The sequence below is a fragment of the Hypanus sabinus genome, chromosome 29, assembly GCF_030144855.1.
Source record: "Hypanus sabinus isolate sHypSab1 chromosome 29, sHypSab1.hap1, whole genome shotgun sequence".
NCBI lineage: Eukaryota > Metazoa > Chordata > Chondrichthyes > Myliobatiformes > Dasyatidae > Hypanus > Hypanus sabinus.
The window spans coordinates 2,547,707-2,802,706 of NC_082734.1; the positions used below are offsets into that span (position 1 = coordinate 2,547,707).

The 255,000-nt window shown below is 48.8% G+C and overlaps 5 protein-coding genes across 12 annotated transcripts in view; 4 read left to right on the forward strand and 1 right to left on the reverse strand.

The window, feature by feature from the left end:
* LOC132382723 (coiled-coil domain-containing protein 42-like) overlaps nucleotides 1-4,005 on the forward strand; it is a 13,221-nt gene extending 9,216 nt beyond the window's left edge. The window contains exons 3-6 of the mRNA XM_059953174.1: nucleotides 205-405; nucleotides 1,157-1,378; nucleotides 2,397-2,555; nucleotides 3,896-4,005. Coding sequence (XP_059809157.1) covers nucleotides 205-405; nucleotides 1,157-1,378; nucleotides 2,397-2,555; nucleotides 3,896-3,982 — 669 coding nt within the window. The 3' untranslated portion in view covers nucleotides 3,983-4,005. The remainder of the gene's footprint in view (nucleotides 1-204; nucleotides 406-1,156; nucleotides 1,379-2,396; nucleotides 2,556-3,895) is intronic.
* A 52,455-nt stretch (nucleotides 4,006-56,460) lies between these two features.
* On the reverse strand, nucleotides 56,461-122,956 carry LOC132382879 (integrin alpha-M-like). 5 transcript variants are annotated; one of them, XM_059953382.1, is made up of 31 exons: nucleotides 122,719-122,956; nucleotides 97,757-97,943; nucleotides 86,596-86,710; nucleotides 85,802-85,914; nucleotides 84,705-84,781; nucleotides 84,295-84,409; nucleotides 83,823-83,953; nucleotides 83,128-83,273; nucleotides 82,685-82,838; nucleotides 82,319-82,469; nucleotides 77,179-77,255; nucleotides 76,840-76,954; nucleotides 76,357-76,505; nucleotides 76,108-76,248; nucleotides 75,247-75,450; nucleotides 68,935-69,065; nucleotides 68,333-68,490; nucleotides 67,704-67,855; nucleotides 66,955-67,086; nucleotides 65,768-65,841; nucleotides 65,036-65,177; nucleotides 64,666-64,770; nucleotides 64,012-64,091; nucleotides 63,149-63,235; nucleotides 62,728-62,800; nucleotides 62,173-62,277; nucleotides 61,626-61,718; nucleotides 58,736-58,849; nucleotides 58,237-58,347; nucleotides 57,694-57,804; nucleotides 56,461-57,072 (listed from the first exon to the last, which is right to left on the reverse strand). In XM_059953382.1, the coding sequence occupies exons 4-31, from the start codon at nucleotides 85,866-85,868 to the stop codon at nucleotides 56,965-56,967; spliced, it is 3,303 nt and encodes a 1,100-aa protein (XP_059809365.1). In that variant the 5' UTR covers nucleotides 85,869-85,914; nucleotides 86,596-86,710; nucleotides 97,757-97,943; nucleotides 122,719-122,956; the 3' UTR covers nucleotides 56,461-56,964. The 5 variants fall into 5 exon arrangements, with proteins under 5 accessions (XP_059809365.1, XP_059809367.1, XP_059809363.1 ...); XM_059953384.1 differs by lacking the exon at nucleotides 84,705-84,781; XM_059953380.1 differs by lacking the exons at nucleotides 97,757-97,943; nucleotides 122,719-122,956 and adding an exon at nucleotides 90,601-90,658.
* LOC132382878 (integrin alpha-M-like) lies at nucleotides 122,538-200,953 on the forward strand. 4 transcript variants are annotated; one of them, XM_059953377.1, is made up of 31 exons: nucleotides 122,538-122,740; nucleotides 153,785-153,908; nucleotides 155,471-155,600; nucleotides 157,090-157,181; nucleotides 157,884-157,939; nucleotides 158,537-158,651; nucleotides 162,521-162,648; nucleotides 162,951-163,099; nucleotides 164,074-164,227; nucleotides 168,180-168,327; nucleotides 168,958-169,031; nucleotides 172,506-172,632; nucleotides 173,756-173,901; nucleotides 174,182-174,322; nucleotides 175,848-176,051; nucleotides 176,639-176,769; nucleotides 177,096-177,253; nucleotides 179,833-179,984; nucleotides 180,869-181,006; nucleotides 181,338-181,411; nucleotides 181,727-181,859; nucleotides 182,582-182,683; nucleotides 183,181-183,260; nucleotides 185,920-186,003; nucleotides 186,884-186,956; nucleotides 195,784-195,894; nucleotides 197,008-197,079; nucleotides 197,870-197,968; nucleotides 198,639-198,743; nucleotides 199,213-199,320; nucleotides 199,765-200,953. In XM_059953377.1, exons 2-31 carry the CDS (start codon nucleotides 153,854-153,856, stop codon nucleotides 199,963-199,965), a joined length of 3,540 nt encoding a protein of 1,179 aa, XP_059809360.1. In that variant the 5' UTR covers nucleotides 122,538-122,740; nucleotides 153,785-153,853; the 3' UTR covers nucleotides 199,966-200,953. The 4 variants fall into 4 exon arrangements, with proteins under 4 accessions (XP_059809360.1, XP_059809358.1, XP_059809361.1 ...); XM_059953375.1 differs by lacking the exon at nucleotides 122,538-122,740 and adding an exon at nucleotides 124,036-124,175; XM_059953378.1 differs by lacking the exon at nucleotides 122,538-122,740 and adding an exon at nucleotides 124,060-124,165.
* An 11,160-nt stretch (nucleotides 200,954-212,113) lies between these two features.
* Nucleotides 212,114-216,932, forward strand: LOC132382724 (keratin-associated protein 10-8). Its single transcript, XM_059953175.1, has 4 exons — nucleotides 212,114-212,146; nucleotides 213,462-213,545; nucleotides 213,753-213,805; nucleotides 216,929-216,932. The coding sequence occupies exons 1-4, from the start codon at nucleotides 212,114-212,116 to the stop codon at nucleotides 216,930-216,932; spliced, it is 174 nt and encodes a 57-aa protein (XP_059809158.1).
* A 15,378-nt stretch (nucleotides 216,933-232,310) lies between these two features.
* LOC132382880 (integrin alpha-M-like) overlaps nucleotides 232,311-255,000 on the forward strand; it is a 51,036-nt gene continuing 28,346 nt past the window's right edge. Inside the window, exons 1-16 of the mRNA XM_059953385.1 lie at nucleotides 232,311-232,775; nucleotides 233,554-233,671; nucleotides 234,930-235,036; nucleotides 235,592-235,650; nucleotides 242,147-242,261; nucleotides 243,356-243,486; nucleotides 243,645-243,790; nucleotides 244,575-244,722; nucleotides 245,229-245,373; nucleotides 246,339-246,412; nucleotides 247,194-247,320; nucleotides 247,698-247,840; nucleotides 248,221-248,358; nucleotides 248,626-248,829; nucleotides 249,271-249,401; nucleotides 254,667-254,821. Of these exons, the coding sequence (XP_059809368.1) occupies nucleotides 232,742-232,775; nucleotides 233,554-233,671; nucleotides 234,930-235,036; nucleotides 235,592-235,650; nucleotides 242,147-242,261; nucleotides 243,356-243,486; nucleotides 243,645-243,790; nucleotides 244,575-244,722; nucleotides 245,229-245,373; nucleotides 246,339-246,412; nucleotides 247,194-247,320; nucleotides 247,698-247,840; nucleotides 248,221-248,358; nucleotides 248,626-248,829; nucleotides 249,271-249,401; nucleotides 254,667-254,821 (1,975 nt within the window). The 5' untranslated portion in view covers nucleotides 232,311-232,741. The remainder of the gene's footprint in view (nucleotides 232,776-233,553; nucleotides 233,672-234,929; nucleotides 235,037-235,591; nucleotides 235,651-242,146; nucleotides 242,262-243,355; nucleotides 243,487-243,644; nucleotides 243,791-244,574; nucleotides 244,723-245,228; nucleotides 245,374-246,338; nucleotides 246,413-247,193; nucleotides 247,321-247,697; nucleotides 247,841-248,220; nucleotides 248,359-248,625; nucleotides 248,830-249,270; nucleotides 249,402-254,666; nucleotides 254,822-255,000) is intronic.

The following is a 255,000-nucleotide window of genomic DNA, read 5'->3' on the forward strand; positions in this document are numbered from 1 at the left end:
TCTGGACCCATCACCCCCATCTCTAAACCCCTGACCCCCGACCTCTTTCCTTCTGACTTTTGACCCGTCCTCTGAATCCCGACCTGTCCTTCTTACCCGGCCCTCAATCTGATTCCGCATCCCGATCCCTGAATACTTGAACCTTCTTGCTGACTCCTTGACCCCTGTCTCTCCGCCTCATCCCTTTCTAATGCTCCACCCCAGGAGAACGAGCGGAAGCGTGCTCGGGCACTGTGGCGGGCGGAGACGGAGGGTCGCCTGCGGGTGCAGCGGCGGATCGAGACCGAGCAGCTGCGGGCCCGACTCGGGGAGCTTCGTGCATACCGGGACATGCTCCGTCGCTCGCTCGCTGCCAATGCCCACTTCTCCGAATTTGTTCAGCTCTTGTTGCGCCCCGGCGGCATGGTACGGCCCGGACTTCCGACTCCTCACTACCTAACCTCTCACTCTAACTCCTCATACCTACCCTTTCACCGACCGCTCAGCTCTGACTACTCGTCCCCCCAACCTCTCAACCCCGAGCCCTCATTCCCCGACCTCTCACCCCACAACTGACCCGAATCCTCGCCTCCAGCCCCTCAGCTCTGAGCTCTCGTGCTGCCCCTGGCCCGAAGCGTCCCGAACCTCTCACCGCTGGCATCTTATCCATGACCTCTGACCTCTCGGCCTCTCATTCCTTGACCAGTATCTCCTTGCCCTTTCGCGTAACCGTGCCCTCGGCTTCACACTCCCCATCTCTATGACCTCGACCTCGCCTACCCTGACCTCTCACTCCTCAACCTCTCAGATTCAACCGCCCGAGTTCTTTCTTCCCTCAAACTTTTCCCCAACCTCTTAATCCCTATTATCCCCTTGACCGCTCACCCTCTGACCTCGGTCTCCTCAACCTCCGCCCCGATTTCTTTCCCTTCGACTTTTCACTCTTGACCTCTATTGCTTTAACCTCTGGCCCGCTGACCTTCCTCCCCTTCAGGCTTTCACCCTTGACCTCAGCCCCTCTATTCTATCCCCACCTCTCTCACCTGGTCTTTATCCCCTCACCCCTATCCACTCGTCCACTCACCGCCTGACCTTTTACCGCTGGATCTCTGTCCCCTCAGTCTCTTTTCCCCAATCTCTCCCCCTCATCCCTGATCTCCATCTCCCCGCCTGCCAGTTCCGGGAGCTGTCCGAAGTGCCAGTGCGATACCGGGCGCTGGTCTCCACCCACGAGGCGCTGCTGCGGCTGGTGCAGGAAGGCCATGAGGAGCGTGAGCGCCGCAAGGCGCGGCTAGGCCGCTACCTGGAGGAGACGAGCGACGAACGATTGCAGCTCAGCAACCGGCTGGCCGACCTGCAGGCCCAACTTGAGGCGGCCCGGAGCCGCAGCCTCCGCTGGGTGAGTCCCCGGACCCCGACCCCCGCCCATTGACCTCCGCCCGGGGCCACAGCCTCCGCTGGGTGAGTCCCCGGACCCCGACCCCCGCCCATTGACCTCCGCCCGGGGCCACAGCCTCCGCTGGGTGAGTCCCCGGACCCCGACCCCCGCCCATTGACCTCCGCCCGGGGCCACAGCCTCCGCTGGGTGATTATCCGAGACCACATCCTGATAACTGACCTCGACCCCCGACCCTCACCCCGATCCGCCCGTGCCGCAGCCTCTGCCGGCGGAACCCCGTCGCCGATACCTCACCCCAACGTGACCTCTCACTCCTGACATCTCACCTGCAACCCCTCACCACCGATCCTGAAACACCCCCTGACCCTCAATCGTGACTCCTCAACCTCTGACATCTCACCACAAACCCTTCACACCTCATCTCAGCCCCAGTCACTGTCACCATATCCCGACTCTCGACACCTGACCCCTATCGCTGCTGAACTCTGTACCCTCACCCTGATCAGCGACCGTTACCGCTTCACGCTTGACCGCTGAGACCTTGCCCCTGCGCTGCCACTCTGAACCATCACCTCTGACGCGGCCTCCTGACCCCGGCCCTCGCCTCTAACCCTGACCGCAAACACTGACCCTCGATGACCTGTCATTCTGACTGCACCCCTGTAACCTCTCCCTGCTCCGTTTCGCTCCGCGCTCTTCAATTTGCTCCGGCCTCGTGACTTCTGACAGACCCTAACACCACAACCCCCCCCCCCCCACACACAGCCTCTCGATGAGCCCTGACACTCTGTGACTTCTCCCTGTGCTCGGACTGACCACCAACACCATGACCTTTCTCTGACCGCGATCCCCAATGATCTCTCCCCGAATCCCGACCTTCCATGTGCCTAGACCATGCGTGACCTGTCCTTCTGCCCCGCTCCGGCCTGTGACCTCTCGCCGAACCCGAACCACCGTGACCTCCCACTGACTTCTGACCCGAGCCTGCCGTGATATTTCGCTGAACCCTGATCCCCAGGACGCGGCCTGGACACACATTCAGAACACCGCGGCGAGGCAGACGCTAGTGCTGGGCACAGTGAAGATGGCGACGCTGAACCTGTACCAGCTGGTGGCCGGATCACTGGAGGAGGCTCCCTCACTCACCTCCACCGACACTCTCTGGCAACTCCAGAAGGTGGGGGCACGGCGAAGGAAGGGCGGGGTGCGGAGGAGGGAGAGAAGGTGGGGGGGGGGGAAGACAGAGGAAGGAAGGACGGACGACAGAGGGAGATGAGAGAGATGAGGGAGGGCGAGGGGGGAGAGGGGTATGGGGAGGAGAGGAAATGGAAGATCAGAGGGGAAGGAGAGAGGGAGAAAAGGGAGGGAGAGGTGGCGGGGAGGGAAAATGAAAGCAGGGGATGAGGAGTACAGATGAGTGGCAGGAAGGAGGGGAGTTGGTGGGAGGGATTGCTGAGGAGAGGGCTCCCTGCGGGATGCTCACTCATTCTCACTCCCCACAGACAAACTCCGGCGGCTAAAGGGTTAGGGTTAGGGTTAGGGTAAGGGTTAGGGTTAGGGTTAGGGTTAGACAGGATTGGAGATGAGGAGAAGTGAGGTAAGAGAGGTGGAGGAGTGATGGAAGAGGGGAAGGGGCGGAGAATGGAGGAAGGAGTGAGGAGGACCAGGAAGGAGAGTGGAGGGGGAAAACGAGGGAAGGGAGGTACAAGAGGGGGCTGTCTCCCTGTTAGAAGCTCATTTACTGCCCCCCCCGACAACAATCTTTGGCCTCGAGAAGATAGGATATGCGTGGAGTGGAAGGGAAGGGAGGTAGGGAGGCAAGGGGGAGGGAAGTGGTTGGTGGCAGATACATGAAGGAAGTTTGGGTTGGCAGAGGAGAAGGCAAGTGGAGTAGGTGGGAATGACTGTGGGGAGTGGGAATGGGAGGGAGAAGATGGAAGAGAGGAGCGGAGGGGAGGGGAGGGTGTGGTGGAGGGGAGATGGGTAATGGGAGAAGAGGCGATAGCCTCGCAACGGGATTCTCCCTCACTAACACCCTACCAACGACACCCTCCACAGCTCCAGAAAGTGGCTGCGTCAGAGGGGAGGTGGTTAGCGGTGGGGTGGGGGGGGGGTGGTTGGTGAAAGGAGAGATGCAAGAATAGTCAGAAGAAAGGAAGCGAGGGGCAGATGGGGAAAGGTGTGGAGGGGGAGGGGTCAATGCGAGAGTAGATAGGGAGGGAGAGGTGAGGGCCAAGATGGGTGGAAGGAGAGTCGGTGAGGGTGGAAAGAAGAAAGGGGTAGAAGGGGAGTTAAGAGGAGAGAGGAGGTGGGGGAAAGAGGAAGAGGAAAGTGGTGGGAGGGGGAATTGTGTAGTGTGACTTCAACTGATCATTCCTCCTCTCTTGCTCATCTCCTCGGTTCCAATCTCCCTCCCCTTCTCCCTCTCGTTTCCACTTTTCCACTCTCCTTCACTTCCCCTACTTTCTCCCCCTTTCCTCTTCCCCCACCCCTTTCTTTCCCGTCTCCTTTCTCCAGATTGAGGAATTCATCCATCACCTAAAGTCAGTTTGGGAGGAACTGACGTCGGACCCCCACCGGGCTCAGAATCGTCTGATGAAGTGAGGGAGGGGTTCCTCATTACGACTAACCCCTAACCTCCAGAGACATGCCTTCTCCACTTCACCCTCCTCAACCCCACCCCAACCCAAAATAACTTATTAATGAAGTATTTTTCACAACCAGGATATGCTTCCGTTCAATTGGTATGAAGCAATGGGGGAAAGTGAGCGGGTGGAGTTGAGGGAAGGATGTGTTGGGGCCAATGTGGGGAGGGATCATGAAGGATTGGCACAAAACCTGGGAAGGGGTGTGGTGATTGGGGGTGAATTTTGGACTAGATCCACGCTCTATAATCACGCCCCCTCCCTCCCGCTGTCCCTCTCCTTACCACAACCACTTACCCAATCATTCCCTGCATATCTCTGGGCAGTTTCCCCTGGATATCTTAGCATCGCAGTATATTTAATCCCTGAGTCTTCTTAACCCTTAATCAACTTAACCCCTATTGTCTACAGAACCAATTGATCTTGAATCTATTCAAACCCTTCTGTGTAGCGAATCTTCTTAATTCTAGTTGTCCACTGCTGAATGCAGAATCTTCTTAACCCCTTTGTACCACAGAATCTAGTTAACCCCTTTGTACCACAGAATCTAGTTAACCCCATTGTACTACAGAATCTACTTAACCCCATTATACCACAGAATCTACTTAACCCCTGTTGTCCACTGACTACTTAACCCTGTTGTCCACACACTACTTAACCCCATTGTACCACAGAATCTACTTAACCCCGTTGTACTACAGAATCTACTGATCCCCATTGTACCACAGAATCCACTTAACCCCATTGTACCACAGAATCTACTTAACCCCGTTGTACCACAGAATCTAATTAACCCAACTGTACTACAGAATCTACTTAACCCCTGTGTCCACAGACTACTTAACCAAATTGTACCACAGAATCTACTTAACCCCGTTGTACCACAGAATCTACTTAACCCCGTTCTACCACAGAATCTACTTAACCCCATTGTACCACAGAATCTACTTAACCCCGTTGTACCACAGAATCTAATTAACCAAACTGTACTACAGAATCTACTTAACCCATGTGTCCACAGACTACTTAACCACATTGTACCACAGAATGTACTTAAATCCGTTATACCACAGAATCTACCTAACCCCGTTGTACAACAGAATCTAATTAACCCAACTGTACTACAGAATCTACTTAACCCCTGTGTCCACAGACTACTTAACCACATTGTACAACAGAATCTACTTAACCCCGTTGTACCACAGAATCTACTTAACCCCGTTGTACCACAGAATCTAATTAACCCAACTGTACTACAGAATCTACTTAACCCCTGTGTCCACAGACTACTTAACCACATTGCACTACAGAATCTACTTAACCCCGTTGTACCACAGAATCTACTTAACCCCATTGTCCACAGACGACTTAAACCTATTGTACCACAGAATTTACTTAACCCCGTTGTAGCACAGAATCTACGTAACCCCGTTGTACCACAGAATCTACTTAACCCCGTTGTACCACAGAATCTACTTAACCCCATTGTACCACAGAATCTACTTAACGACATTGTCCACAGACGACTTAAACCCATTGAACCACAGAATCTACTTAACCCCGTTGTAGCACAGAATCTACTTAACCCCATTGTACCACAGAATCTACTTAACCCCATTGTACCACAGAATCTACTTAACCCCATTGTCCACAGACGACTTAACCCCATTGAACCACAGAATCAACTTAACCCCGTTGTAGCACAGAATCTACTTAACACCGTTGTACCACAGAATCTACTTAACCCCATTATACCACAGAATCTACTTAACCCCATTGTCCACAGCCGACTTAACCCCATTGAACCACAGAATCTACTTACCCCCATTGTACCACAGAATCTACTTAACCCCTGTTGCACTACAGAACCTATTTAACCCCATTGTACCACAGAATCTACTTAACCCCATTGTACCACAGAATCAACTTAACCCCGTTGTAGCACAGAATCTACTTAACACCGTTGTACCACAGAATCTACTTAACCCCATTATACCACAGAATCTACTTAACCCCATTGTCCACAGCCGACTTAACCCCATTGAACCACAGAATCTACTTACCCCCATTGTACCACAGAATCTACTTAACCCCTGTTGCACTACAGAACCTATTTAACCCCATTGTACCACAGAATCTACTTAACCCCATTGTACCACAGAATCTACTTAACCCCATTGTACCACAGAATCTACTTAACCCCGTTGTACCACAGAATCTACTTAACCCCATTGTACCGCAGAAGACTTAACACCATTGTACCACAGAATCTACTTAACCCCGTTGTACCACAGAATCTACTTAACCCCATTGTACCACAGAATCTACTTAACCCCATTATCCACAGGCGACTTAACCCCATTGTACCACAGAATCTACTTAACCACGTTGTACCACAGAATCTACTTAACCCGGTTGTACCACAGAATCTACTTAACCCCATTGTCCACAGACGACTTAACCCCATTGTACCACAGAATCTACTTAACCCCGTTGTACCACAGAATGTACTTAACCCCAATGTCCACAGACGACTTAACCCCATTGTACCACAGAATCTACTTAACCCCGTTGTAGCACAGAATCTACTTAACGCCGTTGTACCACAGAATCTACTTAACCCCGTTGTACCACAGAATCTACTTAACCCCACTGTACCACAGAATCTACTTAACCCCGTTGTACCACAGAATGTACTTAACCCCATTGTCCACAGTCGACTTAACCCCATTGTACCACAGAATCTACTTAACCCCGTTGTACCACAGAATCTACTTAACCCCATTGTACCACAGAATCTACTTAACCCCGTTGTACCACAGAATCTACTTAACCCCATTGTACCGCAGACGACTTAACCCCATTGTACCACAGAATCTACTTAACCCCGTTGTACCACAGAATCTACTTAACCCCATTGTACCACAGAATCTACTTAACCCCATTATCCACAGGCGACTTAACCCCATTGTACCACAGAATCTACTTAACCACGTTGTACCACAGAATCTACTTAACCCGGTTGTACCACAGAATCTACTTAACCCCATTGTCCACAGACGACTTAACCCCATTGTACCACAGAATCTACTTAACCCCGTTGTACCACAGAATGTACTTAACCCCAATGTCCACAGACGACTTAACCCCATTGTACCACAGAATCTACTTAACCCCGTTGTAGCACAGAATCTACTTAACGCCGTTGTACCACAGAATCTACTTAACCCCGTTGTACCACAGAATCTACTTAACCCCACTGTACCACAGAATCTACATAACCCCGTTGTACCGCAGAATGTACTTAACCCCATTGTCCACAGTCGACTTAACCCCATTGTACCACAGAATCTACTTAACCCCGTTGTAGCACAGAATCTACATAACCCCGTTGTACCACAGAATCTACTTAACCCCATTGTACCACAGAATCTACTTAACCCCTGTTGCACTACAGAACATATTTAACCCCATTGTACCACAGAATCTACTTAACCCCATTGTACCACAGAATCTACTTAACCCCATTGTACCACAGAATCTACTTAGCCCCATTGTACCACAGAATCTACTTACCCCCATTGTACCACAGAATCTACTTAACCCCGTTGTACCACAGAATTTACTTAACCCCATTGTACCACAGACGACTTAACCCCATTGTACCACAGAATCTACTTAACCCCGTTGTACCACAGAATCTACTTAACCCCATTGTACCGCAGACGACTTAAACCCATTGTACCACAGAATCTACTTATCCCCGTTGTACCACAGAATCTACTTAACCCCATTGTACCACAGAATCTACTTAACCCCATTATCCACAGGCGACTTAACCCCATTGTACCACAGAATCTACTTAACCCCGTTGTAGCACAGAATCTACTTAACCCCGTTGTACCACAGAATCTACTTAACCCCGTTGTACCACAGAATCTACTTAACCACTGTTGCACCACAGAATCTACTTAACCCCGTTGTAGCACAGAATTTACTTAACCCCTGTTGCACTACAGAACATATTTAACCCCATTGTACCACAGAATCTACTTAACCCCATTGTACCACAGAATCTACTTAACCCCATTGTACCACAGAATCTACTTAGCCCCATTGTACCACAGAATCTACTTACCCCCATTGTACCACAGAATCTACTTAACCCCGTTGTACCACAGAATTTACTTAACCCCATTGTACCACAGACGACTTAACCCCATTGTACCACAGAATCTACTTAACCCCGTTGTACCACAGAATCTACTTAACCCCATTGTACCGCAGACGACTTAAACCCATTGTACCACAGAATCTACTTATCCCCGTTGTACCACAGAATCTACTTAACCCCATTGTACCACAGAATCTACTTAACCCCATTATCCACAGGCGACTTAACCCCATTGTACCACAGAATCTACTTAACCACGTTGTAGCACAGAATCTACTTAACCCCGTTGTACCACAGAATCTACTTAACCCCGTTGTACCACAGAATCTACTTAACCACTGTTGCACCACAGAATCTACTTAACCCCGTTGTAGCACAGAATTTACTTAACCCCTGTTGCACTACAGAACCTACTTAACCCCATTGTACCAACGAATCTACTTAACCTCTGTTGCACCACAGAATCTACTTAACCCCGTTGTAGCACAGTATCTACTTAACCCCATTGTACCACAGAATCTACTTAACCCCGTTGTACCACAGAATCTACTTAACCCCATTGTACCACAGAATCTACTTAACCCCTGTTGTACTACAGAACCTAATTAACCCCATTGTCCACAGACGACTTAACCCCATTGTACCACAGAATCTACTTAACCCCGTTGTAGCACAGAATCTACTTCACCCCGTTGTACCACAGAATCTACTTAACCCCGTTGTAGCACAGAATCTACTTAACCCCATTGTACCACAGAATGTACTTAACCCCATTGTACCACAGAATCTACTTAACCCCATTGTACCACAGAATCTACTTACCCCCATTGTACCACAGAATCTACTTAACCCCTGTTGCACCACAGAATCTACTTAACCACTGTTGCACTACAGAACCTATTTAACCCCATTGTACTACAGAATCTACTTAACCCCATTGTACCACAGAATCTACTTAACCCCGTTGTACCACAGAATCTACTTAACCCCATTGTACCACAGAATCTACTTAACCCCATTGTACCACAGAATCTACTTAACCACTGTTGCACCACAGAATCTACTTAACCCCTGTTGCACTACAGAACCTATTTAACCCCATTGTCCCACAGAATCTACTTAACCCCGTTGTACCACAGAATCTACTTAACCCCATTGTACCGCAGACGACTTAACCCCATTGTACCACAGAATCTACTTAACCCCGTTGTACCACAGAATCTACTTAACCCCATTGTACCACAGAATCTACTTAACCCCATTATCCACAGGCGACTTAACCCCATTGTACCACAGAATCTACTTAACCACGTTGTACCACAGAATCTACTTAACCCGGTTGTACCACAGAATCTACTTAACCCCATTGTCCACAGACGACTTAACCCCATTGTACCACAGAAGCTACTTAACCCCGTTGTACCACAGAATGTACTTAACCCCAATGTCCACAGACGACTTAACCCCATTGTACCACAGAATCTACTTAACCCCGTTGTAGCACAGAATCTACTTAACGCCGTTGTACCACAGAAGCTACTTAACCCCGTTGTACCACAGAATCTACTTAACCCCACTGTACCACAGAATCTACTTAACCCCGTTGTACCACAGAATGTACTTAACCCCATTGTCCACAGTCGACTTAACCCCATTGTACCACAGAATCTACTTAACCCCGTTGTAGCACAGAATCTACTTAACCCCGTTGTACCACAGAATCTACTTAACCCCGTTGTACCACTGAATCTACTTAACCACTGTTGCACCACAGAATCTACTTAACCCCGTTGTAGCACAGAATTTACTTAACCCCTGTTGCACTACAGAACCTACTTAACCCCATTGTACCAACGAATCTACTTAACCTCTGTTGCACCACAGAATCTACTTAACCCCGTTGTACCACAGAATCTACTTAACCCCATTGTACCACAGAATCTACTTAACCCCTGTTGTACTACTGAACCTAATTAACCCCATTGTCCACAGACGACTTAACCCCATTGTACCACAGAATCTACTTAACCCCGTTGTAGCACAGAATCTACTTCACCCCGTTGTACCACAGAATCTACTTAACCCCGTTGTAGCACAGAATCTACTTAACCCCATTGTACCACAGAATGTACTTAACCCCATTCTACCACAGAATCTACTTAACCCCATTGTACCACAGAATCTACTTAACCCCGTTCTACCACAGAATCTACTTAACCCCATTGTACCACAGAATCTACTTAACCCCGTTGTACCACAGAATCTAATTAACCAAACTGTACTACAGAATCTACTTAACCCATGTGTCCACAGACTACTTAACCACATTGTACCACAGAATGTACTTAAATCCGTTATACCACAGAATCTACCTAACCCCGTTGTACAACAGAATCTAATTAACCCAACTGTACTACAGAATCTACTTAACCCCTGTGTCCACAGACTACTTAACCACATTGTACAACAGAATCTACTTAACCCCGTTGTACCACAGAATCTACTTAACCCCGTTGTACCACAGAATCTAATTAACCCAACTGTACTACAGAATCTACTTAACCCCTGTGTCCACAGACTACTTAACCACATTGCACTACAGAATCTACTTAACCCCGTTGTACCACAGAATCTACTTAACCCCGTTGTACCACAGAATGTACTTAACCCCATTGTCCACAGACGACTTAAACCTATTGTACCACAGAATTTACTTAACCCCGTTGTAGCACAGAATCTACGTAACCCCGTTGTACCACAGAATCTACTTAACCCCGTTGTACCACAGAATCTACTTAACCCCATTGTACCACAGAATCTACTTAACGACATTGTCCACAGACGACTTAAACCCATTGAACCACAGAATCTACTTAACCCCGTTGTAGCACAGAATCTACTTAACCCCATTGTACCACAGAATCTACTTAACCCCATTGTACCACAGAATCTACTTAACCCCATTGTCCACAGACGACTTAACCCCATTGAACCACAGAATCAACTTAACCCCGTTGTAGCACAGAATCTACTTAACACCGTTGTACCACAGAATCTACTTAACCCCATTATACCACAGAATCTACTTAACCCCATTGTCCACAGCCGACTTAACCCCATTGAACCACAGAATCTACTTACCCCCATTGTACCACAGAATCTACTTAACCCCTGTTGCACTACAGAACCTATTTAACCCCATTGTACCACAGAATCTACTTAACCCCATTGTACCACAGAATCAACTTAACCCCGTTGTAGCACAGAATCTACTTAACACCGTTGTACCACAGAATCTACTTAACCCCATTATACCACAGAATCTACTTAACCCCATTGTCCACAGCCGACTTAACCCCATTGAACCACAGAATCTACTTACCCCCATTGTACCACAGAATCTACTTAACCCCTGTTGCACTACAGAACCTATTTAACCCCATTGTACCACAGAATCTACTTAACCCCATTGTACCACAGAATCTACTTAACCCCATTGTACCACAGAATCTACTTAACCCCGTTGTACCACAGAATCTACTTAACCCCATTGTACCGCAGAAGACTTAACACCATTGTACCACAGAATCTACTTAACCCCATTGTACCACAGAATCTACTTAACCACTGTTGCACCACAGAATCTACTTAACCCCTGTTGCACTACAGAACCTATTTAACCCCATTGTACCACAGAATCTACTTAACCCCGTTGTACCACAGAATCTACTTAACCCCATTGTACCGCAGACGACTTAACCCCATTGTACCACAGAATCTACTTAACCCCGTTGTACCACAGAATCTACTTAACCCCATTGTACCACAGAATCTACTTAACCCCATTATCCACAGGCGACTTAACCCCATTGTACCACAGAATCTACTTAACCACGTTGTACCACAGAATCTACTTAACCCGGTTGTACCACAGAATCTACTTAACCCCATTGTCCACAGACGACTTAACCCCATTGTACCACAGAAGCTACTTAACCCCGTTGTACCACAGAATGTACTTAACCCCAATGTCCACAGACGACTTAACCCCATTGTACCACAGAATCTACTTAACCCCGTTGTAGCACAGAATCTACTTAACGCCGTTGTACCACAGAAGCTACTTAACCCCGTTGTACCACAGAATCTACTTAACCCCACTGTACCACAGAATCTACTTAACCCCGTTGTACCACAGAATGTACTTAACCCCATTGTCCACAGTCGACTTAACCCCATTGTACCACAGAATCTACTTAACCCCGTTGTAGCACAGAATCTACTTAACCCCGTTGTACCACAGAATCTACTTAACCCCGTTGTACCACTGAATCTACTTAACCACTGTTGCACCACAGAATCTACTTAACCCCGTTGTAGCACAGAATTTACTTAACCCCTGTTGCACTACAGAACCTACTTAACCCCATTGTACCAACGAATCTACTTAACCTCTGTTGCACCACAGAATCTACTTAACCCCGTTGTACCACAGAATCTACTTAACCCCATTGTACCACAGAATCTACTTAACCCCTGTTGTACTACTGAACCTAATTAACCCCATTGTCCACAGACGACTTAACCCCATTGTACCACAGAATCTACTTAACCCCGTTGTAGCACAGAATCTACTTCACCCCGTTGTACCACAGAATCTACTTAACCCCGTTGTAGCACAGAATCTACTTAACCCCATTGTACCACAGAATGTACTTAACCCCATTCTACCACAGAATCTACTTAACCCCATTGTACCACAGAATCTACTTAACCCCGTTCTACCACAGAATCTACTTAACCCCATTGTACCACAGAATCTACTTAACCCCGTTGTACCACAGAATCTAATTAACCAAACTGTACTACAGAATCTACTTAACCCATGTGTCCACAGACTACTTAACCACATTGTACCACAGAATGTACTTAAATCCGTTATACCACAGAATCTACCTAACCCCGTTGTACAACAGAATCTAATTAACCCAACTGTACTACAGAATCTACTTAACCCCTGTGTCCACAGACTACTTAACCACATTGTACAACAGAATCTACTTAACCCCGTTGTACCACAGAATCTACTTAACCCCGTTGTACCACAGAATCTAATTAACCCAACTGTACTACAGAATCTACTTAACCCCTGTGTCCACAGACTACTTAACCACATTGCACTACAGAATCTACTTAACCCCGTTGTACCACAGAATCTACTTAACCCCGTTGTACCACAGAATGTACTTAACCCCATTGTCCACAGACGACTTAAACCTATTGTACCACAGAATTTACTTAACCCCGTTGTAGCACAGAATCTACGTAACCCCGTTGTACCACAGAATCTACTTAACCCCGTTGTACCACAGAATCTACTTAACCCCATTGTACCACAGAATCTACTTAACGACATTGTCCACAGACGACTTAAACCCATTGAACCACAGAATCTACTTAACCCCGTTGTAGCACAGAATCTACTTAACCCCATTGTACCACAGAATCTACTTAACCCCATTGTACCACAGAATCTACTTAACCCCATTGTCCACAGACGACTTAACCCCATTGAACCACAGAATCAACTTAACCCCGTTGTAGCACAGAATCTACTTAACACCGTTGTACCACAGAATCTACTTAACCCCATTATACCACAGAATCTACTTAACCCCATTGTCCACAGCCGACTTAACCCCATTGAACCACAGAATCTACTTACCCCCATTGTACCACAGAATCTACTTAACCTCTGTTGCACTACAGAACCTATTTAACCCCATTGTACCACAGAATCTACTTAACCCCATTGTACCACAGAATCAACTTAACCCCGTTGTAGCACAGAATCTACTTAACACCGTTGTACCACAGAATCTACTTAACCCCATTATACCACAGAATCTACTTAACCCCATTGTCCACAGCCGACTTAACCCCATTGAACCACAGAATCTACTTACCCCCATTGTACCACAGAATCTACTTAACCCCTGTTGCACTACAGAACCTATTTAACCCCATTGTACCACAGAATCTACTTAACCCCATTGTACCACAGAATCTACTTAACCCCATTGTACCACAGAATCTACTTAACCCCGTTGTACCACAGAATCTACTTAACCCCATTGTACCGCAGAAGACTTAACACCATTGTACCACAGAATCTACTTAACCCCGTTGTACCACAGAATCTACTTAACCCCATTGTACCACAGAATCTACTTAACCCCATTATCCACAGGCGACTTAACCCCATTGTACCACAGAATCTACTTAACCACGTTGTACCACAGAATCTACTTAACCCGGTTGTACCACAGAATCTACTTAACCCCATTGTCCACAGACGACTTAACCCCATTGTACCACAGAATCTACTTAACCCCGTTGTACCACAGAATGTACTTAACCCCAATGTCCACAGACGACTTAACCCCATTGTACCACAGAATCTACTTAACCCCGTTGTAGCACAGAATCTACTTAACGCCGTTGTACCACAGAATCTACTTAACCCCGTTGTACCACAGAATCTACTTAACCCCACTGTACCACAGAATCTACTTAACCCCGTTGTACCACAGAATGTACTTAACCCCATTGTCCACAGTCGACTTAACCCCATTGTACCACAGAATCTACTTAACCCCGTTGTACCACAGAATCTACTTAACCCCATTGTACCACAGAATCTACTTAACCCCGTTGTACCACAGAATCTACTTAACCCCATTGTACCGCAGACGACTTAACCCCATTGTACCACAGAATCTACTTAACCCCGTTGTACCACAGAATCTACTTAACCCCATTGTACCACAGAATCTACTTAACCCCATTATCCACAGGCGACTTAACCCCATTGTACCACAGAATCTACTTAACCACGTTGTACCACAGAATCTACTTAACCCGGTTGTACCACAGAATCTACTTAACCCCATTGTCCACAGACGACTTAACCCCATTGTACCACAGAATCTACTTAACCCGGTTGTACCACAGAATGTACTTAACCCCAATGTCCACAGACGACTTAACCCCATTGTACCACAGAATCTACTTAACCCCGTTGTAGCACAGAATCTACTTAACGCCGTTGTACCACAGAATCTACTTAACCCCGTTGTACCACAGAATCTACTTAACCCCACTGTACCACAGAATCTACTTAACCCCGTTGTACCACAGAATGTACTTAACCCCATTGTCCACAGTCGACTTAACCCCATTGTACCACAGAATCTACTTAACCCCGTTGTAGCACAGAATCTACATAACCCCGTTGTACCACAGAATCTACTTAACCCCATTGTACCACAGAATCTACTTAACCCCTGTTGCACTACAGAACCTATTTAACCCCATTGTACCACAGAATCTACTTAACCCCATTGTACCACAGAATCTACTTAACCCCATTGTACCACAGAATCTACTTAGCCCCATTGTACCACAGAATCTACTTACCCCCATTGTACCACAGAATCTACTTAACCCCGTTGTACCACAGAATTTACTTAACCCCATTGTACCACAGACGACTTAACCCCATTGTACCACAGAATCTACTTAACCCCGTTGTACCACAGAATCTACTTAACCCCATTGTACCGCAGACGACTTAACCCCACTGTACCACAGAATCTACTTATCCCCGTTGTACCACAGAATCTACTTAACCCCATTGTACCACAGAATCTACTTAACCCCATTATCCACAGGCGACTTAACCCCATTGTACCACAGAATCTACTTAACCACGTTGTAGCACAGAATCTACTTAACCCCGTTGTACCACAGAATCTACTTAACCCCGTTGTACCACAGAATCTACTTAACCACTGTTGCACCACAGAATCTACTTAACCCCGTTGTAGCACAGAATTTACTTAACCCCTGTTGCACTACAGAACCTACTTAACCCCATTGTACCAACGAATCTACTTAACCTCTGTTGCACCACAGAATCTACTTAACCCCGTTGTCGCACAGTATCTACTTAACCCCATTGTACCACAGAATCTACTTAACCCCGTTGTACCACAGAATCTACTTAACCCCATTGTACCACAGAATCTACTTAACCCCTGTTGTACTACAGAACCTAATTAACCCCATTGTCCACAGACGACTTAACCCCATTGTACCACAGAATCTACTTAACCCCGTTGTAGCACAGAATCTACTTCACCCCGTTGTACCACAGAATCTACTTAACCCCGTTGTAGCACAGAATCTACTTAACCCCATTGTACCACAGAATGTACTTAACCCCATTGTACCACAGAATCTACTTAACCCCATTGTACCACAGAATCTACTTACCCCCATTGTACCACAGAATCTACTTAACCCCTGTTGCACCACAGAATCTACTTAACCACTGTTGCACTACAGAACCTATTTAACCCCATTGTACTACAGAATCTACTTAACCCCATTGTACCACAGAATCTACTTAACCCCGTTGTACCACAGAATCTACTTAACCCCATTGTACCACAGAATCTACTTAACCCCATTGTACCACAGAATCTACTTAACCACTGTTGCACCACAGAATCTACTTAACCCCTGTTGCACTACAGAACCTATTTAACCCCATTGTACCACAGAATCTACTTAACCCCGTTGTACCACAGAATCTACTTAACCCCATTGTACCGCAGACGACTTAACCCCATTGTACCACAGAATCTACTTAACCCCGTTGTACCACAGAATCTACTTAACCCCATTGTACCACAGAATCTACTTAACCCCATTATCCACAGGCGACTTAACCCCATTGTACCACAGAATCTACTTAACCACGTTGTACCACAGAATCTACTTAACCCGGTTGTACCACAGAATCTACTTAACCCCATTGTCCACAGACGACTTAACCCCATTGTACCACAGAAGCTACTTAACCCCGTTGTACCACAGAATGTACTTAACCCCAATGTCCACAGACGACTTAACCCCATTGTACCACAGAATCTACTTAACCCCGTTGTAGCACAGATTCTACTTAACCCCGTTGTACCACAGAATCTACTTAACCCCACTGTACCACAGAATCTACTTAACCCCGTTGTACCACAGAATGTACTTAACCCCATTGTCCACAGTCGACTTAACCCCATTGTACCACAGAATCTACTTAACCCCGTTGTAGCACAGAATCTACTTAACCCCGTTGTACCACAGAATCTACTTAACCCCGTTGTACCACTGAATCTACTTAACCACTGTTGCACCACAGAATCTACTTAACCCCGTTGTAGCACAGAATTTACTTAACCCCTGTTGCACTACAGAACCTACTTAACCCCATTGTACCAACGAATCTACTTAACCTCTGTTGCACCACAGAATCTACTTAACCCCGTTGTACCACAGAATCTACTTAACCCCATTGTACCACAGAATCTACTTAACCCCTGTTGTACTACTGAACCTAATTAACCCCATTGTCCACAGACGACTTAACCCCATTGTACCACAGAATCTACTTAACCCCGTTGTAGCACAGAATCTACTTCACCCCGTTGTACCACAGAATCTACTTAACCCCGTTGTAGCACAGAATCTACTTAACCCCATTCTACCACAGAATGTACTTAACCCCATTCTACCACAGAATCTACTTAACCCCATTGTACCACAGAATCTACTTACCCCCATTGTACCACAGAATCTACTTAACCACTGTTGCACCACAGAATCTACTTAACCCCTGTTGCACTACAGAACCTATTTAACCCCATTGTACCACAGAATCTACTTAACCCCGTTGTACCACAGAATCTACTTAACCCCATTGTACCGCAGACGACTTAACCCCATTGTACCACAGAATCTACTTAACCCCGTTGTACCACAGAATCTACTTAACCCCATTGTACCACAGAATCTACTTAACCCCATTATCCACAGGCGACTTAACCCCATTGTACCACAGAATCTACTTAACCACGTTGTACCACAGAATCTACTTAACCCCGTTGTAGCACAGAATCTACTTAACGCCGTTGTACCACAGAAGCTACTTAACCCCGTTGTACCACAGAATCTACTTAACCCCACTGTACCACAGAATCTACATAACCCCGTTGTACCACAGAATGTACTTAACCCCATTGTCCACAGTCGACTTAACCCCATTGTACCACAGAATCTACTTAACCCCGTTGTAGCACAGAATCTACTTAACCCCGTTGTACCACAGAATCTACTTAACCCCGTTGTACCACTGAATCTACTTAACCACTGTTGCACCACAGAATCTACTTAACCCCGTTGTAGCACAGAATTTACTTAACCCCTGTTGCACTACAGAACCTACTTAACCCCATTGTACCAACGAATCTACTTAACCTCTGTTGCACCACAGAATCTACTTAACCCCGTTGTACCACAGAATCTACTTAACCCCATTGTACCACAGAATCTACTTAACCCCTGTTGTACTACTGAACCTAATTAACCCCATTGTCCACAGACGACTTAACCCCATTGTACCACAGAATCTACTTAACCCCGTTGTAGCACAGAATCTACTTCACCCCGTTGTACCACAGAATCTACTTAACCCCGTTGTAGCACAGAATCTACTTAACCCCATTGTACCACAGAATGTACTTAACCCCATTCTACCACAGAATCTACTTAACCCCATTGTACCACAGAATCTACTTACCCCCATTGTACCACAGAATCTACTTAACCACTGTTGCACCACAGAATCTACTTAACCCCTGTTGCACTACAGAACCTATTTAACCCCATTGTACCACAGAATCTACTTAACCCCGTTGTACCACAGAATCTACTTAACCCCATTGTACCGCAGAGGACTTAACCCCATTGTACCACAGAATCTACTTAACCCCGTTGTACCACAGAATCTACTTAACCCCATTGTACCACAGAATCTACTTAACCCCATTATCCACAGGCGACTTAACCCCATTGTACCACAGAATCTACTTAACCACGTTGTACCACAGAATCTACTTAACCCGGTTGTACCACAGAATCTACGTAACCCCATTGTCCACAGACGACTTAACCCCATTGTACCACAGAAGCTACTTAACCCCGTTGTACCACAGAATGTACTTAACCCCAATGTCCACAGACGACTTAACCCCATTGTACCACAGAATCTACTTAACCCCGTTGTAGCACAGAATCTACTTAACGCCGTTGTACCACAGAAGCTACTTAACCCCGTTGTACCACAGAATCTACTTAACCCCACTGTACCACAGAATCTACTTAACCCCGTTGTACCACAGAATGTACTTAACCCCATTGTCCACAGTCGACTTAACCCCATTGTACCACAGAATCTACTTAACCCCGTTGTAGCACAGAATCTACTTAACCCCGTTGTACCACAGAATCTACTTAACCCCGTTGTACCACTGAATCTACTTAACCACTGTTGCACCACAGAATCTACTTAACCCCGTTGTAGCACAGAATTTACTTAACCCCTGTTGCACTACAGAACCTACTTAACCCCATTGTACCAACGAATCTACTTAACCTCTGTTGCACCACAGAATCTACTTAACCCCGTTGTACCACAGAATCTACTTAACCCCATTGTACCACAGAATCTACTTAACCCCTGTTGTACTACTGAACCTAATTAACCCCATTGTCCACAGACGACTTAACCCCATTGTACCACAGAATCTACTTAACCCCGTTGTAGCACAGAATCTACTTCACCCCGTTGTACCACAGAATCTACTTAACCCCGTTGTAGCACAGAATCTACTTAACCCCATTGTACCACAGAATGTACTTAACCCCATTCTACCACAGAATCTACTTAACCCCATTGTACCACAGAATCTACTTACCCCCATTGTACCACAGAATCTACTTAACCCCTGTTGCACCACAGAATCTACTTAACCACTGTTGCACTACAGAACATATTTAACCCCATTGTACTACAGAATCTACTTAACCCCATTGTACCACAGAATCTACTTAACCCCGCTGTACCACAGAATCTACTTAACCCCATTGTACCACAGAATCTACTTAACCCCATTGTACCACAGAATCTACTTAACCACTGTTGCACCACAGAATCTACTTAACCCCTGTTGCACTACAGAACCTATTTAACCCCATTGTACCACAGAATCTACTTAACCCCGTTGTACCACAGAATCTACTTAACCCCGTTGTACCACAGAATCTACTTAACCACTGTTGCACCACAGAATCTACTTAACCCCTGTTGCACTACAGAACCTATTTAACCCCATTGTACCACAGAATCTACTTAACCCCGTTGTACCACAGAAACTACTTAGCCCCATTGTACCACAGAATCTACTTAACCCAGTTGTACCACAGAATCTAATTAACCCAACTGTACTACAGAATCTACTTAACCCCTGTGTCCACAGACTACTTAACCACATTGTAGCACAGAATCTACTTAACCCCTATTCCACTACAGAACCTACTTAACCCCATTGTACCACAGAATCTACTTAACCCCGTTGTAGCACAGATTCTACTTAACCCCATTGTCCACAGACGACTTAACCCCGTTGTACCACAGAATCTACTTAACCCCGTTGTACCACGGAATCTACTTCACCCCGTTGTACCACAGAATCTACTTAACCCCGTTGTACCACAGAATCTACTTAACCCCATTGTCCACAGACGACTTAACCCCATTGAACCACAGAATCTACTTAACCCCATTGTACCACAGAATCTACTTAACCCCATTGTACCACAGAATCTACTTACCCCCGTTGTACCACAGAATCTACTTAACCCCATTGTACCACAGAATCTACTTACCATCATTGTACCACAGAATCTACTTAACCCCATTGTACCACAGAATCTACTTAACGCCATTGTACCACAGAATCTACTTAACCCCGTTATACCACAGAATCTACTTAACCCCATTTTCCACAGACGACTTAACCCCATTGAACCACAGAATCTACTTAACCCCGTTGTACCACAGAATCTACTTAACCCCGTTGTACCACAGAATCTACTTAACCCCATTGTCCACAGACGACTTAACCCCATTGAACCACAGAATCTACTTAACCCCGTTGTACCACAGAATCTACTTAACCCCGTTGTACCACAGAATCTACTTAACCCCATTGTCCACAGACGACTTAACCCCATTGAACCACAGAATCTACTTAACCCCGTTGTACCACAGAATCTACTTAACCCCATTGTACCACAGAATCTACTTAACCACTGTTGCACCACAGAATCTACTTAACCCCTGTTGCACTACAGAACCTATTTAACCCCATTGTACCACAGAATCTACTTAACCCCTGTTGCACTACAGAACCTATTTCACCCCATTGTACCACAGAATCTACTTAACCCCGTTGTACCACAGAATCTACTTAACCACTGTTGCACCACAGAATCTACTTAACCCCTGTTGCACTACAGAACCTATTTAACCCCATTGTACCACAGAATCTACTTAACCCCATTGTCCACAGACGACTTAACCCCATTGAACCACAGAATCTACTTAACCCGTTGTACCACAGAATCTACTTAACCCCATTGTACCACAGAATCTACTTAACCACTGTTGCACCACAGAATCTACTTAACCCCTGTTGCACTACAGAACCTATTTAACCCCATTGTACCACAGAATCTACTTAACCCCGTTGTACCACAGAATCTACTTAACCCCGTTGTACCACAGAATCTACTTAACCACTGTTGCACCACAGAATCTACTTAACCCCTGTTGCACTACAGAACCTATTTAACCCCATTGTACCACAGAATCTACTTAACCCCGTTGTACCACAGAAACTACTTAGCCCCATTGTACCACAGAATCTACTTAACCCAGTTGTACCACAGAATCTAATTAACCCAACTGTACTACAGAATCTACTTAACCCCTGTGTCCACAGACTACTTAACCACATTGTAGCACAGAATCTACTTAACCCCTGTTCCACTACAGAACCTACTTAACCCCATTGTACCACAGAATCTACTTAACCCCGTTGTAGCACAGATTCTACTTAACCCCGTTGTACCACAGAATCTACTTAACCCCATTGTCCACAGACGACTTAACCCCGTTGTACCACAGAATCTACTTAACCCCGTTGTACCACGGAATCTACTTCACCCCGTTGTACCACAGAATCTACTTAACCCCGTTGTACCACAGAATCTACTTAACCCCATTGTCCACAGACGACTTAACCCCATTGAACCACAGAATCTACTTAACCCCATTGTACCACAGAATCTACTTAACCCCATTGTACCACAGAATCTACTTACCCCCGTTGTACCACAGAATCTACTTAACCCCATTGTTCACAGAATCTACTTACCATCACTGTACCACAGAATCTACTTAACGCCATTGTACCACAGAATCTACTTAACCCCGTTATACCACAGAATCTACTTAACCCCATTGTCCACAGACGACTTAACCCCATTGAACCACAGAATCTACTTAACCCCGTTGTACCACAGAATCTACTTAACCCCGTTGTACCACAGAATCTACTTAACCCCATTGTCCACAGACGACTTAACCCCATTGAACCACAGAATCTACTTAACCCCGTTGTACCACAGAATCTACTTAACCCCGTTGTACCACAGAATCTACTTAACCCCATTGTCCACAGACGACTTAACCCCATTGAACCACAGAATCTACTTAACCCCATAGTACCACAGAATCTACTTAACCACTGTTGCACCACAGAATCTACTTAACCCCTGTTGCACTACAGAACCTATTTAACCCATTGTACCACAGAATCTACTTAACCCCGTTGTACCACAGAAACTACTTAGCCCCATTGTACCACAGAATCTACTTAACCCAGTTGTACCACAGAATCTAATTAACCCAACTGTACTACAGAATCTACTTAACCCCTGTGTCCACAGACTACTTAACCACATTGTAGCACAGAATCTACTTAACCCCTGTGTCCACAGACTACTTAACCCCGTTGTACCACAGAATCTACTTAACCCCGTTGTTCCACAGAATCTACTTAACCCCATTGTACCACAGAATCTACATAACCCCATTATCCACAGGCGACTTAACCCCATTGTACCACAGAATCTACTTAACCCCGTTGTACCACAGAATCTACTTAACCCCGTTGTACCACAGAATCTACTTAACCCCATTGTACCACAGAATCTTCTTAACCCCATTGTACCACAGACGACTTAACCCCATTGTACCACAGAATCTACTTAACCCCGTTGTACCACAGAATCTACTTAACCCCATTATCCACAGGCGACTTAACCCCATTGTACCACAGAACTTACTTAACCCCATTGTACCAACGAATCTACTTAACCTCTGTTGCACCACAGAATCTACTTAACCCCGTTGTAGCACAGAATCTACTTAACCCCATTGTACCACAGAATCTACTTAACCCCGTTGTACCACAGAATCTACTTAACCCCATTGTACCACAGAATCTACTTAACCCCTGTTGTACTACAGAACCTACTTAACCCCATTGTCCACAGACGACTTAACCCCATTGTACCACAAAATCTACTTAACCCGTTGTAGCACAGAATCTACTTAACCCCATTGTACCACAGAATCTACTTAACCCCGTTGTACCACAGAATCTACTTAACCCCGTTGTACCACAGAATCTACTTAACCCCATTGTACCACAGAATCTACTTACCCCCATTGTACCACAGAATCTACTTAACCCCTGTTGCACCACAGAATCTACTGAAACCCTGTTGCACTACAGAACCTATTTAACCCCATTGTACCACAGAATCTACTTAACCCCTTGTACCACAGAATCTACTTAACCCCATTGTACCACAGAATCTACTTAACCCCATTGTACCACAGAATCTACTTAACCCCTGTTGCACTACAGAATCTACTTAACCCCTGTGTCCGCAGACTACTTAACCACATTGTAGCACAGAATCTACTTAACCCGTGTTCCACTACAGAACCTACTTAACCCCATTGTACCACAGAATCTACTTAACCCCGTTGTAGCACAGATTCTACTTAACCCCGTTGTACCACAGAATCTACTTAACCCCGTTGTACCACAGAATCTACTTAACTACTGTTGCACCACAGAATCTACTTAACCCCTGTTGCACTACAGAACCTATTTAACCCCATTGTACCACAGAATCTACTTAACCCCGTTGTACCACAAAATCTACTTAACCCCATTGTACCACAGAATCTACTTAACCCCGTTGTACCACAGAATCTAATTAACCCAACTGTACTACAGAATCTACTTAACCCCTGTGTCCACAGACTACTTAACCACATTGTACCACAGAATCTACTTAACCCCATTCTACCACAGATTCTACTTAACCCCCATTGTACTACATAATGGACTTAACCCCTGTTGTCCACAGACTTCTTAACCCCATTGTACCACAGAATCTAATTAAATCCGTTGTACCACAGAATCTACTTAACCCCGTTGTTCCACAGAATCTACTTAACCCCATTGTACCACAGAATCTACATAACCCCATTATCCACAGGCGACTTATCCCCATTGTACCACAGAATCTACTTAACCCCGTTGTACCACAGAATCTACTTAACCCCGTTGTACCACAGAATCTACTTAACCCCATTGTACCACAGAATCTTCTTAACCCCATTGTACCACAGACGACTTAACCCCATTGTACCACAGAATCTACTTAACCCCGTTGTACCACAGAATCTACTTAACCCCATTATCCACAGGCGACTTAACCCCATTGTACCACAGAACTTACTTAACCCCATTGTACCAACGAATCTACTTATCCTCTGTTGCACCACAGAATCTACTTAACCCCGTTGTAGCACAAAATCTACTTAACCCCATTGTACCACAGAATCTACTTAACCCCGTTGTACCACAGAATCTACTTAACCCCATTGTACCACAGAATCTACTTAACCCCTGTTGTACTACAGAACCTACTTAACCCCATTGTCCACAGACGACTTAACCCCATTGTACCACAAAATCTACTTAACCCCGTTGTAGCACAGAATCTACTTCACCCCGTTGTACCACAGAATCTACTTAACCCCGTTGTACCACAGAATCTACTTAACCCCATTGTACCACAGAATGTACTTAACCCCATTGTACCACAGAATCTACTTAACCCCATTGTACCACAGAATCTACTTACCCCCATTGTACCACAGAATCTACTTAACCCCTGTTGCACCACAGAATCTACTTAAACCCTGTTGCACTACAGAACCTATTTAACCCCGTTGTACCACAGAATCTACTTAACCCCATTGTACCACAGAATCTACTTAACCCCATTGTACCACAGAATCTACTTAACCCCATTGTACCACAGAATCTACTTAACCCCTGTTGCACTACAGAACCTATTTAACCCCATTGTACCACAGAATCTACTTAACCCCATTGTACCACAGAATCTACTTAACCGCTGTTGCACTACAGAACCTATTTAACCCCATTGTACCACAGAATCTACTTAACCCCGTTGTACCACAGAATCTACTTAACCCCATTGTACCACAGAATCTACTTAACCCCATTGTACCACAGAATCTACTTAACCACTGTTGCACCACAGAATGTACATAACCCCTGTTGCACTACAGAACCTATTTAACCCCATTGTACCACAGAATCTACTTAACCCCGTTGTACCACAGAATCTACTTAACCCCGTTGTACCACAGAATCTACTTAACCACTGTTGCACCACAGAATCTACTTAACCCCTGTTGCACTACAGAACCTATTTAACCCCATTGTACCACAGAATCTACTTAACCCCGTTGAACCACAGAAACTACTTAACCCCATTGTACAACAGAATCTACATAACCCCGTTGTACCACAGAATCTAATTAACCCAACTGTACTACAGAATCTACTTAACCCCATTGTCCACAGACGACTTAACCCCGTTGTACCACAGAATCTACTTAACCCCATTGTCCACAGACGACTTAACCCCATTGAACCACAGAATCTACTTAACCCCATTGTACCACAGAATCTACTTAACCCCATTGTACCACTGAATCTACGTACCCCCGTTGTACCACAGAATCTACTTAACCCCATTGTACCACAGAATCTACTTACCCCCATTGTACCACAGAATCTACTTAACGCCATTGTACCACAGAATCTACTTAACCCCGTTATACCACAGAATTTACTTAACCCCATTGTCCACAGACGACTTAACCCCATTGAACCACAGAATCTACTTAACCCCGTTGTACCACAGAATCTACTTAACCCCATTGTACCACAGAATCTACTTAACCCCGTTGTACCACAGAATCTACTTAACCCCATTGTCCACAGACGACTTAACCCCATTGAACCACAGAATCTACTTAACCCCGTTGTACCACAGAATCTACTTAACCCCATTCTACCACAGAATCTACTTAACCACTGTTGCACCACAGAATCTACTTAACCCCTGTTGCACTACAGAACCTATTTAACCCCATTGTACCACAGAATCTACTTAACCCCGTTGTACCACAGAATCTACTTAACCACTGTTGCACCACAGAATCTACTTAACCCCTGCTGCACTACAGAACGTATTTAACCCCATTGTACCACAGAATCTACTTAACCCCGTTGTACCACAGAATCTACTTAACCCCATTGTACCACAGAATCTACTTAACCCCGTTGTACCACAGAATCTAATTAACCCAACTGTACTACAGAATCTACTTAACCCCTGTGTCCACAGACTACTTAACCACATTGTACCACAGAATCTACTTAACCCCATTCTACCACAGATTCTACTTAACCCCCATTGTACTACATAATGGACTTAACCCCTGTTGTCCACAGACTTCTTAACCCCATTGTACCACAGAATCTAATTAAATCCGTTGTACCACAGAATCTACTTAACCCCGTTGTTCCACAAAATCTACTTAACCCCATTGTACCACAGAATCTACTTAACCCCATTATCCACAGGCGACTTAACCCCATTGTACCACAGAATCTCCTTAACCCCGTTGTACCACAGAATCTACTTAACCCCGTTGTACCACAGAATCTACTTAACCCCATTGTACCACAGAATCTTCTTAACCCCATTGTACGACAGACGACTTAACCCCATTGTACCACAGAATCTACTTAACCCCGTTGTACCACAGAATCTACTTAACCCCATTATCCACAGGCGACTTAACCCCTTTGTACCACAGAATCTACTTAACCCCGATGTACCACAGAATCTACTTAACCCCGTTGTACCACAGAATCTACTTAACCCCGTTGTACCACAGAATCTACTTAACCCCATTGTCCACAGACGACTTAACCCCATTGAACCACAGAATCTACTTAACCCCGTTATACCACAGAATCTACTTAACGCCATTGTCCACAGACGACTTAACCCCTTTGTACCACGGAATCTACTTAACCCCGTTGTACCACAGAATCTACTTAACCCCATTGTCCACAGACGACTTAACCCCATTGAACCACAGAATCTACTTAACCCCGTTGTACCACAGAATCTACTTATCCCCATTGTACCACAGAATCTACTTAACCACTGTTGCACCACAGAATCTACTTAACCCCTGTTGCACTACAGAACCTATTTAACCCCATTGTACCACAGAATCTACTTAACCACTGTTGCACCACAGAATCTACTTAACCCCTGCTGCACTACAGAACGTATTTAACCCCATTGTACCACAGAATCTACTTAACCCCGTTGTACCACAGAATCTACTTAACCCCATTGTACCACAGAATCTACTTAACCCCGTTGTACCACAGAATCTAATTAACTCAACTGTACTACAGAATCTACTTAACCCCTGTGTCCACAGACTACTTAACCACATTGTACCACAGAATCTACTTAACCCCATTCTACCACAGATTCTACTTAACCCCCATTGTACTACATAATGGACTTAACCCCTGTTGTCCACAGACTTCTTAACCCCATTGTACCACAGAATCTAATTAAATCCGTTGTACCACAGAATCTACTTAACCCCGTTGTTCCACAAAATCTACTTAACCCCATTGTACCACAGAATCTACTTAACCCCATTATCCACAGGCGACGTAACCCCATTGTACCACAGAATCTACTTAACCCCGTTGTACCACAGAATCTACTTAACCCCGTTGTACCACAGAATCTACTTAACCCCATTGTACCACAGAATCTTCTTAACCCCATTGTACGACAGACGACTTAACCCCATTGTACCACAGAATCTACTTAACCCCGTTGTACCACAGAATCTACTTAACCCCATTATCCACAGGCGACTTAACCCCTTTGTACCACAGAATCTACTTAACCCCGATGTACCACAGAATCTACTTAACCCCGATGTACCACAGAATCTACTTAAACACGTTGTACCACAGAATCTACTTAACCCCATTGTCCACAGACGACTTAACCCCATTGAACCACAGAATCTACTTAACCCCGTTATACCACAGAATCTACTTAACGCCATTGTCCAATGACGACTTAACCCCTTTGTACCACGGAATCTACTTAACCCCGTTGTACCACAGAATCTACTTAACCCCATTGTACCACAGAATCTACTTCACCCCGTTGTTCCACAGAATCTACTTAACCCCGTTGTACCACAGAATCTACTTAACCCCATTGAACCACAGAATCTACTTAACCCCATTGAACCACAGAATCTACTTAACCCCGTTGTACCACAGAATCTACTTAACCCCGTTGTACCACAGAATCTACTTAACCCCGTTGTACCACAGAATCTACTTAACCCCATTGTCCACAGACGACTTAACCCCTTTGTACCACGGAATCTACTTAACCCCGTTGTACCACAGAATCTACTTAACCCCATTGTACCACTGAATCTACGTACCCCCGTTGTACCACAGAATCTACATAACCCCATTGTACCACAGAATCTACTTACCCCCATTGTACCACAGAATCTACTTAACGCCATTGTACCACAGAATCTACTTAACCCCGTTATACCACAGAATTTACTTAACCCCATTGTCCACAGACGACTTAACCCCATTGAACCACAGAATCTACTTAACCCCGTTGTACCACAGAATCTACTTAACCCCATTGTACCACAGAATCTACTTAACCCCGTTGTACCACAGAATCTACTTAACCCCATTGTCCACAGACGACTTAACCCCATTGAACCACAGAATCTACTTAACCCCGTTGTACCACAGAATCTACTTAACCCCATTGTACCACAGAATCTACTTAACCACTGTTGCACCACAGAATCTACTTAACCCCTGTTGCACTACAGAACCTATTTAACCCCATTGTACCACAGAATCTACTTAACCCCGTTGTACCACAGAATCTACTTAACCACTGTTGCACCACAGAATCTACTTAACCCCTGCTGCACTACAGAACGTATTTAACCCCATTGTACCACAGAATCTACTTAACCCCGTTGTACCACAGAATCTACTTAACCCCATTGTACCACAGAATCTACTTAACCCCGTTGTACCACAGAATCTAATTAACCCAACTGTACTACAGAATCTACTTAACCCCTGTGTCCACAGACTACTTAACCACATTGTACCACAGAATCTACTTAACCCCATTCTACCACAGATTCTACTTAACCCCCATTGTACTACATAATGGACTTAACCCCTGTTGTCCACAGACTTCTTAACCCCATTGTACCACAGAATCTAATTAAATCCGTTGTACCACAGAATCTACTTAACCCCATTGTACCACAGAATCTACTTAACCACTGTTGCACCACAGAATCTACTTAACCCCTGTTGCACTACAGAACCTATTTAACCCCATTGTACCACAGAATCTACTTAACCCCTGTTGCACTACAGAACCTATTTCACCCCATTGTACCACAGAATCTACTTAACCCCGTTGTACCACAGAATCTACTTAACCCCATTGTCCACAGACGACTTAACCCCATTGAACCACAGAATATACTTAACCCCATTGTACCACAGAATCTACTTAACCCCATTGTACCACAGAATCTACTTACCCCCGTTGTACCACAGAATCTACTTAACCCCATTGTTCCACAGAATCTACTTACCATCACTGTACCACAGAATCTACTTAACGCCATTGTACCACAGAATCTACTTAACCCCGTTATACCACAGAATCTACTTAACCCCATTGTACACAGACGACTTAACCCCATTGAACCACAGAATCTACTTAACCCCGTTGTACCTCAGAATCTACTTAACCCCGTTGTACCACAGAATCTACTTAACCCCATTGTCCACAGACGACTTAACCCCATTGAACCACAGAAACTACTGAACCCCGTTGTACCACAGAATCTACTTAACCCCGTTGTACCACAGAATCTACTTAACCCCATTGTCCACAGACGACTTAACCCCATTGAACCACAGAATCTACTTAACCCCATTGTACCACAGAATCTACTTAACCACTGTTGCACCACAGAATCTACTTAACCCCTGTTGCACTACAGAACCTATTTAACCCCATTGTACCACAGAATCTACTTAACCCCTGTTGCACTACAGAACCTATTTCACCGCATTGTACCACAGAATCTACTTAACCCCGTTGTACCACAGAATCTACTTAACCACTGTTGCACCAAGGAATCTACTTAACCCCTGTTGCACTACAGAACCTATTTAACCCCATTGTACCACAGAATCTACTTAACCCCGTTGTACCACAGAATCTACTTAACCCCATTGTACCACAGAATCTACTTAACCCCGTTGTACCACAGAATCTAATTAACCCAACTGTACTACAGAATCTACTTAACCCCTGTGTCCACAGACTACTTAACCCCATTGTACCACAGAATCTACTTAACCCCTGTTGCACTACAGAACCTATTTCACCCCATTGTACCACAGAATCTACTTAACCCCGTTGTACCACAGAATCTACTTAACCCCGTTGTACCACAGAATCTACTTAACCCCATTGTCCACAGACGACTTAACCCCATTGAACCACAGAATCTACTTAACCCCGTTGTACCACAGAATCTACTTAACCCCGTTGTACCACAGAATCTACTTAACCCCATTGTCCACAGACGACTTAACCCCATTGAACCACAGAATCTACTTAACCCCATTGTACCACAGAATCTACTTAACCACTGTTGCACCACAGAATCTACTTAACCCCTGTTGCACTACAGAACCTACTTAACCCCATTGTATCAGAATCTACTTAACCCCTGTTGCACTACAGAACCTATTTCACCCCATTGTACCTCAGAATCTACTTAACCCCGTTGTACCACAGAATCTACTTAACCACTGTTGCACCACGGAATCTACTTAACCCCTGTTGCACTACAGAACCTATTTAACCCCATTGTACCACAGAATCTACTTAACCCCGTTGTACCACAGAATCTACTTAACCCCATTGTACCACAGAATCTACTTAACCCCGTTGTACCACAGAATCTAATTAACCCAACTGTACTACAGAATCTACTTAACCCCTGTGTCCACAGACTACTTAACCCCATTGAACCACAGAATCTACTTAACCCCGGTGTACCACAGAATCTACTTAACCCCATTGTACCACAGAATCTACTTAACCACTGTTGCACCACAGAATCTACTTAACCCCTGTTGCACTACAGAACCTATTTAACCCCATTCTACCACAGAATCTACTTAACCCCGTTGTACCACAGAATCTACTTAACCCCGTTGTACCACAGAATCTACTTAACCACTGTTGCACCACAGAATCTACTTAACCCCTGTTGCACTACAGAACCTATTTAACCCCATTGTACCACAGAATCTACTTAACCCCGTTGTACCACAGAAACTACTTAGCCCCATTGTACCACAGAATCTACTTAACCCAGTTGTACCACAGAATCTAATTAACCCAACTGTACTACAGAATCTACTTAACCCCTGTGTCCACAGACTACTTAACCACATTGTAGCACAGAATCTACTTAACCCCTGTGTCCACAGACTACTTAACCCCGTTGTACCACAGAATCTACTTAACCCCGTTGTTCCACAGAATCTACTTAACCCCATTGTACCACAGAATCTACATAACCCCATTATCCACAGGCGACTTAACCCCATTGTACCACAGAATCTACTTAACCCCGTTGTACCACAGAATCTACTTAACCCCGTTGTACCACAGAATCTACTTAACCCCATTGTACCACAGAATCTTCTTAACCCCATTGTACCACAGACGACTTAACCCCATTGTACCACAGAATCTACTTAACCCCGTTGTTCCACAGAATCTACTTAACCCCATTATCCACAGGCGACTTAACCCCATTGTACCACAGAACTTACTTAACCCCATTGTACCAACGAATCTACTTAACCTCTGTTGCACCACAGAATCTACTTAACCCCGTTGTAGCACAGAATCTACTGAACCCCATTGTACCACAGAATCTACTTAACCCCGTTGTACCACAGAATCTACTTAACCCCATTGTACCACAGAATCTACTTAACCCCTGTTGTACTACAGAACCTACTTAACCCCATTGTCCACAGACGACTTAACCCCATTGTACCACAAAATCTACTTAACCCGTTGTAGCACAGAATCTACTTAACCCCATTGTACCACAGAATCTACTTAACCCCGTTGTACCACAGAATCTACTTAACCCCGTTGTACCACAGAATCTACTTAACCCCATTGTACCACAGAATGTACTTAACCCCATTGTACCACAGAATCTACTTAACCCCATTGTACCACAGAATCTACTTACCCCCATTGTACCACAGAATCTACTTAACCCCTGTTGCACCACAGAATCTACTGAAACCCTGTTGCACTACAGAACCTATTTAACCCCATTGTACCACAGAATCTACTTAACCCCTTGTACCACAGAATCTACTTAACCCCATTGTACCACAGAATCTACTTAACCCTATTGTACCACAGAATCTACTTAACCCCTGTTGCACTACAGAATCTACTTAACCCCTGTGTCCGCAGACTACTTAACCACATTGTAGCACAGAATCTACTTAACCCGTGTTCCACTACAGAACCTACTTAACCCCATTGTACCACAGAATCTACTTAACCCCGTTGTAGCACAGATTCTACTTAACCCCGTTGTACCACAGAATCTACTTAACCCCGTTGTACCACAGAATCTACTTAACTACTGTTGCACCACAGAATCTACTTAACCCCTGTTGCACTACAGAACCTATTTAACCCCATTGTACCACAGAATCTACTTAACCCCGTTGTACCACAAAATCTACTTAACCCCATTGTACCACAGAATCTACTTAACCCCGTTGTACCACAGAATCTAATTAACCCAACTGTACTACAGAATCTACTTAACCCCTGTGTCCACAGACTACTTAACCACATTGTACCACAGAATCTACTTAACCCCATTCTACCACAGATTCTACTTAACCCCCATTGTACTACATAATGGACTTAACCCCTGTTGTCCACAGACTTCTTAACCCCATTGTACCACAGAATCTAATTAAATCCGTTGTACCACAGAATCTACTTAACCCCGTTGTTCCACAGAATCTACTTAACCCCATTGTACCACAGAATCTACATAACCCCATTATCCACAGGCGACTTAACCCCATTGTACCACAGAATCTACTTAACCCCGTTGTACCACAGAATCTACTTAACCCCGTTGTACCACAGAATCTACTTAACCCCATTGTACCACAGAATCTTCTTAACCCCATTGTACCACAGACGACTTAACCCCATTGTACCACAGAATCTACTTAACCCCGTTGTACCACAGAATCTACTTAACCCCATTATCCACAGGCGACTTAACCCCATTGTACCACAGAACTTACTTAACCCCATTGTACCAACGAATCTACTTAACCTCTGTTGCACCACAGAATCTACTTAACCCCGTTGTAGCACAAAATCTACTTAACCCCATTGTACCACAGAATCTACTTAACCCCGTTGTACCACAGAATCTACTTAACCCCATTGTACCACAGAATCTACTTAACCCCTGTTGTACTACAGAACCTACTTAACCCCATTGTCCACAGACGACTTAACCCCATTGTACCACAAAATCTACTTAACCCCGTTGTAGCACAGAATCTACTTCACCCCGTTGTACCACAGAATCTACTTAACCCCGTTGTACCACAGAATCTACTTAACCCCATTGTACCACAGAATGTACTTAACCCCATTGTACCACAGAATCTACTTAACCCCATTGTACCACAGAATCTACTTACCCCCATTGTACCACAGAATCTACTTAACCCCTGTTGCACCACAGAATCTACTTAAACCCTGTTGCACTACAGAACCTATTTAACCCCATTGTACCACAGAATCTACTTAACCCCATTGTACCACAGAATCTACTTAACCCCATTGTACCACAGAATCTACTTAACCCCATTGTACCACAGAATCTACTTAACCCCTGTTGCACTACAGAACCTATTTAACCCCATTGTACCACAGAATCTACTTAACCCCATTGTACCACAGAATCTACTTAACCGCTGTTGCACTACAGAACCTATTTAACCCCATTGTACCACAGAATCTACTTAACCCCGTTGTACCACAGAATCTACTTAACCCCATTGTACCACAGAATCTACTTAACCCCATTGTACCACAGAATCTACTTAAACACTGTTGCACCACAGAATGTACATAACCCCTGTTGCACTACAGAACCTATTTAACCCCATTGTACCACAGAATCTACTTAACCCCGTTGTACCACAGAATCTACTTAACCCCGTTGTACCACAGAATCTACTTAACCACTGTTGCACCACAGAATCTACTTAACCCCTGTTGCACTACAGAACCTATTTAACCCCATTGTACCACAGAATCTACTTAACCCCGTTGTACCACAGAATCTACTTAACCCCGTTGAACCACAGAAACTACTTAACCCCATTGTACAACAGAATCTACTTAACCCCATTGTACCACAGAATCTAATTAACCCAACTGTACTACAGAATCTACTTAACCCCATTGTCCACAGACGACTTAACCCCGTTGTACCACAGAATCTACTTAACCCCATTGTCCACAGACGACTTAACCCCATTGAACCACAGAATCTACTTAACCCCATTGTACCACAGAATCTACTTAACCCCATTGTACCACTGAATCTACGTACCCCCGTTGTACCACAGAATCTACTTAACCCCATTGTACCACAGAATCTACTTACCCCCATTGTACCACAGAATCTACTTAACGCCATTGTACCACAGAATCTACTTAACCCCGTTATACCACAGAATTTACTTAACCCCATTGTCCACAGACGACTTAACCCCATTGAACCACAGAATCTACTTAACCCCGTTGTACCACAGAATCTACTTAACCCCATTGTACCACAGAATCTACTTAACCCCGTTGTACCACAGAATCTACTTAACCCCATTGTCCACAGACGACTTAACCCCATTGAACCACAGAATCTACTTAACCCCGTTGTACCACAGAATCTACTTAACCCCATTGTACCACAGAATCTACTTAACCACTGTTGCACCACAGAATCTACTTAACCCCTGTTGCACTACAGAACCTATTTAACCCCATTGTACCACAGAATCTACTTAACCCCGTTGTTCCACAGAATCTACTTAACCACTGTTGCACCACAGAATCTACTTTACCCCTGCTGCACTACAGAACGTATTTAACCCCATTGTACCACAGAATCTACTTAACCCCGTTGTACCACAGAATCTACTTAACCCCATTGTACCACAGAATCTACTTAACCCCGTTGTACCACAGAATCTAATTAACCCAACTGTACTACAGAATCTACTTAACCCCTGTGTCCACAGACTACTTAACCACATTGTACCACAGAATCTACTTAACCCCATTCTACCACAGATTCTACTTAACCCCCATTGTACTACATAATGGACTTAACCCCTGTTGTCCACAGACTTCTTAACCCCATTGTACCACAGAATCTAATTAAATCCGTTGTACCACAGAATCTACTTAACCCCGTTGTTCCACAAAATCTACTTAACCCCATTGTACCACAGAATCTACTTAACCCCATTATCCACAGGCGACTTAACCCCATTGTACCACAGAATCTTCTTAACCCCATTGTACGACAGACGACTTAACCCCATTGTACCACAGAATCTACTTAACCCCGTTGTACCACAGAATCTACTTAACCCCATTATCCACAGGCGACTTAACCCCTTTGTACCACAGAATCTACTTAACCCCGATGTACCACAGAATCTACTTAACCCCGTTGTACCACAGAATCTACTTAACCCCGTTGTACCACAGAATCTACTTAACCCCATTGTCCACAGACGACTTAACCCCATTGAACCACAGAATCTACTTAACCCCGTTATACCACAGAATCTACTTAACGCCATTGTCCACAGACGACTTAACCCCTTTGTACCACGGAATCTACTTAACCCCGTTGTACCACAGAATCTACTTAACCCCATTGTCCACAGACGACTTAACCCCATTGAACCACAGAATCTACTTAACCCCGTTGTACCACAGAATCTACTTAACCCCATTGTACCACAGAATCTACTTAACCACTGTTGCACCACAGAATCTACTTAACCCCTGTTGCACTACAGAACCTATTTAACCCCATTGTACCACAGAATCTACTTAACCACTGTTGCACCACAGAATCTACTTAACCCCTGCTGCACTACAGAACGTATTTAACCCCATTGTACCACAGAATCTACTTAACCCCGTTGTACCACAGAATCTACTTAACCCCATTGTACCACAGAATCTACTTAACCCCGTTGTACCACAGAATCTAATTAACTCAACTGTACTACAGAATCTACTTAACCCCTGTGTCCACAGACTACTTAACCACATTGTACCACAGAATCTACTTAACCCCATTCTACCACAGATTCTACTTAACCCCCATTGTACTACATAATGGACTTAACCCCTGTTGTCCACAGACTTCTTAACCCCATTGTACCACAGAATCTAATTAAATCCGTTGTACCACAGAATCTACTTAACCCCGTTGTTCCACAAAATCTACTTAACCCCATTGTACCACAGAATCTACTTAACCCCATTATCCACAGTCGACGTAACCCCATTGTACCACAGAATCTACTTAACCCCGTTGTACCACAGAATCTACTTAACCCCGTTGTACCACAGAATCTACTTAACCCCATTGTACCACAGAATCTTCTTAACCCCATTGTACGACAGACGACTTAACCCCATTGTACCACAGAATCTACTTAACCCCGTTGTACCACAGAATCTACTTAACCCCATTATCCACAGGCGACTTAACCCCTTTGTACCACAGAATCTACTTAACCCCGATGTACCACAGAATCTACTTAACCCCGTTGTACCACAGAATCTACTTAACCCCGTTGTACCACAGAATCTACTTAACCCCATTGTCCACAGACGACTTAACCCCATTGAACCACAGAATCTACTTAACCCCGTTATACCACAGAATCTACTTAACGCCATTGTCCACAGACGACTTAACCCCTTTGTACCACGGAATCTACTTAACCCCGTTGTACCACAGAATCTACTTAACCCCATTGTACCACAGAATCTACTTCACCCCGTTGTTCCACAGAATCTACTTAACCCCGTTGTACCACAGAATCTACTTAACCCCATTGAACCACAGAATCTACTTAACCCCATTGAACCACAGAATCTACTTAACCCCGTTGTACCACAGAATCTACTTAACCCCGTTGTACCACAGAATCTACTTAACCCCGTTGTACCACAGAATCTGCTTAACCCCATTGTCCACAGACGACTTAACCCCTTTGTACCACGGAATCTACTTAACCCCGTTGTACCACAGAATCTACTTAACCCCATTGTACCACTGAATCTACGTACCCCCGTTGTACCACAGAATCTACTTAACCCCATTGTACCACAGAATCTACTTACCCCCATTGTACCACAGAATCTACTTAACGCCATTGTACCACAGAATCTACTTAACCCCGTTATACCACAGAATTTACTTAACCCCATTGTCCACAGACGACTTAACCCCATTGAACCACAGAATCTACTTAACCCCGTTGTACCACAGAATCTACTTAACCCCATTGTACCACAGAATCTACTTAACCCCGTTGTACCACAGAATCTACTTAACCCCATTGTCCACAGACGACTTAACCCCATTGAACCACAGAATCTACTTAACCCCGTTGTACCACAGAATCTACTTAACCCCATTGTACCACAGAATCTACTTAACCACTGTTGCACCACAGAATCTACTTAACCCCTGTTGCACTACAGAACCTATTTAACCCCATTGTACCACAGAATCTACTTAACCCCGTTGTACCACAGAATCTACTTAACCACTGTTGCACCACAGAATCTACTTAACCCCTGCTGCACTACAGAACGTATTTAACCCCATTGTACCACAGAATCTACTTAACCCCGTTGTACCACAGAATCTACTTAACCCCATTGTACCACAGAATCTACTTAACCCCGTTGTACCACAGAATCTAATTAACCCAACTGTACTACAGAATCTACTTAACCCCTGTGTCCACAGACTACTTAACCACATTGTACCACAGAATCTACTTAACCCCATTCTACCACAGATTCTACTTAACCCCCATTGTACTACATAATGGACTTAACCCCTGTTGTCCACAGACTTCTTAACCCCATTGTACCACAGAATCTAATTAAATCCGTTGTACCACAGAATCTACTTAACCCCGTTGTTCCACAAAATCTACTTAACCCCATTGTACCACAGAATCTACTTAACCCCATTATCCACAGGCGTCTTAACCCCATTGTACCACAGAATCTACTTAACCCCGTTGTACCACAGAATCTACTTAACCCCGTTGTACCACAGAATCTACTTAACCCCATTGTCCACAGACGACTTAACCCCTTTGTACCACGGAATCTACTTAACCCCGTTGTACCACAGAATCTACTTAACCCCATTGTACCACAGAATCTACTTCACCCCGTTGTACCACAGAATCTACTTAACGCCGTTGTACCACAGAATCTACTTAACCCCATTGAACCACAGAATGTACTTAACCCCATTGTACCACAGAATCTATTTAACCCCATTGTCCACAGACGACTTAACCCCGTTATACCACAGAATCTACTTCACCCCGTTGTACCACAGAATCTACTTAACCCCATTGAGCCATAGAATCTACTTAACCCCATTGTCCACAGACGACTTCACCCCGTTGTACCAGAGAATCTACTTTACCCCGTTGTACCACAGAATCTACTTAACCCCGTTGTACCACAGAATCTACTTAACCCCATTGTACCACAGAATCTACTTAACCCCGTTGTACCACAGAATCTACTTAACCCCGTTGTACCACAGAATCTACTTAACCCCTGTTGCACTACAGAACCTATTTAACCCCAATGTACCACAGAATCTACTTAACCCCATTGTACCACAGACTCTACTTACCCCCATTGTACCACAGAATCTACTTAACCCCTGTTGCACCACAGAATATACTTAACCCCTGTTGCACTACAGAACCTACTTAACCCCATTGTACCACAGAATCTACTTAACCCCATTGTACCACAGTATCTACTTAACCCCATTGTACCACAGAATCTACTTACCCCCATTGTACCACAGAATCTACTTAACCCCTGTTCCACCACAGAATCTACTTAACCCCTGTTGCACTACAGAACGTATTTAAACCCATTGTACCAAGAATCTACTTAACCCCATTGTACCACAGAATCTACTTAACCCCATTGTACCACAGAATCTACTTAACCCCTGTTGCACTACAGAACCTATTTAACCCCATTGTACCACAGAATCTACTTAACCCTGTTGTACCACAGAATCTACTTAACCCCATTGTGCCACAGAATCTACATAACCCCATTGTACCACAGAATCTACTTCACCACTGTTGCACCACAGAATCTACTTAACCCCTGTTGCACTACAGAACCTATTTAACCCCATTGTACCACAGAATCTACTTAACCCCGTTGTACCACAGAATCTACTTAACCACTGTTGCACCACAGAACCTACTTAACCCCTGTTGCACTACAGAACCTATTTAACCCCATTGTACCACAGAATCTACTTAACCCCGTTGTACCACAGAGTCTACTTAACCCCATTGTACCACAGAATCTACTTAACCCCGTTGTACCACAGAATCTAATTAACCCAACTGTACTACAGAATCTACTTAACCCCTGTGTCCACAGACTACTTAACCACATTGTACCACAGAATCTACTTAACCCCATTCTACCACAGATTCTACTTAACCCCCGTTGTACTACATAATGGACTTAACCCCTGTTGTCCACAGACTTCTTAACCCCATTGTACCACAGAATCTAATTAAATCCGCGGTACCACAGAATCTACTTAACCCCGTTGTTCCACAGAATCTACTTAACCCCATTGTACCACAGAATCTACTTAACCCCATTATCCACAGGCGACTTAACCCCATTGTACCACAGAATCTACTTAACCCCGTTGTACCACAGAATCTACTAACCCCGTTGTACCACAGAATCTACTTAACCCCATTGTACCACAGATTCTTCTTAACCCCATTGTACCACAGACGACTTAACCCCATTGTACCACAGAATCTACTTAACCCCGTTGTACCACAGAATCTACTTAACCCCATTATCCACAGGCGACTTAACCCCATTGTACCACAGAATCTACTTAACCCCGTTGTACCACAGAATCTACTTAACCCCGTTGTACCACAGAATCTACTTAACCCCGTTGTACCACAGAATCTACTTAACCCCATTGTACCACAGAATCTACTTAACCCCGTTGTACCACAGAATCTACTTAAACCCGTTGTACCACAGAGTCTACTTAAACCCGTTGTAGCACAGAATCTACTTAACCCCATTGTACCACAGAATCTACTTAAACCCGTTGTACCACAGAATCTACTTAACCCCATTGTACCACAGAATCTACTTAACCCCATTGTCCACAGACGACTTAACCCCATTGACCCACAGAATCTACTTACCCCCATTGTACCACAGAATCTACTTAACCTCTGTTGTACCACAGAATCTACTTAACCTCATTGTCCACAGACGACTTAACCCCATTGTACCACGGAATCTACTTAACCCCGTTGTAGCACAGAATCTACTTAACCCCGTTGTACCAGAGAATCTACTTAACCCCGTTGTACCACAGAATCTACTTAAACCCATTGTCCACAGACGACTTAACCCCATTGACCCACAGAATCTACTTACCCCCATTGTACCACAGAATCTACTTAACCTCTGTTGTACCACAGCATCTACTTAACCCCATTGTCCACAGACGACTTAACCCCATTGTACCACGGAATCTACTTAACCCCGTTGTAGCACAGAATCTACTTAACCCCGTTGTACCAGAGAATCTACTTAACCCCGTTGTAGCACAGAATCTACTTAACCCCATTGTCCACAGACGACTTAACCCCATTGACCCACAGAATCTACTTACCCCCATTGTACCACAGAATCTACTTAACCTCTGTTGTACCACAGAATCTACTTAACCCCATTCTACCACAGATTCTACTTAACCCCCATTGTACTACATAATGGACTTAACCCCTGTTGTCCACAGACTTCTTAACCCCATTGTACCACAGAATCTAATTAAATCCGTTGTACCACAGAATCTACTTTACCCCATTGTCCACAGACGACGTAACCCCATTGAACCACAGAATCTACTTAACCCCGTTGTACCATGGAATCTACTTAACCCCGTTGTACCACAGAATCTTCTTAACCCCGTTGTTCCACAGAATCTACTTAACCCCGTTGTACCAGAGAATCTACTTAACCCCGTTGTACCACAGAATCTACTTAACCCCATTGTACCACGGAATCTACTTAACCCCGTTGTAGCACAGAATCTACTTAACCCCGTTGTACCATAGAATCTACTTTACCCATTGTCCACACAATCTACTTACCCCATTGTACCACAGAATCTACTTAACCTCTGTTGTACCACAGAATCTACTTACCCCCATTGTACCACAGAATCTACTTAACCTCTGTTGTACCACAGAATCTACTTAACCACTGTTGCACCACAGAATCTACTTAACCCCTGTGTCCACAGACTACTTAACCACATTGTACCACAGAATCGACTTAACCCCATTCTACCACAGATTCTACTTAACCCCCATTGTACTACATAATGGACTTAACCCCTGTTGTCCACAGACTTCTTAACCCCATTGTACCACAGAATCTAATTAAATCCGTTGTACCAAAGAATCTACTTAACCCCGTTGTACTACAGAATCTACTTAACCCCGTTGTACCACAGAATCTACTTAACCCCGTTGTACCACAGAATCTACTTAACCCCATTGTACCACAGAATCTACTTAACCCCGTTGTACCACAGAATCTAATTAACCCAACTGTACTACAGAATCTACTTAACCCCTGTGTCCACAGACTAATTAACCACATTGTACCACAGAATCTACTTAACCCCATTGTACCACAGATTCTACTTAACCCCCATTGTACTACATAATGGACGTAACCCCTGTTGTCCACAGACTGCTTAACCCCATTGTACCACAGAATCTACATAAATCCGTTGTACCACAGAATCTACTTAACCCCGTTGTACCACAGAATCTACTTAACCCCATTGTCCACAGACGACTTAACCCCATTGTACCAGAGAATCTACTTAAACCCGTTGTACCACAGAATCTACTTAACCCCGTTGTACCACAGAATCTACTTAACCCCGTTGTACCACAGAATCTACTTAACCCCATTGAACCACAGAATCTACTTAACCCCGTTGTAGCACAGTATCTACTTTACCCCATTGTCCACAGACTACTTAACCCCATTGTACCACAGAATCTACTTAACCCCGTTGTACCACAGAATCTACTTAACCACACTGTACAACGAAATCTACTTAACCCCGTTGTACCACAGAATCTACTTAACCACTGTTGCACCACAGAACCTACTTAACCCCTGTTGCACTACAGAACCTATTTAACCCCATTGTACCACAGAATCTACTTAACCCCGTTGTACCACAGAGTCTACTTAACCCCATTGTACCACAGAATCTACTTAACCCCGTTGTACCACAGAATCTAATTAACCCAACTGTACTACAGAATCTACTTAACCCCTGTGTCCACAGACTACTTAACCACATTGTACCACAGAATCTACTTAACCCCATTCTACCACAGATTCTACTTAACCCCCGTTGTACTACATAATGGACTTAACCCCTGTTGTCCACAGACTTCTTAACCCCATTGTACCACAGAATCTAATTAAATCCGTTGTACCACAGAATCTACTTAACCCCGTTGTTCCACAAAATCTACTTAACCCCATTGTACCACAGAATCTACTTAACCCCATTATCCACAGGCGACTTAACCCCATTGTACCACAGAATCTACTTAACCCCGTTGTACCACAGAATCTACTTAACCCCGTTGTACCACAGAATCTACTTAACCCCATTGTACCACAGAATCTTCTTAACCCCATTGTACGACAGACGACTTAACCCCATTGTACCACAGAATCTACTTAACCCCGTTGTACCACAGAATCTACTTAACCCCATTATCCACAGGCGACTTAACCCCTTTGTACCACAGAATCTACTTAACCCCGATGTACCACAGAATCTACTTAACCCCGTTGTACCACAGAATCTACTTAACCCCGTTGTACCACAGAATCTACTTAACCCCATTGTCCACAGACGACTTAACCCCATTGAACCACAGAATCTACTTAACCCCGTTATACCACAGAATCTACTTATCGCCATTGTCCACAGACGACTTAACCCCTTTGTACCACGGAATCTACTTAACCCCGTTGTACCACAGAATCTACTTAACCCCATTGTCCCCAGACGACTTAACCCCATTGAACCACAGAATCTACTTAACCCCGTTGTACCACAGAATCTACTTAACCACTGTTGCACCACAGAATCTACTTAACCCCTGCTGCACTACAGAACGTATTTAACCCCATTGTACCACAGAATCTACTTAACCCCGTTGTACCACAGAATCTACTTAACCCCATTGTACCACAGAATCTACTTAACCCCGTTGTACCACAGAATCTAATTAACCCAACTGTACTACAGAATCTACTTAACCCCTGTGTCCACAGACTACTTAACCACATTGTACCACAGAAGCTACTTAACCCCATTCTACCACAGATTCTACTTAACCCCCATTGTACTACACAATGGACTTAACCCCTGTTGTCCACAGACTTCTTAACCCCATTGTACCACAGAATCTAATTAAATCCGTTGTACCACAGAATCTACTTAACCCCGTTGTTCCACAAAATCTACTTAACCCCATTGTACCACAGAATCTACTTAACCCCATTATCCACAGGCGACTTAACCCCATTGTACCACAGAATCTACTTAACCCCGTTGTACCACAGAATCTACTTAACCCCATTGTACCACAGAATCTTCTTAACCCCATTGTACGACAGACGACTTAACCCCATTGTACCACAGAATCTACTTAACCCCGTTGTACCACAGAATCTACTTAACCCCATTGTACCACAGAATGTACTTAACCCCATTGTACCACAGATTCTACTTAACCCCCATTGTACTACATAATGGACTTAACCCCTGTTGTCCACAGACTGCTTAACCCCATTGTACCACAGAATCTACATAAATCCGTTGTACCACAGAATCTACTTAACCCCGTTGTACCACAGAATCTACTTAACCCCATTGTCCACAGACGACTTAACCCCATTGTACCAGAGAATCTACTTAAACCCGTTGTACCACAGAATCTACTTAACCCCGTTGTACCACAGAATCTACTTAACCCCGTTGTACCACAGAATCTACTTAACCCCATTGAACCACAGAATCTACTTAACCCCGTTGTAGCACAGTATCTACTTTACCCCATTGTCCACAGACTACTTAACCCCATTGTACCACAGAATCTACTTAACCCCGTTGTACCACAGAATCTACTTAACCACACTGTACAACGAAATCTACTTAACCCCGTTGTACCACAGAATCTACTTAACCACTGTTGCACCACAGAACCTACTTAACCCCTGTTGCACTACAGAACCTATTTAACCCCATTGTACCACAGAATCTACTTAACCCCGTTGTACCACAGAGTCTACTTAACCCCATTGTACCACAGAATCTACTTAACCCCGTTGTACCACAGAATCTAATTAACCCAACTGTACTACAGAATCTACTTAACCCCTGTGTCCACAGACTACTTAACCACATTGTACCACAGAATCTACTTAACCCCATTCTACCACAGATTCTACTTAACCCCCGTTGTACTACATAATGGACTTAACCCCTGTTGTCCACAGACTTCTTAACCCCATTGTACCACAGAATCTAATTAAATCCGTTGTACCACAGAATCTACTTAACCCCGTTGTTCCACAAAATCTACTTAACCCCATTGTACCACAGAATCTACTTAACCCCATTATCCACAGGCGACTTAACCCCATTGTACCACAGAATCTACTTAACCCCGTTGTACCACAGAATCTACTTAACCCCGTTGTACCACAGAATCTACTTAACCCCATTGTACCACAGAATCTTCTTAACCCCATTGTACGACAGACGACTTAACCCCATTGTACCACAGAATCTACTTAACCCCGTTGTACCACAGAATCTACTTAACCCCATTATCCACAGGCGACTTAACCCCTTTGTACCACAGAATCTACTTAACCCCGATGTACCACAGAATCTACTTAACCCCGTTGTACCACAGAATCTACTTAACCCCGTTGTACCACAGAATCTACTTAACCCCATTGTCCACAGACGACTTAACCCCATTGAACCACAGAATCTACTTAACCCCGTTATACCACAGAATCTACTTATCGCCATTGTCCACAGACGACTTAACCCCTTTGTACCACGGAATCTACTTAACCCCGTTGTACCACAGAATCTACTTAACCCCATTGTCCCCAGACGACTTAACCCCATTGAACCACAGAATCTACTTAACCCCGTTGTACCACAGAATCTACTTAACCACTGTTGCACCACAGAATCTACTTAACCCCTGCTGCACTACAGAACGTATTTAACCCCATTGTACCACAGAATCTACTTAACCCCGTTGTACCACAGAATCTACTTAACCCCATTGTACCACAGAATCTACTTAACCCCGTTGTACCACAGAATCTAATTAACCCAACTGTACTACAGAATCTACTTAACCCCTGTGTCCACAGACTACTTAACCACATTGTACCACAGAAGCTACTTAACCCCATTCTACCACAGATTCTACTTAACCCCCATTGTACTACACAATGGACTTAACCCCTGTTGTCCACAGACTTCTTAACCCCATTGTACCACAGAATCTAATTAAATCCGTTGTACCACAGAATCTACTTAACCCCGTTGTTCCACAAAATCTACTTAACCCCATTGTACCACAGAATCTACTTAACCCCATTATCCACAGGCGACTTAACCCCATTGTACCACAGAATCTACTTAACCCCGTTGTACCACAGAATCTACTTAACCCCGTTGTACCACAGAATCTACTTAACCCCATTGTACCACAGAATCTTCTTAACCCCATTGTACGACAGACGACTTAACCCCATTGTACCACAGAATCTACTTAACCCCGTTGTACCACAGAATCTACTTAACCCCATTATCCACAGGCGACTTAACCCCTTTGTACCACAGAATCTACTTAACCCCGATGTACCACAGAATCTACTTAACCCCGTTGTACCACAGAATCTACTTAACCCCGTTGTACCACAGAATCTACTTAACCCCATTGTCCACAGACGACTTAACCCCATTGAACCACAGAATCTACTTAACCCCGTTATACCACAGAATCTACTTAACGCCATTGTCCACAAACGACTTAACCCCTTTGTACCACGGAATCTACTTAACCCCGTTGTACCACAGAATCTACTTAACCCCATTGTACCACAGAATCTACTTCACCCCGTTGTTCCACAGAATCTACTTAACCCCGTTGTACCACAGAATCTACTTAACCCCATTGAACCACAGAATCTACTTAACCCCATTGAACCACAGAATCTACTTAACCCCGTTGTACCACAGAATCTACTTAACCCCGTTGTACCACAGAATCTACTTAACCCCGTTGTACCACAGAATCTACTTAACCCCATTGTCCACAGACGACTTAACCCCTTTGTACCACGGAATCTACTTAACCCCGTTGTACCACAGAATCTACTTAACCCCATTGTACCACAGAATCTACTTCACCCCGTTGTACCACAGAATCTACTTAACGCCGTTGTACCACAGAATCTACTTAACCCCATTGAACCACAGAATGTACTTAACCCCATTGTACCACAGAATCTATTTAACCCCATTGTCCACAGACGACTTAACCCCGTTATACCACAGAATCTACTTCACCCCGTTGTACCACAGAATCTACTTAACCCCATTGAGCCATAGAATCTACTTAACCCCATTGTCCACAGACGACTTCACCCCGTTGTACCAGAGAATCTACTTTACCCCGTTGTACCACAGAATCTACTTAACCCCGTTGTACCACAGAATCTACTTAACCCCATTGTACCACAGAATCTACTTAACCCCGTTGTACCACAGAATCTACTTAACCCCGTTGTACCACAGAATCTACTTAACCCCTGTTGCACTACAGAACCTATTTAACCCCAATGTACCACAGAATCTACTTAACCCCATTGTACCACAGACTCTACTTACCCCCATTGTACCACAGAATCTACTTAACCCCTGTTGCACCACAGAATATACTTAACCCCTGTTGCACTACAGAACCTACTTAACCCCATTGTACCACAGAATCTACTTAACCCCATTGTACCACAGTATCTACTTAACCCCATTGTACCACAGAATCTACTTACCCCCATTGTACCACAGAATCTACTTAACCCCTGTTCCACCACAGAATCTACTTAACCCCTGTTGCACTACAGAACGTATTTAAACCCATTGTACCAAGAATCTACTTAACCCCATTGTACCACAGAATCTACTTAACCCCATTGTACCACAGAATCTACTTAACCCCTGTTGCACTACAGAACCTATTTAACCCCATTGTACCACAGAATCTACTTAACCCTGTTGTACCACAGAATCTACTTAACCCCATTGTGCCACAGAATCTACATAACCCCATTGTACCACAGAATCTACTTCACCACTGTTGCACCACAGAATCTACTTAACCCCTGTTGCACTACAGAACCTATTTAACCCCATTGTACCACAGAATCTACTTAACCCCGTTGTACCACAGAATCTACTTAACCACTGTTGCACCACAGAACCTACTTAACCCCTGTTGCACTACAGAACCTATTTAACCCCATTGTACCACAGAATCTACTTAACCCCGTTGTACCACAGAGTCTACTTAACCCCATTGTACCACAGAATCTACTTAACCCCGTTGTACCACAGAATCTAATTAACCCAACTGTACTACAGAATCTACTTAACCCCTGTGTCCACAGACTACTTAACCACATTGTACCACAGAATCTACTTAACCCCATTCTACCACAGATTCTACTTAACCCCCGTTGTACTACATAATGGACTTAACCCCTGTTGTCCACAGACTTCTTAACCCCATTGTACCACAGAATCTAATTAAATCCGCGGTACCACAGAATCTACTTAACCCCGTTGTTCCACAGAATCTACTTAACCCCATTGTACCACAGAATCTACTTAACCCCATTATCCACAGGCGACTTAACCCCATTGTACCACAGAATCTACTTAACCCCGTTGTACCACAGAATCTACTAACCCCGTTGTACCACAGAATCTACTTAACCCCATTGTACCACAGATTCTTCTTAACCCCATTGTACCACAGACGACTTAACCCCATTGTACCACAGAATCTACTTAACCCCGTTGTACCACAGAATCTACTTAACCCCATTATCCACAGGCGACTTAACCCCATTGTACCACAGAATCTACTTAACCCCGTTGTACCACAGAATCTACTTAACCCCGTTGTACCACAGAATCTACTTAACCCCGTTGTACCACAGAATCTACTTAACCCCATTGTACCACAGAATCTACTTAACCCCGTTGTACCACAGAATCTACTTAAACCCGTTGTACCACAGAGTCTACTTAAACCCGTTGTAGCACAGAATCTACTTAACCCCATTGTACCACAGAATCTACTTAAACCCGTTGTACCACAGAATCTACTTAACCCCATTGTACCACAGAATCTACTTAACCCCATTGTCCACAGACGACTTAACCCCATTGACCCACAGAATCTACTTACCCCCATTGTACCACAGAATCTACTTAACCTCTGTTGTACCACAGAATCTACTTAACCTCATTGTCCACAGACGACTTAACCCCATTGTACCACGGAATCTACTTAACCCCGTTGTAGCACAGAATCTACTTAACCCCGTTGTACCAGAGAATCTACTTAACCCCGTTGTACCACAGAATCTACTTAACCCCATTGTCCACAGACGACTTAACCCCATTGACCCACAGAATCTACTTACCCCCATTGTACCACAGAATCTACTTAACCTCTGTTGTACCACAGCATCTACTTAACCCCATTGTCCACAGACGACTTAACCCCATTGTACCACGGAATCTACTTAACCCCGTTGTAGCACAGAATCTACTTAACCCCGTTGTACCAGAGAATCTACTTAACCCCGTTGTACCACAGAATCTACTTAACCCCATTGTCCACAGACGACTTAACCCCATTGACCCACAGAATCTACTTACCCCCATTGTACCACAGAATCTACTTAACCTCTGTTGTACCACAGAATCTACTTAACCCCATTCTACCACAGATTCTACTTAACCCCCATTGTACTACATAATGGACTTAACCCCTGTTGTCCACAGACTTCTTAACCCCATTGTACCACAGAATCTAATTAAATCCGTTGTACCACAGAATCTACTTTACCCCATTGTCCACAGACGACGTAACCCCATTGAACCACAGAATCTACTTAACCCCGTTGTACCATGGAATCTACTTAACCCCGTTGTACCACAGAATCTTCTTAACCCCGTTGTTCCACATAATCTACTTAACCCCGTTGTACCAGAGAATCTACTTAACCCCGTTGTACCACAGAATCTACTTAACCCCATTGTACCACGGAATCTACTTAACCCCGTTGTAGCACAGAATCTACTTAACCCCGTTGTACCATAGAATCTACTTTACCCATTGTCCACACAATCTACTTACCCCATTGTACCACAGAATCTACTTAACCTCTGTTGTACCACAGAATCTACTTACCCCCATTGTACCACAGAATCTACTTAACCTCTGTTGTACCACAGAATCTACTTAACCACTGTTGCACCACAGAATCTACTTAACCCCTGTGTCCACAGACTACTTAACCACATTGTACCACAGAATCGACTTAACCCCATTCTACCACAGATTCTACTTAACCCCCATTGTACTACATAATGGACTTAACCCCTGTTGTCCACAGACTTCTTAACCCCATTGTACCACAGAATCTAATTAAATCCGTTGTACCAAAGAATCTACTTAACCCCGTTGTACTACAGAATCTACTTAACCCCGTTGTACCACAGAATCTACTTAACCCCGTTGTACCACAGAATCTACTTAACCCCATTGTACCACAGAATCTACTTAACCCCGTTGTACCACAGAATCTAATTAACCCAACTGTACTACAGAATCTACTTAACCCCTGTGTCCACAGACTAATTAACCACATTGTACCACAGAATCTACTTAACCCCATTGTACCACAGATTCTACTTAACCCCCATTGTACTACATAATGGACTTAACCCCTGTTGTCCACAGACTGCTTAACCCCATTGTACCACAGAATCTACATAAATCCGTTGTACCACAGAATCTACTTAACCCCGTTGTACCACAGAATCTACTTAACCCCATTGTCCACAGACGACTTAACCCCATTGTACCAGAGAATCTACTTAAACCCGTTGTACCACAGAATCTACTTAACCCCGTTGTACCACAGAATCTACTTAACCCCGTTGTACCACAGAATCTACTTAACCCCATTGAACCACAGAATCTACTTAACCCCGTTGTAGCACAGTATCTACTTTACCCCATTGTCCACAGACTACTTAACCCCATTGTACCACAGAATCTACTTAACCCCGTTGTACCACAGAATCTACTTAACCACACTGTACAACGAAATCTACTTAACCCCATTGTACCACAGAATCTACTTAACCCCGTTGTAGCACAGTATCTACTTTACCCCATTGTCCACAGACTACTTAACCCCATTGTACCAGAGAATCTACTTAACCCCATTGTACCACAGAATCTACTTAACTCCATTGTCCACAGACTACTTAACCCCGTTGTACCACAGAATCTACTTAACCCCTGTTGCACTACAGAACCTATTTAACCCAATTGTACCACAGAATCTACCTAACCCCGTACCACAGAATCTACTTAACCCCATTGTACCACAGAATCTAGTTAACCCCTTTGTCCACAGAGGACTTAACCCAATTGTACCACAGAATCTACCTAACCCCGTACCACAGAATCTACTTAACCCCATTGTACCACAGAATCTAGTTATCCCCGTTGTACCACAGAATCTACTTAACCCCGGTGTACCACAGAATCTACTTAACCCCGTTGTACCACAGAATCTAATTAACCCAACTGTAATACAGAATCTACTTAACTCCTGTGTCCACAGATTACTTAACCACATTGTACCACAGAATCTACTTAAATCCGTTGTACCAAAGAATCTACTTAACCCCGTTGTACCAGAGAATCTACTTAACCCCGTTGTAGCACAGAATCTACTTTACCCCACTGTACCACAGAATCTACTTAACCCCATTGTACCACAGAATCTACTTCACCCCATTGTCCACAGACGACTTAACCCTATTGTACCACAGAATCTACTTAACCCCGTTGTAGCACAGAATCTACTTAACCCCGTTGTACCGCAGAATCTACTTAACCCCGTTGTACCACAGAATCTACTTAACCCCATTGTACCACAGAATCTACTTAACCCCGTTGTACCACAGAATCTACTTAACCCCGTTGTAGCACAGAATCTACTTAACCCCGTTGTACCACAGAATCTACTTAACCCCGTTGTACCACAGAATCTACTTAACCCCATTGTCTACAGACGACTTAACCCCATTGTACCAGAGAATCTACTTAAACCCGTTGTACCACAGAATCTACTTAACCCCGTTGTACCACAGAATCTACTTAACCCCGTTGTACCACAGAATCTACTTAACCCCATTGAACCACAGAATCTACTTAACCCCGTTGTAGGACAGTATCTACTTTACCCCATTGTCCACAGACTACTTAACCCCATTGTACCACAGAATCTACTTAACCCCGTTGTACCACAGAATCTACTTAACCACACTGTACAACGAAATCTACTTAACCCCATTGTACCACAGAATCTACTTAACCCCGTTGTGCCACAGAATCTACTTAACCCCGTTGTAGCACAGAATCTACTTAACCCCGTTGTACCACAGAATCTACTTAACCCCGTTGTACCACAGAATCTACTTAACCCCATTGTCCACAGACGACTTAACCCCATTGTACCAGAGAATCTACTTAAACCCGTTGTACCACAGAATCTACTTAACCCCGTTGTACCACAGAATCTACTTAACCCCGTTGTACCACAGAATCTACTTAACCCCATTGAACCACAGAATCTACTTAACCCCGTTGTAGGACAGTATCTACTTTACCCCATTGTCCACAGACTACTTAACCCCATTGTACCACAGAATCTACTTAACCCCGTTGTACCACAGAATCTACTTAACCACACTGTACAACGAAATCTACTTAACCCCATTGTACCACAGAATCTACTTAACCCCGTTGTAGCACAGTATCTACTTTACCCCATTGTCCACAGACTACTTAACCCCATTGTACCAGAGAATCTACTTAACCCCATTGTACCAGAGAATCTACTTAACTCCATTGTCCACAGACTACTTAACCCCGTTGTACCACAGAATCTACTTAACCCCTGTTGCACTACAGAACCTATTTAACCCCGTTGTACCACAGAATCTACCTAACCCCGTACCACAGAATCTACTTAACCCCATTGTACCACAGAATCTAGTTAACCCCGTTGTACCACAGAATCTACTTAACCCCGGTGTACCACAGAATCTACTTAACCCCGTTGTACCACAGAATCTAATTAACCCAACTGTACTACAGAATCTACTTAACTCCTGTGTCCGCAGATTACTTAACCACATTGTACCACAGAATCTACTTAAATCCGTTTTACCAAAGAATCTACTTAACCCCATTGTACCACAGAATCTACTTAACCCCGTTGTACCACAGAATCTACTTAACCCCGTTGTCCACAGACGACTTAACCCTATTGTACCACAGAATCTACTTAACCCCGTTGTCCACAGACGACTTAACCCTATTGTACCACAGAATCTACTTAACCCCGTTGTACCACAGAATCTACTTAACCCCATTGTACCACAGAATCTACTTAACCCCGTTGTACCACAGAATCTACTTAACCCCGTTGTCCACAGACGACTTAACCCTATTGTACCACAGAATCTACTTAACCCCGTTGTACCACAGAATCTACTTAACCCCATTGTCCACAGACGACTTAACCCCATTGTACCAGTGAATCTACTTAAACCCGTTGTACCACAGAATCTACTTAACCCCGTTGTACCACAGAATCTACTTAACCCCGTTGTACCACAGAATCTACTTAACCCCATTGAACCACAGAATCTACTTAACCCCGTTGTAGGACAGTATCTACTTTACCCCATTGTCCACAGACTACTTAACCCCATTGTACCACAGAATCTACTTAACCCCGTTGTACCACAGAATCTACTTAACCACACTGTACAACGAAATCTACTTAACCCCATTGTACCACAGAATCTACTTAACCCCGTTGTACCACAGAATCTACTTAACCCCGTTGTCCACAGACGACTTAACCCTATTGTACCACAGAATCTACTTAACCCCGTTGTCCACAGACGACTTAACCCCATTGTACCACAGAATCTACTTTACCCCGTTGTACCACAGATTCTACTTAACCCCGTTGTACCGCAGAATCTACTTAACCCCATTGTACCACAGAATCTACTTAACCCCGTTGTCCACAGACGACTTAACCCTATTGTACCACAGAATCTACTTAACCCCGTTGTAGCACAGAATCTACTTAACCCCGTTGTACCGCAGAATCTACTTAACCCCATTGTACCACAGAATCTACTTAACCCCGTTGTACCACAGAATCTACTTAACCCCGTTGTAGCACAGAATCTACTTAACCCCGTTGTACCACAGAATCTACTTAACCCCGTTGTACCACAGAATCTACTTAACCCCGTTGTACCACAGAATCTTCTTAACCGCATTGTCTACAGACTACTTAACCCCATTGTACCACAGAATCTACTTAACCCCTGTTGCACCACAGAACCTACTTAACCCCATTGTACCACAGAATCTACTTAACCCCGTTGTAACTCAGAATCTACTTAACCCCTGTTGCACCACAGAACCTACTTAACCCCGTTGTACCACAGAATCTAGTTAACCCCATTGTACTACAGAATCTACTTAACCCCATTGTACCACAGAGTCTACTTAACCCCATTGTCCTACAGAATCTACTTAACCCCATTGTAGCAGAGTCGATTTAAAGGTATTACAATAGAGAGTCCAACTTAACCCCTACTGCCCGTAGAATCTACTTATGGCTTTTGTACTAAAAAGTCCACTGAACCCCTAAGGCTGTCTACTTAACGGGATAATATTTCAGACTTTAGTAATCTCAATTGTACAATAGTGCCTACTTAGCCTCTGTTGTAGAAACAATGTCTAATTGATCCTTGGTGTGTTAGGGCCTATTTAAGCCCTCTGCCTGCGAATGAGGCCGCCGTGACTACTTGCTATGCACGCAGCTGTCTACTTAACTGGATAATATTACAGACTTTAGTAATCTCCATTGTACAATAGTGCCTACTTAGCCTCCGTTGTAGAAACAATGTCTAATTGATCCCTGGTGCAATAGAGCCTATTTAAGCCCTCTGCCTGTCTACTTAATGTAGCGTCAGTTAACAGAATATACTCCACGGAAGACCCTGACACTGATAGTCCACAGAGTCTATTTCACCATTGGCACAGCTGGGCACCCCAGCCGGTAGACAGCATGAGGAGGCGCTGACTGGGCCAGGGAAACGGTTCTGACTCGTCAAAGGAGCTCCAACTGATGCGAAACAACCATTCGCTTCGCAGAGAGGGGACCGTGATGGGAAACTCGGGGTTGGCTTCGAATCGGCTCATGAGGCAACACAGCCTCCCCCACACTAGTTTTCAAATTCCCGAGTGTTCATGTATCGAACAAGTCGGATGTCCTTTAGGGTGGTTAAGAAGACGTATTGAGATCAAGCATAAGAGATCCCGCCACACCACTTTCTCGCAGCACCCATCGGGCGGGAGGTACAGAAGCCTGAAGTCCCACACCACCAGGTTCAGGAACAGTTACTTCCCTTCAACCGTTCGGTTCATGAAACGACCGATATATCTCCAGTCACTTGCTCAAATCCAAAACACCGTGACAACCCTGCACTACAATTGGCATTAATTTTCCTTCTAGATGTGTTTTCTTGTAAAATAATGCTTAATTTATTGTTCTTTCTCGTGAATGTTGTGAATCTGATGCTACTGCAAGAATTTTTTTTGTGCTTGTGCAGACGTGTATTCGCACAGCTGGCGATGAACTCAGCACAGGCATTCATCCGTTTATTTAATTATTCATTCAGTAATACAATGTCTTTCCATCTCTTCCAAATATGCTGCCCCAGCCCGATTAGCGCCATCCTAATCACGGAAGGGGGGCGCAATTTACAATACCCAATTAGCCCACGTGGTACGTCTTTGGATCGTGGGAGGGAACCGGAGCACCCGGAGGAATCCCACCCATTTCACGGGGAATGAATACAGAGACTCCTCACCGAGCGGCAACCGAACTGAACGAAGTCCCATCTCAGAAAGTAACATCAGAAATCGCACAATACCCACCAAGTGGTAGAGTAGGCATTCCGGGAAGGAACCAGGACCCGTATCTGCCCATCCAATTTTCTCCGATTGAGATAGTTGTTCCATTGCCGTGAGGAAGAGTGATCATGATATTACCAGCGACGCCGGGGGATCTGAATCCAAAAGGCTTCAGCGAGAAGGAATTGAGAGAATTGGAAAGTAAGTGGCAATTCATGTTTCCGTCGGTGGAGGGGCCGGTTGGTTCAGGGGCTCGTTGCATTGATTATCCTGACATCCGTCTTTCATGATGTCCCTGTACTTGCGTTTAAAAAATCCAACCTAACGAAGACAAATAAACAGCTCCATTAACTTCAGTGTGGTGCGCTGGGGTGGGGGTTTAGTGAGAGAGATGGATTAACATCAGGGGGATGTAGTCAGCGTTACGGCGCTGTGGAGAGGGACGGTGTGAGGGAGCTGGTTTAATATCAATGCGGCTAGCTAAAATCAGCGAAATGGCGCTGGAGGAGAGCGGTCTGAGGGATGGTGTGTGGGTGATAGATTAACATCGATGGGGATAGAGTCTTCAACATGGCGCTGGAGGAGAGCGGTCTGAGGGGTGGTGTGTAGGTGCTGGATTAACATCGATGGGGATAGAGTCTTCAACATGGCGCTGGAGGAGAGCGGTCTGAGGGATGGTGTGTGGGTGATAGATTAACCTCGATGGGGATAGAGTCATCAACATGGCGCTGGAAAGAGGGATCAGAGTAGGACGATGTGGGCAAGTTGGAATAATGTCAGTGGAGATATAGTCAGTGATAAACGACGCTGGGGAGAGGGACCACCGAGGAATGGTGTAAGGGAGCTGGATTAACGTCCGTAGGTATACACAGCGCGCTGGGCTGAGTGGCGACCCTCGGAAAGCAGGTGAAATTCACAGCAAAATTGCGGCTAATAGGAGACCTTGTAGAAAACGATCCCAACCAGGAGCAGAATTACGAATCCACCAGCCGTTCCTCCGACGATGTACGGCAAAGAATCCACTTCGACCAGAGGTTCAATAACAGTCACAATCTGAAAGGACAGGAGAATTGACAGTCCATATGAATACGGTGTCAGTGCTCCTGGAGTCATCACAGATCATAAGGGGAAAGGGCGGGAGCCGTTCATGGAGTCGGAGAGCGTGCAGGGGCGGTGGCGGTGGCGTCTCACGGGGATCGGAACGGGTGAAAGGGAGGAAAGGGATCAGAGTCGGAGAGGGGTGTAGTGGAGAGATCAATGTAGAGGATGTAGAGGGCTGGGAGACCGGGATGCGTGTAGCCGACAAAGATGTTAACTGAGCCGAGGAGGAATGATGGAGAAGGAACGGGTCACTCGTACGGGAAGTAGTGTAGGAAAAGGAGGGAGGCACGAAAATTGGGAGGGATATAGGGGATGGTCGTGGGATCCCCGAGATTGGGAGGCGGTGGGTGCCGACAGCTGATCCTGCCCTGGTATTGTACCCACGTGCGCTCGGAGCAGGGTCTCTCCCTCGGCTCCCTCCTCGCCTTGGTAGTACCTCCGCCTGTCAAAGTCCATGATTCCCGAAGTACGCAGCTCATACTTCCTCATCTTGTCCTGGAAGTGAAACAGGAGTTGGGGAGTGATTCCTTGTCAGGGTGTGTCCTTGCCTCCCCGATCTGGAAACAGGACTCACTCAGCCCAACCGCTACAGGCCAGGGGTGTGTTGGAGATCTCCCCACTTCCATGCGCACAACACCCGCCATAGGACACTCCCGCTCTCCACTTCCTTGGTGGTGGGGAGGGAGGCTGGGTGTAGTCCATACGCACTGCAGACGCCGTGTAGAATATCCAGTTCACCTTCTGTCAGGGTTGTGTTGGGAGAGCTATAGGTTTGTGAGGTTCGGGCGGCTTGAAGATACTGGAAATTACCACTCGCTCAGGAGCTACACCCCCGTTGATCCCTGTAGTAGTCACTACCCTCCCCAACCCTCTCCCGCTTTACCTTGTTCCGACCATTGATGTCGAGTTGCCCTCTGAGAACGAGGGTCGGAGATGCCCGGTCGCTGAGCTGATCGACAGTACAGTTAATCACCTGATATTCCACTTGGTTACTGTCCTTTGGGGAGAAGGGGTGCAGGTTGGCTGGAGATAGAAAGTACCCCATCCACAGACCCCATCCTCTTCACCCGTCACCGATCCTTCAGCCATCCAATGAATACTCGCCAACAGATCACAGACATTCTCGCTGACTCTGCCCCAATTTACCGCATCCACACCCACTGTCCGCGGACATTCTTTCCCGACTTTGATTCTTCCTTCCCAACCCACCAAATCCCGTCCTCTTGAACGCGGACTCCCCCGACCAGCATCGACTGTCCCCCGCCCACCCGCCAAGTCCTTTCTCACAGTCCATGGCCACTCTCCACATCACCGACTCCCCCATCCCCAGCCCCCGAATCCCCTCCTACCGCCCACAGACACCCTCTGCCATCACCGTCTCCCCCACCCACCGAATCCCCTCCCTCCGCCCACAGACACCCTCCACCATCACCGTCTCCCTCACCCACCGAATCCCCTCCCACTGCCCACAGACACCCTCGCCATTACCAGCTCTCCTTGGGTTATTGGGCTGAACAACGGAAAGTGGAATTTCATTTAGATGTACGCGAGGTATTGCATTCCGGGATGACAGACCGGGGAGGGCTTTCACAGAGGACGATAGGACCCTGGGGAATGTTACGGAACAGAGGGACCCGGGGGTACAGATACCTGAAACTGGCATCTTTCGGCAAACCACGTACAGAGCGTTTACAGGCTGATGAAGAAGGCACTTGGGACATTAACCTTCGTCAGTCGGGGGGACTGATTACAGGAGTTGGAATGCTACTCGGGATCGTGCTTGGAGTATTGTGTTCAGTGGTGCTCGCCCTGCTCCTGGAGAGATGCCGTTAGGGTGCAGAGAATATTTACGAGAATGGGCGGGGTCGTGCTTGGAGTATTGTGTTCAGTGGTGCTCGCCCTGCTCCTGGAGAGATGCCGTTAGGGTGCAGAGAATATTTACGAGAATGTTGCCGGGACTTGAAGGATTGGGTTATAGAGAGAGTTGGACATATTGGGACTTTTCTGTCTGGAGTGAGTGTGCACCGTCTTTCCCCCCAGGGCTGGGGTACTGAGAACCAAAGGGGCACAGGTTTAAGGTGAAAAGAAAGAGAGACTTAATAGGAACCGGAGGGGCAACAGTTTCACCCAGTTGGAGGTCCATTTGGAACTAGCTGCTAGAGGAAGTAGTTAAGGCATGTACATAAAACAGAGGAAATTACATCACAGTACAGGCCATTCGGCCATTAACGTGTGTCTATCCATGCGCCTATCTAAGAGTTTCTTAAATGTCCGAGTATGTATCGAGTGCCATCCCCGACAGAGAGTTCAACGCACCCACCACTCTGTAACGACTTACACCTGATACTCCCTCGACATTTCCACTCCCTCAATCAACATCACGTAGTGCAGGATTCCCAGAGCAGATCCCTGTGGAACACCACTGGCCACCGAGTTCCAGGCAGAATTCGCTCCATCTGCCACCACCTCCGCCTTCTGAGGGCGAGGAGTTTCCGAATCCACGCAGCCAGCTTTCCTTCCCTGGATGGCGTGACTCACGGCTTTGTGAATGAGCCAGGCATGGGGAAACTTACCAAACGCCATACTAAAATACATATATACCACATTCACAGCACTACCTTCATAGAGACAGCACAGAAATAAGTTCTTAGGCCCATCTAGTCCGTGCCAAGCTATTTCAGCTGTCTGCTCCCATCAGCCTGCTCCTGGATTATAACTCTCCATAACCCTGCCAAGCACCTGCTAATCAAACTTCTCTTAATCATTGAAGCCGAGCTCGCATGCTCCACTTGTGCAGGCAGCTCGCTACACAGTCTCACAACCCTCTGCGTGAAGAGGCTTCTCCTCATGTTCCCCTGAAACTTTTCACTTTTCACGCTGAACTCGTGATCTCGAGTTGTAGTTCCACCCAACCTCAGTGAAAGCAAAGCCTGCTTGCACTTACCCTATCTATACCCTTCATAATTTTATATAATTTTATATATCTCCATCAAATTTCCCCTCAGAGCTGGATCTTCTGCGTTCCTAGGAATAGAGTCCTAACAATCAATCTTTCCACGTAGCTCAGGTCCTCCGGACCCGGCAGCACCCTTGTAAATGTTCTCTGCACGCCTTCAAACTTACTTCCATCTTTTCCGTAGGTAGGTGACCAAAACTGCACACAACACTCTAGATTAAGCCTCACCAACGTCTTATACAACTTGAACACAACATCCCATCTCCTGGACCAGAACTTCGATTTATGAAGGCTAATGTGTCAAAGAATTTCTTTACACCCATCTACCTGTGACGCCACTTTCAATTAATAATGGTCCTGTGTTCTCGGATCCCTTTGTTCTACCGCACTGACTATCCCAATGATCAGACTTCTCCAAATGCTTGTAAGTCCTGTTTCTAAGAATCTGCTCCAATAATTTGCCGCCCACTGTCGTAAGGTTCAGTGGGTCTGTAAGTCTCAGGCCGGTCCCTTCTCCCTTTCTTGAACAAAGGAATACCATTTACCACCTCCAAGTCTACCGCTACACTCCCGTGGCCAGTAACGACGTGGCTACTAATAGCCGACTCGAGCAAATGAACCCAGCTGGGATACAGGATGTGGACCAGTAGGTAGGGGTCAGAAGGAAGGATCAGTCTCCATTCTCTCAGACCCCGGGTGTTCTCTCCCCTGGAAGAAGGACACTACAGACCTGTCACCCTAAGTTCCACACCGCCACCGCCTCAGTGACCTCTGGCGCTCAAAAAACAACCCAGTAACGGGTCACCCCTGACCATACCTGTTTGCCCTCGGTAACCGAGGAGTTGGCCTCCGACTCTCGACCGTTGACCGCTACCGGAGGTAGGCAGTTGACGAGATTCGCCAAATGTTCCTGGGGAGGAGAGAGCGGGAGAAAGTCATGACCTCTGACCTGGTTGCATGTGGAGTGGGGAGAGCGTGTCATTCGAGGTCTCACCCATTACCTCAAGGGTGCAGTGGCATCTCGATGCTCCCTTCCTACACGTTCCTCTCCCTCCCTTCTTTTGCCTTTCCCCCCTTCTTGTGCCCTTCCCCCTTTTTTGCGCCCCTCTCTCTCCGCCTCACGTTCCTTTCTTCCCCCTCCTCGCACAATCTCTTTCTTCCTCGGTCCGTTTCCCCACCTCGCCACCACTCCCTTCTCCCTCTCTTCCTCCGCCTTCCATGCCTCTTTCCTCCTGATCCCACCTTCCTCTCTTCTCGCCCCTTTCTCTCCCCCTCCCAATCCACCCTTCCTCGCCCCACCCTCCCCTCCTTCGCACATCTCGCCCCGTTCCTCGTACCTCGCTGCCCCTCTCACTCTCCCTCACCTGCTCCAATGTGACTTTCTTAATGTTCCAGGTGAAGATGTCCGATTTGTATCCAATGAAAAACGAGACGGAGATGGGCAAAGACTGTCGGGCGGAGTTCATCAACTGCGGAGTAGGAACCAAAGAGGGTCAGAGAGAGGTGGAGGGGGAGGGGGAGGAGAAGAGGGAGAGACGTGAAAGGTTGAGGGGGAGAGGGAAGGAACAAAGTGGGGGAGGGAGAGAGGAGAGGAAGAGAGAGGTGAGAGAGAAATGAGTCGGAAGTGGGAGAGAGAGGAGGGAGTGAAGGGGAAGAGAGAGAAGAGAAAGAAAGGAAGGGAAGGGAAGAAGGGAGAGTAAAGAGGGAGAGAGATGGGGAGAGAAAGAGGGGAGGGAGTGGAAGGAGGAGAGAAAGAGGGGAAGGGAAAGAGAGGCAGCGAATAGCAGTGAGGGGGCGAGAGGTGTTACTGAGGGTATTGGGGAAGGGAGAAAGGCAGAATCAGAAAGAGACAGGGAAATACATGGAGAGGACGGAGACATGGACGCGGCGCGGTGGGGAACCCTGGGGGCGAGGGTTACCTTGTATTTGTGAATGAGTTCATACGTAGAGGTCCGTCCCAGAGTGAAACTGAGATATCCGGGGGAATGCACGCTGAGGACACAACACAGGTCGTCAGAATATCATAACTCCAGTTTGCGGAAAGGCGGCGGGTGAGAGAGGTTGATGAGTCACAGAGAGGGTGGGTAGGGAGGAAAGGGGAAGATGCATTCTACAGCAGGTCCTGTGGTGGAATGGAGAACGCTGCGGGAGGTGAGGGGGAGACGAAGGAGGAGTGAAGTATGGCGGTGGGGGAATGACGGAGCGTGAGGTGAGGATGGTAGTTGAGTCGGAGATTGTGAGAGACTGGGAAGTGGCGGAGAAGTGGGAGAATGTGGGTGACGGAAAGGGGGTGACGGCGGGCGGGAGGGGTAATTCTGGATCGGTTCCCAGGATCGTTACCTGCGGACGGCGAGCTTCACTCGGTGATGGACACTGACGTTCAGACTCAGTCTGTTGTCCTGGAGCGTCTCCGGTGCCTCATTGTCACTGGGGTGGGAAGAGGGAGGGGAGGCATAGAAAGAGAGAAACGTGGTGAGAGAGGACAGGAAGCTTGTTGTTTGGAGAAGAAAAGGGCGAGAGAGATGCGCAAGAGAGGGTGGGGGATGGAGGAGGCAGATGCAAGGGAGGGCAAAGGGAGGGAAAGAGGCACATGAAGAAGAGGCGTGGGAGGCAGAGAGGAGAGGAGCGAGAGAGAGGAAGAGAGAGGAAGGATGGAGAGAGGGGAGACGGAGAGAGAAGGTAAGAGAGGGACAGGGAGGGGAAGGAGACTGGGGGAACGGATGAAGAAAAGGAGGGGTCAAATCCGGGTGGGAGAGGGACAGGGAGGGGAAGGAGAATGGGGACGGACGAAGAAAAGGAGGGGTCAAGTCTGGGTGGGGGAGGGAGAGAGAGAGGTTGAGAGGATTAAAAGAGGGCCAACGGGAGAAGCGAGATGATGAAGTAAGAGGGAGTGACGTAGTGGGAAGGGATTTGGAGAGACAAGGAAAGGGGAAAGGGCTAACAGAGAGTTGGTGAAAGAGGAAGGGAGAAAAAGACGAGGGAAAGGATAAGGTGATTGCAGAAGGAGGGGAGAGGGAGAAAATGAGCAGAACATAAGAGAGAGGGGGAGAAGCATTAAAGAGAAGGATGTTAACAGAGAGGAGACGGCGTGAGGGTATTGAGGGGAGGGAGACCGGAGGGAAAAATGGAGTAGGGGTGTCAGCGAAGGAGGAGCAGTGAATTCATGTAGGGTGAGATTGACAAGAGCCAAGAAAAATCCTTACCTGGAGAGATTCAAATTCATCAGAAAAGAATTACTCAAGTTCCCAGTGTCTGCGACATCAAACGTCACCAACAGTGAAACCTAGAGAGGAAGAGAGCGTGAGAGTGTATTGTAAACTGACCGTGTCTCAGTCCCTCTCTCCGAACGTGGGGGTGGGGGAGCAGGTAAACCATACACTGACCGGAGATTCTACTTCATCTCTCTCAGGGAGATCCGAACACTCACTGGTGTCTCTCAGTCCCTCTCTCTCAGTGTGAGATCTGAACACTGACCGGTGTCTCTCAGTCCCTCTCTCTCAGGGAGATCTGTACACTGACTGGTGTCTCTCAGTCTCTCTCTCTCAGTGTGAGATCTGAACACTGACCGGTGTCTCTCAGTCCCTCTCTCTCAGGGAGATATGTACACTGACCGGTGTCTCTCTCTCTCACTCTCTCTCTCTCTCTCTCTCTCTCTCTCTCTCTCTCTCTCTCTCTCTCTCTCTCTCTCTCTCTCTCTCTCTCTCTCTCTCTCTCTCTCGCTCTCTCTCTCTCTCTCGCTCTCTCTCTCTCTCTCTCTCTCTCTCTCTCTCTCTCTCTCTCTCTCTCTCTCTCTCTCTCTCTCTCTCTCTCTCTCTCTCTCTCTCCCGGGAAGATCTGTACACTGACCAGTGGCTCACCTCTGTTTTCTCTCTGAGGATAGGATGACCGATGTTACAGCTGGTGTGGACGTTGCCTGTGACAGCGGCCCCGTCTGTGCAGGTGACTTGAACTTTTCTGTTTAACTGGGGGGAGGCATTTAATTATCGTTAGATGTGAATGAACCACAGGACGGAGGGGCGGCGGGGAGGAAGGTCGGTGGAGTGACGGCGAGGAGCGAGGTCGGCGGAGGGGCGGCGAGGAGAGAGGTTGGCGGAGGGACGGCGAGGAGGGAGGTTGGCGGAGGGACGGCGAGGACGGAGGTTGGCGAAGGAGTGCCAGGAGGGAATTTGGCGGAGGGGCGGCGAGGAGGGAGCACAGCGCAGCGGGATTGGTGTTGTGTAATGGTACCTTTACGACTGTAACTCTGCGGAACGAAATTACCGCTGGATGCTCGAAATGCAGAACAGGGAGGCGGGCGAGTTCTGCTTTATTCTGCAAGTGGATCGTCACCTCGAGCACGTATCCCGGTTTTATCAATAAAACTCCCGAACTATAGGAGATAGCGAATTAGTTCGCCAGGCCACAAACAACAGAAAATCTGCAGATGCTGGAAATCAAAGCAATACACACAAAATGCTGAAGGGAATCAGAGGCCAAGGAGCCCCTATGGAAAAGAATAAACAGAGGACGATAGGGGCCGAGACTCTTCAGGATGTCTCTCGACAGTTTACTGTTGTTTATAGATGCTGCCTCGCTGCTGAGTTCCTCCAGCAGTATTGTGTGTATTAATTTACCATTTGTCGGGCACCGTCCTGTATCCGTCTTTCCCGTCTGGCACCGGGCGTCGAGCACCACGCCGACTTTTCCCATTCCACCCCATGGAAGCCGGCATGGAATACGCTGTCCTGTCCCCTGCCCCTTTCTGGAAGTGTGAGTTGGACACTCTGCCCCTTCATCCACCCCCAACCACTCCCACTTCCACCCTACCCTCTGGGAACAGGCATCAGACGCATGTTCCTCCTACACCCTCTCCTTTGGGATCGGGTATAGGACACACGGTCCTCTCCTCACCACTGCTGCCCCCGAGACCAGACATCGACACACCATCCGCTGTCCCCTGGGAATGTTGTATACACCTACCTTGGTAAGTCAGCAGCGAGATGTAAATCGGTGACGCATCCGTGCGCACCTCTGCAGGAGATATTGAACGGGATCTGGGAGTTTAGACGGAGAACGTTTTATTTTCTGGGACAGAACTCCGGAGGGAGAGATGAATCAGTCCCCGACTTCCCCGTTCGCATCTCCCACCCTAACTCCCGATATCTCCTTGTTCAAACGTTCCCATCTCCTCCTCAAACAAGAGAAAATCTACAGGTGCCGGAAATCAAAGCAACACACTCAAAATTCTGGAGGAACTCAGCACGTCAGGCAGCATCAATGGAAAAGAGTGCAGTCGACGTTTCGGGCAGAGACCCTTCATCAGAACCCAGTACTTCCATAGATTCCGCCCGGCCTGCGAAGTTCCTCGAGCATTCTGTGTGTGTTGCCTGCCCCATTTCTTCTGACTCCGGACCAGTCACATCTATCCGGGAGACAGATCTCTCTGTCACGGAATTTATCCCTTTTCATCGATTCAACAGCATGACAACAAGCACTTCGGTCCAAGTAGACGACATCGAGCCAGATTCCCATCTAATCTGGTTCTAGTTGCCCTCGTTTAACCGATATCGCTCTAAACCTTTCCTATCCACGTCCCTGTCCGAGTGTTTTTAAAATGTTCTTACTAAATCTGATTTAACCACTTTCTCCGGCAGCTCGTTCCATAAACTGATCACCCTTTGGGTTAAAAACTTGCCTATGGGGTTCCTGTTAAATCTCCTTCCTCTGATATTAAACATGTCCTTGATTTCTGCCCCATTGTTCTTGATTTCCCACCCCTGGAGAAAATGTCTATGCACATTCACTCTATCTGTTCCCCTCATGGGCCTAGACATCTCTGTGAGGTCGCCCATCAGTCTCCTACACTCCGATAACTAAAGTCCCAACCTGCCTAGTCTGTCTCTGTAACTCAGTGCCTCGAGTGCCGCCAACATCCTCGTATATTTCCTCTGCATTCTGTCCAGCTTAATTGCATCCTCTCTACAGCAGGGCGACCAGTACTGAGCACAGTATTCCACGTGCGGCCTCATTAGCGTCTTGTACTCAACGTCCCAACTCTTGTACTCGGTCTCCTGACCGAAGAAAGTCAGCATTCGCAACTCCTTCTTCACCACCCCACTCCCACAACCTTCAATGCTGACTAGCAGCCCACCCCAGATAAGACCTACCATCCAAGAAAGGCCCTGGACGCACTTGTGTCGGAAGGCCGGCTGGACGCCGGGCGGCCCAGCCCCGGCATCGTCCTGTATGCAGTATTCTAGCAGAAACTTCACAGGGTTGAGGAAATCTTCCATGCAGTCCTGAAAAGAAAGAAAAGGAGTGAGGGACAAAAAGAGGGAGGAAGAGTCCCATTCACAGATCTCCCAGGCTGTTCTAACGGTAGGGAAACCGTGAACAGGAATCCAAGTGCATTCTAATGAGAGGAGAGCCCTGAAAGGTGCTGCCAGTGTGTTCCAATGATAGGGGAATCCCAAACGGCAATTCCAGTGCGGTGTTACTGGAGGAGAACTCTGACATGGCTTCGCGATGTATTCTAACGGGAGGGAGCCACAAACGGTGACCCGGTGTGCTGTTACAAGACGGTAACGACGATTCTTGTGTGGCCTAACGGAAGAGTAATCCTGAACAATCCCTTATAGTCTTCCTGGTGTGGTCTAACGGGAGCTGAAACTCTGATAGGGGACTCCAGTTTGGTATAATCGGAGAGACTCCTGCACGGGCCCCCCTGTTCAATCGAACCCGAGGAGAACCCCGAACAGTGTTCGCTGTGTTCCTACGGTAGATGAACATTCCGGCCTGTGTGACCTTATGGGAGAATTCTGAATGGGGCTCCCGGTGCCGTATAACACTCAGGGAGCCCTGCACTGGGCTCTCAGTGCAGCGCAACGGAACAGGTGCTGGGGACGGTCTGTGTTACCTGCACGGAGATGTTCAACGGGATGCATTTGCGCCGTTGGGTGAGAGCCAGCTGCTGCACGGCCTTCTTCCCTGACGCTGAGAACCACAGCCGGTTCTGCTGCTTCCCGGGATCGAGCTCTGCCGTGAACTCCAGTGTGACGTTCAGTGGACCTGGGTAGGTGGGGAGAGCAGAAACGGGTCAGAGGGGCAGGACAGAGACAGACCACAGATCGGACCCCACACACGATCGCTGACCTGTCCCCTGAGCTGACCACTGATCGCTGACATCCCCGGACATGACCCTGTGATGAGCTGTCCGAACACCTGACCGTTCATGCGAGCCCTGACCCGATCACTGACCTGTCTCTCCCGAGCTGACAAACGTCCCAATTGCTGAACAAAACCCTGGCCCCGAATCTGACTCTTGGACAATTACTGACCTGCCTGAGCTTACTGCTGACCCGAGTCCTGGTTCAACCCTTGACGCTTGACCAAACATGACACCAAATCCGACCCCTAACGTGACTCCTGATCCGATCACTGATTACATGACCCGAGCTGATCCTGACATGCACCTCCCTGAAATTATCTCCATCCTGAAGCCTGACCGGGCCCCTGATCTGTGAACGGTCGCGACACCCAACTCACCTGGGGGTGGGCGAGAGCTGGGGGTGAGCAGGAAGCAGAGGTGGCCGGTGAGGCTAGGCGTTCTGTCAGTTCTCCCCATCTCACAGTCCGGTTCTGGCCACGGGATCTGCGCCGGCTGGAAATTTAACTCTAGATGTAGTTCCATAACCGGACGACTCCTGGGGAAATGGAGGGAGGGAGGGAGGGAGGTGGATGGTGGGAAGTGGAGAGGGTAAGGTGGAAAGGGGAGGCGAAGAGAGGAGAGAGGGTACGTAAGTTGAATGAGGAGGGTAGAGGGATGAGAGGGGAATAGAACCGAGATAAGGAGGGAGGAGATAAAGAAACAAGTGGGGAAACAGACCGGCCAAGTCGTGCCATGCTGCTCTCCCACTCCGCGTTGTCATTCCCTCCCTCCTACTCTCAACCCCTCCAACTCCGTTTTTCACCTCTCTCCCCAGTCCAAGGTATGCCTCAATACGTCTGTCCAACCCTCCTCCACCCGCCCCACTCTCTACGACGCCCCACGCCCTCCCTCCATCCCTGCCCCCCTACTTCTGCCCACCGTCTACCTCTATCCCATCCACACCCCTCCAGCTCCCATCGCTCCATTTTGTAGGAGGTACCTGAGGATGACAATCCCTCCACGAGCCCCCACCACCAGATCCGTCAACCCATCTCCGTCCAGGTCCGTATCCCCGACGATAGAACTGCCAAAGTACTCCAATCCTGGGGCCGCCTTCCTCCCCTCGATCCGCTATGTCAGGTGGGGGGGGCAAGGAAGGCACAGGTTATTGTGTGTGGGGGGGGCACAGGGATCGGAGAGTGAAGAGAGAGATAGAACATAAAACATAGAATAGTGCAGCACACACAGGCCCTTCGGACCACAATGTTGTGCCGACCCTTAAATCCTGCCTTCCATATAACCCCCACCTTAAATTCCTCCGTATACCTGTCTCGTAATCTCTTAAATTGCACTAGTGTATCTGCCTCCACCACTGACTCAGGCAGTGCATTCCACGCACCAACCACTCTCTGAGTGAAAAACCTTCCTCTAATATCCCCCTTGAACTTCCCTTCCCTTACCTTAAAGCCATGTCCTCTTGTATTCAGCAATGATGCCTTGGGGAAGAGGCACTGGCTGTCCACTCTATCTATTCCTCTTAATATCTTGTATACCTCTATCATGTCTCCTCTCATCCTCCTTCTCTCCAGAGAGTAAAGTCCTGGCTCCCTTAATCTATGATCATAATGCATGCTCTCTAAATCTCCTCTGTACCCTTTCCAGTGCTTCCACGTCCTTCCTACAGTGAGGCAACCAGACCTGGACGCAGTACTCCAAGTGGGGTCTAACCAGAGTTTTATACAGCTGCATCATTATCTCACGACTCTTAAACGCTATCCTTCGACTTATGAAAGCTAACATCCCACAAGCTTTCTTAACTACCCTATCTACCTCAGAGGCAACTTTCAGGGATCGGTGGACATGTAACCCCAGATCCTTCTGCTCCTCCACACTACCAAGTATCCTGCCATTTTGTACTCTGCCTTGGAGTTTGTCCTTCCAAAGTGTACCACCTCACGCTTCTCCGGATTGAACTCCATCTGCCACTTCTCAGCCCACTTCTGCATCCTGTCAATGTCTCTCTGCAATCTTCGACAACCCTCTACACCACCAACCTTTGTTTCATCTGCAACACAGTCAGTCCGTGTTGGCAGGAACATCTCTGACTCCATCACACTGAGCTCTGTATCCCCACACGGCTCTGTGCTCAGCCCACTGCTGTTTACACTGCTAACTCATGACTGTGCGGCCAGATTCAAGGGGAACCTGATCATTAAATTTGCTGATGATACCACAGTGGTGGGGCTCATCATGATGAAAATGATGAAACAATATACAGGGAGGAGGTCTAACACTTAGAAAGCTGGTGCAGTGACAACAACTTGATGCTTAATGTCACCAAAACCAAGGAGATGATGGTCGATTTCAGGCAGTCTCAGCCTGAGCACACACCCCTCAGCACAGGCGGCTCTACAATGGATAGAGTGGAAAGCATCAAATTCCCTGGGGTGCAGATCTCGGACAATCTCACCTGGTCCAGGAACACCACTGGGATTGTGAAACGGGCCCAGTAGAGATTACATTTTCTGAAGAAACTTAAACAAGCATCACTCCCCACTAACATCTTAACTACATTCTACAGAGGCGTGGTTGAGAGTGTGCTGACCTTTTGCATCACAACCTGGTACTCCAGCTGCAGTGCTGCCGACAGAAAAGCCTTGCAGAGGGTGGTTAGGGGAGCAGAGAAGGTTATAGGGATCTCCCTATCTTCTGTCCAAGACCTCTTTCAGAGTCGATGCCTCCAGAAGGGGTCGTTAAAGACCCCTCAGATCCTCTCCATTAACTGTTTGTTCTTCTGCCATCAGGCAAACGTTACAATATAACCATATAACAATTACAGCACGGAAACAGGCCATCTCGGCCCTTCTAGTCCGTGCCGAAACCTTACTCTCACCTAGTCCCACTGATCTGCACTCAGCCCATAACCCTCCATTCGTTTCCTGTCCATATACCTATCCAATTTTACTTTAAATGACAATACCGAGACTACCTCTACCACTTACAGGAGCATCAAAACAAAAATCCACAGGGCTACTAAACAGCTTCCTCCCACAGGCAGTCAGACTGCTAAATAGCTGCTCTACCTGACTCTGCTTTGGACACTTTTAACTTGGACTGGACACTTATAAATTGATTTTAACTGGCATGTAGCTGCTGTGTTTTACTCTTTATTGTTGTGTTTACTATTTATTGTTGCGTTTGTTATTTTATGATTGCACTTGCCCCTGGGAAACGCTGCCTCATTCTGCCCTGCAGAGTTTATGTATGGTTGGAATGACAAAGTTTTGAATCTTGAATCTTGAATCTTGAAACTTGCCAACCCACCCTTCTGCCCCTTCAACCAGGTCGTTAATAAAAATCACAAAAAGTAGAGGTCCCAGAACAGATCCTTGTGGGACACCACTAGTCACAACCCTCCAATCTGAATGTACTCCCTCCACCACGACCCTCTGCCTTCTGCGGGCAAGCCAATTCTGAATCCACCTGGACAAACTTCCCTGGATCCCATGCCTTCTGACTTTCTGAATAAGCCTACCATGTGGAACCTTACCAAATGCCTTACTAAAATCCATGTAGATCACATCCACTGCACTACCCTCATCTATATGCCTGGTCATCTCCTCAAAGAACTCTCTCAGGCTTGTTAGACACGATCGAGCCTTCACAATGCCATGCTGACAGTCCCTGATCAGACCATGATTCTCTAAATGCCCGTAGATCTATTCTGTAATCGGTCCTACCTTCAATCCTGTCATCCTTTTGTTCTTCACAATAACGCCTTGGGGTTTTCCCTTACCCTACTCGCCAAGGCCTTCTCATGTCCCCTTCTTGTTCTCCTCCGCCCCTTCTTAAGCTCCTTTCTTGCTTCCCTATGTTCCTCGATAGACCCATCTGATCCTTGCTTCCTCAACCTCCTGTATGCTGCCTTCTTCCACCTGACTGGATTTTCCACCTCATTTGTCACCCATGGTTCCATCACCCTAACATTCTTTATCTTCCTCACCGGTACAAATTTATCCCGAACATCCTGCAAAAGATCCCTAAACATCGACCACATGTCCATAGTACATTTCCCTGCAAGAACATCATCCCAATTCACACCCGCAAGTTCTAGCCTTATAGCCTCATAGTTTGCCCTTCCCCAGTTAAAAGTTTTCCTATCGTCTCTGATTCTATCCTTTTTCATGATAATGCTAAAGGCCAGGGAGCAGTGGTCACTGTCCCCCAGATGCTCACCCACTGACAGATCTGTGACCTGACCCGGTTCGTTACCTAATACTAGATCTAGTATGGCATTCCCCCTAGACAGCCTGTCAACATATTGTGACAGGAATCCGTCCTGGACACACTTAACAAACTGTGCCCCGTCTAAACCATTATAACTAATCAGGTATCAACCAATATTAGGGAAGTTAGTCATTTGTTTACTCTTCTATGATTTTGAGCCCCGACTCAATTTTCGTATCGCAAACACGGGGAAATCTGCAGATGCTGGAAATTCAAGCAGCACACACAAAATGCTGGTGGAACGCAGCAGGCCAGGCAGCATCTATAGGAAGAAGTACAGTCGATATTTCAGGCCGAGACCCTTCGTCAGGACTAACTGTTTTCATAACAATAACAATACCATATACAACCTTGAGATTTGTCTTCTTGCAGGCAGCCACATAACAAAGAAACACAGTGGTAGAGAGCGAGGTAAGGAGGAAGAGGCATAGGGAGAGGGAAGAGGAGGAGGGAAATCAGAGGGAAGAAGGGAAGGGGAAGAGAGGCGAGTGAGGGATCAGACCCATCGGTCCATCCATTCCTTCCCAGCCAACATTACAACTTCAGATTGTCGCTTTTGCCCAAGTTTGGCCCACATCCCTCTAAAGTCGTTTTCCAGTCTATGTAGCTGTCCAGCGTCTTTTAACTGTTGTTAATGCAGCTGGCTCAACCAAGTCTTCTGGCAGTTCGTTTAATATACGGACCACCCTCTTGGTGAGCATGTTGCTCCTCATGTCCTGCTTAAATCTCTCATCTCTCACATTAAACCTGGCCTCTGATTCTTGATTCCCAACCCCGAGGAAAAGACTGTACGCATTCATAGAACATAGAATAGTACAGCACAGTACAGGCCCTTCGGCCCACAATGTTGTGCCGACCCTCAAACCCTGTCTCCCATATTGCCCCCCACCTTAAATTCCACAATATACCTGTCTAGTAGTCTCTTAAACTTCTCTAGTGTATCTGCCTCCACCACTGACTCAGGCAGTGCATTCCACACACCAACCACTCTGAGTGGAAAAACCTTCCTTTAATATCCCCCTTAAACTTCCCTCCCCTTATCTTAAAGCCACGTCCTCTTGTACTGAGCAGTGGTGTCCTGGGGATGAGGCGCTGGCTGTCTACTCTGTCTATTCCTCTTAATATATTGTACATCTCTATCATGTCTCCTCTCATCCTCCTTCTCTCCAAAGAGTAAACCCCTAGCTCCCTTAATCTCTTATCATAATCCATACACTCTAAACCAGGCAGCATCCTGGTAAATCTCCTCTGTACCCTTTCCAATGCTTCCACATCCTTCCCATACTGAGGAGACCAGAACTGGACACAGTACTCCAATGGTGGCCTAACTAGAGTTTTATAGAGCTGCATCATTACATGGCGTCCCTTAAACTCTATCCCTCGACTTATGAAAGCTAACACCCCATAAGCTTTCTTAACTACCCTATCTACCTGTGAGGCAACTTTCAGGGATCTGTGGACATGTACCCCCAGATTCCTTTGCTCCTCCACACTTCCAAGTATCCTACCATTTACTTTGTACTCTGCCTTGGAGTTTGTCCTTCCAAAGTGTACCACCTCACACTTCTCCAGGTTGAACTCCATCTGCCACTTCTCCGCCCACTTCTGCGTCCTATCAATGTCTCTCTGCAATCTTCGACAATCCTCTATACTAACTACAACACCACCAACCTTTGTGTCATCTGCAAACTTGCCAACTCACCCTTCTACCCCTACATCCAGGTCGTTAATAAAAATCACAAGAAGCAGACGACCCAGAACAGATCCTTGTGGGACCCTGTGTAGGCTTCCCCCTATTCCCCCCCTATTTATTCACCCTATCTCTGCTCCTCATGGTTTTATACACTTCTGCAAGGTCACATGCTTATTTGCCTACGCTCCAGGGAATAAAGTCCCAACCTGCCCACCCTTTCTCCATAACTCGGTCCCTTAAGTCCCGGAAACATCCTCGAAAATCTCTTCTGAACGCTTTCCAGCTTCACAGCATCTTTTCTGCAGCAGGGCGACCTAAAATGAATACTAGGTTTTTTTAATTCATCCAGTCCTACACATCGCCAATCTCTGAAACCATCTCTGACCCCTACGAACCAACCCGGTTCTGGACCCCCTTTCTCCCCGACACCATCACCACATCCTCCTCTACGTCCCTGGTCATATCAAATTCCATAAATATCCCAGCCAACGTCTTGTACAACAGCACAATAATGTCCCAGCCCCTGTACCAGTGTCCTGAATGATGTGGGCCAATGTGCCTAATGCCTTCTTCACTACCATGTCTCATGTGCTGCCGCTTTCAGGGAACCATGTACCTGTGCCTTTCCGTCCCTCCGTTCTGCAGCAATCCCCGGGGAGGGAGCGCTGCAGGGAAGGCAAACCCAAGGATCGGCAGAGACAGAAGGATGGAGTGATTGGTAGAGGGAGATAAAGTGGGAGTGAGGAACGGAGAGATGGAGGGGACCATGGAAGGTCAGAGAGAGGATAAGATGGAGAGAATATAGAACTCGGGGCAGATGGAGAGAAGGAAAGAGGAAGGATGGGACAGAGACTGAGGGGTAGAGAGATTGCATGAGAGAGACAGAGAGGACAGAGAAGAGAAATGGAGAGAGGACCAGAGTCACAGAAAGAGGGAACGGGCGGGTGAATTGATGGATAGAATTTTGTTTGGAGGAAAAGAGGCAGAGAAGGCGAAATGGCCGGGGGGCAGACTATAGGATCAGTGGAGGGAGGGAGGGTGCAGAGGTGGAGAGAAAGAAGAAAGGAACAATGGAGGGAGGGAAAGATAGAGAGAGGATGGACAGATGGAGTGGCGGATGGAGTGCTGGAGTCGGGGGTTTGGACAGAGAGGAAGCGGCAGTGAAAATGAGAGATCAGAGGGGGGAGAGATAGGCGGAGGAAGAAAGTACGGATGGATGGAGGGAGGGAGAGACAGGAGGAAAGCGCGGTTGAGGGATGGAAGACTGAGATGGAGGGATAAAGGGAAAGTGGGAAGGAGACGGTTCATCCCGCACGCTTCCCGAACCCTCACCTGACTGTAGCCCTCCTCCAGCCCACCGGAGACGCCCTGATAGATGTAGACGCTGCCGCGGTGGTCGCCCTCCAGTGGGGCCCCCACGGCAACGTCTGACAATCCGTCCCCGTTCAGGTCACGCAGGACCGCGATGGAGGCCCCGAAACGTGCCAGGCCATCCCCCCGTTCACTTTGCAGCGAGCCCTTGCAGTAGACGGTATCCTGGGAGGGTGGAGGAGGGCAGGATGCGGGGGGAGGAAGAGAAGTGAGAATGGGAGTTGGGTGGGGAGAGGCGAGGTGAGGGAAGGTAAAATAGAGGGAGGGCAGGAGAAGAGGTTCTCAGGCGGTAGGACGGGGGTGAGGGGCGAAATGGGAGAAGAGGGAGAGAGGGAGAGATAAAGGGGAAGGGATGGGAGAGATTGAGGAAAGACAAAGTGAAAGAGAGTCTTGTTTCAGTCTTTCAATACCAGTCTGCCTCATTCCCTCCTTCCTTTCCCTCGCTCTTCCCTCCTTACCCCAGTGAGGGGAGACGCTTACAGGGCTTGTGTCCTGGGGCGGTGCCTACACCAAACCCTACACGTCCCTTCCCTTCCCTCATCTCCATCTCACCCCGTCCCCATATCCTCCCTCTCCCCGTCTCTATTTCCCCACCTCTCCCCCATCTCCCAGGTCCCTCGCCGCTTCTCCCCGTCGCTATCTCCACCCTGTTCTCTCGCCCCTTACTCCCCACACTTTCCCCGTCCTTTTCTCCTTCATTTATACCCTGTCCCCAATCACCCCTCTCTATCTCTATCCTCCGCTGTTCTCCACCCGTCTCTGTCTCCTCTTACTCGTCTCTTGCCCCTCACCCCCGCTCCCCGTCCATGCCCCGGAAGGTACCTGCTGGGTGACGTTGCATACTCTCACCACTCCCCCGACACCGGAGCTGTGATATAATGGGGCGCCAATTAGTAACAAATCCGTCTCCCCGTCTCCGTTTAGGTCGGCGGAGCAGACCACTGCCCCGAAATACGATCCGATCTGCGGCACAGTGGAGCACAGAGGTAAATACTGCCCCTTCCAGGAGCAGGCGGTTGACACACCGTCCTTCCCCGCCCCTTCCAACTCCCCGCCCCGTATCTGTCTCACCTGCTCTCCCGAGATGAGTTGGCGTTCGTCCCATGCCGTTCCGCTGCTCCCCCTCCTCAAGATGAGGACGCCCCCCTTGTGTTTGTAACGTGGGGCTCCCACCACTAGCAAGCTGTCACCCCTTCGACGCATCTCCGTGACCGAGTAGCCTGGGGAGAAGTCAGATGATTGTGGCCGTCGGTCCAACAGGAGAGTGGTACAAAGAGAAGGACGGTAAAGCGTTCTTCCTTCCCTGACGCCCTTCGTCTCTCCCTCCTCGCACCCCTCCCTCCTTTTCGCACCCCTCCTTCCTGAACACGGTCCCTCCCTCCTCAACGCCCTTTCTCCGTCTCTCTTCACCGCAACCCTCCTCCCTCCTTGCCACCCTGCTTCTTTCCCTCCTCTCTCCTCTCCCTCTGTCCCTCATCGAACTCCCCCCTCTCTCCCACCGTCCCCTCCGCCCCAAGCCCTCGGTACTTTCTTCCGCGGCTCCCCCTCCCTCACCAAGGTACGCATTCGGCATCTCCTTTGAATTGACGAAGGTCTCCGTCCGGTTACGGATCTCCAGGATCGCTCCGGACCAATCATTGGATCCCACAGCGCCCAGGAAAATGGCGTCCTGGCCACAGAATGCACAACAAGAGTTCAGGGTAAAGCTCCTTCAGCCTCTTAGAGACGGGAATGCACAAGAAGAGACACTCCTCAATACCGCCCGAACCCCACCACCACCACCCCACCCCCGTTCACTTCTGCCGCCCCCGCCCTTTCCCATTCCCGTTCACACGCCGGGACCCCGCACCTCCCGGTTCACCTCCATTGTCCGCGTTCCCTATGGGACCGTACCGAGGTAAAATACGAGCTAAATCCAGTTTGTGCCAGCTCATGTCGGAAGGAACTTCTCTTCGAAGAACTCCCACTCCCTGGGGTCATAGAGACAACAGTCAGTAAACCAGAGGTAGGGAAAGGAGGGATTGCTGAGTCGGAGTGGGGTGCAGAGGAGGGGCGAGGAGGGATAGAGTGTTTACGGAGTAGGTGAGGGAGGGGGAAAATCAGATGAGGAGGAGTGTAGGGGATAGACGGGGTCACAGAGGAGAAAGGGATAATCAAGGAGGCAGGGAATGGGGAATACAAGGGTGTGCGGAGATGGGGAGGGTTCTACGGGTTAGAAAGGGTCAGGGTTGTAGGGCAGAGAAGAGGGTAGGAGAAGGGGTAAAGGGAGGGAAGATGGTAAGGTAGAAAGGTGGGGTGTAGGGAACGAAGGGAGTCACGTGAACGGGAGGGGTGTAGCGGAGGGTGGAGGATTAATGGGGCGGAATATAAAGGAGGGAAGAGGGTCACTGAGACAGGGTCGTGTTGTACTGGAAAATGTTCACGGAGATGGGGAGGGGTGTAGGGGAGAGAATGGGGTTCACAGAGAAGGGGTGATGTAAGAGAGAGAAGGGGGTGCACGGATATGGGAAAGAGTGTAGTGGAGAGAAGGAGGTTCAGAGAGATGGGGAAGGGAGACTACAATTCAAAGTCCTAGTGCTAGTAAGGAATATCAGGAGGAAAGGAAGGAGGTAGAGACGTGAGGGTGGGGGAAGAGGGATTATGTACACAGGAATGGGATGGAGATAGCGTGAAGATGGTTGAGAATGGGAAATAAAAGCGGGTGGGAAAAGGAGAGATAGAGGCCATAAGACCCCAAGATATAGGAGCAGCATTAGGGCAATTGGCCCATCGAGTCAACTCTGGCGTTTCATCATTGCTGATCCATTTCCCTCTCAGCCTCAATCTCCTGCCTTCATAGCCTGACTAATCACAAATCCGTCAACCTCTGACTTGGCTTTCAAGGCAATGAGTTCCACAGATTCACCACTCTCTGGCTGGAGAAATTCCCCGTCATCTCCGTTCTAAGTGGACATTCCTCTATCCTGAGGCTGTGTCCTGTGATCCTAGACTCCCCAAACAGAGGCTACGTCCTCTCCACATCCACTCTATAGAGGCCTTTCAAAATCTGATAGATTTCAGTGAGATCGCCCCCATTCATGACGGGGTGACGCAGAGACGCATGAAACATTACAACACAGATGTAACACCTTCGGCCCACATTGTTTTGCTGCCAACATTTTAAGCTACTCTAAAATCAATGAAACCTTTCTCTCCCACTTAGCTCTCCATTTTATTTTCATCCGTGTGCCTCTCTAAGATTCTGTTCAATATCCTTGCCTCTTCCTCCACCCCTGGAAGCATATTCTATTCACCCACAACTCTGTGTAAAGCACAAATCTACCCCTGACCTTCCCCACCCATATTTTCCTCCGATCTCCTTTCCTCCGATGCCCTTTCGTATTAACCGTTTCTGCGCTGGGGAAGAGTCTCTGGTTGCCGACTTTTTATGTGTTTCTTATACACCTCTATGACTCTGATCCTTTTTCGCACCGAAATGAAAAGCTCTAGTTCCCTCAATCTATTCTCTCTAATCCGGACAATACCCTGGTGAGTCTCTGCGCCCTCCTTAAAATTTATACATCTTTCCTATAATGAGGCGACCAGAACTGAACAAAATACTCCGTGTGGTGTAACCAGATTTTATAGACCAGCAATGTTACCTCACGGTTCTTGAACTCAAGGCGGACACAATAGGTTTTTTTAAGAGACTCTTAGATAGGTACATGGACATTAGAAAAACAGAAGGCTATGCAGTCGGTAAATTCTAGGGAGTTTCTAGAGTCGGTTTCATGGTCGGCACAAGATAGTGGGCCGAAGGGCCTGTAACGTGCTGTAGTTTTCTATGTTCTATGTTCAATATTCAACCCCCTGACTAATGTAGGACAATGCCTTCTTAACCAGCATCTAGACGTGGACCACACGAACTCTCTGTTCCTTCACGCTACTAAGAATGCTACCACTAACCCTATACTCTGCCTTCTAACTCGACCTTTCAAGTGAATCACTTACAATCTTCCGAGCCGCACTCCATCTGCCACTTCGCAGACCAGTTCTTCTTCTTGTTTTACGGCAGTCGGCACCCAGCTTAAGGGTGCATTACCGCCACCTTCTGTTCCGGAGTGTGGATAAGACGATAGATTTACATTCTAAATCCCTTCACCCATTCACATACATATGCCCTATCCTTCCTTCTTTGGCCATCCTAGTACCCTATTCCTGCTTATCCATCATATCTTATAAAAATACCCTGTATCCCTTAAGAAAGCTAACAGTACCCTGACCTGTGCCGCCTCACCCATTCCCAGTAACCCTTTTAATGTTAATTCCTGCACCCCCAATTCCCTTAGACTAGTTCTATATTTTATCAACGCCCTCTTGTCAACCTTATACACTATCCCCAACACGAACACAGTTTGTGTCATCTGCAACCCTACCCTTCCACTTCCTCATCCATGTCATTTACAAACATCAAAAAAAGAATAGACCTCCTAGAACACCTTTAGTCACCGACCAACAGGAGAATCCTCTCCATCTCCTGAATCCCATGAATGAACGTACCGTGAGAAACCTTATCAAAAGCCTTACTAAAAGCCATATACTCCACACTCATAACTTTTGACACACCCTCAAACTATTCAAACAATCTCCCGAGGCATGATGTGCCCCTCACAAAGCTGACAATCCTTAAGAATCATCCGCTGATATAAGATTCACTGGTCTATACTTCCCAGAATTAGCCCTATTATCCTTCTTCAACAAAGCAATAATATTTGCGACCCTCCAGTCTTCTGCTACTACTATTATGGCAAAGATTATTGGCAAAGGCAGTCTTTTCTCTCGCTTCCCGGATTAACGCGGTGTGTATCCTGTCTGGCTCTAGGACCCTATCTATCGAAATGTTTTTCAGACGGTCCAGCTCTTCTTTCTTAACGTCGACACGTTCTAGCTCATTAGCCTGTATTAAAGCTACTTTGACATTCAGCAAAATCCTTCTCGCTGGTGAATACTGAAGCAAGGTATTCATTAAGGACCTCCCCTAACTCCTTCGACTCTCGGCACATTATTCCTCTTCTTTCGCAGATCAGTCCTTCCGTCACTCTAGTCATCTTCCTGTTCAACACATGTTGAACACCTTGCGGGGTTCCTTAATCCTACTTGCCAAGGTCCCCTACTCGCTCTCCTCTCCATTCTACAGTTCCGTCCTGGCTACCTTGTAACTCAGCGGAGCCCTGTTTGATCCTTGCTTCCAGAAACGCATCCTATGTTGTTCTGTTCTATGTTTTCTCCTTCCTATTGACTAACGTTCCACGTGTATAAGATGCTGAGAGGAATTGATCGTGTGGATAGTCGGAGGCTTTTTCTCAGGGCTGAAATGGCGAACACGAGGGGGCACAGGTTTAAGGTGCTTGGAAGTAGGTACAGAGGAGATGTTAGTGGGAAGTATTTTAGGCAGAGTGGTGAGTGCGTGGAATGGGCTGCCGGCGATGGTGGTGGAGGCGGATACGATAGGGTCTTCAAGAATTCTCCTGGATAAGTACATGAAGCTTAGAAAAATAGAGGGCTATGAGTAACACTAGGTAATTTCTAAAGTAAGTACATGTTCGGCACAGCATTGTATTGTGGGCCGAAAGGCCCGTATTGCGCTGTAGGTTTCTGTGTCTCTCGTTAACCACGGTCCCTTCACCCTACCGTACTTAATGGGACAAGTATAGCTAGAGACTACGGCAAGTGCCCCCGAAATTACATTCACATTTCTGTTCTGCATTTTCCCTGAGTACATCTGTTCCTAACTTACTCTCCTGAATTTTAGTCTAATCGCATCATAATTCGTCCATCCCCAATTAAATATTTTCCCATACCGTCTGCTCCTGTTCCTACCTGAGGTTATATTAAAGGTCTAACAGTTGTGGTCATTTTCTCCGAAGTGATGACCCACCATAAGATCAATCACCTGACCAGGTTTATTGCCTAGTACCATATCTAGTATGTCATTTCATCTACATATTTTATCAGGAAACCTACCTGGGCACACCTAACAAATTCTGTCCCACGTAAACCTTTTGCGTTAAGGAGGTGCCGATCAATATTAAGTTGAAGTCGTCCATGACAACAACCCTATTATTTTTGCACTTGTCCAAAATCTTTCCCCCCCCCCCGATATGCACTGAAACGACTCTGTTGCTACTGGGGGTGGGTCTATCCAATACCCCCAATCGAGTGATTGCTCCATTCCTCTTTCTGATTCCCACCCACGCTGACTCAGTGGACGATTCTCCCACCAGGTCCTCTGTCGGTGCAGTTGTGACTCTATCCCTGATTAGCAACGACACTACCCACTTCTTTTACTTCCTTCCAAGTCCTTCCTGAAACACCCAAATCCTGGAATCTCTAGCAACCATCCCTATCCTTGGGACAAGTTCCTTTCATAGCCGCAACATCGTAGTTCCATGTACTGATCAACGCTCTAGGTTCATCCCCGCTGTTTCAGATAATTCTCGTATTAAAATAGACACATTTCAATACATCCCACTGACTGCATTTCTGCCGTTTCCATGGCCTGTCATTCCTCAGTCTCCCCCAGGCTCCATCCGTTCTGTATATCAACTGCACTATTTTCTGACCTCCCACTCGGTTCCCATTCCCTGGCCAAACTCTGTTTAACTAGGAGAAGGATCAGAGATGGAGAGAGAGGGAGAAAGGGGGTAGATGGAGGCAGAGAACAAGAGAGGAAATGGAGGAAGGCGGAAAGAGGGGGAAGGGAGATCGTGAAGGGGGTGGGTGAGAGAGAGGAGATAGGGGTGGTGGGGGAGAGGGACAGAAGGAGCAGGGGAAGAGGAAGTCGTGGGAAAAGAGAGTGGAATAAGTAGATGGAGAGATGCAGAGGAGGAAGTGACGGGAGATAAATTAAAGGGAAAGGGAAAAGATGGCGACGGGGGAGAGAGGAGCCCAATGGAGTTGGGTAGACAGAGAGGGACAGAGGGAGGGGAAGACGGAGATCGGGAAGGGGCGGGAGAAAGGTAGGAGGAGGAGCTATCAGAGAAACAGCTCAAACCTTCAATCGCAAAAATCTTCTCTTTCAGAGATTCCTCGATCTCCTTCAGCGCCGCGTAGCTATTCACTTTGAAGACAAAATCTTTGGATGGATGTGACGCTATGGTGTTCAGCTCCTGCCTTGCCTTTTCAGTGTCGAAAAGGTCACCAACCTGAGGAATATAGCAGGGAGGTTGTGTCCCGGTTCCAGCGACAGAGAAGTGTGGGGGTGGGGAGAGACGTGTGCCTGAAGCCCAGTCGCGGGGAGAGATGGTGTGTCCAATGCTCAGTGACTGGTTGTGTACCTAGTGTGAGGTGAGCACAGTGTGTCCGGTGTCCGATCCGTGGGGTGGGGGTGGGCTGTTGGATGGGAGAAGGTGTGACTCACCCCAATTGCGTATCGAACGATTTTCTTGGACTCTGCCGCTTGTATGGCCGCGGCAAAAGTGACGCTCTCGTCATTGGATTCACCGTCTGTGATTACAATCATCATTCTTTTTGCCTCGGGCCTGGCGCCATCCGCTTCTTGAAAGATCTTTTCCCTGACAGAGTGGGACACAGGAATCAGAAACACTCCGTCTGAGAAAATACGTCCAGCCCCTACCCCCCCCCCCCGACTCAGTAAACTCCTCCCTCCACTACACCACTCCCCGTCGCAGTGACCCCCCTCGCTCCAATACACACCTCCGGCTTCTAGGACCCTTCCTCCCCTCCGTCCATCCACCTCTTTGTAACCGCACCCTACCTTATACCCCTCCTGGTCTTCGAAGACCCCCCTTTTACCCTACGTACCACCCCTTCCTTCCCAAACAACCCCGGAGTTAAACTTACGCCACGTATTTGATCCCGCTGGGTGTGTAGGTGAGAGTTCCCATCTGATGGATGCCACGGACAAGACCTTCTTCATCTGTGCTCTTGCGGAAGTCCTTGAAGGCGAACTCTGTCCGCACCTCATCCGAGAATTGTACGAGGGCAAACTGTGGGCAGGATTGGATGAGTGTCGCAGGGCGCTGAACAGAGGTGTGACTGGGGGACGGTGTGAGGGAGCCGCACTTACATCGGTGGGGATACAGTTAGTGACACGGTGCTGGGGAAGAAGGGTCACTGAGATAGGTGAACTACCGCTTGAGGTAGGTGGATTAGCGTCAGTGGGGATACAGTTAGTGACACGGTGCTGGGGAAGAAGGGTCACTGAGATAGGTGACCTACCGCTTGAGGTAGGTGGATTAACGTCAGTGGGGATACAGTTAGTGACACGGTGCTGGGGAAGAAGGGTCACTGAGATAGGTGACCTACCGCTTGAGGTAGGTGGATTAGCGTCAGTGGGGATACAGTTAGTGACACGGTGCTGGGGAAGAAGGGTCACTGAGATAGGTGACCTACCGCTTGAGGTAGGTGGATTAGCGTCAGTGGGGATACAGGGTTCTGGCGATGCGGGATCACTGCGCAACGGTGGGAAGAAGATGCATTGAATTGGACGCGGTCAGTGACACAGGGCTCTGGAGGTGAAAGACAGACCCACCCACCTGTGCGTCCTTCCCTTTCAACTGCTTCATGACCTTCAGGATAAAATCTTTCATGATCGCGAAGTCATTGCTCTCGATGCTTCCAGAGCCATCGATCAGAAAGGCCACATCTAACTTGACGGTGGGGCAGCCTATATATCAAATATGGTGTTAAAGAGGCCGTGGTTCTGCAAATCCCTACTTCCCTTACATCGCTAATCCCCACCCCCGTCTCCGACACCCTCCCTCCCCTCCACTCCTCATTTCTTTGTGAGCCCTACCCTTCCCTACACTTCTTCTTGTCTCAGTGACCCCTTCCCCTCTACACCCCTCTACTGAATGTGACCGTTCCCTCTCGTACGCCGCTCCTAACTCCATTCACTCTCCCCAACTTCATAATCCCTTCCCTTTCCGTTCCTCTCACCCCTTCCTCCCCTACACCATTCCCTTTCTCTACGACCTCCTCCTTCCCTGACCTTATTGCTATGGCTACCTTCGAAAGCAGGGGTCCTGTTTTGAGGGTTGTCGAGGGTCCCGTCGAACTGGTAGCAGATTCCGTTCACGTAGGTATTGTCTCCGCATGTGTAGGACAGGGCGGGTGAACATACCTGTCCCGGGAAAGAGATAGGGAAAATGGTCAGATGTGGCGCCGGAGGGAGTGCAAGGGTGGGCGGCGAGGACGAAGTGAGAAAGAGTGGCGTCGTCGTGGGTGGGATTAAGAGGAAGGGTTGTTCGCGAGGAGGGCGGAACGGCGATGAAAAGGTGATGGAAGGGCGGTGAGCGGGGATGGGGAGGAGGGATGGGCGACGAGGAACGAGGGAAATGGATAGGCAGTGAGGAGGGAGGTTTTGCAAGGGGGAGGTAGGGTCCGTGAGGAGGGAGTGGTTGCCTGACCGCACCTACCAGTAGCTGTGGTTCGCTGGCGCTGAGGGTGGTGGACACTGACAGACCCAACCCACGGACATGGACGCCCGGCGAAACTGAGGAATAAGTCACAAGCACATGGAGTGTCAGCAGCAGCCGGAGGGAAGCGGCGGCTACTCGAATGCAGAGGCAACACCGCGCCGCACCCCCACACCACGAGCAAACTTTCGCTAAGAATCCTCAGGGCCGTCGAAGAGATCGACCAGACGGCAGTGGTGTGACTGTTTGAGGATGGAGGGGTAGGAAATTGGAAAGAAGGGTTTTGGAGTTTGAAAGGAGGGGCGGGAGGTTTCGGATGGAAGGAAGTAGTCGTTTGGTCAGAAGGCGTGGGGTGTTGGACCGAGGGGGTGGAGGTTGAACGGAAGGGGTGGGGGTTGGACGTAGGGCGTGGGGCTTGTGAATGGAGGTGGTGGGACTCGGGGACGGGGAATGGGGATTTAGACGGAGGGCCTGTGTTCTAGGACGGACGGGGTTGACGGTTTGGATGGAGAAGGGTGGGAATTTGAGGATGGAGGGAGAGGTTTTGAGGACGGTTGGCGTAGTGTGGGATGGGGTTTGAGGACAGATAGGGTGAGGTGGGGGCTTTGACGAACGATGGTTGTGACTTCGACGGAGTGGAATGGGGTTCTGGTTTAGACAGAGGGATGGTGGTCTGGCTTGATGGGAGGAGGATTGAGGATGGAAAGGTAAGGGGTTTTGAAAAAGGGTGGTGGAGACGGCCGGAGTGGGATTGGGGTTCGACTTAGGGTGTCGAGGTTTGGACAAGGGTTGCTTTGGATGGAGGTTAGTGAGGATGAGGACGGAGGGGTTTTGGCGTTCTGACGCAGTAGGTTGGAGCTTTGAAGACTGAGATGTGTAGAGGTTTAGACTGAGGAGGTGGCTGTTTCAGTATGGAGTAGAGTGAAGATTTGGATGGATGAAGGTTTGGACTGCCGGAGGGGTGTCCATATGCAGGGCGTTTAGGACGCCGTGTGTGCGTATTTGGACAGATGGAGTGGGAGCTTGTGGACGAGGGTGCTGGTGGTTTGGAGAGTGTGTATAGGTGACGGAGGAGGTGGGGATTCCACATCACTGACCTGGAGTGCGGAGGAGGTCACACCCGCTGCGCCGGACATCACAGCTGTACACGGCTCCGTTCCCCATCCCGGATGAGCCGGCCGCAAGGGGGGCCGTAACGATTATTTTATCCCTGACCGAGGGAAAAAGGAAGTGATCAATCGGTGTGGGCGACGCTTTCGCAGTTCGCAATCCGTCCTCCCTCTATAGCGCCCATCTTCCTCACCGCCACTCGCACTTTTCACCACATCTATGCCCCTAGTACTGACCCTCCACCCCGCCCTCTCCACGGCCCCGTCCTCACCTCCCTCGCTCTGTTCACCAATCCCCCAACGCTCCTCCGCCTTGATTGCCCCTCCACCTTCACCCTACTCCTTCCCTCCCCCTCCCTTCATCTTCACCAATCCCTCAACGCCGCTCTATCGTTCCTCACCGCCCCTCCATCCATCCCTCTTTACTTCCCCTCCCTTCCTCTTCTCGCTCCTCTGTCTTCACCACCTCTTCCTCCTCCCTAATTCTTCCTCCTAGCCGTCACTCCTTCCTCGCCTTCCCTTCCGCGGGGCTCCCTCCCTCCTCGATGCTTTCTTCTCGAGCTTAATGTTTATGTTTGCGGTTAATGGGTTGGGGAAAACAGTTACAAAATAAAGGATGTGGTTAGGGGTGGAGTCACATGTTTATTCTGCAACGCAGGATGTTGGGAGTGGGAGGAGAGAGGACGCTCGGGGCTTGGTCCGGGAGTAGAGTGGGTGAGGGGAGGGCGGTGCGTTCGACGGGGGGCGGGGGGGGGGTGGGAGTGGATGACCCTTTTCCTTACGCTTTATCATTTCCCCCGAAAGTTCGCACTTGGTATCCGAAATACGAGTCTGCATCTTGCCGATGGATTTTTGGGTTTTGGGAATCGATATTGAAACCTCTGCAGAACAGGAAGACTGTGAGAGATGGACAGACCAACAGTTACTAGATGTGTCAATCATTGCGTTTTCTCCGACCCCTATCCTTCTCCGCCCCACCCCCCACAACACACCCCTTTCCTCTGCTCCAATCTCAGTCTTGCTCACAAATCCAACCAATCTCATCACCAAACTTCTCACCTTGGTCTCATCACCTCCTTCTGCAACTGAATAGTTGACTTAAGAGCCATAGAGGCCCGTCGGCCCAGATATCCCATGTCGTCCTCGACTTCTGGACCTACTTACCTGCAGTATGTCCGTCTGTACATCTCCATGTACCGAACCAAGCTTCTCTTAAGTGTTACAATCGAACCCTATCCATTACTTTTAACTTGTACCACCCCTAACTAAAGTTCCCTCTCAGATTGCCCTTTAAAATTCCACCTTTCACCCTACACCTGTAACTTCTAATTCGAGTCTCTCCCAGCCTCAGCGGAAGCCTGCTAGCACTCGCCCTATTTACTCCACTAATCATTTTGTACGGCTCTATAAGATCTTCCTCATTCTCCTCCGTACTAGGGAATAAAGTCCTAACTTACCCAATCCTTTGGAATCAGAATCATGTTTAATACTATCGACATATATCGTGACATTTTATTTTGTTTTTCGGCAGCAGTACATTGCAACACATCGTATTTATAAACTATAACTTTAAATAAGAAGAATGTATATTAGCAATTAAATTAGTGCGGAGAGGTGAAATGCTGATGGGTTCATGTGTTCATTGTTCATTCTGAAATATGATGGCGATGGTGGAAGAAGCTATTCCTAAACCCTTCAGTTTGTGTCTTCAGTCTCCTGTACCACCTCCTTGATGGTAGCAATGAGAAGAGAGCATGTCCTTGGGCGACGAAAGTCCTTTATGATGCATGGCACCTTTTTTGAGGCATCGCCTTTTGAAGGTGTCCTGCTGAGTTGAGGCTAGTGGCCTTGATGAAGCTGGCTGAGTTTTCAACTTTCTGCAGCTTTTTCTGATCCCATGCAGTGGCCCGCTCTGTACTAGACGGCAAGACAGTATGCTCTCCACTAAGCTTCCGTAGAAATCTTCGACATACTAAATCTCCTCAGACGTTTCCAGTTACCTCAGATCCAGGCCCCGCTAAAATCTTTGCTATTCTTCTCTGCATTGTTTCATCTTTATAGATTGCACAAGACGCTGGGGTTCGAGTACATTTCTGGCCACGCCATTGTCTAGTACAATTTCAACATAGCACTTCAACTCTTGTACTCAGTACTCTGATACACAAATGCCAATGCGCTAAACGTTTTCTTTATGACTCTATCTACCCGTGTCGCCATTTGCAAGGACCTATGGATCTGCATTCCCAGATCTCTTTGTTTTACTACACACAGTGCAACCCCCCCCCCCCGTTCACTATATAAGTCCTAACCTGGCTTGTCCTCCCAAATTGCAACATCTCACCTTCTTCTGCATGAAATTGCATCTGCTGTTTTTCAATCCATTTCTCCAGCAACTCCAGATCACTTTGCAAACTTTGATGGTCTTTCTGTCACAACCATGGATTCGGCAGCGCAGAAGACACGGCAATTGTGCTTGTGAATTTGCAGGTGTCAGCTAATTATTATTTAATCGTGATAGTATCTAACTCCACACTTGTCGTCATAGTGCTTGAGAAACTTGGACAGAGCATATCAACGCTTCACCTTTGCCTTGTCGGAGAAATTGGACTGTGGGGTCAACTGACTCTGAAGACTCATGGTATTCGGTTAATAACTAACACACGTACAACACGCTGGATGAACTCAACAGGTCGAGCAGCATCCGTGGAGACGAGCAGTCAACGTTTCGGGACGAGACCCTTCGTCAGGACTGAAGAGGGAGAGGGCAGGGGCCCTATGAAGAAGATGGAGGGAGGGTGGGAAGAAGGCTAGTAGGTGCCCCCTGAAAAACCAATCAGAGGAAAGATTAAGGGGTGGGGGAGGGGAAGCAGGGAGGGGATAGGCAGGAAAGGTGAAGAAGGAATGTAAGATGAAATCACTGTGGGTAGTAGAAGAAGGCAGAATCATGACAGAGGTGATAGGCAGCTGGAGGAGGAGGCAGAGTGAAACTGGGGTGGGGGAAGGGAGAGGGAGGGAATTACCGGAAGGTGGAGAATTCGATGTTCATGCCAAAGGGCTGGAGACTACCCAGACGGTAGATGAGGTGTTGCTTCTCCAACCTGAGTTTGGCCTCATCATGGCAGTAGAGGAGGCCATGTATGGACATATCCGAATGGGAATGTGAAGCAGAGTTGAAGTGGGTGGCAACCGGGAGATTTTGTCTGTTGTGGCAGACGGAGTGGAGGTGCTCGGCGAAGCGGTCTCCCAGTCTGCGTCGGGTCTCGTTATTTATCTTAAATAACGCTGAGTTGGTTGCCAGGAAGGCGCTTAGGACACAAAAGAGCGCAACACAAAAGAGTTGGTCATTGGCCTCAAGACGCGGGCGGGATGCATCTGTTCCTGTCTACGTTAGTGATGCTGATGTCGAGGGAGTTCAGGTTCAAGTTCCAAGGAGTGAATGGCCTGCCTTCGTCCACCAGGTCGCCACCACAGCCAGGAAAGTTCACCAGTGCCTCCACTGCCTCGGGAAGCTAAAGAAACATTCTCTCCAAGTTGTCCCGCATGGAATTTTTAAACAATCGACACACCATAAAAAGCATCCTGCCAGATGGCCTGATTGAGCAAATGCTCTGCCCGTGTTCTGACCTGCGAACGAAAGCTCAGTACATCAGCCTCCTTTCCAAGGTCCTGTCTACACTTCCCTCTGCCTCGTCAAAGCAGACAACATAATCCACCCACCCCGGACATTCTCCCTTCACCAGTCTCCCATCAGGCCGAATGTCCCGAAAGAACGTCCCACTGGCTCAGGGATAGTTTCTATACCGCTGTTATGCGGTGGGGAACAGAAGGGCGGGACGGCAAGTCAATACACTGCCCCATTCGCCGGCTGACAGGATGGGGCAATGGAGTCATTGTTCCTTCCTTTGCGAAAGCGAGCTGAGACCGGCCGGAAAATTGCGACAGAGGAACACAGAAAGGGAGGTAAGTAGGGAGGGGAGGGAGAGAGAGAGAGGTGGAGGGGAATGGAGGAGTAGGGAGAGAGGGGCGAGAGGAGGGAGTGGAAGAGAGGACCTTGGGACGGAGGGATGGATGGAGAAGGTGAGGGAAAGAGGGGAGGGAAAGGGATGGATTGAGGGGAAGGGCAAAGGGACAGAGAAGTGGGTGGCGAAGGGACGGTGGAGGAAGGAGAGGGGAGAGACCGCTTTGGGTGAGAGAGTGAGGGAGTAGGGGAGAGAGAGAGGAGCAAGAGGGGGATAGATGGGGATGGACTGAGGGTGAGGGGTGTGAAAGGTGGATGGCGAGAGCAGGGGATGGCAAGGAGACGGAGAAAAGGAGGGAAAGGAGGGAGAGAGAAGGGAGGGGAAGGAGAGGGAAGGAGGGGAAGGGGAGGGAAGGAGATGGAGGGAATGGAGAGAGGAGGGTGAGAGAGAAGGAAGAGGTTGGAGGAAGGGGAATGATAGGAGACCGGAGGAAAAGGAGAGGGGAGGAAGGGGAATAGAATGATGGTAGAGGGACGGACAGGAGGTAGGGAGCAGTCATAAGGGGAGGGGAGGGGGGACGGTGAGGAGATAGTGGAGTAAGGGTAGCGTGAGGTGAGGGGAGAATGGGGTAAATGGTAGGAAGGGGGAGAAACGGGCACGGGCAACGATAGAGTGGGGTGGTGAAGCGGTAAGGACTTTCCTGATATGAGGCAACTCTATACCTCCACACTGTCTCTCTGTTAACAGGAACAACAGGCCAAGGCCCTTCGATTTCCTACCCTCCCACCCAGCGCCTTTCCACAAAGGTGGGGGAGGTCAAAGACTCACGGATCAGCAGGAACGGAACAGAGACCCTGCAGCGAGACATTCGTGTAGGATTCCGGCAGAAAGGTTTAGGAAGTGTGGGCGGAAGGAAAGATGAAAGGGAGGGGCGGAGGGGAAGGAGGAGTCATATACACAGAAACCACAGTTCATGAAATAAGATGTGGCTGACAAATTGCTGATAGAGAAAGTCGCTCGAAATGGAGGGATGAGATTAGGGTGAGTGACGAGGTTCTGCACAGAGAGCTCGGGGTTACGTGCTAAATTAAAGGGTAGGGCATGCAGGGTTGTAATCTCAGGATTACTGCCCGTGCCACGCGCTAGTGAGGCTAGAACCAGAAAGAATATACAGATTAATACGTGGCTAAGGAGATGTTGCAGGAGGGAAGGTATAAAATTCTTGCATCATTCCAAGAAAGGCGGGACCTGTACAGGGGGATTGGAAGGGGACTAATATCCTAGCGGGAAGATTTGTTAATACTGCCCGGTGGAATTTAAACTGGATGTGCAGGGGGATGGGAACCAGAGTGCCAGAAACAATTAGTGGAGAGGTTGTGGAAGGTAGATGTTGGTAAGACCTCAGACAAACTTGGGAATCAAAAGTTTAAGCCTGGTGAGACAAAATTGAGAAGTATGAATACAGGACTGAGGGTGCTGTACTGAATTCGTGTTGCACTGAAAGTGTTGTACTACATAGAACATAGAATAGTACAGCACATTACAGACCCTTCGGCCTACAATGTTGTGCCGACCCTCAAACCCTGCCTCCCACATAACCCCTCACCTTAAATTCCTCCATATACCTGTCTAGTAGTCTCTTAAATTACACTAGTGTATCTGCCTCCACCACTGACTCAGGCAGTGCATTCCATGCACCAACCACACCCTGAGTGGAAAAACCTTCCTTTAATATCCCCCTTGAACTTCCCTCCCCTTACCTTAAAGCCATGTCCTCTTATACTGAGCAGTGGTGCCCTGGGGAAGAGGCGCTGGTTGTCCACTCTGTCTACTCCTCTTAATATCCTGTACACCTCTATCATGTCTCCTCTCATCCTCCTTCTCTCCAAAGAGTAAACCCCTAGCTCCCTTAATCTCTTATCATAATCCATACACTCTAAACCAGGCAGCATCCTGGTAAATCTCCTCTGTACCCTTTCCAATGGTTCCACATCCTTCCTATAGTGAGGCGACCAGAACTGGACACAGTACTCGAAGTGTGGCCTAACTAGAGTTTTATAGAGCTGCATCATTACATCGTGTCTCTTAAACTCTACCCCTCGAATTATGAAAGCTAACACCCCATAAGCTTACTTAACTACACTATCTACCTGTGAGGCAACTTTCAAGGATCTGTGGACATGTACCCCTAGATCCCTCTGCTCTTCCACACTACCAAGTATCCTGTCATTTACTTTGTGCTCTGCCTTGGGGTTTGTCCTTCCAAAGTGTACCACCTCATACTTCCCCGGGTTGAACTCCATCTGCCACTTCTCAGCCCACTTCTGCATCCTATCAATGTCACTCTGCAATCTTCGACAATCCTCTACACTATTTACATCACCAACCTTTGTGTCGCCTGCAGACTTGCCAACCCATCCTTCTACCCCTTCAACCAGGTCGTTAATAAAATCACAAAAAGTAGAGGTCCCAGAATAGATCCTTGTGGGACACCACTAGTCACAACCCTCCAATCTGAATGTACTCCCTCCACCACGACCCTCTGCCTTCTGCAGGCTAGCCAATTCTGAATCCACCTAGCCAAACTTCCCTGGATCCCATGCCTTCTGACTTTCTGAATAAGCCTACCGTGTGGAACCTTGTCAAATGCCTTACTAAAATCCATGTAGATCACATCCATTGCACTACCCTCATCTATATGCCTGGTCACCTCCTCAAAGAACTCTTATCAGGCTTGTTAGGCACGATCTGCCCTTCTCAAAGCCATACTGACTGTCCCTGATCAGACCATGATTCTCTAAATGCCATAGATCCTATCTCTAAGAAACTTTTCCAACAGCTTTCCCACCAGAGATGTGAGGCGCACTGGTCTATAATTACCTGGACTATCCCTACTACCTTTTTTGAAGAAGGGGACAACATTCGCCTCCCTCCAATCCTCCGGTACCATTCCCGTGGACAACGAGGACATAAAGATCCTAGCAAGAGGTTCAGAAATCTCTTCCCTCGCCTCATGGAGCAGCCTGGGGAATATTTCATCAGACCCTGGGGACTTATCCGTCCTTATGTATTTTAGCAACTCCAACACCTCCTCTCCCTTAATATCAATATGCTCCAGAACATTAACCTCACTCATATTGTACTCACCGTCATTAACTTCCCTTTCAGTGGTGAATACCGAAGAGAAGTATTCATTAAGGACCTCGCTCACTTCCACAGCCTCCAGGCACATCTTCCCACTTTTATCTCTAATCTGTCCTACCTTCACTCCTGTCATCCTTTTGTTCTTCACATAATTGAAGAATGCCTTTGGGTTTTCCTTTACCTTACTCGCCAAAGCCTTCTCATGCCCCCTTCTTGCTCTTCTCAGGTCCTTCTTAAGCTTTCTTGCTACCCTATATTCCTCAATAGACCCATCTGATCCTTGCTTCCTCAACCTCATGTATGCTGCCTTCTTCCACCTGACTAGATTTTCCACTTCACTTGTCACCCATGGTTCCTTCACCCCACCATTCTTTATCTTCGTCACTGGAACAAATTTGTCCCTAACATCCTGCAAGAGATCCTTAAACGTTGACCACATGTCCATAGTACATTTCCCTGCAAAAACATCATCCCAGTTCACACCCGCAAGTTCTAGCCTTATAGCCTCATAATTTGCCCTTCCCCAATTAAAAATTTTCCTGTCCTCTCTGATTCTATCCTTTTGCATGATAATGCTAAAGGTCAGGAGCGGTGATCACTGTCCCCCAGATGCTCACCCACTGATAGATCTGTGACCTGACCCGTACTGAATATGTGTTGTACTGAAGGTGTTCTACTGAATGTATGTTGTACTGCAGGTATCGTATTGAATGCGTGTTGTACTGAAGGTGTTGTACTGAATGCGTGTTGTACTGAAGGTGTACTGACTGCGTGTTGTTCTGAAGATGTTGTACTGAATGCGTGTTGTACTGAAGGTGTACTTAATCCGTGTTGTACTGAAGGTGTTGTACTGAATACGTGTTGTACTGAAGGTGTTGTACTGAATGCGTGTTGTATTGAAGGTGTTGTACTTAATGCGTGTTGTACTGATGGTGTTGTGCTGAATGCGTGTTGTACTGAAGGTGTGGCACTGAATACGTGTTGTACTGAAGGTGTTTTACTGAATGCGTGTTGTACTGAAGGTGTTGTACTGAATGCGTGTTGTATTGAAGGTGTTGTACTGAATGTGTGTTGTACTGATGGTGTTGTACTGAATGCGTGTTGTATTGAAGGTGTTGTACTGAATGTGTGTTGTACTGATGGTGTTGTACTGAATGCGTGCAGCATACGGAATAAGGCAGAAAAACCTGCACCACATTTGCATATCAGCAGGAATGATGTTGTAAGCATCATGGAATCATGGCTAAAATATTTCAGCTGGGAGCTTAATGTCCAGGGATACACATTGAATCCAAAGGATAGGCGAGAAGGCAGAGGAGGTGGAGCTGCTCTGTTGGTAAAAAAAATGAAATCAAATCATTAGAAAGAGGTAACATAGGGTCGGAATCTGACTGTTCATTGCAGATAGAAATAAGGAACTGCAAGGGTAAAAATCCTGATGTGAGTTCTATACAGACACCAAAGCAGTAGCAAGGATGTTGCCTATAAATTACAATGGGGATAGAAGATGCATGCCAAAAGGGCGATGTTACTATCAATAGTCATGGGAGACTTCAATGTACGGTAGACCAGGAAAATCAAGCGGTGCTAAGTTCAAGGACAGGGAATTCCTTGAGTGCCGAAGAGATGGTTTTTAGAGCAGCTCGAGGCTGAGCCCACTAAAGGATCAGCTATTCTGGATCGGGTGTTGTGCAATGAGCCAGGTTTGATTAGAGACCTTAAGGTACAAGTACCCTTAGGGGAAGGTGATCATAATGTGATCGAATTCACCCCGAAATTGGAGAGGGAGAAGCTAAAGTCAGATGCATCAGTATTACAGGGGTATAAAGGTAATTACAGAGGCTTGAGAGAGGTGTTGGTCAGAATTGATCCTAAAAGATAAACCCTAAAGAGGAAAAAGTATTCTAAAGGAAATATGGTACAACCATGGCTAACAAGACAAGTCAAAGCCGACATAAAGGCCAAAGAGAGGGAATATAATAGAGCAAAGACTAGTAGGAAGTTAGAGGTTTGTGAAGCTCTTAAAAACCAACATACAGCAACTAAAAAGTCTTTAAGAATGTAAAGATGGAATGCAAAGATAAGCTAGCCAATAACATTCAAAAGAATATCGAAAGCTTTTTCAGATACATGAAGTGTAAAAGAAGTGGATACTGGTCCGCTGGAAAACGATGCTAGAGAGGTAGTAATGGGGGATAATGAAATAGCAGACGTGCTGAATAAGTATTTTGCATCAGTCTTCGTTGTGGGAGATACTAGCGGTATGGCGGAAGTTTCACGTGTCGGGGCATGAAGTATGTGAAGTTACAATAACTAGAGAGAATGGTCTTGGGAAACTGAAAGGTACGAAGGTAGATGAGTCACCTGGACCAGATGGACTACACCCCAGGGTTCTGAACGAGATGGCTGAAGAGATCGTGGAGGCATTAGCAATGATCTTTCAAGAATCACTAGATTTCAGAAGAATGGAAACTATAGGCCAATTAGTTTGACATCAGTGGTTGGGAAGACATTGGAGTCGATTATTAAGGATGAAGTCTTAGAGTACTTGGATAAAAAGGTCGTAGTTAGGGAAAATCTTGCCTGACCAATCTGTAAGAATTCTTTTAGAAAAGGACTTGAAACTCCTCGTGCAAGGCGCCCAGAAGTTAATCCAGAGGTTGAGTGTGTGGCAAAGAAGGCAAATGTAATATTGGCATTTATTTTAAGGGGAAAATAATTTAAAAACAAGTAAAGAATGCTGAGCCTTTATAAAACACTAATCAGGCCATATTTGTAGTATTGTCAACAGTTTTGGGCCCCATATCTCAGAAAGGATGTGTTGGCATTGGAAGGAGTCCAGAGGAGATTCACGAGGATGATTCCGGGAATGAAGGGGTTAACTTATGAGCGCCATTGGCGGCGTTGGACCTGTACTCACTGGAATTTCGAAGAACGCGTGGGGATCTTATTGAGAACTACCAAATGTTTAAAGGACTAGATAAGGTGGATGTGAAGAAGATGTTTTCTCTAGTGGGGGGTATCCAGAACTAGAGGGCACAGCCTCAAAATTGAGGGGCGAACTTCTGTTTTAGAACATAAGTCAGGAGGAATTTGTTTAGCCAAAGGGTGGTGAACCTGTGGAATGTTCTACCACAGACTGCAGTGGAGGCCAAGTCCGTGGGTATATTCAAGGCGGAAGTTGATTGATTCCTGATTGGTCAGGGCATCAACGGATATGGTGAGAGGGCAGGTGTGTAGGGTTGAGTGGGATCCGGGATCAGCCATGATGAAATAGCGGAGCGGATATAGACCATAAGACCATAAGACATAGCAGCAGAATTAGGCCATCTGGCCCATCGAGCCTGTTCCGCCAATCTATCATGTCAGATCCTTTTTTTCTCCTCTCAACCCCACTTCCCAGCCTTCTCCCTGTAACCTTTGATGTCGTGTCCAGTCAAGAACCTATCAATCTTTGTCTTAAATACACCCAATGACCTGGCCTTCACAGCCGCATGTGGCAACAAATTCCACAAATTCACCACCCTTTGGCTAAAGAAAGTTCACCGCAGATCTGTTTTGAAATGGCGCCCCTCTATACTGAAATCGTGCCCCCTTCTCCAAGACTTTCCCACCATAGGAAACATCCTTCCCCCATCTACTCTGTCTAGGCCTTTCAGCATTCGAAAGGTTTCAATGAGATCCCCCTCATCCTTCTAAATTCCAGTGAATACAGACCCAGAGCCATTAAGTGTTCCTCGTATGATAACCCTTTCATTCCTAGAATCATCCTTGTGAACCTCTTCTGGACCCTCTCCAATGCCAACACATCCTTTCTAAGATGAGGGGCCCAAAACTGTTCACAATACTCAGGGTGAGCCCTCGCCAGTGCTTTATAAAACCGCAGCATCACATCTTTGCTCTTGTATTCTTGACCTCTTGAAATGAATGCTAACATGACATTTGTCTTCCTCACCACCGACTCAACTGCAAGTTAACCTTCAGGGTGTTCAACACAAAGACTCCCGAGTCCCTCTGCATCTCAGATTCCTGTATTTCTTCCCCGTTTAGAAAATAGCCCGCACATTTATTTCTATTACAAAAGTGCATGACCATGCATTTTCAAACATTATATTTCATTTGCCACTTTCATGTCCATTCTCCTAGTCTGTCTAAGTCACTCTGCATCCTACCTGTTTCCTCAACACTACTTGCCTCTCCACAAATCTTCGTATCATCTGCAAACTTGGCAACAAAGCCATCTATTCCATCATCTTAATTACTTATATACAGCATAAAAAGAAGTGGTCCCAGCACCGACCCCTGTGGAACACCACTAGTCACTGGCAGCCAACCAGAAACGGATCCTTTTATTCCCACTCGCTGCTTCCTACCAATTAGCCAATGCTCGAATCATGTTTGTGTGTGTGTGTGTGTGTGTGTGTGTGTGTGTGTGTGTGTGTGTGTGAGTGAGGGGGGCGCGTCATTAGGAGCCCCACCACGCAACTGCCCCAGTTGAACCCATTTGCCCTCTCAGTCCGGGGATAGTAAAGACGCCTAATGATGGATGCCGCCTTCCTGAGGCTGGTGGTACGGAGCTTTGTACCCGTGATGGAGCTGGATGAGTTTACGGCCCCTTGCAGTCTCGAGCATTCCTGTGCGTTGGTGCATCTATACCAGGCGGTGATGCAACTAATGACAGTGCTCTCTACTGTATATCTGCTAGTCCCTGATGGCATATTGATTATTCTCAAACTCCCAGTGAAGTATAGCCGCTGCCGTGGCTTCTCTGTGATTGCAGTGATGTGTTGGGCCGTAGATCTCCTGAGATACCGACGACAAGGAACTTAAAGCTACTCACACTTTCCTCTGCTGATTCCTCGAAGAGGACTGGGCGGTGTTCTCCCGATCTCCCATTCCTGAAGCCCATTATCAGTTCTTTGGTCCCGCTGACGGTGACGGAAAGGTTGCTGTCACGACACACCTGGTCCAGCCGTGATTGTGGGTGATGTACCAGTCAACACTAATTTAAGTCTTCCTCTGTACTTCTGTCGCAAAATACCAAATTTTTTGGCATATCTTAGTAATTATAAAACCAATTCTAAATTCTTTTCTGCAATTTGTACACAACACTGGCACCCAGTGGTGTCCTGCTGCAAGGATACTCTGCAAGACCTCTTGTGTCTGGCGACAAACTGTGTTAGGAAAAACCCCTACTGCTACAGAGCTTCCCCCTCCCGCACCAGACCCTCTGTTGTTCAAAGTCAGTATTCAAACGTCTAACGAGCCGTCATAGTTCGAAACTCAGTCCAAAGTAAAATTGTTCCCAATGTACATATCCAGTATGTTTCCTTTGGAGTTTCACTTGCTTGCAGTTACTTACAGGAAATAAAAGGAGAAATACAATAAAATTCAAAGAAAGACTGTACATAAACAAAGACTGACAAACAATCAACGTGGAAAAGAAGACAAACCGTGTAAATGAAACAAAAACTGGAAACATGAGCTGTCGAGTCTGTAGGTTCTGCAATCAGTTCAGAGCTGAGGTGAGTAAAGTTATCCACGCTGCTCGACCCTGAACCTGGTGGTGTGGACCCTAAAGCTCCGGTACCTGCTTCCTGATGGCGAAGCGAGAAGAGAGCGTGGCCTGAATCGTGCGCTTCTTTGATGTTGGATGCTGTACTCTGTATAAGTATAGTCAATGGTGGGGTAGAGTTTGCCTGCTTTGGATTGGCTGTATCCACCACTTTTTCTGTTTTCTCCGTTCCTGTCCATTGCCGTTTCCATGTCGTGCCGTGATGCAACCAGTCAGGATATTCTCCACAGCGCATCGATAGAAATCTGTCAAAGTTTTATATGCTACCCGACCCGATAACTTCCTCCATGCTTCTTGTTCTAATGTTCGCAGAGTCACTTAGGTCTCAGAGTATCCACGTCCCGATTTAAGAGTCACTGAAACACTTCGATTGACTGTCTGAGTCAGGACATCGAGTGGTCCTACCATTGCGTCAAGATACCGCTAGATGGGAGTGTTGACTAAATAATCACAAATTCAAGGGTTGTATCATCCACACACTCCTCTCACGGGCTCTCTTTCTCCCGCCTCTCTTCCATGCTCCTCCGTTACCTCGAATCACAGAGTAATAGAGAAGTACAACCCATCAAGTACATGCCGGTACCATCTAATCTGCCTACTCCCGGACGTGCACCTGACAAATAGCCCTCCATATCCCTGCTGTCCATGTACCTTTTCAACCATCTACAACGATGAAATCGAAATTCCATGGACCTCTTGAGCTCGCAGTTCATTCCAAACTCTCACAATACTCTGAGTGCAGACGCTTTCCCTCATGTTCCCCTCAAGCCTTTCACCTTTCACTCCTAAGCCACGACTTCTGGTTGTAGTCCCACCCAACCTCGGTGGGAAAAGCCTGCCTTCATTTACCCGATCCACACCCCTCATAATTATGTATACCTCTATCAAATCTCCACTGAATCTTCCAGTTCTAAAGAATATAGTCCGAACCTAGTCAATTTTTCCTTATAACTCAGGTTATCCAGACCCGGTAATATCTTTGCAAATTTTTTTTCAACTCTTTCAATCTTGTTTACATCTTTTCCGCAGGTAGGTGACCAAAGCTGTACACATAGCACCAAATTAGGCCTCACTAACGTCTTATACAACTTTAACACCACATCCCATTTTCTGTACTCAGGCCAATGTGCCAAAGCTTTTCTTTACGAGTCCATCTACTTGTGACGCCACTTTCAAGGAATTATGGACCTGCAATCCCATATCTCTTGGTTCTACCACACTCCCAGTGTTTTACTGTTCACTGTGTAAGACTTACCCTGGCTGACCCGACCGGTACAAACTATCGCACCTAACTGCATTAAATTCCATCTGCCATTTTCAGCCAGTTTTTCCAGCAGATACAAATCCCTCTGCAACCCATGTTAGCCATCCTCACTGACCACTACAGTCCCATTCTTGGTCTCATCGGCAAATTTGCTGATCCAGTTAACCACATTATCATCCAGATCATTGGTATCAATCCCAGGCAATAACTGACCCAGCATCGATCCCTGTAGCTCACCACTAGTCGCAGGCCTCTCAGTCAGAGAGGTAATACTCTACTACCGTTCTCTGGCTTCTCCCAAAAAGCCAATGTCTAAAGCAATCTCCCTCATCCTGAAAGCCGAGCAACTGAAACCCCTTAACCAGCCTCCCGTGCCGGACTTGGTCAAATATCTTTCTAAACTCCATGTAGACAACATCCACTGCCTTGCCTTCATCCGCTTCCCTGATATCTTCCTCGAAAAGCTCTATAAGTTTGGTTAGAAATAATCTACCGCCCACGAATCTATGTTGACTAACCACAATCAATGTTAACCATATAAACCATAAAACAATTATAGCACGGAAACAGGCCATCTCAGATGTATCAGTATTACAGAGGTATAAAGGTAATTACAGAGGCTTGAGAGAGGTGTTGGTCAGAATTGATCCGAAAAGATAAATCCTAAAGAGGAAGAAGTATCCTAAAGGAAATAAGGTACAACCATGGCTAAGAAGACATGTCAAAGCCGACATAAAGGCCAAAGAGAGGGAATATAATAGAGCAAAGACTAGTAGTAAGTTAGAGGTTTGTGAATCTCTTAAAGGCCAACAGAAAGCAACTAAAAAGTCTTTAAGAATGTAAAGATGGAATGAAAAGATAAGCTAGCAAATAATATTAAAAAGAATATCGAAAGCTTCTTCAGATACATGAAATGTAAAGGAAGTGGATACTGGTCCGCTGGAAAACGATGCTAGAGAGGTAGTAATAGGGGATAACGAAATAGCAGACGTGCTGAATAAGTATTTTGCATCAGTCTTCATTGTTGGAGATACTAGCGGTATGGCGGAAGTTTCTCGTGTCAGGGCATGAAGTATGTGAAGTTACAATAACTAGAGAGAATGGTCTTGGGAAACTGAAAGGTACGAAGGTGTTATGAGTGATGAACAGTTCTGACGGACAATGGGGTGCAGAGTTACCCATCCCCACTCCCTGAGAACCACGAACCGTTACTGTTGCTATGCTTCTCATGAGAGAGAGAGATGGAAAACATGCAAGAACAGCTGCTACAGATAAGAGAGGGGAGAGAGACTGTTGATTTACTGTATTATGACTTCTGCAAGGGTTATTTATCTTCTACTATTTTGCTCATTGACATTCCTCAGTGGACTCCCGGAGTGGACTGGTTTGATGGACACAGTCATTCAAAATTGATTAATAGCTGAGACCTCGTGAGTAGGGATAAAAGACAGGTCTGGAGAGACACCCTTCAGACACACCAGGAGACACACCAGTGGACACTGATTGAGTGTTGGAACCCACAGGAAAAGTGGGGGCATCGGTGACCGAACCAGGAGATCGGTCAGTTAAACTCACAGTGTTACAGCAGGGCTGGTGGGGACTTGTGTGTGTGTCCACTCATGCCAGAGTGACAAGTCCACCACAGAAGAACGGTCTAGCTGAATGACAGAGGGGTCACAACTGAATGGCCACAACGACACGACGGATTAAGAAAGGAGTAAAAGGTCTGCCTGCCGCAACAGTTGCTGTTACATCTCGTTCACTCGCTCTCTCTCTCTCTCTCTCTCTCTCTCTCTCTCTTCAACGATTACAACACAACAACCATAACTACCTCAGCACGCATGAAATGAACTGAATTTATATTTTTATGACAATTCATTTATCCCTAGACATCGATAGAACTTGTTTATTATTGCTTATTATTATTCCTACACTTTTAGGTTTATTATTGCTAACTTGTGATATATATATATATTTTCATTAGTGGTATTGTTTTGCTTAATTTTCTAAGAAACACTTTTGAATATAGTAGCACCAGCCTCCAACGGATTCTTCTTTCTCTGCTGGTCAGGCACCCAGTTACGGGGTACGTAACAAATTGGGGCCTCGTCTTCCGGAATTTGATTACCAAATTGTGGGGGGGGGGGCAGTGAATCGGGATAAAAGTCTCTTATCTGATCTGGTTGCGTGGATAACCAGACGGGAAACCAGCAGAGATGGAAATAGACAAATTTCTAAAAGAACCGACTTCGGGGGCATTGGAGGATGCCAGGAAGGCGGAATTGGTGAGTATTGCTGAACGATTAAATCTCTCAGCGGTGAAATCGTCGATGAGCAAGTTGGATATACAGAGAGCAATAGCTATGCATTATGTATCCGAGGGTGTGTTCACATCGGATGTATTGGACCTGTTCCCTGAGAGGAAACCTGCCGCGGGTAAGGTTCAGTTAGAGATAGAAAGATTAAAGTTGGCTTCGGAGAAGGAGAAAAGGGAGCATGAGTTCCAGATAAAGGAGTTGGAGGTTGCAAGGCAGAGAGAAAAAGCTGATAGGCAGAGGGAAGAAAGGGAGAAATAGAGGCAGCATGAGTTGGAAATAGAAAAATTAAAGGTACAGCAGGGAAGAGACCGGGCAGCAGACCCAAATGAGGGGTTTAAGATTGGTCCGGAGATCAAGTTGGTACCTCCATTCGAGGAGATGGATGTTGATAAGTTCTTCCTCCATTTTGAGAAAGTGGCTGTCAATCAGAACTGGCCTGAGAGAAAATGGGCTGTTCTGGTACAGAGCGTACTTAGGGGGAAGGCTAGCAAGCGTATTCGGCATTGGATATGGACGAATCTAAGGATTACGAGGAAGTTAAAAAGGCTGTACTGAGGATTTACGAATTGGTGCCAGAGGCATGCCGGCAGAAGTTCCAGAACTTGAAAAAGCACTGGAACCACACGTATTCAGAGTTTGCCCGTGAGATGCAAATATATTGTGGGCGTTGGTATGCCTCAAAAGGAGTCGTTGGAGATTATGATAAACTATTAAAGTTAATACTGATGGAGCAATTCAAAGGTTGGATCCCTGAGAGAATGAAGACGTACTTGGATGAGAAGGAAAAGAATAGTGGAGCTAAGGAAAGTAAGGGAGACGGAGCAGATTTAGTGTTGTCAAGGAAGGAAATTTCGAACCTGGCTCACAAGATACCCCTAGGTGGACACTTGGGAGTGAGGAAGGAGGTTATGGAAGCACAGAATAAAGATAAGAAACAGATGGGGCAGTTAGAAGGTCCAGGGTTGGACACGGATGATCTGTCTGGTTTGACAGAACTGTTTTCAGTTGAGGAACTTCAGTGTGTTCCCGATGACATGAGAGCAGTCGTAGATTAAAAGGATGCCGCTACCTTGAGGGAGTCTGCTGGGTTAGCAGACGAGGTTGTTTTAAACCGCAAGGTTGAGTTTACTCCGAAGGGGAGTTGCCCAGAGAGTAAGAGGGAGGATCAGGGGAACTTAGAATTTGCAAAAGGGACTGGTATTGAAAGCCTAGGAGAGGCAGATGTCCCGTTTGCTTGTGTTCAGGATGTGAAAGATATGGAGTCACAGGGTACTGAACCTTGTGTTGAAACTCAGAAAGGGTCTAAGGGATCTGACTTAGGTAAAAAGGAATGCAAATCTTTTGGGTCAGATACTTGGTTCAGTGGAGAAAGGATTAACCGTGGCACAGGGAGAAAGCGAGAATTCTCAGTCACTTGTGTTAGAAGGTGTGTTAAAAGTTAGTGAGGAGATGAAAGCTGGTGATGTGAATATTATTGAAGGGAAAGGGAAAAGTATTGTTCCTAGACTTGTGAATAAAGAAAATTTAAAGTCGGGTTTGGTTTCAGAACTGTTGACAAAAGTAAAGAGACCGTTAACTGAACAATGGCTTGTTAACAAGGTGCCTGTGAATCAATTACAGTTTGTTTTGAAATTTAAGGATAAACAACTTGGTGATGTTGTTCAAGGATGTGATTTGGAGAGACTGAACTTAAAGTGTTGTTTTGACCAAGAGGGATCACCTGCAGATGTTAAAAGAGAAACTAACAGAATTAAAGATCCTGAAGATAAAATTAACGACCTGCTTAAAATTAATGAGTGGTGTGGAAGTTCAGCAACTGGGCTTAGTTTGGAAAACATTGGTAACAAGATAGCTCCTGTGAAAGGAGTCTGTGAAGGCCTGTTCCAACCACGTGAGAGTTAAGTGGAAAAGAGGCAAAGGGTTGACCAAATGTCACTTTGAATAACAGGATCTGGTTTTGCGGGAATTTGATTTTTTTTAACAAAAAATGTGAATAATAAAGACAACGTCGTGGAAGATTGAATGGTAAGTTTGAAAGTAAAATAGAAAATGGTATTTGCACAAATTTCTGTAATGTACCACAGTATAATCACACATGCATTGGTTCCCGCTTTTGTAATAAACACCTAAGCTAAGATCACAACCCTTTGGTATTTTTGGCTAACATGAAAAATAAAAATAGGCGGTTATTAAATTGGAGTCTGTTGTTACATGAATTCGATATTAAAATACAACGTGTAAAAGGGAGTGACAATGTAATTGCTGATGGTTTATCTAGATGTTAATTTGAATGTGTATCTGTATTATTTTTGAGGTTAAAACCACTTCTGTATTTTGTTTAATTCTGTAATATGCTGTATTAGTTCGTTTTCACCTTGGTGAAAATTCTCAGAAGTATGGGGGTGTTATGAGTGATGAACAGTTCTGATGGACAATGGGGTGCAGAGTTACCCATCCCCACTCCCTGAGAACCACGAACCGTTACTGATGCTATGCTGCTCATGAGAGAGAGAGATGGAAAACATGCAAGAACAGCTGCTACAGATAAGAGAGGGGAGAGAGACTGTTGATTTACTGTATTATGACCTCTGCAAGGGTTATTTATCTTCTACTATTTTGCTCATTAACATTCCTCAGTGGACTGCCGGAGTGGGCTGGTTTGATGGACACAGTCATTCAAAATTGATTAATAGCTGAGACCCCGTGAGTAGGGATAAAAGACAGGTCTGGAGAGACACCCTTCAGACACACCAGGAGACACACCAGTGGACACTGATTGAGTGTTGGAACCCACAGGAAAGGTGGGGGCATCGGTGACCGAACCAGGAGATCGGTCAGTTAAACTCACAGTGTTACAGCAGGGCCGGTGGGGACTTGTGTGTGTGTCCACTCATGCCAGAGTGACAAGTCCACCACAGACGAACGGTCTAGCTGAATGACAGAGGGATCATAACTCAATGGCCACAACGACACGACGGATTAAGAAAGGAGTAAAATGTTTGCCTGCCGCAAGAGTTGCTGTTACATCTCGTTCTCTCTCTCTCTCTCTCTCTCTCTCTCGCTCTCTCTCTCTCTCTCTCTCTCTCTCTCTCCCTCTCTCTCTCTCTCCCCCCCCCAACGATTACAACACAACAACCATATCTACCTCAGCACGCATGAACTGAACTGAACTTTATATTTTTATGACAATTCATTTACCCCTAGACATCGATAGCTTCTTAAATATTGCTGAATGTTCCTACACTTTTAGATTCATTATTGCTAACTTGTGTTTTATATATATATTTTTTTTTCCATTAGTGGCATTGTTTTGCTTATTTTACTAATAAACACTTTTGAATATAGTCCCACAAGACTCCAAGGGATTCTTCTTTCTCTGCTGGTCAGACACCCAGTTACGGGGTAAGTAATAAAGGTACCAGCGTTACCAGCCTCCCGTGTCGGTCTTTGTCAAATATCTTTCTAAAGTCCATATAGGCAACATCCACTGCCTTGCCTTCATCCACTTCCCTGATATCTTCCTCGAAAAGCTCTATAAGTTTGGTTAGAAATAATCTACCGCCCACGAATCTATGTTGACTAACCACAATCAATGTTAACCATACAAACCATATAACCATATAGCAATTACAGCACGGAAACAGGCATCTTGGCCCTTCTAGTCCGTGCCGAAAGCTTACTCTCACTTGGTCCCACTGCCCCGCACTCAGCCCATAACCCTCCATTCCTTTCCTGTCGATATACCTATCCAATTTTGCTTTAAATGACAATACCGAACCTGCCTCTACCACTTCTACTGGAAGCTCATTCCACACAGCTACCACTATCTGAGTAAAGAAATTCCTCCTCTTGTTACCCTTAAACTTTTGCCCCTTAAGTTTCAACTCATGTCCTCTTCTGTGAATCTCCCCTACACTCAATGGAAAAAGCCTATCCAGGTCAACTCTATCTATCCCCCTCATAATTTTAAATACCTCTATCAAGTTCCCATCAACCTTCGACGCTCCAAAGAATAAAGACCTAACTTATTCAATCTTCCCCTGTAACTTCGGTGCTGAAACCCATTGTAATAACATTCTAGTAAATCTTCTCTGTACTCTCTCTATTTTGTTGACATCTTTCCTATAATTTGGTGACCAGAACTGTACTCAATACTCCAAATTCGGCCTTTCCAATGCCTTGTACAATTTTATCATTACATTCCAACTCCTATACTCAATGCTCTGATTTATAAAGGCCAACATAGCAAAAGCTTTCTTCACCACCCTATCCACATGAGATTCCACCTTCAGGGAACTATGCACCATTATTCCTAGATCACTCTGTTCTACTGCATTCTTCAATGCCCTCCATTTACCATGTATGTCCTATTTGGATTATTCCCACCAAAATGTTGCACCTCACACTTATCAGCATTAAACTCCATCTGCCATCGCTCAGCCCACTCTTCTAACCAGCCTAAATCTCTCTGCAAACTTTGAAAACCTACTTCATTATCCACAATACCACCTACCTTAGTATCATCTGCATACTTACTAATCCAATTTACCACCCCATCATTCAGGTCATTAATGTATATGAGAAACAACATTGGACCCAGTACAGATCCCTGAGGCACACCGTTAGTCACGGGCCTCCAACCTGACGAACAGTTATCCACCACTACTCTCTGGCATCGTCCATCCAGCCACTGTTGAATCCATTTTACTACTTCAATATTAATACCTAACGATTGAACCTTCCTAACTAATCTTCCGTGCAGAACCTTGTTAAAGGCCTTACTGAATTCCATATATACAACATCCGCTGCTTTACCCTCGACAGCTTTCCTCATAACCTCATCAAAAAATTCAATAATATTTATCCAACATGACCTTCCACGCACAAATCCATGTTGACTGTTCCTAATCAGACCCTGTCTATCCAGACAATTATATATACCATCTCTAAGAATACTTTTCATTAATTTACCCACCACTGACGTCAAACTGACAGGCCTATAATTGCTACGTTTACTCTAAGAACCCTTTTTAAACAACGGAACCACATGAGCAATACGCCAATCCTCCGGCACCAACCCCGTTTCTAATGACATTTAAAATATTTCCGTCAGAGCTCCTGCTATTTCTATACTAACTTCCCTCAAGGTTCTGGGGAATATCCTGTCAGGATCCGGAGATTTATCTACTTTTATATTCCTTAAAAGTGCCAGTGCTTCCTCCTCTTTAATCGTGATAGGTTCCATAACTTCCCTACTTGTTTCCCTTACCTTGCACAATTCAATATCCTTCTCCTCAGTGAATATTGAAGAAAAAAAAATTGTTCAAAATCTCCGCCATCTCTTTCGGCCCCACACATAGCTGTCCACTCTGATTCTCTAAGGGATCAATTTTATCCCTCACTATCCTTTTGCTATTAATATAACTGTAGAAACCCTTTGGATTTATTTTCACCTTACTAGCCAAAGCAACCTCGTATCTTCTTTTAGCTTTTCTAATTTCTTTCTTAAGATTCTTCTTACATTCTTTATATTCCTGGAGCTTATCATTTATATTATTCCTCGAGCTTATACTTATTCTTTATATTTACTCCATGCTGCCTATATCTATTGTATGTATCTCTCTTTTTCCTAACCAAGTTTCCAATATCCCTTGAAAACCATGGCTCTCTGAAACTTTTAACCTTTCCTTTCAACCTAACAGGAACATAAGGATTCTGTACCCTCAAAATTTCACCTTTAAATGACCTCCATTTCTCTACTACATCCTTCCCATAAAACAAATTGTCCCAATCCTCTCCTTCTAAATCCTTTCCCATCGCCTCAGAGTTAGCCTTTCTCCAATCAAAAATCTCGACCCTGGGTCCAGTCCTAACCTTCTGCATAATTATATTGAAACTAATGGTATTGTGATCACTGGACCCGAAGTGCTCCCCAACACATACCTCTGTCACCTGACCTATTTAATTCCCTAACAGAAGATCCAACACTGCCCCTTCTCTAGTTGGTACCTCTATGTATTGCTGCAAAAAACCATCCTGCACACATTTTACAAACTCCAACCCATCCATCCCTTTTACAGTACGGGCTTCCCAGTCTATGTGTGGAAAATTAAAATCTCCCACAATCACAACCCTGTGCTTACTACAAATATCTGCTATCTCCTTACAAATTTGCTCCTCCAATTCTCGCTCCCCATTAGGTGGTCTATAATACACTCCGATAAGTGTTGCTACACCTTTCCCATTCCTCAATTCCACCCAAATATTCTCCATAGACAAGCCCACTAATCTTTCCTGCCAGAACACAACTGTAGTATTTTCTCTGACAAGCAACGCAACACCCCCCCCCCTTGCCCCTCCTATTCTATCACACCTGAAGCAAGGAAATCCAGGAATATTTAGCTGCCAATCACACCCCTCCTGCAACCGTGTGTTCTAAGCAGAGCTGCAGAACGGAAGCTGCTAATAAGAGAGAGATAACGAAAGAGAGATAAGGGAAAGCCATTCAAAATGCTAATAAGAGAGAGATAACGAGCGAGAGAGAGACACATAATTCAGTATTTTGGCATCTGCAATGATACTGCCAAGGACACTATGCTTTGAACATAACCTGCTCGTTAACACTCCTGCTGAGACAAAAGGAAGTGGTGAAGTTTGACCGACAGGTGATACCCCATCGGGGGGATAAAATAGCGGGTTTGCTAGGACACAGGAGACACGCCACGAGACGCTGAAGGGTGGATTGTGCCCCCACAAGTTGGTGGGAGTTTGGAGGACCGATTCACGGGACTCGGCCAGAGGCTCACAGGGTGTAAAGGGATGACCGGTGGGGACCTGTTGTGTGTCCACCCTTGGCTGGGTGACGGGTTCACCACGGAAGAACGGTCGCACCTGGAACAGAGGGGTCACAGTCGGTGATCACAACAGGACAACGGTCGCACCTGGAACGGAGGGGTCACAGTCGGTAACCACAACGGGACAACGGTCGCATATGGAACGGAGGGGTCACAGTCGGTGACCACAACGGGACAACGGTCGCATATGGAACAGAGTGGTCGCAGTCGGTGACCACAACGGGACAACGATCGCATATGGAACGGAGGGGTCACAGTCGGTGATCACAACGGGACAACGGTCGCACCTGGAACGGAGGGGTCACAGTCGGTGACCACAACGGGACAACGGTCGCATATGGAACGGAGGGGTCACAGTCGGTGATCACAACGGGACAACGGTCGCATATGGAACAGAGTGGTCACAGTCGGTGACCACAACGGGACAACGATCGCATATGGAACGGGGGGGGGTCACAGTCGGTGATCACAACGGGACAACGGTCGCATATGGAACAGAGTGGTCACAGTCGGTGACCACAACGGGACAACGATCGCATATGGAACAGAGGGGTCACAGTCGGTGATCACAACGGGACAAAGGTCGCACCTGGAACGGAGGGGTCACAGTCGGTAACCACAACGGGACAACGGTCGCATATGGAACAGAGTGGTCACAGTCGGTGACCACAACGGGACAACGATCGCATATGGAACGGGGGGGGGGGGGGGTCACAGTCGGTGATCACAACGGGACAACGGTCGCATATGGAACAGAGTGGTCACAGTCGGTGACCACAACGGGACAACGATCGCATATGGAACGGAGGGGTCACAGTCGGTGATCACAACGGGACAACGGTCGCACCTGGAACGGAGGGGTCACAGTCGGTAACCACAACGGGACAACGGTCGCATATGGAACAGAGGGGTCACAGTCGGTGATCACAACGGGACAACGGTCGCATATGGAACAGAGTGGTCACAGTCGGTGACCACAACGGGACAACGATCGCATATGGAACGGAGGGGTCACAGTCGGTGATCACAACGGGACAACGGTCGCATATGGAACAGAGTGGTCACAGTCGGTGATCACAACGGGACAACGGTCGCATATGGAACAGAGTGGTCACAGTCGGTGATCACAACGGGACAACGGTCGCATATGGAACAGAGTGGTCACAGTCGGTGACCACAACGGGACAACGATCGCATATGGAACGGAGGGGTCACAGTCGGTGATCACAACGGGACAACGGTCGCACCTGGAACGGAGGGGTCACAGTCGGTAACCACAACGGGACAACGGTCGCATATGGAACAGAGGGGTCACAGTCGGTGACCACAACGGGACAACGGTCGCATATGGAACGGAGGGGTCACAGTCGGTGACCACAACGGGACAACGGTCGCATATGGAACGGAGGGGTCACAGTCGGTGACCACAACGGGACAACGGTCGCATATGGAACAGAGTGGTCACAGTCGGTGATCACAACGGGACAACGGTCGCACCTGGAACGGAGGGGTCACAGTCGGTAACCACAACGGGACAACGGTCGCATATGGAACAGAGGGGTCACAGTCGGTGACCACAACGGGACAACGGTCGCATATGGAACAGAGTGGTCACAGTCGGTGACCACAACGGGACAACGATCGCATATGGAACGGAGGGGTCACAGTCGGTGATCACAACGGGACAACGGTCGCACCTGGAACGGAGGGGTCACAGTCGGTAACCACAACGGGACAACGGTCGCATATGGAACAGAGGGGTCACAGTCGGTGACCACAACGGGACAACGGTCGCATATGGATCGGAGGGGTCACAGTCGGTGACCACAACGGGACAACGGTCGCATATGGAACGGAGGGGTCACAGTCGGTGATCACAACGGGACAACGGTCGCATATGGAACAGAGTGGTCACAGTCGGTGACCACAACGGGACAACGATCGCATATGGAACGGGGGGGGGTCACAGTCGGTGGCCACAACGGGACAACGGTCGCATATGGAACAGAGTGGTCACAGTCGGTGACCACAACGGGACAACGGTCGCATATGGAACGGAGGGGTCACAGTCGGTGACCACAACGGGACAACGGTCGCATATGGAACGGAGGGGTCACAGTCGGTGATCACAACGGGACAACGGTCGCATATGGAACAGAGTGGTCACAGTCGGTGACCACAACGGGACAACGATCGCATATGGAACGGAGGGGTCACAGTCGGTGGCCACAACGAGACAACGGTCGCATATGGAACGGGGGGGGGTCACAGTCGGTGATCACAACGGGACAACGGTCGCATATGGAACAGAGTGGTCACAGTCGGTGACCACAACGGGACAACGATCGCATATGGAACGGAGGGGTCACAGTCGGTGATCACAACGGGACAACGGTCGCACCTGGAACGGAGGGGTCACAGTCGGTAACCACAACGGGACAACGGTCGCATATGGAACAGAGGGGTCACAGTCGGTGACCACAACGGGACAACGGTCGCATATGGAACGGAGGGGTCACAGTCGGTGACCACAACGGGACAACGGTCGCATATGGAACGGAGGGGTCACAGTCGGTGATCACAACGGGACAACGGTCGCATATGGAACAGAGTGGTCACAGTCGGTGACCACAACGGGACAACGATCGCATATGGAACGGGGGGGGGGTCACAGTCGGTGGCCACAACGGGACAACGGTCGCATATGGAACAGAGTGGTCACAGTCGGTGACCACAACGGGACAACGGTCGCATATGGAACGGAGGGGTCACAGTCGGTGACCACAACGGGACAACGGTCGCATATGGAACGGAGGGGTCACAGTCGGTGATCACAACGGGACAACGATCGCATATGGAACGGGGGGGGGGGGTCACAGTCGGTGGCCACAACGGGACAACGGTCGCATATGGAACAGAGTGGTCACAGTCGGTGACCATAACGGGACAACGGTCGCATATGGAACAGAGTGGTCACAGTCGGTGACCACAACGGGACAACGATCGCATATGGAACAGAGGGGTCACAGTCGGTGACCACAAACTCTGCTTCACTGGAAGACTGATAATTTACCCCTAGACTTCGATAGAGCTTGGCTGATTCCTATTCCCATACTTCTGTGTACATTATCATTGCTAACCTGTTACATTTATATCCTTGCATTTAGTGTACTGTATTACTTAATTTACTAATAAACTTTATTAGTTTCTAGTAATTACAGACTCCAACGAGTGTTCCATTTCTGCTGGTTTGACAACCCAGTTATGGGTTACGTAACATAAGTGTGGGCTTGTCCGGGATTTTGAACGCCAAGAATGAGACTGGTTGAAGTGATTGGGTTAAATTCCCGTATCTGATTTGGTCGTGGAAAAAAAAACAAAGAATAAAACAAAAAGGGCAAACAGCAGAAATAGAGATTGAGGAATTTCTAAAGACGCCAACCTTGGAGGCATTAGAAGATGCCAAGAAATCAGACTTGGTGCATGTTGCAAAACGGTTGAATTTTTGCGAGGGGAAGCAGGCAATGAGGAGATCGGAGATACAGATAACTCGTTGAGTATTATGTGTGTGTTTCCTGAAGGGGACCTGCAGGTGGTGTCTGTGGGCAAACCTGGTGGGGCTGCGATCCAGCTGCAGATGGAAAGATTAAGGGTCGAACATGAGTTACGAGTAAAGCAGCTAGAAAGGAAGGAGAGAGAGAAGCAGCTAGAAAGGGAGGAAAGAGAAGGAGCGAGAAAGGGAGGAGAGAGTGAGGGAGCGAGAAACGGAGGAAAGAGAGAGAGAGAGAAGGCGCGAGGAAGGGCGTTTGAGCTGAAGAAGTTAAAGATAATGCGAGAGAGGGGCCGAATGCCGGACCTAGGTGGAGGGTTCAAGGCGACGCAGGAGGTTAAGTTGGTTCCCCCATTTGAGGAGACCGATGTTCATCGGCAGTTTCTACATTTCGAAAAGGTCGCTCTAAGTCAGGACCTGGCGGGTGATAAGTGGGCTCTTTTAATGCAGAGTGTGCTTAAGGGGAAGGCTCAGTAAGCTTTCTCAGCGTTGTCAGCAGAAGATGCAAAGAAGTATGATGTGGTAAAAGAGACTATACTCAGGGTCTATGAGGTGGTCCCGGAGGCATACCGGCAAAGGTTCCGGAATGTGAGGAAGCAGTGGGACCGCACGTATTTAGAGTTTGCCCGTGAGAAGCAAATGTATTGTGAGCGTTGGTGCATCTCGAAAGGGGCCACTGGGGATTATAACAAACTGCTACAGCTACTGCTGATTGAGCAGTTTAAAGGTTGTGTCCCTGAAGGTATGCGGATCTATCTAGATGAGAAAGAGGCAGAAACATTAGCTACAACTGCTAAATTAGCGGATGAGTACGTGTTAACGCACAAATCAAAGTTTAGCCCGAGTAAGAGCTACCAGAAAGGTAGTAGAGAGGGCAGAGAAAGTCCGCCGGCTAAGCCAGAGAGTAAGCCGGGGATTAGTGTGAAGGGTAAGGAAAACGGGAAGCATTCTGGTACGAAGTCTCCTGGTCTCGTATGCTTTAATTGTGGGAAAGCCGGTCACATTGCGTCTAGATGTTTTGCCCCAAAGAAGGAGTCAGGGAAATGAAAGACGACGACTCCGACTGGGTGTATTGAGCCGGCAAACAGACCGCTAAGGAAGGAGAGCTCTGAGAGAGTTCAGGAAGGGCGCGAGAAGTTTACTTTGGTCAGATTGGTGTCGGTGAAGGAGGGGTCAACCCCAGCTCCAGTACGGATCTGGAGAGACACTGGGGATTGTCAGTCATTGATCTTAAGGAAGGTATTAGAATTTAGTGCAGAGACTGAGACTGGGGAGCTCAGTGTGATAAAAAGCATTGGAAAATGGACTGAGGCAATACCTTTGCACCAGATATATCTGAAAAGTGACTTGGTATCCGGACCGGTCACGATAGGGGTGAGGTCCGAATTACCGACGGACGACGCGGAGGTTTCACTCGGTAATGACCTTGCAGGTGGAGATGTGTACTCAGCAGTGAAGCTGACGAGCAAGCCTGCCAGGGCTGAGGACCCGCCCGCAGATACTCGGGTTTAACTCGAAGCATGTCCAGAAAGGCTGCCGAAGCGGATGTGGATTTAGCTGAGATGTTTTTACCAGCCTTGTACCGGGGGGGGGGGGTTAGAAAATGAGAAAAAGGAGGGTAGTGGAGCTGAAGGAAGTGAGGGAGTTTAGGTAGATTTATCAGTAGCGAGGAAGGAATTTATACGGGAACAGGAACGAGACGAGGAGCTGATAGTTTTGAAGGAGACAGCTCTATCTGAAGCAGAAATAAAAAAGGAACCAGTGGGCTATTATATGAAGGAGGGAGTACTGATGAGGAAGTGGAGACTATACCCGCAGATGAGGATTGGGTGCTAGTACACCAGGTGGTAGAGCCGAAAGTTTATAGGGACGAGATTTTTAACCTGGCCCATAAGATACCCCTCGGTGGATATTTTGGGGTGAGGAAAACAGTCGATCGAATTATGAAAAAGTTTTACTGGCCGAACATGAGGAAGGATATTATTGAGTACTGTAGACGGTGTCACACATGTCAGGTGGTAGGTAAACCAAACCAGGTCCTGCCGAATGCGCCCCTTCGACCGATACCCGCTTTCGAGGAACCTTTTCCCGAATAATTGTGGATTTTGTCGGTCCCCTGCCCAGAACTGCGAGTGGGCGAGAGTATGTGATGACTATGATGTGTGCCGCCACTAGATTTCTGGAGCCGTGCCCCTGGCAAGCATCAAAGCTCCCGCAGTGGTAAAGACGCTTGTAAAGGGGTTGCCAAAGGGAATTCAGTCAGATCGGGGGAGCACCTTCACATCTCGCACATTCCGACGGGTGTTGGATGAGATGGGAACTAAAAAAAATTTTGGCTTCTGCATACCATCCGGAGTCTCAAGGGGCGCTGGAGAGATTCCACGCAACCTTAAAGACAATGATCAGAACTTACTGTCAGGAGAACGCTAGAGATTGGGATGATGCATTGCCTCTCCTGTTGTTCGCAGTAAGAGATACGGTTCAGGAGTCATTAGGGTTCAGCCCATTCGAGCGCGTCTTCGGTCATAGGCCCAGAGGACCTCTGACCTCACTTAAAGAACAATGGTCCAGCCCGGCAGTACAGGTCAGTGTGATTGACTATGTTTTAAAATTCCGCGAGAGGCTTAGTGGGATCTGTGACCTTGCCAGGGAAAATCTCCGAGACTCCCAAACAAAAATGAAGCAGTGGTATGATATACGAGCACGAGAGCAAATGTTTCAAGCGGGCGATAGCGTCTTAGTTCTGTTTCCATTGGTAACCAACCCCCTCCAGGCGAGATTTCACGGTCCGTACAAAGTAATTAAACAGATAGACTCTTCGAATTATGTTATTGAAACTCCGGACAGACGTAAGCCAACTCAATTAGTGCATAACAATATGCTAAAAGCTTAGCAGGATGAAAAAGTAGATAAGTCGTTGCTGTCACAAAAATAAATGAGGCCGTGGTGCCAAATGATAAGGGGAAAACACGTCTTGAAAAGATAAACATGGTGCCGACCAGATTGGAGAACTCTGTTGTTCTGAACAAACTTGCTGATAAGGTCTCACTTAACCCCTGGACAGAGCGAGCCGCTGATTATCACATGTAGATGTGGGTCCGGATGTCCCGAGGCGATGCAAGGGGACGGTACATGATGTTATTGTTACTGCAGACCAGCCTATTAAGCAACACCTTTATAGGATGAACTTGGGAAAGAGCAAGCTAGTGGGAAAAGAACTTGAACACATGCTAGCTACAGGTATAATTAGGCCATCCCACTCGGAATGGGCCTCTCCCTGGGTGGTTGTCCGGAGACCTGATCTGTACATACGATTCTATACAGATTACAGAAAGGTGAACGCCATCACAAAAACTGATGCTTACCCCATCCCAAGGGTGGACGATTGCATCGATAAAGTGGGGAGGGCTGAGTACATCACAAAGATCGATTTGTTGAAAAGGTACTGGTGTGTCCCTTTAACTGACAGAGCTAGAGAAATTTCAGCCTTTGTCACTCCATCAGGGTTATATGAGTACAATGTCTTACCTTTTGGCATGAACAACGCCCCAGCGACCTTCCAGAGGATGATTAATTTAGTGATAAAAGGATTAAAGAACACATAAGCGTATATTGACGATTTGGTGGTCTGGAGTGACACATGGGATGAGCACATTGTGGCGGTAGAGGAACTGTTAAACGGCTGTCTGAGGCCAATCTGACAGTAAACCTCGCGAAAAGTGAGTACGGCCACGCTACGGTCACATATCTGGAATATGTGGTAGGACAGGGGCAGCTGGCACCGGTGCAGGCTATCGCTGAAGTTCCCATCCCGACGGACAAGAGGGCTCTGAGAAGGTTTAGGGGGATGGTGGGTAAAAACGTTGCGGATATTGCCCTCCCTCTTGCTAAGCTCTTGCCGAAGAGCGAGAAGTTTGTGTGGAATGACCTTTGCCTTCGAGAGTCTGAAGACGATACTGTGTCACCACCCTGTATTGAAAGCGCCTGACTTTTCAAAACCCTTCTCCCTAGCAACAGGTGCTAACGACGAAGCGTCAGGGGCGGTGCTGTTGCAGACAGACAAGGCTGGACTTGGACACCTGGTGGCTTATTTCTCCAAGAAGCTCAATGTCCATCAGAGAAATTATTCCACTGTGGAAAAGGAATTACTGTCAATCATTCCGGCGTTACAACTTTTTCAGGTTTATATTTGTCCGGCAAGGAAGCCACTGATAGTTTACACGGATCACAATCCACTCGTGTCTTTGACCACCATGAAGGATAAAAACAGACGCTTGCTTAGTTGGAGTCTGATATTACAGGAATTTGATATAAAGATAAAACACGTAAAAGAAACCGAAAATGTGATTGCTGATTGTCTATCCAGATGTTAAATGTAAAGTTCTCTGTATTGGCCTAATAGCTGATGACTACCTGTATATTTGAGTGTATTTTGTAATGTGCATTCATGTCCTTAATTCTTAACCCCGGTAAAAAAAATACCTTTAAGGGTGAGGGTGTTATGTGTGAAGCCAAGCAGAGCTGCTGAACGAATGCTGCTAATGATAAAGAGATCACGAGAGAGATACACATAATTTAGTATTTTGGCGTCTGCAGCGATACTGCCACGGACATTTTGCTTTGAACATGACCTGCTCGTTAACACTCCTGCTGAGACAAAAGGAAGTGGTGAAGTTTGACGGACAGGTGATACCCCATCGGGGGGGATAAAATAGCGGGTTTGCTAGGACACAGGAGACACGCCACGAGACGCTGAAGGGTGGATTGTGCCCCTACAAGTCGGTTGGAGTTTGGAGGACCGATTCACGGGACTCGGCCAGAAGCTCACAGGGTGTAAAGGGACGACCGGTGGGAACCTGTTGTGTGTCCACCCTTGGCTGGGTGACGGGTTCACCACGGAAGAACGGTCGCATCTGGAACGGAGGGGTCACAGTCGGTGATCACAACAGGACAAGAAGACAACGGACGGTTTGCCTGAAATCTCAGCTGTATCTCTCACTCACTCACTCTCTCTCTCTCTCTCTCTCTCTCTCTCACACACACACACACACACACACACACACACTCTCTCTCTCTCTCTCACACACACACACACACACTCTCTCTCTCTCACACACACTCTATCTCTCTCTCTCTCTCACTCTCTCACACACACACACACACACTCTCTCTCTCTCACACACACACACTCTCTATCTCTCTCTCACTGTTTCTCTCTCTCTCTCTCTCTCTCTCTCTCTCTCTCTCTCTCTCTCTCTCTCTCTCTCTCTCTCTCTCTCTCTCTCTCTCTCTCTCTCTCTCTCTTCAACGGTACCACATCAACTATCTCGAACTACACTAAACTGAACTGAACTCTGCTTCACTGGAAGACTGATTATTTACCCCTAGACTTCGATAGAGCTTGGTTCATTTCTATTCCCATACTTCTGTGTATTATCATTGCTAACCTGTTACATTTATATCCTTGCATTTAGTGTACTGTATTACTTAATTTACTAATAAACTTTGTTAGTTTCTAGTAATTACAGACTCCAACGAGTGTTCCATTTCTGCTGGTTTGACAACCCAGTTCCGGGATACGTAACACATGTTTCACTAATAACTGCAACAACATATTTCCAGATTTCAACCCATGCTCTAAGCTCATCCACCTTTCTTACAATGCTCCTAGCATTAAAAATAAATGCATTTAAGAAATTCTCCACCTTTTCCTCTCTGTTTCAAAGAACTTTACTGTCTTCTTTTTCTTCCTTCTCCCTTACATCTATTCCTACAGTCTGGTTATGTTTCTTGACCCCCATTAACGTGGTCATTCCTTTTTTTATTTCTGAGCTCCATCCATAGCGCCTCACTAGTCGAATTTTCCACTTGGTCCTGATGGAACAATGCCGTGACATTTTCCCTGGCTAGTAACATTGTCCCTCCTCCTTTAATCCCTCCCACTCTGTCACGGCCAAACCAACAGAACCCAGAAATATCGAGCTGCCAGTCGGATTCTCCAGCAACAAAGTCTCATCAATGGCAGCAACGTCGTATTTCGAGATGGTGATCCGTGCCCTAGCGCATCCGGCTTTCCTACGGCACCTCTTGCACTGAAATATAAGAAACCCAGGACCCTACTCGCACAAGGCTCAACCTTTTGCATCCTGACTTTGTCTGAGGTCTTACTACCATCTGCCTCCACAACCTCTCCACGAACTGTTCCGGCACTCTGGCTCCAGCTAAGATGTTATTATAATCTTCCTAATTCAGGCCTCACTAGCACGTGGCACGGGTAGCAATTCTGAGATCACAATCCTGGAGCTCCTGTCCTTACCTTCGCACCTAACTCCCTGAACTCCCTCTGCAGAACCTCTTCAGTTCTCCAACCCACGTCATTGGCACGAACAGAGATCGCGACCTCTGGCTGTTCGCCCTGCCTCTTAAGAATGCCGAGGATTGGACTTGAGGTGTCCTTGGCTTGGCACCCGGGAGGCAACATACCATCCGGGAATTTCGTTCTCGCCCACAACACCTCCTGTCCATTCCACTATCTAACGAATCCCTATCACCACAGTGTTCCTCTTCTCCCTCTTTCCCTTCAGGGTCACAGAGCCAGATTCAGTGCCAGAGACCCGATCACTGTGACTTCCCTCTGTTAGGTCATCGCACCCGACAGTATCCAAAATGATATACCTGTTGTTGAGGGGAATGGTCTCAGTGGTACTCTGTACTGGCTCGTTAACCCCTTTCCCCTTCCTGACTGTTACCCAGTTCCTGTGGCTGCATCTTGTGTGTGACTACCTTTCTATCCCCCCTTCAGCCTCCCGAAAGATCAGAAGTTCTAGTTCCAGTTCCATCTGCTTAACGCAGATTGTTGGAAGCTATAGATGGATGAACTTCTCACAGTTGTAGTCATCCGGGACACTGGAGGTCTTCCTAGCCACTGACATCCCGCTAGAGTAGCATTCCACTATCCTGTCTGCCATCTGTACTGTTCTAACTGAGCAGATATAAAGAAGGGAATGGAAAACAAAAATTAGCCTAGAGCTTCCCTTTTCATTGTTTCCTCTGTATGACACCTCGTGGAGCTAAAGCCTCAAGTTCACCACTCCGGTCACTCAGGCGACGACGGCCGTGCCTGCCCCTGCCTTCCTTTAATTTGCTTTTGCTAATCAATCTCAAACGTGGATTGGGCGCAGGTCAAAGCTCTATTACCACACCCTCAGCCCTTCGTCGCTTCCCACCTTCACTTGCAGCTTGGAATTGGAATTGGAATTAGTATTGGTTTTATTGTTGCCGCACGTGCCGAGGTGAAGGGAAGAGGCTGGTTTGCATAATGTGCAATCAGATCAATTATTTACATTACATTGAGTATATGTGTATATATACGTCCGTTAGTGTCGTGACACCCCGGATTTGCGCCTTGGAAGGGTTCCAGGATGCAGGCATGGACAGGGTTGTATGGGAGACCGGCAGTTGCCCTTGCTGCAAGCCTTCCCCTCTCCATGTCACCGATGTTGTCCAAGTGAAGGTCACCAGGACCCAAGCAGCCTGGCACTGTTGTCGTCGCAGAACAATGTGTTGTTAAGTGCCTTGCTGAAGTAAACAACACGATTCCTCAACTGAGTCTCGAACCAGTGACCTTTAGATCACCAGACCGATGCCTTATCCACTAGGCCACATGCGAACACTGAGGTAGCACAGGAAATACAATAACAGAATAAAATGTAGCAGCTGAAGAGAAAGTGCAGTGCTGGCAGAAAATAGAGGGCAAGAGCTGCGATCAGGTAGGTTGGGATGTGACGAGTCCAACAACGTACTCGGGGATTGTTCAATAGTTTTACAACAGTGAGGAAGAAGATGTCCTTGAACCTGGTGGGATGTACTTTCAGGCTTTTGTATCTTCTGCCCGATGGGAAAGGGTAAAAGAGAGAATGCCCGGTGTGAGTGGGGTGGGGGTGCTTGATTATGCCGGCTGCTTTACCGAGGCTGCTGAAAAATTAGACGGAGTTCGTGGAGCAGAGGCTGGTATCCGTGATGTGCTCAGTCTCTGCCCATCACTCTCTATGGTTTCTTGTGATCACAGGAAGAGCAGTTCCCGGACCAAGCCGTGATGTATCTGGACAGGTGTGTCGATGAAAATGCAATCGAGAAGGCTTCAACTATAAGAAGAAGTCGTAAAACCGTAGGTTGTTTTCCCTGGAGTGGCAGGGGCTGAGGGGAGCCTAATAGAAAATACAATAGACAGCCAGTGTGATTTCCATGAGGGTGGAAATGTCTGATATAGAGGGCTTGCAGTCATGGTGAGACAAGTTGAAAGGAGACGTGTGGGGCAAGTGTGTTTTTTACACAAAGTGGGGGGCACATGGAATGTGCTGCCCGGGGGGAGGTGGCAGTCGAGGAAGATACGAAAGAGATGTTTAAGAGGGTATAAGATGGGGTGGGGGGAGTGGAGAGAGAAGGAAGTTAATTTCGTTCGGCACAAACACCGAGCTATATACGATCACGAGGGCCACAAATAACCTCTGTGATCACAGTCTCTCCCCCAGGGCATGAGGAGTCTGCAGCGAGACAGGGGAATGCAGAGGGCGAGAAAGAAGAAGGAGATAGAGTGGTGGGGAAGGGGAGAATGAGATAGAGTGGGGGAGGGTAGAGGGAAAGAGGGGTTGGGGAAGAGAGCGAGTGAAGGGTTAAGAGGGAGAGGAGAGGGGAATAGGGGAAAAGGAGAAGGAGAGCAGAGAATGAGAGGAGTGGAGGAGGAGAGATAGGTAGCGGGTGGAAAAAAGGTAGGGGAGGGATGGAAGAGGGAGGGTAGGGAGAGGGAGGGGAGGGAGAGTGAAAGGGGAAGAGAGGAGAAATAGACAGAGAGAGAGAAAGAGCGCGTGCAGAAGGGAGGGAGGAAGGGCAAATGTTAAACGAGATCAAAGGGCAAAGAAGACCCGGGTACAATTACATAATTTAAAAGGTTATATAATCGCACATAAGAACGGGCAAGGGTTAGAGAGACGTAGGCAATAGTGAAAAATATGCCACTAGCTTTGATAGACACCCTGGTCGGCATGGATAAGATGAGTAGAATGGATCTTATTCGTGCTATATAACTCAGAATTAGTTTTATTATCATTGGCCTAAGTCGTCAAATTTGTTGTTTTACGGCAGCTGTGAAGTGTAATACATAAAATTATAAAACTAAAGCATTAGTGCAAAAGAGGAAGAGTGAAGTCGTGTTCATTGGATCATGGACAGTTCAGAAATCTGATGGCAGAGTATTGAACTGTTCCTGTTTCTTGCGGTCCAGCTTCAAAGTTCAGTGATAGCCACGCAAGTGGGTAAGACACGAAAGAAGGCGTAGCATTTCTTGTTGAAGGGTCAGCGGTGGAAAGGGTGAGCAAGTTTCTGGGCGCCAACAACGAGACGGTCTTCCCCTAGCCCAACATATCGATTCGATCACGAAGGACACACGCCTAGGGCTCTACTTCACTAGGAAATTGGGGGAATTCGGTCTATCACCGACGACTTGCAAATTTCCACAGGGGTACGGCCTAAAGCGTTCTGTCTAGTTGGACCGTGATCACAAGAGGCTGCAGAGAGTTGTAGACTCAGTCAGTCCCATCACGGGCACAACCGTTCCCCAACATGAGGGCTTAAAGCGGCGGCGCCTGAAGAAGATGGCGGAAGGACCCTTCAAATCCGAGTCTAGCCCTCTGCACATTACTACCGTCAGGGACGAGGCACAGCAGCCTGAAGATTCAGGAACCTATACATTCATCGTAAAATTAAGACTTGCATTTCTGTTCTCATAAAAGTCTCTAACTGTCCTCCCTATTTACTCTACTTACACACCTCTGTCATGTCACCTCTCATTGTCCTTCGCACTAAAGTGAAAAGCCCTAGTTTGCTCAATCTTTCCTCGTAAAAATTGGTCTCCAGTCCATACATCATCCCGGTACATCTCCTCTGTAGAATACAGAAGAGCAAATCGCGGTATAATTTACGGAGGTGGAATAACTAAATTACTAGGTTGTTGTTCTGTTTTGTGTGAGATGAGGCACGCCCTCTCCAGGACGTTTTAGGAAACCGGAGCGAGCACGATTCATCCACACAGCCGAAGAGCAGCCATTGCTCCTCCAACACAAACTCTCCCTGCCCGTTTCAGCTGTCCCTTAGTTCTCAGCTTGTTGGTCCCGGGAACCGTCGCTGGAAGCCAGGAGGGGCTTCGTCGGACGTCTGTCTCCCTCTCTTTGCCACACATTACTCACCCGTTCCACTGCAGTTTCTGAGGTAAGTGCACGTGTTCACCGGGCTGTGGTCCGCTCCACTCTGGGGGTGGTGAGAAACGGAGCTGGGCGTATGGTAATGACTGGGGAGAGGCTGGGGGAATGGGGGTAGAGAAAGATAATATGCTTTAAACAGAGAGGAGGGGAAGGGATGTGAGCCGTAGAGAGAGGAGGGAAGAGTGATTGACGGGGGGGCAGGGGTGGAGGGGAAGGCGAGAGGGAAAGAAGGGGAGAGAAGGGAGAAGGAGACGCAGCGAAAGAGAAGGAAGGAGTGAGAGAAAGGGGCGGAGGGGAAGGAGAGTATGGTGTAGAGGAGGGGCAAAAGAGGGGAACCGAGGAAGAGGAGAGGAGGAGAAAGATAGGAGGGGCAAAGAAAATGCAGCGGAGGGAGAGAGTCAGAGGGGACGGGGAACTAAAGAGAGAGGAATACGTGGGGAGGGGAGGGGAAGGAGATAAGCAGTGGATGGAGAGAGGGTCAGAGGAGGGGGAATGGGAAAGAAAATTGTTTGGATAGGGAGAGAGGACTTTGGGGAAAAGGGAGAAGAAATTTATGCGGAGATAGATGGAAATGGAGAGGGGGAGGAAATAAATAAAGAGGTAAAGATGGGGAGAGGTGGCAAGGAGGGTGGGTAGCGAGGTGGGACTGCCCTAGGAAGGTAGGGAGGATGAAGTGAGAGGTGGTGGTGACGAGGGAGCGCCATCCTTGTCGTGTTTGTCCACACTACATGGAGCAGACACATCCTCTATACATACTCCTGCCTGAGGTTGATTCCGGAGTGGGCTAGGGTTCAGGGACTGAGTAACTGTCTTCGGCTGTGCTCTTTTTCTGACTCTCTGCTTCTCTTCCTTCTTTCTCACTCTCCGTATTTCCCTCCCTTTCCTCCCTCTATTTATCCCTCTCTTTCCACCTCACCCCTCTCCCTGGCCTCCCTTCCTGGCTTACTTCTGTTCTTCGTCCCTTTCCCTTTCCTTCCTTCCCTCCCCTCCTCTCTCTCCTCCCTCCCTCTTCCTCCACTCTCTCCATCACACTCTCTTCCTCCGCTCTCCTCTCTCCTCTTCTCCCTCTCTCCCCTTCCCCTGAATTTCTCTCTTCCTGTCCCCTTGTTAACACTTATTTGCACGTTCTGCCTGTGGTTTGCAGTGTAGGGAGTATTTATGACACTCTGTCGCTAAACTCGTAAAAGGGAGAGAGGCTGTGAAAACTCTGACCTTCTCACCAACAACCACCTCCCCCTCTCACATCCCTGCATCTCTGCGACCGGATGTTGTTTGGGAAACTGAAATCGAGACTGAGATATCCGCTGAGGCAGATGTTCCCTCATTTGCTGGCCAATTACTACACCACCCTTCTGAGGACTCCAGTCTCACCTCCTGACCATCGGACGAGATTGCGATCCTACTCTCCCTACTCCCGGCTCCGGCAGCGAAAGTGAGCACGGGTGAGAGGCCTGGTGTCTGTTCCCTGGTTGGGACTTGGAAGGGGGCGGAGGTTGGCTGTGGGTGGTGGGGGCGGGTGTGGGTAGGGGAATGTGGAAACCAGCTATCCGGGATAGCGTGTCGTCCAGGTAGCAAGGGGTCGGGCGTGTTGAGGGAGCAGACAGGGTGGATCTGACTGATGATATTGGTTGTTCAACAGCGCTAAGTTTGAGTCTTTATTTCTCATCCGGTGTGAGTAGCTACAAGAGAACAAGAATTTCTAAATAAGGATGTATTCCTAAGACTTTATAAAGCATTGGTTAGAGCACATACAGAAAATTGTAAGCAGACTTGAGCCCCACAAATAAAAATTGATGCGCTGGCATTGGAGAGGGTCCAGAGGAAGCTTACAAGAATGAGCCTGGAAAGGGTTAACATTACTAGCTGTTGTTGATTGTGGCCCTGTACTCGCTGGAGTTTAGAAAATGAGTGGGTCGGGGTGACGTATATCTCATTGGCACCGATCAAATAGTGAAAGCCTAAATAGTGTCGATGTGGAGAAGATGTTTCTGATACTGGGGGGCGGGGAGAATCTGAGACTAGAAGGACGTCCCTTTTGAACAGAGATGAGGAGGATTTTTTTTAAGCTAGAGAGCAGAGAATCTGTGGGATCTACTGCCACAGCCGTCTGTGGAGGTCAAGTCATAGGGAATTTTTAAAGTGAAGGTTGATTGGTTTGATTACTAAGGGCGTCAAAATGTCATGGAGGACAGGCATGAGAATGGGTTTGGGAAAAAGATAAATCAGCCATGATTGAATGACGTAGCAAATTCGGTGAGCCGCACAGCCTATTTTTGCTCCAACATTTCATGGTCTCCTCCTTCCCACGTGTATATGAAAATAAACTGGGCAACTGCAGAAAAGCAAGTGAGTAATACGAAGAGCATGAGCTGCAGAGCTTTTAGGTGTTGAAATAAATTCGCCATAGGATACAAAGGTTATCGATGTTGTGGATTGCGGAAGAGCTTGCCAAAGGACGCAGCGGGTACAGATTAGTTGCCGATACAGGCGGAAAATGGCAGATAAAGTTTAATTCGGCCAAGTGTGAGGTGTTGCATTTTGCGAGGTCAAAAGTAAAGAGACAGGCCGCAGTTACGACATAACCCTTAACACTTTTGGCGTACAGATTTTGGAATCCATGGCCGCAGCTCCCTGAAGGTGGTCGCACAGTTTGACAAGGTGGTAAAGGCGCATAGAAGGCTTTTCTTTATCAGTCAGGATGTTGAGTAAGAGAGTTAGGGAGTCACGTTTCAGTTGCACAACACTTTGGTCAGGCAGCACTAAAATTACTGAGTGCTAACCGGGATTAGAGGGACATGCGCTGTAAAGAGAGGTTGGGCAAACTTGGGTTGTTTCCTCTGGGGCGGCAAAGGTGAGCGGAGACCTGATGGAGGTTTATAAGATTATGAGAGACAGAGCTAGAGTAGATGGTATCATTTTCCTTAGGATGGAGATGTCGAAACCAAACGGCGTGCACATGGGGACAGAGCGCAAGTTCAGAGATGTGCGGGGATTGTTTTTCACAGAGAATGGCGGGTGCGTCGAATGTGCTGTCAGGATGGTAGTGGAAGCTGGTATGATAGAGATATTTAAGAGGATATTATGGTCTTTAACTGACAGTGAAAGATCAATCGCAGGCGGAAGAGACAGATGAAACTGTCTTTTCAGCTGAACAGATGAAACAGATGAATACGGCATTGACTTGGACTTCATATTGCTGCGTATTCCAAGATCAGAGCAAATGGCAGGACCAATTCCATGCTGGCCGTTGTTCCTAAAATCATTGAGTACTACTGGACAAAAAACAGGCCTTTTCTGCCCATTTGATCTGAGCCACCACAAATCTCTGCCTAGTACCATCTAGTGGCAGCCGAAGCATATCCTAACCCTCTCAATCATGTACCTGTCCAAACCTCTCTTAAATATCACACTCGCGCCACTCTGATAGTGAAGAGGTATCCCCTCACTAAATAAAGAGGTTCCCCTTAAATATTTCAACTATCACTATCACTAAATATTTCACTATCTATGAGGTCTTGTTCTAGTCTCATTCACCATTTGGGGGAAAAAGCCAGTAAGCATTGAATCTATCTATATTACTCTTAACTGTAGACACCTCTATGGAGATATCCTTTCATTCTCCTACTTTCCAAGGAATAAAGTCCAAATCTATTCAACCTTTCACTTTAACTCAGACCCTGAAGTCCCTGTCACATCTTTGTAAATCTTCTCGACATTCTTCTCCATATCTTTACTGTAGGTGGGAGGTCAGACCAGCAATGACTGCCCCACACACACCTCGATCCACACCCATGGCTGTCTGGCTCTTTTCCACCCACCGGATCGATTACTCTGGTGTTGCCCGCATCTTATTGAACCCTCTGCCTCAACTCCGCTGACAGAGTCCCCATTTTCAAACTGCACGTGTCAACGCTGGTTTTAGCTTGTTTACCGCAGTGCGTTTCTTGTGGAGATCCCAGAGTTGCTCGAAAGTTTCAGAGCTTTGTTCCGGAGTGTCTCTAGTGCGTTCTGAGGGAAGTCATGTACAGGGAAATCTAACTTTATTGCTGTCGCGTATACAGAGGAGATTTGCCAAGATGCTGCCTGGATTAAAGATCGTGTTTCATAAGGAAAGGTTCAGAGAGCGAGCACTATTCTCTTTGGAGCGAAGGAGAACGAGGGGTGACTTGATAGAGGTGTGCAAGATGATAAGAAGCATAGATAGAGCGGGCAGCCAGAGACATTTCCCCAAGGCGGAATTGTCCATTAACAGAGGAAATGTGAGTATATAGGGTGGGGTGGGTGGTGGAGTAATGGCGGAGGGAGGATTTCTCTTAGATAAAAAAAAATGCTGGTGCAGGGAGCACATTTCCAAGGGGAGGAGTGTTAGAGATAGATAAATTAGAAACAATTTAGATAAGAGAGCCTTACAGATGAAAAGAATGGGTGGGCAATATGGGAGGGAAGAGTTAGATTGATATATTATTGCCCGTAACGCCGTTGGGGTTTAGAGCAGCAATGAAGGTCCACCCCCCCCCCACCTTTCTGACGCCCACAACAATAGAAGGATTCTTCATTACTATTTCCGTAGCAATTTTTGACCAGTCACGGTTGTTAACCCTGAGTTGAATCCCTCAACCTGGAGAACAGGTGGACCCCTCTTACTGAGACCTCCAACCTTTGACCTGTTTGGCATGGGTGACCCTACCAAGAGACCAAGGACAAGAGCATAACCCCAGCCAAAGTAGCTCTCCCGGTATTGAGGGCACGTAAGCCTCCAAACCTTAGGCTGTGGTCCTCTTGTAGGAGATTGATCTAAGAGTAGGTTAAAAGGTGGGCACATCATGGGCCGAAGAGCCCATACTATACTGTACTGCTCTTTGTTCTATTTACCGAGTTACAGCGAAAAGCTTGCCTTGCACGTTGTTAATGCAAATCAAATTATTACCCTGTGAATTCAGATAGACCATTCTTTTATCTAGGTGAAACATCAGAAAGTAAAGGGAAATGTTACAATTACAGAGAAATTGCAGTGCTAACAGACACTAAGTTGGGCCATGTAAACGTAGTCCGACGTATCATTCTAGGGAAGCGTTAAATAGCTTTAAAACAGCGGGGTAGAAACTTTCCCAGAACCTTGCGGTATGTGCCTTCAGAGTTCTGCATCTTCAGCCCTATGGGAGGGGAATTTCTGGGGTAAATGGGGTCTTTGATTATGCTGGCTATGTTATTGGTGTTTTAATGCTAGAAACCTTCATCTTTCAACCTTCCTCCCAACCTCAGCCCCAGTTACGTGCACAGGAGCATGTGCACCGCCCCCGGGTGCCAATAACCCAGCTGCTTTTATCTGACGAGACTATCTATCTAATTTCTGTACTCTGAATCATCGTTATTTTGTAATCACAAGTGCATATAACTGGCTGGCAGACAGAGGTCACAGAGTGTTGTCATGAGGGAGCAGGGAGGACGTTCCCCTAGGCCTGCGGGTCCAGAAACTGTGTCGGAGATATTGGCGGTGGGTGGAGGGGTGGGTGGAATTCCACCATGCAGAGACCAGAAGATGCTTGGAATTCCTGCAGAGGACCGCGTCGTGAATTGTGTAGAAGGTTGCAGTAGGTTACAGCGGGACATTGATAGGGTGTAGAGCTGGGCTGAGAAGCGGCAGGTGGTGTTCAGTCTGGGTAAGTATGATGTGATACACCTTGGAAGGTCAAGCTTAAAGGCGGAGTACAGAGTTAATGCCAGGATTCTTAGCAATGTGGAGGCATCCTGGGGTCCACATCCGTATATCGCTCGAAGTTCGGGTGCTCAGAAGCCGTACGGTGTGTTGGCCTTCATTCTTGAGGGAATGAGTTCAAGTGTCGCGAGGTGATTTTGCAGCTCTATAACACACTAGTTAGGTCATTCTTGGGGTATTGCGTTCAGTCTGATTTCCCTATTACGGGAAAGAAGTACATCGATTTTTGTAAGTTGCGTGACAATGTTCTCCATGGAAGGCTCATCCAGAAAGTTGGCAGTGGTGAGATCCATAGAAACGTGGCTATGTGGAATCAGAACTGGTTTGTTTGAAGGCAGTGAGTGGTAGTAGATGGAGTGTATTCTGCGCGGAGGTCTGTGAACAGTTGTGTTCCAACAGGATTCGTTCTGCTCTTTGGATTTTTACAAATGACTTCGATGAGGAGGAAGAAGAGCGGATTAGAAAGTCTGAGGATGAGACAAATGTTGACGGAGGCGTGGAGAGTGTAGAAGGTTACATAAGTTATAACATGACAGGATACAGAGCTGAGTTGAGAAGTGGCAGATGAATTTCAGTCCGGAAAAAACGTGAAGTGCTTCATTTTGGAAGGTCGAACTTGAAGAGAGAATACAAGGATAATGCCAGGATCTTTTGCAATGTGGAGAGACAGAGGCATCTTGGGGTCCACGTCCACTAACTCCTCAAAGTTGCTGAGCAAGTAAGAAGGCGTATCACGTGTTATCCGTCATTTGTCGGAATCTGACTTCAAGAGCCATGAGGTAATACTGCAGCTCTATTGTGTTCACTTCTTCTTCTTCTTCTTCTTCTTTCTTCTTCTTCTTCTTCTTCTTCTTCTTCTTCTTCTTCTTCTTCTTCTTCTTCTTCTTCTTCTTCTTCTTCTTCTTCTTCTCTTCTTCTTCTTCTTCTTCTTCTTCTTCTTCTCCTTCTTCTTCTTCTTCTCCTTCTTCTTCTTCTTCTTCTTCTTCTTCTTCTTCTTCTTCTTCTTCTTCTTCTTCTTCTTCTTCTTCTTCTTCTTCTTCTTCTTCTTCTTCTCCTTCTTCTTCTTCTTCTTCTTCTTCTTCTTCTTCTTCTTTCTTCTGTTTCCTCTTCATCTTCTCCTTCTCCTCCTTCTTCTTCTTCTTCTTCTTCTTCTTCTTCTTCTTCTTCTTCTTCTTCTTCTTCTTCTTCTTCTTCTTCTTCTTCTTCTTCTTCTTCTTCTTCTGTTTCCTCTTCATCTTCTTCTTCTTCTTCTTCTTCTTCTTCTTCTTCTTCTTCTTCTTCTTCTTCTTCTTCTTCTTCTTCTTCTTCTTCTTACTTCTTCCTCTTCTTTCTTCTCCTTCTTCTTCTCCTTCTTCTTCTTCTCCTTCTTCTTCTTCTTCTTCTTCTTCTTCTTCTTCTCTTCTTCTTCTTCTTCTTCTTCTTCTTCTTCTTCTTCTTCTTCTTCTTCTTCTTCTTCTTCTTCTCCTTCTTCTTCTTCTTCTTCTTCAATCCATCACCTACTGGGGCATAGGCCGCCGACAGCAGCTCGCCAGAGTCCACTGTCCTGGTCCAATAGAAAGTTGATTGGCTCTGGGGCTTCCGCTTTCAGTACAAGACTTCATATATCTTTGTGGTGAAGGTCCTTCTTCTCCCAATGATGAGGTCTTTGGAGCTTCTGCTGGCGTTCCTGTACCGCTGTGTTTTTATCGGATGGGGTTGCTATACCCATATCCAACCGTCCTCCTTTCGCAACAAGTCTAAAGTTCTCGGCCACGAAACGTCGATCATTTAATCTTTTCCACAGATGCTGCCTGGCCTGCAGGGTTCCTCCAGCATTTTGTTTCTGTTACCTTGGATTTCCAACTTCAACAGATTTTCTTGTGCTGGTAGGTCAGCTATGGCGGAGTTGAGCTCATTTCTGTTTGCCTCATTATAGAAAGGAATGCGGAAGCTTTAGAGAGGGTGCGGAGGAGATTTACCAGAAAGCAGCTTGATTAGACAGCATGTCTTATGAGGAAAGGTTGAGCGAGAAAGAGCATTTCTCATTAGAGCGCAGGAGCATGAGAGGATGACTTGATAAGATTGAGAAAGGAATAGATCGATTGGACAGCCAGCGCCTTTTCTACGGCGGTAAAGGCCAATAGCAGAGGACATCTGTTTAAGGTGATTGGAGGAGCGTTTAATGGCGATGTCACCTTAAGGGGACACTTACGTAGCTACATGGATGAAAGAAAAATGGAGGGCTTTGAGTGTGGGGGAGGCAGATTTAGATTGATCTTCGAGTAGGTTAACTCTACCACGCCGTGGGAAGAGTGGTAAAGTGAGCACCTCAGGAGGAGCAGTCAGGAGAGAGGAAACATTGTGGGAGGGGCAGTAAAGAGACAGCTGCAGGGGGGAGTAAGGAGGGAAGTGCCTCGAGAAGGATATTGAGAATTGGTCGTCGGGGAGGTTGCGGGAAGTTAAGGGTTAGGGGTTATGGAGGAAAGGAAGGTAGGTGGAGCTGAGTCTAGGGCCAGATCAGTCATAATCTTATGAAATGGCAAAGCAGATCGACAGGCTGGATGGCCTCCTTCTAATTCGTGTTATTGCTGATGGGGAAACATGGGTTATGGGAAAGGGAGGACTCGTTGCAGACGGTAACGCAAAGTTTTATTTTGGTTTCAAGATGAATTAGCACTTTATGCAGTCCTATTACAAACTTCCGGATCAGAATCGGAGTGAAGCTCCCTCCACACCATTCTATCACACATCTCAAGCTTAGACACAAAGTGAAGCTCCCTGCACATCGTCCCACCACACATTTCCAGGGTGAGACACTGAGTTGAAGCTCCTTCCATACCGTTTATCAGGCATCCTGAGGTCAGACACAGAGTGAATCACCTTCCACACCGTCCTAACACACATACCGAGGACAGAAACGGAGTGAAGCTCCCTTCACATCTTCCCATGAAACATTCCCGGGTCAGGACCTTCGTCGGGGAGGAGCCTTCGGCAGCTTTAAGTGCAGCAGGGTTATTGACAAAAAAAAAGTATGCGAAATGCTCCCGAGGTGGTTGAGCAAAGTGCACCATGGGCGTAAACAAGGAAGGGAAACTTCATCGGAGCTTGCTGGAAGTGCTCGCAAGATTGCAAGTTCAAAATAGATTTATCATTAGTGTGCGCCTATGTTACCATATGCTGCCTTAAGATGCACTTTTTTGCAAGCAAAGAAATGTGCATCGATATAGTTGAACGGTTGTCATCTACAGTGAGAAAGATAATGATAAATCTATCATTCACAAGACAAACCATTCTCCCCACACTTTCCATTCAGCCGAACTTTTCTCGTACTCCACGAACAACGTAACCATTTTCTCCCACATAGCTCTTTTTTCAGTCATCCATGTACCAATCTAATAGTGCCATTATTGACTCCAATGTCTCAGCCTTTAATATAACCTCGGCAGTGCGTCCCACACACACTCCACTCTCTGTGTAAAAAAAAAATCTACCTCTGATATTCTCTCTGATCTTTAGCCTAATCACCTTAATATTATTCCAGTTCGTATGAGGTTGTCACTCAGTGAAAATGGCGTTGTGTCTGCACTCGATTTCTGACTCTTATCATTTTATACAACTCTGTGAATTCGCCTCTCATTCTCCTTCGCTCCAAAGAGAAAAGCCCCAACTCGCTCAACCATCCCATATAAGGCTTATGCCCTAATCTAGGCAGCATCTTGGTAAACTTCCCCTTTAGCTTTTTTTAAAGCTTTCATATCCTTCCTATTATGAGATGACCAGCAGGAAACATAATTCTCCAAAACATTAAATGCATGAGGGGACATCTAAGAAAACTAAGCAGTTGAGATACTGGCTGATAATATTCATTAAGATTGGGAAGGAAGCGGCAGAAGCCAGAGTAAGAAGGTGCTGCCAACCAGAGGATTATAAACTGACAGGTGTAAAGTGAGACTAGGAGATTCCATTTGACCATAGAAGAGGATATTCAGAGGGAGGCGATGGCACAGGTGAAGAGAATGGGTGAGGCTAACCAGAACAGTGATAGAGAGAAAAGACAATGGTTGGGTGTTGAAATACTCGGAAGTTAGAGAAATCGATGGGCATGCCATTAGGAGGCTACACAGACAGAATATGAGGTGTTGCTCCTCCAATTTGAGTTTGGCCTCATCGTAGCAGTAGAGGCGGCCATAGGCAGAAATATCAAAATGGGATCGGGAAACCGAACTGCCTCTGTCTCCTTCTTTTCTAGGCTTAGCGATGGGTTTTGGCCCGAAACGTCGTGTGTTTATTCAAATAGGCTGAGGGCAACGTGCGGGAAAGAGTTAAATTGATCTTAGTGTAGGTTAATAGACTGGCACGACATTGTATTGTGTTGTGCTGATCTAGGTAGGAAGTGAAACGTCCAAGGCTGCCAGGATATGATTCCCTGTCAGGAGTCACACAGGTCTAGAGCGTGATGAAGGGTTTTCGTCGTAGAGGACACTAAGTACCAGGAATTGGAACGTTATGTCGCGTTGTTCAATAGCTTATGCGGCCGCACTTGGAGTATTGTGTGCGGTTCTTGCCATACCCATTGCAACAAATGTGTGATTAATTGAAGAGGGTTAAGAAAATAATAATGGAGATCTTACTGAGACTGGAGGGCCTGAGCTATCAGGTGGGACTGAAAAGGCTGGGACTGTTTTTCCCTTTTCCCACTGTCGGGAGACATGACAGAGGTTTATAAAACCACGAGGAGCCTAGATAATGTGGGCCATCACGGTCTACATCCTGCATGCTTGTGGAGTCCAATCCTAAAGATCACAAACTTAAGGGAAGTTTTAAAGAGAATCTGGGGGGGGGGGGGGGTCAAGTTGGTAGGGCGCATTAGATGCTGCACGGTGTGCTGGCGTACGTTAGTCGGGAAATTGAGTTCAAGAGCTACAAGCTACTCTGGTCAGCTCTCCAGATCGGGCAACTTTCTGGTGAACCTTTTCTGTGCCCCCTCCTGTCGAAACGCATCTTTTGTGTAGCAGGACAACTGGAGCCGCACACATTTCCCTAAATGAGATCTCTGCAGCTTCCGAAACATCTACAACATAACCTCCAAACTCCTATCCTCAGAGTCCTCTCTGATGAAGTGCTTTTCTACAGCCTATTGACCTGTGTCATTACCATCGGAGAACTTGCAGGCCATGATATCTCTATTCCACAGCAGAGATCCCAAGTAGAAGATAAATTTTGAGCCTTTCAGCTCCTAATCTCCTGCTGACCAAAGAAACCGACTCCATAGTCTAAACCTTCCCTCCTACACAGACCATTGTTTCAGTTGATCCAGATCCTTGTGTAACATTTGTCAACTTACAGAGGTGAGAGGATGGGACATTACCCGTCACGAAAGTGGGCAGAGAGATGGCAGATGCAGTTTAATCCTCAGCAGTGCGGGTGCTAGGCTTTGGACGGAAGGGATAGGGAGAGGAAACATACTGAAAATGGAAGTGCTCCATGATCCGATGAGGTGGGGATTTTTGGTTTTGCTGCACCCTCAGTTCAGAGCTTGTGCGTGTGTGTGTTTCTCTCTCTCTCTCTAAAGAAGAAGATTACAAAATAGATTTCAATCGGCGAATCTGACGGTTGAAACATGACAGATATGGCACTACATTCGGGCAGAGGGAGGATGTCTACGTAGAGCCTCGGAGAGAGACGGTGTTGGGGTGTAAGAAGGAGGGAGGGAGCTTGGAGGGGAGTGAGGAGGGAGCACTGAAGAGGAGTAGTGAGCATCATGCCGCAGGATGGGGTGGTGAGATGACCAACGCAGCAGGATCAATCAGCAGAGAGGAAACAATGTGAGAGAGGCAGAACGGAGAGAGCGCATCAGGTGAGGAGTAAGGAGGGAAGGGTATTGAGACAGGGTCCATGGTGAAGGTGCGGGAAATTAAGGATTATGGAGAAAAGGAAGGTGGGAGGATCTGAGTCCATGGTCAGATCAGTCATAATCTTATTAAATGGCAAAGCAGGCTCAACGGGCCGACGGCCACTCCTGTTTATAGATCGTAGGTTTTGGGTGGGGAGAAGTGTTAGATAGGGAACCGTGAGTTTTGCAAAAGGGAGGATACACTGTGAACGGTATCAGGAAGTTTTATTTTCGACTTCGAACTGAATTAGCTCTTCACTTCCTCCATGCCGTCCTATTGCAGACCTCTGAGTCAGACACAGAGTGAATCTCCCTCCACACCGTCCCATCACACACTCCCGGGGTCAGACACAGAGTGAAGCTCCCTCCCCACCATCCCATCACACACTCCCAGGGTCAGTCACAGAGTGAAGCTCCCACCACACCATCCCATCACACACTCCCGGGGTCAGACACAGAGTGAAGCGCCCTCCCCGCCATTCCAACACACACTACTGGGGTCAGACATAGAGTGAAGTTCCCTCATTTTCTGTCATCTCATACTCTCGGTGTGATACACAGAGTGAAGCCTCCTCGGCACCAACGGATGCGTGAACGTCCTCGGCGGCAAGTCCAAGTAGGGCTGGCCAGGATATCTCACTGCCCAAGACACACAATGTCCCTCCATGGCGCTTGGGGCCGAGGCTCAGCCATAAATTAAGGGGGCTGATCCCTTCGGACAGGGGTCTGAGGTCCCCTGCAAGTTACTCGCCCCTTCGGGCAGACTGAGGCAGAATACCCGCGGTTAGGTTCAACCGGCGTCGAGAGTAAAAGATTCTTGCACCTTCCCATCCTGTTCGACATGTCCCACCACTACCCCTCACCCCGAACTCGACAGGGTCCTAATGGAGCAAGGGAGGGGCCTTCGGCAGCTTTAACAGCAGCAGACTTATGGACAAAAACTAACAACAATCTTTGCGAAATGTTCTTGCGGCGGATGAGCAAGGTCGCCGGAGGCGTCAACAAGGAAGTGAAACTCCACCGCAGCTAGCTGCAAAGGCTTGCAAGCTTGCAAGTTCAGATTTGCAGTTCAGCTTGCAGTTACCATACACTGCCTTGATATTTAGTGTCTTGCAAGCATTTCCTGGGAAATTACAAAGGAATTTTACATTGACATAGTCATACGGCTGGAGTCTGCGGTAATAAAAGTGAATGCAGAGCAATGGGGAGTACCGCACAATACAGGCCCTTCGGCCCACAAGGTTGTGCCGAACATGTCCCTACCCTAGAAATTACTAGGCTTACCTATAGCCCTTTATTTTACTAAGCTCCATGTACGTATTCAAAAGTCTCTTATAAGACTCTATCGTATCCGCTTCCACCACCGTCGCCGACAGCCCATTCCAAGCACTCACCACTCTCTGAGTAAAAAACTTACCCCTGACATCTCCTCTGTACCTACTCCCCAGCACCTTAAACCTGTGTCCTCTTGTGGCAACTATTTCTGCTTTAGGGAAAAAACTCCTGACTATCCACACGATCACGGCCTCTCAACATTTTATATATGTCTATCAGGTCACCTCTCATCCTCCGTCGCTCCAGGGAGAAAAGGCCGAGTTCACTCAACCTATTCTCATAAGACATGCTCCCCAATCCAGGCAACATCCTTGTAAATCTCCTCTGCACCCTTTCTATGGCTTCCACATCCTTCCTGTAGTGAGGCGACCAAAACAGACCAAAACGCTTTCTTAACCACAGAGTCAACCTGCGCAGCTGCTTTGAGCGTCCAATGAACTCGGACCCCAAGATCCCTCTGATCCTCCACACTGCCAAGAGTCTTACCATTAATACTATATTCTGCCAATATATTTGACCTACCATAATGAGCCACTTCACACTTACCTGGGTTGAACTCCATCTGCCTCTTCTGTCCTGCTGTAACCTCTGACAGTCCTTCACACTGTCCACAACACCTCTAACCTTAGTGACATCAGCAAACTTACTAACCCACCCCTTCACTTCCTCATCCAAGCCATTTATAAAAATCACGAAGATTAAGGGCCCCAGAACAGATCCCTGAGTCACTCCACTGGTGACCGACCTCCATGCAGAATATGACCCGCTTACAACCACTCTGTGTCTTCTGTGGGCAAGCTAGTTCTGGATCCACAAAGCAATGTCCCCTTGGATCCCATGCCTCCCTACGTTCTCAATAATCTTTGTGTGGGGTACCTTATCAAATGCCTTGCTGAAATCCATATACACTGCATCTACTGATCTTCCTTCATCAATATGTTTAGTTACATCCTCAAAGAAAATTCAATCAGGCTCATAAGGCACGACCTTCCCGTGACAAAGCCGTGCTGACTATTCTTAAGCATATTATACGTCTCCAAATGCTCATAAATCCTGCCTCTCTGGATTTTCTCCATCAACCTACCAACCACTGAATAAGACTCACTGGTCTCAAATTTCCTGATCTATCACTAATCCCTTTCTTGAATAAAGGAATAACATTCGCAACCCTCCAATCCTCTGGAACCCCTCCCGTCCCTACTGGTGATGCAAAGATCGTCGCCAGAGGCTCATCAATCTCCTCCCTCGCCTCCCACGGTAGCCTGGGGTATTTCTCATCCGGGCCTGGCGAGTTATCCAACTTAATACTTTCCAAAAGCTCCAGCACATCCTCTTTCTTAATATCTACATGCTCAAGCTTTTCAATTTTCTGCAAGTCATCACTACAATCACCAAGAGCCTTTTCCATAGTGAATACTGAAGTAAAGTATTCATTACGTACCTCTGCTATTTCCTCCGGTTCTATACACACTTTCCCACTGTCACATTTGATAGGTCCTGTTCTTTCCCGTCTTATCCTCCTGCTCTTCACATACGTTTAAGGGTTTTCCTTAATCCTGCCCGCCAAGGCCTTCTCATGGCCCCATCTGGTTCTCCTAATTTCCTTCTTAAGATCCTTTCTGTTAACCTTATAATCTTCTAGATCTCTAACATTACCTAGCTCTCTGAACCTTTTGTAAGCTTTTTTTTCTTCTTGACCAGATTTATTACAGCCTTTGTACACCAAGGTTCCTGAACCCTACCATAACTTCCCTGTCTCATTGGAACGTACCTATGCAGAACTTCACACAAATATTCGCTGAACATTTGCCACATTTCTTCCGTTCTTTTCCTTGAGAACATCTGTTTCTAATTTAAGATTCCAGTTTCCTGCCTAATAGCCTCATAACTCCCCTTATTCCAATTAAATGCTTTTCTAACTTGTCTGTTCCTATCTCTTTCCAATGCTATAGAATTATGATCACTTTCTCCAAAATGCTCTCCCACTGAGAGATCTGACACCAGGTTCATTTCCCAATACCAAATCAAGTACAGTTTGTACTCTTGTAGACTTATCTACATATTGTATCAAGAAACCTTCCTGAACATACCTAACAAACTCCACCCCATCTAAACCCTTTGCTCTAGGGAGATGCCAATTCATATTTGGGAAATTAAAATCTCCCATCACGACAACTCTATGATCCTTACACCTTTCCAGGATCTGTTTCCCTATCTGCTCCTGTTACTAGTGGGCGGCCTATAAAAAACACCCAGTAAAGTTATTGACCCCTTCCTGTTCCTCATCTTCACCCACAGAAAGTCCGTAGACGATCCCTCCATGGCGTTCACCTTTTCTGTAGCCGTGACACTATCTCTGATCAAGTACCAAACGCCCACCTCTTTTGCCTCCCTCCCTGTCCTTTCTGAAACATCTAAAACCCAGCATCTGAAGTAACCATTCCTGTCCCTGAGCCATCCAAGTCTCTGTAACGGCCACCACATCATATCTCCTAGTACTGATCCACGCTCTAAGCACATCTGCTTTGTTCACAACACTCCTTGCGTTAAAATAGATACATCTCAAACCTTCGGTCTGAGCGCGTCCCTCTCTATCACTTGCCTATCCTCCCTCACACACTGTCTCGTATATTCTCTATTTGAGAGCCAGACGCCTCTTCCCTAGTCTCTTCAGTTTGGCACATGAGAACATTTCTATCACACACAAACCTTTGATTTCTGTCCGCACAAGCAGTCCTCGCAGTTATCCTCCTCCACCTCATCATCTACTCTAACACTCTGGTTCCCAGGCCCCTGCAAATCTAGTTTTAACCCCCCCCCCCCACCCGGAGCAGCACTAGCTAACCTACCCGCAAGGATGTTAGTCCCCTTCCAGTTCAGTTACAAACCGTTCTGTTAAACAGGTCCCAACTTCCCTGGAACAAAGCCCAGTTTGTCCAGAAACATGAAGCCCTCCCTCCTGTACCATCTCCTTAGCCACGATTTTAGCTGCATTATCTTCCTATTTCTAGCCTCACTAGCACGAGGCACGGGGAGCAATCCTGAGATTGCAACCCTGTAGAACTGTCCTTCAACTTTGCACCTAACTCCCTAAACTCTCGTTGCAAGACCTTCTCTTTCTTCCGATCCACGTCATTGGCCCCTACATGGACCAGGAGATCTAACTGCTCACCCTTCCTCTTGAGAATACTGAGAACCCGATCCGACCCTGGGACCAGGGAGGCAACAGACCATCCGGGGTTCTCGATCTCTTCCACAGAAGAGATCTGTCCCCCTAACTATCGAATCCCCTATCACTACTGCTCTCCTCTTTTCCCTCCTTCCTTTCTGAGATGAGGGTCCAGTCTCGGTGCCAGAGACGCGACCACTACAACTTGTCCCTGGTAGGTTGTCCCCAACAACAGTATCCAAAACGGTATACTTATTGTTAATGGGAACGACCACAGGGGTGCTCTGCTCTTCCTGTCTATTCCTCTTTCCTCTCCTCACAGTCACCCAGCTAACTTTCCCCTGAGTTTTAGGGGTGACTATCTCCTGGAAACTGCTGTCAATTTCTGCCTCTGCCTCTGAAATGATCTGAAGTTCATCCAATTCCAGATCCAGTTCCCTAACTCGGTTTGACAGGTGCTGCAGCTGGATGCACTTTTTACAGGTGTGGTCATCAGGAACAATTGTGCTGTCCCTGACTTCTCACATTCTACACTCGACTGACCTAACTGCTGCCTCCATTACCTACTCCTAAGTCAACTAAATTAATTAAAGGAGCTTACCCGGCCTTACCTACTTGGAGCAAGCTCGTCCTCATCCTCTGCTCGCCAAAGCCTGTCAAGCCAAAGCCTCAAACCTCCACTCCTACCCTGAGCCATTCACACCACTGGCCGCTTCTCTTCAGTTACCCCTCCTTTTATTTGTCCCTACCAATTATCTCTCGAGCTCTTCGCTCTTCCTCTTCCTGCTGCAACTGTCCCTCGATCACACTATCCCTCGTACTCCACGATCAATGGAGCCCTCCTCTCCCACATAGTTCTTCATTTTTTCTATCACCAATGCGCTATGCTAAGGGTATTAATGACCCCAATGTATCAACATTTACCATCACCCCGGCAGTGCTTCCCGCATACCCACCACTCTCTGTGTAAAAATATCTGCCTCTGATATTCCAACGATGCTTTCCTCTAACCACGTTAAAATTATTCCAACTTCCAAAATTAACCATTGTCGCTCTGTGAAAGAACGGTGTTGTCTATTTATGACTCTTACCATCTTGTACAACTCTGCCAATTCCCCTCTCATTCTCCTTTGCTCCAAAGAGAAAAGTCCTAGTTCGCTCAACCTTCCCATATAAGGCATGCGCCCTAATCTAGGCAGCACCCTGGTAAGTTTTTTTCTTTAGCTTTTCTAAAGCTTTCATATCCTTCCTATCATCAGTTGACCAGAATGGAACATAATTCTCCAAAACATTAAATGCATTAGGGGACATTTAAGAGGAATAAGCAGTTGAAGATACTCGGTGGCAATCTTCATTCGGACTGGGAAGGGAGCGGTAGAAGCCAGAGTAAGAAGGTGGTGTCAACTGAAGGATTATAAGCTGACGGGTGTAAAGTGAGACTAGGTGAGGGGAAGGTGCGTGGCTAGAAGAGAAAGAGGAATTATGTGGGAAACTGGAAGAGGGAAAGAGCTGAAGAAGACGGAATCCGACAGATTACATTGCATCGTGGGGTGGAGAGGGTAACCAGAGGGAGGCGATGGGCAGGTGAAGAGAATGGGTGAGGTTAACCAGAACGGTAAATAGAGAAAAGACAACGGGTGAGTGTTGAAATTTTCGGAAGTTAGAGATGATCGATGGGCATGATATTTGGAGGCTACACAGACAAAATGAGAGGTGTTTCTCCTCCAGTTTGAGTTTGACCTCATCGCAGCAGTAAAGCCGGTCATAGGCAGCAGTATCAAAATGGGATCGGGAAACCGAACTGCCTCTGCTTCCACACTTTCCAGGCCCGGCGAAGTGCTTTGGCCAGAAACGTCGAGTGTTTATTCCCCTGAATACACTGTGCAATGTGGAGAGTGAGAGGAAGGGGTGAAATTGATCTTAGTGTAGGTGAAAAGATTGGCACGACATTGTGAACCAAAGGGCCTGTATTGTGTTGTGCTGATGTAGGTAGGAAGTGAAATGTCCAACTCACTTCCTGCCAGGATATGATTCCCTGTCAGGAGTCACACAGGTCTAGAGCGTGATGAAGGGTTTTCGTCGTAGAGGACACTAAGTGCCAAGAGTTGGAACGTTATGTCGCGTTGTTCAATAGCTTATGCGGCCGCACTTGGAGTATTGTGTGCGGTTCTTGCCATCCCCATTGCAATAAGAGTGTGATTAATTGGAGAGGGTTAAGAACATGTTTCAATCTGCGAACTTGACCGTTGAAACACGACAGATATGGTATTAGATTCGGACAGGGAGCGGATGTCTACGTAGGGCTTTGGAGAGGGACGGTGATGGGGCTAAGAAGGAGGGAGGGAGCTGGAATGGGAGTGAGAAGGCAACACTACAGAAGGAGCATTGATCATCACGCCGTGGGAAGGGTGGTGAGGTGAGCACCTCATCAGGGCAGTGAGGAGAGAGGAAACAGTGTTGGAGGGCCAGTAAGGAGAGAGCACTGCAGAAGGGGAGTAAGGAGGGAAGCGTGTTGAGAATGGAGCTTTGAGGAGAGAGCGGGAATTAAGGGTTATAGAGAAAAGGAAGGTGGTGGTTCTGAGTCCGTGGCCAGAGGAGTCACAACCTCATTAAGTGGCAAAGCAGGCTTGACGGGCCAAACTTTTAGTCCTGCTTCTAGTTCGTATGTTTCTAATCGGTGGGGAGGGGGAATGTTATGCTGATTGGGAAGCGTGGTTTGTGGAAAAGGGGGAACTCAGTGTAAACGGTAACGCAATGTTTTATTTTCGACTGCAAACTGAATTAGCTCTTTACATCTTTCTGCGGTCCTGACACTCTACGCAAACCTCCGGGCCAGATGCTGTTTTGAAGCTCGCTCCACACCGTTCCATCACACTTCCCGAGGTCAGACATGGAGTGAAACTGCTTCCACAGCACCCTATGAAACATTACCGAGTAAGACACAGAGTGAATCTCTCTCCACGCTTTCCTGTTACACAGGAGATGACATTGGATCATAGAAGAATGGGACAGAGAGCGTAAACAGAGTGAGGTGGTGGGAACGTGAAGAGAATGGGTGAGGCTAACCAGAATGGAGAATGGGAAAGAAAGAGAAAGGGTGGGCGTTGAAAGTTTCAGAAGTTAGAAAGGTCCTCAGTCATGCCAACAGGAGTCTATTCAGACGATGAGATGTTGCTTCTCCAATTTGAGTTTGGCCTCATCCTAGCAGTAGAGGCGGCCGTAGGTAAACATCAAAATGTGAATGAGAAACCGAACTGCTTCCGCCTCCTTCCAGGCCTGACGAAGGGTTTCGGACTGCTTACATGCTGCCTAACATGCTGAGTTCCTCCAGCATTTTATGTGTGTTACGCAAGTTCCTAGCATCTGAAGGGTCTCTTGTGTTTAGAGGCATTTGAGAGACTCTTAGATAGGTGCGCGGAATACGAAAACCGGAGAGTTGCGGGCTGTGTAGGAGGGAAGCGTTATATTGATTGTGTAGTGGGTTAAAATGCCGACAGAACATCGTGGGCGGGAAGGCCGTCACTGCTATTTTGTTCCATGTTCTGCTTCTGTTCTGTCTCTGTTTCCCATAACTAAAAAAAAACTTTTTCAGGCCTCCGTGAGCCTCTATCGCTCTTGTGAAAACACTCTCCTTTTTGGTCATGTCCACCAAATTCAGACAGCTTCACTGCGAACCTCCAAGTTTAAAGTGACTCCGTTTTCAAATTGTGCATGCGATTTATTTTCATGCGCCTTGAGATTTATTCTCCTGTTGGCATTTTCAGAGGGGAAAAAAACAGAATTGTATGAACTATACAAAAACAGGCAACGACTGACAACCGACCAACCTGTAAAAGAAGACAAACAGTGCAACTAGAAATAATACTGTGAACATAAGTTCTAAAGAGTTCTTAAAAGTGTTTCTGTAACTCGTAGAATTAGTTCAGAGCACTGGCGAATGAAGTTGTCCACGTTAGTCCAAAAAACTGATAGTTAAAGGGTAATAACTGTTCCTGAACTTGGTGATGTAGGACCTAAGGCTCCTATACCTCCTGCCCGATGTTAGTAGCGAGAAGGTGGGGTGGGGGCTGGTTGCCCTTGGATGATGGATGATGCTTGCTTGTGGTCGCGCCCTCGTGAATGTGTTCAATGGTTAGGAGGGCTAATGATACTGATACAGAAGAAAGATAGGGATCAAGTCGGCGTGCTTGTCCAACACCAGGAGAGTTCGGAGCGGCGAGTCCGGAGTTTATAAAGGAAGGGCGGCGTCTATGAGTTTGTGTGTGTGTGTACATATATGTATATAGAAGGTGGGGGGGTCCTCAATGTATGGAGAGAAGATGAGACCTTACTGAGACATCGAAGATTCGTGCTCCTCTACTCAAGGCAGCAACCTGATAAACCTCTTGCTGTAGCTTCTCCAAATCCTTCATGTCCCCTCTGTAAAGGGCGACCACAATTACACAAAATACCCCAGATGCGGTCCTAACGGAGTTATTGCACATGTTCATGTCACTGTTAATGGTATTGAAGTCGAGAGGACTGAGAGCAACAAGTTCCTCAGTATGAAATCTCCAAACCCTGCCTCGGTCCAACCACGTGGGTGACCCGGTCAAGAAAACTCATCGATGCTGCTACTAACTCAGGAGACTAAAGAAATTCGGCATATTCTACTAGTATACTACTGCACAGTACAGGCCCTTCAGCCCTCGATGTTGTGCCGACCCATATATTCCTTAGAAAACAGTACTAAACCCACACTACCCCCTAACCCATTTTTCTTTCATCCATGTGCCTGTTCAAGAGGCTCTTAAATACCCCTAATGTTTTAGCCTCCACCGCCATCCCTGGCAAGTCATTCCAGGCACCCACAACCCACTGTGTAAAAAACTTACCCCTGATGTCTCCTCTAAACTTCCCTCCCTTATGCCCTCTGGCGTTTGATATTCGTGCCCTGGGTAACAGGTACTGACTATCCACCCTATCTATGCCGCTCATAATCTTGTAGACCTCTATCAAGTCCCCTGTCATCTTTCTACTCTTCAAAGAGAAAAGTCCCAGCTCTGCTAACATTGCCTCATAAGACTTGTTTTCCAAACCGGGTAACATCCTGGTATATCCCCTCTGCACCCACTCCATGGCTTCCACATCTTTCCTACAATGAGGTGGCCAGAATTCCACACTCTAAGTGTGCTCGCACCAGAAATTTGTAGAGTTGCAACATGGCCTCTCTATTCTTGAACTTAATCCCCCTATTAATGAATCTTAGCATCCCATAGGCCTTCTTAACTATCCTATCTATCTGTGCAATGACCTTAAGGGATGTATGGATTTGAACGCCAAGGTCCATCTGTTCATCCACACTCTTAAGTACACTTAACCCTGTACTCAGCCTTCTGGTTTGTCCTTTCAAAATGCATCACCTCACACTTATCCAGATTGAACTCCATCTGCCACCTTCTGCCCGACCCTTCATCCTGTCTGTATCTTCTTGTAACTTTCGACAGCCTACATCTCCATCCACAACGCCTTCAATCTTCGTGTCATCCGCAAACTTACTCACCCATCCTTCCACCACTTCGTCCAGGTCATTTATAAAAATCACTAAGAGCAGTGGTCCCAGAACAGATCCTTGTGGCACTCCACTTGTCACCGATCTCCAGGCAGAATACTTTCTTACTGTAAGCTAATATTTTATCCAAACAGCCAAGGTTCCACTGATCCCATGCCTCATGACTTTCTGGATGAGTCTCTCGTGGAGGACTTTGTCAAATGCCTTGCTAAATTCTATGTCGACCACATCTACCGCTCTACCCTCATCAATTTCTTTTGTCACCTCTTCAAAATACTCAAATAGGCTCGTGAGTCACGACCTTCCCTTCACAAAACCAGGTTGACTATCCTTGAGTAGACTGCACTTCTCCAAACGCTCGTAGATCCTATCCTTAAGAATCCTTTCCAATAGTTTGCAGACCATCAACGTAAGACTCACTGGTCTATAGTTCCCAGGATTCTCCCTATTACCTTTTTTAAACAAGGGAACTACATTTGCCGTTCTCCAGTCCTCCAGCACTTCACCTGTAGACAAAGAGGATTCAAAGATCATAGCTACTGCTTCAAAGATCTCTTCTCTCACTTCCCACAGCAACCTGGGGTGTATCACGTCCGGCCCTGGGTATTTAGCAATCTTGATGTTTTTAAGAAGATCCAACACTTCTTCTTCCTTAATCTCCACATTGTTCTATTTCTTCCTCACCCTGATCAAGGTCCTTTTCACTTGTGAATACTGAAGAAAGTATTCATTTAGGACCTCCTCAACCTCCTTCGCCTTCTTTACCCTAGTGGCCCACCTTCATTCTTGTCATCATTCTGTTCTTCACATATGTATAGAACGCCTTGGGGTTCTCCTTAATGCTACGTACCAAGGCCTTCTCATGCCCCCTTCGAGCTCTCCTAAGTCTATTCTTAAGCTCCCATCGACTCTTAGCAATATTTATCGATGCACCTGTCCGGATGTGTCACGGCTCGGTCCGGCAACGCAGCTCAGCACGTCACGGGATTTGGGCTTTGCGCACGTCACGCTGCTTCCATAAACCAGTGGGTATAATCAAAGACCCCACCCACCACGGATATTCTCTCCCCTCTCTTCTCCCACCAGGCTCAAGTCACAAAAGCTTGAGAGCACTCCGGGGGCGAGGACAGTTTCGACTCCGTTGTTGTCAGACGCTTGAAAGGACCTGTAAAACGGAAAGATGAGCTCCTGGCCTCATCATCGACCTTGCTTTGATCTTTCACTTGCCGTTTACCTACATTGCTCTTCAGCGGTAGCTTTTACACTTTATTCTGCGATTGTTATCGTTTTACCTTATTCCAGCACAATGTACTGCATAATAAATCATACTCAGGGCAAATTTTTCACTGTGTCTTGGTACATGTGGCAATAACCAGTACAATTTTAAGTGGGGAGTGACGGGCGGTAGTGATAGAACAGAGAACCGTTCCTGGGACAGAGAAACTTAAGAGGAAACTGCAAAAGATAAAAGCGATGTTACAGGTAGGGTGATGGTGACGTTTGAAACGCTGGCCTTCGTCAGACGGGGCACTGAGTAAAGGAGCCGAGACGTAATGTTGGAAGATTTTTAAACCGAAGCAAAAGACTGAGAGTGAAAGGGTGAAGGAATCTCGGACAGAAGTTTTTTTACTGCTCAGGGAAAATGGACTAGACTGCGCAGGCGCATGACGTAGAGCGCCAAAGATTTAAAGCGGAGAGGATGTTTTCAACGGTCTTTTTTAAATCGAAGCAAGAGGCTGAGAGTGAAGGAGTAAAGGAATCTCGGAGAGAAGTCATTTTGTTTACACATCTTGGGGAAAGGAGGCTAGACTGTGCAGGCACGTGACGTAGAGCGCCAAAGGTTTAAAAAACAGCCCACCATATACAGCGGGCAGGGGTGTGAGAGGGAGCAGAGTGGGGCGGCTTTGGCTCAACAGGCTTCGGCGTGAACAGGCAGAGGCGAGGGTAGGTTCCGGTAAGTTTTTGTTTTGTTTGTTAGAGTAGAGAGAATGCCAGGCCGGATGTTGGAATGCTCCTCTTGCAGGATGTGGGAAGTCAGGGAGACCTCCCGTGCCCCTGACAACGACATCTGCAAGAAGTGCATCCAGCTTCAGCTTCTAACAAACCGCGTTAGGGAACTGGAGCAGGAGCTGGATGACCTCCAGATTTCTCGGGAGAATGAGGAGTTTATAGATAGTAGTTTCAGGAAGCAGCACACAGGTAATTGGGTTACCGTCAGGCGAGGGAAGGGGAAAGGGCAGGCAGAGCAGGGTTTCCCTGTGGCCATTCCCCTCAATAACAAATATATCGATTTGGATACTGTCGGCGGGGGCGGGGGGGATGACTTACCTGGGACAAGCTGCGGCAGCCGGATCTCTGGCACTGAGTCTGGCTTTGCACTGCAGAAGGGAGGGTGGAAGAAGAGGAAAGCGGTAGTGATAAGGGACTCGATAGTTAGAGGTGCAGACAGGAGGTTCTGTGGTCGTGACAGAGACTCCCAGAAGGTTTGTTGCTCCCCGGGTGTCAGAGTCAGGGATGTCTCTGATCGCGTGCACAGCATTCTGAAGTGGGAGGGTGAGCAGCCTGATGTCGTGGTGCACATCGGTACCAATGACGTAGGAAGAAAGAGTGAATATAGAGAGCTTGGTAGGAAGTTAAAAAACAGGACCTCGAGGGTGGTAATCTCAGGATTTCTACCTGTGCCACGTGCCAGTGAGGGTAAGAGTAGGATGCTCTGGAGGATGAACACGTGGCTGAGGAACTGGTGTAGGGGGCAGGGTTTCAGATTTCAGGATCTTTGGGACCTCTTCTGGGGCAGGTGGGAACTGTACAAGAGAGATGGCTTACACCAGAACCACAGGGGGACCAATATCCTTGCTTGTTAGTGCTATTAGGGAGGGCTTAAACTAGACTTGCAGGAGGATGGGAACCACAGCGAGAGAGCAGATAGTGGAGCGGGGGTTGAAAATAAATTATGTTATAAGTTCATGCAAAGTCACAGTTTGTGTGCAATGGTAATAATCTTCTGAGGTGTGTCTATTTCAATGCAAAGTTTACTGAGGGCGTGGATTGACACATGGTATTCTGACATTATAGCCATTAGTGAAATTTGGGGCAGGACTGGCAGCTTAATGTTCCAGGGTTCCGATGTTTCAGACGTGATAGAGACAGGGGGATGAAGGGTTGAGGGGGGGGAGTGGCATTGCTAGTCTGGGAAAATGTTACAGCAATGCTCAGGCAGGACAGATTAGAGTGTTTGTCTACCAAGGCCATAAGGGTGGAGCAGAGAAACAGGAAAGGAATGACCACATTAATGGGGTTGTATTATAGACCACCAAATAGTCAGTGAGAATTGGAGAAACAAATCTGCAGAGAGATAGCAGACAACTGCAGGGAACATAAAGTTGTGATAGTAGGGAATATTAATTTTCCAGATATTGATTAGGACTCCCATACTGCTGAAGGACTAGATGGGTTAGAGTTTGTTAAATGTGTCCAGGAAAGTTTTCTAAATCAATATATAGAGGTACCAACTGGAGAGGTTGCAATATTAGATCCCCTGTTTGGAAACGAGTTAGGACAGGTGACGGAAGTGTCCGTAGGGGAACACTTTGGTTCCAGTAATCATAACACCATTAGTTTCAACTTGATCATGGATAAAGATAGATCTGGTCCTCGGGTTGAGTTTCTAAACTGGAAAAAGGTCAAATTTGAAGAAGTGAGAAAGGATCTAAGAAGCGTGGATTGGAACAGGTTGTTCTCTGGCAAGGATGTGATTGGTAAGTGGGAAACCTTCAAAGGAGAATTTTTGAGAGCACAGAGTTTGTATGTTCCTGTCAAGATTAAAGGCAACGTGAATAAGAATAAGGAACCTTGGTTCTCAAGGGATATTGGAACTCTGATAAAGAAGAAGAAAGAGATATATGACAGGTATAGGCAACGGGGAGCAAATAAGGTGCTTTACGAGTATAAAAAGTGCAGAAACATACTTAAGAAAGAAAACAAAAGGGCTAAAAGAAGACATGAGGTTGCTTTGGTAGTCAAGGTGAAGGATAATGCAAAGAGCTTCTACAGGTATATTAAGAACAAAAGGATAGTAAGGGGTAAAATTGGTCCTCTTAAAGATCAGAGTGGTCGGCTATGTATGGAACCAAAAGAAGTGGGGAGATCTTAAATGTTTTTTTTTGCATCTGTATCTACTAAGGAAACTGGCATGGAGTCAATGGAAATAAGGCAAACAAGTGGTGAGGTCATGGAACCTATACAGATTGAAGAGGAGGTGCTTGCTATCTTGAGGCAAATCAGAGTAGATAAATCCCTAGGACCTGACAGGGTATTCCCTCGGACCATGAAGGAGACGAGTGTTGAAATTGCAGGGGCCCTGTCAGATATAGTTAAAATGTCGGTATCTACGGGTCAGGTGCTGGAGGACTGGAGGATAGCTCATGTTGTTCTGTGGTTTAAAAAAGGCTCAAAAAGTAAACTGGGAAATAGTAGACCAGTAAGTTTGACGGCAATAGTAAGTAAATTATTGGGAGGAGCACTAAGAGATAGGATCTACAAGTATTTGGATAGACAGGGACTTATTAGTGAGAGTCAACATGGCTTTGTGCGTGGTAGGTTATGTTTAACAAATCTATTAGAGTTTTTCGAGGAGGTTACCAGGAAAGTGGATGAAGGGAAGGCAGTGGATGTTGTCTACATGGACTTCAGTAAGGCCTTTGACAAGGTCCCACATAGGAGGTTAATTAAGAAGATTCGGTCGCTAGGTATGCATGGTGAGGTGGTAAATTAGATTAGACATTGGCTCAATGGGAGAAACCAGAGTGTAGTAGTGGAGGATTGCTTCTCGGAGTGGAGGCCTGTGACTAGTGGTGTGCCACAGGGATCAGTGCTGGGTCCATTGTATTTGTCATCTATATCAATGACCTGGAAGCTAATGTGGTAAATTGGATCAGCAAATTTGCTGATGATACAAAGATTAGAGGTGTAGTGAACAGTGAGGAAGGTTTTCAAAGCTTGCAGAGGGATTTGTACGAGCTGGAAAAATGAGCTGAAAAATGGCAGATGGAGATTAATCCAGACAAGTGTGAGGTATTGCACTTCGGAAGGACAAACCAAGGTAGAACATACAAGGTAAATTATAGGACACTGAGAAGTACAGTAGAACAGAGGGATCTGGGAATACAGATACATAATTCCCTAAAAGTGGCGTCACGGGTAGATAGGTTCGTAAAGAGAGATTTTGGTACATTGGCCTTTATAAATCAAAGTATTGAGTATAAGAGTTGGAATGTTATGGTGAGATTGTATAAGATATTGGTGAGGCTGAATTTGGAGTATTGTGAACAGTTTTGGTCACCTAATTACAGAAAGGATAATAATAAGGTTGAAAAAGTTGCAGAGAAGGTTTACAAGGATGTTGCCGGGACTTGAGAAACTAAGTTACAGAGAGAGGTTGAATAAGTTAGGACTTTATTCCCTGGAGCATAGAAGAATGAGGGGAGATTTGATAGAGGTATATAAAGTTATGATGGATACAGATAGAGTGAATGCAAGCAGGCTTTTCCACTGAGAATAGGGGAGAGAAATAACAGAGGACATGGGTTAAGGGTGAAGGGGGAAAAGTTTAAAGGGAACATTAGTGGGGCGCTTCTTCACACAGAGAGTGGTGGGAGTGTGGAATGAGCTGCCAGATGAAGTGGTAAATGTGGTCTCACTTTTAACATTTAAGAAAAACTTGGACAGCTACAAGGATGAGAGGGATATGGAGGGATATGGTCCAGGTGCAGTGGGAGAAGGCAGAAAAATGGTTCGACACAGACAAGAAGGGCCTACGGGCCTGTTTCTGTGCTGCAACGTTCTATGGAATCAGTTGTACTATCGTCTTGTGCACCGAGGTATAGTGAATAGCTTGTCTTGCATACTTCATGCAGATCATTTCACTACAGCAGTGCATTTAGGTAGAACCGAGGAAAAACAGAGTGCAGAATAAAGTGTTACAATTACAGAGGAAGTGCAGGTCACCCAGACAATGGGCACAAAACTCACAGCGAGGAAGACTGTAAGGTTAAGGGTCCGTCCTATCGTGCTCGGGGCCTTCAAACGTCTGATGACAGTGGGGGTAAGACCATGAGTTATAGGGGCAGTATTGGCCTATTAAGAACAATGATCCTGCTCCGCCATTCGATTATAGTTGATTGATTTTTCCACTCTACCCCATTCTCCTGCCTTCTCCCTGTAAGCATTGACCTCCTCACTAATCAAGAACCTATCAACCCCCGTTTTAAATGCACCGAAAGACACTTGTCTGTCACCAACCTCTGGCTAAAGAATTCCTCTTTAGATGCTGTTATCCAGCTTGGCGGTACTGCCTTTTGTATCTTCGGCAAGGTGGGGAAAGAAAGAAAGGACATCTGAGAGAGCTCGGGCTCTCTGATGCTTTACCGAGGCCGCGGGAAGTGTAGACAGAGTTCATGGAGGGGGCACTGTTTTCCATGGCGTATCATCTGGGTTCACAACTCAATGCGGTTTCCTCCGGAAACACTGTTGTTTAAAGCCGTTGGTGAGGCCTCATACCGAGCACTGAGTGCAAGTTTAGACTCCGTGCTGCAGAAAAGATGTGGTTAAACTGCAAACAATACGGAGAAGATTTAGGAGGATGTGCCCAGGACTAGAGGGCCTGTGGTAGTGGGAGCCGCTGGCCAGGTGAGCAATTTTAGCCATGGAGCGTGGAGAAATGAATAGGCCACTTAATCGAAGTCTTTGAAATAATGTAAAGCGTAAATAAGGTGGACGGTTGCATTCTTTTCCTCGGGATAGGGGAGTTCAAAACTAGGGGGCTTAAGTTTAGGGTGAGAGGAAATCAGAATCAGGTCTATTACCGACATACGTTGTGACATTTCTTCTTTTGTGCCAATAGAGTGTTACGAGAAATATTTTGGAAGCAACGAGGTAGTGCAAAAGGAAAGCAAGAAATTAGGTTCATGATCCGTTCAGAAATCTGATGGCGAGGGACCAGAGTGGCTACTCTTTTTGACACAGACGGTGGTGTGTACAGTTCATGGGACGAGCTGCCAGAGTAAGCGGTTGAGGAAGGTACAATAGTGTTAGATAAGAAGCGTATGGATAAGTGCTTCTTACTGTACCTGTCTTAAACACTTGCTTTGGTAGCTCGTTCGTGGACGGTCTTGGAGCGATAGGAGCTGAGCGCAGGAAATTTGGACGAGCTGGGAGGGGCAGGTCGGGCTGACGGTCCTCTTTGACTCTCTGACTCTGGTCATTCACTCCACGATGTCCCAATTTATATTAAATGTGTATTTTACATATTTTATGTCGATCTTGAAGCATTTTGAACTGCTCCACCTGAGAATAAGTGGCCTGGTCGAGGCATGGATAGCCAGCGACTACTTTTCAGGGCGGAAATGACTATTACGAGGGTCCTGATTTTTAGGTGATGGGGGAAAATGGCAGAGGTAGTCTAGTTTTACTTTACACAAAGAGAGTGACAGGTGCATGACGCGCTGCAAAGGTGATAGTAGAGGCACATACATTAGAGGCTCTTGGGAAACTTGTGGAGAGCATATGGATGAAGGAAACGTGGACGGCTATGTGAGGTGAAGGGTTGGATTGGTCCTGGAGTGAGTTAAATGTGCTGTATTTTTCTAATGTACAAGGTGCATACTTTCATAATTAGCCCATTAACGAATTCGAGCCACCGCCCACTCCCTGCGTCTGTCGTCCTTAAACAATAGACAATAGACAATAGGTGCAGAAGTAGACCATTCGGCCCCTCGAGTCTGCACCGCCATTCTGAGATCATGGCTGATCATTCACTATCAATACCCAGTCCCTGCCTTGTCCCCATATCCCTTGATTCCCCTATCCATCAGATATCTATCCAGCTCCTTCTTGAAAGCATCCAGAGAATTGGTCTCCACCGTCTTCCGAGGCAGTGCATTCCACACCTCCACAACTCTCTGGGAGAAGAAGCTCGTCCTCAACTCTGTTTTAAATAACTGACCTCTTATTCTCAAACTCTTATTATTTATTAAACTCTTATTAAACTCCTCCAAACTCTAGCATCTGCTCTAGTATTTACCCTCGTAAAAAAATTTTGACTGTTCTTTCTGTGCCTCCCAATTTAAAAACCCCTATCAGGTCTCTCCTCGGACTTCGTCCTTCCAGTTAAAACAGCCCAAGTTTGTCCTACCTCTCCTTATACTGTATGCCCTGTAATCCAGCCACCGTCGTGCTGAATCTCTTGTACATCCTGTCTGCAGCCTTCCTGTCTCAGCGCGACCGGAATTAGGCACAATACTGACCAAAGTTTAATACAGCTGCAATCTGATTTCCTTTCTTAACAAACCAAATGCATGCCTTCTTTGCCGCCAATCCAATTGTGTGGCCGCTCACAGTGATCTGTGGACCCGAACGGTAAGATCTCTTTGGTCCCCAGTGCGATTAAGGAGTCTATCATCATATTAAATCCTGGTGATATACAGATACTCTCAGATTTAGGTTCAGGTTTATTATTACCGATACACCGTAGACATATTTTGCCGGAGCAGTACAGGGCCAGACATATACAGTAAGAAAATACATTAAGTTACAAAACTACACAGAGTCTGAAAGAAGAACAGAGGTGGTGTTCAAGGGGTTATTAATCCGAGAGTAGGGGAGAAGAACGTGTTCCTGAATCCCTGAGTGTGTGACTTCAGGGTCTTGCAACTCCATCCTGATGGCAGTAGCGAGGAGAGGATATGCCCCTAGACGGAAGTGCAACCAGGCAGAGTTCTGGACTGTTTGCTCGGGCCTTTGGTGACATACCGAGTCTCCTCAAACTCCTCATGGCACAGAGCCGCTGGTGTGCCCTCGTCGAGCTGTATCAGTGTGTTGGCCTAGGACAGGTCCTCTGAGATATTGCTGCTTAGGAGCTTCAGGCTCCCCCCACCTTTTCACGGTTGAACCCTCGATGAGGACTGCCGAATGTTTCCCGATATCCCCTTCCTGAAGAACACAGCGAGTTCCTTGGCCTTGCTGACATTGAGTGCCAGGTTTCTGTCGCGACACCTTTGAACCAGCTGACCTACTTCGCTCTTGTACGCCTTCTCTCCACTCCAGACATACCAATTCCCCGCACAAAGCAGAGCTGCTTGTGTGCCCTCGTCCTCTTTCAGTCGGGACAAGATCCGCCTCCAGCCCACCAGCTCACACTCCTTCCCTCCAAACCCCGCCCACTCCGGGGCAGTTCGCCTCTTTTCAGGGATGCCCACTCTGCCCACCCTGTCCTTTTCCACACTATTCCCTTCCCTCCTGTCCCGATCCTCACCTCTCCACAAAACCGCTTCTGGAGCGGCAGACTAGCTTGTTCCCCTCTCTGTTCTCATAGTCCCCGACCCCAGTTGTTGATGGTTTCTCTCTCCGCAGACGGGTATCGCCTCGCCTCCTCCTGTCTGGTCCGACGTTCAGATGATCAGATGATATTTGCCACCGAAGATGTTTCTGGGATCGAAGAATGTGGGATCCACTTGGGAGCTGTTCAGGATAGCGGGTGAGTTTCCCACATTACCACCTCAAACTGGGATCACAGTTAGATTGATTACTACCGACATCTGTCATGCAAGACCTGATAAAGTGATTATAAGTTTCAGAAGGAGGGGCGGATGCTCCTTGGGGGAGGGAGTGGAGGGAGGACAGAGGGTGGAGAAGAACGATCATTCGGTGATCACTTCTATTCCAGGTATGATATCCGGACCCTCTTGTCCCACAGTCCACAGTCAATTGTTTAGACTTGCTGACATTACTCAACCTGCCTATCTGTCTCATTCCTGAGAGCTCCCTCCTCGCCATCTAAGATGCAGCCAATAACTAGTGCATCGGGAAGTTTATAGATGACGAATGAGCTGTGCCTAACCGCACATTCACAAACTCAGCGAGAGTACAGCAGTGGGCTATCGCACATTGCTGAAGTGTGCCTCCTTGATGGGCCGATGTGTGAAGTGATCTGTCTGGACGGCACCTAAGCCAAAACCTTTCACTTGTGAAACAATAATAAATTGGTTCATTATTATCATGAATACTGCGGTTCGCTGAAACTCTTATCTTGCACACTTCACACAGATCAATCGAGGCAGAATAAGGTAAAACAATAACAGAATGCAGAATAAAATGTTAAAAGTTTACAGTGAAAGTGCAGACAGACAATAAGGTGCAAGTGGTAAATGGTCCGTCTTATCCGATGAGGAGGCGAATCAATATCTGGTAATAGCGGAGCAGAAGCTGTCCGTGAGACTGGGGGTGTGATTCCCCTCCGACAGCACGGAGAGAAGAGAGAATGTCCGGGATGGACTGGGCACATTGACGTTGTTGGATGCTTTACTGGGGCAGCGAGAATCCGTCGTTTCTGTGCAGATCATCAATTGATTTGGTGAAGAGTTGTGTGGGAGAAAAAAACTGTGCCGGTGGAGTTTTATAGTGAAAAAGCCGTTGTGCTGGATGGGGCAATTCCATTCTCTCGCCCTCAAATATCTTGCTCGAACGGTAAGAAATGTCGTTATGATTGGAGACCTCTTGGGCTGCAGTGGTTAACCATGACGCCTGCTGTGCCTTGTCATGCCTTTCGCTCTCCACGAAGCCTTGCAGCACAGCCTTCTCGGCCGTTGGATCTTGGAGTTGATCTCATCCGCCCAGTCCGACAGAACTGGCTACGCACGTTGGGGTAGACGTATCCCTGTCTCAGCGGGGTTGGAAGTTCCCGGCTACCCTCACCTGGTTTAGCCCGCCTGTCGAAGCGGTGCACCGGGGTGTGGCCACTGTCGCATGCAAACAGTTACTTGCAACCACAGGTGAGAGTTGGGTGGACAGGTGGATGAAGTCGACAAGCTCGCCACCAGAGGAGCTACCCCTCCCTGGACACCCCATGCACCCCAGCGAAAATGCAGACAGAATCGATGGAAGGGGCTGGTTTCCGTTATGTCTTTGCAGCTCTGTGTGTTTTATAGGTTTCTATATGACTAGACGGCAGTAACGGAGCTTCTCTCTGTGTCTGACTCGAGGAGTGTTGTGACAGGACGGAGAAGAGGGAATTTCACTCTGTATTCTCCCCACACACAGGTGCTCTATCGCTGTTGCTCACTGCCCACTGCTTTAATCTCGACACAGCTGGGGCAACGATATCCCCCACCGGGAATGGGTCTGAGTTCGGTGATCGCGTGTTCCAGTTTGGAGACGATCAGAACAGCTGGTGAGTTTGGCGGGAATTGGGAGGGTGTGGGCAAGGGTCAGCGACAAGGAGAGAGGATGACTCTGTGGAGGGAACTTCACTCTGAGTCTGTGCGGGAGTGTGCAGTGGGACGGTGCAAAGTGAGCTTTCCTCTGTGTCTGACTCCCGGATTGGTGTGTGATGTATCACCCACTCTCCATGATTTGGACATGACGTCTCGTACTGCACTGTCTTAGGCAACTGAGCCGTCTGTGGACCTAGTTTCCTCAGGAGCCCTGGGTACCAAATGCTCTCACTTCATTTCCTGGGCACTGTGCAGAGACCCCATCAGTGTCTTTTGCTGACACCCCTGCATGACGCCCTCATTGAGGCTCTTGTCGCCTGGATAAACTGATCTTAGCAGGTCAGCTGATCCGGACAGGACCTCTCTGCCCTCTGTTGAGGACACACAGTATCCTCTTCTATGTTCGGCCCAATTAAGTACCTCCAGAATTTCCTCCCACGTCTCCCCATCACTTGAATACTGATCCCCAGTACTATTTCCGACTGCCATCCTCCGGTAAGGACGCAACGTTTTGTTGTTCTCCAGTCTTCTAGCACCTCAGCTGTAGCCAGGGAGGAATATAAATTCTGTGCCAGTTGTAAGACGATGCCTCCCTCACACTACCGCCCATCAAGATCACCAGGGGGGGTTTGTCGTCTGACTCTGGGAACCTATCCAATTGCTTCTTTGCCGTACCTCCTTCTCTCCTCGCTCTCCCCCTTATCTCTGCTGCCGTACCACACCATCCTCTCCCTTATTCATATCCAGTACCCCACTTCTCATCAATGCTCCCTCCCCTCCCAATCTATCCTTTCCTTCCTTCCCGCTCCCTCCTTTCCGCCTCTCCTACGGCTCTGCTTCCTTGCTGCTCCCTGCCCACGGTGCTGACTCCTTCCCTATCAGCGTTTCTTCCTTATCACCCTACCTGTGGCTCTCCCATCCGGCGAATAGCCCCAGTTTCCTCACTCCCTCCTCCGGTCCTTGCCTGCCTCCTGTCCTGCAATGCTCCCTCTCATTCCGCTCTCGGTACCTATCCCTCTGTACATCATTCCTCCACAGAGGTTTAAATCTCCGCAGTGCGCCCTCCTCCCTAACTTCCAACCCCATTCAACCACCCTCACTGCCCTTCCTTCTCCCTCTGTTCTTGCCACCGACCTTCTCGTTCCTCCCTCACTGCACCTCCAAATCTCACCATCGTCCCCTCCTCTCCACTCCTTACCTATTCACAGCTCCTCCCACTCAATCCTCTGCCCCCTCCCGTGATGGTCCTTCCTCTCTCCTCTTTACTTTCCTACTGTATTCACGTCCTCCCTCCTCTCTCATCCCTCAATGCCACTCCCCTCCTCCAGTCTCATCCTCACCGTCCTTCCCTCCCAACCCGCCTCTCCCACCCCTCCCGATCCTCTCATTCCTCCCTCTTCTGGTGCCCCGGAATTACGACTCTGCACCCCTTAACCTCTTCCGCAGGATCGGAGTGACGGGAAAGGACGAGATGGGAAGCGCCGTCTTACTCCGCTGCCCGGCCGGAGGCGGTGACTGCCACCCCACCAACGTCACTGGTGAATGATCCCTGAGGGCGAGTGGTAGCGACACCGTGAGGGGACAGTACAAGGGAAGGGAAGGAGGGGGCAACAGTAGGGGTAAGAAAGGCGAGGGTAAGTAAGCCGAGGGGATGAGAGCGAAGGGCCGGAACCGAGAGAAGTGAAGTGAGGGGAGAACAGGAAAAAGAGTGAGGGGAGAGGGAGGATGCGAAGAGAGGAGGGGAAGGGAGTGGTGGAGGGAATGCGGTAGAGGGAGTGGGGAGGAATTATGAAACGTGGAGGATTCAGGCGAGGGGCGAGAGAGGAAAGGAAGGGGTTAGTAGTTGGTCCTGCGGGTATTAGGGACCGAGGGAAGCAGGGAGGAAGAAGGAGAGAGAGGGGCAGGAGCCGGGAGCTCGGAAGGTGAAGAGGCAAAGGAAATGGGAGGAAGGGGAGAGGGGAGAAGCCGGGAAAGTGGAAAGCGGAGGATTGGATGATGGACTGGGAGGGAGCGGAGAGGAGAGGTTAGGGGAGAGAAGGGGAGGAAGATGGTAGACCAGTGGATGGAAAAAGGGGAAAGGGAGAGTTAGGGTAAGGGAATGTGCTGGAAAGGGGGAAGGGTGAGGGGAGGATGAGTGGAGATGTGTGGGAAGGGAACGGAGGTGGTAGGGGAGGGAAATTTTCTGCACGCTGTTCCCCTGACTGCTTCGCTAACGGCCATGTCTCTCGTTGTTCTCGCAGACTCCTTCAACAACTCCGCCGCGCTTTCAATGGACGCTTCGGGGCCAAACCTGGTGGTAGGTTCCTCACGTCCCGTCCTTTCTGTCCCTACCCTACATCGTCGCCTCTCACTCGCCCTCCCCTTTACAGCTTTACTTTGAACTTTGAACACTTCCTCCTTCACCCCCTAAGTAGCGACCTCTCTCTTTTCCCTGGCGCTTCGTCCCTCTTCAACCACATCCTGTCAGGATTCCATTCATCCCTCCTTCTTTCCTCTCCCTCCTTCCCTTTTCTACTCCCTCCAGCATACTAGCTCCCTCGCCCTCCACCCCTCCTAACTATTGCTTTTTTCCCGACCTGTCCATCCTCCCAACCCGCGCCTCTCCCTCCTTCGTGCTTAGCTGCCCCCAGATCCCGTGGCCCTCCGGTGTCTCTGGGGGTGGTACATCGAGAGCAGGAAGGCGAGGGGATGACTGGTGATTGGAGAGGGTGGGGAAGGCTGCTTCTCTGGGTAACACCCACTCTAGCCCTCCTTCCCTCTCTCTCCCTCTCCCCCTCTTTTTCCTCCCTCCCTCTCTCACACTCACTCTCTTTCCCCTCTTCCTCCCTCACTCTCTCCCTCCCTCCCCCTCTCTCACACACACTCACACGTTCTCTCTCACTCTCCGCTCTAGGTCTGTGATCCCAACACGGTGTTTGGATGCATGAGAAACACCTGGTTCCCAGGAAAGTGCATTCGGTTCGGAGAGCAGCTGGAACTGGAAGCTCCACTGGACATCGGAAAAATCGGTGAGGACAGGGGAGAAGAGGGGCGGGTCAAGGGTGGAGGGTGAGACGAGGAATGGGCAGGGGTGAGGAGGGAGGGGAATGCCCAGTGGAGCTTCCTGTTCCGGAGGGTTGGGCGTGGAGAGAGAGCAAGGGGGTGAGGAGAGCAAGAGGAGTAGGAGGGGTGTGGAGAGAGGACATATTATGCGGAGAGATGATGAGAAAGAGAGAGGAAGGTGGAATGGGAGAAATAGAATTGCAAGGACGAAGAGAGGGGGAGGGGAGAAGTTTACTTTATTGTCACCAAACAATTGATACTACAGCGTACAATCATCACAGTGAAATTTGTTTCTGCGCTTCGCGCTCCCTGGAGTACAAATCGAAATAAAAATTTAAATTATAAATCATAATTAGAAAACTGAAAAGGGATAGTAAGGTGGTGCAAGTCAGGTCCGGATATTTGGAAGGCCCGGCCCAGATCCGGGTCAGGATCCGTTCAGCAGTCCTATCACAGTTGGAAAGAAGCTGTTCCCAAATCTGGCCGTACGAATCTCCATGCTCCTGAACCTTCTCCCGGAGGGAAGTGGGAAAAAAATTGTGTTGGCTGGGTGGGTCGTGTCCTTGATTATCCTGGCAGCACTGCTCCGACAGCGTGCGGTGTAAAGTGAGTCCAAGGACGGAAGATTGGTTTGTGTGATGTGCTGGGCTATGTTCACGGTCTTCTGCAGCTTCTTCCGGTCTTGGACAGGACAACTTCCATACCAGGTTGTGATCCACCCTGGAAGAATGTTTTCTACGGTGCACCTATAAAAATTAGTGAGGGTTTTAGGGGACAGGCCAAATTTCTTCAGCTTTCTGAGGAAGTAAAGACGCTGGTGGGCTTTCATGGCAATGGACTCTGCTTGGTTAGACCAAGTCAGGTCATTTGTGATATTCACCCCGAGTAACTTAAAGCTTTTGACCTGTTCCACCTGCGCACCACCGATGTAGATGGGGTCGTGCGGTCCACCGCTCCTTCTGAAGTCAACAACCAATTCCTTCGTCTTGCTGAAGTTGAGGGATAGGTTAAAGGGAAGGGAGAAGGAAAGAACGAAGAGGGAAAGACGGGCAACTAAAAGAGAAGGAATGGGAAAGGAGAGAGTGGATTAATGAGAAGAGAGGAGGAGAGTGAGGTATGGGGCTGAGAAAGGGTTAGGAGAGGGAGGAAGGAGAGAGGAGTGGTGTAAGATAGAGGAAGGTGAAGGGGAGACGTTTGCGGAGTGAGAAGGAATGTTTATAGACAATAGACAATAGACAATAGGTGCAGAAGTAGACCATTCGGCCCCTCGAGTCTGCACCGCCATTCTGAGATCATGGCTGATCATTCACTATCAATACCCAGTCCCTGCCTTGTCCCCATATCCCTTGATTCCCCTATCCATCAGATATCTATCCAGCTCCTTCTTGAAAGCATCCAGAGAATTGGTCTCCACCGTCTTCCGAGGCAGTGCATTCCACACCTCCACAACTCTCTGGGAGAAGAAGCTCTTCCTCAACTCTGTTTTAAATAACTGACCTCTTATTCTCAATCCATGCCCTCTGGTACTGGACTCTCCCAACATCTGGAACATATTTCCTGCCTCAATCCTATCAAATCCTTTAATTATCTTAAACGTTTCAATCAGATTCCCTCTCAATCTCCTCAATTCCAGCGTGTACAAGCCCAATCTCTCCAATCTCTCTGCGTAAGACAGCCCTGCCATCCCAGGAATCAACCTAGTGAATCTACGCTGCACTTCCTCAATTGCCAGAATGTGCTTCCTTAAACCTGGAGACCAAAACTGTACACAATATTCCAGGTGTGGTCTCACCAGGGCCCTGTACAAATGCAAAAGAACATCCTTGCTCTTGTATTCAATTCCCCTTGTAACAAAGGCCAACATTCCATTTGCCCTCTTCACTGCCTGTTGCACTTGCTCATTCACCTTCATTGACTGGTGAACTAGGACTCCTAGGTCTCTTTGCATTTCTCCCTTACCTAACTCGACACCGTTCAGACAATACTCTGCCCTCTTGTTCCAGCTTCCAAAGTGGATAACTTCACATTTATTCACATTGAATGACATCTGCCAAGTATCTGCCCACTCACTCAGCCTATTCAAGTCTCCCTGTATTCTCCTAACGTCCTCTTCGCATGTCACACTGCCACCCAGTTTAGTATCGTCAGCAAACTTGCTGATATAGTTTTCAATGCCCTCATCTAAATCATTGACATAAATCGTAAAGAGCTGTGGTCCCAATACAGAGCCCTGTGGTACCCCACTAGTCACCTCCAGCCAGTCTGAGAAACACCCATTCACTGCTACCCTTTGCTTTCTATCTGCCAACCAGTTTTCTATCCATGTTGAAACCCTACCCCCAATGCCATGAGCTCTGATTTTACTCACCAATCTCCTATGTGGCACCTTATCGAATGCCTTCTGAAAATCTAGGTACACAACATCTACTGGCTTACCCTCGTCTAACATCCTTGTTACACCCTCAAAAAACTCCAACAGATTAGTCAAGCATGATTTGCCCTTGGTAAATCCATGCTGGCTCGGCCTAATCCTATTTCTGCCATCTAGATGTGCCACTATTTCGTCCTTAATAATGGACTCAAGCATCTTCCCCACGACTGACGTTAGGCTAACAGGGCGATAGTTCTCCGTTTTCTCCTTCCCTCCCTTCTTGAAAAGTGGGACAACATTAGCCACTCTCCAATCTTCAGGAACTGATCCTGAATCTAAGGAACATTGGAAAATGATTACCAATGCATCCGCAATTTCCTGAGCCACCTCTTTTAGAACCCTCGGATGCAGACCATCTGGACCCGGGGATTTATTAGCCTTCAGTCCTACCAGTCTACTCATCACAGTTTCTTTCCTAATGTCAATCTGTCTCAATTCCTCTGATATCTTATGACCCTGGCCCATCCATACATCTGGGAGATTGCTTGTGTCCTCCCTGGTAAAGACAGATCTAAAGTATGCATTAAATTGCCATTTCCCTGTTTCCCATAACAATTTCTCCCAATTCATTCTTCAAGGGACCAACATTGTTCTTAACTATCTTCTTTCTCTTCACATAGCTAAAAAAGCTTTTGCTATCCCCTTTTATATTCCTGGCTAGACTGAGCTCATACCTGATTTTTTCTCTCCGTATTGCTTTTTTAGTTAAGATCTGCTGTTCCTTAAAACTTTCCCAATCATCTGTATTCCCACTCATCTTAGCCCTGTCATACTTCTTTTTCTTTAATGCTATACAATCTCTGACTTCCTTTGTCAACCACTGTGGCCCCTTCCCCCTCTTTGAATCCTTCCTTCTCATTGGAATGAACTGTATTTGCATCTTTTGTATTATGCCCAAGAATATCTGCCACTGACAGGGCATCCGCCCATTTAACTTTGGCCAGCTCATCCCTCATGGCTCCGTAGTCTCCTTTATTTAATTGCAACACTGACACCTCTGATCTGCCCCTATCCCTCTCAAATTGTAGATAAAAACTTATCATGTTATGATCACTACTTCCTAATGGCTCCTTTACTTCAAGATCACTTATCAATTCCTGTTCATTACACATCACCAAGTCCAAAATAGCCTCGTTCCTGGTTGGCTCAAGCACAATCTGTTCCAAAAATACATCCCTTAGACACTCCACAAACTCCCTATCCTGGGAGTTTATGAGTGAGAGTTTAGGATGGATTGAGGGTAAAGAGGTAGATGGGGAGAGGAACTAGGGAGAAGGGAGTACGGACATGACAGTAATGCCCTCCCTCGGTGCGACGCTCTCTACTTATGACAACTCCCGAGGTGCTGAGTTCCTCACCGTCCTTCCCTCTCACATCCTCTGCCGCTCTCCCCCTCTCTGACAGAGTGTATCCCTGAGATGCTAGATGTGGTCTTTCTCTTCGATGGGTCCAACAGTCTCAGCAAAATAGACCTAGAAGCGAACAAAAAGTTCATGTTGAAGATGATGGAACAATCGGACGCTGGCATGCAGGTTGGTGACGGGGCGGGGTTCACGTCAGGGGTGGGGTGGAACGAGAGGAGTTGGGTGTGAAGTTGAGGGAGGTCCGGCAGGGGTATTAGTTTGGAGCTTGACACAGACTGTGAAGAGAGCATGGGGCAGTGGGGGTAAATTTCGGGACTGACACGTGACTGTGGCGAAAGAGCGAGACGGTGGGATTAGTTTGGGACTGACATGGGCCTGCGGGAGAGAGGCAGGTCAATGGGGCTAGTTCAGCAGATACACAGGACTGGGCAACTGTTTCTGTCTTCACTGAAGCCTTCTTCACTCTCCAGTTTGCCATCGTTCAATACTCCGCCATGGTCAGAACGGAACTGAGCTTTGCAACGTTCCAGGCCCAACGAAAGAATCTGGGTGAGATCGTGAGTCGCATCCAACTGATGGAGAGTTCGACCTTTACCGGAACTGGGATCGATTATACCATGTAACTACTCCGTGTGCAGGAGTGCGTGACGGCAGGGTTAGAGGGAGCCCCACTCTGTGTCCGACGCCGGGGGTGGAGGGGAGAGAGGAGTGTGATGGGACGGTGTAAAGTTAGCCTCACTCTGTGTCCGACCCCGGGGATAGGGGGAAGAGGGGAGTGTGCTGGGACGGTGTAAAGTTAGCCTCACTCGGTGTCTGGCCCCAGAAGTGTGTAGTGGGACGTGTAAATGTTGTTTCACTCTGTGTCTTAACCTTGGAGTGTGTAATGGGACAGTATAGAAGTTACTGCACTCTGTGTCTGACCCCGGGAGTGTCTGATGGGACGGTGTGGAGGGAGCTTCACTCTGTGTCTGACCCCTGGAGTGTGTGATGGGACGGTGTGGAGGGAGATTCAGTCTGTGTCTGACCCCGGGAGTGTGTGATGGGACGGTGTGGAGGGAGCTTCACTCTGTGTCTGACCCCGGGAGTGTGTGATGGGACGGTATGGAGGGAGTTTCACTCTGTGTCTGACCCCGGGAGTGCGTTATGGGACGGTGTGGAGGGAGTTTCACTCTGTGTCTGACCCCGGGAGTGTGTGATGGGACGGTGTGGAGGGAGTTTCACTCTGTGTCTGACCCCGGGAGTGCGTAATGGGACGGTGTGGAGGGAGCTTCACTCTGTGTCTGACCCCGGGAGTGTGTGATGGGACGGTGTGATTCAATACCTCCCTCTCTCAACCACAAAAACATTAGATTTTTTTTTCCCTGGAGAACTGTGATGCCACTGGAAAGAAGGCGGCTTTTATTTAAATTAAGGGAGGGGCTTCTGAGGGTGTGTGTGTGTGAGAGAGAGATGGGGGGAGAGAGATAGAGTGAGAGGAAGGGATGGGGAAATGGAGAACGTATGATGCATACCCACTGGAATCAAGAGAGGGGAAAGAATGGCCTTTCCTCCTCCTATCTCTAATGTGACACTCCTCCCTCCTGTGCTCCGCAGATCTTCTGTGTTTACGGAGGAGGATGGGGCAAGAAAAGGGGCAGCGAAGCTCCTGATTGTGATCACGGATGGAGAGACCACACAGGGAGACCTCAGTCTGTCGCAGGTCATCCAGAAGGCTAAGGACAAACAGATCACTCGCTGTGCAATTGGGGTAGGTATCCCCCCTGTATGTACGTGGGTGGGATGGGTGTGGGACGGAGGTGAAGATCCGTGTGGCACAGGCATGGGGTCTGCATGTGGAAGAGGGATTCTCAGTGTGGGAGGTAGAGCGAGATCGGTGAGGGACAAAGAGGATATCTCCGTGAGGGAAGGCGCGGGAATCGCTAACGTAAATATACCCAAAGATTTGGTCTTCGCAGCCTTTGTCGCAACGAATCCTGCGATCTGGCGGAAGAAATTCGTCGTCGTTGGCCCTAAAAGGCCCTCCTTCATTCTGAGGCTGAAACCTTCGGAGCTGATATCCTCACAGTAATGAAAACATCCTCTCTGTGTCCGCTTTATCCAGGCCATTAAGTATTTGGGAGGATTCAATGAGATTCCATCCCTGCCGTGAAAATCGATTTCTCCTTCCGGTGAACAAATTCCCCTTCCCTTCCTTTAATCCCCACTCCCAACCTTCACTTCTTCTCACCTGCCTATCACTTCCCCCTGGGTCCCTTCCTCTTTCCATTTCTCCTATGGTCCACTCTCCTCTCCTATCAGATTCTTTCTTCTCCAGCTCTGGACTTTCCCCACCCAGCTGGCTTCACCTACCACGTTACCGCCAGCCTTTTTCCCCTCCCCTGCCCCACCTTTTTAAATTCAGTCATCTTCACCCTTCCGTCTCAGTTCTGAAGAACCAAAATGTCGACTGTTTATCATTTTCCATAGATGCAGCCTGACTGCTGAGTTCCTCCAGCATTTATGTGTGTTATGTGCATTTTCATTAATCCTACTCGCCAAGACTATCTCGTGTTCCTTTCTAGCTGTCTCAAGTCTCTTCTTAACCTTCGTTCTGGCTACCTTTTAACTCTCCGGAGCCTTGTCTGTTGTGTGCTTCCTAAACCTTCAGTGACCTCAAGTGCTGCGAGGTAATGTTACAACTCTATAAAACAAGTCTGGCCACGCTTGGAGTGTTGTTTGCATTTGTGGTCGCCCCATTATAGGAAAGATGTGAAAACTTTGGAGAGGGTGCAAAGCAGATTTACCAGGATGTTGCCTGGTAACAACTCTTAAGGGGATTGATTGAGCAAAGTTCAAGATTCAAGTTTAGTTATCACATGCACATCAAAACAGACAACGAAGTTCGTCCCTCGCGTTTACGTAGCCGACAAATCTGAGGATGTGCCGGGGCAGTCCGCAAATGTCGCTATACATTCCGGCGTCAATATAGCATGCTCACAATACTTGGTAGAACAACACAGATCAACCAGACACACACCTGTTCGTCCATCGTCGTCGATGAAAGATGATGGTGTCCAGACTAGAGCTTAATTTGGATTTAAGTGAGGGAGACACACACACACACACACACACACACACACACACACACACACACACAAAACACCCAAACAAAAAAACACGTTCCATTCTTTCTTACCCACGCACATACACAGACCTGTAACCCCAGACCCCAATCCGTATACTTCGACATTGACCCTCCAGCTTCAGAGTCGAACCCCAATGAGTAGATATTAGGCTTTCGATACCCCAGCAAACCCACAGACATTCACAGACCCGGTACTCCGACCTATGTGCCTCTACTTCCAATTCGATGGCCTCGATCGTTCCATTGAAACAGGACCGCCGATCACCGTACTCAGGCGTCGAACTCCGAACTCGTCAATGACGGACCCAGAAATTCTAGTCTTCGAACTCCGTTCTCATCGATTCCCGAACCCATTTGGCTCCAGCAGCATTGGACTTCACTTCTCCAGCAGCATGGAACTCGCACTCCGTAGCCCGCCGGCGATTCGCTGCTGGGGGGACCACCGACTTTCGTCCACGCTGGTCCGTCAGCCCAATATCCGGTTAAACATTCCGTCTCTGTACGGGGATATCCCATGTCTGCGTTGCGCCGGCGTTCTTCAGACGTGTAGCGGAGATTAAGGAACCAAAACTCCGGCAACACCTCTAATTCCTCTCATTCCCCCACGTAACGGTCCCCAGAATCCTAACACGATCCTTAACTCCACTTTCTATCCTCCCCAAAAATCCCCTGAACCACAGAACAAAACAGGAAAGAACAATTACATGTCAGCGGCGACCACAACAGAGCATCGGAGCAAAAGCCACGGATTTTCTCGTTGGGGAGAAGGAAGACGAGAGGCGACTTGATAGAGATGTATAAGATGATAAGAGCAGATAGATAGAGTGGACAGCCGGTACCCTTTCCCCCGGGGGGCATAATTTAAAGGTGCTTTATAGAATGTATAGGGGAATGTCAGAGGTAAGTTTTTTTTACACAGGGCGTGGTAAGTGCATGGAACGCCCTGCCGTTGCTGGTGGTCGAGACAGATACATTGGTGACATTTAAGAGACTCTTCGATAGGCATGGATGAAAGGAAGATTGAGTGAAGGGTTACCTTTATACTGAAGAAGCTTAAAAGTTCGGCACAACGAATACAGTACCAGGCTGTTCAGTTCTATGTGCTGTGCTTTCCTCATCTCACCCGACCATCCTGTTAATGCCTCAATGGAACAAACATCCAAATTCCACGAAGATACTCCTTAAACAAACTCCACATTTCCGTTGTTCATTTCCTTGACAGCATCTGCTCCCAATTGACACTCACAAGTTCCTGACTGATTCGTCCTCCCCCAGTTAAATATTTTCACATGTCGTCTGTTCTTATCCTTGTAAATGCCATGGAGTTGTGGTCACTGACTCCAAAATGTCACCCGACCTGGTTAATTGCCTAGTAACAGATCACAGTATAATCCGTACTCGAGTCGGCCTGTTTACATATTGTGTCAAGGATCTTTCCTGGATGCATCTACAAATTCCATCTCTTCTAATCCTCTCCCTATAGAGGTGTTAATCAATATTAGGGAAGTTGAAGTCACCCATTACTATAGCCCTGTTATTTTTCATCTTTCCCAACACAAATTCTGCAGATGCTACAAAATTGAGCAACACATACGAACTGCTGGGGGGACTCAACAGATTAGGCAGCATCTATTGAGGGGGATTAAGAGATGAATTTTCATGAAGATTTGAAAGGAATGGGCGGGTCAGAATAAGAGGGTGCGGGAGGGGGAGTACAAGTTCGGATGCGTCGTGTATGGATATAGGAAGGGGAGGTGCTGCCAGATGATCGGTGGAAGAGAGAAAGGGAAGAAGAAGTCTGATAGAGGACAGTTGACTTTGGGAGAAATGGAAGGAGGAAGGCCGCCAGCGGGAGGTAATGGACAGATGAGGAGAAGAGAGGGGGTGAAAGGGTAACCAGCCACAGTAATGAACAATGAAGCAAAGGATGAAGGGGCAGAAATTAGTGGAAGTTGGAGAAATTGATGTTCATACCGTCAGGTTAGAGGCTACTCAGACGGAATCTGAGATGTTGCTTCTCTGACGTGAGCTTGGCTAGAGGAGGCCATGCACGGGCATATCGGAATGAGAATAGGAAGTCGAATCGAAATGGTTTGCCACCGGGAGATCCTGCCTTTTGTGGCATCCGTAGCTGTGGCATCGGATGACCAGGAGAGACTCGCAGGTGTAGTGTTGCCTCACCTGGAATTACTATTTGGAGCCCTGAATGGTGGTGAGAAAGGAGATGTAGGGGCACGTCACTCCTGCTGGGGTAAGTGCCAGGCAAAGATCAGTGGTGAAGGAAGGGTGATCCCTACGAAATATGAAGGACGGCGGAGGGAAAGCTATGCTTAGTTGTAGGATCACGTTGAAGATGCTGGACTCTTCTCCCATCATACTAAACAGATAGAGATCCCTATGTTCTTACCTACCACCTCTGGAGCCTCAGTATCTAGCACAGCGTTCTCCAGTAGATAATCCCGTCATGATAGCCTTCCTTTCTGCAGCTGTGACACTATCCCTGATTAGTATTGCCATTCCTCTCCCCTATGAAACTGACACTGTGAGCTGGTTTCTAATTCTGTTCTGTTCACAGGTTGGACAGAGTTTCAAGGAGGGCAGCAGGGGTCTGAAAGAGCTGGAAATCATCGCCTCGTCCCCCGATTATCTGATCAAGGTGAAAGACTACAATGAGCTACATTCTGTCTTCCAGGATCTCAAGTCCAAAATCTACCAGATTGAGGGTGAGGAATCTAAAGTAGGATGTGGCTTCATACGGGACACCGGGGTCCCCCTCGTTCCCACCAACTTCGTCCAACTCCACTTTTTCCGCCCCTTTCCGTGTTTTCCCTGCTGCCGCCCTCTAGCCATTCCTCACCAACAGTCCCTCACCCACCTCCACCCTTCCCGGCACTTCCATCTCTCTCTTACTGCCCACCACCCTTTCCCTGCCCACTCATTCCCTCTCCCTTTCACGCTTTGCCCCTCTCCCTCTCTCCTCCCTCCTCTTCCTATTGTCCTCGCTCATCTTCCATTCACTCTCCGCTCCCTCTCCTCTCCATAAACCCCAAACCCTCCCCTCTACTCCCATCCTCCCACTTCCTTTATCAATCTCCATCTTTTTCTCTCTCCCTGCCCTCCCCTCCGTTTATCCCATCCCATACCCCCATCCCGTGAATCTTTCTCTCCTCCACCAGTGGATTCTCCTGTCATATTCCTCCTGTCCCTCTCACCCACCTGCGTCCTACCAATTTGTGAACCCTTGTCTTATCTCACTTCCCTACTTCATCTCCTCCCCTACCGTTTACCCTCAACTACCCGGTCCCGCTTCCACTCCCACTCCATGTCCCCATCACATTTTTTGTCTTCCACAGGAACGCAATCCTCCAGCGAGAGCTCCTTCGAGATGGAGATGTCCCAGCAGGGATTTAGCGTCCTCCTCAACGAGGTGAGAACCCTGCTGACTCCTCAGAAGAATAAAATCCGCTCCCCGGTCTTCTCAGATCCATAGGGAGTATCTGTCAGAGGAGTGACTCTGTGTCCTAAAACAGGGAACCCGACCCTTTCCCCATCTGAGCCAGTCCCATTGCCTGAGTTTAGCCCAAATTTCCAATCGATGTACTTGTCTCTGTCCACGGGAGGCCACTTCTCGGCGGACCAAGCCCATAGGGAAGGATGGGGTTTGAGCAGTTGCCCACATCAGTGCTGACGGCGGGTATTTTTGAAATTCCGAGATGCATGTGATAATTGGTGTGGATTGTAGTTTATGTAGGTGTCCTTCAGTTATTCTCTGTTTTCTCTTGATGCTGAGTAGCGGGTGGGCGATATGTTAGTTTTTGGTGAGGGAGGGGTTTGGTGGTCGATGGTATTGTCGCTGTTTTATTGCGTGGGAGGAGTTGGGGTGGGTTAGGGGTTTGATGGTTTAGCTGCTGTGTCAGAGTGAGCGATCTGATAGTTTTTGAACGAGTGGGAAGGTTAGGGCGAGTTTGCAAGCATCGCGTCTTACTCCTTTTCGTGCGGGTGGGGGAGCCATGTTTCTTTTTGTACTTTATGGCTTTGTGGAGAAAATGAATCTCAGAGTTGTGTTCTGATAATAAAATGAACCTTTGAACCTTTGTCCAAAAGGCAGGGTCTCCTGATGGCCACCCATTATAATTCAAATTCCTTTTCACATTCTGACATACTTGTCCATAGCTTCATCTAATGCCACGATTAGGCCAAACTCAAGTTGGAGAAGCAACATCTCATATTCTTTCCGTGTAGCCTCCATCCTGATGGCGTGAAAATCAATTCCTCTACAGCGGTAATTCCCCCCCCCCCTTCCCTTTTCTCCTTTTCCATTCTCCAGTCTGGTCCTTCTCTCACTCCTTCTCTTCTCCTTAGTTGTCTGTCATCTCCCTCCAGTTCTGTTCTTCTGTCCCTCTCTCCCATTGATCACTGTTCTTTCTATCAGATCCCTTGTTCTTCTGCCTTTTAGCGATCCCTTCTCAGCTTCTTACTTCATCTCCTTTCCCCACTCAACCACGTTCCCCTCACCTATTCTCACCTAACACCCGCCAGCTTCTCTTCTTACCCCAGACACCTCCACCCACTTAGTTAGGGCTTCCTCCCCCTTCTTTCCAGTCTCCATGAAGTGTCTCGGCCCGAAACGACTTACCGTTTATTCCCCCTCAATGTAGCCGCCTGACTTGCAAAAGTTCATCCTGAGTTTTGCGACTGCGGCCTTTTAAATGTTGTTAATGCAGCTGCCTGAACCACTTCCTTGGGCAACCCATTCCATGTATGAACTACCCTCTCCATGACAAGTGAAACCCTCGAGCACCGATTAAATCCCTTCACTTTCACCTCAAGTCTATGGCCTTTGCTACTTGATTCCCTACTCTTGTGGAAAAAGACTTTTTGCATTCACCCTCTCTATGTCTCTAACCCTAACCTTCTCTGTAAGTCAGACACTCAAATCTCGGCAACGTCATCGTGAATCTCCTCCGGACTGTTTCTCGCTTAATGGCATGTTCCCTACAGCAGCGCGACCAAATCCAAACACAAAGTGCGGCCTCCCAAAGTGCAGCTCAAAACTGAACAACTGCAACACGATGTCTCAAATCCTGTACTCAGGGCCCTGACTGATGAAGGCCAGAGTGCGAAATGCCTTCTTCGCCGCTCTGTCAGCCCTTTCAGGGAAACATGTACATAAATCCTTCTGTTCTGTGCTCAAATGCGGGAAGACCCCGTCGCCCAGAATCACATCTAGCAGCTTTCCCCACCACTGATGTTAGACTCACCAGCCTGCAATTCCCTGTCGTGTCCTTACAGCCCTTCTTGAATAAAGCCACTATATTTGCCCTCTTCTGTCTCGCCTATTATTAACGAAGGTAATCATATGATTAACGAATGAACGAAAGTTCATTCCTGGCGTCCCGTGATTACTCACTTACACAGAACAAGTCCAAAAGTCCAAAGTAACTTTATTATCAAACTAACAGTAGCATGCAAAAATTTGGGCACCCCAGTCAAAATTTCTGTTGCTGTGAATAGCTACTGTCTATTGTCTATTGTTTGAGGAGATAGGGTACAGTATTTATAAAGCTTTGAAATTTGCATCACCTGGCCTTTCCTAACGATGACTGTGAACAAGCCAGAGCCCTAACAAGCTAATTAAGGTCTGAGACCTTGGTAAAAATTATCTGAGAGCTCAAATCTCTTGGGGTGCCCAAAATTTTGCGTGGTGCTCCTTTCATTTTTTGCACTCTAAAATTGCACGAAACAAAAATAATCTTGCTTAAAATGTTGAAAAGAAATGTGTCATCTTTAACTTTAGGACTTTTGGAGATCAGTTCATCTTTTCTTCGCTTAGCTATTCACAGAGACAGAAATTTTGACCAGGGGTGCCCAAGCTTTTGCATGCCACTGTATATGTACGTCACCAGGTACAACCCTGAGAATGGTTTCTGTGAACATTCACAGTCATACAAAGAAAACCATCAAATTAATGAAAAATCGACACAAGATGGACAAACAACCGATGTGAAAAAGACAATAAACTGTGCAAATAGAAAATGAAAAAATAAGAAAGCAAAACAATAGTACTGTAAATAAATAAGTATTAAACATCGAGGACATGAGAAGAAGAGTCCCTGAAAGTGAGTTCATGGGTTGTGACAACAGTTTAATGTTGAGGTTGAGTGAAATTCAGTGAAGTTATTCCCTCTCTTCCTGAACCTGGTGGTTGTGGGACCTGAGACTCTTGTACCTCATTCTTGACGGCAACAGAGAGAAGAGAGCCTGGTCTGCCTGGTGGGGATTCTTGTTGATGTATGCGGTTTCACTTTTCTCCGCTCCTTGTAGATGTGCCCATTTGTGAGAAGATGGGATCAGCAGCTTCAGAGAGTGCAAGGAAGTAAACGTAACCACTACGTAACCCTTAGGTGTCGCCCCTTCTCTTTAAGTACCAACCCCTGAAATATTTCGTCTTCCCTTCGCCAGAGCCAGTTCTGAGTACTGGAACTCCGTCTGCTACCAGCGCTGCGAGATCTCGATGCCAGAGAAGATGGGAAAAGAAAGACTCACCCCACCTTCTGAAAGACCGACCGGGGCAATAAGTGCTGGCGTCCCCTGCACCTTGTAGAGGGGCGCTTATGATTGGGTAAATGAGTCTGGATTCTGCCTCATCGGGAAAGGCGATTGGGGATAGCTGAAAAATGCTGGCATTTGTTCATCCTCTCAAGGGTCGACTGGTGATGGGCTGTGTACTGGGAAGATACTGACATTCTTAAGGGCAACTAGGGATGAACAATAAACGTTGGCATCCCGTCCCCCTCCCACCCTGCTGTAGTCTCCATGGGATGAATGGTAGCATTCCCGGAAACTGTCTTCCCACAGGTCATCATACCCAACGACCCACCTCTCTCTCCTCCCTTTCCAGGACTCGGTCCTCCTGGGGGCCGTAGGGGCCTATGACTGGTCTGGAGGCCTGGTGGAGATTCGCGACAAGGTGAGGACCTTCATTAACGTCTCCAAGAGTCACCACGACATGAAGAACGCCTACCTAGGTAACCATACAGAACGACCGGAATGAGGTGGGTTGGGCAGGGGAGGTGGGAGTGGGGGAGGGGGCAAGGGAAAAGAAGCCACGGCGAAATTATGTCGGGTTCATGGAGAGATCCAGTGTTTGGACTGGAAGGAAAGGAGAGCAGAGGATCGGGCTAGAGAGGGGAGGCACAAGTTCACATTGTCACCCGTCCAATCCTCCCCGACCCTCCCCTACACCACTCACATCGCCACCCTTCCAACCTTGCCTCCCCTACACTCCTTTCCTCTCTTTGACTCTCTCGCTCCTCTCTACGACTCTGTGCCTTTCCGTCTCCGTGGCCCTATCGCTTTCCTACTCACTTACCCGCCTCTGTCACTCCCTCCCTCGCTACACTTTTCCCCGCCTGAAGACACCTTCCTCTCAATTCAAAGGTTCAATAGTCAAATTTAATATCAGAGAATGTATACAGTATACAACCTGTCACTCTTACTCTTAACAGATATCCGTTAATCAGAAAAAAGCAAATGAATGCCAGAAAACGTGAGAATCCCTCTCCGCCCCCCCCCCCCAACACACACAAGCAGCAGCAAAAGCGTCAACTTTCCCCGTCGCCTCTTCCAGAACCCACCATGCAAGCAATGGCAAATCCCCACAGAGACAGCTCTGACACCATCCCTCACCGCATCTGTGACCCCATCCCTCCCTGTATCTGTGATCCCATCCCTCTCTGTGACCCCTTCCCTCACCGTCTCTGTGACCCCTTCCCTTCCTGTATCTGTGACCCCTTCCCTCACTATATCTGTGACCCCTTCCCTCCCTGTCTCTGTGGCCCTGTCCGTCCCTGTCTCTGTGACCCCTTCCCTCCTTGTCTCTGCGGCCCCGTCCCTCCCTGTCTCTGTGACCCCTACCCTCACCGTCTCTGTGACCTCTTCCCTCCTTGTATCTGCGGCCCCGTCCCTCCCTGTATCTTTGACCCCTTCCCTCCCTATATCTGTGACCCCTTCCCTCCCTGTCTCTGCGGCCCCGTCCCTCCCTGTCTCTGCGGCCCCGTCCCTCACCATCTCTGCGACCCCATATCTAACTGTCTCTGTGACCCCATTCCTGCAGCACTAATGTTGTTTCGGCCTTTCTACTCACTGTAGGTTACTCCGTGGAGAGGGCGGTATACGGGAACAGCACCCTCTACGTGGTGGGTGCTCCCCGCTATCAGCACAAGGGAAAAGTCGTCGTCTTCGGCCAGGGAGGCAACGAGACCTGGGAACCAAAGCAACACATTAAAGGAGAACAGGTTCGGTCCTCTGAGGAGGAAGAGAGAGGGCGGGAGAGTCGGTGTGCGAGGGGGAGCAGCAAGGAAGTCATAGGAGTGTGGGACCCGCCGGTGTGGAGGGATGGTCATTCTTTGTCTAACCCCGGTAAAGTGTGACCCTGCTAGTGTGTTGGGGCGGTGGGAACAAACCATCACACCATGACTGCGGGAGTGTGCAATGCAACGGCGTGGTGGGGCTGCACTCTGTCTTAGCCCGAACGTGTTTCAGGACGGTGTGGCTCTTTGTGTCTCTCCCTCCCAGATCGGCTCCTACTTTGGCGCGGAGATCGGCGTCCTAGACCTGGATGGAGACGGTGGGACGGATCTGCTTCTGATCGGAGCTCCTCTCTACCACCAGCCTGGATACGGCGGAATGGTCAAGGTCTGCTCCCTCACTCCCGAGGTGAGGGCCAGAAAACGGCTGAGAACTAACAGCTCCTAAACAAACTCCACTCCCCGCGAAAAGGAGATCTTGGCACAACTTAGTTCTATATTATAGTGATGAATGTTTACTTGGAGAGGCTCGAGTGAGTCGTTATTCTCCTGAGTACACAGAAGATAACTATAATATGTATCACGTGTATATCAAAATATACAGTGAAATGAGTCGTTTCATTCAACGACCAACACTGTCTAAAGCTTTAAAGGTTCAAAGGTTCATTCTATTATCAAAGTGTGTATTCAGAGTGCAACTCTGAGATTCGTCTTCTCCAATAGCCATGAAACAGAAAACCTATGACTGCCGCTGAAAGAAAAGACATCGCCCTTGCCCCCGCACAGAAGAGAATGAAACAAAAACTCACAAACCCGAAACCCCAACCCCATTAACCTTCGTCTTCCGAATGTGGGAAGAAACCCCCACGTGGTCCACTATATTATAGTCTTGCTTAAAGTTATGAATAGTCTTGAGAGAGCACTGATGGAAACTTTGTCAAAATTCAATGTGCAAGTTATCTTATAGAAACTTACAGAAGGAAATAGAATCGAAACTTGAAAACTGTGTTTTACTCTAGGGGGAGAGAATGGGAGAAAATATTTATAGAAAGATCATGAAGTGGAGCATCTAGTTGGGGCAAGTAATTTACTTATTAATTTGGAGATACAGCATAGTAACAGGCCCTCTGGGCCACTGAGCCCTCTCTGGTCAATTACACCCATGGTAACATTTATCTACTAACCCCTCAGCCTTTGGAATGTGAGGGGGAACGGGAGCACTTGGAGGAAACCCACGTGATCACACGGGGAACGTGCAAACTCCTTATAGACAGCGGCAGGAATTGAACAGTGGTCGTTGGCGCTGAAAGGCGTTATGCTAACTCATACTCTACCGTGATGCCTACCATACAAGTTAAATAGTGTAGTTATCTGCCAGAGATCTGAGAAGAAAACGTTTTCTTTTTGCTAGAGGTCTGTAGCAGCCTAAACACCGCAATCAGAGCTATCTGAAAATAATAGACAATTTCCTTGACCAGCAAAGGCTGTTACAAGGCAGAGAGTAAACTTACTGGGAGACATAAACCAATGAATTATAAACTGCAAAATCCAAGCAGTTAAGACCCATAATTTCCAAATGTTTCATATTTTATACAAAATGTATGAATAAATCAATGATTCTTTATCGCTATCTTACCTGGAATAATAGTGATCGTTCTTCTCCACTCTCTATCCTCCCTCCACTCTCCCCCACCACCCGAGAACATTCGCCCCTCCATCTTTCTCTGCTGTCTTCTCTCCCACCTCTCTCTCTTTAACCTGCTCTGTTCCAACCATTCTATTCCTTCCACTCCTTCTCTGTTTCGCACCTCACTCCCCCGCTCTTCTCTCCCCCTCTGCTCCCATGTCTCTTTCCCCCGCTCTCGGTTTATCCTATCACCTACGCCCCCACCCCAAAACTCTCTCCCCTCTGTTTCACCCCAACCAACTCGCAGGGCACTTTCGTCTGCAACGGCTCGCTGCAAGGTAAACGGGGGGATGGACTGGGACGTTTCGGGGCCTCCATCGCAGTCCTGCGCGATCTGAACGGGGACGGATTATCAGACGTTGCCGTGGGGGCCCCGTTGGAAGACGACCGTCACGGCAGCATCTACATCTACCAGGGCGTCTCCGGAGGGCTGGAGGAGAACTACAGTCAGGTAAAGAGAGAGGGGGACCGGGCGCTTCTCCTCTGATCACGAGCCAACACAGTTGCTCCCTACAATGATTCCCTCCCTGCTCATACTCCCTCTATCTCTCACTCCCTATCTCTTTCTTCCACCCACCCCCTTCCCTACCTGTCCACCCCTTCCTCTCTATTTTTTCTAATAGGCGGAATGGGGTTGGCCTGGGAGATTATTGCGGTTGGGGAGGGTAAAGGGGCTGGGATAGGGTAAATAGAGTCGGGGAAGATACATGGCTTCGGCGACGAAAGCTAATGAGTTGGGAGAAGGGTTAACGGGATCGGAGAGAGGCTAACGGAGTCGGGAAGGTTAATGGGGTCAGTGGGGGTTAATGGTTTTGTGGGAGGATTAACAGGGCTGGAGAGGTGGGGGGTTAATGGGGGGGTAGTAGTTAAAGAGTCAGGAGCGGTGACCATCGCTGGGATTATCTCCGTGGCCAGGATGGTAAACCCTCCCAAGGTGATGGCGTTGCCAGGATTGTTACTGTTGCTGGCGATTGCCGTTTCCAGGATGGTAACAGTTACCTGGAGTGTTAACTGACTGTGACTCCTCTCTCCCCACAGCGAATCACTGGCCGCCAATTCTCCCCGTCCCTGATGTTCTTCGGACAATCAGTGCAGGGGTCTATGGACATGACGGGTGATAACCTGACAGACGTCGTGGTCAGTGCGGCTGGGAACGTCGTCCTCCTCCGGTGAGACCCGTCTCCACCGAGTCTCGTCCCATGACCACCGACCCCAATAATGTCCAGCCTCCTGCGACCTCTGGTCCCAATACTGCCCACCCTTAACACCCCAATCGGTAACCTCTGATTCTCCATAGCCCTTCTCCTATGAGGCCTCTGAGTCCACAACAGCGCTGTACACGGCCTGCAATCGAAGCGGCTTCAGACCTCACCATCGTCTGACCCCGCACTTCTCCATCTCATCCTTAACACCCGATTCCTACTGCTCCCTCTCTTCCGTATCTCGGCATGGGGTAGCAGTAACGGAGAGACCGATTGTCCTTCCTTGTGTGCAGTTCCAGGCCGGTGCTGGGGGTAGACGTGGAAGTGCTCTTCCAGCCGCGGGAGCTGGGTCTGCAGATTTACCGGTGTCCGTGGTCCGATTCCAAGATGCGGCTTGTGAGCAACGTCAGTATCTGCTTTAATCTGTCAGTGAAGGGTCATGCTCCTCCAGGTAACTCCTCCCTCACTGCTGCCTCAGAACAACATATGTTTGCATCGCATCAAGCGTGTGTCAGATCTGGTCGCCTCATTATAGAAAGGGTGTGAAAACTTTAAAGCGGGTGCCGAAGAGATTTACCGGAATATTGCCTGGATTAGAGAATCGAAATTGTTTAATGTAATTTCCAGTACACAGTTGTAAAGGAGAACGACATAATTGTTTCTCCGGATCCGATGCAATACAAAAACGCAATAATTATAGATACACACTTATATAGATAACTACAGATACACCTTGCCCTACTGTCCTGTTTATTATTTATTGTAATGCTTGCACTGTTTTTGTGCACTTTATGCAGTCCAGTGTAGGTCTGTAGTCCAGTGTAGCTTTCTCTGTGTTGTTTTTTATTACGTGTTTCAGTCTAGTTTTTGTACTGTGTCATGTAACACCATGGTCCTGAAAAACGTTGTCTCATTTTCACTATGCACTGTACCAGCAGTTATGGTCGAAATGACAATAAAAGTTGCCTTGACTCGACTTGACTTGATAAGATGGCTGATATAGATAGATTGTTCGTATATAGGGAGTCGCTAAGCTTAGGGGTATCTGTACATAACGTGACTCTGACAGGAAGTGATAAAGTAATGGTGACGGGGAGTTGTGTGGGTTGGTGGGTAGCTGTGTTTGTCAGCCTTATTGCTTTGGGGAAAGTAACTGAATTTGAGTCTAGGGGTCCTGGCGTGGATGCTACGTCGTCTCCTCTCTGAAGTTACTGGGACAAACAGTCCATTAGGAGGGTGGCTGGGATCCTTCATGACATTGCTGGCTCCTTTCCGGAACCTTTCTGTGTGGCCTTGTTGAGGGATAGGCTGCGAGTGCCAGTGATGCGTTGAACAGTTTTGACTACCAATTGGAGAGTCTTCCTGTCCCCTAAGGTACAGTTTCCAATCCGCACAGTGATGTTAGGATACTCTCGGTGTGTCTGTAGAAGGACGTGCACATAGACCAGCTCACTTCAGTCTTCTCAGAAAGTGCCGGCTTTGTTAATTTGCTTGTTAGTCTAGGATGTGTTCTGGGACCACGAGAGCCCGTGTCGCCGATGTAAAGAGGGGTGTCGGTGGTGCAATTTTTTTCTGAAGTCGATTACCATCTCCTTTGCCTTGTTGACACTGAGAAAGAGGCACCAGGCCTTGAGCTCTTCCCGATCCTTTCTATAGATCGCGTCTGATCGTTGTTGGTGATGAGCCCGACTACTATAGAGTCGCCAGCAAACTTGGCAATGAGATTACTCGGGGATTTGGCCGTACAGTCACGTGTGAGCAAAGTGTACAGCAATGGGCTCAGCACACAGCCTTGGGGGCAACCGTGTTGAGGATGAAGGGGAGGAGCGGTTGTGCATCCTGACTATCTGAGGTGTGTTAGTTAGGCGGTTGAACAGCCAACGTCTGTGGAGCAACAGTGTTGGATGGCGAAGTGAAATCCTGAAACAGCATTCCGACATAAGTGTCCCTGTTTTCTGAACGTATCAGGTCCAGGTTAATGACATCTGCTGCAGAGTGGTTCTGACGGTAAGCGTATCGGTAAAGTGCCCAGTTGGTAGGAATGAAAGTTTTGATGTGTGCCATTGCAGGCCATTCAAAGCACTGCGTGACTGGCGTCAGTGCCACGTTTAGTTTTGAAGGTGTAGACTTCTTTGATATGGGGATTATGGGGGGCTGATTTGAAGCACGTGGGGACAGCAGCCTGGGTGAGTGACGTATGCAAGGTATCCGTGATGACGTCAGTGAGCTGGTGTGCACATTCCCCGAGTAAGCGGCCTGGGATGTTGTCCGGCCCGGCACCTTTTCGGTGGTGGACTCTATGCAGAGTCCTTCTCACGGCTGCTCACCTGGGAGAGGAAGCTGTCATGGCTAGCGTTGTGTTGCACGCCTCGAATCGTTAATGACAGCTCTTTAGGGCGTCGAAGACTAGTACCGTCAACGCTGTTTGTTCCTGGCGCAGTCAGTGATCGCTTTGATGTCCAGCCCCGCACGCCGGGGATTATCGGACAGGCGTTTATGAATATTTTTGTTGGTAGACTTGGCCCTCCTGGGATGAGTTTTCTTTCTTCCAGGCTCTGTCACCGGACCTGAAGGAGACGGGTCTCATGCAGAAACATCAAGCGAGCTAGGGCTTTACTCTTTGAAGCGAAGGAAAATAGCAGGCGGTCTGATACAAGTGTGCAAGAAAAGAGGCTTAGATAGAATTACAGAGAGCACCTTCCCCCGCCCCACCCTGCAGAGCGCCAATACGAGAGAACATCATCTTAGAGAGAAGGATAGGGCGTTGGGGATGCCAGGTAGTTTACTTATTACACGGTGGTGGGGGTGTGGAATTCGCTGCCGGATTGGGGGGGGTGTGGCAGAGGCATATACACTAGCGATATCTCAGACACTTTTTGATAAGGTCGTGTTTGAAGGGAAAGTGGATGGACTGTAGATGGGAAACGTTTGATTGATCTTGGAGTAGGTTACAATGTCGGCACAGCGGAGTGGGCCAAATCATACTGTTCTATCGTTTGTGTTAACTCTTCCCACTTCTACCGCCTCCAGATGCGTTGAGTGTGAACCTGACTTACCAGCTGGACCTGGACAGGAATCGTCCCTCTCCCAGGGCTCAGCTGGAGACAAGCGAACACCGTTTCACCGGCTCCCTCAACCTTTCCGGAGACAGCACGTGCGTCCAGCACAACATTTGGTTGCCGGTGGGTGTTACCACCCGTTCACACTAATCCTCAAAATATGGCCTCTGGGGTCCGAATTACTGCCTTCCCGAGGGGAATTTGGTCAAACCCTTGTAGTGCGTGTCCTGCCGTTACACATTGACGTATACCCTCCTATACAGAGGTCTCTCTGTTCCTCGACATTCCTCACTATTCCGTCTTCCTCAGTGGCGTCCCGGGAACGCTGGGCACCGAGATGCTGATAACAGGAGTGTGTGGGATTCCTGGAATGCTGCCAGTGGTAGGATACAGGGAATAGGAAGTTATTGAAATCTAAGACATCTGTCGATGGTTAGATACCGGGAATTCTGGTGGTCGAATATCCCTATCACGGTGCTGGGATCCCGGGAACGAGAGGTTGTGCGATCCCTGGTGTGCCGGGCGATGTAATTCCTGGGGCATCAGGCAATGGAATCCCAGGAACACTTTGCTGGAAATGAGGGCGGTGGGATCCCAGGAACATCAGGCAGTGGCAGTATCCAGGAACTCCAGGTGCAGGGATCCCGGCAATTCTAGTACATGCACCCTGGTAATTACAGCGGCTAGAACCACAGGAATTCTGCAATAGTCTTCTGGAAATGATTGCGCTGGAATTACAGGAATTATGTAATGGGACGCCGAAACGTAGGCGCTGTGATCCCGAAAATTCTGTAACTGGATCATGGGAATGTCATTGGATGGATCCTAAGAATTTAGCTGTGGGATGCCGGGGCAGAAAGTGGTGGAATCATAGGAATTCTGACAATGAAATCCCGGGAATTCTGAGAATGGGGATCTTGGTAATGCCGGCAGAGACTGGAGCGTGTGGAATCAGGTCCAACTCTGTCTCCCACTGATTGGCCTCCTCTCCCACCCTCAATCCCCAGGCCTGCGTCGAGGACTCGCTAACCCCCCTGGAGCTCAATGTCAGCTTCTCAGTGACACCCTACCCGCGGTCGGAAGGAGTGGTGGAACATCTCCCTCCCGTCCTGAGCCACCGCTGTCACACCGTCTTCAACCATCAGGTAAGGTGTGGCGAGGGGGGAAGAGGAAGATGGCATTCGCCGGGGAAGTGAGTAGGGTGCGGAGGGTTGTTGGAGAAAGGAGCGGGGAGGGAAGAGGGTAGAGAGAGGATGAGGAAGGGGAGAGCGGGGAGAGGATAAAGGGGAGGGTGGGAGAGACGAGAGAGGATATGAGGAAAGCGGAGGGAAGAACGCGAAGGGGCTAGGGGAGGGAGGAGAGTGGTGGACAGTGATAAGGGCATGGGGAAGGAGGGAAGGGAGGGAAGTCTCTCTGAGGGGTGCGGAGGAGCGTGTTTCCTGATCAGACACTCAACCTCTGCCATTTACTCTTCAGCTCCGTATGGAGAGAAACTGTGGGGAGGACGAGATATGTACAGATTATCTTTTTCTCAATGCGCAGTACAACGGGTAAGAAAGTTGCAAGAGAGGGAAGAGTGCCTCTCCCATCCCTGTCCCTTCCCCATCCCAATGCCTTCCCCATTTGAATCGCCCCACACCTTCTTCCCACACACAACACCCCACACACACGAGTCCCCACACACATCGACCCGCCCTCCACAATGACTTCCCCAAAGTGTCTCCTTTCCCCACACTGACCTCGTCGTACCAATTCAGCCCTCCTCCACGCACTGATTCAGCCTCTCTTCAAGACCCCACCCCCTCCTAAACTGTCCTATCCCTCTTGCCACCACCATACTAATTCTCTATCCCTTTCTCACTCAGAGGGACCCTCGTACTGGGACGGGACACCATTCTGGACCTAAAGCTGTGGCTGGAGAACCGGGGCGAAGATTCCTACAACACCTCCCTCCGCATCCGGCACCCACGCGGCCTCCATCTACACAAATATAACACGGTGAGTGTGAGGAGAAACTGAAGGAGTGAGCGAGAGATTCCCCGAAACACCGCTGGCGTTCCATCATTCCTCTGACCTTCCTGCGGATTTCCTTCGTGCCTCGCCGGCTCACACTCAGGCTCCCAAGGAGTTCCCTCGTTCCTCTCTGTCCTCCCACCTCGCGCTCTCATCCCTTTCTGACAGTTCACCAAAGCTTTCTCATTTCTCTCTCTCTCTCTCTTACCTGGAACTCCTACTCCTCTCTAATCTTCTGCGGAACTCCTTAATTTTCCTCCGCCTCCTACCCGCAGCGTTCCTTTATTCCTCCCCGTCCTTCCCATGGGATTTCCACATTTACCTCTGTCTCTCTCCCCGAGCTCCTTCATCATTCTGCACCCTCCCGCGGAACCACATTCCTCTCTGCCTCAATCACCTGCGGTTCGCCTCCCTTCTCAGCGCTGTTCCCTCATCGCCGATCCCTTCCTCGCCCTCCTTCTTCACTGCTTCCTTCCCATTTGCCTCCAGACTCAACCTCGGCTCCCTAAGAAAGCTCTCCGTCCTCAACCAGCCTTGTCCCTCCCACTTAGAGGCAACACTCTGTCTCCCCCCACAGTGCTCCCTCTTTGTCGTACCTCCCAAAGGTATTTCTATTCGCCCCTCGCTCTCCCTCGTTGCCCCACTCCTTCTCTTCACCCATGCCTCCTCCAGTTCACAGCCAACACGCTCTCCACCTCTCTTCCCAGGACAGTAGGGTGGAGTGCAGCTCCAGCCTGGATCCAGCCCGGGACCATCGCGGGTTGTTAGTTTGTTTAATCAGTCACCCCATCTTCAGGCAGGACCAAGAGGTAAGACACCAGTATCAGATTACACCCTCGAAAATCCCCTCTCTCTTCCCTTCCTCCCCTTGTCTGAATCTCAGCCCCTTCTTCCTCCCGATCTGACTTTCACCTCCTCCATGTCAGCCCCCGGGCCTGACCCACCTCTTACCCCTCCCGGTCTTACTCTACCCCCCCTCATCTTTTTCCCCACCCTTTCAGGTCTGACTGATCCCCGCCCACTCGTCCCTCCCTCCCCACTGATTCTCTTCTTCTTCCTCCTCCTGGCCCGGTTTCTCCCACAACCCCACCCCATCTGCTTTTCTTCCAGCTCTCTCCCCTGGTCCGACTCTCCCTCTCTCCCTCACTCCTCTCTACCTGCATTTTCAATCTATCCACTGTTATAAAACCATGGAGTCGTTCCCTACTACGATGAGACCCAACCTCCTCCTTTACCCCTCCAGTCTCACCCGTTTCACCTCCAGTCAGGTGGCTGTACTCAGATCCACCTCTCCATTCCTTTCCAGATGGACCTGAGTCTGAGTTTCCATATTCAGGGGTCACCGGACTGGGGAGAGGAGACGACGATAGAGGTGGAAGCCCTCAGGTACTTGCCCACCCGTCGTTAATTCTGCGTTTAACCTTCCACACCCACCTCCAACACCACCACCTCTTCTCATTGGAAGAGATGCATAGAGGAGACAGAACTTATACCGTGCCTATAAAAAGTACTCACCCCCCCCCCCGGAAATTTTCATATTTTACTGTTTTACAACATTGCATCACAGTGGATATAATTTGACTTTTTTGACACTAATCAACAGAAAAGGGCTCTTCCGTGTCGATGTGACAACAGATCTCTAAAGAGTGATCTAAATTAAGTATAAATATAAAACACAAAATCATTGATTGTGTAAGTGTTCACACCTTTTAATATGACACACCGATTCATCACTAGAGTAGCCAATTGGTTTTAGAAGCTAAATGGAGACTGTTTTTGGAGATCTGTGTGCAGTCAAGGTGGTTCAACTGATTGTAGTGAAAACACACCTGTGTCTGGAAGGTCCGACTGCTGGTGAGTCAGATTCCTGGCAAAAACGACGCCACCCAGACAAAAGAAAACTCCAAGCAACTCCACAAAAAGATTATTAAAAACCAGAAGTCAGGAGATGGATACAAGAACATTTCCAAGTCACTGAATATCCCTTGGAGAACAATCAAGTCAATCATCAACAAATGGAAAGGATATGGCGCAGCTGTAAATCTGCCCAGAGCAGGCTGTCCTCAGAAACTGAGTGACCGTGCAAGAAGGGGACTAGTGAAGGAAGTCACCAAGAGACCTATGGCAACTCTGGAGGAGTTACAAGCTTCAGTGGCTGAGATGAGAGAGGCTGCGCATACAACAACTGTTGCCCGGGTGATTCAGCAGTCACAGCTTTATGGGAGAGTGGCAAAGAGAAAAGCTGACATGAAATATTGGCTGGAGTATCCCAGAAGCTGCATGGGAGACTCTGAAGTCAGCTGGAAGAAGGTTCTATGGTCTGATAAAATCAAAATTGAGCTTTGGCGTAAGCCAAACACTTCACATCATCAAAAATGCACCATCTCTATAGTGGAGCATGGTGGTGGCTGCATCGTGCGGTGGGGATGCTTCAATGCAGCAGGCCCTGGAGGGCTTGTGAAGGTAGAGGGTAAAGTGAATGCAGCAAAATACAGGGAAATCCTGGCGGAAAACCTAATGCAGTCTGTAAGAGAACTGCAACTTGGGAGAAGATTTGTTCTCCAGCAAGACAATGACCCCAAGTATAAAGCCAAAGCTACACAGGAATGGCTTAAAAACAACAAATTTAATGTCCTGGAGTGGCCAAGTCAGAGTCCTGACCTCAATCCAATTGAGAATTTGTGAATGGACATGAAAGGGGCTGTTCACTCACAATCCCCATGCAATCTGACAAGGCTTGTGCGGTTTTGTAAAGAAGAATGGGGGGAAATATCCGCGAGTGTCCAGCAAAGCTGATAGAGACCTATCCACACAGACTGAAGGTTGTGATTTCTGCCAAAGGTGAATCTACTAAATACTGAATTTTGTGTTTTAGATTTGTAATTAACTTAGGCCATTTTGTAGAGATCAGTTTTCACTTTGACCTGAAGAGTCTTTTTCCGTTGATCAGTGTCAAAAAGCCAAATTGAATTCACTCTGATTCTATGTTGTAAAACAAGAAAAACATGAAAACTTCCATGGGTGGGGGTGGGGGGGATACTTTTTACAGGCAGTGTAACATATAGCACTGCAGTACAGTACAGGTTCCGTACTTCGGGCCATCATGTTGGTTTAACATGATGGTCAATCCAATGCTTCCCTCCCACACAGCCCTCCAGTTTTCTATCGTCCATGTGCATAGTCTTTTAAATGCCAGTAACGTGTCTGTTTCTGCCAGCACCCCGCAAGTGCGTTACCTCACCACTCCCTGTGTAAGAAACTCTACCTCTGACACCCTACCCTCACCATACTTTCCTCCAATCACCTTAAAACACCCCTCGTGTCTGACATTTCCGTCCTGGGAGAAGAAGAGCTGACTTTTCATTGTACATGTGACAAAGGAAAGGAAAGGTATGTCGCATCCGGAATTTTCCATAGCGGGTGATTTCCTTCCACGCCGCTCTGACGTATTGAGAAATCGTGTACGAGGCAAGTTACATTGCCTTCTGCCGGGTGAGTTTTTAATTAAAGAGATGCCCTGCTCTTAACCCAGCACGCATGGAGAGCATACAAGGGTGCCGGCTGGATTCGAACTCGGGACCTCTCGCCCCAAAGAGCAGCGCTGATGCCACTATGCCACCAGCCAACAATAATAAAACAATTTACCGATAATCACCTCTGCTCGGCTTCACCCAAATCGGGCAGAAGATAGTGAAGCCTGAAAACACATACCCCCAGGCTAAAGGACAGCTTGTATCTCGCTGTTACAAGACTATTCAATGGTCCCGTAGTACGATAAGGTGGAATCCTGACCTCACAATCTTCCTCGTAATGATCCTGCACTTCATTCTCTGCCTATACTGCACTTTCTCTGAAACTGTAACTGTATTTTGTTGTTTTTCCACGTTTTACTTCAATTCACTGTAATGATCTGACAGGACCACTGTACCTCGATACATTTCATCATAATAAACCATTCCAATTACAAAACTTAGGTAAACGTGACGACAATAAACCAACTTTAAAATTTCAATTCCGCTCTTACATTTCCCAATTCACTCTCCAGCTCCAACACAGACAGGATTACCAACGAGGCCACCCGCAACATAACGATACTCGTTCAGTATGCCGTGGAGGTCGTGGTGACCAGGTGAGCATCCGGAGGTCTCACCAGCGCCTCGCTACCCACCCGCGTGAGGAGGGGAATGAGGGGTGGGTGAGATCGGGAGAATAGAGGGGACAGGAGGAATGGGGAGAGGGCAGGAGACTGAGTGGGGGGGGGGATATTGGGGATACTCCATCACTGTGTGGTTTGGAGCCGCCACCAAGCAGGATAGAACCAGACGACTGCGCACAGTGAGGACTGCCGAGTGCATCATTGGAGCCTCCCTGCCCTCTATTGTGGACCTGTACTCTTCCAGGTTGAAGAAGAGGGCGGGGAACACCATAAAGGACTCCTTCCATCCTGCGCACGGACTGTTTGAACTGCTTCCGTCTGGTAGGCGCTTCAGATCCCTCCAGACTAAGACTAATAGGCACTGGAGAAGTTTTTTCCCTACTGCGGTCACTTTGCTGAACAGTTAACTGCCGGTTAACTGTCGGCTAACTATTACTTCAATTGCACTACCTGTATGTATAATCTATATTTTCATTTATATTTATCATTATTATTGTTATGAGCAGAGAGACAACATATGCCGGAAGTAAATTCCTTGTATGTGCACAGGTACTTGGCGATTAAAGTCTGATTCTGATTCTGATACAGGGGAAGGGACGGGGAGAGGGAAAGGGGAGTAGAAGGGAGTGGACTCGGGAGGGAGAGAAGGGACAAGCAGAGGGGAGAGGACAGGGGATTGGACAGAGAGGGGGAATGGTACGGGATGGAGGCGAGCAGGGTGAAGGTAACTCAGGATGGGGATGGACAGAGAAGAAGGCCATACAGAAGGGGAACAGGAATGGGGAGACGGGACTGAGAAGAAAGTCGAGGGACTGTCAATGTGCGGACTGACTGTAAATTTGTTTCCTCGCAGTCTCAGCACCACACGCTACATACGGTTCACGGGGGACGACCAGGGGCCGAAGGGCGTGACTCACACATACAAGGTAGTGAGCAATCTCCCCCTCCTCTTACCCTACCCTCTCCTTCCCATCCCTCTCTCCTCAACTTTACTCCAGCCCGTCCGTCCTCCCTCTATACCCTCTCCGTTTCTACCCTCTAATCACATGCCCCTACAACTTTCTACCCCTACACCTCACTTCCAGACACCCTCCACCCACCACATTACCTCCGCAGCCGCTAATTCCAAACCACCAGCATCCTCCCACTCCTCCTCCTTCTCCCACCCCTCCCACCCTACCTTTCTCACTCTCCTCTAGCTCTAGGCTCCATTCACCTCCCCACGCACCACCCTTTACCAATTTCGCCCTCCCCCTCCCTCTCTCCTCCCACCCACCTCCAGACCGATAGATGCGCGGTCCTGTCGAGACCGCGGACGATGGATGATCGGGAAGGAGTGGGCCCCGGCGGGATTGCGGACAATTGGAGCAAACGGGAAGGGGCGGTGTCCGGATGGAAGTGCGGACGATGGGACTGATTGGGAAGGGGCGGTGTCCCGACGGAAGTGCGGACGATGGGTCTGATTGGGAAGGGGCGGTGTCCCGACGGAAGTGCGGACGATGGGACTGATTGGGAAGGGGCGGTTTCCCGATGGAAGCGCGGACGATGGGACTGATTGGGAAGGGGCGGTGTCCGGACGGAAGTGCGGACGATGGGACTGATTGGGAAGGGGCGGTGTCCCGACGGAAGTGCGGACGATGGGACTGATTGGGAAGGGGCGGTGTCCCGACGGAAGTGCGGACGATGGGACTGATTGGGAAGGGGCGGTGTCAGAACGGAAGTGCGGACGATGGGACTGATTGGGAAAGTGCGGTGTCCGGACGGAAGTGCGGACGATGGGACTGATTGGAAAGGGGCGGTGTCCCGACGGAAGTGCGGACGATGGGACTGATTGGGAAAGTGCGGTGTCCGGACGGAAGTGCGGACGATGGGACTGATTGGGAAGGGGCGGTGTCCCGACGGAAGTGCGGACGATGGGACTGATTGGGAAGGGGCGGTGTCCGGACGGAAGCGCGGACGATGGGACTGATTGGGAAGGGGCGGTGTCCGGACGGAAGTGCGGACGATGGGACTGATTGGGAAGGGGCGGTGTCCCGACGGAAGTGCGGACGATGGGACTGATTGGGAAAGTGCGGTGTCCGGACGGAAGTGCGGACGATGGGACTGATTGGGAAAGTGCGGTGTCCCGACGGAAGCGCGGACGATGGGACTGATTGGGAAAGTGCGGTGTCCGGACGGAAGTGCGGACGATGGGACTGATTGGGAAAGTGCGGTGTCCCGACGGAAGCGCGGACGATGGGACTGATTGGGAAAGTGCGGTATCCGGACGGAAGTGCGGACGATGGGACTGATTGGGAAGGGGCGGTGTCCGGACGGAAGTGCGGACGATGGGACTGATTGGGAAGGGGCGGTGTCCGGACGGAAGTGCGGACGATGGGACTGATTGGGAAGGGGCGGTGTCCGGACGGAAGTGCGGACGATGGGACTGATCGGGAAAGTGCGGTGTCCGGACGGAAGCGCGGACGATGGGACTGATTGGGAAGGGGCGGTGTCCGGACGGAAGTGCGGACGATGGGACTGATTGGGAAGGGGCGGTGTCCGGACGGAAGTGCGGACGATGGGACTGATTGGGAAGGGGCGGTGTCCCGACGGAAGCGCGGACGATGGGACTGATCGGGAAGGGGCGGTGTCCGGACGGAAGTGCGGACGATGGGACTGATTGGGAAAGTGCGGTGTCCGGACGGAAGCGCGGACGATGGGACTGATCGGGAAGGGGCGGTGTCCGGACGGAATTGCGGACGATGGGACTGATTGGGAAGGGGCGGTGTCCGGACGGAAGTGCGGACGATGGGACTGATCGGGAAGGGGCGGTGTCCGGACGGAAGTGCGGACGATGGGACTGATTGGGAAGGGGCGGTGTCCGGACGGAAGTGCGGACGATGGGGCTGATTGGGAAGGGGCGGTGTCACGATGGAAGTGCGGACGATGGGACTGATTGGGAAGGGGCGGTGTCCCGACGGAAGTGCGGACGATGGGACTGATTGGGAAGCGGCGGTGTACTGACGGAAGTGCGGACGATGGGACTGATTGGGAAGGGGCGGTGTCCGGACGGAAGCGCGGACGATTGGACTGATTGGGAAGGGGCGGTGTCCCGACGGAAGTGCGGACGATGGGACTGATTGGGAAGGGGCGGTGTCCCGACGGAAGCGCGGACGATGGGACTGATTGGGAAAGGGGCGGTGTCCGGACGGAAGTGCGGACGATGGGACTGATTGGGAAGGGGGGGTGTCCCGACGGAAGTGCGGACGATGGAGCTGATTGGGAAGGGGCGGTGTCCCGACGTAAGTGCGGACAATGGGACTGATTGGGAAGGGGCGGTGTACTGACGGAAGCGCGGACGATGGGACTGATCGGGAAGGGGCGGTGTCCGGACGGAAGTGCGGACGATGGGACTGATTGGGAAAGTGCGGTGTCCGGACGGAAGCGCGGACGATGGGACTGATTGGGAAGTGGCGGTGTCCGGACGGAAGTGCGGACGATGGGACTGATTGGGAAGGGGCGGTGTCCCGATGGAAGTGCGGACGATGGGACTGATTGGGAAGGGGCGGTGTCCCGACGGAAGTGCGGACGATGGGACTGATTGGGAAGGGGCGGTGTCCGGACGGAAGTGCGGACGATGGGACTGATTGGGAAAGTGCGGTGTCCGGACGGAAGAGCGGACGATGGGACTGATTGGGAAGGGGCGGTGTCCCGACGGAAGCGCGGACGATTGGACTGATTGGGAAGGGGCGGTGTCCCGACGGAAGCGCGGACGATGGGACTGATTGGGAAGGGGCGGTGTCCCGATGGAAGTGCGGACGATGGGACTGATTGGGAAGGGGCGGTGTCCCGACGGAAGTGCGGACGATGGGACTGATTGGGAAGGGGCGGTGTCCGGACGGAAGTGCGGACGATGGGACTGATTCGGAAAGTGCGGTGTCCGGACGGAAGTGCGGACGATGGGACTGATTGGGAAGGGGCGGTGTCCCGACGGAAGCGCGGACGATTGGACTGATTGGGAAGGGGCGGTGTCCCGACGGAAGTGCGGACGATGGGACTGATTGGGAAGGGGCGGTGTCCCGACGGAAGCGCGGACGATGGGACTGATTGGGAAGGGGCGGTGTCCGGACGGAAGTGCGGACGATGGGACTGATTGGGAAGGGGCGGTGTCACGACGGAAGTGCGGACGATGGGACTGATTGGGAAGGGGCGGTGTCCCGATGGAAGTGCGGACGATGGGACTGATTGGGAAGGGGCGGTGTCCCGACCGAAGTGCGGACGATGGGACTGATTGTGAAGGGGCGGTGTCCGGACGGAAGTGCGGACGATGGGGCTGATTGGGAAGGGGCGGTGTCACGATGGAGGTGCGGACGATGAGACTGATTGGGAAGGGGCGGTGTCAGAACGGAAGTGCGGACGATGGGACTGATTGGGAAGGGGCGGTGTCCCGACGGAAGTGCGGACGATGGGACTGATTGGGAAGGGGCGGTGTCCGGACGGAAGCGCGGACGATGGGACTGATTGGGAAAGTGCGGTGTCCGGAAGGAAGTGCGGACGATGGGACTGATTGGGAAAGTGCGGTGTCCGGACGGAAGTGCGGACGATGGGACTGATTGGGAAGGGGCGGTGTCCCGACGGAAGCGCGGACGATGGGACTGATTGGGAAAGTGCGGTGTCCGGACGGAAGTGCGGACGATGGGACTGATTGGGAAGGGGCGGTGTCCGGACGGAAGTGCGGACGAAGGGACTGACTGGGAAGGGGCGGTGTCCGGACGGAAGTGCGGACGATGGGACTGATTGGGAAGGGGCGGTGTCCGAACGGAAGTGCGGACGATGGGACTGATCGGGAAAGTGCGGTGTCCGGACGGAAGCGCGGACGATGGGACTGATTGGGAAGGGGCGGTGTCCGGACGGAAGTGCGGACGATGGGACTGATTGGGAAGGGGCGGTGTCCGGACGGAAGTGCGGACGATGGGACTGATTGGGAAGGGGCGGTGTCCCGACGGAAGCGCGGACGATGGGACTGATCGGGAAGGGGCGGTGTCCGGACGGAAGTGCGGACGATGGGACTGATTGGGAAAGTGCGGTGTCCGGACGGAAGCGCGGACGATGGGACTGATCGGGAAGGGGCGGTGTCCGGACGGAAGTGCGGACGATGGGACTGATTGGGAAGGGGCGGTGTCCGGACGGAAGTGCGGACGATGGGACTGATCGGGAAGGGGCGGTGTCCGGACGGAAGTGCGGACGATGGGACTGATTGGGAAGGGGCGGTGTCCGGACGGAAGTGCGGACGATGGGACTGATTGGGAAGGGGCGATGTCCCGACGGAAGCGCGGACGATGGGACTGATCGGGAAGGGGCGGTGTCCGGACGGAAGTGCGGACGATGGGACTGATTGGGAATGTGCGGTGTCCCGACGGAAGCGCGGACGATGGGACTGATTGGGAAGTGGCGGTGTCCGGACGGAAGTGCGGACGATGGGACTGATTGGGATGGGGCGGTGTCCCGATGGAAGTGCGGACGATGGGACTGATTGGGAAGGGGCGGTGTCCCGACGGAAGTGCGGACGATGGGACTGATTGGGAAGGGGCGGTGTCCGGACGGAAGTGCGGACGATGGGACTGATTGGGAAAGTGCGGTGTCCGGACGGAAGTGCGGACGATGGGGCTGATTGTGAAGGGGCGGTGTCCGGACGGAAGTGCGGACGATGGGGCTGATTGGGAAGGGGCGGTGTCACGATGGAAGTGCGGACGATGGGACTGATTGGGAAGGGGCGGTGTCCCGACGGAAGTGCGGACGATGGGACTGATTGGGAAGCGGCGGTGTACTGACGGAAGTGCGGACGATGGGACTGATTGGGAAGGGGCGGTGTCCGGACGGAAGCGCGGACGATTGGACTGATTGGGAAGGGGCGGTGTCCCGACGGAAGTGCGGACGATGGGACTGATTGGGAAGGGGCGGTGTCCCGACGGAAGCGCGGACGATGGGACTGATTGGGAAAGGGGCGGTGTCCGGACGGAAGTGCGGACGATGGGACTGATTGGGAAGGGGCGGTGCCCCGACGGAAGTGCGGACGATGGGACTGATTGGGAAGGGGCGGTGTCCCGACGTAAGTGCGGACGATGGGACTGATTGGGAAGGGGCGGTGTGCTGACGGAAGCGCGGACGATGGGACTGATCGGGAAGGGGCGGTGTCCGGACGGAAGTGCGGACGATGGGACTGATTGGGAAATTGCGGTGTCCGGACGGAAGCGCGGACGATGGGACTGATTGGGAAGTGGCGGTGTCCGGACGGAAGTGCGGACGATGGGACTGATTGGGAAGGGGCGGTGTCCCGATGGAAGTGCGGACGATGGGACTGATTGGGAAGGGGCGGTGTCCCGACGGAAGTGCGGACGATGGGACTGATTGGGAAAGTGCGGTGTCCGGACGGAAGAGCGGACGATGGGACTGATTGGGAAGGGGCGGTGTCCCGACGGAAGCGCGGACGATTGGACTGATTGGGAAGGGGCGGTGTCCCGACGGAAGTGCGGACAATGGGACTGATTGGGAAGGGGCGGTGTCCCGACGGAAGCGCGGACGATGGGACTGATTGGGAAGGGGCGGTGTCCCGATGGAAGTGCGGACGATGGGACTGATTGGGAAGGGGCGGTGTCCCGACGGAAGTGCGGACGATGGGACTGATTGGGAAGGGGCGGTGTCCGGACGGAAGTGCGGACGATGGGACTGATTGGGAAAGTGCGGTGTCCGGACGGAAGTGCGGACGATGGGACTGATTGGGAAGGGGCGGTGTCCCGACGGAAGCGCGGACGATTGGACTGATTGGGAAGGGGCGGTGTCCCGACGGAAGTGCGGACGATGGGACTGATTGGGAAGGGGCGGTGTCCCGACGGAAGCGCGGACGATGGGACAGATTGGGAAGGGGCGGTGTCCGGACGGAAGTGCGGACGATGGGACTGATTGGGAAGGGGCGGTGTCACGACGGAAGTGCGGACGATGGGACTGATTGGGAAGGGGCGGTGTCCCGATGGAAGTGCGGACGATGGGACTGATTGGGAAGGGGCGGTGTCCCGACGGAAGTGCGGACGATGGGACTGATTGTGAAGGGGCGGTGTCCGGACGGAAGTGCGGACGATGGGGCTGATTGGGAAGGGGCGGTGTCACGATGGAGGTGCGGACGATGGGACTGATTGGGAAGGGGCGGTGTCCCGACGGAAGTGCGGACGATGGGACTGATTGGGAAGCGGCGGTTTACTGACGGAAGTGCGGACGATGGGACTGATTGGGAAGGGGCGGTGTCCGGACGGAAGCGCGGACGATTGGACTGATTGGGAAGGGGCGGTGTCCCGACGGAAGTGCGGACGATGGGACTGATTGGGAAGGGGCGGTGTCCCGACGGAAGCGCGGACGATGGGACTGATTGGGAAGGGGCGGTGTCCGGACGGAAGTGCGGACGATGGGACTGATTGGGAAGGGGCGGTGTCCCGACGGTAGTGCGGACGATGGGACTGATTGGGAAGGGGCGGTGTCCCGACGGAAGTGCGGACGATGGGACTGATTGGGAAGGGGCGGGGTACTGACGGAAGCGCGGACGATGTGACTGATTGGGAAGGGGCGGTGTCCGGACGGAAGTGCGGACGATGGGACTGATTGGGAAGTGGCGGTGTCCCGACGGAAGTGCGGACGATGGGACAGATTGGGAAGGGGCGGTGTCCGGACGGAAGCGCGGACGATGGGACTGATTGGGAAGGGGCGGTGTCCCGACGGATGTGCGGACGATGGGACTGATTGGGAAGGGGCGGTGTCCGGACGGAAGCGCGGACGATGGGACTGATTGGGAAGGGGCAGTGTCCGGACGGAAGTGCGGACGATGGGACTGATTGGGAAGGGGCGGTGTCCCGGCGGAAGTGCGGACGATGGGACTGATTGGGAAGGGGCGGTGTCCCGACGGAAGTGCGGACGATGGGACTGATTGGGAAAGTGCGGTGTCCCGACGGAAGCGCGGACGATGGGACTTATCGGGAAGGGGCGGTGTCCGGACGGAAGCGCGGACGATGGGACTGATTGGGATGGGGCGGTGTACTGACGGAAGTGCGGACGATGGGACTGATTGTGAAGGGGCGGTGTCCCGACGGAAGTGCGGACGATGGGACTGATTGGGAAAGTGCGGTGTCCGGATGGAAGTGCGGACGATGGGACTGATTGGGAAAGTGCGGTCTCCGGACGGAAGTGCAGACGATGGGACTGATTGGGAAGGGGCGGTGTCCCGACGGAAGTGCGGACGATGGGACTGATTGGGAAGGGGCGGTGTCCCGACGAAAGTGCGGACTATGGGACTGATTGGGAAGGGGCGGTGTCCCGACGGAAGTGCGGACGATGGGACTGATTGGGAAGGGGCGGTGTCCCGACGGAAGTGCGGACGATGGGACTGATTGGGAAGGGGCGGTGTCCGGACGGAAGTGCGGACGATGGGACTGATTGGGAAGGGGCGGTGTCCGGACGGAAGTGCGGACGATGGGACTGATTGGGAAGGGGCGGTGTCCCGACGGAAGTGCGGACGATGGGACTGATTGGGAAAGTGCGGTGTCCGGACGGAAGTGCGGACGATGGGACTGATCGGGAAAGTGCGGTGTCCGGACGGAAGCGCGGACGATGGGACTGATTGGGAAGGGGCGGTGTCCGGACGGAAGTGCGGACGATGGGACTGATTGGGAAGGGGCGGTGTCCGGACGGAAGTGCGGACGATGGGACTGATTGGGAAGGGGCGATGTCCCGACGGAAGCGCGGACGATGGGACTGATCGGGAAGGGGCGGTGTCCGGACGGAAGTGCGGACGATGGGACTGATTGGGAAAGTGCGGTGTCCGGACGGAAGCGCGGACGATGGGACTGATCGGGAAGGGGCGGTGTCCGGACGGAAGTGCGGACGATGGGACTGATTGGGAAAGTGCGGTGTCCGGACGGAAGTGCGGACGCTGGGACTGATTAGGAAGGGGCGGTGTCCCGACGGAAGCGCGGACGATGGGACTGATTGGGTAAGTGCGGTGTCCGGACGGAAGTGCGGACGATGGGACTGATCGGGAAAGTGCGGTCCGGACGGAAGCGCGGACGATGGGACTGATTGGGAAGGGGCGGTGTCCGGACGGAAGTGCGGACGATGGGACTGATTGGGAAGGGGCGGTGTCCGGACGGAAGTGCGGACGATGGGACTGATTGGGAAGGGGCGATGTCCCGACGGAAGCGCGGACGATGGGACTGATCGGGAAGGGGCGGTGTCCGGACGGAAGTGCGGACGATGGGACTGATTGGGAAAGTGCGGTGTCCGGACGGAAGCGCGGACGATGGGACTGATCGGGAAGGGGCGGTGTCCGGACGGAAGTGCGGACGATGGGACTGATTGGGAAAGTGCGGTGTCCGGACGGAAGTGCGGACGCTGGGACTGATTGGGAAGGGGCGGTGTCCCGACGGAAGCGCGGACGATGGGACTGATTGGGAAGGGGCGGTGTCCGGACGGAAGTGCGGACGATGGGACTGATTGGGAAGGGGCGGTGTCCGGGCGGAAGTGCGGACGATGGGACTGATTGGGAAAGTGCGGTGTCCGGACGGAAGTGCGGACGATGGGACTGATTGGGAAGGGGCGGTGTCCCGACGGAAGCGCGGACGATGGGACTGTTCGGGAAGGGGCGGTGTCCCGACGGAAGCGCGGACGATGAGACTGATTGGGAAAGTGCGGTGTCCTGCCGAAAGTTTCTCACCCTTCTCTCTTTTCTCCCAGGTGGAAAATCTGGGCCCCTACCCTGTCCCGCTCATACTGAACTTCACCTTCACCCAGAAGATCAGGAACTTTGTTTCATGGAATGCGCGGATTGATCACGAAGAGACTAAGGTGCGTCTCGGTCACTAATCTAGGAGCGTGGTCACTTTACCCCATACCCAAGGATGATGTGAACGCAGGTGGGGGGGGTCTCCAGTGAGTTCCAGGGATCTGGGCTGTTCAGACAGCCAATTATCCCAGTCACAGAGGGATCTGATCGAGCTTCACGGGGATCGTGGTGGGAGGAAGAGGAAGGCGGGATGTGAGAGAGAAATAGAGGAGGGGGACAAAGAGGGCAAGTGCAGGATTGGGGAGGAATAAGAGGGAGATCCAGTTGGAAAAGGTAGGGCGATAGAAGTGGTGGAACGGTGAGAGAGAGGGTGGAGAAATGGACCAGAGAGGATAGAGAGAAGGGGGAGGAGAGGACACGGGGGGGGGGGGGGTGGGATTGAAGGGGAAGGAGAGGAGTGGGGGAGGAGCAGGAAAATAGAGAGAGGAGAGAATGAGTAAACAGGAGGCGAACGAGTAGAGGGAAGGAGGAGGAGGAGGAGGGGAGAGTACAGATGGGGAAGGGAGAGTGGAGGCAGAAAGTGGAAGAGAGCAGTGTGAGACATACTGAGGAGAGACAGGGGTAGGGCTGAGGAGGGGGAGGTAGGGAGTGCATAAGGGACAGACGGGTAGAGAGAGAAAGATGGAGTTGCGAGAGAAATAAGAAGAGTGGGTGGGCGAGTGGTGGAGAGGGAAGTGAGGAGGGGGAGAGAGAGAGTGTGGAGAGAGGCACGGAACGAGGGGAAGGAGATAGTCGGGATTGAGAGAAATCATACTAGGGGACCACTCAATAATCTTATAACACCGTGAGAGACCGACCTTGAGCCTGGTGGGACGCGTCATTTGTATCTTCTGTACCATGGGCGGCGGGTGCAGAAGACAGAATGTACGGTGTGGGTCGGGACTTTGATAGACAGAATCCATGGAGATGGAGCTGTTTTTCACAATGACCTGAATTATGTCCACAACCTTCTGCAGTTCCACGTGCAGAGGAGTTGCGTAGCAAGCCGCCACGCGTCCCCATACGCTGCACGCGACCAGTGATGGATTATGGGGAAGGATAGGGAGGTTACGGACAGACAAGGGAGGGGTGTTCTGTGTAAAGAGTACACTAACGTGACCTGTTCCCACCTACAGGACCAGAAACCGAAGTGTAGCGACCCCATGGAGTCTCCGAAAGACGCCATCCAGGATCTGCTCAAGGGAAAGGTTAGGGGGGAGCAAGTGCGGGGCAGAAGGAAGGAGAGAGGGTTCGGCGCGGGACAACGGGAGAGTGAGGAGGTAGAGCCGCGGAAAGGGCGGAGTGTGAGGAGGGAGAGGCAACGAAAGAGGTGGGAGCTCCGGAACGCCTCTCTCCTCCCTCTCGGCCCAAACTGCCAGCTCCTCCTTCGCAGATTATTCAGCCTTCTCCCTCCCTCAATACTCCAACATCTCCTCCCCCACTCCTTGATCCACCACTCTCTATTTATGCTCCACGCTCCCCCCCCCCAATCCTCGCACCCAGCCCTCCGAAACCCCACCTCTCTCCAGCCCCGATAACTAACCCATCTACATTTGTCCCCAAAACCCACTCTTCACCCACCTGCCCCAGCTCCTCCTACCCTGGCTACATCATCCCTTCCCTCTGCAGCTCAATCTCTCTTACCTCTCCACCCCTCCCTGAACTCTTACCACCCCCCGAACTTCACCCCCCCCGAACTTCACCCCACTGACCCCTCACCACATTACCCCTTTTCCCCATCCCCATCTCCCCTCTCCCTATGTACCTTTCCCCCGTACCACCAAGTTCCGTCTCTTCCTTCGGTTCTCAACTCCTCTCTCCTCGACTCTCCCCCACCCGAGACACAACCCCTCGACCGGCCCACCAGCACCCGGCCTCGGACCATAAGGCGAGGAACTGAGGGCAGCTCTGGAGCGCTGCTCGTACAGTCCGAAGTGGGGTGGGAGTTCTCCTCTGTTGTTGCTGACCACAGACCCTGCTCTTCCCCCCACCCCGCAGGAGACCTCCGGGATTCAGGTCCAGACGGTCGTCTGCAACTTCCACTCAAACCCCAAAAACATAACGGAATTCCAGCTGAAGGGCTTCGTACAGCTACAGGTATTGAGGGGATGGGGAAAAGTAGGGTCAAGTGAGGACGGGAAGGGACTAGGGGTATATGGTGATGGGGAGGTGCTGGGGGAATGGTGGGGGTCACGGTGACGAATAGGTTCTGGGGTGTTATGGTGAAGGGGAGGTGCTGTGGTGTCACGGTGATGGGGAGGTGCTGGGGGAATGGTGAGGGTCACGGTGACGAATAGGTTCTGGGGTATTATGGTGACGGGGAGGTGCTGTGGTGTCACGGTGACGGGGTGGTGCTGGGGGAATGGTGGGGGTCAGGTTGATGGGGAGGTGCTGGGGGAATGGTGGGGGTCAGGATGGGGAGGTGCTGGGGTGTCACGGTGTCGGGGAGGTGCTGAGGTGTCACGGTGACGCAGAGGTGCTGGGGGAATGGTGGGGGTCACGGTGACGGAGAGGTGCTGGGGGAATGGTGGGGTTCGTGGTGACGGGAAGGTGCTGGGGGAATGATGGGGGTCACGGTGACGGGTGGGAATGGTGGGGTTCGTGGTGACGGGAAGGTGCTGGGGGAATGATGGGGGTCACGGTGACGGAGGGCAGCTGGGGGAGGGGGAGGGTCACAGACGGGCTTTGGCTAAGAGGTTTCTGGGAGGGGGAGCTGTGAGCGGGTTCGAGCCGCCTCTGATTCCACCCTCTTTGCATCTCCCCACAGCCTAACGGGGAACTGTCCACGACGACCCTGTTCAGCTCGGCTCTCCTCTCTGTAAACAGCTCCCGCCACATCAGCCAGAAGGGAAAACTCAGCCTCAAGGCGGAGGTAATGAACGTGCACAGCCTGATCCCAAGATCTGGGCATGGCGAGGCTGTGAGAATGTTCAAGAATCAGTCCCACCTGTCTCTGCTACATTCCACAAAAAATCCCCCCACAAATCACTCATTAAAACATTCCCGCCCCTTCCTATTCACTCCCACCGTCCGCGGACACAATAGGACGCGCCCCTTCCCATTTACTCCCAACGGGATCTTACACCTTTCCGTCTCTCCCGACTTCTGCACTCCGAATACATCCCAGTCCACTCCCAGAGTCCAAATTCCCAATGGGACCCCACCCTTCTGGTCCTCTCCCACCTTACACACTCCTATTGGGACGCACAGCTTCCTATTCACTCCCATCGTCCGCGCTCCCAGCAGGACCCCGCACTTCCACATTCACTCATTCACTCCGCCCCTTCACGTTGATCTCTACCGCCTGCTCACAATTGGGGTTTGTGTAACTCCTCACGCAGGGACAGACGGAGGTGCAAGTCGACCCAAAGAGCAAAAAGATGCTGATAGCCATCGGCAGCGGGTGTGGACTGTTACTCCTCATCATTGTCATCCTCATCCTCTGGAAGGTTAGGGCGCTGCATCTCCGGGATGGAGGGAAGGACGGCGAGGAGTGAGGGAGCGCTGCTGGCGGTGGGGGCGGGGGGTGGGGGGGGGACAGCGAGAAAGGAGAGTTGCGCTGGGAGCGTCAAGCTGAGAGGGAGCACTGCCGGGATGTAACTGTGAAGGAGAGAGTGGCGCAGAAAGGGCAGAAAGGAGTGAGTGTGGGAGGGGTGATAAGGGGCAAGAGGGGATGAGCTAGGAGATGGATTGAGGAGGGGATAGAGCAAAAACGGAAGCTGGGAAAGAGAGAATGGAGGGGAGGCGAGAAGGCAGAAAGGGCCGCCGGCGGGAATGTTTGGGCGGAGGGACCCCTTATTAGACGGCTGCTTTGGAGATGGGCTGTGATTGGCCGCGCTCCCTCTGGGTTAGATCCTCACTCCCTGACTCCAGCCCTTCTCCCTGGTTCCCAGTTTGGATTCTTCAAGCGGTCTTCCCCTGAGAGTTATGACGACGGGGTGCAAGCAGCCGAGAATCAGAAAATGATAGGGATGGATGGGAAAGCAGACGCCTCAGCAATGGCCAATGACAACGAGGGACCGGCGAACGGCAGCTCTCCATCGCCCAATGACGACGCAACGTTGACCAATGCAGAAGCCTCCCCATCTCCTTGACCCCCTTCCCATGCCCGTCTCCCTCTCCCTGTTAATCCCTGCAATACTCCTGCGTCGTTATACCCTTTTCCCCTTGCCCACTCCTCAGTTCCGTGTCTCCCCACCCGCCTGTCTCTTTCTCCCTTACTGCATCTACACAATGGACTGGGGTCATATTGTCTTCGATCCAGAATCTCAGCCATTTCGCTTGAAGGGTGAGGGATGAGAGGGGTTGGGCTGTGCTGTCGGGCCACAGTGAGAGAACGAACAGCAAGGTAGAGCGACTAAGAGTTTACTTGTCTGGAAGTTGGAGAAGGGAGAGGAGGAAAGGAATAGAGGGAAGAAGAAATGGGGGAGAAAGTGGAGGGAGATGGAGGAGAGGTGTGGGGTGGAAGGGTAAGAATGGAGAAAATGGGGAGGGTGATAGTGGATGGGAAGGAACAGGGTGAGAGGAGGGGAGAGGCAAGGAAGGAATGGGAGGACGGGTGTGGAGTGGAAAAGAAGGAGCAGAAGAGGAGGCAGCGAAGATGCGTGGAGGAAGCAGAAAAATGGATGAGGGGTGAGAGGGTGGGATGTGAGTGGGTGGGTGGAGGAGAGAAGAAAGGAAGAGTGGGGAAGGAAATGAGAAGGGGAGGGAATGTAAGTGAGGAAAAGAGGAGAAGGAAGATGAACAGATGTTGGGACAGATTTTGGGAAGGAAGGGGAAGAGTGAAAGGGAGGATGAGAGAAGTAGAGCTGGAGAGGAGCAATGGAGAGAAGGGGAAAGAAGGAGGAGGAATAGAGGGATAGGTGGGTTGTAGAGGGAAATAGAATGGGAAGTGAGAGAGTGAAGAGGTAGAAGGGGCAGAGAGTGAGGGAGGGAGGGAGAGAGATGGAAGGAAAGGCAGGGGTAGAGTCAGCAGCGTCGGAGGAAGGAAGGAGGTAACGTCTATCAGTATGAGAGAGGGAGGAAGGGAAGAGGAAAAGAGGAAATATTGAGGGAGGGTCGAAGGAGGAAGTAGGGATTGTATCTGAGAGGGAGGGTGGGATGGGATTGAGGGAGGGGAGAGTGGTTAGGGAGGAATGGGATCAATTTGGAGGAGGGCTGGGTTTGGGTGGGGTGGGTGCTGGGAGGGTGGAAAACATAGTTTGCCTTGACGGAGGGCCGTTCGCGTGGTGAGGCGTTAACGCGATGTCGGCCTCGTCAGCCAACGGGGACGTTTAGCTTCTTTCCCGTCCGCGGTTTCCGGCAAGAAATGATGGGCCAGAGATGCTCCCGAGTCGGCTGCTGGTGGTCCCGGCGATCAGTTTCATTATTGTCCTGTCGACTGAGATACCGTGAAAAGCGTTTGGAAATGGAATTGATTTATTATTGGCCCGAGATAGAGTGAAAAGCTTGTCTTGTAATCTGTTGGCACAGATCAGTTCATTACACAGTGCATGGCGGTAGCACACGATATAACAATAACAGAGTGCAGAATAAAGTGTTACAACTACAGAGAAAGTGCAATGCAGGCCGACAATAAGGTGCAAGAACCTGGACCTGGAAGGGGATGTGAAAGAGGTGAGGGATACTGGAAACCCGACAGCGGAGTGTCCGGTTTGGTGCCCGGGGCTGTCTAGCTTTTAATGGCAATGAAGTGGAGGGAACAGTCTGAGATAAGGGTAGAGGGGGCGGGCGGTTATGCTCGGCCTTCTGAAGGGATGGCCGGTAAGAACGAGCTGAGTGGGATGGAGAAGTCAATGCCGAATAGGGCGGAGGAGACCGCTCTCTGAGAAACCCCTACCCCACCTCCAGTCCTAAACATCTGCTTTTCTAGAGGCTGGAAAACAGTCCGTTGAGGAGCATCCTGTGGTAGTCCGGAACAACCATTCTGGGCAGAACTGTGGAATATTTCGTCCATTTTCCCCGCCAACCCTCCTGCTGTCTATCGGACATCTCTCCCTGTACCTTCATCTCTCCCCATCTCCACTTTGCTCATTTCCATCCCTTTCCCCTCGTCCCCTCTCCCCCGCCCTCCCCAACCCTCTCACCCCGTCCCAGGTACCCCTCTCGCTCCTCTAATCCCACTGGACACTCCTCCCAACTCCTCACCTCCCTCTCGTCACGCTTTCTCCACTCCCCAACCATCTACCACATAACCAATCTCCATCCTAGCACTCCGCACCTTCACCCATTCCCCTTCTCCTCTCCGTCCAACCCATTCCTCAACCCGTCCTTCTTTCCCCACCCAACCTGTTTTTGCCCGTGCCTTCCTCCTTCCCCATCATCTCTCTTTCCATATCCTTCGTCCATCACTTCTCAATCTTCTCCATCCATTTTTTCACCCTCTCACTCAGTCCCTCTCTGTCTCCATCTCTCTTCGCACCTGTCACTGGTTCTCCCCATTCCCCGCCCCTCTCACAGACCCCTTCTCTCATTGTCCGTCTCTCCGAACTCCCTCCCACGCTCTCTTCAATCTCTATCCTCGTCTCGTCTTCTCGCCCATCCTATCACCCCCCCCCCCCAATCGAACCATCCCTCTCCTTTCCTGGCCTCTCTTTTCCTGGCACTCCCCTCGCAAGATACCAGCGCTCCCGACTTGATCCGTCCCCCAACACTTAGCCTTTGATGTAGAAAAAGCTAACGAAACCGACCTGCACAGGAGACAGGTAATTCTGTCAATCTGGTCTGTACTCCCAACTGCCTGCGTTGATTCATTACTGTGACTCCTTTGCGAATTGCAAAACCCAGAACTCGTCCAGATGCATCGTAATTGTTAACGTCACTTTCTCTGGCAATTCGTTCCACATACGGACCGCTCTCTGAGTGAAAAAGTTGCCCCTCACGTCCCTATTAAATGTCTCCCTTTTCACCTCGGTTCTGGATTTCCTACCCATGGTGATAGAGACAGTGCCCGTTCACCCTAACTGTCCTCAGTCTCCTTCCTCCGGGGAAAACAGCCCCAGACTGTCCAGAGTCTCCTTATAACTCGAGCCCTCAATTCCCGGCAACATTCCCGTGCATGTTTTTTTCTGCTTTTAATCACAGCTTCATGGGGCCAGAAATGAACACGATGCTCCAAATGCGGGTTCACCAGGGACTTGACAACTGTAACATAACGTCCGAACTCCTGTATACTCAGCGCCCCCTTAACCGATGATGGCCAGCTTGCCCAACGCTTTCTTTACCGTCATGTCTACTTGTCTCTCCCCTCGCTGTCCCTGCGAATCCAATCTTTCCCTTCATCTCTCTCATTCTCTGGGACATCCCTTCCTCCCTGCACACAACCTCGTTCAGAGACCCCCTCCTCCTATACCCTTCCCCGTCTCTGTGACATCCACCCTCCCCAACACATTTCGCCGTCTCCGTATCCCACTCGGGCCCCACTCCGCGCCCAGCCTCTGTTAGCTCCACCTACCGCTACACCCCATCGTGAACTCTTCCGGCTCCTACTGCTCTTCCCTACGCACCTCTTCATATCTATGACCTCCTCCCTTCTCGTCTGCGAATCCACTTACACATTCCATCCCTCCCGCCGTGCCCTACACTCCTCCCCATCGCCATCACCACCATTCGCAATCTGTGCGCAACACCGCCACCTGGTGGTACCGGTTTTAATAAAAATGAGGGCGGCGGCTGGGAAGATAAAGGGTGTTAGGTGTCGGAGTCGAGGATGCAGGAAAGATTTGTAACCAAGGGACATCGCACCTTCGTGGAAAGAGAGAAAAATGAGTAATTATCTCAAGCTTGAAGGACCCTTAAGTATTTGAATTGCCTTATTATTGTCACGCGTGCGGGGACAGAATGAAAAATTGATTGGCATACAGTCCATACAGATTAGATCATCACTCAGTGGGTTGAGGTAGAGCTAGGTAAAACGATAACAGAATGCAGAATAAAGTGCAACAGATACAGAAGAAGTTCAGTGCAGGCACACAATAAAGTACAAGGACCACAACGTGGTACATTGTGAGATTAATTGTCCATCTTATTGCACTTGGGAACCAATTGATAATCATAACAGTGAGGTAGAAGCAGAGACAGAAGACATTCTGTAGATGCTGAAATCTTTCAGCAACACACAGAAAATGCTGGAGAAACTGAGCAGGTCAGGCAATATCTATGGAGAGAATAAACATTTGATGTTTCCGGCAGAGGTTCTCCATAGGTGCTGCCCTGTGTGTCTTGGGTTGGAAGCTGTTCGTCAGTACGGTGGGGCGTGTTTACGGGCTTCTATTTTCTGCTGGTGGTGACGGAGGGAGGGAAAGAAGCGAAAAATAGATTATTTTCTTATTCTCACATGTACCGAGCTGCAGCGAAAAGCTCATCTTGCATATTGTTCAGATAAATTATTTCAGTTTTTGAGCCTCCTTGGCTGTGGCGAACACGTGGCTGGACCAGCACAGGGTAGGAACGAGGCTCTGAACCCTCTGGACGGCTGATGTGAACAGGAGCGTGTGTATCGATCCCGTTCCTGAAGTCAATGACCAGCTCTTTTGTCTTGCTGACATCGAGGGAAAGCGTGTTGTTACAGCACCACTCATCTTTCAATAGACAATAGGTGCAGAGGTAGACCATTCGGCCCTTCCAGCCAGCACCGCCATTCAATCTCTCCCTTTTCACCTCAGTTCTGGATTTCCTAACTCTTTCTAGAAAGCTTCCAGAGAATTAGCCTCCACTGCCTTCTGAGGCAGAGCATCCCATAGATCCACAACTCTCCCGGTGAATAAGTTTATCCTCAACTCCGTTCTAAATGGCCTACCCCCTATTCTTAAAATGTGGCCTCTGGTCCTGGATTCCCCCCACATCAGGAACATGTTTCCTGCCAAACCTTTAATAACCTTATATGTTTCAATCACATCCCCTCTCATCCTTCTAAATTCCAGTGTATGCAAGCCCAGTCGCTCCAATCTTTCAACATATGACAGTCCCGCCATCCCGGGAATTAACCTCGCGAACCTACGCTGCACTCCCTTAATAGCAAGAATGTCCTTCCTCAAATTTGGAGACCAAAACTACACACAGTACTCCAGGTGTGGTCTCACTGGGGCCCTGTACAACTGCAGAAGGACCTCTTTGCTCCTATACTCAACTCCCCTTGTTATGAAGGCCAACATGCCATTAGCTTTCTTCACTGCCTGCTGTACCTGCATGCTTACTTTCAGAGACTGATGAACAAGGACACCTGCATCTCGTTGTACTTCCCCTTTTCCTAACTTGACACCATTCAGATAGTAATCTGCCTTCCTGTTCTTGCCACAATGTGGATAATCTCACATTTATCCATATTAAACTGCATCTGCCATGCATCTGCCCATTCACCCAACCCGTCCAAGTCATTCTGCATTCTCCTAACATCCTCCTCCTATTTCACACTGCCACCCGATCAAGGGCGACATCCTCAGCTAGTTCTACAAACGAGTTCCTTTAACTTCTTTTGCGTCTTCTTTCAAATTTGGTTCTGCTACTGTTGGCGCCTGTGATCTACAGTTTAATAGTGTGTTTTCGGGCCGTTTGAGCGATCTGGCGCTTTGCTGTCTCCGAGGAGGCCCTGTGAGGCGTTCAGCCTCGAGGCCAAGAAGCTTGAAGCCCAGGGTCGGATCTCCACTTCTCACCGACCCTGACAAGTAAAGCATCGTGAAAGATTGAAACCATGGAGGCCGATGCAGAAGGCTAGCAGCCGTCTACGAGCCTCTCGCTCGTCGCTACCTGCGAAAGGTCTCTGCGTGTGACGGTCTACCTCCCCCCACCCCCCTCGCTCGCTACTTCCGAAGGAGACCCTGTGTTCGAATGGTCTCTCCCCCTTGCTGCTGGAGTCCTCGGTCTAGGGCAAAGTTTAATCGACACGTTATGGCTTAGTCTCTGTAGTGCACGTTGTGAGGTGTTTCTGGTTTCTCGACCCTCCTTTATCTGTTGCAATTTTGGGCGACATTGAACCGGACTGGCCTGCAGATAAAGAACACTGGGTTGAACTGAATTTTGCCTCCAGTCTTTCAGTTTTGAATTTTAAATTCTGTGTTTTTCGCTCGTATTTTGTTGTTGCTGTTTGAGTGTATTTTTTGCGCACTTGGGGGTGATAATTTTATTTGAGTAGGTTCCATGTTTTTCTTCGTTTCGTGGCTGTCTTTGGGGAAGACGAATCTCGGGGTTGTATACTGCGTACATACTTTGATAATAAATGTACTTTGAATCTTTGAACCACATTACTGAGCTCTCTCCGCCCACACCCCCCCCCCCCCCCCGGACTGGCCAGCGCCTTTACTTCCTCAAGTGGTCTTTCGGTGCTTGAATGGTGTGAGATGTTGTGAGGAGGGGGATGACAAGTTAAAGTCTTGCAGCCCCTCCATCCCGCCGGGACAGTGTCAGAGATCGTGAAGTGTTTGACGCGCATGGGAAACGTGGTCGAAAGGATCTCAGGCCCCGGGTCAATCCGTGTCTCGGTCGGGCGGGGCTTGGCCTTCTCGGAGGATCCCACCAGGAATCAGAATCAGGTTTATACTGTTGAGTTATCTCCTGAAAAATAATGTTTTGCGGAAACAGAACCATGCAAGACAAAAACTGCAAGTTACGAACTAGGAGAGCAAGTGAAGCATAATAAGTTCATAGGCCATTCATAAATCTGATAGCACAATAGAAGCTGGTCCTGAGTGTGAATCTCCAGTGTCTTGTACCTCCTCCCCGATGGTAGTAACAAGAAGGAGTTACTTCCCAAGTGGTTAGGGTCAGTGAGTGATATTGCCTTGTTGGGCAATCAACACTTGATGGTGTCCTCGATGCCGCTGAGAATTCCACCCATCGTGATGTAGCTGACTGAGTCTGCAAAACCTTGCGGCTTCTCGCTATCCTGTGCGTTGGAGTTCCCGTTTCAGGCACTGATACGACCAGTGAGAATGCTCTCCATCATACATCTGTAGAGTCTCTCGTGACAGACAGAATCTCCTCGCGGTTCTCCACAGATCGAGAGGAATTTGCATCGCGGGAGAAGACCGCTAGGTGGGGGTGTTGTCCACAGATGGGATCGAGACATTTGCCCTGATCCTGTTTCATTGACAGTAATACACACAAAATGCTGGAGGAACCAGACAGCATCTATGGAGAAGAGTACAGTCGACATTTCGGCCGACATCCTTCATTGGGATTGGAAAAAAAGAGATGAGGATTTCAGGCATAAGAGGTTGGGGGAAGAGCTGAAAAAGTACAAGATAGTAGGCGATAGGTGAAACCGGGGGAGGGCGTTGAAGTAAAGACCGAGAATGTCAATAGGTAAAAGAGATAAAGGGCTGGAGAAGATGGAGTCTGATAGGAGAGGACAAAAGGCCATGGAAATAGGAAAGGGCGGAGGACACCAGAGGGTGGTGACGGACAGATAAGGACTGCAGTCACCAACCTTTTTTGCACTGCGAACCGATTTAATATTGACAGTATTCTTGCGGACCGGCCTACGTGGGGGTGGGGGGGGGGTGCTGGGGTGTTAATCACGACCGGAATTTAGATGATGTCAACTAGAAGTTACTTATAAGTGGCTAATACGCTCAATTTCGTTTCTAAAAGGGTTTATCCATCGAATTTAATGTTAAACACACAGCGCATATTTTCCTGTATGAACATATAAAATCATTGCTACACACCAGTGTAGCCCTGGGCTTGTGTCCCTGCAACAAGACAGCCCTATCGAGGGGTGATGGGAGACAGCCATACTCGAAGGGGGTTCCTTCTGTTCAGTCTATTCCGCAATTTAGTTTTCGTGGCTCTCAGCACTTGATTCTGTCCCGCTTGCTCACGTTTTTTTTCGCTCAAAATATTCAACTGGTTTGTCTTTAAGTGCAGGGTGCTTGGACTCAAGGTGCCGAAGCAGTGTTGCCTCATTAGACAGCAACCGGCCCGAACCGCAGCCTCCGCCCGCCCGCCGCCAGATGCCTTGGCCAGGTGCGGCTGGTCGTGGGTGGGGTGAGGGGACAAAGTACGGTCCGGAGGTCCCCGTGCCGGGGCCGTGGCAGTGGCAGTCCGGACAGAGCGACCGGCCGACCGAGGAGTTCGAGCCCCCCACCCCCCGTAGGTAGGTAGGATCTATCGGCCGACAAAAGTTTGTCTCGAGGGATGACTTTCAGTAGATCACAGCGAGGTAGCTGCTCTGGTACTTACGAAACCCTGAGCCCGAATTAGGTCGTCTGCGAATATTCTAGCACCGGGTTCCGCACGAACATTCGGCGTGCTAAACAGGTTTAGAGGCGGCGCTCCAGGCCGGTAGCATCGGCACTTCCCGCCGGCCTGGCGCGAGGGTGTCACTGCGTTTCGGCGACCGATGACCTCGCGTGCGTTCAAGTTCAACAGTGGGCGTGACAGGGAATGAGGAAAGGTGCAGCTGACTCGTATCGTTTCCTCGCGGCACGGTGGCACATGCTTTACGGCCCGGTAGTTGGGGACTACTGGATAAAGAGAGAAGGTGAAAGAAGGAAATGGGAATGGGGAAAGATGAAGAAGGGGTGTCAGTGCAATTACCACAACTTCGAGAAATCGATGTTCATGCCAGCAGGTTGGGGGCTACCCAGACGGAATATAAGGTGTTGCTCCTCCGCCCTGAGTGTGGCCCCATCGCGGCCATGGGCTAACATGTCGGAATGTAAATGGGCCTGTCCTCCCAGCACCAGATTCTTCTCTCTCTCTCTCTCTCTCTCTCTCTCTCTCTCTCTCTCTCTCTCTCTCTCTCTCTCTCTCTCTCTCTCTCTCTCTCTCTCTCTCTCTCTCTCTCTCTCTCTCTCTCTCTCTCTCTCTCTCTCTCTCCTCTCTCTCTCTCTCTCTCTCTCTCTCTCTCTCTCTCTCTCTCACACACACACACACACACACACACACACACACACACACACCCATCCACCCGCCCCGAATAACCATATAACAATTACAGCACGGAAACAGGCCATCTCGGCCCTCCTAGTCCGTGCCGAACTCTTAATCTCACCTAGTCCCACCTACCCGCACTCAGCCCATAACCCTCCACTCCTTTCCTGTCCATATACCTATCCAATTTTACCTTAAATGACACAACTGAACTGGCCTCTACTACTTCTACAGGAAGCTCATTCCACACAGCTATCACTCTCTGAGTAAAGAAATACCCCCTCGTGTTTCCCTTAAACTTCTGCCCCCTAACTCTCAAATCATGTCCTCTCGTTTGAATCTCCCCTACTCTCAATGGAAACAGCCTATTCACGTCAACTCTATCTATCCCTCTCAAAATTTTAAATACCTCGATCAAATCCCCCCTCAACCTTCTACGCTCCAATGAATAGAGACCTAACTTGTTCAACCTTTCTCTGTAACTTAATTGCTGAAACCCAGGTAACATCCTAGTAAATCGTCTCTGCACTCTCTCTAATTTATTGATATCTTTCCTATAATTCGGTGACCAGAACTGCACACAATATTCTAAATTTGGCCTTACCAACGCCTTGTACAATTTTAACATTACATCCCAACTTCTGTACTCAATGCTTTGATTTATAAAGGCCAGCGTTCCAAAAGCCTTCTTCACCACCCTATCTACATGAGACTCCACCTTCAGGGAACTATGCACTGTTATTCCTAGATCTCTCTGTTCCTCTGCATTCCTCAATGCTCTACCATTTACTCTGTATGCTCTATTTGGATTATTCCTGCCAAAATGTAGAACCTCACACTTCTCAGCATTAAACTCCTCAGCATAATGTCGTTGGAATGTGGAAGGGAAGCGGAACTCTCTGATGAGACTGACACCGTTACAGGGAGAAGGTGCGTACTCCACACACGGACAGAGGCAGTGGTCGGGATCGGACCTGCGACCCACAGACTTGCTGGAGCTTTTGGGCAGAAGTGATCAAGAAGATCAAAGAAGGCTGGGCCGAGCAGCAGAACACAAGAACAGGTCCTCCCACCCATGGCGCTGTGCCGAGTTAATTAACAGTAATCAAACGGCCAACTTCTGCCTACGTTCTATATCCTTCCATACTCTGCACATCCATGTGCCTACCTATCTAAGAGCCCCATGGACGCCTCTATCGCATCTACTTCTAGCACCACCCCTGACAGGGCATTCCAGACAGCCACCACTCTCTAGGTAAAACATCTCGCTTCGCATATAGTGTCATATACCGCTACCGCACAGATTCTGATGACCGTGCCCATCTAGCCTATCCGAGCCGGACCTGCACCTTGGCCCCTCGATACTGCTCCCATCCATGTACTTAATAAAATCTCCCTCCTCCATTCTCTATCCCTACTACCCCAAACTGCCCCTCCACCCCGCCTAATGGCCAAAACATACAAAAGCCTGAAAGCACGTCTCATCAGAATACAGGAAAGCTTCTGTCCGGTTGCTATAAGACTATTGAATGGTCCTTTGTACGATACGACGGCTCTCAACCTGTAATCTAACTCCTCAGGACCTTTGTATCGTATTGTCTGTCTGCACTCCCCTTCCTCTGTAACTGTAACACTAACGTTGTATCTCGGTGCTCGGCGTGATGAATTGAACTGCATGAACGGCATGCGAGGCAAGTGATAGTAATGAACCAATTCATCCATTCCCTTAACCTTCCCCCGTTAACTTAAATGTAAGTTTTAGAGACTTCGCCCCAAGGAAAATGATAACAGCTGTTTCAGTGGAGCTGGGCGAGTGGAATTCCACACAACACACCAAATGAGGCCTCGGCAGCATCTTGACGTCCCAACTCCTAACTCCAGTGCTCTGGTTGATGAAGTTCAGCGACAAACACTTTCTTCGCCACCCTGTCTACTTTCATATAAAGCACAGAAACATAGGAAACCTACAGTACAATACAGGCCCTTCGGCTCACAAAGCTGTGCCGAACATGTCCTTACCTTAGAAATTACCTAGGGGTACCCATAGCCCTCTATTTCACTAAACTCCATGTACCATTCCAGGAGTCTCTTAAAAGACCCTATCGTATCCGCATCCACCACCATTGCCGGCAGCCCATTCCACGCACTCACCACTCCCTGAGTAAAAAACTTACCCCTGACATCTCCTTTGTCCCTACTCCCCAGCACCTTAAACTTGTGGCCTCTTGTGGCAGCCAGTTCAGCCCCGGGAAAAAGCCTCTGACTATCCACATGATCAACGCCTCTCACCATCTTATACACCTCTATCAGGTCACCTCTCATCCTCCGTCACTCCAAGGAGAAACGCCAAGTTCTCTCAGCCTATTCTCATAAGACATGGAATGTCTGTAGTGTGAATGTGTGAATGTAGTGTCAATGAGGAGGAAGGACGAGGAAGGAGTGACGGGACAGTGTGGAGGGAGCTTCTGACATGATCAACGCCTCTCAACATCTTATACACCTCTATCAGGTCACCTCTCATCCTCCATCGCTTCAAGGAAAAACTTTCTGGGTAGGGCGCAGAATGGAATTATGAGGATATTGTCTTGACCGGAAGTGTGGAGAGATAAGCTAGCAATGGTTTGTAGGGGTCTTTTGCCTTCAATGGGAGGATTTTAACAAACGTTGCACCGCTCTTTCCACTTCTCATTTTGCTAGTGGTACTCTGGGCTTTTCCGTTGTTTGAAGTCATGGGTCCTAACAAAGGCCTTGAATCCTGAGCAGCTGAATTGTGGACCGTGTCTGACACAAGTGCCTCTGGTATTCCATGGCGAGCGAATACAGCTTTCAGGTGTAGCTGAGGATGTAGAGGACAGCTTGGACACCTCAGCCTTCATGAGTAGTGAGTTCGTGAGCTCCCTTTGCAACAGCTGGCCATCCATACTCACAGTATCGCTTGACTTGCTACAATTTTGGTGTTTTTTCAACTCAGCTCAAATTTCGTCCAGTTTACTGTATGATGCAGGAAAGCTTTCACCTACCTGAGCAAAGTAGTAATCGTTGTCTTCCATGAGGGCGGAGTTAGCTTCCATCCATTCGTTTTTGCATGGCGTCCTCGACAGAGTGTCTGGTGTTGTGAAAAATTTGCCAGGGACATCTTCAGTATCATAACAGTAAATCATAAGCCTTATTCTGAGACTTTGCAGCTTGGAGGTAAGTTGTTCAAGATTTTCGAGCAGAGAAGGCTGACAAGTGGCTTCTGGTCTGATTCGAGTAGGGGTTTGGTGCCTGTTGAGTATTGGCTGAAGCGTTCACAAACCCACACGAGGGCAGGCGTCTCCTTTTCTGTTTGAGAGTAATGCTGTTCAGTAAGAGTCGGTACTCTTCAAGCAAATGCCACCATCTTCCATACACACTGAGTATTGCGTGAGCACTCCCCCTGAACCAAAGGAAGAGGGGTCTGCTGAAAGGCAAACGCGAGGAAATCTGCAGATGCTGGAAATTCAAGCAACAAACCCAAAATGCTGGTGGAATGCAGCAGGCCAGGCAGCATCTACAGGGAGAGGCTTGTCGACGTTTTGTGTTGTGTTGTGTTGTGTTGTGCTGTGTTGTGCTGTGTTGTGTTGTGTTGTGCTGTGCTGTGTTGTATTGTGTAGTGTTGTGCGGTGTAGTGTTGTGCTGTGTTGTGTTGTGCTGTGTTGTGTTGTGCTGAGCTGTGTTGTGATGTATTGTGTAGTGTTGTGGTGTGTTGTGTTGTATTGTGTTGTGTTGTGTTGTGTAGTGTTGTGCTGTGTTCTGTTGCATTGTGTAGTGTTGTGCTGTGTTGTGTTGTGCTGTGCTGTGTTGTGATGTATTGTGTAGTGTTGTGGTGTGTTGTGTTGTATTGTGTAGTGTTGTGTAGCGTTGTGCTGTGTTGTGCTCTGCTGTGTTGTGTTGTATTGTGTAGTGTTGTGCTGTGTTGTGTTGTGCTGTGCTGTGTTCTGTTGTATTGTGTAGTGTTGTGCTGTGTTGTGTTGTGCTGTGCTGTGTTCTGTTGTATTGTGTAGTGTTGTGCTGTGTTGTGTTGTGCTGTGCTGTGTTGTGATGTATTGTGTAGTGTTGTGGTGTGTTGTGTTGTATTGTGTAGTGTTGTGCTGTGTTGTGCTGTGCTGTGTTGTGATGTGATGTGTTCTGCTGTGCTGTGCTGTGTTGTGTTGTATTGTGTAGTGTAGTGTTGTGTTGTGTTGTATTGTGTAGTGTTGTGCTGTGTTGTGCTGCATTGTGTAGTGTTGCGTTGTGTTGTGCTGTGTTGTGTTGTGTTGTGTTGTGCGGTGTTGTGCTGTGTTGTGTTGTGTTGTGCTGTGTTGTGTTGTGCTGTGTTGTGCTGTGTTGTGCTGTGCTGTGCTGTGTTGTGTTGTATTGTGTAGTGTTGTGCTGTGTTGTGTTGTGCTGTGTTGTGTTGTGCTGTGTTGTGTTGTGATGTGTTCTGCTGTGCTGTGCTGTGTTCTGTTGTGTTGTGTCGTGTTGTGCTGTGTTGTGTTGTGCTGTGCTGTGTTGTGTTGTATTGTGTAGTGTAGTGTTGTGTTGTGCTGTGTTGTGTTGTGTTGTGCTGTGCTGTGTTGTGCTGTGTTGTGTTGTGCTGTGCTGTGCTGTGTTGTATTGTGTAGTGTTGTGCTGTGTTGTGTTGTGCTGTGCTGTGTTCTGTTGTATTGTGTAGTGTTGTGCTGTGTTGTGCTGTGCTGTGTTGTGTTGTATTGTGTAGTGTAGTGTTGTGTTGTGTTGTGTTGTGTTGTGTTGTGTTGTGTTGTGTTGTGCAGTGTTGTGCTGTGTTGTGTTGTGTTGTGCTGTGCTGTGTTGCATTGTGTAGTGTTGTGCTGTGTTGTGTTGTGCTGTGCTGTGTTCTGTTGTATTGTGTAGTGTTGTGCTGTGTTGTGCTGTGCTGTGTTGTGTTGTATTGTGTAGTGTTGTGCTGTGTTGTGTTGCATTGTGTAGTGTTGCGTTGTGTTGTGCTGTGTTGTGTTGTGTTGTGTTGTGCGGTGTTGTGCTGTGTTGTGTTGTGTTGTGCTGTGTTGTGTTGTATTGTGTAGTGTTGTGCTGTGTTGTGTTGTGCTGTGTTGTGTTGTGCTGTGTTGTGTTGTGATGTGTTCTGCTGTGCTGTGCTGTGTTCTGTTGTGTTGTGTCGTGTTGTGCTGTGTTGTGTTGTGCTGTGCTGTGTTGTGTTGTATTGTGTAGTGTAGTGTTGTGTTGTGCTGTGTTGTGTTGTGTTGTGCTGTGCTGTGTTGTGCTGTGTTGTGTTGTGCTGTGCTGTGCTGTGTTGTATTGTGTAGTGTTGTGCTGTGTTGTGTTGTGCTGTGCTGTGTTGTGTTGTATTGTGTAGTGTTGTACTGTGTTGTGTTGTGCTGTGCTGTGTTCTGTTGTATTGTGTAGTGTTGTGCTGTGTTGTGCTGTGCTGTGTTGTGTTGTATTGTGTAGTGTTGTGTTGTGTTGTGTTGTATTGTGTAGTGTTGTGCGGTGTTGTGTTGTGCTGTGCTGTGTTGTGTTGTATTGTGTAGTGTTGTGGTGTGTTGTGTTGTATTGTGTAGTGTTGTGCTGTGTTGTGCTGTGCTGTGTTGTGATGTGTTCTGCTGTGCTGTGCTGTGTTCTGTTGTGTTGTGTCGTGTTGTGTTGTGCTGTGCTGTGTTGTGTTGTATTGTGTAGTGTTGTGCTGTGTTGTGTTGTGCTGTGCTGTGTTGTGTTGTGCTGTGTTGTGTTGTATTGTATAGTGTTGTGCTGTGTTGTGTTGTGCTGTGCTCTGTTCTGTTGTATTGTGTAGTGTTGTGCTGTGTTGTGTTGTGTAGTGTTGTGCTGTGTTCTGTTGTATTGTGTAGTGTTGTGTTGTGCTGTGTTGTGCTGTGTTGTGTTGTGTTGTGCTGTGTTGTGTTCTATTGTGTAGTGTTGTGCTGTGTTGTGTTGTGTTGTGTTGTGCTGTGTTGTGTTGTATTGTGTAGTGTTGTGCTGTGTTATGTTCTGCTGTGCTGTGTTGTGATGTGTTCTGCTGTGTTGTGCTGTGTTGTGTTCTGGTGTGTCATGTTGTGCTGTGCTGTGTTGTGTTGTATTGTGTCATGTTGTGTTGTGCTGTGTTGTGCTGTGTTGTATTGTGTAGTGTTGTGCTGTGTTGTGCTGTGTTGTGTTCTGTGTTGTGCTGTTGTGTAGTGTTGTGCTGTGTTGTGTTGTATTGTGTAGTGTTGTGCTGTGTTGTGCTATGTTGTGTTCTGTGTTGTGCTGTTGTGTAGTGTTGTGCTGTGTTGTGTTGTATTGTGTCGTGTTCTGCTGTGTTGTGCTGTGCTGTGTTGTGTTCTACTGTGTCATGTTGTGCTGTGCTGTATTGTGTTGTATTGTGTAGTGTTGTGCTGTGTTGTGTTGTGTTGTGTTGTGCTGTGCTTTGTTGTGTTGTGCTGTGCTGTGTTGTGTTGTGTTGTGCTGTGCTTTGTTGTGTTGTGCTGTGCTTTGTTGTGTTGTGTTGTGCTGTGTTGTGTTCTATTGTGTAGTGTTGTGCTGTGCTTTGATGTGTTGTGTTGTGTGTTGTGCTGTGCTTTGTTGTGTTGTGTTGTGTTGTGTTGTGCTGTGCTGTGCTGTGTTGTATGTGTAGTGTTGTGCTGTGTTGTGTTGTGCTGTGTTGTATGTGTTGTGTTGTGCTGTGTTGTGCTCTGTTGTGTTGTTCTGTGTTGTGCTGCTGTGTAGTATTCTATTGTGTGGTGTTGCGCTGCATTGTGCTGTTCTGTTTTCTGCTGCGAACTTCTCAAGCCTTCCAGACTGCCTCAGGTTTTGCTGCATTCATTTTACCCCCTCCCTTCACAAGCCTTCCAGACTGCCTCAGGTTTTGCTGCATTCATTTTACCCCCTCCCTTCACAAGCCTTCCAGACTGCCTCAGGTTTTGCTGCATTCATTTTACCCCCTCCCTTCACAAGCCTTCCAGACTGCCTCAGGTTTTGCTGCATTCATTTTTCCCCCTCCCTTCACAAGCCTTCCAGACTGCCTCAGGTTTTGCTGCATTCATTTTACCCCCTCCCTTCACAACCCTTCCAGACTTCCTGGTTTTGCTGCATTCATTTTACCCCCTCCCTTCACAAGCCTTCCAGACTGCCTCAGGTTTTGCTGCATTCATTTTACCCCCTCCCTTCACAACCCTTCCAGACTTCCTGGTTTTGCTGCATTCATTTTACCCCCTCCCTTCACAACCCTTCCAGACTTCCTGGTTTTGCTGCATTCATTTTACCCCCTCCCTTCACAAGCCTTCCAGACTTCCTGGTTTTGCTGCATTCATTTTACCCCCTCCCTTCACAAGCCTTCCAGACTTCCTGGTTTTGCTGCATTCATTTTACCCCCTCCCTTCACAAGCCTTCCAGACTTCCTGGTTTTGCTGCATTCATTTTACCCCCTCCCTTCACAAGCCTTCCAGACTTCCTGGTTTTGCTGCATTCATTTTACCCTCTACCTTCACAAGCCCTCCAGGGCCTGCTGCAGTGACGCATCCCCACCGCACGATGCAGCCACCACCACGCTCCACTATAGGGATGGTGTGTACTTGATGTTGTGCCAAGCTCAGCATTGATTCTGATGGGCAAAACATTCAGTTTTGGTTTCATCAGATCATTGAATCTTCTTCCAGCTGACTTCAGAGTTTCCTACGTTCCTTCTGGAAATCTCTAGTCAAGTTTTCATGAGAGTTTTTTCCAAAATGTGGCTTCTCTTTGCCACTCTCCCATAAAGCCGCGACTGGTCAAGCACCCAGTCTCTCCCCTCTCACCCACTGAAGCTTGTATCTCCTCCTGAGGACTCTTGGTGGCCTCCCTCACTGGTCCCCTTCTTGCACAGTCACTCAGTTTTTGAGGACGGCCTTCTCTACGCAGATTTACAGCTGCGCCATATTCTTTCCATTTCTTGATGATTGAATTAACTGTACTCCAAGGGATACTCGGTGACTTGGAAATTTTATTGTGCTTTTTAATAAACTTTTCACAGAACTGCTTGGAGTGTTCTTTTGTCTTCTTGGTGTAGTTTTTGCCAGGATATTGACTCACCAGCAGTTGAACTTTGACTGCACACAGATCTCCAAAAACCAGATGTTCATTTAACTAATCATGTGACTTCTAAAACCAATTGGCTGCACCAGTGGTGATTTGGTGTGTCATATTAAAGGGATATTACATTACTTATGCAATCAACCGTTTTGTGTTTTATATTTGCAGTTGACTTGGATCACTTTATAGAGATCCATTGTCACTTTGAAAAAAAAAGGTTGGATTGATTTTTGCATAATAAGGGATGTAAGGGTTATGAGGGAAAGGTGGAGGTGAGTCCATAGCCAGATCAGCCATGATCTTACTGAATGGCAGAGCATCCAATGCTGCCCGACCTGTTGAGTTCCTCCAGCGTGTTGTGTGTGTTGCCTTGACCCCAGCATCTGCAGTGTACTTTGTGCTGCGGAAGGTGTGTGTGTGTGTGTGTGTGTGTGTGTGTGTGTGTGTGTGTGTGTGTGTGTGTGTGTGTGTGTGTGTGTGTGTGTGTGTGTGTGTGTGTGTGTGTGTGTGTGTGTATGCATGTATCTCTGAGTGAGTGTGCGTGAGACAGAGTAGGTATCTGTGGATGTGTGTGTGAATGAGTGTGCATATGACTGACTGCATGGCTGTGAATGTGAGACAGCGTGTCTGCATGTCAGTGTGTATGTCGATGTGAGTGTCTTTGTGTTAGTGTGTCTGTGTTTACCCCTCCTCGGCCCGTCTTTAAATTGACACTCTGGAAGATCAGAGAGTGCAAACAGTCACATCTCTCACCAGAAAAGGAAGTGGAACAAACAGCAGAGCTTTGAGCTTGCCAATTCTTCGTAAGCTAACCAAGAATAGAATGGAGGATAGTAAACGCTTGTTTAGGTATGTGAAAAGGGAAAAATTAGTTAAGACCAAAGTTGGGCCCTTGAAGACAGAAACGGGAGAATTTATTAAGGGGTACAAAGAAATGGCGGACGAGTTGAACATGTACTTTGGATCTGTCTTCATTAGGGAAGACACAAACAATCTCCCAGATGTCATCGTGGCCAGAGGACCTAGGGTAACGGAGGAACTGAAGGAAATTCACATTAGGCAGAAAATGGTGTTGGGTAGACTGATGGGACTGAAGGCTGATAAATCCCCAGGGCCTGATGGTCTGCATCCCAGGGTACTTAAGGAAGTGGCTCTAGAAATCGTGGAAGCATTGGTATCATTTTCCAATGTTCCATAGATTCAGGATCAGTTTCTGAGGATTGGAGGGAAGCTAATGTTATCCCACTTTTTAAGAAAGGAGGGAGAGAGAAAACAGGGAATCATAGACCAGTTAGCCTGACATCAGTGGTGGGGAAGATGCTGGAGTCAATTATATAAAAGATGAAATGGTGGCACATTTGGATAGCAGTAACAGGATCGATCCAAGTCAGCATGAACTTACGAAGGGGAAATCATGCTTGATTAATCTCCTGGAATTTTTTGAGGATGTAACTATGAAAATGGACAAGGGAGAGCCAGTGGATGTAGTGTACCTGGACTTTTAGAAAGCCTTCGATAAGGTCCCATATAGGAGACCAGTGGGCAAAATTAGAGCTCATGGTATTGGAGGTAGGGTACTGACATGGATAGAAAGTTGGTTGGCAGACAGGAAACAAAGAATAGGGATTTACGGGTCCCTTTCAGAATGGTAAACAGTGATAAGTTGGGTACCGCAAGGCTCTGTTCTGGTAACACAGCTATTTACAATACAGTATACATTAATGATTTAGATGAAGGGATTAAAAGTAACATTAGCAAATTTGCAGATGACACAAAGCTGGGTAGCAGTTTGGAATGTGAGGAGGATGTTATGAGAATGCAGGGTGATTTGGACAGGTTGGGTGAATGGGCAGATGCATGGCAGATGCAGTTTAATGTGGATAAATGTGAAGTTATCCACTTTGGTGACAAGAACAGGAATGCAGATTACTATCTGAATGGTGTCAAGTTAGGAAAAGGGGAAGTACAACGAGATCTAGGTGTCCTTGTTCATCAGTCTCTGAAAGTAAGCATGCAGGTACAGCAGGCAGTGAAGAAAGCTAATGGCATGCTGGCCTTCATAACAAAGGGAGTTGAGTATAGGAGCAAAGAGGTCCTTCTGCAGTTGTACAGGACCCTGGTGAGACCACACCTGGAGTACTGTGTGTAGTTTTGGTCTCCAAATTTGAGGAAGGACATTCTTGCTATTGAGGGAGTGCAGCGTAGGTTCGCGAGGTTAATTCCCGGGATGGCGAGACTGTCATATGTTGAAAGATTGGAGCGACTGGGCTTGCATACACTGGAATTTAGAAGGATGAGAGGGGATCTGATTGAAACATATAAGATTTTTAAGGGATTGGGTACACTACAGGCAGGAAACATGTTCCCGATGTTGGGGGAGTCCAGACCCAGAGGCCACAGTTTAAGAATAGGGGGTAGGCCATTTAGAACGGAGTTGAGGAAAAACTTTTTCACCCAGAGAGTTGTGGATCTGTGGAATGCTCTGCCTCAGAAGGCAGTGGAGGCCAAAACTCTGGAAGCTTTCTAGAAAGAGTTAGATAGAACTCTTAAAGATAGTGGAGTCAAGGGATATGGGGAGAAGGCAGGAACGGGGTACTGATTGTGGATGATCAGCCATGATCACAGTGAATGGCGGTGCTGGCTAGAAGGGCCGAGTGGCCTATTCCTGCACCTACTGTCTATTGTCTATGAGGGAGGAGATGATGGACCCAGAGTGAGAGAGAGAGAGAGTCAATGAGACAGAGATTATGTGAGAGAGTGTGTGAGTGTGTGAGAGAAAGTGTCTTGCACTTTGGAGGGTCAAATGTTAGGGGACCTACAGAGGGCAATCGGAATCTACCTCCAACACATGCAGAGAGTGGTCACACATGTAGATCGGTGCTAAAGAAGGCTTGCCTTCATTGCCGAAGCACAAGAGTCCGAAAGTCATGTTGCAACTGTATAGAACGCGGTCAGACCACAGTCTGAGTACTGTGCACCCTTCCGGACGACTCATTACAGGACGGTGTGGGGGCGGGGCGGGGCGGGGAGGGGGGGGTCGGAGAGGGTGCAAAAGAGTTTGACCACGACGCCCTCTGCATTAGAGGCATCGGCTATAAGGAGAGGTCGGGGGGCTGGTGCAATGTGCTTTCAGGCGTGTGTAGCTTCTGCCCGACGAGAGGGGAGAAAAGAGAGAATGTCCAAGGTGGGAGAGGTCTTTGAGTATTCTGGCTGCTTTGCCGAGTAACGGAGACGAGACTGGTTTCCGTGATGTGCTGAGCTGTGTCCACAACTCTGCGGTTTATGGCTGTTATGTGCAGAATGCAAAATCTATCGATAAACGTCGTTAAGAGTCAACAGCGACAATACCGATTTTATAGCCTCCTGAGAAAGTACAAGCATTTTCGTGTGCTTTTCTTAAATTTTCTTTATTTATCCATTGATTTATTTATTTATTTATTTATTGAGATACAGCGTGAAATAGGCCCGAGCCACGCTACTCAGCATCCCCCAATTTAATCCGAGCCTAATCACGGGACAGTTTACAATGACCAATAATCCGACCAACCGGTAAGTCTTTGCACTGCGGGCAGAAACCGGAGCGCCCGGAGGAAACCCACGCGGTCACGGCGGGAATTGAACCTGGCTCACCGGTGCTATAAAGCGCTGTGGTAGCCACTACGCTACCGTGACGCCCTACTTTCTTGGACGTGATATCTACATGGTTCGGTGATGTTATCTCTGAGGAACTTGAAGCTCTCAACCCTCTGGACCTCAGCAACAATCACACATATAAGAGCGTGCCCCTTCCTTCCTGAAGTCAATGGCCGGCTCTTGTGTTTTGCTAACACTGAAGGAAAGCTTGTTGCCATGACTACACGTCATTTGGCTCTTTATCTCTTCCCTGCAATTGATGTCTCTTTGCTATTTTAGTAAGATCCACTATGATGATATCATGTGCAAACTTGTACGTGGAGTCAGAACAGAATCTGGACATGCGGTAATGAGTGTACAGGGGGTAGATTAGGGGGTCTGAGCATCAGTGATCAGAATATCGTGGAGTTGCTGCTGCCTATTCTTAATGATTATCGGAAGCCGGTGACGAAGTCATGGATCCAGATCCAAAAGGAGGCATTAACTCCTAGAGTCTGAAGTTCGGTGATGAAGTCACTTGCAATAATAATATTGAAAGTAGAGCTTGGGTCAATAAACAACGTAAATATCGATGCTGTGCCGGTGAGTGTAGGGCCAGAGAGTTGGCGTTCGCTGCAGAGTAGTTTAAAAGGTCAGCACTTTATCGTAGGTTGAAGGGCCCCAACTGTGCTGTTCCTGTGCTGCGCTCTACAATTTAACCCTCAAGCTCCGGCAACGCGCTGGTGAATCTTCCCTGCACCTCTCCAGCTTAATCCACACTTCCTGTGACGGGGCGAGCAGAACTCCACGCAGACCCCCCGAGTGCAGTCTCGCCAACGTCTTGTGCAGCTCCTGACCGACAAATGCAAGTGTGCCAAACATCTTCTTCGAAGCTTCTATCCAATTGTAACAGCAAAGTGTGAAGGGAGTCAGAACTCTCCACTGACATCAGTCGAAACAAGCTGCAGATGCTGCGATCTGGAACACCGCACAGGGTCGTGACCCTTCACCTTCACCAGAGCAAGATTCACCACTGTCCGATTTCCATTCCCCTCTCCAGGTGCTGCCCAACAAAGAAATCATCCAGTGCTTTGCAAGCTACCCCTGAGACGTCAGTGTCCTCCGTCACCATAGCCAACCAACGACCCTCGCCCGACTCAACTCCCACTCTCCCTGATAACCTCCTTGAAAAAGGCAGTGGTGTACTTGCCCCCTTAGATGGCCTGATCTCCCAGTATCTGCCTCTGGTTGGTCGTGTTCAGGATGTTCTCCGTTGTGATGGAACTGGCTGAGGCCTCGCAGACTATTGCGATCATCTGCACTGAAGCCTCCATACCAGGTTCAAATGTAAAAGCCTCTCCACCGTAAATTTGTAAAAAAAAAGCTAGTATCTTTAATGACGTCACAAACTCCAAATACAGTTGAGGCGTTAGCGTGCCTTTGTGATGGCATCAATACGTTTTGCCCTCGGTAGATTCTCAGTGGAAGCTTGCTGAGTCGGCAGTACTCAGACTGAGTAGGCTGGGGGGAGGGGAGAGGGAGCTGCGATATCTGGGGAACTGGGAACTTGAATGAGTAGTTTGGTCTGTGTCGGTGGAAGTGATTCAAAGCACTTCAGCGAAAGGGGCAGGAACTGATACTCTGGGATGAAGGAGGATGAGAAGGCAACGGTCGAACAGAGAGTGCCTGAGAAAATGTGCGGATGGCGATCCCAGGATCTGGGTCTCACCCTCGGGCGGTGAAACACGTGACGCTTAACACTGAACTCAGCTGTAGTGCAGCACGGGAGCACTCGAAAAGGCGCAGACAGTGGAAGAGGTCAGAATCGAACCTGGTTCAAAGTAAATTTATTATCAAAGAACGCATAAGTTGCCATATACTACTTTGCCTCGTTTTTTGCAGGCATTTACGGGGATAAAAGAAATAAATTAGAATTGCACGTAAAATAATACATGTTTTACTACTCAGGTTAAAGAGAGGCGAGACTGCGCAGGAGCGTGACGTCAGCCAATTGAGCGCGAAAGGTTTTAAAAGAAGGCAGCCGTAGCCAACGGGCAGCGGAGTGAGAGGTAGCAGAGTGATAGGGCTTTGGCTCAACGGGCTTGGGCGGTAACGGGACGAGGCGAGTTGGGAATATGTGTGTGAGGCCAGTTTTCTGTGCTCGGGGTCAGATGTAGGAAGTCCTGGAGTCTCCCAGCATCCTGGACGGCCATATCTGCACCAGGTGTGTCTAGCTGCAGCTCCCGAGGGACCGAGTTAGGTAACTGGAGATGCAGCTCGATGGACCTTCGCCTAGTCAGGGAGAGTGAGGAGGTGATAGAGAGGAGTTATAGGCAGGTAGTCACACCGGGGCCATGGGAGACGGACAAGTGGGTCACAGTCAGGAGGGGGAAGGGGAAGAGTCAAGTACTAGAGAGTACCTCTGTGGCTTTACCCCTTGACAATAAGTACTCCTGTTTGAGTACTGCTGGGGAGACAGCCTACCTGGAGGAAGCGACAGTGGCCGTGCTTCTGGCACAGAGTCTGGCCCTGTGGCTCAGAAGGGTAGAGAAAGGAAGAGGAAGGCAGTAGTGATAGGGGATTCTATAGTCAGGGGGTCAGACAGGCGATTCTGTGGACGCAGGAAAGAAATCCGGATGGTAGTTTGCCTCCCAGACGCTAGAGTCCGGAATGTTTTGGATCGCGTCCAAGATATCCTGTGGTGGGAGGGAGAACAGCCAGAGGTCGTGTTTACATGTTGGTACCAATGACATAGGTAAGAAAAGGGAAGAAGTTCTGAAAAAAAGACTACAGGGAGTTAGGGGAAGATGAGAAACAGGACCGCAAATGTAGTAATATCGGGATTACTGCCTGTGCCACGTGACAGTGAGAATAGGTATAGAATGAGGTGAAGGATAAATGAATGGCAGAGGGTTTGGAGCAGAGGGCAGGGATTCATATTTCTGCATCATTGGGACCTATTTTGGGTCAGGAATGACCTGTACGAAAAGGACAGAATCCCATGGGAACCAATATCCTGGTGGGGAGGTTTGCTACGGCTACTGGGGAGAGTTTAAACTAGAATTGTTGGGGATGGGAACCGAAATGAGGAGACTGGGGAAGAGGAGGTTAGCTCACAAACAAAGAAAGCTTGTAGACAGTGCGAGAGGGAAGATAGGCAGGTGATAGAGAAGGAAGGCGCTCAGACCAAAGCCTTGAGATGTCTCTATTTTAATGCAAGGAGTGTTGTGAACAAAGCAGATGAGCTTAGCGCGTGGATCGGTACTTGGAGATATGACGTGGTGGCCATTACAGAGACTTGGATGGTTCAGGGACAGGAATGGTTACTTCAAGTGCCAGGTTCAGAAAGGACAGGGAGGGAGGCAAAAGAGGTGAGGGCATGGCACTGTTGATCAGAGATAGTGTTTCAGCTGCAGAAAAGGTGGACGCCATAGAGGGATTGTCTACAGAGTCTCTGTGGGTCGAAGTTAGGATCAGGAAGTGGTCAATAACTTTACTGGGTATATTTTATAGGCCACCCAATAGTAACAGGGATATCGAGGAGCAGATAAGGAAACAGATCCTGGGAAGTTAATAACAGGTTTGTCATGATGGGAGATGTTAATTTCCCAAATATCGATTGGCATCTTCTTAGAGCGAGGGGTTTAGATGGGGTGGAGTTTGTTAGGTGTGTTCAGGAAGGTTTCTTGACACAGTATGTAGATAAGCCTACAAGAGGAGAGGTTGTACTTGAGTTGGTATTGGGAAATGAACCTGGTCAGATCTCTCAGTGGGAGAGCATTTTGGAGACAATGATCATAATTCTATCTCCTTTACGATAGCATTGGAGAGAGAGAAGAACAGACAAGTTAGAGAAGTGTTTAATTGGAATAAAGGGAATTATGAGGCTATCAGGTAGGAAATTGGAGGCTTAAATTGGAAACAGATGTTCTCAGGGAAAATTACGGAAGAAATGTGGCAAATATTTGGGGATATTTGTGCAGAGTTCGGTATAGGTACGTTCCAACGAGACAGGGGAGTTATGGTAGGGTATAGGAACCGTGGTGTACAGAGGCTGTAATAAATCTAGTCAAGAAGAAAAGAAAAGCTTACAAAAGGTTCAGAGAGCTCGGCAATGTTAGAGATCTAGAAGATCATAAGGCTACTAGGAAGGAGCTTAAGAAGGAAATTAGGAGAGCCAGAAGGGGCCATGAGAAGGCCTTGGCGGGCAGGATTAAGGAAAACCCCAAGGCATTCTACAAGTATGTGAAGTGCAAGAGGATAAGACGTGAATGAATTGGATCTGTCAAGTGCGACAGTGGGAAAGTGTGTATGGAACCGGAGGAAATAGCAGAGGTACTTAAAGAATACTTTACTTCAGTATTCACTATGGAAAGGGAGCTTAGTGATTGTAGTGATGACTTGCAGCAGACTGAAAAGCTTGAGCATGTAGATATTAAGAAAGAGAATGTGCTGGAGCTTTTGGAAAGCATCCAGTTGGATAAGTCGACAGGACTGGACGAAATGTACCCCAGGCTACTGTGGGAGGCAGGAGATTGCTGAGCCTCTGGCGATGATCTTTGCATCATCAATGGGGACTGGAGAGGTTCCGGGGGATTGGAGGGTTGTGAATGTCGTTCCTTTATTCAAGACAGGGAGTAGAGATAGCCCAGGAAATTATAGACCGGTGAGTCTTACTTCAGTGGTTGGTAAGTTGATGGAGAAGATCCTGAGAGGCAGGAGTTATGAATACTTTCAGAGGTATAATATGATTAGGAATAGTCAGCATGGCTTTATTAAGGGCAGGTCGTGCATTACGAGCCTGATTGAATTTTTTGAGGATGTGACTAAACACATTGATGAAGGAAGAGCAGTAGATGTAGTGTGTATGGATTTCAGCAAGGCACTTAATAAGGTACCCCATGCAAGGCTTATTGAGAAAATAAGGAGGCATGGGATCCAAGGGGACATTGCTTTGAGGATCCAGAACTGGCTTGCCCACAGAAGGTAAAGAGTGGTTGTAGATGGGTCTTATTCTGCATGGAGGTCGGTCACCAGTGGAGTGCCTCAGGGATCTGTTCTGGGACCCTTACTCTTCGTGATTTTTATACATTTATAAATTTTCATTTTCATTTTATAAATGACCTGGATGAGGAAGTGGAAGGATGGGTTAGTAAGTTTGCTGATGACACAAAGGTTGGAGGTGTTGTGGTGGGCTGTCAGAGGGACATTGACAGTATGCAAAATTGGGCTGAGAAGTGGCAGATGGAGTTCAACCCAGAGAAGTGTGAAGTGCCTCATTTTGGTAGGTCAAATATGATGGCAGAATATAGTATTAATGGTAAGGCTCTTGGCAGTGTGGAGGATCAGAGAGATCTTGGGGTCCAAGTCCATAGGATGCTCAAAGCAGCTGCGCAGGTTGACTCTGTGGTTAAGAAGGTCTTCATCAATCTTGGAATTGAATTTAGGAGTGGAGAAGTAATGTTGCAGCTATATAGGTCCCTGATCAGACCCCACGGAGGTCTGGTCGCCTCATTACAGGAAGGATGTGGAAGCCATAGAAAGGGTGCAGAGGAGATGTACAAGGATGTTGCCTGGATTGAGGAGCATGTCTTATGGGAATAGGTTGAGTGAACTCGGTCTTTTCTCCTTGAGCGACGGAGGATGAGAGGTGACCTGATAGAGGTGTATAAGATGATGAGAGGCATTGATCGTGTCAGAAGCTATTTCCCAGGGCTGAAATGGTTGCCACATGAGGAAACAGGTTTAAGGTGCTGTGGAGTAGGTACAGAGGAGATGTCAGGGGTAAGTCTTTTACTCAGAGAGTGGTGAGTGCGTGGAATGGGTTGCTGGCAACGGTGGTGGAGGTGGATACGATAGGGTCTTTTTAGAGGCTTACAGATAGATACATGGAGCTTAGTAAAATAGAAGGCTATAGGTAAGCCTAGTAATTTCTAAGATAGGGACATGTTCGGCAAAACTTTGTGGGCCGAAGGGCCGTATTAAGCTGTAGGCTTTCTATGTTTCTATGTTTTTCTATAAACTGAGAAAGACTGAACAAAAGTGCATTGTGCAAAAGATAGACTGCAGGTAAAAATGATACTCAGAACGTAAGATCATAAACATGGAAGCAGAATTAGGCCATTCGGCCCATCAAGTCTGCTCTGACATTCCATAATGGCCGATTTGTTATTCCTCTCAACTCCATTCTCCCACTTTCTCCTCCTAACCTTTGACGCCCTGACTAATCAAGAACCCGTCAACCTCTTCTTTAAATAAAGTACAAAGTTCAAAGTTCATTACATTTATTATCAAAGTATGTATAAATTTTACAACCTTGAGATTCATCTGCTTACTGGCAGCCACAAAACACAAACCTGAAAGAACTCAATTAAAACAAAAATGCGCAGAGTGTGAAAAATAACGGAGGGGGCAGAGTGGGGAAAAACACAAATCGTGAAAGTAAACACGGGCAACTATACTACCAGAGGTAGATACGGCAGAGGTATGAAAGTGCATCCATAGACCCAAAGTCCAGAGGAGCTGGAGTGAGTCCATACTCTCAGCCTCAGTTCATTACACACAGGCACAAATATACCTAATAACCTGGCACCCACAGCTATTTCTGGCAATGAATTCCATAGATTCACTACCCTGTGGCTGAAGAAATCTCTCCTCAGCTCTGTTCTGAAAGGACATAACGTTACTCTGACGCTGTGCCGTCTAGTCCGAGACTTCCCCTCGATAGGAAACATCCTCTCCATATCCATTCTGTCTGAGCCTTTCGATCTTTTTTACATTTTAATATAAAACCCCACGACCCCTCCAACCACTTTTCTAAAATCCAGCAAGCCATCAAAAATACGTCAACCCTTTTATTCGCGTGAACCTCTTCTGGACCCTCATCTATGTCAACAAATTCTTTTTTTAGGTAGGATTTGTTGGCAAAACTGTTCAAAATATTCCAAGTGTGGTCTGAACGTTAGTTTGTAGGTCATACAATCAGTTCAATACGGTGAGAGAAGTTATCCTTGCTAGTTCAGAAGCCGGCTGTAGGGTAATAACTGTTTCTGAACCTGCTGGTGTGGAACCTAAAGTTCTTCTGCCTCCTGCTCGGTGATAGCAGCAAGGAAAAGGCATGGCCTGGATGGTGGGGATGTTTGATGGTGGATGCTGTTTTCTTGTGACAGCGCCCCTTGTAAACGTACTCTGTGGTGGGGATGGCTTTGCCTATGATGGACTGATCTGTATTCACCACTTTCCGTAGACTTTGCTGTTGTTGGCCATGGCATAACCAGTCAGGATTCACTGTGCATCCATAGGAGTTTGTCAAAGTTTTCGTGGCATGCCCAATCTACGCAAACGTCTAAGAAAGTAGAGGCCATTGTGCCTTGTTTCTGATAACACTTACGCTCTGGTCGCAGGACAGATCCTCTGATATGACACACAAGGAACTTTCACCGACTTGCTGAAGGATTTTAGGTGAAGTGACCAAGAAGGTCGAAGGGTTAGGAAAAAACAATACAGAGACAGGACCTTTGGCCCAGAGTGTTGTGCCAAGTTAATTAAACTAATAATCCCTTCTGCTTAAACAATGTCCATCTCCCTCCATTCCCTGCACAGCTGTGTGTCTGTTCAACAGCCTCTTAAACACCTCTGCCGTATCTACCTCTGGTAGTCTTGGCACCAATTACCATGTGTTAAAAAAATTGCCTCATACATCTCCTATTGATATACCGGCTATCACCTTAAATCATACCCTATGATCTTGGACCTTTACAGCCTGGGGAAAGGAAGGTACCAGCTGCCCACTCTGGGCCTGTCACAATCTTATAAACCTCTATCAGGCCACCGCTGCAGAGAAAACAGCTCGCCTGTCCAACCTCTCCTTGTAGCTCATACCCTCCAGCCCAGGCAGCATCCTGCTGAACCTCTTCTGCACCTCCTCCAATGCCCCCATACCTTGCTGCAGCACAGCGGCCAGAACTGCGTACAATACGCGAGCTGCGGTCGTAGTTTGTACGAGGGTGAGTGATAAGTTTGTGGCCTAAGGAAGGAGTCAATTTTAGAAAACCTAGCACATTTATTTTTCAACATAGTTCCCTCCTACATTTACACACTTAGTCCAGCGGTCGTGGAGCATAAGGATTTTGGACTTCCAGGGAGAGTCCTCAGCAGGGGTGATTGATAAGTTCGTGGCCTGAGGTGGAAGAGGCCACGAACTTATCAATCACCCATCTGTGGACACTTTCTGGAGGTCCAAGATCCGTATGCTCAACGACCGCTGGAATAAGTGGGTAAACGTATGCAAGGGGTTTCTTCTTTTATGTACTGCGTATGCAATCAAAGTGGCTTCTTTGTTTGTTAAAAGTGAAAATGCTTCTTTGTTATGCTAACTGGTGAGAGAGTGCTTTCTCTCGCAGCTTGTTTGGGTTATAATTACTGAGAACGAGAATTGTATTCGTTTGTTAACCAATTGGGATAGAGGTTATACTTTCTTGTGGGTTTGTAAGCTGGTGTTAGGCGGACTGTTGGGGAGTCGGTGCGAGGGGGTTAGAGAGAGAAGACGCGGTGTTGTAAGCTGGGTGACGGTACGGTCCCCGAGCGGGGGTCCGAGGCCAGGGTTTTCGGCGAGGAGAGGAGACGAGGACAGATTCGTGTGGAGCGTCCGGTCGACCACCGTCGTTGGTCCCAGGCGGCGGGTCGAGGAGGTCGGAGGGGATTGAACGGTGGCAAGAAGACTTCGTTAACTGAGCTCCAACGGGTGTGCACGAAGTGTTGGACTTCGATAAGTTTGGCGCCTTTTACTTTTCCTTTTCTATTGTATCTCTATTAAGTACATAGTTCCAGTAAGATCTATAAAGTGTAACATCTAATCGCATGTGGTGTACCGTCTGTTATTTGGCGGGGTGGGGACATCACACGGCATCTACACAGCCTGAGTACCCAGGTTGGCGGAGCCGAAGGCTGCCCGCCCTAGACGGAAGCCGGCTGAGCGAGCATGAGGCTTACCAGGGGGCTACATGTAGGAGGGGACTGTGTTGAAAAATAAATGTGCTAGTTTTTCTAAAATTGACGCCTTCTCCCTTAGGCCAAAAACTTATCAACGCCTCGTACTAGAGTCAGAAAGAAAATATTTTGGATGCTTGACTTCATCGGTTGGAGAGCTGAGTAATTTGCAGCTGTGTAAGACTCTGACCAGTGTGGGAAGGCGGGGTGGAGTAGGTTAAAAGGTCAACACAACATCTGCCTTCTGTATGTTGTTCTGCTTATTTTGAGCAACTTGTGGTAATCTCTAGGTCTTGCACAGTCCTACTGCCTCAAAACAACAGACCTCGAGGCGTACGTTATCGACAAAGCCGTTGAATCAGTTGCCTCTCCTTGCGCTTCCAGAGTCACGCACTTCACCAGCAAGACTCTCGCAGCAGGGACCAGAGCCACGGGCACCCTGGATCCCCTGAGGCAGCACCCACCCTCAGAACCCAGAGTTTCTTCTCCACCCTCCCCCCCACTTTCCACCTTCTCTCCTTTCTCTCTCTCGCCCACCTCTGCCTCGTCCCTCTCCTTTCACCTCCCCCCACCGCCTCTCTCTCTTCCCCCGCTCTTGCTGCTTCCCACCACTCTCCCTCTCTCCCCCCATCTTCCCTCCCCTTCACCTGCCCCTTCTTTTCATGCTCTCCCTCTCCATCCTCTCTCTATCCCCATCCCCCACTGGTTCCAGCAATGCGTCGCTGACTCCAGCAGCGCGTTCCCCATCACTGGGCCGTGTCCCCTGTCACTGTGGTTTCTTCCTGGAGGCGGCAGATAGAACATTCTTTCTGCCGTCTCTCCACAGCCGGTTACACATCGCGAACCCGAGAACAGACATAAGGCTGTAGGGACAGCGCGGGGCCGTGAAAGTTTCAGGACTGACACAAGGCTGTAGAGAGGGTGCGGGCAGCGGAAGTGGTTTGTGGATTGACGCGGGGGGAGAGGGCAGAGAAATTAATTTGGAGGCTGATACAGGTTGTGGGGTAAGCGGAGCAGTGAAATTATTTTGGGGACCGACATGGGTCTATGTGATGAGAGCGGTACAGTGAGATTATTGAGGACTGAACGGAGCTGTGGTGTGAGAGCGGGGCAGCAGGGTTAGTTTGGGGGGCTAACACAGGGCTGTAGGGAGAGAACGGGTCAATGGGGTTAGTTGGGGCTGACGTGTGGTTGCGGGAAGAAAGGGTGGGATCACATATTTCATTCTCACACAATCTGAAACTTCCCGAAGTCTGGACAATTCATTGAACCTCTGATTAATAGCTGAGCGTTTGCAATGAATCGCCCCCGACTGATACGCGAGGAATGCAAAATCTCTCCATTAGTTGTTGACCCGTCACACAATCTCCATTAGTCAGTATCGAGCATTCTGTCCCACGTCGGGCCGTCTCTACCTGCACTTCCCACAGAACCGGGCGCCACAAGCAGAGAGAACGCCACAGTGCTGGGGGGGAGGAGACGGTGGTGGAAGGTTAGGAGATAGGAAGCTCTGCGGGAACGTTGAGAGGAGGACATGCTCGCCGCAGGGGAGGGGTCAAGCAGGGTGCCAGCTCGGCGGGAAGGGTAAAGAGGGGAGAGGTAGCATCACAGGCGACGGGGGACGGCGAGGAAAGGAGAACTGTGGGAGTGGGAGGGGTAGGGAGAACGGTGTCCAGTGGGCTGGAGTTGAGGGAGGGGCAGGGAGGAGGGAACTCCCATTTGCCAAACCCTCCTGATCGAAATAATCTACCCCGAAACAAAACCGTGAATAGCTGGGAGACTGCTGCAGGATGAAGCCTAGCGATGTAGATCGGGGGAAGTAAAGATTCGTGGGGGGGAGGGGGGAAGATAGTTAATTATTGTAGAACGGTGATCCGAAGTGCACCACACAGCAATGGAAGAGAAAGGGGGCAAGGCTGGAGCGATAGTGAGAGACTGAGAAAGAGGAAGTAAGGGGGAGGTGGAGTTAGAAAGCGAAATGGAGAAGGAGAGGGGATGGGCAGAGGGTGAGAAGTGGGAAGGGGAGAGAGAGTTGGAGAGACTGATACCTGGGATAAGGAAAGCGAGAGGGGGACATGAAGACAGAAGGAGGGAGATAGAGAGGGGCTGAGATGAGGAGCAGGGGATGAGGGGAGAGATGGAGAAAAATAGAGAGGGCTCGAGATGGAGGAGAGGAGAGAGAGGCGGATGAGAGAGGAGTGGTGAGAGTGGGAGCAGAGAAAGAGAGAGGGAGATGGGGAACGAGTGGGGTATTCTGACTGAGACACAGTCAGTGTACAAATACCCTCAGAGAGTGACTGGTTACCACCCGCCCCCACACACCCTGAAACCAACCACCATTGAAACCTAATCTCTGACCTATCTCTCCCCATATCTTTCGAGTCCTTGCCGATTTCAGGCTTTGGAGGGGGGACAACCGGACATGCTATGAAGATCTGAAAGACTGAACAGCTCTAACTGGCCTCAGCCCACCTGCGAGGACTGACTTCCTCAACTCAAGTGAACGGTGTCCGCTTTGCTCCTCCCGTTCACTTTCAAACCAGTCTGGTCTTTTAGTAGTTGCAGATCGGTAGCTCTCGCTTCCCCCCCCCCCCCGCTCCCCGTCCCTGCTCTCCCGTATTCTCCCTCCCTCCTCGGCGCTCCTTGTCACTCCTCCCTCATTCGTGCTACCTCACTCTTCGCCGCCCCTCCCTCCCCCGCGTTCCCCAACTCCCCACTCCTTCCTCCGCACTCACTCCATTCTTACCACCCCTCCTCCCTCCCTTCCGATTGCCTTTCCCTCCTCCGTGTTTCCACCTGCCTTGGCATTTCCCCCATCCTCCGTGGTCCCTCGCCTGCTGGCTCCCTCCTCGCTGCCCTCCCTCCCCTATATTCTATCTCCCTCAGCGCTACTTCCTCCCACCTTCCTCTGCAATGCCTCCTTCCACACCACTCCCCCACCCCGCGTTCACTACAACCTCTCCGGCCCTCTCTCTTCCGTGCTCCCTCTTCATCAGCTCTCACGCAGCGTTCCCTCCTCAATCCCCTCCCTTCCTCCTCCGCTCTCACTCTCCCGCAGCGCACCTTCTTCAGCCCTCCCTCCTCATTTCCCGTCCCTCGACGATTCCTAATCACCACCCCTCCCACTGTTACGTGCTCTTACTGCCCGTCGTCACTGCTTCGGAGGCGTTAATTACCGCCTTGCCGGCGCCCAAGTTTTGCTTCCTGCCTGTGAAAGCTTGGCAACTCAGACACTCCTCGATCTCCGCCAACACTGTGGGACATTTCTCGCTCAGTTTGTCCGCTCGCACGGAAGCCGGTGATTTACATCAAACCATTTGCTCCGTCTCTGGGCTCTCGGGAATCCTCTGGAGCTTGAGAGGACCTTAGTCCCTGGAAATCATGTTACTCCCGGTGATGGTCTGCTTCTGTGTGGGTACGTTTTCCTTCTTCCCTCGCCCCTTCCCCTCCGCCCCTCCCAAGGCGACTATCCCTCAGTGTGCGGCGCTGTTCCACTCGGGGACGTGGGGGGGTGGGGGGGGGGGTTGTGTTTGTTTGTCTGTGTGTGTGTGTGTGTTTGAGTTTGTTTATCTGTGTGTGTGTGTGTGTGTTTGTGTGTGTGTGTGTGTGTTTGTCTGTGTCTGTGTGTGTGTGCGTGTCTGTGTTTGTTTATCTGTGTGTGTGTGTGTGTGTGTGTGTTTGTCTGTGTCTGTGTGTGTGTGTGTCTCTGTGTTTGTTTATCTGTGTGTGTGTTTGTGTTTGTTTGTCTGTGTGTGTGCGCGCGCGTGTGAGTGTGTGTGTAAGTGTGAGTGTGTGTGAGAGTGTGTATAAGTGTGTGTGTGTGTGAGAGTGTGTATAAGTGTGAGTGTGTGTGAGAGTGTGTATAAGTGTGTGTGTGTGAGAGTGTGAGTGTGTGTGTGAGTGTGTGTGTAAGTGTGTGAGTGTGTGTGTGTGTGAGTGTGTATGTGTAAGTGTGTGTGTGAGTGAGTGTGTGTGTGAGTGTTTGTGTGTGTGTGAGTGTGTGTGTGTGTGTGTGTGTGTGTGTGTGTGTGTGTGTGTGTGTGTGTGTGTGAGTGTGTGTGTGTGAGTGTGTGCGTGTGTGTGTGTGTGTGTGTGTGTGTGTGTGTGTGTGTTTGTGTGTGTGTGAGTGTGTACTGTACATGCCAAGCACCAGGCCAACTCACGGTCACCCTTGCTCCCTCCCTCTTCTCCAGCCCCGCTGCCCCTCGTTGGGTTTAATGTAGAGACCGAGCAGCCGGTGACGTTCTCCGTGGACGATCCGTCACAGTTCGGCTACAGCCTCACCCTCTTCAGGGGTAACTCAAATAACTGGTAGGTGGATTCATCCGGCACAACAGCCCTCACTCCTAAACACAGCACTCATTCGGAAACAACTCCTTGTTCCGATAGACCCGGCCCCCTTCGCTCCGACATTCTTCGTCACTCTGACACTCCCTCCTCACTCCACTCAGTCCGACACTATCCCCTCACTCCCTTCCCTCCGTTTATCCCTCGCATCCTTCACTCATTCTGACTCTATGCCTCGCTCCAACACTCCGCCCTCATTATCCTCTCACTCCACTCGCGCCTTCTCACTCGGACACTCCAACTTCACTCCGTATATACCCTCACTGCTCCCTCATTTTGACTCTCTCCCTCATTCCAACACTCCACTCTCACTATCCGCTCACTCCATTGACACCTCCTCACTGCAGCATTCTACCCTTACTAATCCCTCTCTCTATTGACGCCTCTTCAGTCTAACACCACCGTCAGTCCGTCACTACCCCTTCACTCTGACAACCTATCCCTCTCCCCCTCATTCCCCTCACTCTTTCCTCACTCTCCCTTCATTCCCCACCCTCCCCCAAACTACCTAGGTCTCCCCCTTCAATCCACACACCTGTTACACCGATCTTCTCCCGCCCTCACTCCCCTCACTCCCCTCACTCTTCCCTTATTCTGAGACTCTGCCTCACTGCCCCTCACTTCGACACCCCTCTCAACTCTCCTCAATTTCCACTATTCCCCCTTGGTCCCTACACCACTACTCACTCCAACACTCCCTATCACCCCGACACTCCTTTTCACTCACCCGACTCCCCACATATCCCCTTTACATCAACACTCCCCCTACGCTCCAATATTATCCCCTTACTCACCACACTAACTCCGACACACTCCTTCACACACCCTCCATTCACTCTCGCAACCCTCCACACTCTTCTCGCTCTGACACCCCTTCTCTCTGCCCCCTCACAGCGATCACTCGCAGCTCACTCTCCCTCAGAGCCCCCAACTCATCTCCCACTGTCCAGCCTCACTCTACTCCGACACACTCTGGTGAGGGATGGACAGGGCAGGACAGAATGGAAGTACGGGTAATGAGGAGAGCGGACGCAGGGCGGCGAAAAGTGAGAGAGTGGGAGGAGTGGTGAGCACGGAGGGGCGGTAGAGAGAGAGGGAGAGGGGCGAGGAGGGCGGGAGATACCGGGTGTCTGAGGAAGGGATTACGGAGGACCAAGGCCACGACGTCTTCCCTTCCTCCATCTCCCTCGTCCACCTGATAACGCCACTTGGACTACAACAGGATCCTGGTGGGTGCGCCTCACTCAGAGGACGTGAAGAAAGTGCAGACGGGAGCCGTGTACAAGTGTCGGTACGGAGACAGAAGATGTCAAAAACTCGACCTTGACGGTAAGGGTAACACCTTCTCACTCTGAATGACTAGGGCGCGAGAGGGAAGGGCTTCATGAAGCGAGGAAGAGGAAGGGGAGGTAAGCAGGGATGAGGTAGTAGAGACCACGATTAGGGAGGGACAGAGAGGAAGGGTACGAAGGAGGGGGCGGTGGAGGAGGTAAGGCGGGGAATGTGGAGGCTGGGAGAGGGAGTTCGATGCTGTAGAGAGAGCGAGGGTCTGTGAAGAGGGAGACGGAGGTGCAGCGAGGAGAGAGTGGGAAGGGCGCTGACGAAGGGAGAAGCGAGGAGAAAGGGAGGGAGGGGTGTTGATGATGGAGGGAGCAGCGAGAATGGAGGGATCAGTAGGGGTAGCGAGGAGGGAGGGTGAGGGAGAGGAGGATTGCTGATGAGAGGGGGTGGAGATGAGAGGGGGTGGAATAGATAGTGAGGTGGAATTGATGAGGGAGCACGGTCGATTGAACATTCAGACTGAAACTTCACATTTACCAAGTATAATATATCTGTTTAAATAAAATTTATTCACTTGGTTCCTTACTGATTGTTTGCAAATAGCTCCAAAAGGAACAAATAATCTCGGACTTTCGATGACAGCAGGTGATAATTCTGGCCTTGTAAGTATCCACGCTGTCCCGTCACACACTCCTGGGGTCAGACACAGAGTGAATCTCCCTCCACACCGTCCCATCACACACTCCCGGGGTCAGACACAGAGTGAATCTCCCTCCACACCGTCCCATCACACACTCCCAGGGTCAGACACAGAGTGAATCTCCCTCCACACCGTCCCATCACACACTCCCGGGGTCAGACACAGAGTGAATCTCCCTCCACACCGTCCCATCACACACTCCCGGGGTCAGACACAGAGTGAAGCTCCCTCCACACCGTCCCATCACACACTCCCGGGATCAGACACAGAGTGAAGCTCCCTCCACACCGTCCCATCACACACTCCCAGGGTCAGACACAGAGTGAATCTCCCTCCACACCGTCCCATCACACACTCCCGGGGTCAGACACAGAGTGAATCTCTCTCCACACCGTCCCATCACACACTCATGGGGTCAGACACAGAGTGAATCTCCCTCCACACCGTCCCATCACACACTCCCAGGGTCAGACACAGAGTGAATCTCCCTCCACACCGTCCCATCACACACTCCCGGGGTCAGACACAGAGTGAATCTCCCTCCACACCGTCCCATCACACACTCCCAGGGTCAGACACAGAGTGAAGCTCCCTCCACACCGTCCCATCACACACTCCTGGGGTCAGACACAGAGTGAAGCTCCCTCCACACCGTCCCATCACACACTCCTGGGGTCAGACACAGAGTGAATCTCCCTCCACACCGTCCCATCACACACTCCCAGGGTCAGACACAGAGTGAAGCTCCCTCCACACCGTCCCATCACACACTCCTGGGGTCAGACACAGAGTGAAGCTCCCTCCACACCGTCCCATCACACACTCCTGGGGTCAGACACAGAGTGAAGCTCCCTCCACACTGTCCCATCACACACTCCCGGGGTCAGATACAGAGTGAAGCTCTCTCCACGCCGTCCCATCACACACTCCTGGGGTCAGACACAGAGTGAAGCTCCCTCCACACCGTCCCATCACACACTCCCGGGGTCAGATACAGAGTGAAGCTCTCTCCACGCCGTCCCATCACACACTCCTGGGGTCAGACACAGAGTGAAGCTCCCTCCACACCGTCCCATCACACACTCCCGGGGTCAGACACAGAGTGAAGCTCCCTCCACACTGTCCCATCACACACTCCCGGGGTCAGATACAGAGTGAAGCTCCCTCCACACCGTCCCATCACACACTCCTGGGGTCAGACACAGAGTGAATCTCCCTCCACACCGTCCCATCACACACTCCCGGGGTCAGATACAGAGTGAAGCTCTCTCCACGCCGTCCCATCACACACTCCCGGGGTCAGGCACAGGATGAAGCTCCCTCCACACCGCCCCATCACACATACAGTGAAGGTCCCTCCGCACCGTCCTGTCATGCTGTCCTAGGGAAGCAGACACTCGCTTTCCAATCGAACCTTGGCAGGACGGTGCTCGGGGCAGCCCGTGGGATGTCTTTGTTTCACCGCTACCCCCACCGCAATACTGCCCGGACCCTGGTCTCTCTGTCAGTTCTGTGTGGGTGAGCACACAAGCTGGGTTCAGGAGGAAGTCTTCTGAAAAATGGAGAAGCTGACGGTATGAAGAATGGAGAAAGAAAGGGCAGGAAGCATGACAAAAGATTCTAAAAATACACAGGGACGGGAAGTGACCAAATGCAGCTCGAATACGGTGGAAAAAATCAGTCTATTGTTTTTCTGACCTGGGCAGAACCTTCGCAGTGAGTGACTGGGACCTGGGGAGTGTAGTAGAACAGGAGTACATGATTCCCTGAACAGGTAGACCGGCCGTCATCCACTAGGGAGCTGACTACAGGAGTTGGGATGCTATGTTGCAGTTTTATAAGACATTAATGAGGCTTCACTTTGATTATTATGTTGAGCTTTGGCCGTGCCGCTATAGGAAAGATGCCATTATACTGTAACGCATGCCACGGAGATTTACGAGGACGTTTAATCAGGACTGGAAAGGAAGGGGAAGAAGGTGGGGGTGGGGTGAACGGGGGCAAGCTGTGAGGTGACAGGTGAAGTCTGGTGGTTTAGAGGTGGGGTGGGGTGGGGTGGGGTGGGGTGAACGGGGGCAAGCTGTGAGGTGACAGGTGAAGTCTGGTGGTTTAGGGGTGGGGGTGGGGTGGGGTGAACGGGGGCAAGCTGTGAGGTGACAGGTGAAGTCTGGTGGTTTAGAGGTGGGGTGGGGTGGGGTGGGGTGGGGTGAACGCGGGCAAGCTGTGAGGTGACAGGTGAAGTCTGGTGGTTTAGGGGTGGGGTGGGGTGAACGGGGGCAAGCTGTGAGGTGACAGGTGAAGTCTGGTGGTTTAGGGGTGGGGGTGGGGTGGGGTGAACGGGGGCAAGCTGTGAGGTGACAGGTGAAGTCTGGTGGTTTAGAGGTGGGGTGGGGTGGGGTGGGGTGGGGTGAACGCGGGCAAGCTGTGAGGTGACAGGTGAAGTCTGGTGGTTTAGGGGTGGGGGTGGGGTGGGGTGGGGTGGGGTGAACGGGGGCAAGCTGTGAGGTGACAGGTGAAGTCTGGTGGTTTAGGGGTGGGGTGGGGTGAACGGGGGCAAGCTGTGAGGTGACAGGTGAAGTCTGGTGGTTTAGGGGTGGGGGTGGGGTGGAGTGAACGGGGGCAAGCTGTGAGGTGACAGGTGAAGTCTGGTGGTTTAGAGGTGGGGTGGGGTGGGGTGGGGTGGAGTGAACGGGGGCAAGCTGTGAGGTGACAGGTGAAGTCTGGTGGTTTAGAGGTGGGGTGGGGTGGGGTGGGGTGGGGTGAACGGGGGCAAGCTGTGAGGTGACAGGTGAAGTCTGGTGGTTTAGGGGTGGGGGTGGGGTGGGGTGGGGTGGGGTGGGGTGAACGGGGGCAAGCTGTGAGGTGACAGGTGAAGTCTGGTGGTTTAGGGGTGGGGGTGGGGTGGGGTGAGCGGGGGCAAGCTGTGAGGTGACAGGTGAAGTCTGGTGGTTTAGGGGTGGGGGTGGGGTGGGGTGGGGGTGGGGTGGGGTGAACGGGGGCAAGCTGTGAGGTGACAGGTGAAGTCTGGTGGTTTAGGGGTGGGGGTGGGGTGGGGTGAACGGGGGCAAGCTGTGAGGTGACAGGTGAAGTCTGGTGGTTTAGGGGTGGGGGTGGGGTGGGGTGAACGGGGGCAAGCTGTGAGGTGACAGGTGAAGTCTGGTGGTTTAGGGGTGGGGGTGGGGTGGGGTGGGGTGGGGTGAACGGGGGCAAGCTATGAGGTGACAGGTGAAGTCTGGTGGTTTAGGGGTGGGGGTGGGGTGGGGTGAACGGGGGCAAGCTGTGAGGTGACAGGTGAAGTCAGGTGGTTTAGAGGTGGGGTGGGGTGGGGTGGGGTGAACGGGGGCAAGCTGTGAGGTGATCGGTGAAGTCTGGTGGTTTAGGGGTGGGGTGGGGTGGGGTGAACGGGGGCAAGCTGTGAGGTGATCGGTGAAGTCTGGTGGTTTAGAGGTGAGGTGGGGTGGGGTGGGGTGAACGGGGGCAAGCTGTGAGGTGATCGGTGAAGTCTGGTGGTTTAGGGGTGGGGTGGGGTGGGGTGGGGTGAACGGGGGCAAGCTGTGAGGTGACAGGTGAAGTCTGGTGGTTTAGGGAAGGGGGGTGAAGCCAGAATCTGATGTTATGAGGAAAAGGTAAAAGGCTGGAGAAGACGGAATTTGATAGGATCTGAGATTATTCCCTCACTTCCCAACAGTCCTTCCAGGTGAGACAAAACTTCACCTGCGAATCTGTTGGGGTCGCTGATTGTATCCGGTGCTCCCGAAGCATCATTTGTGGAACATGACATAGACTGGGGGACCGCTTTGTAGAGAACCTTCGCTCTATCGGCAGCAAGCAGGATTGTTTATTTATTGAGATGAGCGAGGAATACGCCGCCTAGCCCTTTGATCCACGCTACCGAGCTGCTTAGCAACCCCTCGACTCCCAACCTAACCACAGGACAATGCACAGAACCAATCAACCTGCCAACCGATACGCCTTCGGAATGTGGGGGGACACCCGAGGGCGGGATGGAGGTGGTGGGGAACCACGTGGTCACAGGGAGCGCATACAAACTCCTTACAGGCAGCGACGGGATTTGAACCTGTACTATAAAGCGTTGTGATAACCACTGTGTTACAGTGCCGTCCGAGATTGCTCCGTGGCCAACCAATTTAACCCCAATTCCCATCCCTATCCCAATATGTCGGTCCACGGACTAGTCTACTGCCACAATGACGCCACTCTCGGGTTGGAAACGCAACCCTCATATTCGGATCGAGAAGCTTCCAACCTGATGGCATGAACTTCTATTTCCTCTAAGTTCCTGTAATTATCCCTCTTCTCCATTCCTTCTTCTTGCACTCCCACTCTTCTCACTTTCTTGCCCGCGGTGATTCTCCTCCTCGCCTTTCTACCATGGACAACTCTCCTCTCCTTTTTCCCTTTCCTTTCCAGTTCTGGTGAAGGGTCTCGGCCAGAAATGTTGACCGTTTATTCATTTCCTTATTTACTGCATGGCCTGCTGATTTCCGCCAGCATTTTGAATGTGATTTTCCGGATCTGTAGGATCTCCTATTTTGTTGCCGGTTTGACGGACTGAATGATGGAGAAAGATATTACGCAGCTTGGGACTTTCTGTCTTGGAGCGTGGGAGACTGAGAGATGACCTTGTAGTAGAGTCCCAGAGATATTCAGCTTATAAGTAGGGAGGCTATCTCAGAAACTGGGGGTATGTCAGAAGCAGGATACTACATACGAAGAGAGGTGGATGCCTGGAATGCAGTGCTGGGGGCGGTGGCAGAGAGAGATCCATTAGGAACATATAAGAGACTTCATAGACACGCGGATGGAAAGAAAATGGAGGGTTACGTGGAAGGGAAGCGTTAGAATGATCTTAGGGTAGGTTAAAAGGTGAACACAAAATCGCGTGCGGAAGAGCCTGTACTGAGCGGTGCTATCCTATGATCTAAAGTTTAAATTTAAAGTCAGAGCACGTGATCTAAAGGAGAAGCTGTGCGGACTGGAACTGGTTTTCTCAATTCCCCAACCCTGAGAAAGAAGAATGTAGGATCCAACTCACTCTGTCTCTCGTGGTTTTATTTCCTTCTGTCGCCGCCCAGGAGGAACTGAAATGCTTGCAAAAATAAAGCAGCCACGATGAGTGTTGGCGAACTAAGTCAGAACCTGTTTTATAACCCGACTGTTCTCGAATCACCATCTTCTTATCTTCTTGCACTGTCACCTCTCACCTTTCTTCATAAGACTTGTCTAGGCAGCATCCTAGTAAATCTGTACCTGTCGTGAGTGTCCTTTAAACGTTGTTAATGTTCATGGTTAATGGTTGTTAATGGTTAATGGTTGTTAATGCCTCAACCACTTCCTCTGGCAGCTCCTTCCTTATGCGGACCACCCTCTGGGTGAAAACGTTGCTCCACTGATCGCCATTAAATCTCTTCCCTTCCAACTTGAACCTGTCCCCGGCTCCCCGATTCTCCAAGCTTGTTGGAATGTAACTTTACCCCACCTGTGCCCCTCGTGGTTTTACACACCTCTGTAACGTCACCCCTGAGTCTCCTACGCTCCAAGTAATAAAGTCCCAACCTGTCCAACCTCTCTCCGTAACTCAGTCCCCGGAATTACGGCAACATCCTCGTAAATCTCCTCTGCACTCTTCCCAGCTCAATCACAATAACAAGACTGACTGTATTAACGGGTCGACCCCCACCTAGTCCTTCAATAATCCCAATCGACTTCCGAGGAAAGGCAAAGTGGAGCGGCAGGGTGGTCTAATGGGATACCAGAGGTCCAATGGGACGAATGGCCTCGTCCCCTGGAACGTTTCGAGATCTACAGGGGGAAATCGAGCGGTCACTTTGCAGCTGATTTCAGTAAAAGACACCACGAAATAGAGTCAAAATAGAAGCGGAACTTTCACCCGAATGAGGAACCCAAACGACTTTTTTAAAAGAGGCCCCGAGTTGCTGGTGTGTACAGGGGAAGTTAGAAGCCACTTTATAACTCGCCTTGTTTAGAGATATATAAAACCGAGAGATCGCAGCGACCAGGGCCAGGGCTGGGGGAGGGGGAAGAAGGGGATAGAGTAAGTTTCAGACAGAGGGCATCACTTGGGATGTTTTCAAGAAGCTCAGAGCCGAAATCATCTCGACTGATGAAATAATCAGTTACTCGCCCCGGTCGCCCCGACATTATCGCTCTATTCACCGGGTTTACTCTAATAGGGCCGCACAAATCGCTCGGATTACCGAAAATACCGTCTCGTAATCCTGCTCCCCTGTCAGACACAGAGTGTCAGACGCAGTTAATCTTAGACTGTCCTATCACATACTCATGGGTGAGAGATTCCGTAAAGAGATAATATCTATCTTCCACTCCCACTAACTGGTGTTTGCCCCTCCCCTCCCCTCCCCCCCTCTCTCTCCCCCTCTCTCCCACGCTCCCATCTCTCTCCCTCTCTTTCCCAGGTCTGTGCCCCACGGTTCACCTATGAATGTTACACAAACACTTATATCAATGGATTCTGCTACACCGTCGATCGCACACTGACCTCATTTTCAAGGATTCCTCGGGAACTTCCAGGTAATTCGGGGTTTTTCCGTCAATCCCAGGACATGAAAGGGGAGGTTTCTGGGATTCCAGCTACCTATGTGTGTGCGCGTGTCTCCTCTTCCTCCTTCTCTCACAAACATTGGCAAAGACACACACACACACACACACACACACACACACACACACACACACACACACACACACACACACACACACACACACACACACTCACACTGACACAGATGCACACTCACAGATATACGCACACTCACACACACCGCACACACAAACACACTCACATAGACACACACACACAGATACACACAAACACAGATAAACACACACTCACTCACAGAGGTGCGCACACACACTTAAACACACAGACATACTGACACAGATGCATACACTCACACAGATACACACAAACACACACACAGACGCACAGAAACACATTCACAAAGATGCACGCACACATACTCACACAGATGCATATACAAACACACACACAGACGCACACACACAGAGAAACACACTCACACAGATGCACACACACACAGATACACACACACGCATAATCACACACACACATACCCACGCACACTCACACAGACGCACAGAACACACACACACAGACGCACACACTTACACACACTCACACAGATACACACTCATAAACACATACACACGCATGCACACAAACACACTCAGACAGATGCACACACTCACAGATACACACTCATAAACACATACACACGCATGCACACAAACACACTCAGACAGATACAGACTCATAAACACATACACACGGATGCACACACTCAGACAGATTCACACACTCACACAGACCCACACACACACACGCACACATACTCTCTCTCTCTCTCTCTCTCTCTCTCTCTCTCTCTCTCTCTCTCTCTCTCTCTCTCTCTCTCTCTCTCTCTCTCTCTCTCACACACACACACACACACACACACACACACACACACACACACACACACGCAAATTCAGGAGCCGTCTGTGTCAGCCTCAGTCAGAATGAGAGTGAGAATGAGAGAGTCTGTGTACATGAGGCGCGCTGTCATGTCGTTACACTGACCCCTGCCTAACCCTGTCCCTCCCACCAGAATGCCCCAGGGTCCTGATCGACATGGCGTTCCTGATTGATGGATCCGGCAGTGTGAAAAATCATGATTTCTGGAGAATGAAGGAGTTTGTGAAGGCCATAATGCAGAAGTTCAAAAACCAGGACACTCAGGTAATTAGTCGCGGGGAGCGGGTCTCCGTATCTCTCTGCCACCGACTCGCTGAGCTTCTCTGCGGTCTTGCTCCTGATTCCGGCGACGGCCGCCTCTCTTGTGTCTGCAGAATATCCCCAGGATCTCGTTTAATCTAAACTGTTTCCACGTTACACAGATCGCAGTGGTTCAGTTCAGCAGCTACGTACGAACGGAGTTTAATTTTAACGAATACAGCAATACTCCAGACAAAGAAAGGCTTATGAATCAAATTCATCAGCAACATGGGGGAACCAACACACCAGTTGGAATTAAATATGTGGCGTAAGTGTTAATGCCCCGGGAGGGGCGGTGCGCTGAAGGAAGGGAGAAGAGGAAAGAGGAGTAGTGTGAAAGGAGTGTTGCAGGAAGGGCATTAAGGAGGAGGGGATGTGAGGAGGGAGAGTGGTGAGGAGTTCTGCTAAGACAGAAGTGGTGAACAGGGAGCGGTGGTGAGATTGGAGCGCAGTAGTGAAACATAGAAACATCGCAATCCTACAGCACAATACAGGCCCTTCGGCCCACAAAGGTGTGCTAAACATGTCCTTACCTTAGAACTACCTAGGCTTACCCATTTTTCTAAGCACCATGTACCTACCCAGGAACCTCTTCAAAGACTCTTTTATCATTTCTGCCTCCTCCACCGCCGCCGGCAGCCCATTCCACGCACTCACCACTCTCTGAGTAAAAAACTTACCCCTGACATCTCCTCTGTACCTGCGTCCAAACACCTTAAAACGGTGTCCTCTCGGGGTAGCCATTTCGGCCCTGGGGAAAAGCCTCTGACTGTCCATACGATAATAGGGTGGAAGTGCTGTGGAAGCTGCGGCGAGGGAGGGAAGGGGAGGAAGGAGAGGCGAAGAGGAGGGAGCTCCACATGAAGGATAGTGAGGAGGATGGGGAGAGCACCTCATGGTGGATGGCGAGGGAGACCGAGCAATGAGGAAGGAGGAGCGATGATAGAGGGGAGGAGTGGTGAGGATGAATGAGGCCTAGGAAAAGGGCGGTGAGGAGGGAAGGGGAGAAAGGGGGCATCATGTATAGGTTTTAACGCAATATCCCTTCACAGTGACGAAATCTTCGCACCAGTCTCTGGCGCAAGGGACTCGGCAAAACGAATACTAATCACCATCACCGACGGGGAGTCACAAAACAGATACTTTAACCCAGCCATCAACGCCGCAGATCGAAAAAATATTATCCGTTATGCCATCGGGGTGAGACAGCAGATCACTTAGTCCACTTCATTCCACATCCAGCTCTGAAAAGCCTCCGCAACCATTGCATTAAAGCCTCTCGTAGTTCACCTTATCCCGTGCCTTCTATTAGACCACATACTCTGCATCCATTGCCTAAAAGCCTCTCGTGGTTCACCTTCTTCAATGCCTTTTGTTAGCCGTTACACTACAAATAAGTCTCTCGAGAATCAATTTTTTTCCAGTGTTCTGCTGACCCAAACGTTTTACTTCAAATACCAGCAAGCTTTTCGTGGATCACCTTTTTCAGTGCCTTCTGTTACACTCTTCATCAACTGCAAACAAGTCCCTCCTGGGTCACTTTATACAAAGCCTTCTGTTGCCCCATACACGCTATATCCACCCATAAGCCTCTCGTGTGTCACATTATGCAGTGCCTCCTTCTGGTCTAAATACTCCTCATCCACTGCACCATCCCAGAAAGTGCTTGCAACTCCCCGTAACAATTGCCCTTTTACCTTCCGAAGGTGGGGGGAGCGTTCAACAACGATCGAGCGAAGCAGGAGATCGAGACGATCGCTTCACGGAAGGAAAATGTTTTCCAAGTCACTGACTTTCAAGCTCTGGACAGCATCAGGAATCAACTGCAGGAAAAGATATTTGCAATTGAAGGTAGCCAACACTGTTTAATCAAACTTGTACAAAGCTAATGTCATTGTGGAGGAATAAGGGGATCTTGCGGTCCACGTCCATAGATCCCTCAAAGCTGCGGTACAAGTTGATAGGGTGGTTAAGAAGAATATGTTGCGTTGGCCTTCAATAGTCGGGGAACTGAGTTTGAGTGCAGCTTTGGCCGCGTTTGGAGAATTCTGCTCTGTTCTAATCGCTTCATTATAGGAAGGATGTGGACGCTTTAGAGAGGGCACAGAGGAGAAGCTGCCTGAATTAGGGAGTGTGTCTTATGAGGATAGGTTTAGAGAGCTAGGGCTTATCTCTTTGAAGAGAAGGATGATAAGAGGTGTATAAGATTGTGAGAGGCATAGATGGAGTTTACAACCAGCTCCTTTCTCCCAGGAGACAATAGGCAATACCAAGGGACATCCTTTTAAAGTCAGTACAGGAATGTTTAGGTATGTAGGTCTTTCACTAGGGGAGTGGTGGTTGTCTGGAACACGCTGCTGGGGATGGTGATCGTGGCTGATACAACAGATATATTTCAGAGTCTCCCCCCCTTCCCCGAACCTCCGTACACCCTTCGAAACGGTAGAGGCGACAGGTATCGGAAGTGCAGCCCGGGCTGGTGCGGGTTGTACACGGAGCGGTCCGCGGTCACTGTATGCTGGTGGCAAAGGGGAGGAAAAATTAGTGTGGGGGAGGAACCAGCTGTGTGGGAAGCTTTGTCCAAGATGTTGTCGAGTCTCTCGAAAGTTCAAGGAGGACAGGAACTGTGGTGGACGTGGTGTGCACAGACCAACCCCACCTGGCCAACTGACCGAAGTGCCCCCGTCACACCGTGACCCCTGTAGACAGGAGAATGTTGTGTAGCTGGACAAATCACGGTATCCCTGACCGATCAGCACCCACCGGCGGTCCGCCTTCCCCAAGGTTAACACTCCCTCTTGTGGTCTCTCCCGCAGGGACGAATAGGAAGGGGGTCAGCTCGTTCCAATTGGAGATGGCTCAGGAAGGACTTAGTTCATTGGTGACGTCCGTGAGTGGAAATAAGCACCTTTTGGGGGAGGGCAAGAGGGCGGTGGGTGAAACGGTCATAACTGTGGGTGCGGAGATGTCCAAGGATAGAGTACGGGGTTGGGGGCGCCGTAGGAGGGCAAGTGGAGGGTGTAATGAAAAGTGAGAGTCTTTGACGAGAGCACATTGAGGAAGGGATGGATCAAGAGCGAGAGGGGGTGGGAGCTGAGGATGGCGGAGGGAGGGGTGCCGAGGGGAAGCGAGCGCCGCGGGAGGGAACAGTAAGGAGGGAAGCGCGCTGACGAAGGAGGGGACTTCGCAAGAGTAAACAGCGGGGACTGAGGGCGCAAAGGTGCTACGGGAGGAAAGGGGAGAAGTAGGGTAGCATTGGACGTGTGGAGCGATGGAGGAGCTGGTGAGGAGGGAGGGATGGCAAGGAGTGCCAGCAGGAGCTGAAGAGGCAGAGAGAACTGAGGGTGGGGTGCTGACAAGGAGGGCTGATGAGGAGAGATGAAGGAGACCCGAGGAGTGAGGCAGCCGCGAGGCGAGGGGGGGGAGAAGGAGGAAGCACCACGGGAGAGGCAGCGAGGAATAAGCGGTCAAGGAGGGACGGAAGCATGCAAAGAGAGACGGGGAAGGAAGGGCACCTTAGGGAGAGGCATTGAGGAGGGAGGGGCGGCACAATGGGAGAGGCGGTAAGGAGGAAAGAACGGTGAAGTGGAAGGAGCAGGTAGGAAAGTCCATGCACACCGTTTCTTGACTAACGTCTCACGTCCTCCTTCCTTCCCTCTCCCCTCATTCAGAACGCTTTCGTTCTTGGGGCGGCTGGAGCGTACGACTGGTCGGGAGGGTTGTTTCAGATCCGTTTGGACAACAAGGTCTTCATCAACGAGACCCAGGACCAGGAGGACATGAAAAATTCCTATCTGGGTGAGAGGGGGAGTGCGAGGCGGCCACGGAAACGGGAAGGGGGGTAGAGATCACAGAGACGGGGAAGCGTGCAGGGAAGGGCCACCGAAACGAGAAGGAATGTGTGGGAGGAACCGAGTCACAGAGACGGGGAGTCTGGAAAGGTCTGGGATAGTTAGCAACTGTCCGGAATAGCCGGAGACGGTCTGGAATGGTCCAGGACAGTTTGCCACAGGCCGGGATGGTCCAGCAAGACCTGGGAAGACATGAGAAAACTGGGAATGTCCGGCGTAGTCCAGGAAATTCTGGTATGCTTTTGGAAGACCAAGTTAGACCTGCGAAGAACAAGGAGCTGGAAAACTTAGACAGTGAGACCAGCCCTGCTCCTTTCTTCCCAGGATACAGCATGAGGGAGGCAAAGAGCTCGTCTGGAACGTTTTACGTAGTGGGAGCCCCTCGCTACAGACACCGGGGCCTGGTCCTGGTCTACCGTCAGGAGTGGAGAGGATCGAGACACGTAGAGAGAATCGTGTCGGAGCAGGTGAGATCCTCCTTTCTTTGACAACCATTCACCTGTGGTTCTCCTTCCCCCCCCCCCCCCCACCGCTTTCCCTCTTCACCGCGTTGCCTCGCCAACCCTCCTTCTCCCTCCTCACGAATCTTCCTCTGTGCTCCCTCACTCACTCCTCTCACCTCGCTGTCCACTACCCTGCGTTCTCAGCCTCCCCCAACCCGCAGTTCACTGCACAGTGCTCAATCAATCCCTCCCACCTCAAAGCCCCTTCCTCTCCTCTCTCCTCATCACGTCTCCGTCACCCCAACATCTTACTTCCCCTCCCGATGCCCCCCTCCGCGGGTCTTTTCCCTCCCATTTCGCCATCCCTCCCTCACCGAAGCACTGAGGTCACGCTGTATTGACAGATCGGGTCGTACTTTGGCGCGGAACTGTGCCTGGTGGATCTGATGGGAGAAGGATTGACGGACCTGGTGCTGGTGGGCGCCCCCCTGCACAGGGGACAGGACACTGGGGGGATGGTACTTGTCTACAAGTTTCTAGAGGTATGTCCAAACTGAGGGAGAGGGTGGAGAGGGGCGGAGGCTGGAGGGTAAATGGGGAGGAGAGGGAGGAGGGAATGGGGAGATGTTGGGAAGGAACTGGAGGGAAGAGAGGGGAAGGCAGGGACGGGTGGGGAAGGAGGAGAGGGAGAAGGAACGATGGGGGAGCGAAGGGTTGGAAGGAGGGATGACAGGAGGGAGAGAGACAGGGGGCCAGAGATGGAAACAGTGACTCCCTGAAACACCTTTCTCCGCTGCCCCCCCCCCCAGGGCAAGTTGGACCCTCAAATCCGCTTGACTGGTAGCCGGGGGGAGCCTCTGTCCCGGTTCGGGGCGGCGATTGCCCAGCTGGGCGACCTGAACGGGGACCAGTTGTCGGACGTGGGGGTCGGTGCTCCCCTAGAAGACGAGAAGAGCGGTGGCATCTATATCTATCACGGGACGAACACTGGTCTGAACCCGGTTCCTGCACAGGTCAGTCTGAACCTCCGTGCGTCCGTCTGTTCCTTCACCCCCCTCCCCACCCCCAGCCCGGCCCTGTGACCGCCCACAGCCCAGTCAATCACTCTGTCCCTCCATGATCCTTGCAGGTTGGCCTGCCTCTCCGTTCCACCATCCTTCCCTCCATCTCTCCCTCCCTCCGCCTGGCTCCCTCTCCCTCAGTCCCTCGCTCTGCCCTCCTCCTTCCCCTCGCCATCCATCAGTCAGGCGGTCACTCAGGTCAGGCTTCCGTAACCAGTTGCTGGCGATCAGCTGTTTCCAGGTAGCAAGGCCACGGAGAGCATTTTCCCAGCCAGTGTCGCCTATAACCGGGTGGTAGGAAGCGCCAGCTCCTGGGTGGTGCTGCCTGGAGCCGGTTGCAGGACGGTGTGTCTGACACCAGTACCCAGATCTGTTCTTACTCCCTCCCGACAGCACATCCGCGCGTCTGCCGTGCATACCGGCCTCCAGTACTTCGGCCGCGCCATCCACGGCGCCCTGGATCTCAGCAACGACGGTCTGGCGGACATTGCGGTGGGCGCCTTGAACAAGGTCTTCGTCTTTCGGTAGGCGTCCCCCACATCTCCTCCGTCTGAGGTCAAGAGAGTTGGGGCTTCACGTTACCGGGTGTGAATATCGCCAGTAGTCTGTCCTGGTCCAATCACATAGACGCCAAGGGCAAGAATTCTCACCAGCTCCTCTGCCTCCATAGGACCATAAGGCGCAGGAGAAGAACGAGACCATTCAACCTACCGAGTGCTCCGCCATTCCATCATGGCTGACTTATTGTCCTTCACAACCCCACTCTCCTGCCTTCTCACCGTAATCATTGACGACCCTATCAATTTCCGCTTTAAATATATCCAGTAAATTGTTTTCCGTAGCCGTCTGTGACTCTCAGGTGACTAAAGAAATTCGGAACGTCCCGTCAACCGTTACCAATTTTATCGATGTATCTAATGCCAGAGGACGCAGCCTCAGAAACGTCCCTTTAGAACGGAGATTAGTAGAAATTTCATTAGATAGAAGGTGCTGAGTATGGGGAATCTATTACCACAGTGAGGGTTGTTGGGCAGCACGGCTCGAAGGACCGGCAGGGTCTATTCCGCGCTGTATCCCAATAAATACATATTGAAAAAATCTTTGTAATTTTCTATGGACTCTTTCAGGCTTATTGATTTCCTTCTTGTAGGTAGGTGACCAAATCTGCACGCAATACTCCAAATTCGGTCTCTCCAGCATCTTGTAGCTTTTATTCCGTCCGCCAGAGAAAGCGGGATCTCCCAGCGGCCACCCATTTTAATTCCACTTCCCATCCCCATTCCGGTATGTCAGCATATGGCCGCTACTGTCGCGGTGGCGCCACACTCAGGTTGGAGGAGCAACACTTTATATTTCGTCTGGGCAGCTTCCAATCTGATGGCATTAACATTGATTTCTTGAACTTGAATGTCCCCGCCCCCCTTCACCATTCCCCATTCCCATTTCCCTCTCTCGCCTCATCTCACTATCTGCCTATTACCTCCCTCTGATTCTCCTCCCATTTTCTTTCTTCCATGGCCTTCTGTCCTCTCCTATCAGATTCCCCCTTCTCCAGCCCTGAATCTCTTTTGCCAATCAGCTTCCCAGCTCTTTACTTCACCCATCCCGGTTTCACCTATCAGCTTGTGATTCTTTCTCCCCTCCCCCCCACTTCCTTCCTCTGACTCCTCATCTTTTTTTCTCCAGTCCTGGTGAAGGGTCTTGGCCCGAAACGTCGACTGTACTCTTTCTGGTCTGCTGAGTTCCTCCGGCATTTTGTGTGTGTTACTTGGATTTCCAGCATCTGCAGATTTTGTCTTGCTTGTGACTCGCCATTTTAGTCGTCATTCTGTCTTGTTCTACCTGCGTGCACTGAGCTGTGAAATGATCTATGGTATTCAAAACAAAGTTTTTTCACTGTACCTGTGACAATAATAAACCAATGTATTAATTGGGGGATAGAAGTAATGAGGGAGATTGAGGCCCAAACTCAAGAGGCCTGTTCAAGAGCCTTATAACAGCGGAGTCGAAGCTGTCCTTGAGCCTGTTGGTACGTGCTTTTACACTTTTGTATCTTCTGGTAAATCAGTTTAGCGCTGTCACAGTACAAAGCTCGGTTTGCATAATCGATCAGATCATTACACCGTGCATTGAGGTAGATCAAGATAAAACAATACCAGGTGGCAGAATAAAGCGAAACTTTCTACAGAGAAAGTTCAGTGTCGGCGGTCAATAAGGTGCGAGCGCCACGATGAGGTCGATTCCCCGGCTTTTGTATTTTCTGCCTGATCGAGGGTGGGAGCGGAGAGAAATGAGGATGCCCGGGTGAGTGATCCTTGAGGCAACAGAAAGTGTAGACGGAGTCCAAAGAGGCGAGGCTGATTTCCATGATGTGCCGAGTTCAGTGTTAACTCCCTGGGGTTTTTTTACGGTCGTCCGTAGAGCAGTTACCGAACCACGCTGTGATATATTCAAATACAATCCTTTCTATGGTACATCAATACAAAAATTGGTGAGGGTCGACAGGTCCTCATGCAGAATTTCTGTAGCCTCTTGAAGACCTAGAAACGCTATTGAGCTGACTTGCCATGACTTCTACGTGTCTGGGCCAGCAGAGGTGTTTGGTGATGCAAACTCCTGGTGATATAAATATCACTCCTAGTGATGTAAACTCCCGGTGATATAAACGCCACTCCTAGTGATGTAAACTCCCGGTGATATAAATATCACTCCTAGTGATGTAAACTCCCGGTGATATAAATATCACTCCTAGTGATGTAAACTCCCGGTGATATAAACGCCACTCCTAGTGATGTAAACTCCCGGTGATATAAACGCCACTCCTAGTGATGTAAACTCCCGGTGATATAAATATCACTCCTAGTGATGTAAACTCCCGGTGATATAAACGCCACTCCTAGTGATGTAAACTCCCGGTGATATAAATATCACTCCTAGTGATGTAAACTCCCGGTGATATAAACGCCACTCCTAGTGATGTAAACTCCCTGTGATATAAACGCCACTCCTAGTGATGTAAACTCCCTGTGATATAAACGCCACTCCTAGTGATGTAAACTCCCGGTGATATAAACGCCACTCCTAGTGATGTAAACTCCCGGTGATATAAATATCACTCCTAGTGATGTAAACTCCCGGTGATATAAACGCCACTCCTAGTGATGTAAACTCCCGGTGATTTAAACGCCACTCCTAGTGATGTAAACTCCCGGTGATATAAACGCCACTCCTAGTGATGTAAACTCCCGGTGATTTAAACGCCACTCCTAGTGATGTAAACTCCCGGTGATATAAATATCACTCCTAGTGATGTAAACTCCCGGTGATATAAACACCACTCCTAGTGATGTAAACTCCCGGTGATATAAACGCCACTCCTAGTGATGTAAACTCCCGGTGATATAAACGCCACTCCTAGTGATGTAAACTCCCGGTGATTTAAACGCCACTCCTAGTGATGTAAACTCCAGGTGATTTAAACGCCACTCCTAGTGATGTAAACTCCCGGTGATATAAACATCACTCCTAGTGATGTAAACTCCCGGTGATATAAACGCCACTCCTAGTGATGTAAACTCCCGGTGATATAAACATCACTCCTAGTGATGTAAACTCCCGGTGATATAAACGCCACTCCTAGTGATGTAAACTCCCGGTGATATAAACGCCACTCCTAGTGATGTAAACTCCCTGTGATATAAACGCCACTCCTAGTGATGTAAACTCCCGGTGATATAAACGCCACTCCTAGTGATGTAAACTCCCGGTGATTTAAACGCCACTCCTAGTGATGTAAACTCCCGGTGATATAAACGCCACTCCTAGTGATGTAAACTCCCGGTGATTTAAACGCCACTCCTAGTGATGTAAACTCCCGGTGATATAAATATCACTCCTAGTGATGTAAACTCCCGGTGATATAAACACCACTCCTAGTGATGTAAACTCCCGGTGATATAAACGCCACTCCTAGTGATGTAAACTCCCGGTGATATAAACGCCACTCCTAGTGATGTAAACTCCCGGTGATTTAAACGCCACTCCTAGTGATGTAAACTCCAGGTGATTTAAACGCCACTCCTAGTGATGTAAACTCCCGGTGATATAAACATCACTCCTAGTGATGTAAACTCCCGGTGATATAAACGCCACTCCTAGTGATGTAAACTCCCGGTGATATAAACATCACTCCTAGTGATGTAAACTCCCGGTGATATAAACGCCACTCCTAGTGATGTAAACTCCCGGTGATTTAAACGCCACTCCTAGTGATGTAAACTCCAGGTGATTTAAACGCGACTCCTAGTGATGTAAACTCCCGGTGATATAAACATCACTCCTAGTGATGTAAACTCCCGGTGATATAAACGCCACTCCTAGTGATGTAAACTCCCGGTGATATAAACATCACTCCTAGTGATGTAAACTCCCGGTGATATAAACGCCACTCCTAGTGATGTAAACTCCCGGTGATTTAAACGCCACTCCTAGTGATGTAAACTCCCGGTGATTTAAACGCCACTCCTAGTGATGTAAACTCCAGGTGATTTAAACGCCACTCCTAGTGATGTAAACTCCCGGTGATATAAACATCACTCCTAGTGATGTAAACTCCCGGTGATATAAACGCCACTCCTAGTGATGTAAACTCCCGGTGATATAAACATCACTCCTAGTGATGTAAACTCCCGGTGATATAAACGCCACTCCTAGTGATGTAAACTCCCGGTGATTTAAACGCCACTCCTAGTGATGTAAACTCCCGGTGATTTAAACGCCACTCCTAGTGATGTAAACTCCCGGTGATATAAACGCCACTCCTAGTGATGTAAACTCCCGGTGATATAAACGCCACTCCTAGTGATGTAAACTCCCGGTGATTTAAACGCCACTCCTAGTGATGTAAACTCCCGGTGATATAAACACCACTCCTAGTGATGTAAACTCCCGGTGATATAAACGCCACTCCTAGTGATGTAAACTCCCGGTGATATAAACGCCACTCCTAGTGATGTAAACTCCCGGTGATTTAAACGCCACTCCTAGTGATGTAAACTCCAGGTGATTTAAACGCGACTCCTAGTGATGTAAACTCCCGGTGATATAAACATCACTCCTAGTGATGTAAACTCCCGGTGATATAAACGCCACTCCTAGTGATGTAAACTCCCGGTGATATAAACATCACTCCTAGTGATGTAAACTCCCGGTGATATAAACGCCACTCCTAGTGATGTAAACTCCCGGTGATTTAAACGCCACTCCTAGTGATGTAAACTCCAGGTGATTTAAACGCCACTCCTAGTGATGTAAACTCCCGGTGATATAAACATCACTCCTAGTGATGTAAACTCTTTGAAGTTCTCAACATTCTCGAGCAGACAAGTGTGGATGCACCATCCCTGGTGGTGGAGTGGAGCGGGAAGAGGGAGGGAAGGGGAGTGAGAAGGAAGTGGGCAGGGAGAAAGGAGCGAGACAGGTGGAATGGGGAGTGGGGGAGGGCGTTAGAGGATAGGAGTGAATTGAGAGGGAGAGGCTGAGGAAAGACGGAGGGATGGTGAGGAGAACAGGTGACGGATAGGAAGTGAGGGGGTGACGCAGAGAGATGGGGAAGTGGAACAGAGAATGGGGAGAACAGAGACAGCGGGAAGGAGAAGGGGAGAGAAAGAGTGCGAGGTACGGGAAGAGGGGTGGGGAGGGAGATGGATAGAGGGAGGAGGTCCCATATATGGGACAGGAAGAGGCAGTCTGTGTTCTATACACTGATGGGTCCCTGTCACCTTTCCTAGGTCACGCCCAGTCGTGGAAGTCCAAGTGCAGATCATCTTCACCCCGGCCAAGATCAAGTTAAAGGACGTTGACTGCCCGGACAATGCTCCAGCAAAACCCATCGTGCAAGTGAAAATGTGTTTCACCCTGAAAGAACTCACCAAGAAACTATCAAGTAAAAACACCAACCTGAGACAAAAATAAATTAACACCCTGGGGTTAGATCTCAGCCTATAACCCAATTGCATGAGTGCCTGTTATTCTATACATAGACCCTCAAAAGCATCTCATTACATCCCAGCCTGAACCAACTCCTGGGGGGCCTGTTATTCTATACAGAACCACCCAAACACT

What these genes read in the sequence shown, in the direction of transcription:
- LOC132382878 (XM_059953377.1), top strand. Translation starts at nt 153,854, where the DNA reads ATGTTTCTGGGATCGAAGAATGTGGGATCCACTTGGGAGCTGTTCAGG. An exon ending in CCACCCCACCAACGTCACTG is followed by an intron (nt 157,182 to 157,883) that starts GTGAATGATCCC and finishes TTGTTCTCGCAG; the next exon opens with ACTCCTTCAACAACTCCGCC. An exon ending in GAAGGGTCATGCTCCTCCAG is followed by an intron (nt 177,254 to 179,832) that starts GTAACTCCTCCC and finishes TACCGCCTCCAG; the next exon opens with ATGCGTTGAGTGTGAACCTG.
- LOC132382724 (XM_059953175.1), top strand. Translation starts at nt 212,114, where the DNA reads ATGCCACCATCTTCCATACACACTGAGTATTGC. An exon ending in CCATACACACTGAGTATTGC is followed by an intron (nt 212,147 to 213,461) that starts GTGAGCACTCCC and finishes TGTATTGTGTAG; the next exon opens with TGTAGTGTTGTGTTGTGTTG. An exon ending in GTGTTGTGTTGTGTTGTGCT is followed by an intron (nt 213,546 to 213,752) that starts GTGCTGTGTTGC and finishes GTGCTGTGTTGT; the next exon opens with GTTGTGTTGTGCTGTGTTGT.
- LOC132382879 (XM_059953380.1), bottom strand. Translation starts at nt 90,640, where the DNA reads ATGTCTCGCTGCAGGGTCTCTGTTCCGTTCCTGCTGATCC. An exon ending in CAGGACCCCTGCTTTCGAAG is followed by an intron (nt 83,954 to 84,294) that starts GTAGCCATAGCA and finishes TTTGATATATAG; the next exon opens with GCTGCCCCACCGTCAAGTTA. An exon ending in AACTCATTCACAAATACAAG is followed by an intron (nt 62,278 to 62,727) that starts GTAACCCTCGCC and finishes CCTACTCCGCAG; the next exon opens with TTGATGAACTCCGCCCGACA.